At 41.8% G+C, this 229,663-nt stretch overlaps 35 protein-coding genes and 1 long non-coding RNA gene across 53 annotated transcripts; 17 read left to right on the top strand and 19 right to left on the bottom strand.

Moving 5' to 3' along the window:
• Positions 1-4,792: 4,792 nt before the first annotated feature.
• LOC108034625 (enhancer of split malpha protein) lies at positions 4,793-5,752 on the top strand. Its single transcript, XM_017109561.3, has one exon. It carries the CDS (start codon positions 4,879-4,881, stop codon positions 5,353-5,355), a length of 477 nt encoding a protein of 158 aa, XP_016965050.1. The 5' UTR covers positions 4,793-4,878; the 3' UTR covers positions 5,356-5,752.
• A 2,063-nt stretch (positions 5,753-7,815) lies between these two features.
• Positions 7,816-8,343, top strand: LOC108034698 (uncharacterized). Its single transcript, XM_017109639.3, has one exon. It carries the CDS (start codon positions 7,902-7,904, stop codon positions 8,136-8,138), a length of 237 nt encoding a protein of 78 aa, XP_016965128.1. The 5' UTR covers positions 7,816-7,901; the 3' UTR covers positions 8,139-8,343.
• Positions 8,344-10,110: 1,767 nt separating this feature from the next.
• LOC108034588 (enhancer of split malpha protein) lies at positions 10,111-11,001 on the top strand. The gene has a single exon (XM_017109521.3). The coding sequence runs from the start codon at positions 10,194-10,196 to the stop codon at positions 10,644-10,646; it is 453 nt and encodes a 150-aa protein (XP_016965010.1). The 5' UTR covers positions 10,111-10,193; the 3' UTR covers positions 10,647-11,001.
• A 4,032-nt stretch (positions 11,002-15,033) lies between these two features.
• LOC108034631 (uncharacterized) lies at positions 15,034-17,722 on the top strand. The gene is made up of 2 exons (XM_017109569.2): positions 15,034-15,084; positions 15,431-17,722. The coding sequence occupies exons 1-2, from the start codon at positions 15,034-15,036 to the stop codon at positions 17,678-17,680; spliced, it is 2,301 nt and encodes a 766-aa protein (XP_016965058.1). The 3' UTR covers positions 17,681-17,722.
• A 292-nt stretch (positions 17,723-18,014) lies between these two features.
• On the top strand, positions 18,015-19,592 carry LOC108035683 (angio-associated migratory cell protein). Its single transcript, XM_017111397.3, has 3 exons — positions 18,015-18,960; positions 19,049-19,256; positions 19,322-19,592. The coding sequence occupies exons 1-3, from the start codon at positions 18,099-18,101 to the stop codon at positions 19,533-19,535; spliced, it is 1,284 nt and encodes a 427-aa protein (XP_016966886.1). The 5' UTR covers positions 18,015-18,098; the 3' UTR covers positions 19,536-19,592.
• A 709-nt stretch (positions 19,593-20,301) lies between these two features.
• Positions 20,302-27,361, top strand: LOC108035458 (Y+L amino acid transporter 2). Of its 2 annotated transcripts, XM_044094932.2 has the most exons (5): positions 20,302-20,322; positions 22,855-23,459; positions 25,445-25,663; positions 25,734-26,329; positions 26,500-27,361. In XM_044094932.2, exons 2-5 carry the CDS (start codon positions 23,162-23,164, stop codon positions 26,884-26,886), a joined length of 1,500 nt encoding a protein of 499 aa, XP_043950867.1. In that variant the 5' UTR covers positions 20,302-20,322; positions 22,855-23,161; the 3' UTR covers positions 26,887-27,361. The 2 variants fall into 2 exon arrangements, with proteins under 2 accessions (XP_043950867.1, XP_016966588.1); XM_017111099.3 differs by lacking the exon at positions 20,302-20,322 and having other exon boundaries at positions 22,652-23,459.
• Positions 27,362-27,944: 583 nt separating this feature from the next.
• On the top strand, positions 27,945-33,437 carry LOC108035544 (zinc transporter ZIP6). Its single transcript, XM_017111213.3, has 4 exons — positions 27,945-28,263; positions 30,132-30,417; positions 31,555-31,851; positions 31,906-33,437. The coding sequence occupies exons 1-4, from the start codon at positions 28,120-28,122 to the stop codon at positions 32,898-32,900; spliced, it is 1,722 nt and encodes a 573-aa protein (XP_016966702.1). The 5' UTR covers positions 27,945-28,119; the 3' UTR covers positions 32,901-33,437.
• LOC108035545 (39S ribosomal protein L39, mitochondrial) lies at positions 33,327-34,886 on the bottom strand. The gene is made up of 5 exons (XM_017111214.3): positions 34,754-34,886; positions 34,218-34,536; positions 34,058-34,158; positions 33,549-33,991; positions 33,327-33,488 (listed from the first exon to the last, which is right to left on the bottom strand). Exons 1-5 carry the CDS (start codon positions 34,824-34,826, stop codon positions 33,429-33,431), a joined length of 996 nt encoding a protein of 331 aa, XP_016966703.1. The 5' UTR covers positions 34,827-34,886; the 3' UTR covers positions 33,327-33,428.
• Positions 34,887-35,131: 245 nt separating this feature from the next.
• Positions 35,132-36,604, top strand: LOC108035372 (proteasome subunit beta type-7). Its single transcript, XM_017110972.3, has 3 exons — positions 35,132-35,302; positions 35,372-35,551; positions 35,927-36,604. Exons 1-3 carry the CDS (start codon positions 35,241-35,243, stop codon positions 36,501-36,503), a joined length of 819 nt encoding a protein of 272 aa, XP_016966461.1. The 5' UTR covers positions 35,132-35,240; the 3' UTR covers positions 36,504-36,604.
• On the bottom strand, positions 36,595-50,660 carry LOC108035373 (reversion-inducing cysteine-rich protein with Kazal motifs). 3 transcript variants are annotated; one of them, XM_044094907.2, is made up of 8 exons: positions 50,432-50,660; positions 47,511-48,066; positions 43,799-43,854; positions 40,637-40,751; positions 40,370-40,575; positions 39,651-39,792; positions 38,016-39,578; positions 36,595-37,939 (listed from the first exon to the last, which is right to left on the bottom strand). In XM_044094907.2, exons 2-8 carry the CDS (start codon positions 47,836-47,838, stop codon positions 37,140-37,142), a joined length of 3,210 nt encoding a protein of 1,069 aa, XP_043950842.1. In that variant the 5' UTR covers positions 47,839-48,066; positions 50,432-50,660; the 3' UTR covers positions 36,595-37,139. The 3 variants fall into 3 exon arrangements, with proteins under 3 accessions (XP_043950842.1, XP_016966462.1, XP_043950843.1); XM_017110973.3 differs by having other exon boundaries at positions 50,452-50,660; XM_044094908.2 differs by having other exon boundaries at positions 50,484-50,660.
• An 877-nt stretch (positions 50,661-51,537) lies between these two features.
• LOC108035106 (synaptotagmin-5) lies at positions 51,538-107,634 on the bottom strand. Of its 3 annotated transcripts, none has more exons than XM_017110535.2 (8): positions 107,255-107,634; positions 90,055-90,249; positions 57,208-57,465; positions 56,511-57,000; positions 54,215-54,495; positions 54,009-54,158; positions 53,590-53,730; positions 51,538-53,376 (listed from the first exon to the last, which is right to left on the bottom strand). In XM_017110535.2, exons 2-8 carry the CDS (start codon positions 90,226-90,228, stop codon positions 53,230-53,232), a joined length of 1,641 nt encoding a protein of 546 aa, XP_016966024.1. In that variant the 5' UTR covers positions 90,229-90,249; positions 107,255-107,634; the 3' UTR covers positions 51,538-53,229. The 3 variants fall into 3 exon arrangements, with proteins under 3 accessions (XP_016966024.1, XP_043950691.1, XP_016966023.1); XM_044094756.2 differs by lacking the exons at positions 90,055-90,249; positions 107,255-107,634 and adding exons at positions 57,536-57,941; positions 72,809-73,142; XM_017110534.3 differs by lacking the exons at positions 90,055-90,249; positions 107,255-107,634 and adding exons at positions 57,536-57,941; positions 67,116-67,277.
• Positions 61,718-62,295, top strand: LOC108035114 (uncharacterized). The gene is made up of 2 exons (XM_017110544.3): positions 61,718-61,984; positions 62,045-62,295. Exons 1-2 carry the CDS (start codon positions 61,804-61,806, stop codon positions 62,134-62,136), a joined length of 273 nt encoding a protein of 90 aa, XP_016966033.1. The 5' UTR covers positions 61,718-61,803; the 3' UTR covers positions 62,137-62,295.
• LOC108035120 (uncharacterized) lies at positions 75,569-76,709 on the top strand. Its single transcript, XM_017110551.1, has 4 exons — positions 75,569-75,625; positions 75,678-75,995; positions 76,062-76,150; positions 76,667-76,709. Coding segments are annotated over exons 1-4 (465 nt in total). The 3' UTR covers positions 76,668-76,709.
• On the bottom strand, positions 82,819-83,788 carry LOC108035108 (26S proteasome non-ATPase regulatory subunit 8). The gene has a single exon (XM_017110538.3). It carries the CDS (start codon positions 83,777-83,779, stop codon positions 82,904-82,906), a length of 876 nt encoding a protein of 291 aa, XP_016966027.1. The 5' UTR covers positions 83,780-83,788; the 3' UTR covers positions 82,819-82,903.
• On the bottom strand, positions 84,217-85,179 carry LOC108035107 (homeobox protein Hox-B4). The gene has a single exon (XM_017110536.3). It carries the CDS (start codon positions 85,162-85,164, stop codon positions 84,217-84,219), a length of 948 nt encoding a protein of 315 aa, XP_016966025.1. The 5' UTR covers positions 85,165-85,179.
• Positions 90,558-90,939, bottom strand: LOC108035116 (uncharacterized). The gene has a single exon (XM_017110545.3). It carries the CDS (start codon positions 90,885-90,887, stop codon positions 90,636-90,638), a length of 252 nt encoding a protein of 83 aa, XP_016966034.1. The 5' UTR covers positions 90,888-90,939; the 3' UTR covers positions 90,558-90,635.
• LOC108035111 (uncharacterized) lies at positions 91,069-91,674 on the bottom strand. The gene has a single exon (XM_017110541.3). It carries the CDS (start codon positions 91,600-91,602, stop codon positions 91,102-91,104), a length of 501 nt encoding a protein of 166 aa, XP_016966030.1. The 5' UTR covers positions 91,603-91,674; the 3' UTR covers positions 91,069-91,101.
• Positions 91,750-92,128, bottom strand: LOC108035112 (uncharacterized). Its single transcript, XM_017110542.2, has one exon. It carries the CDS (start codon positions 92,124-92,126, stop codon positions 91,809-91,811), a length of 318 nt encoding a protein of 105 aa, XP_016966031.1. The 5' UTR covers positions 92,127-92,128; the 3' UTR covers positions 91,750-91,808.
• On the bottom strand, positions 92,227-92,596 carry LOC108035117 (uncharacterized). The gene has a single exon (XM_017110546.3). The coding sequence runs from the start codon at positions 92,552-92,554 to the stop codon at positions 92,363-92,365; it is 192 nt and encodes a 63-aa protein (XP_016966035.1). The 5' UTR covers positions 92,555-92,596; the 3' UTR covers positions 92,227-92,362.
• On the bottom strand, positions 93,145-93,894 carry LOC108035109 (uncharacterized protein DDB_G0290685). Its single transcript, XM_017110539.2, has one exon. It carries the CDS (start codon positions 93,866-93,868, stop codon positions 93,239-93,241), a length of 630 nt encoding a protein of 209 aa, XP_016966028.1. The 5' UTR covers positions 93,869-93,894; the 3' UTR covers positions 93,145-93,238.
• LOC108035118 (uncharacterized) lies at positions 94,166-94,445 on the bottom strand. Its single transcript, XM_017110547.3, has one exon. The coding sequence runs from the start codon at positions 94,405-94,407 to the stop codon at positions 94,252-94,254; it is 156 nt and encodes a 51-aa protein (XP_016966036.1). The 5' UTR covers positions 94,408-94,445; the 3' UTR covers positions 94,166-94,251.
• LOC108035119 (uncharacterized) lies at positions 95,151-95,407 on the bottom strand. The gene has a single exon (XM_017110550.3). It carries the CDS (start codon positions 95,374-95,376, stop codon positions 95,227-95,229), a length of 150 nt encoding a protein of 49 aa, XP_016966039.1. The 5' UTR covers positions 95,377-95,407; the 3' UTR covers positions 95,151-95,226.
• Positions 95,784-96,354, bottom strand: LOC108035113 (glutamic acid-rich protein). Its single transcript, XM_017110543.3, has one exon. The coding sequence runs from the start codon at positions 96,268-96,270 to the stop codon at positions 95,968-95,970; it is 303 nt and encodes a 100-aa protein (XP_016966032.1). The 5' UTR covers positions 96,271-96,354; the 3' UTR covers positions 95,784-95,967.
• On the top strand, positions 97,197-97,950 carry LOC108035110 (retrotransposon Gag-like protein 5). Its single transcript, XM_017110540.3, has one exon. The coding sequence runs from the start codon at positions 97,212-97,214 to the stop codon at positions 97,830-97,832; it is 621 nt and encodes a 206-aa protein (XP_016966029.1). The 5' UTR covers positions 97,197-97,211; the 3' UTR covers positions 97,833-97,950.
• LOC108034441 (uncharacterized) lies at positions 103,376-104,123 on the bottom strand. The gene has a single exon (XM_017109326.2). It carries the CDS (start codon positions 104,109-104,111, stop codon positions 103,395-103,397), a length of 717 nt encoding a protein of 238 aa, XP_016964815.1. The 5' UTR covers positions 104,112-104,123; the 3' UTR covers positions 103,376-103,394.
• A 1,196-nt stretch (positions 107,635-108,830) lies between the features above and the next one.
• On the bottom strand, positions 108,831-137,699 carry LOC108034899 (pericentrin). Of its 7 annotated transcripts, none has more exons than XM_050886750.1 (13): positions 137,618-137,699; positions 126,750-128,768; positions 125,793-126,686; positions 125,361-125,501; positions 124,974-125,189; positions 119,560-119,685; positions 118,240-119,403; positions 117,886-118,053; positions 115,910-116,575; positions 112,670-113,374; positions 110,428-112,577; positions 110,258-110,368; positions 108,831-109,664 (listed from the first exon to the last, which is right to left on the bottom strand). In XM_050886750.1, exons 2-13 carry the CDS (start codon positions 128,262-128,264, stop codon positions 109,358-109,360), a joined length of 8,163 nt encoding a protein of 2,720 aa, XP_050742707.1. In that variant the 5' UTR covers positions 128,265-128,768; positions 137,618-137,699; the 3' UTR covers positions 108,831-109,357. The 7 variants fall into 7 exon arrangements, with proteins under 7 accessions (XP_050742707.1, XP_016965605.1, XP_016965606.1 ...); XM_017110116.2 differs by lacking the exon at positions 137,618-137,699 and adding an exon at positions 132,973-133,442; XM_017110117.3 differs by lacking the exon at positions 137,618-137,699 and adding an exon at positions 131,540-131,825.
• On the bottom strand, positions 120,776-122,021 carry LOC108034901 (putative odorant receptor 71a). 2 transcript variants are annotated; one of them, XM_017110127.1, is made up of 3 exons: positions 121,206-122,021; positions 120,883-121,149; positions 120,776-120,829 (listed from the first exon to the last, which is right to left on the bottom strand). In XM_017110127.1, the coding sequence occupies exons 1-3, from the start codon at positions 122,019-122,021 to the stop codon at positions 120,776-120,778; spliced, it is 1,137 nt and encodes a 378-aa protein (XP_016965616.1). The 2 variants fall into 2 exon arrangements, with proteins under 2 accessions (XP_016965616.1, XP_016965617.1); XM_017110128.1 differs by having other exon boundaries at positions 121,251-122,021.
• LOC108034900 (myb-like protein I) lies at positions 133,973-137,874 on the bottom strand. The gene is made up of 3 exons (XM_017110126.3): positions 137,818-137,874; positions 137,618-137,707; positions 133,973-136,503 (listed from the first exon to the last, which is right to left on the bottom strand). Exon 3 carries the CDS (start codon positions 136,429-136,431, stop codon positions 134,509-134,511), a length of 1,923 nt encoding a protein of 640 aa, XP_016965615.1. The 5' UTR covers positions 136,432-136,503; positions 137,618-137,707; positions 137,818-137,874; the 3' UTR covers positions 133,973-134,508.
• Positions 137,875-138,511: 637 nt separating this feature from the next.
• LOC108035476 (glycine--tRNA ligase) lies at positions 138,512-141,081 on the top strand. The gene is made up of 2 exons (XM_017111126.3): positions 138,512-138,580; positions 138,669-141,081. Exon 2 carries the CDS (start codon positions 138,915-138,917, stop codon positions 140,955-140,957), a length of 2,043 nt encoding a protein of 680 aa, XP_016966615.1. The 5' UTR covers positions 138,512-138,580; positions 138,669-138,914; the 3' UTR covers positions 140,958-141,081.
• Positions 141,082-141,646: 565 nt separating this feature from the next.
• Positions 141,647-157,544, top strand: LOC108035250 (CTP synthase). 3 transcript variants are annotated; one of them, XM_017110786.3, is made up of 4 exons: positions 141,647-142,032; positions 155,033-155,203; positions 155,283-155,784; positions 155,856-157,544. In XM_017110786.3, the coding sequence occupies exons 1-4, from the start codon at positions 141,867-141,869 to the stop codon at positions 156,895-156,897; spliced, it is 1,881 nt and encodes a 626-aa protein (XP_016966275.1). In that variant the 5' UTR covers positions 141,647-141,866; the 3' UTR covers positions 156,898-157,544. The 3 variants fall into 3 exon arrangements, with proteins under 3 accessions (XP_016966275.1, XP_016966276.1, XP_016966277.1); XM_017110787.3 differs by lacking the exons at positions 141,647-142,032; positions 155,033-155,203; positions 155,283-155,784; positions 155,856-157,544 and adding exons at positions 149,276-149,475; positions 152,593-152,924; positions 153,524-153,673; positions 153,737-154,945; XM_017110788.3 differs by lacking the exon at positions 141,647-142,032 and adding an exon at positions 152,146-152,924.
• An 869-nt stretch (positions 157,545-158,413) lies between these two features.
• On the top strand, positions 158,414-161,625 carry LOC108034578 (uncharacterized). 2 transcript variants are annotated; one of them, XM_017109511.3, is made up of 7 exons: positions 158,414-159,103; positions 159,166-159,317; positions 159,786-159,930; positions 160,001-160,411; positions 160,725-161,001; positions 161,075-161,181; positions 161,247-161,625. In XM_017109511.3, exons 1-7 carry the CDS (start codon positions 158,593-158,595, stop codon positions 161,540-161,542), a joined length of 1,899 nt encoding a protein of 632 aa, XP_016965000.1. In that variant the 5' UTR covers positions 158,414-158,592; the 3' UTR covers positions 161,543-161,625. The 2 variants fall into 2 exon arrangements, with proteins under 2 accessions (XP_016965000.1, XP_016964999.1); XM_017109510.3 differs by having other exon boundaries at positions 158,416-159,103; positions 159,160-159,317.
• Positions 161,626-162,695: 1,070 nt separating this feature from the next.
• Positions 162,696-163,381, bottom strand: LOC127010872 (uncharacterized). Its single transcript, XR_007763721.1, has 2 exons — positions 163,266-163,381; positions 162,696-163,203 (listed from the first exon to the last, which is right to left on the bottom strand). It is a non-coding gene; the product is annotated as an uncharacterized LOC127010872 (long non-coding RNA).
• Positions 163,189-167,366, top strand: LOC108035623 (uncharacterized). Of its 2 annotated transcripts, none has more exons than XM_044095132.2 (6): positions 163,189-163,892; positions 164,631-164,734; positions 164,800-164,932; positions 165,009-165,204; positions 165,723-165,859; positions 166,603-167,366. In XM_044095132.2, exons 1-6 carry the CDS (start codon positions 163,662-163,664, stop codon positions 167,227-167,229), a joined length of 1,428 nt encoding a protein of 475 aa, XP_043951067.1. In that variant the 5' UTR covers positions 163,189-163,661; the 3' UTR covers positions 167,230-167,366. The 2 variants fall into 2 exon arrangements, with proteins under 2 accessions (XP_043951067.1, XP_016966804.1); XM_017111315.3 differs by having other exon boundaries at positions 164,988-165,204.
• Positions 167,367-168,112: 746 nt separating this feature from the next.
• Positions 168,113-180,712, top strand: LOC108035353 (uncharacterized). Of its 2 annotated transcripts, none has more exons than XM_017110945.2 (8): positions 168,113-168,444; positions 173,636-173,794; positions 175,556-175,854; positions 177,875-178,696; positions 178,795-179,270; positions 179,333-179,447; positions 179,512-179,728; positions 179,787-180,712. In XM_017110945.2, the coding sequence occupies exons 1-8, from the start codon at positions 168,343-168,345 to the stop codon at positions 180,024-180,026; spliced, it is 2,430 nt and encodes an 809-aa protein (XP_016966434.1). In that variant the 5' UTR covers positions 168,113-168,342; the 3' UTR covers positions 180,027-180,712. The 2 variants fall into 2 exon arrangements, with proteins under 2 accessions (XP_016966434.1, XP_016966433.1); XM_017110944.2 differs by having other exon boundaries at positions 168,114-168,459.
• LOC108035354 (protein odr-4 homolog) lies at positions 180,628-183,470 on the bottom strand. The gene is made up of 5 exons (XM_017110948.3): positions 183,286-183,470; positions 183,013-183,187; positions 182,388-182,478; positions 182,205-182,330; positions 180,628-181,850 (listed from the first exon to the last, which is right to left on the bottom strand). Exons 1-5 carry the CDS (start codon positions 183,376-183,378, stop codon positions 180,857-180,859), a joined length of 1,479 nt encoding a protein of 492 aa, XP_016966437.1. The 5' UTR covers positions 183,379-183,470; the 3' UTR covers positions 180,628-180,856.
• A 3,929-nt stretch (positions 183,471-187,399) lies between these two features.
• On the top strand, positions 187,400-193,238 carry LOC108035665 (paired box protein Pax-6). Its single transcript, XM_050886189.1, has 6 exons — positions 187,400-187,521; positions 187,683-187,885; positions 189,136-189,447; positions 190,482-190,622; positions 190,764-191,347; positions 191,804-193,238. Exons 2-6 carry the CDS (start codon positions 187,753-187,755, stop codon positions 192,617-192,619), a joined length of 1,986 nt encoding a protein of 661 aa, XP_050742146.1. The 5' UTR covers positions 187,400-187,521; positions 187,683-187,752; the 3' UTR covers positions 192,620-193,238.
• The last annotated feature ends 36,425 nt before the right edge of the window (positions 193,239-229,663 follow it).

The raw sequence follows: 229,663 nt of genomic DNA, 5'->3' as shown, positions 1-229,663 counted from the left end.
GTGTGGAAAATTTTAATTTCATTTTCCTTGGGGGTTGGCCCAGAGCCACTTGAGTGGCTCCTCCATAAGAGTAAACGATAACTAACGATCCCTAAACTGCGGATTGAGGCAAGCCGAATTGTCGACAAGATAATGCACTTTAACCGCTTGAATTTAAATATGCCTTGGACCACTAATGACTCTGGCCTTGTTTCCAAGGTAATTGAAACAGTGTCGCCATTAAAAATTATCAAAAAATAAATGGTTTCTCCCAGCGACAGTTCTGTCGATAAGGTTTTAGGGGTACAGGTAACACTTTGGTTTTGGCTAAGATTCAGGTAAGTGTCGCACGGCGTCTCGAGTCGTTAGCAGGACAATGAACGACAGGACGCCGGCGCCAGGAAAATTATCCACTGTCTGGCATTTTTGTCATTCGCCCTGACATTCCTGGAATTGGCAGAACCTTTCCAGAATTTATATGGATTTCTCTTTTGTCGCAAAGAGCGCGATTTTTCACACTTGACAGGATGGGAACAACTAAGCCGCACAACAGGTTGATGTCAACCATCTTGGAGATTGTGAAAGTTGCAACAATCCTATAAACTCTGGCCTATTCGCAGCGGGAATTTCTCCCAAAAATTTATGGGTTCAAAAATTTTAAATCCTTGTTCTTAAAGTGATTTGCCTAAGTCCCAGTTTTCAGATTTTTAGAATGCCAAAAAAAATATTGGGCTTAGAAACATTTTTATATGTCAAAAAATTTGAATCAAATAGTTGAAGTTATTCACTATAATGGCAAACAAATAATGTCAGCACAAAATGTAAAATAAAATTATATTATATATAATTTTTTAATATTTTTTATAATATTATTTCTAAATCTGAATGTTTCTTACCCAACTTCTTGCTCAAAACAGTTAATCTCACATCCCCCGAATAAACAAAAACTTCATCGAAGTAATTGCATAAGTAAATTCCAAGTACCCATTTACATAGGTCAGGATTTCAATTTTATGAGCACTTCAAAACTCGTTTCTACAATAGCAAAACAAATAAAACCAAGGCCAGAAACAATCAATTACCCAACCATAAAATAAAACCCCTCACCTCGTAGGCGAAACCATCGAAGGACAAACTCAATTGCTCATCCCCAAGAGCAATCTTCTAAGGGATCGTCTCATTTGATTTTATAATTCGAATCCAACCCATCAATCAATCACGCTCACAAAAACATCACGTTCGAATTCAAATTCTATTCAAAAGATTATTTTGGGGAAACTTCTTTTCGCTTCGAATGATTTTCTTACAATTCAAAACATTTACATTTTGGGTACATTTTTTGTAGGATTGAAGTGAAACCGAACACGCAGAACTCTTTGCATTTGATAGGACCCTTTCACCATTATGTGGATGGGAGAGTTTCTGATTTCAGGCCAAAAAAAAGTAAAGTTGGACAATGGCGGCGTTTAATCCCCTTTTCCGGAAGGTCACAATTACGCTGGATTGGAGTGGCATTCGCCGGTCATATACGGTACCCTTCCACCCCCACCTCCGTGGATTGTACATTGTTGCATTTTCCAAAAGGGTCCATCGCTGCACACGTGCAAGGGTCAAACGCACAGCATCGGCAGGTAGAAATGCGAGATACAAAAGAAGAAACCCCAAACACATCAGAAATGCAAGATAAAAGAGGATTAAACGAGACGAAAACGAAACGAGCCGAACCCTAAAATGACCCAAAACTAATGCACCTCACGGAGGTTGTGTGTTAACGGCCTACTAGCCGGCCATCAGCAGCCATGAAAAAGCAATCATCGTCGCGAAGATCGCCGAGATCGGCCGATGATGTTTGCAGATAAGATTCTAGAAAACCCTTACTCTAAAAACCTTGAAACACTGAGCTCTTCGGCAAATAAGAGACCCAATTTCTATGGGTTGGAGCCAGAATTGTACCAAGTGATCATGACCAGACATGTTCAATATTTTCAGGACCCAAGACTGTTGCACGTGAGTAAACACTGCGACTGCGGGTTCGGCAGTCTCTTTATTCCATTGTGTTTCACTTTTCTTTGCTTTTCTAACAATAAAACATTTTTCTAAACGTTCCTATTTGGTAACGAAAACGGAGTACAGTAAGTAACCAAAACAATCGATTCTTTAGGATTCAACAACATTCTTTATCTATTCAAGTCCGCCGACAAATGAAAAGTATGTCTTATAAGGTCTTATATTTTCAGTATATCTTCCAGAATATGTTTGCCCCAAAAAAATGTATTAAACTTATTTAATGACATACAAAATTGTATCTTGTCGGTGTACTGGAAGTTTTTTTTAGTTCTATTAGTACTATGTCGCAATCAATTATTAAAAAAAATTGGATAAGATATTTTAATCGAATATATGCCTTAGTAATATCCTGCTGTTCTAATTTTACGAGTAATTAAATATTTTATTGAATATGTCATTTTTAAATTTAATTAAAAGCAGATCTTTACCAAACCTTTAAGAGATAGGAAAACTTATCGATTTGATTGATTACGAAAATAATTGAATTTAATTTTTAGTATTTCCATGGTTACCCATTACATGTATTAATGTTTAAATTTTGCAACTGTTAACATATACATGTAGTGACATCGCTCATTTTACTTCTAATAGACTACTCTATTTATTATAGGAAATTGAATTTTTAGCCAATAAAAATCGAAAAAGAAAATAAGTGCGGACTTGACAGCCAACAGAAACAGAATAACTTCAATAAATTATGTTCCTCATTTAAATATTTTCCCCATTATTAATTAGTGCACCTGAGCAATGTCATCTATACATTTTGAACCATAATAAACTCAACCTGACACGCTTTTAATTAATAAACCGATAGCGAAGACCGAAGGGTAAGCGATACGTGTCCCGTGTGGAGAGGGTCAAATCAGGTCACGTATTTGCGCCACCGACAGCCATAAAAGTAGCAGGCCCAGATTAACCCCTCGACTTTTCTTAACTGCAAAAGAAATTGATATATAAGTATATGTACATATATGCACCACCAAATTGCGCAAAAAATAAACTGGTTTACATGCGGAACAAGGGGGAGAACCTTAAAGCAAGGGAGCTCTGCGTAATCAGGAGCAGAATAATCAGACAGGGGGCCAATTAGGTGCCCTCTTAGGGATCTCGAGGGCATCCAAGGGACGAAACGGCCGTTACGAGGAACTCGAGTCCTCGGAGCCGTTACAAAACTATGAAAGTAACCTTCGGGGGCGAGGGAAAAGGGCAAACAACAATTAGGAGGGCGACTCATAAACGAAGTGCCGACGAAATTCCAGTAAAATGCGTAAACCGAGCCAAAAACCAAAACCCTAAAGATTCTATCTGTACGTGCTTCTCCCGCGTCGTACATTTTTCACGCATCAACAGAGCAGGTCCCTCGGACCGGGAAAGAACAACAATGACAAACAAATGCGATCGGAAGGAGCTGAAAAGGACCTGCCAAGATTTCCCAAAACGCGGCATTAATGCATATTGACTAACCTTGAGGGTCCGGTCCCATCCCATTCCATCGCAATCCTAAGTACCCGAAAAATACGTTACTTTGCTCGACTACTACCTACAGGTTGGGAAAGTGGGAGGGGGACGATCGGACGGAAGGACATGAAGGCACTTTCTGGGCCGTCTCAATGAAGTAACGGACAAGTCCCTTGCTCGCCCGGGTATTTCCAGCGGCGAGATTGTATCTCACAGATATGCCAATCCATTGTTTGCCCATATCCTCCGTCTTTTTCGGGATAGTGTGTCGAATTTTAAAATCTTTCTCCCCTCATACTCGGGTCGGAATTTCTCCAACAAGTTTCGACTTGTCCGCTCCGTTCTCCCTAGGAATTTTACGTTTGGGATTTAGGGATTTCTACTTTTTTGCACCACAGTCGAGCAGGTAGAGTGAGGTGGTGAGGGAGGGAGGGCCTCAGAAAGGTCCAGAACAGATCGGAAAAGTCCGTTAAAAACCTGCAGTGAATGAGCAACTCGAGTGGGTAATACCCAGCATTCGAGTCATGTGAGCTCCATATGTTTGTATTATAGGTAAGATATTTTAGTTATTTTTTTAGGTTGAAAACCGCTAAATTATATCGAAAACGTTGAAAATTGAGAATTTGGTTGCATAAACTTTTAACTGAATGTTAATAAAATAAATTATATATTTCGTTTTATTTTTAACAAAAAATTGCTTTATTTATTTACTTTCTCAAAAATTATAATAATTATGATATTCTATCAAAACTAAAAATGTATTTTTGTATTTATATATTTATGTATGCCAAATTAATTATTATTAATAATTTATTTTTTAAGGGTTTTTAATTTAAATTTATGTATACATTTAAATACTCTCTTTGTATCTAAATTTAAAGACTTAGTTTTAAAAATGAAATTACAATTACAATCCCCTAATATTAAACATTAAAAAAATGTTTTTTTGATACTTAATGCTTAATTTTCAAAATTTTCTAATTATAAATATATTAAAAAAAGCTGTTATACTTCTTACTTATTAAAACCTATTTCCTTAATCCTAACTTCAAAAAATCCAGCATACCTTCTCTGCCCAAGGGTAAGGATCTTCTCCTGATCCCAGTGCAACTTTCTCTTCCCTCTCTTTTGTCTCTCGGACTCTCAGTTTGTGCAACCACCTGCCTGCAGTCTGCCTTCCCATTGGCCGAGCCCACCGATCGAGAGAACCCCTGCTCTTCGGGAGAATTCTCCCCCGCGGAGAGAAACCGGAGAGCGGATCGTATATAAGGAGCCGCCCGGGAGCAGGGAAACCAGAACACTACCAACTCTCCTACCGAGTGCAACTATCTCAAGAGCCCAAGTTTTATTACCATCTCGAAAAACCCCATAACCATGTCGTTCATCACACGGGAATACAAGTTTGAGAGCAGCAAGGTGATGCAGCAGAAATCAGATCAGCACACGATGGCCATGCGGAGTCTGCGGAAACTGGTCAAACCCCTTCTGCGGCTGGTGAAGAAGAAGCAGTTGCTCCGGAAGACGCTGGCCGAGATCCAGAACCAAAATGCAGTCAACGCCTCGCTGGAGGACATGCGCAGAGACCCGGCGGCCAGTTGCGATAACATGGCCAACGAGGAGCTGGAGCAGCGACTGTACAGCGATCTGCGCCAGTGCCCCACCAACGTGGCCATGATCGTGCAGCAGGGTCAGCAGCAGAACATCGTGCCCGTGCATCCGGAGCAGACCTTCATCCCGGTCCACTTCGCCCGCACCACCAGCGGCACCTTCTTCTGGACCTCGGCCGAGGGAGCTCGCCAGCACCAGGAGCAGCAGCTGCGCCAGCAGTTCGACCGATGGGTTCAGGCCTAGAAAATCCAATCCAATCAATCCAAGCAGGAAAATCTCCAATTCGCAGCTTTAAGTGCAAGTGTCTCCGTCCATTGGTCTTCGGATGGATGCGGGTTCAGCTTCGCATGTTCGTAATCTCAGGGTGATATTAGGCATAGATTGGATTCTTTGGGCTAGCCTCTCAAAGGAAACACAACTCTAATTGATATTCAATTCTCACAAGCGTTACTATCGTAAACTCATTGTGATTCCTCGTGTCTTATTAGCCTTAAGTTAGTCTTAGCCGAATCATTGTCTTCCATGTTTGTTTGTTAGGGTCTTCCTATAGGTGCTAGGCTAAGAATCATTGTCTTCCATGTAAAATTTTAGCTATAACAACGTAAATCGTATAAGAAATAAACAAAATCTAAAAAGAAAATTCAAATGTGTCTCTACTTGGAAAATTGGTAACTTTTCTACTCAGGTCGTCGCAAGAAATACTGGTACAGTTGGTAAAGGAAAAATGGTTATAATATACCTCATTGGAAATCAGGCTGAATCTCTTAATAGATTCGAAGCCCTGCTCAATTCTGATTTGGAAAAATCGATTTTAAATGGGGCTTGCTATGCTGGTAACCGCATTCTAATCAGTGAGTATTCATTCCTATTTCAGTACAATTTATATCAATCGATGCTACCGAATGCTGTACGAATTTAAGTGATTGCAGTCGGAAAAATAAAGAAATATATAATGATAGTAGCTACAAGAAGCGGGTATGTCTGTATACTAATAAATGTTATACCATAAATGTTATAGCATGAAAAATACATTTAAAATAGATTCAATTTACTTTTTCAAAATTGTACCAAAAAATGTTAGATACTTACTGTAAAATACTTTTTTCTTTTTTTTAAGAAGTATCTTTCTTGAATATTTTTAGCATGCTAAAAATCGAATCTTTTTTTTATGTTAATCCATTATTTTAGTTGTGCTCCAATTTGTTCTAATATTTAAAGACTAACAGTTGTCCAGACTAAATATATGGTTTAGAACTCTCTTTATGCACAATTATTTATGTAGATCCCTTTAAAATCATATATTAAAACCAAAAATAAATAAATTTAAACAATATTACAAATTTCGATTTCCAATGAAATAGGCGTTGCCTATGTGCGTAATGAAATGCATTTTTTTAACGAATTGAAATATTAATTCATTTGATGTACACTTGATTTCTTGTACTTCAAAAATGCAACATAAATCAATGTTACAAAATCCTTTTTTAAAGAATTTCTTTTACCTTTCTCACAAATTAATTATGCAGGCTTCATTCAGGCGCTTGAATTTCAGGAAACCTGACACTAACAACTAAACTTGAAACGCCAGCAAAATAAAATTTGTAAGTGTTTATAGGGAATTATGCCTGTGGAATAGTTAAACGAGCCACAGACATGCAAGATTCCTGGTTATTCACCCCCCAAGTGGATAGCCCAGGGACCTACCTTACTACACCCCGAACCACTTGACCCTACCCGACTGGAATACGAATGTATCCGAAATTTCAAGTGGCAAGTATTTCCATAGGGGACGAAATCTAAGTTTCGACACACAACGAAATTTTAATTTTCTCGGTGAAGAAATTGGAGAGGGAACCCGAGGAGACAAGTGTGGGGATAGTGAAGCCTGTGACACAAAAAGCATACTTCATGAGCGGTTCCAGAAAACCAAGGGATCCAGAAAAATCTTCGTAGCCTTGGGCAGATTTTAGAGGAGAAACCTGCTCTGCAATAAACAGTGAAATCAGGATTTCGACACGATATGAAATTTGAATTCTGCTAACGAACAAAGACAACGCAAAAGGATCAAGTGTGAGGACAGTAAAGACTGGCCATCTCGACTCCAAAGCAATCCGAAAATCTAGAAACATCATAAGGACCTCAAACTGATTGCTCACTGTATTCGAAAGGACCACGGTCTACCTGTGCTGATCGAAAATGAAATGTTGACGTGTAAATATTTTTCGTTTGCCGACAACATGTGTTTAACGAGGGTCTGTCACTTTTATCCTCCACTGTCAGCCTATTAACAATTAATAGCCAAAAACTAATCAAGGCATAAATTCGAGCCGAGTCCTCCGCAAACAAACCACTCAAATTACCAACCCGAACCCATGAAAAAGGGATGATGGTTTTTTCTTCCCATTTTTTGGTTATTTGTGCATGCTTGCCGCATCGTCCGATCAGTATTCGACTGAAATTATACTCTCCCACGAAGAAATCCAGGGAGGGATTTATTTAGGGCCTTCGAAAACTGTGGCCTTACTTCGCACACGTGCAAGGGTCGCCCGAAAAAGGGACCCGAGCCGATCCTCCCTGCAGAGAGTTGAGGAATGCGTGACTCTCACATTTGGAGAAACCGAAAGACACCTGCGCCAGGACTCGTCCTGATTGGTCGTCGCCAGGGGTTGGTTTCGCCAGGGTCGGGTATAAAAACGGAGCCGAATTCCGACTAGCACATCACATTCAATCGCAACGTTGAACAGTCAAGTTCTATCTGCCACTAGAAGTCGAAAAACCGAACTGCAAAAATGGCCTACGAAACGCTGATGAACACCACCTACAGCACTGGCTGCCAGAAGAAGACCTACACCCCCGCCAAGGCCGTGAAGAAGATCCTCAAGGTGGCCTGCAAAATCTTCAAGACCTCGGGTCACCAGCAGCTCAAGAGCCAGACCCTGCCGAAGGAACTCCCGCTGCCCATGTCCGAGGAGGAGCTGCAGAACGCCCAGAACGAGAAACTGGAGGCCGAGCTTGTCCAACTGTGATTGAGGAAAATGGGAAAACTCCAAAAACCCAACAGCCTGACAACAGCTTTAAAGACTCCAACGGAATCGGTCTCTAAACATCCGCCGCAGCTTTAACTCCACACTCTGCAAGTGGACAATCTAGAATGCATAAATAACCAGCTTTAATCATTGTCTTCCATCTACGTTTAAGTGTATGAATAAATACATAATATGAATATCGAAACTTGTTTGCATTTCTGATTTCTTACTCGAACTTTCCCCTTTGTCATTTTGATTTCCTCGAAGGTTTTCCAAGAATTTGTAAGCCCAAAACCGTTCTTACCCCGCCTCCAGCCAGACCCTAAGAACCCTGGCTCAAAAAAAGCCTTTACCTGTTCCCTTTGCATCAAAACCTGTTGTGGATTCGAAAAACTCGAACAAATCAAGCGGAGCGAGCCGGGGAAACCTGTTGCCTCGAGGCGATTTCTGATTTTCGTTTTCTGCGCTCCTTCTTAGGGTTGGGCCCTGGCCAGAATAAATCTCGAATTGCATCGGAACAGGTAGAGAGGGTCCCGGTCCCGGTCCCGGTCCCCGAGATGATAAACAAAAACAAGGGCCCTGCAGCGGCACAGAGCCAATCCTATCTCAATAATAAATGCGAAAAGGCGCACGGATCAGTTCGATCTTTCAGCGTTACCAAAAGGGGGAATGTGCGTACATAAGGTTGGGTGTGCGCTATGTAAATAGTATTACATATAGGTAGTCGGTGCGGATTCTTTAATGAAAGCATACATCTAGGTACAGTTTGGCATAAGAGAACTGGCTTGAGTTGAGAATTTTTGCAAATAAGATCATTATATTAATTCATAAAAATGTGAAAAAGAAGAACATTTGGGTAAAAACATTAACATATTCTAAAATAATTGACTTAGTATGTTACTTACTCTTCGCTTTAAAAATAAAGTGTAGAAAAAATGAATTACAATTTTTGCAAGTAATAAAATAATTTTAGGTCACCTAATTTTATTATGTACCTAATTACTTACATTTAAGATTTCAATAAATAATATATTGTGGGAATGGTTATTATTTTAGTAATATTTTATCAACTTTTTACATTGTTTTAAATGCAAATTTTTAAGCATTTGTATCATTAAATAAATATGATAGACTGTGTGCCAAAAAAAAGTTTGTACATGCATGTTTAGCGGCACCCCAAAGATCAAAACACAAACCTTGTCAACAATCTTATATTTCGTTATTATCCAGTGCCATTAGAACACGAGTTACTGGTTCTCACAAGCTGTAAATATAAATGTGAGATGAACAATATTTTCAACCCACAAAAATGAGATATAATACGATACATTCACAAAAAGTAAACCCCCATTCAATTAATTGAGGGTACGAACCAAAAAAGTGAGCATTAGAGATGACCAAAAAGTGGAACCCCCTGTCGTGACACGAAAATAGATGGCAAGTGCATAACTCAAATAATCAAAAATCCCCAACCGAACGTGAGAACTCTCAAGATCGTGCCTCAAAGGACTTTTTGCGATGCCATCACTAATCGGCCAAACAATAAACCTAAGAATGAAAGTGCACGATTTGGGTAAATTTGGCTTAGAATGTAGCCGGTTTTCCGTTACAGAATCGACATGTTTCTGACGAACTGGCACAACAAACCCAACCCAACCCAACCCAAGCCCAAACAATAACTGGGTCTCCGAGAGAAGGCCAGAAATGTGCTGTTCCCACGCCAAGGATTCCTCCGGGGGATAATTGTCTTGCAAGGAGATGGAGAAATGGGCCCGAGATTCCCACGCTTCGCACAAGATCTCGGATCTCAGGTCCTGCAGGACCTACCTGCTGCCACTGGCGAACGTGTGAAATTTCGGATCCTTGCACCTGCCTGCCCTTCGAGCGCTGCGATTGGCTGAGATGCTGTAGGACCTCTCCTGGCCGCCGAGAAGGTATAAATAGCGCCTCTGATCTTAGAAGCAGCATCACACAGCATTCGAACGTCGAAGCGATCACATCTCAGCACACATTCTCCGAACACTCACCACCGAAAATATCTACGAAAACTATCTAATGTCCGCCATCAGCAAGCAGAAGAACACCATCAGCACCATGTACAAGTCGAAAGTGTCACCGTCTCGTCGCCTCAAGAACCTGCTGAAGCCCATTCTGGGGCAATTCTTCAGCCTCAAGAAGGAGCAGCCCAAGCGGAGCTCCTACATCGCCTCCGAGGAGAAGGAGGCCGAGTTCGAGTGGCTCAGCAACGACATGGACAACATGGCCAACGAGCATCTGGAGCACCGCCTGATCGAGGAGATTCGCCAGTGCGCCAAGGAGGATGCCGTCATCGTTTACAACGAAAACGGTTCCGGCGAGCTGCACACCATCGACCAGGAGGACTACTACGTTCCCGTCCACTTCGCCCGCACCAATGGCGGCACCTTCTTCTGGACCTCGGTGCAACCCAAGGCCTGCGAGCCCTATGCCATCGAGTGGAACTTCCTGGATCGCTGGGCTCAGGCTTGAACCAATCGGCCGGAGCTGCTAGCTCAACCTTGATCAACAATGGGGTTTTTCAACTTTCAATTGGGACAACTTCAACTGGCCTGGAGCTCGGCTCTCCAGCGGGATGGGTACTCCAGAGTTTGGGCACTTCGACTCTGGGTTCATCGGTCTTGGGCAGCGCTTTGCGGATTTTCTCAACCACTGAAAATTCCGAAGAAAGCGGTTGGGGTCACCACATAAACACGTGGCGGGAGGCATTCCAACAATTATCCCCTTTTTTGCTGGTCAAAAAAAGGGTTCCAATTGTTTGGATTTACGAGGCAAAATTGTAAACAAAAACTGAAACAAAAAAACTGAAATAAACATTGGAAACGAATTTATATTTCTTATTATTTACAATGGCGTTTACTATACAACATGTGGTCCTGCCTCGGGCAAACATGCGAAAAGTCCTGTCTGCAGATCCTCTAGAGATGCGGGACATTCCCACGATCCCAAACATGTGTTGGGTTTCTGTTTACTGTTTACTCAAAGATACGGCTGAGATTTCCGAAAATGTGTGGCAAACGGTGAGGAAAACCACCAGCAGCTTACCATATGAGGGTTTAGATAACAGCCTAATGGTTTCTGTTTGGGTTATTTTATACAATCTCAGAGATTTGTAAATGCAGACAAGAAACTGATAGCTATGTGCCTCGTGTCGGGAGCAAAAGAAAGTCTTTTACCTTTTTATCACTTAATCGTGTTTGGTACAAAACAAAAACATCTCTAAAAAGGATATATCAAGGATAAGCCGGTAGCAAGTAGAGATGAATTAAAACAAGGGTACTTATCTCAGAAATTAAGGGTTTATGGACAATAAATAAATAAACACCAAATATCTGTATGTATTGTTTTATATTATTATAATATTCCTTTTCGATATTTAGTTGTAAAAAAGGTGAGGGACCTATGCAATATTATTTTTAATTTAAAACTCAAGCAATCTAGTTTGATATCAGGCTTGCAACCTACACAGTTTATTAAGGAAATATAATACATTGGAATAATAATATTATATATTATAATATTCTTTTTCAATATTACTTGGATTTAGTTGTGAAAAAAGGTGAGGGAACTATCCAAAATTTATTTTTTATTGAAGACCTAAGTAGTGTAGCCTGATATCAGGCTTGCAGCGTTTGTTGGTAGATGCCAAGAGATATTTTGGAGACGAAGATACAAGGATACTTTCTTGATTACCTTTTCCAAAATGACTTTGTTTCCCAGGTTCCGTAAAACTATGCTGCTGAAAATGTAAAATAAGCTTGTACCGAAGATATCTCATAGATTGAAAACACCCAACGATTGTTTTTCTTAGCTTTCCCATGAAGAGCTGTTTTATTTCAACAAAGGAAAAACTAATTTTCTTACAGGCTAGATTGCACTTAGCGGTAGTGGAAGACGTGACGCGACGCTGTTGCTTTCTTAAACATAACGCAGTCTGCGGATCTTACAATAGTAAAATCTCGCTTCTCAAACATAACAAGGGTTTAACAACAAGTTCTTAGCCTAGGCGGTTGTAACAATCACAGTTAACGTTCCAGGAACGTGAAACCAACAACAAACTAGTGAATAACAGATCAGTCAATAGAAAATCAACCAATATTGCACATGACATTGTGGGGGTGTTGACCTTGCGGGAGACGCAGTCGAAGCGGAGTCTTCTGTTCGAGTTCTTGTGTCCCGCCAGGTCACCATTGCACTTTCCTCCAGCCCGGTCCTGTTGGATCCTCCGGCCGTTCCTCTGGCACCGCGACCATGTCCTTGCCCTCCTGTTGCGAGTGGGTGGACTGATGGCTGGTGCCGGGGGTCGTGGGGGAGCCAAGCGGTCTTTAAAGCTTCTGTACCATCCAAGATTACGTAGGACTACGTAGGGTTGCGCTTGGAGCGCGTTTAAAGCTGCGACGATCCTCGCTCGCCGCCATCCGCCCTTTCGCCTCGAAGGGAGGCAGTGGGAGTGGGTGGTTCTTCGCGAGATGAGGAGATGTGATCGGTAACGGTTTACATTGAGCACTGACTCTCCGATCGGCGGATCGCCGGATTTTATACGACTCGCGACGTCCGACGACGTTGACGCCGCTGCCGCGTAAATAGAGATAAACAAAGCGCACTGGCACTCACACCGGCGCACTCTGCCTCACACGCACGCACACCGTTGCATTGGCCCGGCTCTCCTGGGGTGTATCTGTGTGTGCCCTTCGTTATCAAGCATTTATTGTGGGCCCTTTTCGGTTATCTACAGTCGACGGGCTACTACCCATTTTTATGTTTATCACTTTTTACTTCTTACCCTCCCCTCGCACGATCTTCTGTTTACTTCAGGTCATTCGTTTCGTCTGCACTGAGAGAAAGCGGTGTTGGTCATGCACTCAGGTACAGATAAAAACTGATAAACGGAAATTTTAAAAGTATCTTAAAGCGTATCTTGTCTTGTATTTTAAAATGAATTATCCTAAAACGTTCCTGGTCCATTAATAACAAATACCTTGCCTACCTTAGGGAGAAAGCGAGTGTAAATTCTAATCGCTTACAAAACACCAGAAAAAATGTATATTAAAATATTCATAATATTATAATAATATATTTAAAAAAGTATAAATTATAACTTCCTACAAGAAGTTTTAGGAATTGTCGGGTATTATTAACAGTTTAGTCGAAACTTAAAATTTTAAACTCCAGAAAAATGAGCTTGTAAAGTATAAATTAAAAAATTAAATAACCATGTTCCAGGCTTCTAAAAAAAATAAACTTTTTTTTAATCTTAGACCAACTGTTACATATTTTACAATTGATTACAATTTACAAACAAATTTATAGTACTCACGTTAGTAGTATCCACATAGTAGGCAATACTTTATTTAAACTAATTAAAGGCTTTGATTTATCATTTAACTTTTTATTGTGGAAGTGAATTTTTGAAAATAAGTCGATATGTATTTTAGATCAGATTGATATTAAAGATAAGGTTTCTTGAACAGCCTTACAAATTGAGCAAGTCAATTATTGAGTTCCGAATTCCTTGGTTGTTTCGATAAGATTTGTATTAGTATTAAATAAAAAATAAATTTATAAATCCATCAGTTATTTTTTGAACTGCACTGTCCGTTGGAAAGTCTTTTGACTCTGCTGCCTCCTTTGTGCTGTTGGTGTGATTTGTTTTCGTTTAATCTTCTTCCACACGCACGTTCGGCAGCATCTCTAGGGTTCGGCGCACCTCTCACTCCAGAGCGTCCCTTCCTTTGACTTTGACTCGTTTTTAACGATCTCGCGGACGCGGACGCGGACCCCAAAAACAAGAATCGTCCCTCGCCAGTGGGGCTTATGTGCATTCCGCACATAAAACACAGGCACTCACATGTGGATGCAGATACAGATACACGTAGCGCGTATATGCATGTGGATGTACAAGAGCACTCTACGCCCCTCTGGAAATGCAGTTTAATGACCGTTCATGACCAAGTCAATCAGATGCGGGACTATTTACGCATAGAAAAATCAGGGAACTCGGTTCTGCGATGATATAAAGTATGGGCTCCTTAAACACCCTGCAATGGGGGACCCTTCAGAGCAAATTTGACAATCTATAGAAAGAAACAAGGGAATTAAATAACTATTATAATATGTACAAAAAGTGCAACCATCAATGTTACAGATTCATGCTGGTTAATTTGATATGCCTGTGAACATAAAACATTTTGTCATTAAGGAATTTAGATTAAAAATACATAAATGAGTTCATATTTGTACAAATTAATCAAGGTGAAATATACATTATTTATCCTGTGATCAAATAATTTTGAACTTTAATTTATAGAACTTAAATAGCTGTAGTTAAAAATATCCCAAATCTTGTGTTATTAAATATATATTTGTAGAATAATATAATATTTGTATAAATTATTATCACACTCTTCAAAGAAAAAATAAACATTTTGAATAAATATTAATAAAAAGTAAAGATAATACAAAAGAAACCCAAAAGAGTATCATATCTACCCGGTTTGGCATAAATCTCTTTCCTGTTAATGTTTACCCCGAGTCTTATCAATAAAACCCCTACAATTAAGCAGGTAGGAGGATTGCTAGAATTGCTTCCCCTAATCATTTCCTTTTTCTGTGACTCCTTTCGAGAACCCTCCTTATGAAATCATGGGAACGCACGTTATGCGTGCGCTCCTCACGCGCAGGACACGTACGGAAGAAACCGTGGGAATCGAAACCGAAGTGCACCTAAACAAAAATAAATGCACCGGACCCTAGAAGAGGGTAACAATAGACAGGTCCCTCCGCACCCCGGCCATTTCGAATTGAATTAGAAAAGGTTGCCCAGGTGGAGTTGGGGGCAGACTGTAATGGGTCCCGGAGAATGAAAGCAATCAGATGTAAATCAAGCAGCCAAGTTAGCAGTCAAGTCATGGTAAATAGCCAACCCCTGAAAAAATCCAGAGAGTAGTGAAAAGAAATCATCCCCGAGGCATTCAGAAAATACAACCCATAGTGCTTAACAATTATAATTGATTTCTTTTTAAATTTTACCATTGCAATGCGTCATAGAAATCTTTTTTAAGAGCCAAGAAAACGTTAGAAACATTAATATTTATCCGTTCTTTCAATACATTTTTCACTAACATAACATTTGGATCGATAGAATTCGAAATGATACTGGCTTTTAACAAGATTATTCTGATTTTTAAGTAAAATATTCCACCCTCTATAGATTATACGCAGCTATTCTAGCAAAAACTGACTTATTTCTAACGCAGATTCGCTTAGGCCCTCTGATCATATACCTGCTTCTGGTGGCAGCCCAGAAAGGAGACGATGTTGCCTATAAAATCTTTAACGGCGACATCGAGAAGTATGAGCTTTGCATAAAACTAATTAGGGTTTGCCGCAACGTCTGGGACAAGGCGCCCGATTACGCCGATGTAGATGAGGGGGAAAACAAGGTCAGGGAGGACGAAAAGGCTGAGTACAGGAAGGGAAATTGCATACCGCCGGGCCTCTCGGACTATGGAGAAAAACTGTTTTGGGAAATGGCCGCCACATGGCAGAAGTACATTGACGACAGGTTCCTAATCCAAAATCTGTTCATGGTCATTGAGACGACCGAAAATGGGCGGAATACCAAGATGGCATTTGGCAAGTGGCAAGGTTGGTGCAACAGAACCGATATTTCTGAAGAATCAACCGAGCCATCGGATGAGGACGGATCAAATGCATCGGGTTATGATGAAAGAGAGTTTGAAGGTGAATACTGCGGTATAAACAGTACATTCGGCACGTGGATTTTTGGCGAAATCAACGCTACCTTGAGGTTAGGCCAAAGTATGAAGAGGTTTTCAGAGGTTCTAGCACAGCTTGAGAAGGACGCCAGTCAGAAATGCTGTCCCTACGATTCGATCAGAGATCGCTTGGAAATAATAAACGATGGCCTAGACTTCCTGGGGGAACTGCAGGGCAAAGAACCCTCCGCCAAACCAGAGTACACTGACTTAAACTCGGATCTTTCCAGGCTTAAAAGAAGGTTTGAGGACTTTATCAATGAGGTGTACCCAAAAAGCGGTGCCAACTATTCAACAGGGAAGTGCTGCCCCAACATTTTGAATGAGCTGGACGTTGTAAAAAACCATTTTGAAGGTAATATTAACGATTTAGCCTCACAAAAACCAAGCTCTGACTACCAGCCATTGCTTGAAAAGGGGAAAAACTTCCAAAACATTCTTCTAAGTCAGCTGAATACTCTTCGTCAAATAGAAAGTTCTGTAGGCAATAAAAATAATAGGGATACTTGTTGTTCCGAAGAAAAAGAACAGATTAACAACATAGAAACACTTTTAAGAGGCCTTAACCTTGAAAATGTACTTGAGGACTTATTAAAACTAATAGATCCCTTAAAAGAAAGTCTAGCTAATACCAACAAAACACTTTTAGTGATGGAAAATCAGCTTATCTTGAAAAATAAAAATCTTGAGAAACTAAGTTCCTTGTACGAAAAAGAATGCCTTCAAAAGGGCACACTTGTTAAGAAAATACATTCAAAAGTGGAAAATTTAGAATATAAAATCAATAATATGAGTTCATTAGACTCCATAAATTGGCCAAAACTCAGACAAACCGTTGAGGCAGTAAACGAAATGGTTAAAAACAATTCGTCGGTAATAGCTAATATCACTATTATTAAGACCACAACTAAAGAGACTCGTAATGAAGGTAAGTCAGACTTTGATATGGAACTCAAGAACTCAAGTACGGTGAGGTTTTGTACAAATGATTCTATAAGTATAACAGCGCGTTTGGAAAACATAGATAAGGCTAAAAGTGATACCATAGCCTATCATGAGCTACAAGACGATATATCCAGAAAGCGGTTTCAGGAAATGCTGGATAAGCAAAAGGATCTGGAACCTTATAGACCGAGGCAGATCCACGGCAAATCACAACCAAATAATATACAACAGGAGATAGATCAATTAGAAAGGGATATTGACAATTTAACAGAGAATGGCATCAACAAATTGGACAGGCAACTGCAGTACACCCATTTAAAGTTCGAAATTGAAAAGGAACAATTCGATAAGAAAGTTGAAGAGCAATTAAAAAACATAAATCTTTTTAGGGAGGAGATGAAAAAGGAACAAGATCGGGTTGATGATCGCCTTGCCAAACTAGCTGCAGGCATTGAAACTCCAGAGGAATATGACGAGAAACTGAGTAAACTTGAGGCACTTGCCTTGGAGTTTCCGAAGCAGATTTTGAGTTATGAGAAGGAACTTACTGACCGCATCGAGGCCATGGAGCAGCAGTTAAAGGACCTGGACAATGCGATCGAAAACACCGAGCACAGGGCAGACATATGCGATGCTGAATGTGATTTTGGTGCTCTGGATTCTGTGGATAAACTAATCGGAAGAGTCCAGACTGTCAGGGATAATCTGAGTGCAAGGTCTGCGTTTAAACGAACTCCAAACAGAAAGGTTATCAAACGACCTAAGATTAAAAAACGAGGCTGATTTAACACCCCAATTAAATTAAAATAAATATGTTGTCATACACTTAATCAGCATTATTTTTAATTTAATCATTTGTAAAAAGAACTAGTTAGATTAGCTAGATAACAACAAAGAATTCGCCTCTTGAAAGGTTACTTTGAAAAATTATTATAAACCAAAAATACAAATCATAGCGAACATAAAATTAAATTTTTAAAAATCTACCTTTACTTAACAGTTTTTTGTTACGTACGTAGGCTCTTACGTGGCCTAGCGGAGACTCCCTCCTGCCAGCCTAGACACTCACCTGTCAATCGAGCCTGACCTAATATGAAATACTTATCGATAGTTCCGGTGTCCCATCCCTATTAGCACGTGTGACGCTCAATTGTTGTTCTTAGCCAATTTTCCCTAATTCCGGACGAAAGAAACCCCCAGGATGCGGGACAACACGCCGCCTCACCGGCCGGACTTCGACAATGGCGATGATGAACTGCAGGAGATAATTGAGCTGGAGGACCAGCCGCTCGAAGAGGATGACGACGACTTGGAGGAGGTGACTCTGGAGCAGCTGGAGGCGCGACTTGCCATGGCCGGTGGCGACGATGATGATGAAGACGAGTTGGATGAAGAGGAACTGCGCGACCGGGAGCGGATAGCCAACATCAGGGACGAGGCGGAGGTCACGTTCAAGAAGCACACGGCTCCTGTTTTCGCCTGCAGTCTGCACCCCTCCTACAATTGGGCTGTGACGGGCAGCGAGGACGACAAGGCCTACGTTTGGGAGACCTCCACGGGCGACGTCCTCTACGAGATCACTGAACACAAGGACACCGTCACGGAAGCGCATTTTAGCCATGATGGCGTCTACTTAGCCACCGGTGACCTGTCCGGCGAACTGTTCGCCTTCAAGGTCAGCGAAGAGCGCGAGGAGCGTCCGGTCCTGACTAAGGTCTGGGATTACTCCATGAGCGACATGACCTGGCTCTTCTGGCACCGGGCTGCCCACATCCTCCTGGCGGGCAGTGATAGTGGAGAGGTCTTTGTGTGGCGCATACCCAGCGGCGATTGTAAGATCCTGCCAGGCCAGTCGTCGCGCTGCGAGTCTGGAGAGCTCAGTGGTGATGGCAAGAAGCTGTTCACCGCCTACATGAACGGATCCGTGAAACTGTGGGATCTGAAGAGCTGCCAGGTGCTCATGGAGGTCAACGAGCAGCATCCCATGGGATTCGGCGAGATCACGCACGCAGTGGTGGCCTGCGAGAGGGAGTCGCCCTTCTACGTCTGCGCTGAGGGGTCAGGTGAGAGATCCTAACAAATATCCCATCAACCGACTCTTTCCATTCCCTTTAAAGCATAAACCATATTAATAGATCTCTTTCCTTTTAGGCAAAATGCTGTTCTGCACCAACAACGGACCCGTTAACACGGTTCAGTCGGAACACGGCATTGAATGCTTGGCTTTTGCTCCTTCTTCTGCCGATCTCAAGCTCTTTGCCTGCGGCTCGCTGGACGGCCGAATATCCATCTGGGACTATGCGAAATCCTCGCTACGAACGATATGCGAGAATCCAGTGCCCAACGATGGTGTCATAAGGTGAGACCAACTATTAAATTGGGAAACACATTAAAAAGAGAGCTAATTCTTATCACTTTTTCCAGGATCAAGTGGCTCAACGACAACACAATACTGGCGGCCACGTCGCAGGGCAATCTGAATGCATTCGACGCTCGCACGGGATCGCTAAAATTCACGCTGACGGGACACCATTATCACATTTACGAGTTTGTCTATAAGGCGCCGGAAAACCTGCTGCTGACTGTTTCCGAGGACAACACGGCCAAGATCTTCAAGGTGCCGGCGCTGGGCGATTAGTTAGAATTTAGAAATGTTGTGCTGTTTATGTAAATAGTAAATACATATGAAAAATTACGTTCATTCGTTCATCTCGGCAGCCAGGAGCAATGAACCCATGGGGCGGTCCTGCTTCACTTGTCCTATATATACAAAGGCAAAGGAGAGAGGCGAACGCTGACTAAAGATAGAACAAAGCTGACAACAGACTGGGTTAACACAATAGAAGCGGATATGTAGGTTCGAAGTGAAACCCTTCAAAAGCATTCAAATGGCCTGTAATACTTTAACATATATATTATATATCCAAAGATGAAATAGTTTTATAATATGAGTTAAGCTTAAGTATGCTTTTAAAAATCAAAGATTAGAATAGATACGATAAAAAAATTAACAAATTAGAGGGGTATTTTGTAATAAGGTCAAGCTATAGGGTTATTTTTTCAACCCCATCTGTATTTAAGAACTGAGTGCACTGAAATGCAACTGCAGCGAGTTCTCTTCAATCCCCAGTTCTCTTAGAACATATCGAACATGCGTACTGGGGGCTTTTCCGAAGAGGCAAGCACTTGTTTATGTTTTTGTCCGTTGGCGTTCACCTCCGACTTCCACACATACAGTAACAAACAATTGTCTCTAAAAACAAAATAAAAATGTTCGGATATACATATTTATCTTTGTGCTGTGTTATTTTATTAAAGCTTTTTCGGAAGAGCGACCCGCTGATGGAAATCTCGGACTCAGTCTGTGGCGGGTTATCAGTGCGAATGGGTTACGGTTCTCCCCCTCAAGGATATAAAGTTAAAACGTAATCCCCCGGGGAATAAAATTCTGTGAAAATATATATCAATGCAAATAGTGAATTAAAGATATAATAACAAGGAATACGCTTTATCACATCTAAAAATTAAAACGTACAATAATCAGACGCAAATTTAAGTACATTTACATTACTCTATGAACGGTGATCGTGAAAACGCATGACTCGTGGCATGATATGATGGAAGCGACACCGGAATATTAACGAAAATTGCATATGGAAGTGATCCATCATAAATAACAAGAAAGGAAGGGTTAACTCTGAGTTCGAAGATTGGAATACCCTAGCAGAAAGTCCTTGGTATCTAGTGATCTATTGTGAAAACCATGGCAGTACCCTTAAAAACTATATATTTTAAAGGGGATCCCTTAAAAAAATAATACATAAATATCATAAGATGATCAGAATTACACCTAAGTCAGAATTATATCTAAGTCTGAGTCAGGAAGGGGCTACTTCTCTAGCAGAGTTGGAAATATGAATGACAAACTTCATCCCAAAAGTAGTATACCCCTCAAAGCGGTATGCAAGCTGATATCCCGCAGCTACGAGGCGACAATAAAAGTCACACGGAATCACAGTTAATCAACCGCGAACGGGGGCCCGAACTGATCCCCCGAAACCACTGTAATTGCGGCTGTGGAGACACCACCACTCCGGCGAGCCACCAGCGCCCTGTGTGTGTCTTTTACAATTAGATTACCGGAGGAGCTCGACGGGTCCCGAAATGATCCGATGATCCCGCGAGCTGAGCTACTAAAAATGTGTGGAGGCGCTACACTTGTTTTGTTTAGTATTTGTAGTACTTTTTTATGGCGGGCCAGCGGGCGGGCTGGAGACGGATGGGCGGCTAATCCATATAGTCAGTCGGGTACTAAAGGTTCACGTTTCACAATTGAATTATCACAGTTTGAAATGTCAAATGCACGCGCCTGGCGATGTCCCCCTGCCCCCTGAAACTACATTTCATGATAATCCGCTCAAGTGTTTGACAAAAGTCGCTCGATTCGACGCTCTACAGGCCACATTAATGAGTACAAAGGCGCATAAAAGACCGCCGAATCTACTGGAGTACTCTCAGCCAAATGAGCAACAAAAGAAGCCTTATAGTAGGGTATATGGTGCCTCGTTGCACCTCGATCATAAATCCGTAAATCTCTTTAGCTGCGGTGGGCTTACAAAGCCAGATACGTAAGGCTATATAGTTAATTGACATTTGATTCGCTGATATGGCATAGCAGTTTTATGAACCCCCTTAGATTAGCTGAAGGGTTTCTTATCAACCACTTCCTCTTGGGGGAAATTTTAATTTTACCGGAAATCGGAAAGGAATACAGTAGACAGTGCTCTTAAGATGTCGCACGTGGTGTATTCAAAATGTATCTTATGGTGGCTATACTTAAAAGGAAAACATTTAAGAATACACCAATATATGTATTTAAAATTAATATTTAAAATATTTGTAACATTCTAAACTAAAATTAAAAAACAGATATTTTTTTTAATTTTATAATGTATTGTCTATGAAATACCGACTGATATATTTAACATTTAGCATAGGTATTAGACGTATTTCCAAATTTTAATTTGGTTGTGCTGTTGTGTTCAACACTTGGTTTACGAAAACACAAGCATTTTCGAAACTAAATATTAATAATAAAATTTTTTTTCATTATATTTCGAGTAGTCTTTATATGCAGTGCCTTTAAAAGATCACCTCGAAATAAAACATTAATAGTTTGTGGCAAGTGGCACTGGTGCGCAGTGCTTGTCCCACAAAGCCGGCGAATCGGCTGCCATTAAAGATCTCCGCGAATCGGCGGGCTAATTTCTAATGGCACATGGCTCAGCCAGTGTTTGGACAGACTGACAACGGAGTGGCTAGGAGATTAGAGGACCGAAAGTGTCCCCGTTCCGCTGATAAGTACCCCAAAGGTCGTTGACTAAGGCGGAAGAGAGGTGAACCTAAGAGATGGCGAGGCGAGTGCCGGGGAGTTTCTCTTAGGTGGCCACACGTGCTTTATTTTTGGCACTGAAACGCCTCAAACTTCTTGCATGGCGAAACGTTTGAGCGGTCTTGCATCATGCCAAATGGCCAAATGGGCCGGCGGATGTTTCCGTGGAAAGCGGCAGCGGCAGAGGCAGCGCCTTCTACAGGTAACAGGTAAGATGTTTATGGCCCGCAAGAGCGCGCGAGAGGCAGCTGCTGCCTCAATAAAAAACAAGACCAGGCGAATGCAAAGCCCAAGCCGAACCGGCAGAGCGGCAGAGCGGCACACAGCGCTCATAAAGGGGGGTAAAATCATATTCCAAACTTAGTTTGAACTCAGAGCGTGCGGCGAGCGGTACGCTTCGGTCCGGTCCATCCGGTATTTTGTAGTTACTTTTTCGAAACCTTTCTCAAACGAAACCCCCGGCACAGGCGACACCATTTTCGGTTCCTTGAATGAGATGCCGCTGCCGGGAGCACAATAGAACCACGTGTGTCACCATACTATGTACCTTATCGCCCCCGACCAGTGTGTGCGTTTGTGTGCTGAAGAGGCACTGGCGTAAGTGAAGCGCCGAACAAAACAGAACCAAAGTCGGAAAACAACACAAAAACCATGTGGACTGGAGCCAACTGAACTGTATTCGAAGCTCCACGCTGGCACAAAGAGTGAGCTGATAAAAAAAACCGAGAAAACTGCAAGAAAATCCCCATAAAGGCAATGGACTTGTGCACATAAATCCAGCCCTAACAAACCGTGAAAGTTACCCCAAAAAATATAATTACACTAAAGGGTTATAGGAACAAAGAAAAAGCCACATCCAAATATTCCCAAAAATGGCGCGCGTGCAGGCCAGCGACTCCCTGATACCCCGCCAGGTGTTCGAGGTTCCTCCGGCGGAGCCCAACAACTCGGCGGCGGACAGCGGCAGCCAGGGTTCCGGGGTGAAGCTGAAGAAGCAGATCGGCCTGCTGGACGGCGTGGCCATCATCGTGGGCGTCATCGTGGGCTCCGGCATCTTCGTGAGTCCCAAGGGCGTGCTGCAGCACTCCGGCTCCATCGGCCAGTCCCTCATCGTCTGGGTGCTCAGCGGTGTGCTCAGCATGGTGGGCGCCCTGTGCTATGCGGAACTGGGTGAGTAATGATCCGTGGAAGCGGAATTTTTTGTTTGTCGCCTTCCCTCCCCGACGATAGGCCCACGCCCAGTAAAAACAATGCCCTGCGGCGCTGGCAGTTATTGCTTCCCGCCGATGACAGCACTTCATGGGTCAGCATATGGCATAGCCATTGGGTGGGGGAGTTGTTTACATGGCTGTAAGACAAGCACCTGTGGCGAGCTCAGCACAACCCAAAAATGTGGGGCAAGAGCTCGTCTCGTCGAGAACGCTTGAGTCAGGGAAATCTGCTAAAGAGGTTAAGGCAAGAGATTATCCGAAAAGCTAGTACTAGTGATGCACAGAGAAAAATCAGCAGCATACATTTTACTATTCAGCTAAGAGTTTTTTCAAAAGAACATTTTTAAAAATATTTAAAATATTGAGATATAATTTTTTATCAAATAAAAAAGTTAAAAGTTTGAATAAAAATGCAAATTTTGTAGTACATACATTCAACAAATAAAGTATTATTGCTGTAATGTAAATTTGAAGCGTAAATTACTAATAATATATCAAAAGCTAAAACTTCTTTATAACTTTTGAAATTTAATTCCATCCATAATATAAATTGCAAAATATACATATGGGGTTCATAAGGAGTTCAAGCGACATCTGGAACTTGGAAATTCTATAAATAAGAAGCATTGTGAATTAAAACGTTTCGAGGAGAACAGGAGCATTCAGTTGAGTTCCAATTAAAAACGGCCCAGATCCAAGAGAACAAAATAGGGAATTGACTATGACCTTTGAGTCAACTCTCCCGCTGTGAGAATCTTCTGAGATTAGCTACTCCAACCAATTACCATGGAGACACATTACAGGCATGGAAAACAGAGCGGTCCCATCAAGACGACCTCTTCAAGGGGCCCGCAACAAAAGCAGTTCCAGTTCCCCATGAGGAACTAGCTTTGAAGTAGGGGAGGGACTGTCCCTAAGCCAGACAAAACATTCAATAATCAACGAATTAGATCTGTAAACTTTTAATGAAGTAATTATTTTGTTGGTTCACTTTATTATTTTCTGTCTGTCAATATTTTTAATTATTTTTTTGAATAGATTAAGGCTGTGTGCTTTTGCGTCTTGATTTTCTCAAATGAAATGCGTCTGGGAATACTCAAAATTTACAACCCCTTTTCTTAGCTTAGACTTGCAAGAATAAAAATTTCAGGATCCGCAATCATTGAGAACTTTAATTTGTACTCTTTTTGAAATCTTTTCTGAACCCCAAAAGATCCTACACATTTAAGAGAACCAAGAAGTCTGCTCTGTCTTTTCTCTTTTTTACGTCATTTTACTGAAGTATTCTTAGTCATTCAAACACGTTTTTTTTTTAACAACAAACCTGACAGACACCTATTACCATAAACTCGGCAGACACAAATTAGCATAATTTTTTGAGTTAAGTTTAATTTAGAAAAACGTACTAAGGAAGGCATACTGTTTAATTCTCTTTTTTAGAGCCTTAAAAAAATATCTTTCCAGTTTGTTTGATACATTATAAATTTATTCGGTATTGACAAATATTATTAATGTACTAACTCGTCTAAATGATTATAAGTGGAATGGCTAATATAACTGCCTCTTTAAAATTATCACTAAAACTGAGATGAACCAATACTTTTAAAATGATATTCACCTAATTGTTTAAACAATTCTCGTTGGATATGCAAATGCTAGTATTTTATATGATGATATGATAAACACATCCTACTGTTACTCTTTAAAATGTTATTAACGTAATTGTTTGAACAACCCTCGTTAGATAGGCAAATACTTCTGAGCATTAGGGGAACTATGCCTTGCTTATCAGTTCGATCAATACTGGCGCCCTATAAGGTGCTCTTAAAATATGATTCTCTTTGGACTCTCCCTGTACATATGTAAAATTCTCAAAACTATGAAGATAGTATTCTATGACACCAAGCTATTTTTCCTCCTTAACCAATGATTCTTTACTTGCAGGCACGATGATACCCAAATCTGGGGGAGATTACGCCTATATAGGGACTGCTTTCGGCCCCCTGCCTGCGTTCCTTTACCTGTGGGTGGCCCTGCTGATTCTGGTGCCCACGGGTAATGCCATCACCGCGCTGACCTTCGCCCAGTATCTGCTGAAACCCTTCTGGCCGTCCTGCGAGGCGCCCATCGAGGCAGTTCAGCTGCTGGCGGCTGCCATGATATGTAAGATCCGCTGATAGCTAATCAGTTGGGAGGCTATGGTGTTGACTAATTGCTTGATCTTTGACCTTAGGTGTGCTGACGCTGATCAACTGCTACAATGTGAAGTGGGTGACACGTGTGACGGACATCTTTACGGGCACCAAGGTAGTAGCCCTGATGGTGATCGTGGGCGCCGGGGTCTGGTGGTTGGTCAGTGGCAATACAGAGCTGTGGGAAAAGCCGTTCTCGGGGGGCCATCAGAATCCCGGTTACATAGCCTTGGCCTTTTACAGCGGCCTCTTTTCATACTCCGGCTGGAACTACCTTAACTTCGTGACCGAGGAGCTGAAGGATCCCTACCGTAATCTTCCCAAGGCCATTTGTATCTCCATGCCGGTGGTCACGATCATCTACATGATCACGAACATTGCATACTTTTCGGTGCTCTCGCCGGACGAGATTCTGTCGTCGGACGCCGTGGCCGTCACCTTCGGAGACAAGATGCTGGGCTTCTTCTCCTGGATTATGCCATTCGCAGTGGCCTGCTCTACTTTTGGTTCATTGAACGGAGCGATCTTCGCATCGTCCCGACTCTTCTTCGTGGGCGCCAGGAATGGTCACCTGCCGGCAGCCATTTCGCTGATCAACGTTAATTGCCTGACGCCTGTGCCTTCGCTGATATTCCTGGTGAGCTATGGGAACCTTTTAGAAGCTGCTAAAGTAATACTCAAGTCATCATTTGGGAGAAGGACTATTTTCCAATCCTCGAAACATGCCAAAAAGTGCCGCCTTTTCTATTTTCTTTTACATCTAAAATTGTTTATTAATATTATTTCTCTCTTTTGCTGATCCTTCAGGGCCTGATAACCCTGCTGCTGCTCTTCATCAAGGACATCTATGTGCTGATCAACTACGTGAGCTATGTGGAGGCGCTGTTCACGCTGATCTCGGTATCCGGACTGCTGTGGATGCGCTACAAGCAGCCCAAGACGGAGCGACCCATCAAGGTCAATTTAGCACTGCCCATCATCTACCTGATCGTCTGCCTGTTCCTAGTGATCTCCTCGTGCAAGCAGGAGCCCTTCGTCGTGGGCTTGGGAACCATCATTATACTGTCTGGCATTCCGGTCTACTATCTGACCATTCACAATCCGGTCAAATGGCTGGCGGACACCTCGCAGGCCATCAATCTGTGGTGCTCCAAGTTCTTCATCTGTATGCCCAACCAGGAGAAGTTCGACTAGGGACGCAGGACTCTACGGCCCAGCAGAGGGAGTGCCTTTTGTCGATGCATCGATCAATCAACGCAACTATCGAAGGGAATATCTTGTAGTTAGCCTAAGTCTCAATCTAACATTAAGATAGGTTAGCGATGCGAAACTTGGAAGCCTACGCACAACATTACGAAAGTGTTATTGTAAATAACTCAAATGCATTCTGGTGGGGAGGTGCCTGCCCAATTTATTATTATGAATAATTTGCTAATTATATTACTGTATATTTCAACCCAAAAATGAGTTCCTCGTCAAGTGCAGAAAGTAGGGACACGTCGATTAGGCATGTCTATTATACAAAATGCGAAACAATTTTTACACATTATACAAGTAATTAGGAGCTTATTTAGTAAGTAATAATTATTATTGAAGCATCTTTTGCGAAATGTAAAAATCGAATTTGTTTTGTATAAGAAAGTTAATAATAAACCAACTAAATCTAAAAGCTAAGTGAGTTTTTTCTGTATGTTTTAAAGGTCAATACTATAGAGCACTAACCTGAAGACACACAAATAAAAGTTATACTTAAGATTAAAGTAGATTGGGTTCTTTATGGTGTTACAAAAATTTGGTAAAAATATCATAGTTATGCTTAGAAGTAAAGATTTTTTTTAGGAGAATAAGGTATTAAACCAACCTGCAAACTAAGAACATATACTGTCTGGTATACGTATGTTTTATAATAGAAAAGAAAACTAAAATATTTTAGTGACAGGAACTGGAACATTGGGATATTTTCTGTTTACCAATGCAGTTCCATTTGTAATATTATAATATTTTGATCAGTGGGACAACCCAAACGCGAATTCAAAAGGTGTTAACCCATTAACGGCCAACTGATTTGATGGTGTGCCCCTCAGAACTAGAGGCCCGGCGAAAGCTTTCCCAAAGCTTAGCCCGGATGGCGGTTAAGTTTGTAGCGAGTGCGCAGAGTGATGAGGAGCCCGGCGAGAGAGAGGGAGAAAGGAGAAGCCGCCGCTCGCCGAAAGTCGTATAAAAACGTTGCGTGGGCGCTACTGTCATTTCAAAAGACCGTCGAGCGGGATCGGTACTGAGCCGCGGCGTTACGGATCGCACGCGTCTGTGAAAACTCGAGAAAATCCCGGCGAAGCCCCGCGAGATGACGAGCGTCCAGTAGAGTGCGAGTTCGAGTAAAGCAACACAAACTATCTACCACTTAAGTGTTCAGTTTATCCCATCAAGATGGCCCAAAGGCAGGTGCTAGTTTTAACCCTCTTCTGCCTGGGTTTGTTGTTTTTCCCAACTGTGCAGACGGCCACGGAATACAATCGCTATTTGGCCGAGATATTCCAAAAATACGGCAACGGCGGGACCATCAACTTTGAGGTAATAACCAATAAACCATCGAACTAGCCTTGTAAACACACACAGTGGTAATTTGAGCACAGGTAAACACAGGTAAACAGACTGGCTTTTGCGGTTGATGTTATGGCAAAAAATTAGTGAGTTTGTGTCTTTTTTTTATACATTTTTGGGTCAGCAACAAAAACAAAGAGAGTTGGTGGAGGGAAAGGGGGCTATATAAATTAGAGCTCATCCCATATTTGGGGATTGTGAAAGTGCAACAATTGTGTTCCGACAACTGCGTTCTGACCAGGTTGACAAGCAGGCAAACAAAACACTCCGGCGACTATAAACGCCCATAAGCCCTTAAAAGGTTGTAATCTTTATATACGCAGAGCAATTTTATAACACTGGGGGCACTTGCCTCGCTCCGCAACGTATGTACGATACAAAACGTAGACTTTATTGCGGGCATTATCATAAATTTAATCAAAATCCAGACAAACGAACAGCACACTGTGTGATATACACTCCAAGACCTGAGCATCCACACGAGTGTCGTGGAACAGCCCCCGCCCGCCACCACCACCACCACATCCTCCATTATCCAAGTCAGAGATTAGGAGATTACCGCGATAAGACTGTGGCTCCTAATGAGGATGACAGCCCGGCACAGCTGACGAAATATGGAGGAGCCCCTCAGCTCCCAACTTTCGCAATGCGATCGCCATGCTTATGGACTCCAAAGTTATGGACAGGCAGACAGTCCGGGCCAATTGACATTACTCATGCGTAGTGACTACGCAATACACTCTGTCCATTTAAATGGCACGTTACTAAAAAGTGTCTACTTTTTACGCACTCGGCATACTAACATTAGAGGTCCCACCCCCCGGCCACCCACCTCCCCGTCTATTATCATTCTAATATTCCAATTTCGATTACATAGTATACTTGGCACACAAGCAACATTTTCGCTGAATGAAAGTAAAATTGCCATTTGGTGGGTTCCTGAGCTCCATAATAAATAGTTCTGCTCGTGGCAGCGCGTGTGTGCCGAATGTTTGTTGATATGCAAATTCTGCAAGCCTGATCTTGGCTGAAGAATTCGCCGGAGTCACTCATCATTAGCCTGACACACGCCCCAATCTCCGGCGACAGGTGGCTGTCAAGGCAATTAGATGGAATTCCCCCTCCCCCAGTAATCTCCGCCCACTTTTCCGACAGCAAAAATGCGCCAGAGTTCAGGAATAACAATAAACAAATTAATTCAGATGTATGCAAATATTGTGGCCCGGCACGTTGACAAGTAAATCAAGTAATTATCTATGATAGATAATACTTTGACAAATGATCGCGAAACTGCAAGTGCGAATTATGTGCGGGAAAGTTTTTGGGAAGTTAATTTGGGTGAAGTAGAATCTTTTATGGAGCTTTGAGGTCGGGCACTGAATCGAAACAGCTGTCAGTTGTTTATTTAACACATATGGGCTTAAAAGTTCAAGGTTACTAGTAAAGCTGAAATGTGAATAGTTGAGGGGAGGAGTAAATCACAACTTTCTAAAACCTCTATGAATCATCACCAAATTTTTGAACAGAAAGATATGTAGGTTTAAAGCACATAATGCCATTTATCTTCACAAAAGAATTTTAAAAACTGTTTCTTTATCTTTTAGTACTTCTTATCAAATAGTTATTTGCCAAAGAAAACTTTAATCAATTTAAATATCACAATTCCTATCTTTTTTATCTTATCTCTGTGTCTAAAAACACATGTTATGTGCAAAGCTATACAAAGTTATTTAATTTCTCGGAATCAAAAGTTTAACTTTCTTGAGACTTTTATGTCTGGCATGTGTTTTTCTTGGTTTTCCCCTATAATAATCTTTTATTATCGAAACACTTTCCAGGGTCTTGAGCATTTGATGTTCAGCTTGAACTTGGGCCAAATCCAGTTCGATCCCTCGCACACGATCGATCAGCATCGACCCCAGGGATACTCCCAGGAGGTGGCGCACCCCACAAATGCCACATACTACTTCGAGCCGACACGAGTTAGTGCCACCGATGAGGAAGCTTTGGAGGTGCAGATCTCGACGCCATCCAGTAATCTCTCTAAGCCAGAGACGGGCCCTGAGGTACCGGAGTTCCTGGAAATTCATGACCCCAAGCACCGGCACCCAAGGGAGAGCTCTGGTGAGTCCACACTGGTCCGCCAATATTTATTTAGAAATGCCCGAGGGCTATCTTTACGGCAAGGGATTTCGCACTTCACTTCCATGCGTAGTGTTTGCCGACCATCAGCTATGACTGATAATACTCGAGATACGGTAGAACAGACAACAAAGCCATAAACAGTAGGCTAGACTTTCACACATTTAGCCGGCGTCTAAGGAAACCAAACGAGATGAAAAATACATGGATTAAAGCTTACTTGACTGGCAATTATAAGCGATCCAAAGCCCTACCTGGGGCACAATAGAATTGTCGCATTATAATGGAGGTATAAATAGATGAAGCCGGGCCTCGACTCTTCCCATCAATTGGCCGATTTCCAAGTGCAAGGCGACCGTCGGCCGGCGACTGCGGTCTATCATCAATTCAATTATGCCATCCCATCCTCCCATCCCATTTGGTTGATAGGAAGTTCCGCCTGCGATCGCGGCCTTGTGGCATAAATTATAAGATGTATAGAAATGAATTATCAGATGCGTGTATCTCGCTCCTTTTGGGCTGTAAATTCAGCCGTAAATCAGCAAGTGGGAAAGATCATTGTCAGCAGGTGACGAAAACAGGGCGATAACACGATAAACGGACGCATTATGGATGCGGAAATCCAAAGCAAAACAATTGAAACAGATACAGATACAGATACAGATACAGAACGAGAAGCAAACAGGCCTTAATCGTTTGTTATTTTTGTTGGTTGGGCTTTACATTGCACACAATCATTACAACGTTGTCCCATATAAAGATAACACTAAAAAGCCGACTGAATTAATGGCAAGTTCGCACATGCGAGTTGGATAACAATCAACGGATGAGAAAGCAACCTGTCGGGATCGGAGAAATGCTATTGTTATTTCCATAGAAAGCAATAGTAGCAATAAACTTTGGGAAGTAAACAAGATTGCTTAGGGCAGGGGAAATTCCCATTACTAGCTTTACAAATAGAGCACTTAGAAGTCGATCACCAGTGCTATCCAGAAAGTTTAAGAACTTTTTATGGGATTATATTTAATTTGGAAATTCAGTTGCTCGTTTAGCTTTGATTTTGTTAAACATATTTTTTAAAGATATATTAAATTATCATATTCACGAATCTACTTTCAGAACCTGTTGCCGCTTGCTTATCCCCCAAGTCATTGCTTTCCCTGCTCGTGGACCACAATGATCTCCACAAGAACATTGCCTACCAAAAATTGTTCAAGAAGGAAGGCTTCTCTGGAACAGACACCATGCACAACTCTGAGGAGGAGTACAACGAGTTCATCAACTCGGTGCGGATTACTCCTCGGGCTTTTATGAAACTCTGCCCAGCTCTATTGGCTCAAATCGATAATGGAGTTTGCAAGCAACCAGCTCCGCGTTCCGAGAATCTTAGCGATAAGAAGCAAAAGATTTGGAATGGTAGGTATTTCAAAATATTTCCCTCTTCACAAGATGGTTAACACTTACTTTTAGCGTGGATCTATGCCAGCATCACCATGCTGATTCTCTCTGCTTGCGGTTTGCTGGGAATTCTTCTGGTTCCTCTGATGAAGACAGCTGCCTACCAGGAGATCCTCAAGTTCCTAGTCTCTGTTGCCGTGGGCACTTTAGCCGGTGACGCCCTGATGCACTTGCTGCCCCACGCTCTTTTTAAGGAAGAGAAGCATGAGGAGGACGTGACGGGCATCAATCCCCTGGAATCGGACCACAAACATAGCAATGAGGCTGCCCTGCTTTGTGGTTGCTCTTTCCTGGCGGCCCTCTTCATGTACATGTTGGAGAACCTAATTCCCTTGCTAAAAGGAGGTAAAACAGGTCATGGTCATAGCCACGGACATGGTCACAGTCACGGCCAAAGCCATGGTCACATGGAGAAGCCAGCTTCACACGACACTCCCGAACTCCCAGCTCCTCGAGAACTCAATGTAATGCTGCAGGAGGCCAAGCTGGATGAGAAGACTCCCGATCGTCCACTGACGCCGGTGGCTTTTATGGTAGTCATCGGCGATGGTCTCCACAACCTAACCGATGGCTTGGCCATTGGTGCAGCGTTTGCCAGTGATCCGGTCACTGGGTTCGCCACCGCTTTTGCAGTCCTTTGCCACGAGTTGCCCCACGAGCTAGGCGATTTCGCTCTGCTCCTCCAAACTGGTGTATCCATGAGAAGAGCCGTCTACATGAACATTGTAAGCTCAGTTCTCAGCTTTGTGGGCATGTCTGTGGGTCTTTTCATTGCCGGCATTGGTGATGGAATGACTCAATGGATTTATGCAGCCACTGCTGGTTCCTTCCTGTACATCGCCTTTGCCGATTTGGTGCCCACGATGAGTGTGGCCCACAATCCGGAGATGGCCAAAGATCCAAAGGGTATTATTATTCAAATTGTTGGAATCCTCCTGGGTGGTCTGATAATGTTGGTTATTGCCCTGAACGAGCACGATTTGGAGGGTCTGTTTAAGAGCTTTTAAAAGAGACCTCTGAATCTCAAATAGATATTTTTACTTCCGCTTCTTATTGTAGATAGTAGCCTAAGCCCGTTTCCTTCGAATCTCCGATTCTCTGCCTTTTTTAAGCATGTCTTAAATGTTAAATGTTGAAATCGTTACCAAATGTATAAGTCTGTGGTCAGCAAGATGTATGTATGATTTAAACAGAACTTTTCCTAGTAATAAATCGCCAAAACTCTGAAATATGTTAAGGGTGTTCAACGGAGCCAATAAAAATATGTTTTTACGCTCAAACAAGATCTTCAAAAATATTTCAAACCGTGACCACAAGTGTTCGATAGAAAAAATTCAGGTCTCTCACAACCCTGAAATACTATGAGTTTTTCAGAATTTCATTCCATAAGATAATATAAGAACCAACTATTGTACAAAATGCAACTTTGTTAGTATACTTGTTAAAGACGGTTATATTTTTGTAACAAATGAGGACGCTCTTTAATGATTTACCTGTTAACACTTATCGTATAGCTTTAAATATTAAAGAACGTTTTAAGATAACTGCAGTTGTTGTTGCTCCTCGAAGGGTTCGTTGGGCAGTCGTGCTGGGCTCTAAAATATGAAGGCATACCTTGGTAAGTTGTCAAAGACATTTCAGAAGGGAGTACTCACCGGTTTCTTGGACCGCTCCTCCAGTACACCGTATGCGACATGGTTCAGCTGGAAGCCTGAGGGCAGGGCTACACCTTGAATGCGATAGAAGGCGCCAGCTGGGCCTTCCTCTGCCACTTTGTGGGCGGCAGAGATCGTGCATTTTCCCAGGAAACTGGTAGATCCCACCATTGGACCACGTGAGATGTCAATATGGTCACCCAGGCGATACAGGGTCACTCTTCCTTGCGTTTGCTGTGCAATGCTGGGCAGCTGTTCGCTCTTGTACTTGGAATCCTTGAACATCTCCTGGGCGAGATCCTGCTGGACGTCCAGGCGCTCAATGCGCAAATCCTGTGCGGCTAATTTGACCATCTCCGCCGAAATGGCGCGCATCTCCTCCTTTGAAGGCTGCCAATTCTGAGTCTGCAGCACAATGTCGTGCACAAAGCTGCCTGACTTAACTGCAGAGGAAAAAGATAACCATAAGCCATCATAGCTTATAAGGCATGTTAAATGGATTTACTTACTGTTGGGTCCTGGGAAGCTATGGAGCTGAAGATTTGCCTCCGGTTTAAATGCCCGGCTCAAGGCGGCTCCCAACATGAAGCTGCAAGTGCGCCAGAAGGCTCTGCCAGAAAGTAACTTTAATAAGAATAATTCATATGGTAAATAGAGTAGCACACCCACTTGTTCACCACGTGCGGCTCGGAGACATGGAAGTTAAGCAGCTGCAGCGTGCAGGATTCCTGCAGGGGTCTGTGCATGTCCCAGGGCACACTGCCGTCAATAAGGGCCAGTGCCGATCGTTTGCAGTGTCCTTCACTCAGGTGCTGGGCACAGTTGAAGGGAGTGGAGATGTTGCTGTTCATCACGAGGGTGACATCTTCGGGAAGTCCCAGGTACCGCACCTCGATCTTATCGATGCGGCCCACGGCATCCCGTTGGCGGCGCTGCTCCTGGTTGAAAAGCTCGTTTCGCTTGGTTATGGAAGCTGAACTAAAGCTGGCTATAAGTAATATGAAATATTATTAGTTATTAGATTTTAGGAAAAGCTAAAGCTTTAGAAGACCAATATACAAATCTAGCTATTTTTTAGCCGAGACACCGCTGAGCATGCCATCACTGGCGCCGGAGCTCCGCTGAGCATGAATGCTAACCGGCATTATGTAAACCATTTCTTCGATCTTTGGTCAATGAAACGGCTGTTAATTAGTGTTATTTACCCTTAGTTCTGTATTGTTGCAGCTGCCGCAGGGCGCACCAGCTTGTTTTATGTAATTTTGTGGCCGCAGACATTGTAAATTAACAAAATACTTTCCAGGGATGCGAAGCACTAAGAATATCCCAGGGCTGCAAAAAAAATTGATTGACTTATCGATATTATTAGTTAAATATATTAGGGGCCTTCTACAACACCAGTTGCATACGCAGAATTACCTTTGGAATTGGTGATTTGAAATAAGAGTCTAAAATGTTATTTGGAGTAGAAAGCCTGCTACCCAATCTGTACAAGATTTACTATACTTTTATCTTCGATATTATCACACCTGTCGTGAGCCATCGATTGAGGCGACTGATACTAACCAATCGATACTATCGATGTTAGTCCCAGCTCTATCACGCCTTTAACAATTTTGTTTGTCATTCCGCTTGGCAGAAATAAAACTTTAATTCTTCGTGTGAATATAGTGGAAATAAGCAGCACATACCATGGATTTGGACAACGCACGCGATCTGCCACGCCCAGGCTTCAACTTCGATAACTGCAAGCGGTAAGAGCTCCGGGGCTGCGCAGAAATCCCTTAGCGGCTTTTACAAACTAATCATCTATTTGCTTTTAGCAATGCGACTCTTCTGAAGGGGGGCTTCAAGCCACCGACAACCACCAAAACCGGCACCACCATCGTCGGCATCATCTTCAAGGATGGCGTTATCCTGGGCGCCGATACGCGAGCCACCGAGGGACCCATTGTCTCAGACAAGAACTGCGCTAAGATCCATTACTTGGCCAAGAACATATAGTGAGTCCTCAGATGACACATATCATGTTCATGTCTATAGCGGCTATTGTTCTGATTCCACTAACCTATATACCCTTTATTACTGTTTTGCATTGGTTTTCCCATTATAGGAATAATTAAAAAAACCTCCACCCATCCTAGAACTAGATCATTTCAATGTAGTTTAGTAAATGCTTAAACTACAGACATACTTCCATAGCTCGAAATCCCCTAGTTAGTAGATCACGGAGAGAGTTTGTAGTGTGGAACATCGACCTTTGCTTACCTTATGAATTTTGCTTTTAAACATTGGTACCACTAGGAAATAGCAGTAGTTTCTTCTTAAAAATCTCATTTCTACCTACATAATCCTCATCAAAAATCGTTCCTCTTTAGTTGCTGTGGAGCTGGAACTGCTGCGGACACTGAGATGACCACGGATCTGATCTCCTCCCAGCTGGAGCTGCATCGCCTGCAGACTGAGCGCGAGGTGCGCGTGGTGGCCGCCAATGTGATGCTGAAGCAGATGCTCTTCCGCTACCAGGGTCACATCAGTGCCGCCCTGGTGCTCGGCGGTGTCGATAAGACCGGACCGCACATCTACTCCATTCACCCACATGGCAGCTCGGATAAACTGCCGTATGCCACCATGGGCTCGGGTTCCCTGGCCGCCATGACAGTGTTCGAGAGCCGCTGGAAACCCGACATGACCGAGGAGGAGGGCAAGAAACTGGTGCGCGATGCCATCGCCTCCGGAGTGTTCAACGATTTGGGTTCAGGATCGAACGTCGATCTGTGCGTGATCCGAAAGGGCAGTGTGGACTATCTCCGCAACTACGAGCTGGCCAACAAGAAGGGAGAGCGGCAGTTGGACTACCGCTTCAAGAAAGGAGCCTCAACCGTTCTGCATACCTCAGTCAAGGATCTGCTCATCACCGAACGCGTCCAGGTGGTGCCCATGGAGACTTCTTAAGGCGATTTCCTTTTCTACCGTTTCGTACATTTAATCTAATAGAGCTTTGGCTGGATCTACTTGGAGTGGTTCATAATAAAGGAAGCCATGCTTCAACTCAAGTTTATGTTTTATTCGGGGTATTTTATTAGACTAGCGAAACTCCTAGGTGGACGATGCTTTGGTCATTAACGAACCCTAGCCAGGGACCGAAGAAATAACTAAAATACAATGTTATAGGTTATTTTTACGAATTAAGTGTGTGTCCTTATGGTAATGAAGCATTTTTTTGGTCCAATAAATATCTTTGTACTATTTGTCTATTAAAACTTCAAATCCAAGTAAATGAGATTGTTAAAAATACAACACTTTAAAAATGTTTAAATCGAAATTATTATGAAGTTTAAAAATTAATTTAAAATATATATTTAAACTAGTTGACTTTAAATAAAATTATAGGTCCCTGGAAAAATTAGAGAATTAATTTTAAAGGGCATTTCTCGTTTGGGACTTACATTAATTTAGCTAATATCACATGGTACAGAGGGTCAATTCCTATCCTTTGAAGGCACTTTCCATCTCTTAGATTAACAGATTAATTGGCACCAAGAATTCACTTGATTGAGTTAGATCATACACACTCCTTCTAGGACTAACTTAAGCTATGATTAATTTTAGAACTAACAGAAGTAGGGGGAGTATCCAAATGGTGTGGGAACCATATGATGTTGCTCCATTTGGCGTGGGTTCTAGTAGATGTGATACCGTCAAACAGGAAAGAGCTAGATTGGTTGTGATCCTGGGTGATTGGGCGTTGATTAAAGAGGATATCTTCTCCGCCTCGCGGGCACAGGCTTCCAATTGAAGGCGCGTGGGTCTTTTGATGCTGCTGGCGGGCACCAGTGCCACAAAAATGCCCACTTCCATGGTGAGGAATCCCGTCAGCTGACACTCGCTGACCTGCACCAGTCCGTCTAGTTGCTGGAGTACTCCTTGGAGGGTCAAAAGCGTGCTGCTCTGGGCCCTCAATCCGTACATGGCCCGGTCGAACTGCTTCCTGGAGTAAATGATCCTGAAGGCGCCACCAGCACACAGTGGACAACATGCTCCCGGGGGGACTATCAAGCGACAGTGCTTGGACACGGGAGCAGGACACTGAACAGTTCGACAGCGCCGTCCCATATCGCTGGCCAGCAATCCGACCTCCCGACACCGACCCACATAGTCCACCAGCACGTACTCTGACCTGGCCGCATAGCTACTCTTGTAGGTCACTCCATTGATTCCACAGACGGGGGACGGTGAGGCATAGCGACTCGTTTGACATGCGGACCAGTAGGCGACTTGGCCCTGGGGATTGGCTCTCAGCAGCTCACATGCATTTTGATAAGTGCGCCCTTGGGTATCGCATACCTCACCCTGGTGGAAGGATGAGCAGTTCGAAGCGGTAGCATTTACTGAAATTATAGAATAATAAATTCTATATTTTCAAATCTATTTATATCATTTTCTTTTGTTGGTCCTTTAACTTACCACACACATATTGCAGGCATGGCCGCTGCATGCTGGCCAGGCACACTTTCCTATTATCCAGGCACTGAGTTCCGAGAGGACAACTATTCGGAGGAGCTGCCTGGCAGGCATTTCGGGCATTGCAGGCTCCATAGACGTAGTCCCCCTCGGGCAAGTGACACTTGGCCACACAGGCCGAGGGGTAGGTATTCCCATTGGAGCCACAAACGGGAACATAGTGAGCTGGACAATTGCAAGGCAGACTGGTGTATCCCGAATCCACGAATCCCGGCAGACGACACTGCTGCTTGGTGCACGTAATCTCGCCGGCAAAGCAAGTGCAGAGGTTGCACTCCAGGTAAAATGAGGATCCATGGCGGTAGCTCCTGGCACCGGGAAGGATGCAGTGGGAGTGCATGTAGCTCGGCAGGGGCTGACACTGCTCCAGACGACCCTCCAGTCCACACGAGCAGACTATGTGCTCGGCCAGCGGAAGCTGACCCACCTCGGACTTCTTGTGCAGAGTGCTCTTGCCGAGGCGCACATACGAGCCGAAGGGGACAAACAGTTTTGAATCCTGTCCCAAATTGCAGCCCGGTATGCAGGAGTATCCTTGATTTCCTCCGCGCTGCAAAATGCAAACTTCGCTGCCGTTGCAGGGTTTTTTGGCGCAGGGTGAGGTGATGCCCTGGGACTCCTCCGGAGTGGCATCTCCTGGCTTCAGATAGCTTTCCAACGAAATACAGGGCAGTGGATCATCCTCATCCTTTTCCTTCAGCCTAGAGCATATGTCCTTCGGTCGCTGACTCTGCAGTGTCCAGTCCAGACACTTGTCCAAGAGCTCATGGCAATCCTCACTGCAAATGCCATTGAAGAGACCCTCTCGAGTGCAGGGCTTCAGCTGGAGGGCACAGACCAGGGCCTGCCACTTTTCCGGCGCACACCGACTGGTGTTCTTGATGAACAGGTCCTGGCCCAGTACTCTTACGGTTCCCCGCTGCTGCAGGACCTGCAAATCCTCGCGAGCGGCTGCATCATGCTCAGGCGTACAGCTGCGAAAGAGTTCCGTGGGTCGATTGTTGAAGTTGGAACAAAAACTGAGACCCTGGCAGCCCAGTTCACAGGGAGCATCCACACTTTCTATACACCGTCGCAGTTCCCTTTCCGCCGGCTGATCCATACACTCGCTTTCGAAACTGGATCTCGCGTCCCACCAGTTGCTGGTGAAGATCTGGTTGCACAGTCGTCGGCACTTGTGGCTGGAGGCCTGTTCGCAGCATTGTCTTTTGGCTGCATCCATTCCCAGATGGTTGGGTTCGCCCAGAGATCCTCCCTTGCCAGATGTACGTCCTTGGGCGAGGGTTCCGGCAGCTCTGCCCGATCCTCCGGGAACATAAAGTTTTCCCGTCACCGTGAGAAAACACTGCCAGAAGGGGAATTGGGGCAAGGGAGATCCACATCCTGCTGCCTCCAAGCGAGAGAAGATCACTTCACTCCGCTCCATGAGGGTGGCGTTCTGATGGAGGAGGTTCCGGCAGGTGTGACGACAATGCTCCTTGTTGCTGTACTCGCAACAGGGCAGATCTATAAAATTATGAAGGTGAGGTTAATATAATTTTAAAATATTATTCTAGTTTACATATTTTATGTACTTACACTGCTCGGCATTCGCCAGTGGAGTCATGTCCGTGTGATTGTTGATGCACTGAATCACATCCGCATTGCGATCCCCACAGGACCCGTTAATGTCCACATGGTCATGGTTGTCATTCGCGGGCTCGAACACAGCTCGACAGGCCTGAAAATAATGGTTGAAAATTAAAATAAGATATTAATTAATGTATACTTTTGCAATTATTTTTAAAATAAAATATATTTAACTTAAGCTTAAACGATTTGATTTCGATTTAGAAAATATATTTGTTTAATACTGGCCTAATTTCATTGAAGGGTTATTACGTGTAAAATAAGCAATTTGTTTTTTAAGTTTTATAATTTTTACACTTTAGAATTTAATTAAAGGTTTGCCAAACAAAAATATTTGTGTTCCAAATAAGTCCATTATGAAAAATGTTGCAATGAGTCGTGAGCAATAACTAATTAGTTAACAAATAAAGGCAACACGATTGCAATATTTTAACGATTTATTAACACAGAGAAATTAAGGCGACCCCAAAAAATGGGAAAGATAAATATATATTTAATTTCAAACCATAAATTAATAATTTAATAATTTTATAATAATTTAAAAAAAATACCATAACATTTTTTAAAATTTTGTTTAAATATGAAATGAAACTGCGAATGTTTTAGCTGTTTTAAATGTTCAAGATGGCTGTTAAATTTCATATTTAATTGGGTTTGTGGTCTCCTACCTCCAGGCACTCGGAGGTGCGGGCCTGCCCGCAGCACTGATCCGCGGCCTCCTGGCGCTCCAGACAGTCGTACAGCATTTGCTCATCGCTGCGCCGGCAGTTCTGCACAGGTGAGCGGCTCGAAGTGGCGCAGACATTGCGGCAATGGGGCAGAACTCCAAATTGGCAGCAACGTCTGCCCGACCAGTCCGCTCCACGGGTGACCGCTGCAGACGAGAGAGTCCAAATTATTCAATGGATTTTATGGCGTTATTTTCCCCCACTCACCGTCGAATGTCTGGTTGACGCAGGTCCAGAATTCCACTTGGTGCAGTTGACAATATCTGCGCAGTTCCTCGCGGCTATCGCCACCAGCGCCAGTGGCAAACTCCACCAGAGATAACTGGAAAAATATGCATAAATTGCCATAGACAACAAGTTATTAATCGCAATCAAAGTTAATCGTCGACCGAGAGCTTAACCCGCTCCTGACCCGCAACCTGTTGGTTTTCAGGTGCTCTGTGCGCAGTCGCACAACTTTCACACAAAGGAAAAATATTAAAAACATTTTAAAAAATTATATATATTTATAAAATTGAAACTAAAAAAAACTGAAGAAAGTTTCCCTCAAAATACCGAAACTTTTCAAAGAAGCTAGTTTTTTAAGAACATTTTCTATAGATAACAAACCCCTAAAAAATAACCAAGAGATGCTCTTATCATTAGCATTTTAGTTTTTAATGGTTATTCCTTTTCCCTGAAGTTTTTGGAAACCTTAGCCTTGGTTGAGATTGCAGATCGAGCTCATCTTTGGAGTGCATGGGGGTTTCTGCCAAGGATTAAGTTCGGAGACAGGGCTCAAACATGCAGGTTGCACTTTTATCCTGCTCTTGTTGTGGTATTTTTCGGCGTATTATGTTACATTTCTGAATGCTGCGCTCTTCCTGACACCATCATAAATAACATTTGCCGCTCTTGCTCAGTTTCTATCGATAAAGAACAGGCCCAGGGAACTTCAATAACACATTTTCAGGCTGTCTGCCAGTCTGAGACTCGCGTATCTGCCACAGTAATCTGAGTAAAGCGATGTCTATTCAAGATACTTCGTGTGCTTGTCCTCGGAACTTGTCTGGATCTTGAGCCTGGTGGCATTCCCATAAATACAAATTAACATAAACTGAGGTGGAGATGGTGTGGGCTTAAAGGGGGGGGGGCCTTTGTTGGGAAGATACTATATATGGGGTAGAGGAAACATCATTTATTTTCAAAAAGAATTGAGGCATATAATTTAATTTGGTATCCTCAATAGTTTATTTGGATATTTTAAGTGGCCTTTCAAATTCAACATCCAATTAAATTCTGGTCACCTCCTATTTATTTATTTTTTTATTGAAGGCTTTAAGCATATTAATAGGACACTATAAAAGTGATAATTGTAGCCTACCTTCGATTTAATCACATGTTTCTTTTATACCAAATGCCACCCTTTTTTCAACTACGCCCCTGGCTTATACGCACTCTTTTCACGTGTGTTCCTGGGTTGTTTCCCCTCTTTGAGGACCGGGCCTCGAGCCTGTCTGTTGCAGTTTTGTTAATGAAGTGTCCGTGGCCATGTCACGCACTCCCACACACTGGGATAGCTACATGGAACCGCCTCTTCCCGGAGGAAGGCAGGTTGCCCACCTGGGCTCAAAATCGCATCAGATAGAGCCCACAGACTTGTCCGCTTGCAATTATCAGACCTCGAGCCACAAAAGAGCATTTTGTCAATAATAAAATGCGCGTAAATTTGCACCTATCTCGGCTGGGATCGCTCGTCTCGGGTTCGACTTTTCACACATTCAGGAGACCCCGAAAGCAGAACAATTTGTGAGTGGGGAGTCGGATATCAAGGGGTCTCCTATTTCCCGACACCCACTTGTAAGATCTAGCTCTCTAATCTTTCGCTTGAGAGAGCGGGAAAAGCAATTGAAAAGTGGATTTGGGGGAACGCCCATGGGAACCGAACCGGTTGGCATTATCCTGTTTGTCAGTTTCAATTTGGCCGAAAGATTTAATGCCTTCATTTGCATTTCTAAATGAAAAGATTGCCAAAGCCCCAGCCCCAGCCCACTTTCGGCTGGAAAAACTAATTGGTTTTGGGTGGAAAATGGTTATGATTACAAAGTTAAATGATGTCAGTGATTTGATTGCCGGCATTGCCTCTAACTAAATCGGGCCTAGGAGCAGACTACCGACAACCGACACACACGACACACTCGCTCTCAAAGACAACAAATTGATTTTCAGCCGGCTCGGGTTTTATGAATGACTTTGAATGGCAAACTGGTTGGTCTGGCTCTCATTGCACAGGGAAAAACTGATATACCCAGGGGCTAAAATCACTAGAAAGTCTTTAATAACTAACGAACCTATAAGACATAGTATATCATATCACATTATTCTTAGATATTTCAATCTTTATCATATTAGATAACAAATTTTCTCTCTCTGTAGGAGTCTGGGCTTTTGTCTGGGTTCGGTCTTTGAGGTGCAATTACCTGTTTGCCAGTTTATGCTAATTAACAATGCAATTTGTGTGGAGTTTTCCAATCCTTTTTGGCACAAGGCTCTACGATCAGCCATCGGCATCCAGCGGATGTGGATATGGCATTCAAAGTTCTACCGAAATCGAACGACCATTAAAACCTGTCATAATAATTTTCAATGGTTTTTCTGCGTGCGACAGTCCGACGGATCAACGTTTATTGAATTCTAAATTTATAGTGCTTAGTATGCACCGCATCGCACACCATTCATAAGGAGGGATAGAGGAATCATGGGCACATAAAAATACCAGGAAATGCACCGTGGCTCGATCAGTAGTTTTTCCACCTTATCGGCCTGTTCAATCTGTATCTGCTCTGCTGTCCGAGGTGTTCGTACTTATGGATAGTTGCCTTCGGCTGGCGTTTAATATTTATGACAGGCACATCATTTCCCTTCGAGTGGGTTTTGACTGTGGCCTAGGCGCCTGGTACACCGCATTTGGGCATGATGGTTATGAGTGAAGATATTCAGTTGGAAAATGTATGATAATTTATGTAAGGTTTGTATAAGTATTCAATTTCAATTGAGAAAAAGGAATCTTATGATTTAATTTGGTACAAAAAATCTATTCCTATTTAGTATCTATGTTTATAATATATTTTTCTTTTATTCCTCTTATTTTTTTCGGCAAAAAGAGAATATTTTTAAAAAATCCCCAGTTATTTACGGTATGTATTTTACTACTCTATTGATTTATTAATCCACTTTAAAATAAATCCGCTTAAAAATGAACTTTATAGCCACCAAACGATTGACCTTGGCTGTGCCCCGCGTTGCATCCACTCAACCGTTCATACGCACTTTTGATATATGATCAGTCCTACCCACTGGGCCCCCCGTGCCCCAATCCGCGATACTTACATTTTCGCATGCTGTGCGACATGAGCCGAAGACCTGATTGCAACATGTGAAGATATCTGCAAGAGAAGCAAACAAACAGAAAGTAAGCATGTTGCGCGAGCAAAACAAGAAGTTAAGTTGGCAAAGTGCAGCATATCAGGGTTTAATGGCTTGGCTCACGCATTTTGACACCACTCAGTAAATTAAAATTTAAATAAATGCCACGGGAAGCAGCGCGATATCTGCCAGAGGATCGTTAAAGGAACGGTCCGCAGTCAGACTCGCTTGATGCCCGATTCCCGATCGTGGTCATGATCATGATCATGATCGCCACATGTTGGTCTGAATCTGAATCTGTGGCAAGATACAAAGATACACTTCCTCTGGCACAAATCACAATGCCGCCTTCAGAGGCGGGGTTTCACTTTTCGCACTAATTAGGTGGCTGGAATGGTATCCTGCTTATCTACGAGGCCTGGTGACTGATTACTTATTAAGCACTTACCGCTTGGTTTTGCTCTTTTTCCCCCTTCTTTTTCTGGCTGCGGTTCATTTGGAGGATTGCTCATTGGGTGTTGAACTTTTCTTGCGAACAGAAATGGGGGAGCATGGTGGATGTGGGGTGTTTTGGGATCGGAGATGACAGAGTGATATTAGGAATAACAAAAAAAAAATATTTTATAAAAATATTTAAGAACTTATAATTGGAAAAAAAGTATATTTCAATATAAAGTAACCGACACTTTTCCTATAAGTACCGACATTAGTTAACTAATTGGTAAAACAGTTAATAAATTTATGGTTTCAAAAAATTTTTTAATATTTTTAGAAACATTTTTGTAAATAGCTTAAGAGATAAACAAATATAAACCTAAGTTTAAAAAATATTCAATTCACTTTAATTTGGGATCACTATAATCGTAAACCGTAAAACCATAGATACTTTGTTACAAAAATGAATTCCAGGAGTCTAGATTACTAATACACTACTAACCTTTTCTAAGATCTTGAAGAAATACCTGCTGTCGGCTATAACAACTTGACTCGCCTACCCATAATTGACATCGTTCTGATTGCGTTGAAGATTGAACAACCAGATAAGCAGCTAATCCCAACCAGATGAATATGAATGAGCTGGATCGCAGAGAACTGAAAGCCGTGACACGAATGCGCGATTATAATGCAGAGGGATGCGTAAAAAGTCGGATACCCTGCGATCTCTTCACACTACGCATCACTGGCTGGCAGCGATTCCCATGTCTGACATCTGCGACACATGTCCCCCATCTCCGGACTCGAAACTCCGGATCCGGCGACTTGGACGTGTGACAGTCGGCCGGGCGAAAAGGGCGGGTTCAAAGAGTTTCGCTGAGTGCGTGAAAAATTTCAGTTTTTGTCACTTGCGGCAGGAATTGGGGGGCTACTGAACTTCAGGGAAGATCAAAAGCAGTGCCCATTAATTAAGTGTGCAATTGCCAGAGGAGGGCAGAAAACTCGGGGTGGGCGCTGGGCTAAGTGAAAACTGCTAAGATTTCCCCCCATTTCTTGGTCGGAAGCTCACGTATTTTTGGACCAGCCATTTCATTTCGGCCAAGCGAGTCCGGACAGTCGGGTTGAGTGACTAATTTTAGCGCAAATTTACTTTGAAGTCCACCGAAATAAATTTGGCCGCGGCCTATGAGAGCATTGATTTGGGGAATCAAATGTGAAACTGCGAAACTGTGACAAATCGCTTGGAAAATGCCTTTTCGATTCGCCGGGCCTTGTCTTCTACCCCATTTTGATATGCCTCCGATGCCGATGCCGATTCTTGTTCTGATTCAGTTTTTATTTGGCATTTATTTTTAAACCTGTTAATGTTTTCATTTGTGCTTGCTACTCTGCGTTAGTGTACCGTTGAGTGCTATTTTTATGATGTATCTTAGTTTCAGTTTTAGTTGCAAAGTTGCGCAGTCTTCCGCCGGCGATGGTTCTTTTTTACTGTGGCCAATGATCTAAGTTGCCTGTCAACGCACCACACGCCACAAAATAGTTTATGTGCTTTTTAATTATTTTAAAACTATAATTTAAGCAGTTTATAGAAAAAAAAAACAATGAATGACTGGAAAGAAGAGTTTGTTGAGTTCGTTTCAATTTACAGAAAATGCCTTCAATGAATAAGTTTATAAATTGGTTTTAAGTAAGGTACTAAATAATTTAAATAATGAAAAAAAGCAGGGAAAACATAAAAGATAAATTTTAAAAAAATACAGGTATACTCAATTTTTTTTAAATTTTCGAAACCTATTTTCTATCTAAAGATTTACTTAAATTGTGAAACAACATTTTAAAGATACAGAACGTATCTATCGGGTAAAATTTATTAATTTCTCTGTGTGCCATGTTTTTCCTGTGCTCATTGGAGCTTTGGAGTGGGTTGTCTTCTAAAAATAAAGAAATCCACTCAATGGCAGTCTCGGATTCGCTGCCGCATGTCAAGTGTCACAGCTGATTTGTCGCCAAGTTCCCCGACTTTGGCGCAGATAACTCCCATCAAAGGGAGTGGACACAGCCGACCACCCGTTTGATTAACGTGAGTGCAACGAAAATGATTGCTTAATAGCTTTTTTACGACCGCAGCGCATTCAGAGGTGGCCATTTGTATGCAAAACACTTCAAATGCCGCACTGTTCAAATCATTTCGGATGCACAGCACCACGCCGAAGAAATTCCTTTTGCAAAAAGCGAGGGACAATACAATCAGTTAAGCTCAAGGCGGCGACATATATGAGCAGGCCATAAAATTTCATTGGAAATCTAACACATTTATCATGCACTGACACCCCCATCCCCCATCCCCATAATTCACTCGAGCTGCGAGTTAATAAAACAGCCAGTGGCGAAGTGAACGAAGAAGGGGCTGGGCTTGAAGCTGAATCTGAAGTGTATCTGGGCTTCTGATATGCTGGCGCCATCAGACCAGCCGGCTCTGCAGCAATTTAAACTAATTTTTAACACAGTTTCAATTTGGATTCGAGCACAAACACGCATTCGCTCGGATACAGATAGTGGGGCGTACGTATCTGAAAACAGTGGCATCGTCATCATCATCATCATCATCGTCAGCAGCACTTTCAATTAAAACATTCGCGCTCAAAAGGAAATTATTGCTTTTGATTAAGTGAGTGGATGCGATGAGTGTGGACCGGAGTGTGGTTCCATTTGCATGCAAATCAAAGTGGGAGGGGCCGCAAAATGTTTTTATATTCGTCGGTTCCTCTAGCTGAGCTGTCTAAACCGAACTGAGCAGCCCTAAAAATGCGGGCCAGCAGAAGGCGCAGTGAATGAAAGTGACAATGTTTTAATAAATTAACAAACCAGTTCTTCAAAGTACCATAAACTTGAAAAATTTCGAGCAAAAAGTTTATGTGGCTTGGATATGAATATAAATCTTATCAACATTAATTTTGAAGCTAACAATTTTAGTTACTTTCCTTAAACTAATAAATTCTTTAATAAGAAATAAACGTTTCTTTACAAAACTAGTAAATTCTATTATAATATTAAAATACAAATATTATATGTTGTACTTATCTCCTATAATATAAAACTTTGTTTATTTTTAATACTTTAAAAACCCTGCTCAACATCCCAGCAATTTGTCACCCATGAGTTTGCCTATTTCCAACTGATAAGCGGCTGCTTTTGAAGTGCCAGTAAAGGGTCACAGGTCCCAAGAGCCTTATCAACTCACCATGCGATTCTCCGGACGATCTCACAGATTCCACAGCAGTGAATTCGGAGCTGTCGATGGCCTCACTGGTATCCGCATCCAGCCAGTCGTAGTCATCGGAGTTCAGGCTCACAGACTGACTTCGACTATTTTTCTTGGATCCACTGGATGGCGCATGGCGATGATGATCCACGGAGGCGTTACTTTTATTGTTGCGACGTCGCACCTGTCGATCTCCGGAGTGCAGGTGATCGTTCTTGGTGCTCTGGTTCTCCTCCAACTGGCGGACAGCACTGACCAAGCCGAAAGGCAGCAGGAGCAGCACAATTTCCCAGCCACTCAGGCGCATTTTTATCGTTGTTTTGTCTGACTTTTTAAATTTATTCACTTGTTTGTTTGTATTTTTCACTGTGATTATGTCGAGTGCATTTTGTGCACTGCGATAAGTCGTTGCGGCCAAAGGAAGTGAGTGTGTCACAAGTCAAAAGTCTCGATGGGTTCATCTACATGGCCAATTGGCATCCGTTCGATAAGCGACTGCTTACGCACCACTACACTATATACAAACTGATTTTTCCTGCACAGAACAAAATTAGGGTAATAAATAGTAAGGGATTTTGTATAAATTTAACAAAATAATTCCTTTAAATATAACACAAACAGACATTTATTTACACAGTTTTAAAGACTTTACAAAAGGATATTTTGAATTTTCTCCTGTTTGTAATGATTTTATACACTTCTAAACCACTTCCTAAAATAGCTTGTATTTTATAAACTATAAATGTATATATTTTATAAACTTCTAAACTATTTATTGGGAATGCCAAAAACATTTTGTCAAAATGTATTAATAACTTTAATCCTAAAAGTTTTGGAAACTCTACAAGAATGTTTCCACGAAATGTCAAAAAAATGTAAATAAAATTTTTGTTTAGTGCACATTTTATAGACATTGGGGCTGCGATGCTCGTTACTAGATAGTGATTGAAAAACGCAGACAAAAAATGAAAAGCGATTAAATTTAATGGTCTCCCGCACAAGGGACTCTATTGATAGGGCGCTGAGCTATCTGTTGAAATGTACATGAATAAATGTAAGACTGTTTACCCGGTGGCGAGTGTGGAAGTATTCGAAAGACGCCTTCGCTTTTGCCACTTGTCCACACGATGTCACACAGTAATTAAGCCAATTGACCTCGCTTGGCCGCCAGTTTGGCAAAGCGTTCCCAAAGTCTTCGGCGCCCATGCCCCACTACGTGCTCCTCCTTTTCCTTGTCCACAAAGGCAAAGTAGCGATGGCGATGGCAGCCGGCAACGGCGACAACATTTTATTAAAAGTGAAAAATATAAATAAATAATATCAAAATGCGCCCAGTGGCAGAGTCGTAGGCCGACAAAGTGACACAAACGGCGGGGGACGACGCACTAATGATGAGACTCGTTTCGGGTCGGGTTCTTCAAGAGCCTGCTTTTCCACCCACTTCTTTTTTTTTGCCTAGTGTCCTTGCACTTTTGCACTTGAAAAAAAAACAACTAATTTGAATTTTCATACATATTTTATAAGGGAGGAGCAAGTATAGTTTTCCAAAGGAATTAATTCAATGAGAAAAATGAAGAAAAAAAAGGATTAGATCCTCATATCCTCATATATCATTATAAAATTAGGGATTTTAAAAATTTTTAAATTTTACAACAATTAAATTAAATTTGAAACTAGTTTTAGTATTAAAGATATCTGAGAATAAAATGTTGATGCCATTTCCTATGCAACTCAAAGTAAACATATAAACCGTATTTAAAAAAAAATAACAATTAGTTTCTTGTAAAAATCAAATCAATTTAAAAAAAATAACAATTGGTTTCTTGTAAAAATAAAATCAATTTTAACCCTATTTATTATTTTTACGTTTGATATATTTTATTCTTAATTTTTCCTAGTGTTCGTCTGTGCCTGTGTCAAAGCGCATACCAAAGCAGAGGGCCACAGAGAAAGGGGGAGTGGTAACCAGAGGGGCGGGAAAGTAAGTGGCGGTGGGTGTCGGGCGGAGGGCGGTGGGTGGTGCTGGGCTATCAGCGACGAGTTGAGCGGTGACTGTGCTTTGATGTCTTTCTAATTGCATATTTTACAGCGCCAGGGAGTCGTCCCCGCACATCCTCATCCACACCCACCGCGCTCACAGCCAGTGCAGCTGCATATATCCTGCAAAAGGATAGCACTTTCAGCGCGAGTGGAAAGTAGAGCTATTTGCCGTGATGTGGAGGCTGGAAGCCCCCATGTCCCTTCACACCGCCCTGCTCCCCAACCACTTTACCCTTTTGGCCACCAGCTCAAAGACGCCGTCATCCAAAGTGGACCAGGACCTGGTTGGTTTGTCAACTTCAGCGTCAACGTCAGACGAATACGAGTAGGGACACAATGGCTGAGACAAAGGCGGCATGTTCAAAAACTAGACAAATATTAACTCATATGCAGCTGGAGGTTGGGCGGAGTAGAAGAAGCCTTTGTCTTTGGCCCTACAGTTCTGCTCCTCAAAGTCAAATATGGGAATTTATATTTGATAGTAACATTATCATAAAACGTAAAACCAATAACGTAAATATATACTTTTTTATAAATCAGAATACATTTTTGGAATATATAAACGAAAACTATTACTGCTGTATTTTTGGATTTTTTATTATTTACGATTTTTTCTCAGTTAAATCCCAAAGCTAGTTCTCCATAGAGGGTTTCCACTGTACATTTGAAATTGTGGCTTCAACTCCGTTTTGATTGCAGTGGGAGAACAATATGCATCAAACAGAAAATAGCGCCACTTTGCAAAAGGGATGCAAAAAGGAGCCGCAAAAGGACCTGAACAAATACATTCATCCCAAAAGCTTCACACACAGATACACACACACACGCACACATTGCACCCAAATGCATCCCATAATCACTTGTCGTTTGATTTGTTTACCGGGTTCACTGCGCCTCGCTTTCGAGACTCACACTTTGGTTTGGGTTATGCTTGATTTAAATATTTAATTTAATTTTTATTTGGCAGATTGTCATCTTTTTTTTTTATACAGAAAACACTTTTGATTTATTTTATTTAATTTATTTTGGTTCGCGATCGAAAGACTTGACGCGCGACATCTTCATATTTTACGTGCGCACGATCCGACGGTTGAAAACAAAGTGAGCGAAGTTGAGAACGAATTTTGTGTTATATGCGACTCGGCGCAGTGCACAGGGAGAAATTCCTTTAAATCTTAAATTTTATTAAAACTTTAAATTTTAAAAAAGTATACATTTACGATAGTCCTTTTTATTAAATTTGTAAATATTGATTTTTCCCATATTAAATTTTTTTAATATTATATATTTTTAATTGTTAATTTCCTAAAGGTAAAAATAGTTTAACTAAAAAAAATTTAATTTTAATAAAAAATGTTCAGCTTTGCGCCACAAAAAAAGTTTTTAAATTGTTTTATATGAGCCAGTTTGTTACTAACAATCTATTTTTTTTTAGTACAATAAAATTATTTTTAACGTGTTAAGACTTTTGATATATTTTATTTTTGTTTTATTTGTTTATTTTATTTATAAGAAGGAACTATGCAGTAATACAAAACCTCAAATATTTTAATTTCTATGGAAAAGTTAAGCTCTGTAATTAAGACTTTAAAATAAAATAAAAATTGTCTTAGAAATTAAAATTTTATTAATCTATTCATTTAGAACGTTTTGGCTAGTGTTATTAACAAATGTAAACTTACCTTAAAATTTAAAAAAATTAATGGAAAACCATGCAATTAAAAAAATGATAAATTTTAAAAAATTAAGAAGAGTCATACCTCTTGCGCTCCTGACTGAAATTGTTATAGGTCCACAAGGGCCTAGTATAACACAACGGTGTATTAGCTTATATTAAGCCGAGTCGCGAACCACAGCGTTTTACTCGCGCTGCCAACTGTTATGAACTGCTTTATTGAACTGCTTTCCAATTGAGCGCCAAATTGGCAACTTTCAAAACGAATTTAAAATGATTAAAACATACAGATTCCCTTTGTTTTTAGTTATTTATTTACCGAATAATTTAAATTCACATACATTTAGGTTTACATATACATGTTCATTCATATGAATATAGGTTGTCTTGTAGTTTGTATGTGTATATATTTATATTTTAGGTGGTGTTATCCCTCAATTATGGGGCTTAGTTTTCAACAGCGTTCCCTCTAGGCTACAATAAATAAACACTATTTGTAGGAAATATATTTGTATATGCAGTTTTTGTACATTTCGCTTTGTTTTTGCTGTTTTTCGGTGTTTTGTTGAGTGGCCTTCCGAGTGCGTATTTTATGTTCTTCACATATTTGCAAACTAATAGTGTTTTGCCTAAATCGGAGGTATTTCAGCATTTATTCTGTTGTTCTGTTGTTTCGGTTTATTTTCATGTCAGCAATGTTGTTCTTTGTGCTGCCGCTGGCATGGGACAAGTGGTGTAGAAGGATGCGTTTAGAAAAACTTGTATAATTATAGTGTATAATATATATATTTATATGCTGGCTCTCCCTAGAGTATGTACTTCTTTGTCTAGTTAACACGTGCAGTGCTATGTATTTTTCAAGTCTTTGTTTAGGTTTAAGTTACACACACACATTCAATTTTTGTAGTCTGCAATATATGTACTGGGATTAAATAGCGTATTTTACACACATTATAAGAACCGACTCCCCCAGTTAGTTCGTGCGACAACACCAAAAGTACAAAGATTTATGCGAAAGAACTCATCGACCAACCCTCGTTTCTTGCTATTCAGATGCATTCGGAATACTTACTGTAAGTACATATAAAATAGGCTAAAGTGCTCCAGAAAATGCTCTTTGCTGAGTTTTTCTTGATAGACGTACTCGGCTGGAAGGAATTATATGTGTTTAGCTTAACAATTAGCATAAGTTCTCCTCACTTCACATCTCGCTCTTCGTCTTTTTTGTATCCTGTTTGTCAAACCGTCGTCGACGAGTCGACAAACGCACACAGGATCGAATGGCAAAAGGACAACAGCGAATGGCGATGGCAATTTGTCAACTGTCGGCGACACAAAGGGGCGACTTCCTGCATGATTGACGACCACTCACCTATAGGAATTATTATTATTATTATTTCCCGTGCGGTGTATTCATAATTATTTAAGAAATGCACACTCGACTGCCCTCCTTGCGAAAAGGAGGCGACAGGCTCCGGCTCCTCAAGTGTCTGCTGAAGTCGATGGAAATGTCAACAAGTCTGGCTGACAGTTTTTGGTTTTGGTTTCTGCGATTACCGATTTCCCATTGTACCCTACCTTCCCTGGTTTTCCCTTCAGATGGTATGTGTGTTCTTTGTATTTTCTCAAGAGGTTGCACAAAATGCACAACAAAAAAACAAGAAAACAGAACCGTTAAACCAATTAGCCACAAATATAATTTTCATGGACATTCATTTTCTTCGAAGTTTCTGTCGTTGCTTAGGAACTTTTGATTGAGCTTCTTGGAGGGCTAGTTAGCTGCAGCGCATATATATGATATATAGAGTTGAGATTTTGATTTCGTAGAACATTATAAGCTTCTGGGGGCGGCGACCCGCCCAAAAATGCATTTGGAAAATTCACACAGACACGGTTAGTAGTACACCTATATAGAGCAATTGAATGTTTTTCTTTTCTTTTCTTTGTAGTGGAAAATCATATTTCCTAATGGTGCCCAATGGCCTAGCGGATGTAGTGCCACATGGCCGTGGGCTTGCGGGCATTGTTAATCATGTCGTGCCAGTGCTGGCATCCAGTTCCGCTTTCCTGGGGCCCCAAGCCGCAGCATCCGATTTCCGCGGCCTCGCTCCCAGCACCCACCACATAGATCTGCGGAGATATAATTTAGGTATATGTACAGAAGTGAAATACACTGAGTGGCACGGGGGGATTTCAATTAAAACTCGGCCGGGCATTAAACCGGGGCTATTGCCCGGAATTAGCAGCCGAGCTGTTAAAAACGGCGGAGGCCCCCGGTTTATGGCCCAATCCGGCCAAAAGGGAAGGCACAGGCAAGGGCTAAGGCTATGGGCTAAAGGTTACCTCGATGGCTGCATTGTGTAGATAATTTGATTGCAAATTAAACGTAAACGCCTCGTTCCAAATGGGGTTGGTGGGATCGTCGGACTTCGTAATGCTCGTCTTTTTCTTCTTGATGCGCTTGCCGTTTTGAATCAGGTAAATCTGAAAAAAATATTATAAAGGGTTAGAGGATTGCTTTTAAGTTATAAATAGTGTTAATACTTTGTTAAATTGAAATTTAACAATTTCTTCTTTTTTATCCATTTTTGAATCATATTTAAATGATTACAAATTGTTTTTATAAATTCATCATAAATTTTAACTATGATCAAATCAAGTTTTATTAAAAGTTTATAACCATTCAACGATAGCGAAAAATCTGATAATTTAGAAATGATTTTCTGCTCCAATTCATCTTAACACTTATTTTCGCTACCCACCTTCACATATGGTTCCTGAAGAGTTTCCAAATTCCTGGCCTTCATAATGACTACTGTCAATCGCTCAGCCTGCGGTAAATAGTTCAAGGAGCAGAGCAGCTCCGGTCGATCCTCCTTGGGTTTCTTGGTGCGCAGCAGGTCTCCCCAGATCTGAAAGTACTTGGCATTAACCTCTGTATAAGCACTTGCCAAAAAAAGGTACCCACCTCCACAGACTTGGAGAGATCCAGACCATCCACAGAGATGCGAACCTCTCCGATTATGTCGTTGTGTGAGTAGCGATCGTAGTCGAGCACCTGGAGGATCAGCTCCTTGCCTTGGAGCTGATCGCGGGAAACTGGGAACTTGAAGTGCTGGTCAAAGTAGGGATTCGATTCGCCACGATGGATGTGGGTCTGTCGCTTCCGGCTGTCGACCTCCGGTTGCAACATCAGCCGGACATAGGGATCCCGGAAACCACCCTCCTCGATGGGGCTGAGACTGTGAGCTAAGGTAGTAAATTAATTTATGGAAAGGTTAGATCAGTTTTTCATACTTGAAAATTGAGTCTATTATTCAAACTAAATTTTTATTTCGCCTAAAACTATTTTTCTTTACTTAAATTTCCTGTCTCATCTACATAAAGGTTTAAACTCAAAAAAGATAAAACATATCAGATTTCAACTTAGCAAACTTACAAACATATATCAACTAGTAATCAATTTCAATTCAGACATTTTTTCCCGGGAAATAAAAGCATTATAATGCGGCGTGTTCAATTGAAGTTACGCAGTGTGGAAAGAAGGACCCTGGAGGTCAATTTTTCCAGCACTATGCCAATGAAAAAACTTATGGAGGCGTATGCCCAGCACTACAAACTTGACCTGCGGAACATTTACTTCAAAGCGCATGGCATTCGAATCGGAAACAATGACACCGCCGAATTTCTGGATCTGCGCAATGGCCATGTCATAGAGGTCAGGTCAAACTTCTATCAATATATACCAAACGAATAATGCTATGTTTTTGTTGTTTACCCTTGGATTGTTAATGTTTTTTCTTCGTTGAACTTTAAGCTGTTATCAAATTAAATTATATGTTGTTAAACAATCAATAGTTAAAATTTTGACACTCGGTTGAAAGAATAATTTAAACGTAGATTATTAGAGAATGCAACCTCAAACTCATAGAGGTATCCCACGTCAGAATCGGGATCCAATTACTAAAGTTATGGAATCTGGAAATTCCGTTTTTGGGGTCCCATTCTGAATACCATTGGAATTAAGAAAAAATCTGGCATGAAAATCGGTTAAAATTTTGACCATCGTTAAAAAGAATAATTTAAATGTAGATTATTAGAGAATGCAACCTCAAACTCATAGAGGTATCCCACGTCAGAATCGGGATCCAATTACTAAAGTTATGGAATCTGGAAATTCAGTTTTTGGGGTCAGATTCTGAATACCATTGAAATTAAAAAAAAATCTGGCATGAAATCGGTTAAAATTTTGACCATCGTTAAAAAGAATAATTTAAATGTAGATTATTAGAGAATGCAACCTCAAACTCATAGAGGTATCCCACGTCAGAATCGGGATCCAATTACTAAACTTATGGAATCTGGAAATTCAGTTTTTGGGGTCAGATTCTGAATACCATTGAAATTAAAAAAAAATCTGGCATGAAAATCGGTTAAAATTTTGACCATCGTTAAAAAGAATAATTTAAATGTAGATTATTAGAGAATGCAACCTCAAACTCATAGAGGTATCCCACGTCAGAATCGGGATCCAATTACTAAACTTATGGAATCTGGAAATTCAGTTTTTGGGGTCCCATTCTGAATGCCATGGAACTAAGAAAAAATCTGACATGAAAATGGGTTAAAATTTTGACCATCGTTAAAAAGAATCATTTAAATGTAGATTATTAGAGAATAGAACCAAAAACTCATAGAGGTATCCCTCGTCAGAATCGAAATAAAATTACTAAACTTATGGAATCTGAAAATTCAGTTTTTGGGGTTAAAATGGGTTAAAATTTTGACCATCGTTAAAAAGAATCATTTAAATGTAGATTATTAGAGAATAGAACCACAAACTCATAGAGGTATCCCACGTCAGAATTGGGATCCAATTACTAAAGTTATGGAATTGCGAAATTCCGTTTTTGGGGTCCCATTCTGAATACCATTGGAATTAGTAAAAAATCTGGCATGAAAGTGGGTTAAAATTTTGACCATCGTTAAAAGGAATAATTTAAATGTAGATTGTTAGAGAATAAGCTCACAAACTCATAGAGGTATCCCACGTCAAAACCGGGATCCAATAACTAAAGTTATGGAATTTCGAAGTGCAGTTTTGGGATCCCATTTTCAATACCAGTGGAATATCGAAATTAAAATGGGTAACATTTTTGCCCCTATTCCAAAAACCACTGGAAAATTCGAACAGTCTGATAATGGGCTAAGCATTTTATTTTAAATTAAGATAATGGGTACTAAATATTTTTCTCCGAGCTCACCTTCAATCAGATGCACTGTCAGATCGAAAAGGTGATAGTCGTACTTCACCCGCAGGTGCAGTCGACCCACGGCGTGACTGGATTCCGGAGCTGTGAGATAGACGGGTCCGTCGGGCATTCGGTAGAGATCGGGTTGAAGGGCTCCCAGCGGGGAGGCGGGACCCATTGCGGGATCCACGCCGGGCTGCGAACGTGGCGGTATCAGGAGCGGCGAAAGGCAACGACCTCCGGCCACGCCCTTTCCCGAGCTACCGCCCCCCATACCCGATCCTCCGGCCAATGATGCCAAGCTGCTCTGCGAAGGACTGGGTGTCCTCAGATCCCCAGGATCCGCCGAGTGGGCGGGACTGCCGCAGCGGGCATCCAACGAAATGGTTCGCATGGGACTGGGCGATCTGGCCAAGTGGTGCGGAAATGCCGGCTCACTCGGCAGGGAGCTACGTCCGTCCGGTCCAAAGGTCCTTATCTGTGGCGAGGATCCACGATGACCCTGCGATGGTGAGAGCATGGTTAGTGGGATATTACAAATGCCGAAACACTAGGTTTTAAATTATTTCTGGAATTCAGAAGTCAAGTGATTCTCTTGATATATTACGAAATCGAGGATTTAAGAAATGTTAGAATTAGTCTAGTCTTATTTTAAAAAATATTAAATTTAACTTCAATTTGTTAAGGTGCCTGGTTCGATCCCACTTACCGAATGCCTGGATGGGGCGCTGTCCACGCTGCTCTGGCTGGAGATGGACGGCGTGCGCTGGAGGCGCGGCGGGAAGGAGCGGCTCTGGTGGTGCAAGTGCAGCGGACTGTGGAACACCTCGGCGGGTCCCCGCAAGATGTCCGTACCGGTGGCCGAAACCGTGCCCATGTGGTGATGGTTGAGGCCCATGCCGCCGTGCATTCCATGCATTTGGCTGGCCGGCTGGATGGGCTGGCATTCCTTGGCAATGGCCACCTCCTGTAGGGGATTCAAATTAATCAAGTAAAACTATTAGAGCTGCTTAAATGTAATCTCCGGATGTAGGAACCTCCGAGTCCGTGGGCAAATCACAGCTATCGCTGACACTACCGGCCGAAACACTGCCAATTCCGCTGGTGGTCGAGGTGACCGACGAGGCCGACGGCGGCGGCGTCATGGGCTGTGGCGGCGGTGTGGTGGACCCCTCCCCCATCGGCAGGATGTGCACCACCGACGGCCCGTTGCCTCCAGAACCGCTAGCACCACCGGTGGTGGAGCCACTACTACTTGGCGAGCCCTCGTCCGCCGAATTCCGATCGAGGGTGACGCGACGCACTGCGCCCACTCGCTCCTTGGCCATCCGCGACCAGGACTCGATGCGCTTGTGGGCCAGCCAACAGGCCGCCGGACCCAGACCACTCATCACTGCCCAAATTGCGAAGCGACTGTGTCTACGGGAACTCCGCTTTTCTTCGCTGCGGAAAACAAAGGGATTTGTTGCTTCACTACCTTCACCATTGGAAAAAGGAACCGCTGCTTCACTTGCTTTCTCTCTCCTTTCTTCTCTCTCTCACATTACACTCAAAGAAATAATACATAAGGTATAAAGCGCCTATGTGAATTGATGCTTTGATTCAAGAAATATTTTTGGATAAAATTAAGTCACCAACAACCCATACAATTATTTTATAAAATCATTTGAACCGTTTTTCAATTATGACTTTTAAAAAATTAAAAATATTTTCGAATTTTAAATAAATAACATATCATATTATACAATCGTTAATGTAACCCCAAAATTCCACTTCTCAAGTGTTTTTTAAAAGTACCCCCATGATTAGTGTTATTTTTCAAACTCATGGTAAATTTTTGCCAGTGCACCCACACACAATTGGTCGCTGTTAATCCGCTTAGGCAAATACACTCGCAAGCCATTAGATTCCACCAACCACAGAAGAGGAAATGGAAGTGGATGAGATGCCCGGCATGAGTGCGGTTTCAGGTTGGAAGCCCTGAACCGGCATTAATTAGGGCCATGTAGGTCATGGTGCAACATTTTTGGACACACATTGAAGCCAATTGCAACTTGGAGGTCCTTAACTTACACTTTCTGAATGTAACTAGTTAAAGATACTTTTGGATTATAAAATACTTGCAAGAGATAAACTTTTTAACAAGTTGTAGCCTCTATATTTTTTCGTACTCTCAAAAAAAGCACTTTTGTTGCAATCCAGTTAACGTTCTAAGCATTCCATTTTTGACAGTCGATCCCTTATCGCTTCATGTAATTTTTGTGAAGGGTTGGTCTGAAGTTCAGCAATCTCTGCTCAGCCATCGCTGTTATTGGGATTCTGAATGGCAGGTGGAAAATGGGGTTTCTCAGAGCCAAAGCCATGGAAACTGCGCTAACGAACGTAGTGCGTCAGAATGGTGGCAGTTCCGCTAATCAGTCAGCTAACTAGTTTTGTCGTTATCACAGTGTGTGTGAAGGATGCTTAATTATCCGAAAATAAAGAGCACGTACCAAAACCGGAAAATAAAAGTTTTTGATTGATAAGTGGAATTTGAAAAAAATTATTTTTCCTTCCAATTAAATCGTGCAACTAAATGCAGAATATGATGTGTTACTCAAATATCAAATGCATTGCAATTTTATATTTTATAAATATATATATTTTAAAATAGATATTTCACAATTTTTTATCTGTGTATCCTCCGGTAGTGACAGCTGCTGATGCTAATGAAAGCTGTGTTTTAACTGCTTCCTGCTGGTCCTGCCAACTTCTGGTTAATTTTAGACAGCCTTCAGCAGGCCCATAAATATGCAGAGAAGGCTCTTTGCCGGCTACATCCCACCCAGGATATCATCATGAATATGCAGACGAGGCATTCTCCAGCAAACCTCACAATTCCCCGGCGGGCGATTTGTCTTGCAGTCCGCATTTCGATTTCGCCTCCTGCATTCCATATCATTCCACTCCTAAAATTCTCAAGTTCTTTTTTTTTCGTTACGCAGCGTGGCGAATGGCGAAATGCGAATTCATTGGCATTTGTACACGCCCAAGTGCCGTTAAATAGTTGGAGAATCGGGTAGAGATACATCCGTATCTCGGGGAACGCAAACCGAGAGCCAGAGGGGTGACTCAATACAAAAGTAAACAAAAAACTTATTTTTCAAGTATTAAATAAATTAAATGAAATTAAGCACGTGTAGCGAATGACATCAAAACAAGGCAACGACCCTGGCGAGAGGGATGGGCCAACGGGTGTGGAGAGCGACGGAGTTGGAGGCGAAATCAAGGACCAACCCTCGAATTAGTTTGGGATAATAAAAATGTGCTCGGTCAAAGAAAAATGTTGGCCCAGTCTTTGTCTCTCCCCGACAGCCCTTAATGTCCTTAATGTGCGTGTGTGCGGTGTGTCCTAGATCTTGTAAAAGGATTTTTATTGATTTCGTAACATTACTCTGAGTTATTCATCACTTTCATGGCTCTGCCTGTCGCCGATTTGGCTGCTGATTTTTTGGGACGGAAGAAACACAGCTGTTCTTATAATTTTCAGGAGATTACGGCTTGAAATTACTTGGCAATATGAAGTGAAAATAAACATTTTTATATACTTAAGAGCTAAGAAGATACTCAGGGCAAGGCACATTACTTAAAAGTAATAAAATAAGAACAAATTGGAGCTGTCTTACCCCAAAACGACACATTTTAATAAGAAATAAAAAAAATTTACTTTAACAGGATGATACACTTCCTTTAACATATCCTACTATTAGATAAATAAGTAGGGCGTTTGTCAAGTAAATATTTCAGCTTATTGAAAAATTTCCGACACTAATAAGAGAGGACTTCGAAGTATAAAATAAACAATTATTTTCCCCCAGAAAAGGACAACACAAACCAGTAATTTGGGTGTCGATTTCGAAGCTCTAAAGTGTGCTCACTAATCCTCCTTTGATCCCCTCGAGTGTCAACCAAGAATGTTGCACATCGCCGGTATTTCAGGGGGAGGACTGCGAAAACATCAACGATAATTCCATTGAAACGCAGCCAACCGCACCGTTGCTAATTGACACCTATGTAAACTGCAATCAAAGCGACATGCAGCCAAGCCCACAGTTTTCACATTGCTCACCCCATTATAAATAGAAAATGAGCGAAAAATCCTGGCAAAAATACCCCAAAAAAAGCAAATAAAGGAAAACTAAAAACCCTAACTCAAAGGCAGCCGCACCCAGGAGGAGAGCGAGGAAAAAGGTGCTGCATGTGGCAACTGCAACACATCATCATCGCATCAACGATCCGGGTTCCAACCCCCAGGACACTCGAGTAGATAAATATGAAATTGAAATTTTCCAGCTTGTTTGATATTGCTGAAGGATTGATTAATGGGATTACCATGGCAATGCACTCCTCTGTGATAGAGCATCTCCTCTTCGTTGTGTTAGACTGCGTTGAACTTTCAACTTTTCACTTTCGCATTTCCTCTTCTGGCTGCTAGTTTCCCTCGAAGCTCTTGTTGGACTTTGCTGCTCTTGACTGTCAGTTATAAGCTGGCACACTAAGTGCTAAAACATTGGCTTCGAACGCGGATAAAATGTGTGTGCAAGTGTGTGAGCAAGGGACCCTAAGTATATATAAACACCATAATACTCTCAGGCAGCTCAGCTCAAACAATTCTGACATACTTCAAAGATGTTTCTTTAAACTAAAGACGCGCATTGCATCCATGAGATACTTTCAGACTTGTAAGAATGGTTGGATAAAGCGCAATTAGGCAACCGAAGTGAGGTGGTTTTAATATTTAATTATAATATTGCGGGAAAGCTTTTAATTGGAGTTCAATTTAATAATTTGTTTCCGGGAAAGTGATGCAATATATACATTTATAAGATACAATTTTTGGTTTTCTTTGCATGGGGGTTTGGCAATAAGTAAACCTCCCTTTAATCAAAGGTAAATATGCAGTTCTATTAAGTAAAAAACTCATTCCCCACTCATGCAAACATGACAGGAGAAATTAATTTGAATTCTGCTGAACTTTTTCGATTAAAGTGTTTGCATTTTGGTGGGCGAGTGCATCGTAATCCTGCTGCATTCTAATTAGTTGCTCAAAGTCATTACAAACTTGTTGCCGCTGGGGGCAAAGATGGAAGTTCTGCAGTGTTCTGGGCACTAGCATGTGGGAACTTTGAAGGCAAACTTGTCGATTAGCAGGCTACGATAGTTTAAAACTCTATTTCTGATATCCATTTTGACATATCGCATTCGGCAGTATCACTTGTTTGTCAGCAGTTCAAAATTTTGCAGTCACTACTTAACTCCATTCCTAATGGCCTGCCGTCTGCTTAGTATCCTGCATTTGGGCAAGAACATTCTACCCGAAAGCAAGTTGCTCCACCAATCCTTGTATTTTTCAAGGGGCATGGCCAGGAAGAAGGACGAAAGCCAAGGCACAGAAAAGGGCAAGAAAACCTGTGGGAAGAACCAGTTCTTTGGCGGCTGCTTTAAGAGTGGGTGGCAAATTTCCTATTAAAGCGGTTTCATTTTTACCATTCGACCACTTTTTTCAGAATCGGAACCTTATAGAAGGGAGAACAAGAAGGAGAAAAGCAAACGCTGTCGGGATCCCTGCAAAGATGGACCTTGCCGTCCCGAGAAATAAATTACTTTTGCGTCCCTAAAAACTGCAATTACTACTATCGTCACTTCCTCCTTTGGGTTTGCATTTCCATACGCCCCCCATGGGCGATTTCCGCTTTGAAAGGAATATACCAAGTTTGATCAGGTACACAGAAGATTAAACAGATTTCTTTAAAGATGATTACTACAGATTCATTTTATTTCTGAATTTAATAAATTGGTGGGTAATGGTAAAAAACTTGATAACCAAATGATGTCTGTTGTATTATTTTGATGACATTGTATAAATATTTTTAAAATATTACATATTAATTTATCATTGGAAATTGTAAATTTTTTGGATAAATTGTTATGACAAATTATATAGCATATCGAAATATAGTCCTTTTTTTGGCTTTTTTTTTATACATTTTCAAAAAAATAAAGCAATTATTATTTGTGGGAACAAAATGTAGAAAAAAGTATGGCCCTTTTCAAATTTCCTTTCAAACTTTTTGTCGCACTCCGCGCACACAAATTACACTTTACATATGTGTCCTATCTGGATTTGAAACCAACCTTTCGCAAACAAAAGATACGTGAGGTTTTCCGGTGAAAAACGCTCAGCATCTGTTGACACCTGTATGGAAAGCGGTGTTTTTCAGTGCCCTCCCCCTGGCAGCCCCCTTCTGGCTGTCAGCGGCAGACGGCGCCCATGAATGTGCCCCCCGCCCCCACATAAGCTGTCATCGTGCTTCATACATTTTAATCCTATTAGCACAATAGTTACTGTTATTCCATATTGCAGTAATTTCTCTAGATTGCTCTCCCTGCCGCAGACAGGCCAACAACAAGGACGGTGTCCTGTCACTCCGCCCAGCCGACGTCCTTGAGCTTGACCACCTCCCCGAGCCACCCAGCTTTTAAACCAAGGTTAAGCCATGCCCACACCTCAGGGGAAAATGGAAAATGGAGTGAGGGGAGTGGGAAATGGAAATTGTCATCGCTGCCTTAGTTGTTGTTTCAGTTTCTGTTTAAGCCACTGTGCTGCTGCTACTTTTTTATTGTATGCACAAATATCCTGCGGTGCTTGGCCAGGACACCTAGGTGTGGTCCTGGTTCTGCAGTCTTCGCATTGTCGAGCGCTGAAAGCTATTCTGCGTGGCTCGACCAGGTGCAAAAGGCTTGGGCTGCTTGAATGTGGGCCAAAACGGGGCTAAAGTGGCTACGGTCGGTCAACGCGGTGACGAGCTGGCTCAGGCTTTGGCTACCAATGCAAAAGGTTTTCGCATTCCTGAGTGGAGATTTACTGGGTGCTCATTTGAATTCCAAAGTGAGTGAAAAAGGAGCAGGTTAAGTGCTTCCCTAAAGGGAAAATAAACCAACGGGGCAATATGAGTTTTGTTTGCAGCAGCACTTTTTAAGCAGGCACGGAGAAAGATTTTCCTTATCAAAGCTCTATTCAGCGAAAAACTTTTGTAATAAAACGAAAGAACCGCCATTAAATATAAAAAATAAATTTTTATTTTGTAAGGTCGTTTAATGTGGTTATTTTCGTATGAAAAGTGTAAAATGTTATTTATTTAAGCTTAGCCTTCTTAGTTCGGTAAGCTCAAGAGCTGAAGGCCAACTAAACGAATAAATTATTTTTATGATTGAATAACAAACATTGAATGATGGATGCACCAAATAGCTTGATAAATATTTAAATACAATAAAAGTATAATGCATTTTATATTGTATCACATCATCATCATGCCAAAAATTATTAATTCTTTGTTATTTTAGAAACTTTTACATTCAGGAACTGGTTTATATATTTACTTTAGCCAACTCTCCCGGCTTAAAATGTAGCCCCCAAAAGTAATCATACCATTAAAGTGTTAATTTATGCGGTTTTAACTTGGCCAACTATTACAGGTCCTTAGAGCCAAGTTTATAAACTGACATGTGTCCGTTGGTGGAAACTACTGGCAAACTCATTAGAATCTCACATCCAGCTCAAGGCCAGGCTTATCTTTCTGGCCAAAAAAGGACAATTAACAGGCAAATTAGGTATGCGCATCGACTTCTTTGTAGTTCTGACAAAAGCCAAACAATTGGCCGGGATAACTTTTGACACACGTCGTCTAAGCCGTAATCTGAGCCGGGCTAAAAAGGAGGCAGTCGGGCGGCGGGGATCGGTAATCGGGAGTCCGGAATCCGGGATCCGGAACAAGGACTCACGATGGGCAGACAAATGAACGGCAAACACACACACACAATGAGATTTCCGCTGCATAAGTCCTTTGTAATCTCATTTAAATAATTGCGGCCAACAACAGTGGAAATGCGAAGCGAGATGGCACAGAAGGCAAATCCGCAAATCTCTGCCTCTAGCCGGACGGACAGCCATTTGAACATGGCCGGAAATTAAAATGTAAAACAGCAGCTCATTATACGCTCACCTACACACGCACAATAGAGAGAGAGGGCAGCGGCTGAGGCGAAAGAGACGGCAGCAGGAGGGACTCACTTACACGGCCAGATCGGTAATTCATCTTGCACTTTTTGTGGCTTAAAGGAAATTGGGTTGCTCGGTTTTACTCCTTCCGTGCGTGCACTTTATGATCCTGCCACACAATTTGTGCTGCCTGTTATTGCCCGACATTTATGGGGTTTATTTTGTGGAAGGGAACTAACATGCCAACTTTGTACCCCGGCCTTGGGATGCACTTTATTGGAACCCCTTGCCACTGCCCCCTGCCAACACCATCACCATCGCCATCCCCAACCCACTTGGCATAAAACTAGACTTTATTGCAACAGCTAAAAAGCGGGCGGCACGATATTATTACGGGCTTTTATTTGGATCCGCTTGAGTGACGCAGTTCTCCACCATTTTAAAATGTGTTAAGGGAGCGGAATATTTTAAATTGAGGCCTTTAATGGATAATGGATAGCTGTAAGTAATACTAAGAAAAATAAGAGCATGGTTTAAAAATCAAAAGGTTTATGTAATCTTTAAATTTAAAAAATTTAAACAAAAATTCGCACAGTGGATTATACTTTTAAATAGTTAAATTCTTTCAAAAACTATAGTATGTGCAGTTGAAATTTGATATTAACTTCTAAATAAAGTCTTCGGTTTATAAATAAAGCATTGAGAAATTGATTTAAAATTATTGTTCTAAAATGAAAGTATTACTTCCAAATTAGGAATAACAAATCAGAGCTGTACATCAAAAAAAAGTAAATTCACTTTACACATTTAATATTTATTTGCCATGCATAAAGCAAGTATAAAATATGTAAATATAATTGAGTTTAAATTGAGCATATTTTTGCTTTTAAATTTCGAAATTTCACAGTCGAATAAAACCTTTTTCTCGCCCCCAAGACTTCAGTATTAAAAACTCAAAGTTATGCATCGCCAGCCAGCACATAAACCGATGTGGCTCATAAAAACTAAACGGAGAATAAAATAGTTTAGCAATTGCCGGCGGCTTGCAACAAGTGCTGCAAGCATTAAAGAGGGATTTTCAACAGTTTGGCGCACATATTGTTGAGGAAAATCGGTGGGAAATGGCGCAGTTATTGCGCGGCGAGAAAACCCCGCTGCCGATCCAACACTTGTCCCGGCAGGGGAAACTCCGGCCGATGATAATCCGCTCATCAAACGTCAATACAGCTCACATCGCTCCTCGACGAAGGGATGCCGCTGCCGCTGCCGCTGCCGATGCCGCTGCCGGATGCCTGTCTGTCAACTTGTTTACAAAGGCGAGATGCGACGGGCGAGTCCTTGGTCTGGGGATGGGTTACCCGGGAACTCATCGTTTGTAGCCACCCGGAGGCAAGAAATTAATCACCAATACAATGGGAATCGTGCGGCTGCAGTGCATCGATTGCAGTTAGCGGTGGCTTTAGCTTTTCCTGGTCTTTTCTACTTGAATCTCTGGCAAATAGCCCTGCGGCCACACGCAGTGGCTTACGAATGGGTTTGCCGGAATGTGTTTAATGCTATTTGCCCTATTCTCGGGAAAAGTTTTCCTTTGTGATGGTATTATCTTGTTGGAGGGAGTCGCATTTGGGGGATATTTTCCACAAACGCGATTTAACTACGTTTAATTCAATAAGATGTGAAATATAGATTTTCGGAGGGGAGTAAGACGCCTGTGGTCCTGATTAAGTGTTCTTGAAAACAGGTTTTTCAGATTCATATTATAGGCAATTTTAACAATTTTAATTTATAAGAAGATTTTAATAAGCATATAATATTTTAAGAATTATGGGCTTTAGGAATGTTTTTTCGGAACCTTTTGAATAGTATACCTATTGTGAAAAGCTACGACGTGAATACAAAAATGTCAGAAAAAAAATTCACCAATTTTTAATAAAGATTTTCATAAATATAATCAAAAGTTATTCAATAATTTGGAGTTGCTTTATTTTTCTAGAAATTATCAAATGTTTCTACTACTGATAATTATTTTTTTAGGAAAAGTTTATTATACAAATAATATAAATGATGTGCCTATATAGTAAAATAGAAAATAACTCCATTTATCAAAAGTCTATTATGTTTTCAAGATTTTAAGCCAATTAGGATACCCAAAAACAGCCCTCCCCCACTCTGGCAAAAGTGTTGCAAATTTTTCAGGCCAGTTAGTTGTCAAAATCTGTTAGCGAACTGCCCCTATTGACAACACCCATGTGCCCTTAAATGCGCCGACAATGGCAGCCTTCTCTGCGGTTTCAATCCAAACAAAATCAGACTCAATATTGCCATAAACAAATACAATGCAAGACGGGAAATGGGGAAATGCTTGCAAATCTGCCAAATGTTCTTGCAAATCGCTGTGCGAAAGGAGCCCGGAGAAAGGGATCAAAGCGGGTCGGCCGCCTTTCGACAATTTGGCCATTTAACCCTTCGCAAATCAAAGGACCATTGTTTGGGGGCCCGGCAGCAGAAACTGCACTGCGATGCATTGACATGATCCGATTTGCCAGCCATTCACGGCGATGGAGAATGCAGCTACTTACTTGCCATCAATCTTGTTAGGGACTAGCTGGAGATGTTCCCAAAGAGCATTCGTCGTCAGTGGCACAGACACAAATCAAGGACACATTCAGCGTCTTGAATCCAACATCTTTTATCTAAGTACCTCGAGTAAGGACTCGAATTCCCCCCTGGCACAAACTTTTCCAAGCCCCTCAAATGCTGTGACGTCAATGGCCTCGCCGACTCGGTTCAGCTGTTTATTTGTTGACTTTGCCCCAAAAGAGTTTCAATTAGGCGCCACATTTTGTGTTCCAAAAGTTTTAAATATAAACAAAGCCCATCTAAATTTCGGATGTGATTTTTGCCTTCCGTCGGCGATCTTCCATCGCTGGCGATAATTTCATTTGGCTGAGCCAACTTAAATTTTGTTGGACAGTTTATTTTTGACGAGGGAATGACGTTGGGCGAAAATGAGTTGGTTAATATTAAAGGTGAAGGGAACATTAAATTTAAAAAATTATTCTATTAATGTTCCGTTTTGTTTTAATTTACATGATTACAAGTTCTGAGTAATGTCATTTTTTTTAATTATTTAAATAAAATAACATTTTAAATATCCAATAAATATACTTAAGATAGGTTGTAAAATTCTAATAAATGGATTCTTTCCCATATTGGTTACGCCTTTTTATTGACTGTAAAATTCTCAGCTAATCATATAGCCACAATGCAAACTGTTGGGGGATAATCATGTGGCCTATATTAGTTTTTAATTTGAATAGTTGCAGAACCGGCAATACTACGAAATGCAGTTAATTAAATATGCCAGAAAACGCCAACAAATACAGAGTTTGGCAATTAGTTTCTGATAGTTGGGCGCTCCTGATGGACATTTCAATTGTCAGTTTGTGATGGACAAATTAATTATTGGGTAAAATTTGATTGCCATTTGCCAGGGCAACAGGGCCCCAACTTTTGGCCCCCAACATCCTGAGCTCCCCCGTCGCCCTTCATTTATTTTTCCTGTGCAAAAAGGTCCTGACAAATCGATGAGTTGGGCTGTGTGAGTGAGCGTGTACGTGTGAGCCCAGAATCGTTATCAGGGCATCATTTTTGGCTTTCATCTCTGTGTCGCTGGGTTTTCACCACCCCTACCAATTTCCCAACTCGACTTTCCTCCCCCGCTGTCAACTGGCTGTAAAAAATATTTTGAAAACTTTCTGCTTGCATAAGCCTGAGTGCTTGGATGTGTGCGCGTGGTTATATGGATCTCGCCCGTCGGCCATGGCTCAAACCTGGAATCAGGTTTCAATATCTCGAATGGCACCGCAAATTGCCTGCGAAAATCTATTGCAAATTTTTACGTGATTTCTTCTCTTCTCAGAACACAAAACACAAGGCCGTTTTATGGGGAAATCCGTTTTGTGGAAATACGAAAAGGAAATGCCTTCCACTTTTATTGCATTCGAACTTTTGTGTTATTCTTTAATTTGAATTCACTTCCTCTTTGTTAATGAAAGCGATGGTGGGCGCGCTGTTTATTCCTCTCAGGAAAATTGAAATATTCTCGGTTGGCTTTTGTGGAAAAGTTGTTCGAAGGAAAAGTTGGAAATTCTTTGAGTTTGGGGCTTTCTCCTTTGAGCGACATGTATATCTCTTCCTTGGTCTGGCCACCGCTATTGATTTTGGTCAACTGAAATCCCTGCTCTACGTGATTCCATTTCGCATTCAGCTTTCACTCCGCGCCCTCATGCATCTTGATTGCATTTGCATATTGCACCGACCATAAGTGCATTAAGCCTGGCCAGAACTCCCAGCTGATGCTGCCACACATCCGCATCCGCCGCCTCGTCATGGCCATTGTTTATTGTTTATTTATTGCGCTTTTAATTAACTGCAGACTGTATCTGTGCCAGTTTTTCGCCCCAACCACCCTCACACCTTACCCCTCGCCACTGTGTGTGCTTGCCCTTTTTATGGATGACTTGAGGCCTGGTAAACAACACATGCAAATTGGCTAACTCACTGTGCCAAGTCTGTGCATGAAAGATAATTATTTAATGGTTAAGTATATTATAACCATTAAATATAAATTTAATATTTTATGTTTAGTTGAAGGTTTATAACATCAGTGGATACTTATTTTATGTAAAATATAGGTTGAAAATGATTTTTAAAAAATTCTTAGTCATTAAAAATTATTGTTGAATCTTTAAAAATATAATGTTGTTAAGAAGCGAATAAATAAATGTATAAATGTGTGTATTCCTTTGTAAGAAAATATTCTGAAACTAAAGCAATAATAGTTTATAATAAAATAATTAATAAATTAACAAAGTCTAACCAAATTTAAAAAAAATACGAAACTAATACCCTTAAAAAGTAAATCGCATTACGACCTTTTCAATATTCATTGAATGCCGTGCCAACTTTTTTTCGCATCTCTGTAAGCCTTGAATAAGCGGATTATGACTCAAACAGCCAGGTATCACTTTCAAAGGTTTTCCAGGAAGTTTTATTTTCACCCAGTGATTGTCCATATTTGTATCTTCATTTATTTCATTTTTCATACTTGTCAGAATTTGATTTTTCATAGCTGACGGCAATCAAATCAAAACCAACCAACCAACCAAATGTCCAACGGAAATGAAGTAAACTAATTTAAGTGCGCATACAAATGCAGATAGCACTCATACAAGAGCAAGTGCATACGTGTACACATGTACGTGCAATCATTTGAATAAATCATATTTCAAGCCCTCTTCTCCACCTAACTTATGCTTCTGCACTACGAACAATTAGGGTGAGTTTCAAAAATAAATATTCAGAAAAATTTGTATTATTTTATATTAAGATATTTCATTTCTATATGTGTGTATCTTCCCAGTTCTCAAAGATATATCATAGTGGTTGGCTGAAATCAGGAACCAACTATCACTTATTAAAGTCTTTAAACATCTTTAAAGATAAAAATAAAGATATACACTTAAAGTGTGTAATTATATATTTACATTCTTATAAGAACCATATTATGATTTAGTATAATTTTTTGAAGAATAAATTTAATTTTTCACGTAACTTTTCCGAAGAAACTAATTTTTTTAATTCCACAATGAATCATCAATAAACCTATCAACTTTCAAGATAAAACACAAGATTTAAAAACCTTTTTCAGTATAACTATTTTAGACCCTGGATATTTTCTCAGTTCATTTATGACCAGTTCCAGCTTGTTGAGCTTTTGGACGGAAATGCATTGGCTAACCATGGGGGAAATGGGGACGAATGGGCTGGGACTGGGACTGGAAGTGCGATGAATGTCCTGGAGGGTGGGGATAATGCAATCAACTCATACATATGCAATTTGTATGCAGGAGAGCGAACTCCCTTCCATGAAGGCGCGAGGGTGTCTGTGTGCATGTAGTTGCGTTTGCGGGGATATTTTGTATCTGAGTAATTGCCAAGGCTGAAAGATATTTGGCTTAGATGCAGCCGGAGAGCAACTCGCATGCCAAATTAAGATTTACGACTTGGCTGCGAGCAGTCAACTGGAAAGACAGAAGGCAAAAGAAATGTCGGGAAATTGGGAAAAGCAAGGAAAAACAAGGAAAACTCAAATGCAGCTGAAGATCCCACTTGAATGTCCCCATCCCCCGGCATTTGTTTGGCCATATCCTCTTCTGTTTTCTTGGCCCGTGACTCGTTGCAGCCATTTTCGACCTTCTAATTGTGACAAATTGTGTGGCACATGCAACATGTTCTACGTGAGTGTGTGTGGCAACGCGTGTCACAGGGCATCTCCCTCGCACTCAGCTCCTATCTCTTTCCCCCGGGCTGCCATTTATTGTTATCCACAAAATGCTGACATATTTTTCTATTATACGCTGCCTCATTGATATAATTTATGGACTCCCTTCTAGGCATCTGTATGTGTGCGACCTTATATAGGGACTCCCAGAAGCCTTTCGTGTGCGTTTATAATGGGCGATGAAGGGGGATAAGGATGCTGCTGAAGCACGTGAGCAACAGCAGGGGCAACAATAACATTTAATAGGCGCATGGGGCAGAGATGACTGCCTAAACATGCCCTGATTTGGCTCCTCATAGATACACAAAGAAAATACATAGCAAATAATTTGAAAACAAGAAAAAAAGTGGTCAGCTACAATTAGATTTCAACAAATTATCAAATAAAATGTATCTTAAAATTAAAGAGAACCAATGAAAGCTGCTATTTAGGACATTTCCAAAATCTTAAATTTACACAAACGATTTTCTATGTTTCATGCCGAATATTTTATTTAGGATAGAATAGGAGATCAAAATTGTATAAAAAATATAACCCTCGTTTGTTGCTCAAATGAAGTGCAAATGAAATGCCATGTATACCTTTTAAACGTTGGAGTATTTGCTCCTCTTTGAAACTCATTTTATTTTTAATAAAAAAATACTTATTCCTACTTTAACATTTTTTGTAGTGAAAGTTCTTGCCAGCATCTCTGGTTAATAGGGAGGGAAATGCTCCATTAACGCTCGCTGGCTGTGTAGGAGACAACCATCCAACGAATTTGTGCACTCGCCTGATTCGTTATCTATAAATAATTATATTAACTTTGCTTTTTGCTCTCGACTAGGCCTAAGCACAAGGAGGAGGAGGGTACGTCCCTAGAAGGACTCATCAGTCAGCGAGCTGCAGTTTGGGGAGGGGACTGGGATTGGAACTGAGTTTTTGGGACCGCGCCTGGAACTCAGCGAGGAGCACAGGGCGCATACGAAATTTTTGTGGCAATCCCTCAAAGAACAGAAAAGCAGAGAGGGAGAAGAAGACGCGCAGATACAGAGGACAGGGGAAAAGGGCCAAAAAGCATTTGCTAATATTCAACAAGAGCACACTGGCAGAAAAATAATGTACAAATATATATTACTCATCCTTACAAAAAATCCAAAAGGTCATTACGTTTGATACAATGTTTAATATTAATCAATAAGCCAACTAAATTAATCAATAAAATATTTTTTTAAGTATTTTTCCCTATATTCTATTCTCATAGAAATAGTTTATAACATTTATAGCACATTTATACCAAATTCGTTAGGGTTAAATATGTCTGTGATATATATTTTTCCAACAATACAGTGTAATGGGTGTACTGTCTGATAACTAAATAAAATCACCCATCATCTATCCACAAGATTAAATCAACACAATTTCTATATTTAGTAGAAACAAGTTTTTAAATAATGTTCTCTTCTCCTTATAAGCTTAAGATTTTTCCTTGTGCACAGCCATCTTATTTTTTCGTTTGGGAAAAAATGTTCAAGTTCTGTTCTTCCTCCACTTTGACGTGGGGACTTTAATCGAAATTCCAAAGATATTCCAATTGCAATTTGGCCATCGGGCACGAACCCCACCTTGGGATATGCTCAGGACAAGGGTTCTGTGTGCAGGAAAACCAAACTAATTAATGCAAAATTAACTTTGCACCGCCGCGGGTTCAATTAACTTTCCAATTAGCCGAAAGCAAACAAGATGCACGAACCTCATGAATATGTAGAGATATATTTCTAGGATAAAGCCTTGCCCAGCTGCTGACACATTTGATTTGCTATGGAAATGAACTGGTAAATAATATATGACTCGCTATAAGTTTTGGTTGCGTGAAAGTTCTAGGCGAAAGTAGAGACCCGAGAGCGAAAACAGCGAAGCAACAGTTCCAAAGGTTTCTTTACCTACTTGATATATCCCTTATTTTTATTTTCTTTTTTTTTTCTATTTTGTTGGCAACAAGCCGAGCTGAAGGGATTAGAGAGCGCTCGGCCTAAACTTGGTTAACATTTTTGAGCACAAAACACTTGGCCATATTGCAGAGTCACACAGACACAAACACCGCCGCAAAATATCAGAGGCAATATGTGGCAGCAACAACGACTGCGGCACGAAACTCAATTGAAAGTTGGCTCTTGGCGTCCATTAATTGGCGTTCAGCGATTTCATTTGCCTTTGCTGCCTTCGGCTCTGGCTGTGAGTCGCTGGGAAAATGCCGATGCCGCGAGTTGGTCTTCACTTGGGAGCTGTACGCGTGCTACTGATTTTCCATTTTCACGCAGCGCCAACAAGTTGCAAAAAAAGGGAACTTCATTCGAAAGCACTTCGTCTTCGGCCTTGCCAACTGCCGACAGGAGCGGAAAGAGCGAGTGTTCTAGTGCCCCGAAATTGATGACAAAACACTCGGGAAAATTTGGGAAAATTTGGAAAAATCCTTACCTTACATTTTAAAATGTAAAAACTTACAAAAATCGAAAAAAGTTGGGAATTTTCATATCCTACCTTTTTAGAAAGTTTTATAAACCTAAGACACAATATATTTTATGAAAATATCAATTTTTGTACGAATTACCTTAAAGTTCTCTAAAACTGAAAGAAGTATTGAATTTTAAGCATTAGGTATAATATTGGTTTCAGTATTTAGATGGTCTATATTATTTTTTCTCAAATATTTTGGGTAATAAGAATTATTTCAAAAATTTTCAAAATCGTTTTTCAAAGTGCCAACAGCAACAAATGAGAAAGAGAGAGAAAGTATCAATCGTGTCAAGCTCATTTGGCATTGAATTCTACTTCGAAAGCTTTTTCGCAACTTGTTGCCTTGTGCGTTGCTCAATCAGCTGTTGCTCTCTCTGTCCCCCCCCCCCCACCCCCTTACTTTCTAATTTCATTAATTCTGGGGAGTGGTCGCCATAAGCGATTAAGTAGGCTGTAGTTTAGAACAGAGAGCATAGAAGTCCTTAGGATTCTAAATTTCCCTAATTTCTGGTCCATCGAACTTGGAGCAAAGGATACTCCAGGACCAGGACCCCAGTGATTAGTTCGAAAAAGCTCTGGCGCCAGCTTTATAATGGCATGCGTGTGTATGCGACTTCACCTTGAAAGCTCCGGAGAAGTGAATTTAGAGAGCCAGAGATAAGAAATGTATATATCTGCACCTACATCGGTGTGGGTGCGCGTGTGAGTGTGTGTGTGTGTGAGTGTGCCAGTGATTCAATTTGTTGAATACTTTTCGGCGTTTTTTCCTCTTAATGACCGCCCATAACTGCGGCTCGAGTTACCCATAAGCGACCTTAATTGACGCACACAAGTGCGCCAGCTACATTTTTGTTTTTCCCTCTGCCATTGCACGGCGACCTCTCCCTGCCCTCGGCTTTGCCACCCAACTGCCTTATTTACCTGTTGTCATCTTTGCCCCTGAAAAAAGGAACACAAAAACACGAAGCTTCGGCGAGAGCAAGACCAACAACGGCTGACATTGAGCAAGCTGCAAAGTAAGTTTACCCATGGCAATGGTATCGTGCTGCTTCTTCCTCTCCCAGGTTTTCCATACCCTTCCCCAGGGTATTTTCCATCCTTAAATGCAAAGGGCCCAAGGCAAGGTCCTTAGCACTCAGTTGGAAAAAATCATTGCCTGCTTTTTGGCGTAAAGTACGCTATTAAAGTACTCTCATTACTTATCCATTAAAATTTTTAGAAGGCTTGTGGGGAATATATTTTTAAAGTAAGTATTTCCCTTAAACAATATTCCAAGCATAAATTATGTTTTTCATCTTTGTGCCACTAATAGATACGAACTCTTTGTAAAGCATATGAAAACGCTACTTCTTCAGATCCTTATAATAAGACACATTTCGCTTCTAAACGTTCTTTCCAAGAATTGAATGATACAATAGCAAAGCATAAAGAACTTAAAAAAAATAAACTAATATGATGCTATAAAACATATTTTCGGTGAAATTACTTTTGGAAAATTTACTTAAATATATTTTCAGCAGCAAGAGTCATTACTTTTGTAACATAGTTTAGATCGTCAAAATATTTCGGAAAGATCTCTATGTCAAAATTATATTTCAATATAATTTGTTACTCAGTAAGGGTATTTCATTGTGCATATATTTATGTTTGTGAGTCGGTGTGTCTGAGGATACTTTATGTGGACAGGAAACTTTTCAGGCAGACTACTTCCAGTTAAGCAGGGCGGGACGGACAAAGGGAAGGACACCGGACTCAGACATGTACAGACTACTCATCGTAGGCTTCTCCTTAGCGCAGGACGTCCACACAGTGAGGCAAGCAGGGGCGTGGCAAAAAGAGGCTTGTTTTAAAGAGTGCTGGGCCGAAAATATGAATGCGATTTCAAAACTTTTAAAGATATTGGAATATCGCTACAATGAAAAAATTAAATGGAACTTAAACACATTGTAAACGTCGTTTTTTTTTTAAATTATTTAGACTTGAAACTTGGCTGTAAATGATGATTACCTAAAATGATTTAATAAGTCTATTATCACTACTAATCGAAAATGTGAAACTATGCATTATAATGTGATAAATTATAAAACGATTAAAATAATGATTTTAATTATAATTATTATTGTCGGACATATATTAATGGGAACAATGCATTCCGATTATAGGTTTTTATTTCTAGTCCGATTTTACAATATGAGGTTACATTTAGTCATATTTGCTCTTCTAGGAGTGGTTTTAGCTGAACTTTGTGTAAGTTTATGGCATTAATGCTTGTTATTAATCTAAATAACCAGATATTTAGGTTGCGGTCATTTTTAAGTTCACAAACTTTGTGTGTGAGAGCTATAACAAATCTTGGGTCGAGTTTAATAACTGTCGCCTGAAGGCCGTAAGTCGTGACAAGGTTGTACTAAATATGGACCTAGAAATTCTGCATCCCGCCTTCGATATACAAACCCTGATGAAAATTTACAAAAGAGAAACTGGCTATAAGCCTTGGCTCATTGACACCAAAATCGATTGGTGCCGATTCATGAGAACCAATTATGATCCTGTGGGCAAAATAGTACTCAGCCTTTTCAAACCATTTAGCAATATCAACCACACGTGTCCATATGTGGTAAGCTGTTTCTCTTATTTTTTATATATTTAACAATACTGTATAGAATTAATTTTTTTCTACCAGGGCCCACAGATTATGAAGGGCGTAGCTCTTAATCCGGAACTATTACTTCTACCGTTTCCCACTGGCGATTACCTTTTGGCAATAAGATGGTTTTTTGACAAAAAATTAACGTTCGATACAAACGTCAGCTTTTTGTTTGTAGAAGACTTTTCAAAATCTAAATAATTTAATGAACCATTTTTTAAACATAACCACTACAACTTTTTTGCTCAAATATAATTTCTGACCCACATAAATTATTAAAGCTAAGTTTAAAGTCGAAAACGTAACTAAACTGAAATAATTAACCTTTAGACGATATTAACTTCACGTTCTTACTATAATTTGAAAGGCAAAATTATAATTTATTTTTAATACATTTTTAATTACATTATAGCAATATTTAGATTAGGTTTCTAATGCCTTACTTAATTACGTTTTAAAATGTAGGCTGTAAATTTGTTTTATAAAAAGCACTCAGTTCTAAAGCTCACAGCATGCGGATCAATTTAATTGTTTGTGCTCTCCTGGTGCTGTATTCATCCCATTCAAGTGTGAGTCCCAAAAACAATTTTAAATTTAATAAAATTCTCTAATAAGTTTATTAGGTTTCTGTTATTTTCAAGATGACAAATGTTGTTTGTGAGACCTATAATAAAACTTGGTTCGAATTCCATTACTGTCGCTTAAGAGCAGTAAGTCGAGACAGAGTTGTGTTAAATATGAACGGAACTATTTGGCATTCAGCATCAAACATTCAAACCCATATGAAAATTTATAAAAGAGAAAGTGGCTATAAGCCTTGGCTTATTGACAGCAAAATGGATACTTGCCGATTTTTGCGAACAAATTATGATCCTGTTGGCAAAATAGTCTTTGGTCTCTTTCAACAATTTAGCAATATAAACCACACGTGCCCCTATGTGGTAAGTTTTTCTAATTTTTTTATTTTAGTCAAAAATATATTTTTGAATATTTAACCAGGGTCCTCAGATTTTGAAGGGATTTTACCTGAAGCCAGAATTGTTGCTTCTACCATTTCCGACTGGCCAATATATGTTAGCACTGAGATGGTTCTTTGATAGAAGACTTCAATTCGACACAAACGTAAGTTTTTTGTTCGAAGAGGATTTAAAAAAACATAACTGAAGACTTTAAAATATATTTAAAGACGTTTATGAAAAAAGACTTTTATTTTTAATTCAAAAATTTTGAAATTTTAAACACTTTACATTTTATTGTAAAGCTTTCATGCAATGCAATTTATTTGTTATTGTTTGTCGCAAAACAACCAATAGAACTTTCTGCGACCTAATTTTCCCCTGAAAATTTGTTGTATTTAACAAATTGTCAATATTAGAAGGGTAAATTAAAACATTTGTATATTATAAATATATCATAACATTGCGGCCCCATTAGCAGATAAAATCAAACGATTCTTTTAATCGCTCAATGTTTCCTCGCAGGTGTCCTTTTTAATTTTTGACTGCCTATCTGCCTTCTGAAATATAATTATATTTTTGAAAGCTTATACAATGCGGTTCTATTGTGGACTTTGTTCTATACTGATATTTTTGAAAATAAACCTATAATTAATTTTTAATTATTGGCGTGAAAGTCTTCTTTTGTGGCTATACTTTTCTCTCAGTGCACTGCAAGTTTGCCATTTTTAAATTATTCAGACCCCTTTTACAGCCAACGTGCGCCGGGAAAAAGTTCTGGCCCAAACCATCGGCGGGGCTTAGCTTGTTGCTCACTGCACATTGGCCCCTATCTGTTTTTCCTCTCCGTTTCTCACTTTCTCCGCTTTTCCCACTTTTCCCGGGGCTCTCGTTTCGTTTGCTCTTCACTTTTCGTGGACGTCTTTTTTGATTCTGTTTCAGCAACAAGTTGCTTACATTTCGTAAGCCCGCCAGGCCACCTGTGCCAACGACTATAACCCATTTGCGTGGAAGGGGGAAAAGTGGGTGGTATGGGTGGAAAACCGGGTGCTTTAGTGGGGGGCTGGCATTCGGCATTGGCGAAAATTGTCAACGTAGTCGTCGCCTTTGCCCTGCAGATATGCTGGCATATTTATTTATGTGCTCTGCCAGTTTGCTGTTCTCGACTTGATTTCATTTCATCTCCGGCTGCTTTCTTCTTTTTCTCCTCTTTTTTTTGGCTCTTTTAATAACAAAGCCATGGCTGTTGTTTTCCCGACTTCGTTATTTTTGTCGTATTTTTTGACTGAATTTAGGCTTTTTGTTGTATTCCGGCAGATGTTTTTCTCCAAGGGTTTCGCATTCATTCGCCATAAACGCCACCCCATTCCCCCGTACACAAAATACCCACTTATCCTGCCTTTAATCTTTAAGATTAGCCAGCATAGAGAGGCGTTTTTTGGTTTAGCACCTCGTTTTTTCAGCTTGTTAGGCTTAGACAACCCATTTTTTATTTTCCCCACACAAGTTCATTCACTCTTAGGCCATTTTTATTGCGGGTGTTTGAACTTTTGTTCTTTGTTTTGATATGTTGGTGCGAAAGTTTCGTCTAGCTCTCGCTGGCATTTAAATTTCAAATTCTTTAATGTTTGCTCCCTGCCTTTGCCATGGCATATAAATATAGGTATCTCTGCGTGAGCCATATGCCATTTTAAGCTTTTTATATAATTGAAATCCGGACACGTGCCACTCAATGCGTATGCTGGCAATAAATTCAGTTTCACTTGTAATCTATAAGCACATAAACAGATCCACATATATAATGTGTGTTCCTCTGGACTCTACGCCATATGTAAATTCACTTGGCCATCGGGATCCTTTGGGGACGAGAGACGGGACATTGTCCTCACAGTGTGTAGGCGCCTTCTGGCATATGCTACAATCATAATTACATCGTCCTGAGCAGATAGTCCTTTGCGTATGTTTCTATTTTTCTTCTTGCCTCGGTGTCTTTGTCACTGAGAGAAAATTGATTTCACAGGAAGAAAAAAGAAAATTTTTCTGGAAAAATTTTACAACCTTTTATGTTCTAGTTATTAATATAAAAAAATATATATATTTAATCTATATATATTTTAAGATATTTTGAAAAACATTTCTGATCTAATTATAAATCTATACAATTAAAAATATGTGAATATATTTTAAACGAGTAGAAAGGGTTGTACCCTTTTATAATATCTCAATCTCTAATAATAAAATCTAGACAAATAGTTTTTCCCACAGTGTACTCACTTTCAGTGCCTAGTATAGTAGTCAGTTGCATAACGAAGCGGCAAAACTCATTTTAAACAGGCGCCACTCGGCGACTGTGGGGCGCCACAGAAATTGCTCCATCGTTCCGCTCCAGACCCCCGGATCGGGCCAGCCAGGTCGGATTCCCGGCCAAGTCAACGTGCTGATGATGAGCCCAGTACGCTTACCAACAAGTTTATTAAGCACAATGCACAGTGTGGCCAAGGACGATGACGTGCTGGCTCCAGATATCCTTCGAGGCCCAGCGATTACGGGGAGGTGAAACGCTGACCCGGTAGGAAAACTGTTGCCTGATAAAAGCAGCGGGATGCTTAGCAAATTGGAATCTTTTATGGAGGTATAATTATCGAAAGCTGACATTCTTCGGTTTAATTGAAAAAAAGGACACACTTAGTTCCGAAACAATTGGCAAACTTAAATTAAATTCGAGACCGAATGTTTTCGCCTTGTTCACCATGAAAAGGTACAATTTCTGCGAACTAGATTGTTTTCTTTCCAGCACTCGCACGAGTTATTGATTATTTTATAAAGGTTTCAAATGATGAGATGACTGGTATGGTTTGTCCCGAAAACTGCTATTTCGTTTGCTATTTCAACAAAATAAATGGCAGGTATAAACATTTACGTATTCTTTTATTAAAGATATAATTTTTTGAATTAAAGTTGATTTTTCAGACGTGGTTTGTTTCTTTTTTGTACTCTTTCAGCCATAAAGTATTTGGACAATCTCAAATTATAATCTTAATGATATTTGGTTTGTTTTCGCAGTTACACGGCCAAGCCAAAAGAGAAAACCTCGAAAAAAGCGCTTTAAGTGCGGACAACTTTATGGCTTCACACATCCTGTGACCCCAAAGGCACTCCAAGGAGCAACAATGTTTAGAGGCCGCTTTAATGGGTCAATTAGCTGGTTCCACATATCGCAGCATAGAGGAAAAGTCCCCTATTGCGTGACCCAGGAACATCGACACTTTCCACTACCATTCTGAGGGTATATTTGCCATAAATATGTGCTTAATCTAGGTCAAAGCAAGGATACCGGAAGCCTTTTCGCTGGAACTAATTATTAAAAACAAGAAAATAAAAATCCCGATTTTGTGGAAATGTGAAAACTCATTTGGACTCCACATGTTTACCTTTGCTTGACCCCCCAGACCAACACACAAGCGTCTAAGGTTAATTTATTTATTTTGTGAGCACGCTTTTATTTGCATAAGCTTAAAGGATTTCGGACTGCGAGCTTAGATTTACCTCAGTCTGCAGTTGTTTTATTGCCCTCCGCATGACCACCCAGTGGCCCCCAAAAGCTCATCCTTGAAATTGAGTTAAAAGGAGTCCCCCATTAAGCTGGAAAAGCTTGACAAGCTTTGGGGGAGGTTTTGGAACAATGGAAACTTTATGTCCTGAAAGCTTTGTAGCAGGTTAGTACTAAAAGTCTTTAAAGCTTTTTGGTATTTTTCCTGGTTTAGAATTCGGATTCAGGACTGCCTCATGGCCGACATTGTAAAATATTTAAATTAAACACTTGAGACCACAACCGTTGCACCCCGGGGAATTTAAGGACTTTCTACGCCTTGGCGACAGGCTGTCTAGACAAGAGTCCCGAGCTGAACACCTGACAAATGCCATCTCCTTTCAGGTAGGCGGGCAATTTTCAACGGAATTTCATCTGCTCTAGCCAGAAGCGTTGGCCTAATGATCTTTTAACAGGCCCAACGAACCTAAGGGAATTTCCCAACCTTGATGCAGGCAGTGCAGCGCATTCATTCATGAGAGCGCTTCAGAAACTAAAGATTCCACTTTAAACTGAAGAGGTTCTGCACTTGAGGCTGTATTCATTCATGAAGTGTCTGCCGGGCGGGAGATCGGCACAGCGAGACATTTTGGAGTCAGCGGGATATGCGCAAGTTGGCAAGACATCTGGCTGAGGGAACTCGAAAAGAGGAACCTTCCGGGAAGAGGTGTATGCAAATTTGTTTACCGAAACAATTTTGGACTATATACCTATGTTTAGAAAACGTTTGAAAAGGTTTTAGCCACCGTTTAGTGGGATAGAGAAAACATTAAGATATTAAAATACAAATATTCTATCTAAAAATATATATAAAGTAGCCGGAACTTATAATTTTTGATATTTAAAAAAATATTTACCAACTTTTTTTTATAGAAAACGAGCTGTCTTTATATCAATCATAAGTTTGGTTTAGTACTTGCCCATTTTCGCAATGTTATTACCCCATTTAATAAGTTCCCATGCAATTTTCCCAAGTACACCTCTAGCATCCACTTGACTAGTTTTAAATGCTATCTGTGATTTTCTAAAAATCAGATCGAATCCATCCGATAACAATCGCAGAGCCCATGCAACACATTTTGGCACAACAATTTTCGCTACGCTCCTTGAATGAATTTGCGAAAAATAGGAGATCCTGAAAGGAGTCAAGGAGTCTTACCTGCTGATCCAGCACTTGAGACTCAAGAGCCGAGCTCTTCAACTCAAGTGGAACACTTGAGCAAAGAAACCGAGAACTCCGGTTGATAACGATCGGGGCCCGGGATCATCAGGTAGAGTGAGTCCAAAATTTTCGGGAATAGCAAGGAGAATGGAATACAGCAATTCCGTTTAAAACCGCCGACTGGGCTATTTTGCCCATCGGCATTCCGATTTCCATTTTCGGACCGAAGGCCCAGAGGGGCGTAGGTGCAATTGCGTTTATTAGCACCGCACCCCTTGGGAGCGGACAAAGGGACGAGTTAGTCCTCGTTTCGGTTCCAAGTTAGAGGACCCATTGAGGAATTGTCCGCCGCTCAATGAATGCTGAATGAGTCGGCTCGGGCAGGTTTTGTCTCGCTTGATTCGTTTTGGGTTTGTCAACTAAGGCCAATTCTCGATTCTGGACAAATCGCTGCCATATCTCTAGGATGATAAGGATCTCTCGAGTTGGCATCATCAATTTGTGCAATTTGAAGTGTCGTGGGAAATGCTTAAAAACTCTCCCCACTCCCTGCCAAATGTATCCTTGATTAATTTGATTTTTCAATGATTCGGCAAAATTCAATCGGTGTCATCATTTGCGGTTGCATTTAGGCGGCAGACCACACATTTCGCCCAGGGACTTTTTTACTGTCTTGCAGAACGAATGTATTAACTGATCTTACAAATATCTTTTAAAAATGTAATATAATAGCTTGCCTAAAAAATTGCAAACTCACAAACTATTGTTTAGTTATTTAAAACTAAAACTAGATATTATATATCACACATAAAATACAAATCCAAAAATTTAAGGGCTAAATTCCTTCTTATGAAACGCATTTCTACTTCCTAACAACCATCCTATAAGGACTAGCCCTCACTACGCTCCTCTAACAATCATCCTATGACATATTTGCAAACGAGATTTTCGCAGAAACATTTTCTATTCCACAATTTGTCAGGCCTGTCGACTTATCGATCCTCCGGGCAACTCAATTTTTGCACATTTTATGCCAAAAAAAACGAGTGAAGCCGTTGAGATGTGTGAAAAATTAAATCTGACAAATTTCCGGTGCGGTATTTACTGAATTTCAGTCGAATGTTTAATTTTTAGACATTATTTTCTGGTTGATGGGATTTAGAACAGGAATTCAAACAATTTTCTCCAGCTCCTGGGCATAGGTAAGATTATGGGTGGCAATGTCCTTGGCAGGCACCTTCTCCGATGGCCTGGTATGCAGGCCGGCGTAGTCGTAGTTCCCCTCCTCATCGAGATGCCATTGGCGACTTTTGGCCAGCTCCAAGAGCTCCTTGGAACCAGGACGAAGTCCCAAGCGCTGGGCAGCCTGCTTGTGGGCCATCTTCAAGTAGGACTTCTCCATACAGGATGCGATCTCCTCGCGAGCCGTGTTCACCAGCATGTCCATGAAATTGGAGTAGATCTCCGAGGGCATGGACTTCTTGGCCTGCAGTATCTTGTTGTATCTGCCCTCCATGTAGTAGTTCTCCAGGGCCAAAACGGGATTGATGAAGTTATCGTGCAGCAGCAAAGCCGACGGCAGACGCTCGAGTTCGATGTGGAAGTCAGCAATCCGGTTGGTGGCCAGCATGTAGAGCAGATTCAGACCCATGAACTTGTGCATGTGCTTGGAGGACTCCAGGTACTTATCGTAGTCGTAGTAGTAGGTATTCAACTGGGCCATGTATCTCTCAAAGGCGGCATAGTCCCTTATGGTAATGCTGTGTTCCACGGCAATCTCCAGCATCTCTCGGGATTTGATTAGTTGGTCCTTTTGCTTGGAACTCGATTGCACTTGGATAGTTCCAAAGTTGGACCTCACCAGCTCCAGTTTGAAACCATCTAGCAGATGGGAGCAATGGGCCAAATTGGGGGCATGCTTGCTCCACTCGTTCTTCAACTCGTTGTACAAATTCGACATGATCACAGCAAAGGCTCGGCGACGACTGAATTTAAAGTCAATTTTAGTAAGATTATAATGACAGAACCATTTGGAAATAAATATCATGGCCTGCTTGTCTTAAAGGTTGCTTTCGTAGTGTTAATAAAGCCATAGGGTTGACACCTCTTTCTGTATTCGATTGGAGAATATTTAATTGAGAACTGATTCATAAATATTTTAATTTGTTTTAAGGTTTATAGTGCAAAGAAAAATGTATATACATCATTCAGTTTGATTCTAAAACATCTGTCAAATCAGATTTTTAGTTAAAAACATTTATAATAGTGTTTTTCAGTTCGTTTTTTGTGCGAGCCTAAAATATCGATTTTAAATAGAAATCTTCATGTTTTTGTTATTCCCTTTCATCTTTCATAAAAAAGAGCAGTTTTAATTTCAATAAAAATTTATTTAACTTAAAAACATATCTAAATTAATTATATATCTATCTAGTAACAGACTTAGATTTACTGTACAATTTGTTAATTTTTTTTGGAAATGTAATTTTAAGCTTCTACTTTCAGCTCGTGGACCTTGACTTGAGCAGAGACTGGAGAACCCTGGGGACTGCCATTAGAGTTGGTGGACAGATTGAAGGTGGGACTTTCGGAGCCGCCCTTCTTCTGCTTGACACGGCGGTTCTGGAACCAGATCTTCACCTGCTTCTCGGAGAGGCGCAACCTATTGGCGATTTCGATGCGGCGAAGGCGGGATAGGTAAGCGTTATGTGAGAACTCCCGCTCGAGTTCCAGCAGTTGAGTGCTGGTGAAGGCAGTGCGAATCCTCTTGCTGGAATCGGCATAGTCGCTGATCAGGGGAGTAATCTCCGCCGGAACTCCCGACGAGGGCACCTTCAAGGGTGAGCTGTTGGGCGAGCAGGAGGACTCGTGCTTGAATCGCTTTCCCTGGGGCTCATCGAAGTTGTTGGTGAAATCCAGCGAGGCGGATGAGGAAGCCGAAGGTGAAGTGCAGAAGCTACCAGGTTCGGGTAGAGGTAATCCTCCCACAACCGGGGTTCCATAGATGTTGTGCAGCGGCAATTGCTGGGAGTTGGGATTGGCCGACAGTGGAGGCGAGGGATAGCATCCCTCGTAGTTGGCGAAACCGCTGGACTTCCTCTTGGTGGCGAACAGCTGGGCATATGGATGGTAGAGGGATCCCGGACTGGAGCTGACATGTGGATGTTGCTGCAGTGCAGCTGCTGCGGCTGCGGCTGCTGCTGCAGCTGCCTGTTGTTGCTGCTGCTGCTGCTGTTGCTGGATGCCCAGGGAGAAGAGATAACTGCCCACATAGCTTGCTGGATACGGGAGCATGGGTATCGATGGCAACATGGCAGCGGCGGCCACTGCAGCCGCGGATGAGGCACTTCCTCCGGGCGATCCCAGCTTCTCCTTCTTCTGGCTCAAGTTGGGCCTGTCGCTGAGCAGGGAATCCATCAGAAAAGAACGTGACATTTTTGGTTTTTTTCGGGTATTCGACTTCGAGAAGAGCTGACTGAACACGATCGCTGGCTGTGCGAGACTGTCTGGCTGCTGGGCCCTCACCCGGGCCTTATATACCTAGAGACCCTGCTCCGGGGGTTGGTACCGCACTTACCCACCCCTGAGGGCCAATTCGAGGGTTGTTCGGCCATTTAGTCACCATTTAGCGGCAACTGTTGCCATTTACGCTCCGCCCTTGTTCGATCACTCACAATGGCACAAATGGCAGGTAGGCGGTGAGGCTTCACTGTATCTGTGTGGAAGGACAATGGCGAACCCTCTGGCACGCTGCCTGTGTGAGTGCTCTGTATCTGTGTCAGTTCTGTGTCCTGGCGGAACGAATCCTGCTTTGCATTTCGTATTATCACTCGAGTTTAATTGAAAGTTGAAGAGAGTGCGTAAAAGCTTTTTAAATGTAACCGAATTAGTTCAGCCTAAGCTAGATCAAATTAGTCTGTTCTGATTGGTATAAATTAAATGTAAAATTGGAAAAACAGTTAAATTTCTGACATAGACAGTTAAAAAAAGTAAATACTACAAAGCTAATAATCCACAAAAGTTTTATCACTTTGATGTTGAAAAAAATATATAATTTCAGCTAGTGTAAATATGCATTGAAGCAAAGGTCAGTAAAATTGTGGGAAAGTTTGATAGCTAATTTCCAATAATATGGTAGTTATTTTATATGTTTGAGTCATGTAATATATATTATTTAAAATATATTCAACATTTATGTATATTTATAATAAAATTATATTAAATATTTATTTATATTTATAATAAAATTATATTAAATATGTTATATAAAATTTAGCGACATTAGCATTAGCAATCACAAAAAGCTCTAATGTTTGAAAAAGTACTTTATAACGGTTTTTATTTTTGGGTTCTTAAACACACTTATTCAATATATTATTGCTTTGCTTGTATTCAATTAAACTTATTTCTTAGCAATTATTTTACACTACACGATTTGATTAAAGAAAATAGTATCTGACATTTGGAAAAATGTTATGAATGTCTTAAAATAATTTATCCGCTATCTTCTACTTGAGGCACAAATGCATACAGATTTTCATTTTATTCAGAGATATTATAATCCCATGATTAATTTTTAAGTTTTTGGCAATGATAATAAATTCGGGGAATCATCTTGCAAATAGCCATTGTAATTTATGGCTTTTCTTACTGTTAATTTATTGCATAAAAAAGATACCTCTTCAGTGTCCCTCCACAATCGAATCGATTAATTTTACAAGCATTGAAAAATGCAAGCCCTCCAGCCGTTTAATGCCAATTTCATGGCAACTTATGGCCCAAGTGGTCGCTGCCGCTGCCGAGATCTCGAATCGTACCCCTAGTTCTACGACTCCCGATGGCCACATGGACCCTGCAGCACATTGAGGAATAGCTCTCCTTTGAGTCCTCGCCTTAACGTAATTTTATTGATGCATTCTTCGGCTTGTGCAACTGCGGCGAACAATGCGTCGAGGATCATCCATTCAGGACGATCCCATTCATGGATGCAGTCCTTTGGTCCTTTGACAAATCCCAGACACGACGCACGTTGCGCCTTTGTTTGTGTGCGTTGTTTGGGCCAGGTCAGGACATCTAAGCCAGACAGAACGTCGCCGAACGTTGTTTTTGGGCTACATTACACAGAATTATGGCGGCAGTTTTATCATTTGTTAACTGACTTTAAGGATTTACCTATAATTGTCCTTTTCACGGCCTTTGTGCCGAGGTGCGGCATTGTCGTCGTCCTGCTGGTGATCGTATGTTAAGTGGCTATAAAACCGATCACAATTGCTGACGTTAATTGTGGACTGCGAACCCGACTTCTACGTAGGCGATCCGCATGTTCGCCCACTTTTTAAGGTTTTTGGCTTCTGCTTAATTGGCGGGCAGTGCAAAAAAAAAAGGAGGGGAATAAATATAAAAGGAGCAGGACCCCTGGTCAATATCGCAATCGGGAGCATCTGCTGTTGTGTTGATATTTTTGCTAGAATTTCAGCTATTTGGGCGGTGCGCTGGTCTCGTGCGAGAGGTCCTTTTGACCGCCTTTTACCAATTGTTTTGGGCCACTTGAGATTTTCTCCATTGACCACTTCCGTTTTTTGTCTTCGATTATTTCACGCTCGATCGAGTCGGGTTTCCTTTTCACCAGAATTGGATCGTGCTATTGACTTGGACTTTGCCTTTGGCTTATGAGGAAAACAAATGTTTCGGATTTGGAAATATGGAAATTTTGAAGATAACCGAAGATAGCATCGGCTTCATTCAAGCGAACAATTTCAATTTAATTGTGAACAAAAGTCGCCTAAACGCTGAACAAATGAAAGCATATCGAATTGTTTACTTCCCCTTGCATTCTTGATATGGATACAACGCAAAACTAACTGAGGGAAGAACTTCAAACCGGATCTGGCCATTAAAGGGGTGTTTCAAAAAATAATACTAAACCACCACCAACAAGGGTACTCGAAACCCTTATAACTCTGGGCATTGGGTTAATCATTTATTGACATTAATTGGTTGTGACATTTGCATTTTGACTGATTGTTGTAGTTGCCATTGTTGCTACTTAGCCAGGGGTTTGTTTATCCACTCTCTCGTTTTGTATATTTGTTGGTTTAACAAATATGACTTCATTATAGCCGAAGCAGTTTTATATATTCTCGAATGAATTATTATTTACCCCTGAATAATTTACGAATGAGCTTTGAGGTTGAGTCTGGCTTCTCTGCGTGTTACTGAGTCAATAGGCCTCCGGATCTGCCTTGGGATATTCGATATAGGATGGGTTTTCCAGAGATATTGTACTCGGACTGTGAGAAATTACATTCAAAATGAAAAGCTAACAAACATGTTTTGGAACCAGAAATACTTTTCCATAAGTTTGTTTCCATTTCATGTAAGATTTCAATCACACTTAATCCAAATATTTATTTTAAATCAGAGATATGTATTGTTTACATTGATCTCCAAAGAAAATATAACTATCAGATATCAGAAATATAATTTTTAGGTAAGCGTAAAAATTACTTATAATATTTAGAAATTTTAAATTATAAAATAGAATAATATATATGACATCTAAGGGTCAGAGAAAGTATATTTCTGATGGCTATTCTTAACTGTTTTTCAACTATAGAAAACCAATATCAAAGCACCGCGCCGCCAAGTGTCCAAAAATACCAACCAAAACAAAGAAAACTTTTTCATTCTATTTTCGAGTATTATTTTTATGAATGAAAAGTCAGTGGCTGGACAAAGGATACTGCACAAAGGACCCAAACACGATCCGCACTTGCAGTGATCTGCAGTTTGTTTTCGTTCTTTGTTTCTCAAGAGAGTATCCTTGGATCCTTGAAAGGCAAAAGAAATCCAGGTAAGGCGAAATTCCTTTCTGTTCACTCTTAAAAAAAAGAAGGACAAGGCCCGCCATTTAGATGGGGGTTTATAGGTTTCTTTTTTAGCTGTGGTCAAGGCCGAAGGATGGACAATGCTATTAATCAGGTCCTATTTTGTTGTGGTCAATGTTGTGGCTATTTTGAAGGGCCTGTGTTGGGTGTGCATTGTAAATCAAAAGCGGGGAAGATCGGCAGTGGAGAATAGTGAGAGGGCCACCCCAACAAACCGAAAAAGAAACACTTAAACACTTAACGTCTAATCAAATTATATAATAAACAGCAAACAAAACGAAACCAGAAACGCTTAGCACCCTTAAGTCCACCACTTACCCCGCTGTCAACGGGCAAAGCCAGTTAGTTAATAAAAACAGCATTTACAATCATAAAACGCTTCGCCGATCCTCCCCTTCCGCCAGCACGCGTTGGGTTAGGTCACCATCCGAATCCGAATCCATGGAAACAAGGTAAGATTCCGCATCGGAACAACCCTCGAGATCCGGCGGATGGCTGAGGCTTGAGGGGTGAATCAAATGCATAATGAAACAGATTTTGATACGGCCTCAGAGACATCGGCGTGGCATTCATTCGATTGCAGCCGCTCGCGGAGCCCCAGATACATTTGTATCTTTTGTGGTTGTCTGCGATCCCTTGGATTTCCCACGGATTCAAAATGGCTGCCACAAGCAGTTTTCTGGTCTGTGATTAATAGATATGTAGGAGAGAATTTACGAGTTTTAACATATGCCCAGAAGTCTAGTCATAACAAACTTTGGGTTCTAGCAATGAATATTTAAAATTGTGAAAATCTGCCCAAACAATCAAAAAGGTTTTTAATAGGTAAATACTTCAAAATAATGTTTACACAACTTTAAAAAACAATTTAAAACTCTTGCTAGTAAACTCTAATAAATAAAAAACACACATATTTTTATAATCAATAAAAGCAAGGCTTATCATTTTAAGTGTAAAAAAAAGTGCTGAGTGGGTTAATTTGAAATTACTACTTTCCTAGCTCTGCTAATAAATTTTTCTTTAAAAAAATATCCAGAACAATTATAAGAAAATCAACCGAATTCCAACCGACGAAATTTTACTTTCAGAAAAACCAGTATTTTACACATATGTAAAATGTTATTGTAGTTTCAAACACCACCAACACCACATTTTTAAAAAAGCGGCGCCACTTCTACCTAAATGTAGAATGTATTCTACATTCGTCTTACTCCTACATAGGATAAGCAAGAACTTTCAGCTCATTTCTGAAAAAACACCTCCGCAAAGTGCATTTAATCCTTTTGACCTATGTTATTTACACAGCCCTGTCCTCCCAAGCGATTAGCAAACTTCTTGCCCATTACATTCAGGCCTGGTAGTGTCAGCTTTGCGTCTACAACTCCACGGGGCGTCCCTCTCCGTCTTGGCCGCAATCACATTAACGTCAGCCACCTACCTTCATCTGAAGCTTTCGCATTATGCGCGTCTCCTCCCACCGGTCCAGCTCGTCCCACTCCTTGCCCCGCTTGCGCAGAAGGTAGTAGCGGTACATCACGATTGTCACGGCCAGGATCAGGGCCAGTCCGGTGCCGGCTGCGGCTCCCAGGACCGCTGAACTAACCATAACCATCTTGCCGGTGAGTTCAATTCACTGGAAATAATTATTTAAATAATGATTTGAGTACTAAACATTAAAATATTATCAAAATTATTCAATATATACATAAATTCGAAAAAAATTATATGTTAACTATTTTAAAAAAATTTTAACTATATTTATACACTTTTTAACTCGTTTTCTTCTGAATATTGTGAAACATGGAATGCTTATAAAAGATTTACCAAGTATATCAATTTTTTAAATTGATTATAATACTTTGGAAAACAATAAAAAAATCTATGAATCACTTCCCACTTTAGTTTTTTTAAACAACCATGTGAACAATAAATTACCAAATATCATGGATACAAGTGAACTCGTATTTAAATATAAAATACAATTTTATTTAGGGGAACTCGTTATTATAAGCATTATTCTTAAATTGCAAAGTGAAAAGTCTTTCGCTTTGGGTACTGCGTTTTCCTTTGCCGGCAGCTGTAGCTCTCCGCACTTTCTTTACTTTTACATGACTCTAAAAGATCGTCACTTTGCCCACTTTCAATGCTTTCGTTCTCCAAATCAAAACGATCTTCTCGATTCCGGGACTTTCCAGATGATTCAGCACTAGTGATTAAGGCAAGTATTAGCGTAAGACCAATAATCGACAACAACCTAAGGGTGAGACGCATTTTAAAAGCTCAAAAACAAAACTATCTGAATGCGTGGTTCGGAGCACACTGCCTATAGGTATAGCTATAGAACAACAAACTCGTTTGGAAGTACCCCAGTTCAAACGCTTTGGACTTTTTCAGCTGTGTAAACTTAACTGCCAACGGAATTACCCCAGAAAACATATATATTGTGCTGAAAAACACGTCATTATCATTTATTTTGTTAGGTTCTCTAAAAATCGAGGTTCATGTGGTGCACATAACTATTTCTGAGGATCGCGAACCTCGGATAGGCCTTGAAATCGGGTGCATGCTTGGGGTATTTGAGGAAGTTAACTGGTTGGGCTTCAGTGGGCTTATCCAGAGTTGCCCCATCCTCCTCTTCCTCCTCCTCCACAACATAGAACTCTCCATCTGCTCCGTGTATAACATGTGGTTCTTCGTTCTCCTCCCCTGTGGGTTCTTGAGTTTCCTCGCCAGTGGGATTCTTCGTATCCTCTTCAGTTGGCTCCTGTGTTTCCAATGTGGTTGGATCCCGACTAGTTGGATCTGGTGAATACAATGTTTCGTTGGCTAGCTTTTCGAGCAACTGCCAGTTCTTAATAATTTCATCTATTTCCGTTCTATTGATCGGCTTTATCTCTTTTGGGTTGCTTGATTCGTTTAAGGGATCTGTAGAAATCAAGGCTATACCCAAGCCAGCGATCAGACTTAGAACACACAAAGCACGCATTTCATCAACGTTCCGAACAATACTGAGTGCTGCGACATTGGAAGCAACTGTTTTAAAAGTTTTTCAATTTTGAAATAGACTTTTATTTGCTTAGAGATGTTAGAGAATAATAGAACTGGTTAATCGGAGGTTTTGAAACAAGGTAGGTTAAGGATTTAAGATTCTTTATTTAGAAAGTTTATTAGCTGGAAACAAGCTTATACAGCTTAGATGGTTTCAAAACCAGGATGACGCCTGACCACAACGGGACCATGACCTCCGAACCTGGGCCAGAAGGGACGAATGTGCTTCTTGACTTCGCCACTGGATTCATCATCGGAAGAGGCTTCGGTGGTGGATTCATCATCGCTAGATCCCTCGCTCTGCTCCTCATTAGCTTCAGTGCTCTCATCAGCATTGCTGGAAGAATCCGTAGAGGCATCCACCACAGACGAGGAAGAGGACTCCTCATCCTCAGCTGGGCGGGCAGCCACAAAGCCAACGGCCAAGAAGGCCAAAAGGGCGACGAGAATCAGGGAACGCATTTTGAACTTGAGGGTTAGAAGTTAGTACGAAAACTACTTTCCAATCTCACACAGACTCCGGCTTTTTATAGGAAAAGTCTGGCTAATTGTGGACGATTCGTTGATTTTACCAGAAATCTTTATTTACGCTTTTGGTGTTTGAACAATTGTCTCAGTGGAAAGTTTTACAGGCAAGTATTTTTGTGACTTTTTATTAAAACTGTTGCGAATCTTTTTTAAGGTAGGCTTCTACCAGGTCATTCCAAGGGGGTGCGTGGCGTGTTCAAAATGACAGGACCGATTCCTCCCCATCTTGGCCAACGGAATGGACGACTAGTTGTCTGATTATTAGAGCTGTCTTGAATTCTCGTACTCTTGGCGGATGGATATGCTGTCACAAGCGAAATGGCCAGAAAAGCCACCAGGCCAAAAATTACCGGAACACGCATCTTAATCCCCTTAAAACTCTCTACTAACTACATCAGTCTGCGGTAAAATTAACTTTTTATATCTTAAAAAATGGAACCTCCTTTGCTTGTTTAGAGAAGTTTTAACTGCCAAGCTGTGCAATCTTTAAGCTCAAAAATAAACACTGCAGTTTATTCTGTAAACACTTCCGTCACCTGAAGATGTAACTGAACGGGTAGTAAAATTTTATTTATATAGTTACAGATGAAATATATAATGAGCAACTTTCTTATTCCTAGATGCTTTACACAGATAATATAACAAAAACTGCCATAAAAGTTGGCAAAGCCTTTTCGCATGAGTTCTAGGAATATACATTTTAAAATTTTTTTATTTGATTAAAAATGAAATTAATTTGCATTTGAGGGGTGAATACATATATGTATATTTTAAGAAAGCACTACATGCTAGCGCGCTAGTGACAAGCCCCTCGACAAGTCAGGGCTTCAAAACACACAACATACTTTAAGGCGTATTTTTTATTAGAAAAGCAAACATTCAAGTCTATTATTTTAACCCAAAAATATATTTATTTTTTGCATAAAGCACCCTTTATACATGAACACCAAAATTTAGTGTGAAAAAAAGTTTTATAATTTAATTTTGAATGAACAATGTTTTATTTAATAATCATTTAATTTTTTAAAAATTCCTAACAAACATTCTTAAGCTCGGTTAAGGAAAAGTGGCCTGGCGAAGATTAGAAGTGGACCATGATTTCCGAACCTGGGCCTACGGTTCGGCTTCTTGGGTGGGGCATCCGCATCCTGATCCCCCTCATTGTTATCTTCGGAATCTTTATTTTCTCCACCTTCGTTATCTCCCTCATTGTTGTTATCTCCGTTTGATTCGGATTTGGCCTCATCTCCATTGGTCTCCTGATTGTCATCATTACGGGTTCGTTCCTGGTTTTCTCCATTTCCAGAATCCTGGCTCTGTCCATCAGATTCGCCAGCCTGGCTTCCCACACTTTCAGAATCCTGGCTCTGTCCATCAGATTCTGCAGCCTGGTTTCCCTCACTTTCAGAATCCTGGCTCTGTCCATCAGATTCACCAGCTTGGTTTCCCTGGTTTTCAGGGTCCTGACTTTGTGCATTGTCAGAGTTTCCAGTGTCCTGGGACTCTGCATCAGCAGATCCTTCCTGGGCAGCACTTGTGCTTTCTTCACCACCGTTATTGGATGAATCCTCACCAGTGTTTTCCTGGACAGGGGACTCCTCATCCTCAGCGGAACGGGCATTTGCAAGCCCAACAGCCACGAAGGCCAAGAGAGCAACGACGATAAAGAAACGCATTTTTGGTGTTTAGGCTTGATAAGATTCCAAACTGCTTGTAAATTTCTCCCGAACATTCGGCTTTTATACCAAAATTCTCTTAACTTTGTTATTATTTGAATCCTCATAAACGCACTTCATGTTTGAACAATTGCTAAAGTGTTATTGTTCTATGACGCATTCTCAGAATTCGGTCTTATTTTCACCACCGTTAGCTTGTTATGACTCACCGTACTTTGTTGATCTTCAATAAATAACAACATATTTTGAAATAAAAAATGTATCCAAAAATAATTTTAGTAAAAAACGACAACAATATTTTTTGATAGAATCAATTTTATTTATTCAGATTGTCATTGGAACTTAATGACGCATGTTTTTGTAATATAGATATACACGGTTCTTTAGCCAGCCGCTGTTGTCCATTCTGTTGTTGGCCAATCTGGGCGGTTTTGGTTGATTACGACAAGCACTTCTCCTTTCGGGTTCGGATTAGGGATTGCATTCACAAAGGCCATGGCCAAAAAAGCAAACAGGACGAGTACCATCAAATAGCGCATCTCTATCTAGTTAAGTTGTACCTTGTCTAAACCGTTTTTCTCTAGGCACTTTCTTTTATACGCAAATCTTGTTTGCTTTAAAGTGTAACATGTTCAACTGTGCAATGGATGCAGTTTACCCATTAAACCAATATTTGTATTATAATAAGTAAATATTGGTCAGGTACAACAGAAAAGTTGCTAGAAGTACTGGTCACAAATGGCGGAGATAAAAAATTATCCACAGCATTATAGTTATTCTTATAGCCTTAAAATGAGTAAATAATTTCGTACAATACAAGTTTTGCTATCTACATTTGTTTTCTTTCTTCTACGAAGTTCAGCACATATTTATTCACCTGTCAGTCGTAAAGTAAAAATATGTTAAAAAATCGTTTTCAACTCTACAAGTATACATTCTTTTAATAAGGAATACTAACTTATACTATATAAGCATATCCTTCTGCGTGTCTTTCTGTCGTTTAAAAACCTTACAACCTCGCATTTAACACAAACTAAGGTTTGTTAGGCGTAATTTTAATCCCAAAAACCCTCGTAACTTTAAGATCTGACAAATTTATGAGTGACTAAGGTAAAAAGTCATTTATGATCTGGGGCATCCCTACCCCCCGCTATTCTGATTGCCTATTAAAATATCCTGCAATTTTATTTTCAAAGGTTCAAAACAGTAAAGGGTATCTGATATTCGAGGCAGTGGACTGCAACTCCCCTTCTTGTCTTAAATAAGGAATAATATATTCAAGTTGTGTGGGATTTTCTATTATTTATTTCCATACGCATATTTTTATTTAACTTTTCAATGGCACATATTTTAGGGATTTACCACGCCGTAGTTGAAGTGGTACAATCATCTTGGACCTTTTGGTTGATGACGACGAGCACTTCTCCATGTGGATCAGGAACGGGGCTTGCATTCACGAAGGCCATGGCCAAAAGTGCAATAAAGACTAGAATCATCAAATAGTGCATTGCTATGAAGTTATACTATACCTCCTCTAAAGCAATTTTTTTCAAGGTACTGCCTTTTATATGCAAATCTTGTTTGCTTTAAAATTTTCTATATCGAACTGCGCAGTGGCTGCACTTTCCATATCGAACAAATATTTACATTATAATAGGCAAATGTTTGATAGATACAACAAAGTAGAAAAAACGAATGTTAGCTTTAAGATACCCTAAGAACTACAAAATTAGAACTACTATCAGCCTGAAAAAAGTAATTTGTCAGACATTTTAATACATTGAATAGTAACCAAATGCTAGAAAACTTTGGATATAACCTATGTTTCTTATTTATTCTATACGAAATTAAGTAAAATGATTCCCGTGAACAAAATTTAAGTCAGAGTTAAGCAAGTATATATAAAACACTCCAATTATGATCACGGGCATTCCCAGAATTTTATATATTTGCTAGGAAAACATAAAAACATTTGCTTTTTAGGGTATCGGAGATAAAGATGTGGTCTTTGTGTGAACAGTTGTTTGAAAGTCTAACAAGCGGTTAAAACGTGGTAATTAAAACAATAAACGAATAGAATCCGTCAATTCCCATTAGAGCTACTGTTCATCTTTGTCTTTTTGGCTCTGCTCGATTTCTTCATCGCCATCGTCCTGAGAATCATCCTGGGACTCGGAGTCATCTACCCCATCCTGTGTGTCCTCGTCGTCCTCCTCGTCATCCGCAGCGCCATTTTCCTCATCCCCCAAAATGTTATCCTTCTCTTCGGGAACGTTGCTCCTCTCTTCCGCAATTCTTTTCTCCTCCTCGAGGTCCTCCAACTCATCGATATCGATGGAATTGGCCGAAACTGTGGCCAAAAGCACAAATCCGAAGAGGGCAAGCACCAAACAGGCACGCATTGTATTGTCTGATTTAGTTTTTAACTAAGCTGAAGTCCACTCCTAAAATACGCTTTTATAGCAAATTGCTGATTGGCAGAAAAATAAAAGCTGGCATGGGTGACAATTTGTATGGCTCATTTCGTGTTTACCCGGCGACAGCTGTTGCCTTGGTTTGTGGCTCAAAAAATGAGGCAAAGTCGTGCGTAAACATTAGGTTGACGGAACTCTGAGACCTTAAAAGAATATAGTAGAGCTTGCCTAACTCGAAATTGAAAGACTTACTTTTTTTAAAGGGTTTTTAAACCCATTAAAACCTCTGAAATTAAAAATTAAAACTGTGCTAAATGGCCCGAGTTAAACTTTGGATTTATATCTTAACTGCAATTGCAAGATTATAAACCCCGATTTTAGCAACGAATGAAATCATAAAAGGTTTATTATAATCCCCTACAAATCTTTTATTGAAACATTTTAATTCTAGACTAAAAAATAGGTACAAAGGTAATGGTCTTAGAATATAACCAATTATATGTTCCATCTTAATAAAATATATGTGTCTTTAAAAAAAAGTAATGGTGGACATAGAAATCTCTCATCAGCTGGAAATCATACTTCTTAAAAACTTTAGTCAAAACAAAGTTCAGGCAGGAATGTTCAGAGCCACTCCATAAACCAACAACATTAAAAACATATTTATAGATTGCTTTGTACCGATTCCTTGAAATGGTTTAATATTTACACATGTGCTTGGTCTCATTTTTGGGGTACACCAAAGAAAACTTGTTACCCCATCAGAAAACCTAGAAAATACAGCAGACCATGGACCTTGATGACTGTTGGCATAGTGTAACCATGTCACAATCCATCGATAGCTTGTTACCAGTTATCAAAGTTATAAAAACCAAGTCATGGTACTCGGAAATCATAGTCCCAGTTGCACTCAGTCAATCTAGTTCATCATGCGCTCCATAGTCTTTGCCGTTGTGATCTTCGCCGGAATCCTGGCCTACAGCAGTGCGGCTCCTCAGCTGAACTTGGCTTGGCTGCAGGGTCTCCTGGCGGAGGCTGGTGAAAGGAACACGACGGTTAAGTTCGGCAACAACACGGTAATCATCTCGGGAGTATCCAATGCTAATGCCAATGCCAACGAGGGGTCTATTCGTCCATCTCCGCCATCGAACCAAAACTATTACAACTACGGTAACGGAGGCTATTACGGAGGCTATCCCTACTACTACTACAATGGATACTATCGCATGGTCCCCAACGCCGATGGAGAGATCGTCGAGGGACCCCAGAACAGCGCAGAGGTATCCCACGAGATTTCCCAAGATCTAAGTGACGACGAATCTGGCGAGGATGAAGTCCAGCACAATGCTGAAGCCGATCTCTCACAGGACCAGCTCGATGAGGAGGAAGAGGAGCGGCTCGATGCCGAAGAGTACGGTGATGACGAAGATGAAACTGAGGAGGCTCATGAGGAGGAGGATGAGCAGACTGATCCCGAGGAAGATGCTGAAGATCAGGCCCTAGATGCCTTCGAGAAGGAACTGGCCTCCGAGGAAGCACAATTAGCTTAATAGGAAATATAGCAAAACTCGAAAACATTTCATTGGCAATGGGTTGTAACAGCAACCTCTAACATTTATTTCATTTCATAACTTTGCGATCATACAAAATAAAAAGTTTATACAAAAAAACCTCGAACTTGGAACTTATTTAAAGCCTATTTTTGGATGTTAGTTTATAACGAAGAAAAGGTATATATATTTAATTATACTTTAAAGCGGGTTGGGATTTAAAAAAGGTTTGCCATCAAATTTATGTCTACTGCCTAATATAATAAAAGGTCTTGAATTTAAATCTTGTCAAAGCAAACATGAAACTTCAACTCAAGTTGCTTATTTGCGTGCGGCCACTAGCAAAGCGTAATGATGTTTATTTGAATGCACAATCTTGGGAAAATCTGGGGGAAAGTGAAAGCAGTTCCTGTTGGCTCCCGGGTCCCCCAGATTCCGTTCGAGGGCGCCCAAGGACAAGGACACAGCCCATTGACGACTTGTGCGCAATTGTAAACAGTTCTCGGTGGCGGCGGAGGTGGCTAAAAGGAAAGAAATGTGGCCAACGAAGACGGCAGTCAATGGCGGCAGTCAGGTGCTTGTCGAACAAAAGCGAATTGCATTATAATGCGGCGCGTGTTTGTAATTTTTAATGCCAACAATGGGATTAGTTGGTCGGCGTTGGCGGTCGGACGTTGGCTTAAACGGCATCCACATGCGCTTAACTCGATTGCCGTTGATGGCCGAGAGTGTTTTGGCCATGTTTCGCAATTCGCATTTGCCTATGCCGCCAAAGCACCACCGACCCACCGACCCACCGCCCACCGCCCAAGCTCAATGCCAATCAATGTCACGCACATAGATACGCACCCACACTGACACACTCAGCGAAGGCCCATGGCGAAGGGACATTCACGCACGCATTCCCCTGACAGGCGTCCGTAAGGACTTAATCATAATTTGATTCGAGTTTGAGTTCGAAGCGGCCTCGTGCCACTGAAGGAAACTGTAGCATACATTTCAGCGCGCTAAAAATAGTCGCCCCAAGAATTCGCTCCCCTCGGGCTAGCTTAGGAATTTAAGCCAAACCAGCCATAATTGGCATTCCTTTTCAATTATGTGGCATTGAGTTTTGTTTAATTAAAGAATTTTCATTGGCCTACAGGAGATTAGGCGTGGAAATTTAACTTAAAAGTGCATAAATATGGGACCGATAAAAATTAGCATTGGAAGTCTTGACATTTTCTTGGAAAAAATATGTCATTAAAAAAAAAGAGGAAAAATACTTTGTGGATGAAAAAATATAAAATTAGCGATGAAATCTTTACATTTTCTTATAAAAAAATTTAACAATAATTAAAGAAAAACTACTATGAAAGATGAAAAAATTAAGAGATTATAATTCTGTTAATATAATAAATTTAAAAAAAAAAAAAAAAAATTAAAAGTGTTTGAAGAGCTGAACATACTATTTCCCAAGTGCTTAATATTTTAGATAATGAATTATAAATATTAGTTTGTTATTAAACACTTTTTAAGAGAAACAAAAAATATAAGAAATCAACTTATATCCTTTGAGGAACTCGATTACAATACGTTACTTATAAATATATATTATCATTAAATTGTAAATTGCAATAGCGTAGGTATACAAATAAATATAAACTCATTAAATTAAAAGTGACTAATGCATAGGTATACTTCTTTCATCTGAGCCCCATTTAAACCTAACCTAACCTAATGTAATTAATTTGAAGAGCCTGTGTAGGCCCCCAATGGAAATTCTCTCTATCATCCATTTCGAATGATTTCAATTTGATTCGATTTCAATTGAACCCAGCAAAATACAAGTGAACGGACTTCAATGCGATTCCATTAACATTGCTCGGATGCTATTTAATTAAAAGGGCAACCTTTTTATGCTTGGACCAGGACCACAATATGAATCGGAGACAAAGAAAAACAAGCCACGGGAAGCGTCCATTTCCTCTGCTGACTCAGTGACCCGACCTAGGAGACAATTGCTCCATTTCTATATGGCTTGGTCAACAGTCCGTGCATCACATGCTCACGTCCATTACACTTGACCCCATGGCAACCCCTTCGAGCCACCCGCAACCCCATTTAGCGCCCCTTGTGAACCGAAGGCATTCTTGCAGCCTGTGCGGTTCGGGTTCAAAGTAATTCGCTTTATGGCTGTGATTGCAATCGATTCCTTAGCCCCAGTTAATGTTCGTCCATATCCAGTGACCCCGTTCGATTGTCGGCGACCTTGCCCCAACTGTGGCCAATTAAATAAATTCTCCTTACGGGTCCCACAATTTCAGCCAATTATCCAAATTGAGCGAACGAACATTGATTATTTTTAAAGCGCAAAAAGTACAGTACCTTTTTAAATTGTAAAATAGAAAATAAATACAAATAAACTAGATAATGTCATAAATGGAAATTACGCTGCATAAGTTTGTAATACAAAAACAGATTCTATAACCCATTATTAAAAACACAATAGAAATTCCTAATATACCAGTTTTTCTTTATCATTATTCGCTATTGAAAAAATTTTACAGAATTGTACAGAAATAAATTCGCATGTAAAAGAACTCTTCTGACTTGTTTTTTTCCAAGAAATTGGTATTGTGACCTTTGCCAGGTCAAATTATTGCAATCGACGTTCACGGAGCGAAATTGCTATAATTCTTGTTGACACAGTTGACATGTTTTGGTCAATTTGCCACTGCCTGGACCCCCATGCACGGTAATTTGCATACAAAAAATTACGAAACTTTGTCTAGTCCCATGGGGAGTCGGGCACCCTCGGGGGTCGGAATATATTGTATGCGGCATGTGTATGCGTTGGCTTTAAATTATTATTTGTTGATTTTGCGGGTTCACGGTCTATGACAGGATGAAAGGGAGCGATAGCGACGACCTTTGCCGGTTGACGGTGTCAAAAGGTAAATTTATGATGTTCAAAGAGCTTTAATAAGCAAGAAAAACAACAACAATTGAAAATTCATTTATTTATTGCATATATAATTTTTTACAAATCGTAAATATTTTTACCAAGTAAATAAAGCGAAAAAACAAATTTCTTCTAGTTTATATCCTTTCCCAACTCTTACTCAGCTTTCCTTTTACGACAAAACAGACAGACATCCCTTAACTGCGTTCATCTCCTGGGCAATCATTTCCTTTGACGTTAGACGCTAATTTCTGTTTGCTTATAGGCCACTTTTCCTGGATCCCACAGGACAATCAGGACCCAAGCCAGAAAAAAAACAAGCCATATTTGCTCATGTGGAAACGAAAAAAAACTACAACTTTTGTGCTATAAAACTGCCCTATTTTCTTAAAATGAGAAAAACCATATATATAAGCATTCAGTTTGGTGTACTTTTATCTTTCGCTTAAAAATAAATTTTACATTTATTAATTTTTGTATTTTACATATTGATCATTTGTTATGGATACTAAAAGAACCAACGATAAGTGCCTGACAGCTATAATATTGTCCATTTGAATAGTAGGCTTATACAACAAGTAGGGCTGCGAAAACATCGGTTGTGAGTGCTCCAATTGTTATGTCAATAATGATGGCTTAGCTCTCATCAAGTCGACCAATTGTCAGGATGTCACTTCAGAGTTTGCCGAGGAAAAGGAAAAGCGATGAATTTAGTAGCAGGATGCGGAAAGCGAGCAATAAACCATTCTGCCCAGTGTTCAAATATGCTGTCATGTGCAGGGGATTATTAGGGGCTCGCCCTCATATCTGATGTTTATTCATTACTTTCAGCTTATTAGGCCCGACATTGTGATTCGAATAAAGAAATAACGCTTAGGCACTTTCAGTAGTTTTAGCTATGGATTGCTTAAGGCATCTCTATCACTCTTAGTGTTTGATAAAATATTTTTTATAATTTTTTAAAAGAATAAAATATATTTATGAATTATAAGTTTATGTTTCCTTTTTATGAACAACTGAATTTTAAATTTAAGAAAGATGTGATGTTGTATTAGCCATTTTAATGTATGATTTATATATTTTGTAAACATTTCCAGGTTACTTTATTAAGAATAACATTATAATGAAATTATTACATTATTTTGATCTTTGTTAATAAAACAAAATATGTTCTTTTCCTTTTGAAAGCCACATTCAAACCAATTTTGTATTGTTTGCAGGACAGCTAAGTTTACAAGCTGACAATATTGAGCAGGTTGAGTACTTAAGCTACATCCAGAAATAGAAAGAGCATTTGTAGTTCAACTTTTGACATTTACATGTCTAATTAATGCAATTAAGCGAAACTGCACAAGAATGTACTCACTTCATTCCCCGCGAACTTTCATGGGCATTAATTCATTTGCATAGCCCAAAGCTCTATGGTAGAAAGCGCGGTGGAGAAATTTAGGGGCGGGGATTTTAGGGGAGGGTTTCGGAGGCGGGGTAGTGGTCCGATGGCGCCAGACCCTAAGTCCCGGCCAAAACCCTAAAAATAAACATGGAGCAAAGAGCACGTCACTGCCATCCCAACTCCCACTATTCCAGCGAGCATAGAAAGTCCCTCAATATGCTCCGGTTACATAGGCGAAAACAAGGCGAATTTTTGTATACAAACAAGTTGAGAGCAGAAATAACAATAAACCCTTCGTTTTATGTATTTACCCATCAGTCCCGCCGTTTAATGAATCAACAAGTGTGAAAGGGTTTATTTTTTCATTGAAATCCATCTCGCACCCAAATCGCATCGTAACTTTACATAAAAACCCATCAAATTTCGATTGAAAATTGCACCTGAAGTGAGTCGATCCCGGGTTCCAGGATCCGTTCAAACAATGCCAGGACCTAGGCGAAAAAAAACGGTCCTTTGATTTTTATTTCTCCCCCTTCTTCTATCCTCGAATTAACATTTTGATTGGATATTTCAATATTGCGCCATATGGAAGGCTGTTTGCCGGCCGGTTACGTCTGGGTTTGGGGCTGGTCAGAACTGGTTGTCCACATGCCAGTGGATTTCGCACCTTTAATGCCCCACTGAGCCCTGTGTTTGCACTCTACTCAATGCCGCAAACAGCGCATAAAATACAGTCCGTGATAAGATAGCCCGGGTACTCGTTCTGGTTAGGGTCCTGAAGTGGCCCTAAATTAACATTTAACTGGGGAAAAATGCCCGAAAGGGGCTCAATAATATCTGGAATCCATTCATTTTTCCATGATTCATAAAAACCAAAAATTTCGCACTAAACTATGACAGAAGTCCTAAATCATAAAGATTCTTAAAATATAGGAACAATTTGTGTACTCTCTATAAAAAATATGTAAACATCGGTTTTATTAAGAACCTAATTTTGAGTGAAGGGTGATCCGTTATCTGAGGGTTAATAAGAAGAATTTAAAAAAAAGTTTGGAAAACCTTCTCAAAACTCTAGCTAAATTGTAATATTTTTTGGATCTAAATTTAAAATAAATACAAATTTAAAAGGGATTATTAAGATTATGAAACTTAACAACCATTCCAAAATAAAATCAATATAGATCATAGTATTTGCTCAATATGTACATAACTTTATTACTATTCATTAGATGACCTGGGTGGAGTACACGGGCTCATCCTGCTCGGGAGCAGCAGCGGCATCCACAGAGCTGGAGTCGTCGCTGGAGTTTTCACCAGCCACAGTGTTGGTGTTTGTGGTGGTGGTGGAGGAGGATGAGGACGATGCCGCGGGAGTCTCAGCGGAGGTCACAGAGGGGCTCACGGCGGAGGTCACGACGGGTGTCACGGAGGAGGTGATGACGGGGGTTACGGCGGAGCTCGCGACGGGCTGGACGAAACGAGGCCTGGCCAGGTAGGGAGTTCCGTAGTCGTAGTAGCCGTTGTACCCGTTGTATCCGCTGTACCCGTTGTAGCCATTGTAGTTGTTGTTCCAATAGCTAGGACCGTTCCAGGCACCGGGATACCAGCCTCCAGCGGCAGATCCGTAATCAGGCCAGTAGCCGGGATAGTAGGGCAAGATGTTGGCACTGGAAACCTGGGGCAGGATGCTCGGGGTTTCGACATCGGCGGCCACATCCACAGCCGGAACAATTGCGGCAGCGTTCTTGACCAGCACGGAAGGCACAATTCCGGCATTCTTCACCAGCACGGAGGGAACAATTCCGGCCGTCTTGGCCAGCAAAGTTGGCTGCTCCACCGCCAAGTTCACATTGGAGGCTCGACCCAATCTTCCGCGAAGGGACAGCTGGCCAGAGGAACTCGCCACCAGACTGACACAAACCAGAGCCACGAACAGACGCATTTCTCCAGACGAACAACCTCTTTCAACTGGCTTTCAGTGTGCAATGCTCTCCGTTTTATAGAGCTCGTCTTTTTCGGCTATAATTTACTTTTCCTTTCAATCAATCCAAATATTGATTCAACTAAATTTTCGTTTCTGAGAATCCCTGCAAATTATTTGGCCACGTTTTACGTAGTTTCATGTTTGCTTAGTCGGGTTCTCGGCGCTCGGGGATAGGAAAACAGATTTTGTTGAATAGTTGTCATTAGCGGTTTGCCAACATCTTTGTGTGTTTGGCGTCCCCATCTGTTCTATTGTCTCCCACAATTCGGCAATTAAAACGTCTCGAGAATGAGTTCCGATTCCGGGTTTCACTTTCGACAAGGGTGAAAAATAATTTACTCTAACGAGTTCTGAAATCTCCCGTTTTTAAAAGGAACAATCCTACGGATATTATTCCTATTTGTCTTATCTATTCTGTATTTCATGTCATTTTTTTCGTTCAGTAAATTGTTTATAAAATTCACTTTTAAATGCTGATTTAATTTAATGCTGATGCTGATTTATAGTTGCTTGCATCAAAGTGTGGTATACAAAATTAAACCACAATTTTGTACACACGACTGTAAGTGACAGTTTAAAAGCTTTTGCAACCTTGTTTATGAACATGAAATAAGGTTAAAATTTTGACCGTCGTTAATAGAATAATTTAAATGCTGTTTGTTAGAGAATGTAACCACAAATTCCTAGAGGTAACGTGGGATCGTAAATCGGAATCCAATAACTAAAGTTATGGAACTTCAAAGTTCAGTTTTTGGGGTCCCATTCTGAATACCATTGGAATTAAGAAAAAATCTGACATGAAAATGGGTTAAAATTTTGACCCTCGTTAAAAAGAATAATTTAAATGTGGATTATTGGAGAATGCAACCACAAACTCATAGAGGTATCCCACGTGTAAATCGGAATCCAATAACTAAAGTTATGGAACTTCAAAATTCAGTTTTTGGGGTCCCACTCTGAATACCATTGGATTTTAAAAAAAATCTGGCATGAAAATGGGTTAAAATTTTGACCCTCGTTAAAAAGAATAATTTAAATGTAAATTATTAGGGAATGCTACCACAAACTCATAGAGGTATCCCACGTCTAAATCGGGATCCAACAACTAAAGTTATGGAATCTGGAAATTCAGTTTTTGGGGTCAGATTCTGAAACCATTGAAATTACGAAAAAATCTGGCATGAAAATGTATTAAAATTTTTACCATCGTTAAAAAGAATAATTTAAATGTATATTACTAGAGAATTCAATCACAAAATCATAGAGGTATCCCACGTCTAATTCGGGATCCATTGACTCAAGTTATGGAATCTAGAAGAGCAGTTTTGAGTTCCGAATCTGAAACGCTTTCAAAACACTACAAAGTCATATAAAATAGCAATTTAACCATAGAATATTCGAGAAAGCCAGCACAAACTCATGGACAAACTCAAAATAAAACTGTGCACAACGAGCATACGCAGTGTGGGCCCACGTAAGATTGAATATTGAAACACAGTGACATAACAAATTTTAAATAACAATTAATTACACGCTAACTTAAAACCAATTGTTTCATCATGTCCTACTGTGGCAGTGTACTTTATCCTTTTCTGTGCCAGACAGCAAAGAAATCATAATATGCCCCATCGCGCATACGCCATGCATGCCCGCCCCTCCTTAAATGGGATTAAGCCCGGCACTCAAGCAGGCGGCATAATTAAAAAACTTAAAGCAAGTGCAGCATTTCGGGGAGTGGGAAGTAACAATAACGAACCTGGGTGCTGCTGGCGGGGAAGCATGAGGGCTGAAATTTAAGCCCTGGACATGCCAGTGACAAGCTGTCTCGCCATCGACTGGCTGTCTTCGCTGCTGCTCCATCCTCAGACCACCTCCTTTGGCCGCTCCTTCTCTCTTTTATGTCCTTTTCAACGCCTGGTGACAGTGAAGCCATTCAAGCATGCAACCCCACATCCTTGCCATCACACAGGCAGCGGCAAAAGTTTGTTGCCTTGGTCAAGTTTTGGCCACAGGACTTGGACACAATAATTAAGAACTTATAAATTCGAAAATTGCCACAGCAACTTTAACCAATTTGCAGATATCCCTTACCTGTTGACCATATACACACACATACCGAGCCCATTCACTCACCCTGTTTGACGTCATTAGATGGAGGAAAAAAAGAGAAAAAACCATAACAACAATTAGGTCTACAATGCTTTGTAACGCCTACTGGCCGGGGCAGAGAAAAAAAAGCTGCAGAGGCGTAACGAATATGGAGCAGGAGTGTACATTGAATACCCGTAAATTGTCCGCAGATAAGGGAAACTATCTTATCAACAAATAGCAGATACACATGTGCGATAGGTAAGCGAAACGAAAAGCAAACTTTCACTCTCAGGAAATGCAAAGCCTAAGAAAAGAATGGAACAGCCGAGGACCCTAATCAAAGAGCTCTTAAACTACTTTGGCCTTTGACCTGGCCAACTTTTGTGCTGCCTTCCACCCACCAGGCTAGCAATCACAGATTTAATAAGCCAAGGCCCAGACCGCTGGCAAAAAAACGAAAGAGAGAAACATCAACTTGAATGGCAAATATTCAACAGGCAAAAGGCCTTTGCGAGCCATAAAAAAATGCTGGCTTTGGCCGCTTTAGTGTTTAAATGGCTGGGATTAGGGGCTCGAAGTCGCTTTAACTGCGAATTTCAAGGCTTTTGGCTGATGCGATTACTTATCAAATTGGATTTCTTCATCGACGTCCCCATCGCGCCACTTTCTCTTGTTCCGAGTTGTTTGGCAATGGCTTAAAGTGACAGACGCATCTCAAACTTGAAACACTTTCAATTGGAAAATTGGGTGAATAATACGGAAAGAAGAGTAGAAGAACACTTATTTGAACTTTTAATTGGTACGAACATGAACATTTTATTTATCTGGAAGTCGACAAAATATTCATTATTTAAACATTTTAATTTGCGACACCAAAATTTAAAAATTTATTAGCTGTAAATTATATCTTGTAATACTAAAAGCATTTAGATAATTTAGATAATATCTATGTAAATAATTTAAGAGCTTTATTTTGTGTCTCAAAATAAAATACATTAATGGTAGCTTACCTTTTCACGCTTGATTCTTGCAACTTTAGCAGCCTTTTTTCACAACAATTAATTGTTTTCAAAATGATTTTTATTATTTGTTTTGGCCGCAATCGGAATAATTAATCATCTCCTCGAGCACAGATCATTAATATTCAAAAGAAAATGCCGCGGAAAAGTGTAACACCGAGACCGCAATAATCGCATTCACTGAGTCTGTTTTCCAAATATTTTTGATACTTATGCGAAAAGCAATCTATTCAAGCGGCAGGCGAACGAATCTCATTTCGACCTGGCACGCACCGCGTCGAGGGAAAACCCAAACCAAAAACCGGACCCGAATCCAAATCGAAACCGCTCGCAACCGCCGTGACCAGAGTGACAGGAGCAGAGTGGCAGGATGTTGGAGAACAGAAGAAGGACCGCTTGCCACAACGACAGGATAGCCAATGCTAGACGATGCGCCATTCAACGCCACCATATGTTAGCGATTTCTGCCTGTCCAACGCCGATTCCACGGTTGCTGCAGGAAAAGCTCTGCTTTTCCGGCCGTCAGCCCTCGGCCAACTTCGGCTGCGGCCGAGTGGAAAGCTCCGCGACTCCTTATCAGTGGGCGGCATGCTGCTGCGGCTGATAACGAGCTAGCCAGTAATTATCAAGGGTATTGCGAAGGATATCTCAACTTTTTTACCTATTTCGAGAGCTTTCTGGTGAAGAAAATTAAGGGTATAAAATAAAATAACCATAAAAATACAAATAAAAATGGCAATATAATAACCTTTAATAATAAACTTTAGCTATTCCTAAGTCTTTAATATAAATAAATATACTATGCCGTTTTTATATAAATATTGAAATTGGAGTTATTCAACACATTTCTAAAAATAATTATAAAAAAATACTTTTTTTATTTAATTGTATAGCTCCTACAAATTAGGAGAAAAAATGTTGTTCTTTTACTATATATACATTTTAAATATAATTATTATTATAGCTTTCTATACCTAAGCACATTATTTATAACTTAAAGCGATAATTATAAATAATAAATTTATATATATACCAAATTTCAAGTCCAACTACATGCATTAGCAAACCTACGCACTTTCCCATTTAATATAGGGAAAGGGCATTTTCAATTTCGCAGCTTACACACGCCGTGGCCTAAAGAGGGTTAAGGGAGGGCGGTGCCAGACCGAATCCCAGCTGGACGTGCAAAAACATTGCAGCTTTGGCGTTCATTTGACGGAGAGCCGCCCTGAGGCGCGGTACTTTACTTTATGTCCGGCTTAGGTGGCCTTGCAGCACTTGACATTTGCCCGATCAACCCCTCAACCTGTTGAGCTCAGCCGGCACTGCGAAATTGGAACAGCTGCATCCATCTTGCCCCTGGGCATATTGCCGAGGTGCACTTTTGTTTATGTCCCCATGCTGGAAGTGCTTACTTACATTCCCTCTAGTTTGGGCATATCAAGCGCAAGCGCCTTCATTTCTGCTTAAATAAAATGTCATCTAAAAGCCACCAACCAATACATTTATTTATAGCCCACTTCCTTTTCCTCATCATTTCCGCATATAAAGCATACGCAAAGCACTCTTTACCTCATTAACAATGTTAACTTTTATTCGAATGATGTGACGAATTGAATTCTTAATTGTCCAGTGAATCCTCACACATAAGGCACATTCCATTTATGTACAGAAAATAATAAAGCGAAACCTTTTCAATATGAAATCAATTTTGTTTTAATCAACTTATCAGAAACTTATGCAGTCAAAACGCAAATAATAAAACTAAACATAAGTGACTTTAGGATCTGTCAGCCAATAGTCAGTCGAACCAATCAAAATACTGGGACACGGGTTGGGTTTATGCTTATGGCTACACTTGGGCGGTAAATACAAATAACACTTACAGACGATTACATGCCTAGGTTTGGTGTGGTTGCGCGTACGCTTAAAGTAGGTTTACAACAGCTTAAGACTACGTTTGTGGGGGATAAATGGTACAGGTAATTAACACTAAAATGGATCTCTAGGATGCTAGCATGCTGCAGAGTGTCTTCGGTATGGCTTCACTTAGAGTTGGGGCCTCAGTTGAGCTTTCCTTTATACTCTATGGGTTCAATGGTGCCGCGCATGCGCTCTTTTTGGTTTCTGCATGGTTGGCCAGTCCAGTCTCGCCAGCGAGGGCAAGCTGCTGTCGCCATTGTTGTTGGCCATGGTGCTCTGCAACGAAGATGTTGGCGCTTGGAGGGTAAAATCCGATGGCAGCATTATGGGCTGCACGGTGCTGTAATTGACCATCGGCGGTGAGAGGGGCGCATAGCTAAGGCGGCCCACGAGGTTGTTGCTATTATTGGTGGGTAGATTCGAATTGGGTCCAGGTGGTAGTGGGGACTGGGGCGGCGCCACGTTGAGTCCAGGAGTTCTAAAAATATAACTCAGATTAGTTCTCATTCATAAGCCAGAGTCTCAAAGTGAGTGGGTGATTGTTTTTTAGTTTAAAGTGGGATTACAAATTATATAAGATTTTTGGTTTGGTGATCCCTGAATGCATTACATTATACTAAAAATAAAAACTTTTATTAGCTTTCCTGATCCCAATAAATATATAATAATTTAAAACAGTTAGAAAATAAAAGTATTACTTATTCGCATCTAAATATATTATTTTAAAATTCTAGAGATTAAAGATGTGCCTTGTTGTAATTATTTGATAGCATGATTTAATATAGAAAGTAAAGATTGCAGGGAATAGTAAATATATTATAGTGAGCCTTTTCCCGCGAACAAAAGTGAATTACCCAGCTGAAACTACTTCTATTTGATACTCTAATGTGCTTTTACTTGGGAACCCAGACCTTGTGGCCTCTATTTCTTGGCTGAATCGCCCTGCCTTAGCTTAACTTTCATATTGACGGTCACTAGGGGCATCTTAGAGCTTTAAGAAGAGAATGAGGATTATGGCAAGGCTTCTATGTACAGCAAATTGTTTGAGAGATGAACCTTAACGAATCTCACCTCTGCTGGGTTATTGTGAAGACCGACTTGCTCACAATGCGCTTGCCCGTATGCCAAATGCGTCCAATGTATTTGATTCGCTGGATGGCAATGATTGCCAGGGCCACAGTCCTAAAAGGAAAGGAACATTAAAATCTATATTTTAATTTACAATAATTCCGAGAACTTACTTGAACTTCTTTTTGATATTTCGCTGGATGGGCTGTCCACCTCGCAGGTTCTGCAGTGCCAACTGCTCGCTGGCCTGGTAGCCCTCCAAAGTGAGCTTTAGATACCTCTTCTGGTAGACCAGCGCCTTGCGATGCGACTCCACTCGCAAATAGCGACCGATCAGCTGACGGCAGCGCTCCTCCAGCTCGGTGACATTGGTGTTGCCGGCGCCACCCAACTCCTCGCACTTCTTCTGCAGGGCAATGCGCTCGCCCACCAAAAACTGGACGGTCTCGGCCATCTGCCGGTTCTCCTGGGTATTCTCCGCCAGCAACGTGTTGATCTCCTTCATCTTCTGCAGAAACTGTGCCGGCACATTGTCATCGGTGCTGTGGGCCAAACGATCGTTGGCCTGGGCCAAGGCTTCAGCTAGTTTAGCTTCCCTTTGACTGGAGCGACTCACATCGAAGCGGAGTTGCGTGACCTTTTGATCAAGGCAATCCCTGGCTGCCTCTGCGCTTAACAGTTTGGATTTGAGTTCATGGATCTCGGCCTGAAGTTTCACGTTCTCCTGGTGCTGGCGTGTGCGTGTGTTGGCCCTACGCGTCTCCGCCTCCTGGAGAGTGACTAGCCTGGCTTCCAAGCTCTCAATCTCGCCGGCTTGCAGGGTCAGGCGTTCGTTGAAATGCTCTAACTCTGATTCAGCGGAATCCTTATCGCGGGCCAACTTCTCCATCTCCTGCTTGAGACGTTCGCAGTAGGCAACTCGCTCCTGCAGCTCCTTCTCGTATCGCTGACGTTCCCGCTCGCTGCTCCGCTGAGCATCCGCTGATCTCTCCCGTTCCCTTTCATTCTGAGCAGCCAGCATTTTAATTTCACTGCGCAGACGATCTCCGAGTTCGGATTCAAAATCAGCTCTTGGGGATTTCCTGGGTGAGTCACCAGGGGACTTGAGCAGCAAAGAACTGTTCCTTCGACTCTCCGCTCGCTGCAAGGAAGTCAACTGGGTTTGCAGACGCTCACAGCGTTCCCGTTCCTGATCCAACTGCTTGTGGAGCTCGTCCTCCGCATCCAGAGCAGTCTCCAGACGTTTCCTCATGGCCTCTATGATGATCACATCCTGCTCTTGAATGTCCTGCGAGTGCTGCTTCTCCCCGAGAAGTTCCTTGCTCAATGCTTCACATTGCTCACGCTCCACTGCCAATTGAGCACGAAGGGCTTCCAATTGATTGAGCAGCTCCCGCTCGCCAGTGAAGTTCTCATCGTCGGTTCCATTGCCTGTACCCGGCAAGGTCTCCTCCTCCGTTTGCACTCCCTTTTGTTTCTTCTTGTCCAGATTGTTCTCCTCCTCGCTTTCGATGGCTTTCAGGATATTGGAATCCAGCTGGGCGGAGTAGTTTAGTTCTTTCTCCACCTGCTGGGCAATCTCGTCCACGGAATACTGCTTCGAGCTATTCTCACTGTTCTTCAAGCGCTCCAATTCTCGCTCTAGGGTTAGAACCTGCAGTTCCAGATCTCCTGTACGCCTGAGGGCAGCCTGTAGCTGATCAGCCTTTTTCTTGATTTCGCTGTTGAGAGTTTCCAGCTCCCTCTTACGAGCAGCAGCTGCATCTTCGCACTGCTCATGGGCAGCACTAATGCAGTTCAGTTCCTTGCGGAGACTCTCTCGGTCGCTAGCTGCCTGAGCAGCTGTCTCCAGGATCTTGGACTCCAGGGACTCAATGCGAAGCCTGTATTTGACTTCACTCTCCTCGTGGCTTTTTAGACTTTGGGCCTGACGACTCAGTTTCTCCTTCTCCTGCTGCAGTTCCTTTTGCAGATCCTGCAATTTGTCCTCCAATTCATTCTGCTTTTGCTGCTTTTCCGTTTCCAAATTGGATAGCTTCAGACGCAGTTGCTGGACTTCGGGTGGAGTCTGGGGTCTGGGCATCTCCGGTGTACGCATCAGCACACTGGACGCCTTCAACTTTGAATCCTCTGTAAGGTTGGAGAAGTTGATCTGCCTGGGCACCAGACCAGGTGTGAGGCCATCGCTACTCTGGGCAGTCACTCCCAGGGCCTGGAAGTAGTGGGGATGCTCGAAGGTGTTGACGGGATAGGGGGCCATGAAACCGCTCAGGTCGTCGGTGCGCTTGTGCGTTAAGTTGGCCACCGCCTCCTTGGAGGTTTCCTGTAATATACAATTTTAAGTATAAGAAGTGGTTTTTAAGGAAAAAATACAAAATCAGGCACTTTAGTTAGGGGTAATCCTCATATCCTTACCATTGTCTGGTGCAGGAAGCCGCCCGCACCATCGCTCATCTGGAGGGGAGCGCTGATGCTTCGCATGGCTGCTCGACGATCCACATCCGGCTCGGGGAACTCAGTAATCGATCCGATGTCGCTAAGTGTACGGGCACTCAACTTGCCACCGCTACATTCCTGCTTGCCTGCTGCTCCTGCCGGGGATGAGATGAGGCTGCCATCCTGATGCGCAACCTGTAGCTCCTTCTCCTTGGCCTCCAGCTGATCGCGCAGGTGATCAATCTCATCGTTCTTGTCCGCCAGCATGGTCTCCATTAGATCCGGTATGGCCAGGCGGTTGATCATCTCCGTGCGTATCTTGTCCTTCAGCTTGGCGATCTCTGCCCCCTTCTGCTGCACTTCGGCCTGCAGTTTATCCACCAGACTGCGGTCTGGCTGGGTGCGCACTGTGACTTCCGCCTCCAGTCGCATGATCTCCTCCTTGCTGCGCTGCAGCTGCTGCCGCAGGGTGGCCATCTGTTTGTCCCGCGCACCCAGTTGCTCGCTGAGATTGTGGACCTCACCCTGGAGTTCATGGACTCGGGTATTCAAGTCGGAGGTGCCGGCACGATGCAGTTGCTCCGCCCTCTGGCGCTGCTCCTCCAGGCGATTCTGTAGTGTCGATATCCGCTGCGTCTGCTCATCCATTCGGCCCTGCAGCGAGTCCCGCTCATGTTGCAGCTCCTATTTAATGAGAAGAAAAGATATTTTAGGTAAATTAATAAAATTAAATATTAGATTAAAGATTATTTATTCTATAATTCGAGGATTCTACTTGGTCAAGTGGGTTTTTCTGGTTGTAAATTCATTTTTCCTGATGTGCGTGGGTGAGTCAATGGCCGACCATTTGACCGTTGGCTCCATCTGCATTAACCCTTTCCAACTTCAATTAAAGTGAATATATGTATCTTATCTCTCTGCACCGTGGTTTTTATAACAGAAAATTAAAACAACAGTGCATTTTCTTATAAAACTCAAAAGGGGAAATGATATGAGTATATTTCGCTATTTTCTTATCAAACCTCAAACAAATTTGCTCTTATTTGAATGACAAGTCTCGTTTGTTTTATGAATCAGAATTAAAAGCTTAGCGCAAAATGATAATTTTTAGAAATTTGGAAATACAAAAATTAAAAATTAGAAGAGAGTAAGCTCAAGTTATTTATTCCTAATTTATTCCCCATAATTTTTATTAAAATACATTTAATACAGATTGAAAGGGGATAAGAAACGCACTTTAAAATGCAACTTGCTAGTTAGAAATTCCCCCACTGTTCTCTGTATCTTTGCCTTTGTACTTGCATCTCTTTGCTGTTGTTTACTCGGTTTGATCCATTTATATTCATGCGGGTATGAATGCAGCTCGGCCAGCAATCTGCAGCCCCTTTTCAGCCATTCAATCTCCCCTTTTTCCAAACAACTCAGCGGGATGCGTGCCACAGCATAAAGATATTTATGGAGGCATTACCGCATATTAGTGCTTCAATTGGGTCTCAGTGCGAGAATGCATTTTGTAAACAATCTGGGCTTCTGTTTTTTTTTCTTTCTTTGTTATGGAAGATTCCGGAGTGACAAAAGGTGGGTGATGGAAATGTGGCAGGTGCCGAAGGCGCCAAATGATTTGTTTTACATTCGATTTTTTAAGTGCCATAAAAAGAGGGCGGGGGCACCACATATGCATCTATTTTTGAAGTGGAACAAACTGGGCATTTGAAAAAAGGAATAGGGAGCGATATATTTATGTGACAGCGTGTGCCAAATTCCCAAAACTTTCTGCCATAAATCCCATATCTCAACCAGAACAATCGCACTGAAAGTCCACAGTGAATGCATGAAAAAACATTCTGACAACTGGCGGCACAACAAATTAAATTATATATTTATTTGTATTATGATTGCCTTCAGCAGAATTCATCAAAATAAATAAACATTCGCTACGGCACATCAATTGTGGCACTGGGAAACCTTGATCGGATATTAAAAGCTCCAACTGAAAAACTCACTCGCAGCGGAATCTTTGGACCCTGAAACATTTCACCAACTTCCGCTACTTGCAACCGAATTATAAGATTAATTTCAAAAAAATTATATATAAGTGTATAGTTTGCGATCCAAAATTATTTATATTTAGGCGAACATTTCTCCCGATTCAACCGTTCACATTGCCATTCTGAAGGCAACTAAGAGATGCTTTCGATCGAGAAAACTAAGAGGCTTTATCATACGAAAATTCTTCGGGACGCTGAGTTGCGTGAGTGTGGAAAAACAAAAGAGAGAAAGCAGCTAAATATACTTTGCGATCAACGGTCGAAATTTGAATTTAACGATTTAGCAAAGACACGTGCATAACAGATTCGAGTTCGAAATCGGTGTGTGTATCGGATGGAGCGCGCCTAAGCAGGCACACAAACCATGCCCGTTTGAAAATGACTTTGCAAATACTTTAAATTCAAAAGAAATAAAAATTAAATTATCCTAAACGGTTAGAGAGGAAATCTTAGCCAGAAAACAGATTGGATGTAAAGTAAGCAAGTAGAAATACTTCATTCTATCAATATAACTTAAACAGCCACAACATACAAACATAGCCACATCAACTTCAGTTATATATTTTATTTATAAGAAATCTTTGGCTATTAAAAAGAGCTGGACGCTGCCGTCAAAATGAATCCCCAGTTCGAGGCTATTGCAAAGAGTTTCGTTGAAGAATACTACAGTTCGTTTGATGATCAAACAAATCATAAGAATTTATCAAAATTCTATAGCGAGACCGATTCATTGATGACCTTAGACGGATATCAGCTCAAGGGAACTAAGAAGATTCTTGAAAAACTAAAAAGTGTGGACTTTAAGAAGATCGAACGGCAGATATCTTCCGTGGATTCACAGCCCACACCTGATGGCGGAGTTCTTATTCAAGTGATTGGATCTTTTAAGTGGGAAGGTACTCTACCGCTCAACTTCTCCCAAGTGTTTCTCCTTAAGACCTCTGGAAATAAGTTCTACGTGGGTAACGACATTTTTCGAATCATTTTGCCCAACAAAGCTTAATAGTTGTAAAAGCATTTCAAAAATGTATATCTCATGTGTTAAAAAATTAGTTCGGCTGATAAAATAAAATTATGCAAATTAAATTTGGACAACCTCAATAGCCATGACCAAGTTTTTTAACACTTATACCTTTTTAAGATTTTACTTAGTTTTCTTCTAAGTACTCACCACATAGCCGGCTCGCATTTGATGGACCTGCATCTCCAGGTCCCGAATCCGCTTGATGGCCGCCTCCTCGACGCGCGTGTGCCGGTCCAGCTTCTCGGTGACCCGCTGGACACCTTCCACAGTGAGCGATGGATGCGAGGGTGAGCCCGCTGCCGTGGGCTCCTTACTGCCATGAATGGAGACATCTTCGGTCACACTCAGGCTGCCCGAGTTGGAGGCCGTGTTGGAGTTGTGCAGCGATTCCAGGATCTTGGTCTTCTGTTCCAACGTGGTCTCAATGTCTAGAAGCTTCTCCGCCACCTGACTCAAAACCAAGCCCTGTTCCGCGGATGGTCTTCCCTGCTGCAGCTTCTCCTCCAGCAAGCGGATGCGCGACTGGTAGCTCTCTCCAATGTTTGTCTTCAAGCTGTTCACCTCCTGCTGCAGTGCATCGTTGTCTCTCATCTGCAGACTCACATACTCCTCCAATTGCTTGGCCTTCTCGCCCAAAACTTCTTCGTTGAGTGCCTTGGTCTGGACCTGAGTCTCCAGTTCCGAGATGATCTCGCGCAGCACAAAGATCTTGTCAATCGAGGCCTTCAGCTCCACCTCGAACTTATCCCGCTTGGCATTCGACTCGCTGAGCTGCTGGGTAACCTCTCTAAACTGACCCTCCAGCTGTGCATACTGTATAGAAATATGAAGTGTATTAGTAGGGTTTATACAAAATGGTTAGGCATTTATGGAGCAATGAGGCGGAGAGTGTGCGGGTGCGATTTCCGGATTAGTGACAAACTTACATGCTTTCGCTTCGCTAGCTTCAACTATTTTTATTTGAGGGTGCACGCAGTGGGGAAAGTAAACAGGTGCAGTTTTAGGTTTTTAATTTTAATTGCGGTTTGGTTTATTGGGTGCATGCAAAGAGTTACAAATATATTATTCAGTTTGATTAGGACAAAAAACATTGAGGGTTTTGGGCAGATCATGTGGATATAATTAATAAATACACTTAAAAAACTCAAAAATGAGGTAAATGTTAATTAAGAACCTTGACCAAAAAGACTTTTAGTTAAATACAAAAAAAACGCCACGTCTTTAATTAAGCATAAATCGAATCAATAATCAAAATATTACTTATTTGCAATATCAATTAAGATGCGTAATCAAAAAACCCATGAATTAAATAAAAATAATGATAATATAACTTAATATTAAAAACTTTTCGGAAACCATTGAAAGCTAACTGAATAAAAACAATTTCCAACCTTATAATCACATTCAATATTTAAAAAAATCCATACCAGAGCAAAGAAATCAATCTTAATTTTAAGCACATAAATTATTTACAATATTTTGTAACAAGGCTTCATAGACAATTTCGAAACAACGTGCACACATCAGCCGACATTGAAATAATTCCCAACCCCCCAGAGATCTTCAACTTGAGGAGGATTGGCTAAATGGAATCATACTGAAAGACTCCGACTCGCACACTCTTGAGTGCCTGTATCTTGGGGTCTATTAATACGTCGGCACATGCTTACAAAAGCTCTGGCATTTATAAGTATAAATGCTGCCCTTGACTCCGTTGAATAGCCCCCCAGGGGGATTTACAATTGAATTACGCCCAACAGGTGCCCCATGCGATTTGGTAAACTCTTCGGGGAAATTATATCAATGGCTTCCAGAATTTTGTGTTAATATTTGGGTAATATGCGGAATTGTGTCAGTTAGTAAAAAGGAGGGCCACATGCTAGGTATACTTAAATATGTATGTGCCTATAACCGAAACTTATAACCAAAACTAAAGCTATGGAGTAATAATAACCAAAGGAAAGAAAGAATACAAATAGAGAGCTATGAAGAGATAGAGACGCAAAGACTTTGTGAACCCAGGCAAAAACGCAAAACGAAAGTCAAACCAAGACCAAAATCAAGATCAAGATCTAGAACCCAGAGATCGTAGATCGTAGATAGGAACCGTGGACGGGACTCACCTCCTCGGAGGCATTGGCATAGGAGCTGTGCTCCTTCTCTTTGTCGCGCAACTGAGCCTTCAGCCGCTCGATTTCGCGGTGGAACTCGTCGCGCTCTTGCTCGCGCTCGGCGGCCTGATCCTCCAGGAATCGCCTGGTATCCTTCAGCTGCTTGTCAGCGGTATCGATCTGTGTTTGTGTGTGGTTACAGGTCAAAGGAGAGGGTATCGAAAGGGTGGTCATTTCATAAATAACCTGGCTTACAGACTACTCGAATTTATGTAGGGTCATGCGTTTAGCACTCAAAGTAAAAAGGGTTGGGGGGAAAACTTAAAAGGGAAGGATGATTCTTTGGGAAATCGTTGCCAAACTCACCTGGGACTGCAGATCCTCGCGATCCTTCTTGCCACTCTCCACCACCTTGTCGCCCTCGCGGCAAAAGTCTTCGATCATTTGCAATAGGGTAACAGTGGAATTCGCCTGATCCCTAGAAGGTACTTCCTTCACAGGAGAAGATGACAACAAGTGACGCGCACGCTCCTGGAGGGCCAGAAAACTAGCCGATGATTGATCCAATCCCTGATCCTGCAGACTCTTCATGGGTCCCAGGCCATAGCCCTCGTTGTAGTCCGTGTGATTGAGGGAGTTCAGCTGGGAAAGCTGATCCCTAAGGGCCTGCAACTCCTGTCCCAACTCTGCATTGCGATCTATAGTGTGACTGAGTTGCTGCTGTAAGTTCTGGCGATCCGCCTCCGACTTAATCAGGCGATTCTTGAGCTGCACCAGCTGGAAGGAGAGTTCCGAGGCATTGCCCGCATGCTGCTGAAGATCTGGAGGCAGCGAGGTATGTGTTTTTCCCGCCTCCGGATTGCTGTTCTTCCGCTGACTGGCCACGCCCATTTGCTGATCATTCAGAGAGTTGGTGCGCAGGAATTTTGACAGGACTTGCTGCTGAGCCGCCACTGTGGTCTTCAGGCCATCCTCCGCCTCGCAGCAGAGCTCTTGCTCCTGCTTCTCCGGCTCGTCCAGGTGCTCCGAGGACTCATCATGTGGTCGCTGCTTGTGCAAATCCTCCGACAAATGCAACAGGTAGGAGGCTTCCGACTTTAAGCGCTCCAGGCAATCATTCAAATCGAAGTCCTCACTTGGCTCTTCGTTGCTCTTGCTGTCGATGAACTGCACCAAACTGGGATCCTCCACAACTTCCAGCAAACTGTGCACATCCGGCACTCTAAGCATTTGCTTTGTGTTGTTCAGGGAGCCGCTGAGGGTGACCTCCAGGTCGTCGCCACCATCCTGACTGCGACTGTGGAACAGAAGGCGTTGCACCTCCTCGGAGAGCGTGTTATTCAGATCCTCCTCACAGTTGGCCACACACTTGGCCAGCCGGCAGAGCACGCTGCGGAAGCTCTTGGACAGCTCCCTCAATCCATCACGCTCGCAGATCGCCTGCTCCAGGTCACGGGTGGCATCGAAGGTGAGGTGCCGCTTGTTCTTCCGATTCAGCTGCTTTTCGTATTCCAGTTTCATGCGCGACATCTGCGGGGGGGTCAAAAAACGAGGTTATTATATATTTACATTGATTTTATAAAGTAATCTACATCCATTGGATAATAAATACAACCTATATCCAATAATGAATGCATTCTATATTCAATGGGTAGTGAATACAATCCCTAGCCACCGGGCACTCACCTCGTCGGCATGTTTAATATTCAGCTGAGTGATCTCCAGTTGACTCTTGGCCGTAAACTTCTCGCGCAGCAAGATCAGCTCCTTGGGCCAGTGCTGATCGTCGACGGTATTCTCCGACAACAAATTCTGGAAATGCAAATTGTTTACATGGATTAAAAACTTTTGTTTATGGCCAATGTGTGAAAAGCTGTTGCAACATTCGGCTGCATATTGCTTGGAAAAATCGGCGACAGATCAAGCTTTCGAAAGAAACTTTTCCCGCCTTTCACCAGAGTATAAACATTTATGGTTTCGAGTCAAAATATTTACATGATATAGATGGGAAGTGATGTGGATCATCCAAAGGCGGAGATACATCCGAGTGTGTCGAGTCCCTTGAGGGTGGCACAGACGGAAACAGAGCCAGATACATAAATCTTAATAAAAATGCTCCCCAACTCAAGCGGGAAAAAAAGAAAAAAAAAGGGGAGTGGGTGGAGTTGGGGTTTTATTTTTGGATGAGGCTACACACCCTCACACATGGAGTAAACATAAAATCGCATTAAATACAATTAAGTGTAGCTTAAAGATGACGATTTAAAAGCAATTCAATGGATTATCACCACCAAGTTGTCTTATCTCTGCGGTTTCTGCTCTACCTCTCCCAAGCGTTCTCTCGATTTCATACTAAAGGGTCGCGATCCCGGCAGATTGTGAGTTTTCTTTGTTTTCAATATTTTCCAATAATTACTTGGGGCCTTTGCGCAGGCAAACAGTGCGATACAGATTCTACAATCAGTATTGAATTGTAAAAATAAAATAAAAACAATTTGGAACCCGAATTTTAAATGATTTTTTAAGATTTTGTTAAGTATTTTTTCAAGAATAACAATACTTTGAGTTGATTTCAGATCGATTTAGGGAATTCTGAAACGCATTTCCTTTGTATCCCAATGTTTATTTGGAAACAGCACGTTTTGCCACAGTCAAAGCTTTCTTTCCCCGCAAATCAATGTGTAAGTAAAATCTGAATTTTATTTTCGTCACTTGCAATTCTACATTTCATGTGCACTCAACATATAGTATATATAGGAATACGTGTATTTCGTGCAATGCTACAATATATTTTTAGAACTTTGCATAACAAGACGCGGCAATAAATCTCCAAACGAGCTGCGAAATCTTTGGGCTAATCCAAAATAGAAAGCGAAGTGTTTCATAGAGTACAACTCCCTTCCTATTGGTTCATGTTGAGCAGCAAGGCCAGCAGGCTGTAGGCTTGGTTCATGGTCTAAAAAATAGGGATGTCGTACAAAGGGAATCTCAGAATACAAGCTCTACAACCTTGGTAAACAGAGGCAAGCCAACATGAAAAAAGCCACCGGCTTTTAAGGTCATGGGTCGATTTAGGTAGACCATAAACATAAGGATGAGTCGGCGGATCCGAGGATTCATATCCGGCCAATCGGAATTATACATACAATCGGTCAACATATTTGCAGAATCGATGACAGCATTACCATAAATGCTGGGCAGCATAATTTGCATGATCATGGCCAGTAAGTACTGGATCATGGCAGCAAATCCTGGTAGATCCTGCATGACGGGACTCTATTTAGGAGGTGACACTGTTATAACCCATTAGAAATTCCCAATTTTATACTGACCATCTGCATACTGTATATGGTGAAGCAAATAATCAAGGAACTGACCAGAATTTGGGTGAAAGTGCTCTTCGAAATAAAGTCCTCAATGTCCAGAGCCTGTCTTTTTAGCCTGCGATGCACATGCACCAGTTCCAGGAACTTCTCCCTTAGCTTCCTATCGTCATGCCGAAGGCTACTCAATCGCTGACCCAACATTCGCAAGCAGAGCGATAGGTGCAGCATCATATACCAATTAACACCATCCATGGTTATGTTGCAAATGCAGACAATGGGAATGGTGATGGCCTCATAAATGAAGGGATACCAAAACAGATTCGGCTGATGCCAATCGAAGGGTATCCACATCCAAAAGGGCAACCGATTGGGAATATCGAACAGCGGTTGGATCACAATGAAGGGTATCACACCGGCACTGCACATCACGTAGAAAATGAAGACGCGGCTGTATCTGCGGTGCTCGAACTTCCACATGTCCACTTCCTGTTTGCTCTTCAACTCAAACAGATCCGAGGTGCTCCATTCGTTCAAAATCCCCTGGGCCACATGGGCATATTTCCAGTTGTTCAGCATTTTGGCCCCCAAAGCTGTGGTGGTCAGGCCGATCAGCAGGACATCGGCTGTATGATGTATATCCCTGCTCATCATGGCCTCCACCCACAAAAGCACCATAAAAAGCATGGTGAAGGGAATGTGCAGAAGATATCCCCGCCAGTTGGTCCAATTCGGCCGAGGAATCGATCCCTTCTTGGGCCACAGACGCCACCATTCCAGAATTCCCGTCAGGTAACGCACTGGCCGAATTCGGTCGTAATTCATGTTGCAAGTTCAAACTCTGATTAATGTAATACCCGTTCGAAATTGCTTTATAAAGGGCAGGGCTAATTGATTTCCTTGATTGCTTAATTTTGGGGGCGGTCCTTGGCCCTCAACTTTACAATTAAAATTCACTTAGCCCAGCCAGTTGGCTGATTTACATGAATCTTTACAGGTTTCTAGAGACCATGAAGTGACGTTCGAGAACCTTTTCAGAACTTTTCATATTTAAATTCTCTAATATTTTAAGGATTTCTAAAAAAATACCTTTTCGAATTGATAATAATTTCAATCATGTCAAATAAGACTTGCGAGTTTATGCTATAAAATTCTTTTTAATTACAAATAATGTTCAGCAAATGAGATTTAATAAATAACTGTAGATTTCTTTAAAGCATATTTCATAATATGCCATCCCATAATATGCCATGCCATAATCTTAGTTTAGAGACCCCAAATCAATACCTAAGTTTGAGGACTCTCAACCGTTTTCTTGGGGCCCCGGGAAGTTGACTAAATATAACCCAAATAAAGATTCCAAGAGAAACCGAAAATTTTGCGCCTTGAACAAAAATAAACTCCTCATGGACCGATTGCGACTGGAAATGGGAATTCTTCGGTTTTAATTTCCTTATTTTTGGGGAGAAAGGGCAACGACTTTTCAAGTCGATTGGGAGAAAGACAAGTCTTTGACAAAGTGCAGACTGTTTGTTTACTTGGTCTGTGTGTTTTTTGGGAGACTTTTTGAGTGATGGACTCTAAAAAGTGTAGTTTGTTTAGTCATTTCCTTTTGCTTACTTTTGAAGTTCCTCTTTTAGATACGCAGTTTCCTCTCACTTTCATCAATATCTCGACACACCAAAAACCGTTAGATTTGAATCCAGGCACGAGCACAAATTTCCAATTTATGGACACAATAAAACCACTTAATTCAGTTGTTTGTATGTATAATTATTTTCCGCTTTTTGGCAATGATTTGCCTATTTTGCTCTTCACAAGAACCACTTGAAGATCGCGAAGATCTGTAGAATCTCTACGTAGAATTCTCTCCCACTCTCGGATAGTGAGATTGTATTTTATTCGGATGAATGAATTGGATCCGGTAAACAGAGACGTACGCACGCATTGAAGTCACGGAAAAGACTGAACGCCACCCCAAACACACAGCCCATTATAAAGGAAATGGACGGAGAGAGTGCGAGAGATCGGCGGAGATCCGTAGAGACCGCTGCAAGCAGTTCGCTGTACTGCTTGCTTTCCCTTTCTTTAACTGTGCGTGTTGTAATTAATTTAAATTTTACAAGCGTTAGTTTTGAAAATTTAGGCAGACAGAGGCACACATTAGTTTTTGAGGGGTTTTCAGGTCACTTCTCCCCTTGCCCTGCCAGAAACCGGTAGAAATCCGTAGAGACCCTTGCAAGAAGTTTACTGCTTGCCTTGCCTCTCTTTCGCTGTGCGTGTTAATTCAAATTTATGGGCGTTAATTTTGAAGTTAGGTAGAATCACTCTTTCGTTTGCGGGGGTGTTTCTGCTCCACTTTTCCCTCTTCATTAATCCCCATCTGAGCCACACTTCCTGCTTTGACTTTATGAGCTCCATTCGATGACTTCATTAGATTGGTGTGAAGTAAATAAAACATTTTGCTTTGACAGCAGGACGCGAATTTGGCGCGCTCTTGGTTAACTCTATATATATCTATCTTTGCATTGTCATATAGACCACAGAATGTCTGCGAAATTTGCTGTTGGCAAACAGAACGATCGGCACAGAGCCCCCACATGATACATATAAAAAACTATTTTCTGACAGCATAAGTGGGCCGGGAAATTGTTGGTGAACAGTGGTAGGGTTTTGTACCAGACTGATGTGAGTTTTCGGTATTTTAATAATGCGTAAACATACAGCAGATAAGAGAATATAAGATTATGGATAATATATATATTGGATTCATATACGGTGTTGAATACACAATAATATTATTATAATAAATGCAACATTTTTGTAACAATGATATTCCTGATAGATATTAATAGTTTTTTCTAAATTTAGCAATCTATTATCCCTACTCTACATGTTATCTCTAAAACCCTTCATAAACACAGTAGTTTTCCAACGATCTTATCTCGGAATATATTTATTCCCCCGATCAAAATGACCTTTAGCCAATATTCACTGTCAACACAAAGGCAAATCCAGCCGTCTTTGACCTTCGATGGATTTATTTTGGTGTCGTACAGAAGAACAACAAAAGGTGTCTCGGTAGAGCGCCACCAAAGGGGAGGTCTTCTGTATTTATCCCGTCCATCGGATGACACGTGGCCACCATATTTGGTGAGGAAGTGGGCAACGATGCGGCTGCTGGAAAGGATTGGGGCATCTGTCAACGATTCGAGGGGATCACTGACTGCCGGGTATAAATAGAGGCATGCCCAGGTATCAAAGTGCACACCGATTTAATGCTACATAATTCGAAGTGAGTTGAGAGTTCTTTTGGCACACGCTTGTGGCAGCATGATCTTCATGTTGCTCTGTTCTTAGCCCCCTTTCATTTTCTGCTCTTGCTTTCACTTGCAAATTTGGCTGCTTGACAAATTTCGCACGTTTTTTTCATGTGAGCTGCGTGCAGCGCGTTTAAAAATAATTTATGCTCGCCGAGAGATTTTAGCAAGGAGATGCTTTAAGATCAGGCAAATCATTAAAGTGAATCACGCAAACTACGTTTACTTAAGGCATTAAAAGAATGCTTAATTATGCAGCTTTTGATACTATGATTCCCAATAAATCGGAGAATAAATGTTTCCAAAACAAAATAAAAATTACAGGTGGTACAAATAAACTATTTGTCAATATTAATTTAAATTAAATGGTATGTCGTATCATTTGAGCCACAAAAACATGCTATGAGTTGGAAAGAGAAAAGCCATGCCACATGCCAGGGTGCACCTGTCAGCTCACCTGAATCTGCTGCTCCAACTCAGTGGCTATGTCCTGGCGAGCCAAAGCCAGTTGCTCCTGCAACCTCTTTTCATACTCCTCGATGATCCGCTGGATCACCTGCGATTCGTTATTGAAGTTCAGCTCGTCCTCATCGATGATGATCAGGGAGGTGTTCGCGAGTCCCTCCTCGGGACCCTTTTCCGGGCAGGTAGGAGTGGGCGATTCGGTTGCGGGCTGGGTTAGTTTTTGCATACGGGTGTTGATTGCAGGTAGTTACAATTGGTTTAGTTCGATTTATTGGGTTATAAAATACGGAGAGAAAAACAAGAATGGACATGCAGTTAGCTCAGTTAGTCAAAACAAGCTGATAGTAATGATTCTAGATTTAAAGAGGTTGATACACACCTTGTAGTCATCGTCACCCTGACGGCGTTCGTAGAACTTTATGCGGTCGCTCAGCTTGCGCACCTGATCCTCCTGAGCCCGTTTTAGCTCCTTGATATGAGTTTGGTAAAATAACTTCAGGTCGGAGATGTCCACAGAATTCTAGAAAAGAGTAATACAACATATGAATACATGGCGCACTAGCAAAATATAAATCTAATTAATTAAATCGATGCTAAATCTTAAGAGAGCGAAAAGTATTGAACAAAGAAACGGCTATTGATAATTACAATATTTACAACTAATGGAAATAATTACATGATTACATTATGATTCACTTTAAAATAATATTTATAAACCATTTTCAGACTCATTACGATTTTTTACAAATTAATATATGAAAACAATCTCTGCTTAAAAAAAATGCAAAATTAGGTTAAAATCCTGGCTTACATCTTTGCCTGCCTGTCCTGTGGTCTCTCCCAGGGAGTCCAATCCACAAGGAGTCATCTGCCTATGACTAGGACTTAGCAGCAGCTCTGCTCGCTTTCGTTTGCGGGGCGAAGGTTCCTTTGAGGCCACCGCTGATGCCGACTCCTCGGGCAGCTGATCCACCTCAGAGCACTCCGAGGAGCTGTCCCCAGCTTGGTGCTGCGACTTATGCGAGAAGACGTCATCCGAGAACTGCTTCTCCAGATCGGCACACTTGTGCTCAAAGTACTTGCGCAGCTCCTCCATTTGCTTGGCATGGGCTGCCTGCTGCATCTGTTCGCTACTCTGCTTCTCGCTCTCCCACTGATCGCGTGCAATCTTCAGCTCCTGGGCGCTCAGATCACGACACTGGGCAATCTGCTGGTTCAAATAGTCATCGAACTTGCGCTGAACCATCAGAAAGATGCGCTGCTCGTGTGGCAGCAAGTAGGTGTGGAACTGCTCGATCTGCTTGCTAAATGCTGGTGTCCACTCTGGATTTGTGGCCTGCAGACCCAACTCTTCGTTGGTCTGTAAGTGCGGCAGTTGTCTTTCCTTGGAGCTTCGCGACCCACGTTCCTCGTTGTCCGTGAGAAAGTGACGATCCAAATCGTCATCACTTTCGCTGATCAGATCCATGGAGATCTCTGACAAACGCTGGCCGGGATTACATTCCTGTTCCGGCCAAACGGCACTGGAACGTTTGACTGCCTCGATTGTCTCCTGAAGTTGGCGTCGCAAATTCTGCACCTCACTGCCCATACGATCTGAATCCGCTTGCAGTTTTTCACGCACAGTCAGCGATTGTTGCAGAGAATCGGTTAGCTTGGCAATCATCTCATCCCTCCGCGACATCTCCACATAAATGTCCAAAGTCTGTGGGTTAAAACAATATTGTACAAGATATTCACAGAAGGAATATGTAATAGAATAACTTACTGGTCCTCCAAGGTCATCCTGAAGTGTGCGATACTCCGTGGAGTTTGTCATCAGCGAACTGGAATCCCTAGCCGAAGCTGGACCCGCACTGGACTCCCTTCTGGCCGCCTCGAGTTGCAGATTCAGCGATGCCAGGCAGTTGTCCTTGGTCTCCAGTTGGGTATGGAGCTCCTGTACCTTGGCCTCCAGTTGCTTGAGCATGTTCAGGCTCACCAAACTGGAACTACTGCCGGCGGCCTTACTAGCACCTGCGTGCAATAGAGTTTTGGACTCATCAAGGGACAAGGATGGTGGATCTTGTTCCTCTTCGATGGTTGTGCTCATGGACATTAGTCTCTCGCTCTCCTCGGTGATATCCTCCAGAACATCCTTGGAGAACTCTGTGAGAGGCACTCGCTCCATTTGTTTTAGTTCCAGATTGTTGGAGCTGCTGGCTATTTGGGTTTGCTCAGCCTCCGTGGGCGAAAGTTTTGGAGCATTGTCCGTAATCAATTGCTGATTCATGGCCATCAACCGCAGCTTCATCAGTTGCAAGGAACTCTCCTCATCATCGTCATCATCTTCATCGTCATCCACTTCCAGAATGGTTAGCTCTAAGGGTTCGAGAGCCTCTGGTTTCAGGCGCAAAGTTTGCAAGGCTGTAGCTGTTTTGCGTTCCATGATCTGAGGTTCTTGTAGCGGAGGTAGCTTTAGGGTTTCAATTGTGGACGTAGCCCTAGTAACCTCTTCCACCCGATCTTCCTGCTCTTCATCCAGGTCCGTCACCAAATCATGTTTCTGTGAAGTATTGGCTGTTTCCTCAGCCTCGTATGTCACTTCGATCGATTCATTTGTGGCCACTATTTCCTCCATTGAGTGATCTTGTTCCTCGGTTATTTGGCTTTCATCCACCTGCGTTTCCTGAGGGGAACTGGCACTGATGGCCTCGCTATCTTCGGTTTTTTCTTCCCTTCCCAGAACTGGCTCCTCAGCCAATTCGGAAACATCATCGGTAGTGCTTTGGTTGCTTAAACTCTGATCCACTGACTCCTCATCCTCGTGCAGGGAATGCACGGGTTTCCTCTGCTCCAATGGCAAACTAATGTCAAAGTCATCGTCATCGGAGGAGTGACTCACCTCCACTTTGGAGGCAGCTGGAAGATTCGAGCCCTCCTCGCTCTCATCCTCATCGGCGACCAGGAAATGCTGAGCCAACTGACCACCAGAGAGCTGGGCATCATCGATACGAAACTCATCCGCATCCTCATCCTCGTCCTCGTCCGGATTGCTGCTCAAACTTTTGGCACTTGATTGCTTATCCTTTGGCCGGGCAAAGGCAGCCGCCTCCGATAGAGATTCCAGTGGGGAGTTCAGTTGCTCCTCCACCTCACTGATCTCGATGGCCTCCTCGATCTCCTCCTCTATGCTACTGCTAGTTGTGGTCGTTGTCGTGGCGGTTGTGGCCACAACATCGGCACTGCTCGTCGTAGTCGTCGTGGTTCTGGTTGTCTGTGGCTCGGCCATGTCAATGGTCATGGAACTGGTGGGTTGCTCAATGCTAAACGACGACACCGACTGATCCTCCTCCGTGAGACTGAGATTGTTCTGTCGCCTCAATAGTTCGGCGGTGTCCGTGGATGTGACCGCATATGGTGTGCTGCTCGATGTGACCCCTGTCCAGCTGCTCCGCGAGATTATGTAAGTGTGCGTGGAGTCATTGTCGGAGTCGCAATCATCTGCAGGTTCCTTATCGGACACACCAACAGCCACATGTTCCGTACTCTCAGGAGACTGTTGCTCACTCAAAGAAGTCGGCTGCTCGAATATAAAATTTAGCGTGGGTACGAACTCAACTTCCACACAAGTTGCTGCCGCTCCAGTGGCGCGAGATGTTGCTGCCGGCACTGATGTTGCTGCTGTGGATGTTGCTGCTGCTGTTGCTGTTGCCAATGATGATGTGGCGGGCAACTCTTCGAGAGCCGACGCCTCGATCGCCTTGTAGCTTACACTGGCGCTGGGCGGTCGGAGCAATGATGTGATCTGTAATGTAAATAAAGTATTATTAATGACCACTGTATTTATGTTTCTCCGAAGCGTATTTCTTTGATGAAATGCTCTTCAAAATTTCGCAATAAAATCATTACCTTTAATGGTTCGTTAAGAAAAAATTAGAAACAAAATATAATGAAAAGGGAAAAATAATTTATTTTTTTCAAAACTAAGTAATTATGATAAGTTTTTAAAAATAATCAATATAATAGCTTTTCCGTAGTTCCTTAGAGAACAAACATTTGATTACCATTTTAAAATTCTTGTAAAGAGATGGTCCAAGTATTTAAAAATGGTGATTTTCTCTTTTTTGTAAGTAATATACAAATCCCTAATTAATATATCATTTTTTATGTACTATTTTTTTTAATATAATGATTTAAATTTTAAGTATTTTAAAAAATGACTTTCTGCCTATATGGGGGGCTATTCATTAAATAATATATTTAAAATTTTAAAGTTTCGTATACCTCAACTAACATGTTAAAATAAAGGTAAAATAGTTTACATTTCTACTGAAAGACAGACGGAAATAGCAATTTATTACTCAAGATATAATACCATTTAAAAAAGACATTCGTCTTATAACATTTCACCGCCCTCAGAATGATAGAACACTCGGATTTGTTTGAAAAACAAATGAAAACAAGAGCAAGTTTTGATTTTCCGCTGGCCCACTTGTTGTGCCACCAGGCCGTGCCACTTGAGTTTGAGGCAACACGCGTCTGCCGCCATAAATTTATATTCTAGATTTTGATTCGATTTAATGATGTCACCCAGTTGTCAACGTCCGCGACGCATTGTGAGGATTCCTTTCGGGGTCCCCTGTCGCCGGCGCAGTCTTTGTGGCCCACTAAACTTGGGCAAACGGTATTAAAAGGCGACGACTTTATTACGTAAACAAGGGCGATTGGAAAAGTAGAAAAGATACCAATGATATCTATTTGGCAACATTCAATTTCAAATTGACCTGCATCTCGAGTGTGGCTCGGTGGCCATCTTTTGGAGCAGGGAAAACCATTCCCCCGCCTCAACCATTCCTTGATGGATTGCAGCTGGGTCGGTCGTTGGGCTTCCCTTTAAATTATAATTAGAAACATTTGAGGCATCTTTATGTTTGGTAATAAAGTTCGCTTCGCGGAGGAGTTGCATATGCCAGAGTTATTTATTTTTGGACTTGCCCACATTAATTAAGAAATACGACTCTGTCCACTCGAGTGATGTATGTGTTCGAAGGTGTTCGAAACGTGTGCCACACATGCATCCGTTCCCGAATCGAGTGGGGAAATTTTTAAGGCATTTTCCAATTACATTTTTCACAGCTGGAGATCTAATTAGATCGCGTGCATTCTTTTATATATAGACATGTGCCAAGGCAATGCATTTGACGGTGGAATAATCGAATTTTTTTAACATATTGCGTGGATCCTACAGTAGATGTAAGATGTTGTAAGCAAACCGTACTGTTATAAAAATCAAAGTTTTATTACCATTTTATATTTACTTTGAAATAGCTCTATAAAATAATAGTGAAAGGACCAATAAAAGAAATTTGTCTGAAATTCTTTATCTATATTGCCTTTGCTTTCAAACATAGCACTCTATATCAACCAATCCCAGTAACTACTGTACTTGCAACATTTGCAAAAGACATCATATTTTCCACATTCCTCATACGACATGTAGGTCAGGCCGTAACGCTTGACAAACTGTTCAGAATATTAGCGGAAATCGTTTGTGAAAAACTTTTCCAATTCCTGGCCACATGGTAATGTGAACGTCCTTGAACTTGTCAGGTTAAAGACAACCCAGCCAGGAGGTCCCAGTCCTGCGATAAGGATATCGGGATAACAAATTTGCCACCATAACCATGACAACGGATTTTCTTCGAGTGTGCGTGCCTCTTTGTATGGCGAAAAGAAAGCGAAAGTTTTTCCCACCTTCTTGCAAATATTTCAATTTGTTGCTATAGTTTGGACCTCTTTCGGGGGCCGTTGTTTGGGTGTGACACACATTTCAGGCGGATCGTCGGAGGCTTTTGCACTTCGGCGACTAATAACAACAGTGCCACTCCCCCTCGAACAGGCGAAAGGGGCGCAGGACCTAGCCCAACGTCTGTGTTAATGGCGCTGCCGCCTTTCCTTTGATTTTCCACAAGATATTGTCGATAGACCCTCAATAATGGCACGCATATTGGCGAAAGTGATTAAATTAATAGCTTTGTTCGGCGAAAAATTGACAGTGAAATATGTCGAGGAAAAGTAAAATGAGTTTAGGGAAAGGATTTTCTTTTGCGTTGTTACAAGAAAGGTTATATCATTTTTCAGGCGTCATTTTAGGCGGATTTTTAAAAGTTTTTGCACTCAACTTACTCGGAAAATAAATGAATTTTAGAGAAAGTGGTATATTAGATCGCCTAACAAGGGGATACAACAATTGTATCTCATAAAAATAAATTTAAAAAATAAATATATATATTTTTTATAATTTATTTCAATAGCACAATATTCTTTTTTAAAGACTTAAAAACGTATAGGGATGATATCTTAGTAAATATAGTATTTGGTAGTACTATTCCAGTAATAAGATATACATTTTCGATCTTTTCTTACTAAATAATACATAGATATCCCCACTGCAATAACGAGCACTAATGTGCCTCATTATCGGGCGGTTTCGAATGATATTAACACACTTTGGGTGTCGAGTGATGCAAATGACACCGGGGGATGTTAAAGATCACGTTGCCGACAATAACTCACATGCAATTTCCCCATTTCGCCGCCCGCCTCGCATTCGACTCAATTCCGCGATGAAGTTATCTCAATTAAATGCAATTTACAGTCACTTAAAAAGCCCATCTATCGACAATCGCTATTATGAGTTACATTGTGCAAAGTTTTACGTATATGCAAATGGCTTGTGGATTTTTTTTAAACCACTTTATGGGCACTGGCACTGCACTTTTATCTTTTTAGAGCTATAAATGTGCGGGAAAGCGAAAGACGAGCGACGCGACCGCCTGCAGTGCAAGTTCTTTTATAAATAAAACGCCAGAAGAGGCATTCAATTGAAATCAGTCACTCAATCCGAGGAAAATCAAAAGAAAAGCGTTGGGAAAGAGCAGCGCCGGAGAGGCCGAGCGGCTGAGAGCGAGTGCCGCGGAAATTTGCAACGCGGTTCCAAGCGGTTCCGTGCACCGAATGCTCGACGCTCCCATTTTTTATTTATAAACAACATTTATATGTGGAACATAAAGCGCGGCAGTGTGTTGTGTGGGCAACATTTGTTGCCAGAATGGCGAGATTTTGATAAGGGGAAGTAAATTCCCATACAGTTGATAAAAGTTAAGGTCACAACAAAAAAATGGGAAATTGTAGGGATTGATCAAGGCAAATATTTAAAATACCTAAATATTTTTGGTGTTTCTCTAAAATGCCTTATATTTTCCTTTACATTCATTAATTGTTCGTTTATAGTATGAGGAAAAAATTTCTAACATTAATCTTAAATTTTAAAAAAAAACAATAAGAACATTAGAAAATATTTCATTTTTGAAAGGTTTATTTCTTTTTTTTTGAAGATTATTTTCATAATTCTACTTAGTAAAATAATAATTATAATAATTATATAGTATAATTATAATTAGTAAAATAAATTCAATTCATACAACAAATTTTTTAAAAATAGGGATAAAAAAACAGAAAAAAAATATTTTTTAAAAATTATTTTTGAAGTAAAGTTCTTAAACAAAACTTCAAAGTATCAAGAATTATTCAAAATAGAACAAAAAATATTGAAAAGTTATATTAAAAACCATTAAAACCTTGTGAATAAAAAGTGCTGCATACTTTGTAGAGCAAATATTCAAAGGAAAAAAAATGTATTTAAAGATCTAATACATTTTTTTCGATCATATTTTAACTTAAGGGCTTTCCACTGTAGATTGTTGAAAATATTCTGAAGGGCCGTCTAATCGAAAGTTCAAAGGCGCATTTAATTTCGATTTCATTTGTAAACACACTTGAAAAACAAGGCGCTCTGTTTGTGGATCGTGTGTTCTGAAAAATAGTTTCAACGCATACTCCTACTTTTGTGGATCGCGTATGGAACATTCCGCGGGAGAAAATGATGGATGCTCTGTGCTCCCCAACGGGTTAATACTTCAGTGGATTCCCCAGCTTGTTGGGCTTACCCAGTCGTATAGAGTGTACAGATTCATGGTGCCTGCACTTGAACCAAATAATTTATGGCCTATTCCCCGGCTTCTTGGCCGCCTTTGTTGACACTTGCGCCTGTCAGTTGGGCATATTCCTATACGCCTTAGGAGCGGCCCATATGCGAACCATTTTCTTGTTGATGTTTACGATGGGATTTGGGTGACACGATATTTCTTAATTTTTTCGGGTTGATTTGCTCACAAACACAGAATAATTTTGTAGGTTATGTTGGACACTTTACGTAAAATTTGAAATTTCTCGAATTTAAAAGTTCTACACTAAGACACACACAATGAGGGGAAAACTAGCTACTAAAACTGGCACTTCTAATCGAACATTATATGATTTGGTAGTGCTCCTCGAAGGAGAAAAAAATGGTAAAATCGAAACTAAAAAAATATTTTGTGCAACCGATCTGAAACAGTTGCACGTAAACGCGAGCGCGATGCAACTGAGAACCAAATCCATTGCGAAGAGTCTTTTATTTTTGGGTCTCGGGGGATGAACCCTCTCTATTTCTCCACTCCCCAATACTGTAACGCTCAGTGAAGCACGACGCAAGATTGTTTAAAAATAATCAATCGTAAACAAAAACTGTTGCAGTGCCATCGAAATGGGGAGAGTCAAACAGAGAAAAAGAGAATTCGTTAGGGTAATCCCCATATCGGGGGAGAAACAAAGAGAAATCCCAGAGATAAAAGGGGAGAAAAGTAATTATGTTTTATCAGCGGTTCTAAAAATATGTTTCAAGCAAAGATTGGCATTTACAGAATTGTGTGATAAGGAATAATTTAAGGAGGTGTGAAAATATTTATGGCCCCTAATGGGACGTTTATGTATAGGCTTACAAAAGATACAACTTCCCAATTGGTAATAGCCCCAATTTATAGCATCACAAAACATCTTTAGTACTACAGGAGTAACTATAATAGATCTCAATAATATCTTAAATGCAATAAAAACTCATTCTTATACATGTTAATATCAAAAATTTATTTACATCTACTTGTTATTGCTTGTCCATAGTTAGTCTTAGAGAACTGAATATGCCAGTATCCAATCTGTATATTCGTACAAAAATATCATTCGATTAGTGTAAATATATTCCTTAATACACTGTTTAACAATTGCTAGTCAGTTATTGTGTTGAAAATTCTTTTAATTCTATTAAATATTTCCATATTTTCTAGGCATCCAGTCGTAAGGCGATTTTCTCTTCCCCGCGGGGCTAATATTGTCCTGTTTCTTGTTTTTGTATTTAAAAAATGCAATACAAATTGTAAATGTCAATCAAAAATTGCTCCTTATAAGTCTCTGTTCAATTTGGCAGAGCATGTTTGTGCTTAGCTAATATTCAGTTAGTCCTTTGTCCTAAATAATTTGGCTAACGAACTTTAAATTCGAAAGGCGTCCAACAATTTGTGCTTTGTAGTTTCTCTGCGCTACAAAATTAGTTTAGTTAATCACATAAAAACGGCGAAATTTATGTAAATCCCATGCAACCTTATAGGTCAGTTGGGATTGCCGCCCTCCTTCTGCTTGAACTTGGTGGAGTATTTGTAGAAGTCTGACATCTCAAAGGGTTTGGTCACTTCTTTGTATGGCTGGAAGGTGGCCTGCTGCACTACGGTCATGTTCTTTGGCGACTCGATGCGAATTTCCGGCGATAAGCTGGCTGTGGCCACGGTTAAAGGCGGCGATACCAGAGCTGTTTGTACTGCATTGCCATGACCATGCCCGGATGTAATGCCACTCCCACTGTGATTCAGATTCTGGTTTTGACCCTGGTTTGCAGGTGGTGGTCTCGGTGGCGGTGTGGGCTGCTGCATTTGACTTGGCTTAGGTGGTAGGTTTCGCAGCGCCGGTATGTCCAGCGGTTCCAGTGGATACGACACAGAAATTCCCAAAGTCTGCTCCATAGCGTTGAGGTACGATGTCGACTGACTGAGCAATGCTTTCGAACTGGTATTCACCGCATAGCTGGCACTTGGATAGTTCTGTGCTGGCCGCTGGTTGGACATGGAATAGTGACGACCGGCCACCGACATCGATTGAGAGGAGAGTTTGGCGCGCGGCTTACTCGTTACCATGGCTGCTGCTCCGGGATTACTACTGCCATTACTGCTGCCAGCTGGACTGTGCGGCTGTGAATCCATTTGCCTTATAACAGCAGGTCCGTCCAGCGATGATTCCATCCACTGCTTCGATTTGGGTTTCTTTTCTATGGTCGTGGACGAGGATGACAAAGAGATCTCATCGTGCGGCGGATAGCGACTGGGTGGCATGGGCACCGCCAGCATATCGCTGGAATGCGATTTAACCTCGATTATACCCAATTGCGGAGGTGTTAAGGGTGCTATGTGTGACTGAGAACGCCAGCGGTATTGCTGCTGGTGCTGGGCTGCCTCCATATCCACAGAGACGTAGCTGGGAGCCAAGGATATGGCATCCAGTTGTCGCTGATGAAGCAAAGGATTACGCTGCTGCTGTTGCTCATAGCTGTGATTGCTGGGCGAAGCAAGAGGTGAAACATACTTCTTGATGTTCTGACTTGATTTGATGAAGCCACCCTCATTGTAGCTTTGATGGGTGGGCGATAAGTAATACTTATCGCACTGCACTATAATTGGCTGCTGTTGGGGAGCCACTTGCGGCGGTTGCCTCAAAGTGGCCACATTCGAGGAGTTCGCCGAGTACATGGAGATGACATCCGGCTGTGATCTCTGGTAGTTCATGTTCATCGCCAGATGCGCTTGTTGCTGGTGCTGCTGGCGCATGTACTGCATTTGACTGGGCGTGGGTGTGGGTCGCTTCTTCAGGGCGCTCTTCACCAGCGGCGGTTGCTGTTGCGCCTGCTGCTGGGCCACGCCTATTACCAGCATATCGCCCGCCCCCGCCGACGAGGAGGGCTGGTAATTGTCGTATTCCGAACTGCGATTCGATAGCGTTTCCGACTGCCGATTGTTATTGTTGTTAGTCATCTGGCTTTCCCGACTCTCTCGGCTCGTCGTGCTTTGTTTCCTTCTCAGAACAGAGTTGTTTTCCCTGGCCAGGGCCTGAAGCTGCTGCTCATGCTTGTACTGTGTGGCTAGTTGGACGAAAAACTCATTGACTGTCATCTGCTCATAGTTGCCATTGATAATGGCCGTCTCTTGCTTCTGGATTTGCTGCAGCAGCCAGCTCTTTTCGCTCAGACGCTGCTCCAAAGCATTTTTCCTGGCCTCTAGATTTTCCCTCCTAACCTTTGGATCATCCTCGTTTTTGTTGTTATTGTTGTTGTTGTTGTGGTGGTTGCTACTGCTGCTGTGGTTATTGTTTATATTATTCGTGTTGTTGTTGTTGTTGAGGTGGTTCGTGGAGTTGCTGGTAGTTGCCGCCTGTTCTTCATCTTTAAGACTGGCCATATTTCTGCTCTTGGGCGCTTTCAATTGCATCGCCAGTGGTTGCTTGGGTTCGTCGGCTTCGTTGGTGGGTTGTAGGTGCGGGTTTTGATAGTTCGGGGGATCCTAGAAAAGACAAGCAGTCTTCGATCAGTCGCCTCCTAAGCTGGTTTTTAGTTTTATGTGATTTATGTTTTTGGTTTGGGGTATTCTACTAGATCTGATACTATACATTTGATAAAGATGTAGTTGGTCTAATACGTAAAGATTTATATAACCATTTTTGGTTAAATGATCTTATCAGAAATTTGGTCTTGAGTTGCTTAATTGGTAGCTAAAAATTTCAAAATCTAAGCTTCTTTGACACTTTAATTCTTTTTTATTATTGAAAAAAATCTAAATTAAACTGATATTTAAATAAGGGATTTTAGATATTATTTATAGGCCTGCTATTTATGAAAATCTATATTTTTTTTTTGGATTCTATTAGGTAACTTTTTTATAATCTAAGAAAAACGTGTGACAATATTAAAGGGTATTTTTGCAGTTAATTCGAACTGGTGTTAAAAATATTATAAAGATGTCTCCAGTATGGTATGAAACGACTTAGTATCAGATCTGTTGAAGGACTCACAAATGATTTTAGTCAGAGTTAGCTTTTTAAAGACGTGCACTAGATTATTGGGATGCTCTTTGTTGTATGTACAGACTTAGTTTTTGTTTGTTTCCGATTCCAGCCCGTTTCATCACGCACCACAACCACTGTAAACCTTGAAGCGAACCCTCTCCGAAAAGCGCCCAGAACATTAACCCAAACATAGAGGAGCTCGATGAGGTGTTATTTGTTTGCTGTGTGTGTTTTTCTTATGACTTTTTTCGTACAGTCTTCTATTTTTTGTCGTTGCTGCGGCCTTCATGGCCGGCGATGACTTAATATCAAACGTGCAAAAGTCGTTGAATTAAGTGCGCGCCTACAGTGGATGCTCGCTGAGAGGAACCAAACTGGTTTTCCCCGCTTCTCCAAGGGCTTTCGCTGTGGGGGTTGGTTTCTAATTAAAGAACCTCCACTGTGCACGCACACATGTACAGACAACTACGCTTATGACTAACAAATAAATAAATTATAATGCATAATTTAGACACATCGATTGGCCCACACACACACACTTAAAAACGAGAACAACAACAAAAACAGGTCAAGAACGGAAAACGGTAAAAACAAAAACAACTTCTCACTCACCGAACGAAGACCTCTGTTGTTGTTTTTGCTGCTGCTGCTGCTTCTTCTTGCGTCGTAAAAACAAACAAGAACCGTTATGCTGGGCAGCGCCTGTGAATGGGTTAATTGTTAATTGTTTGCCATGGCAATTTTGGCAAATTAGCCAAAGTATAAGTAGTAGTAGTTACTCAAGTGAGAGGAAATGGGAGGGAGGAGCACACCTTTCCGTTTTATCGCTGGAAATGCGGTCGCATAGCGTCGGTGCTGGTGCAACGCCGCGTCCTCTCGCAGGAAAACCAAGAAAACTGGTGTTATTTCCACTTCAGCTGCGTGCTTTTCACTTTGTGCGCTGCGCGTTTGAGCAATTGGGGTGTGGGGCACTTGAGCGCGGCTTAACTAAATCATAAATTGAGCAAATTATACGGAAAAACTCGCAAGAAAACAGATTGCAATGCTGCGCCTACATAATTAAACAAAAACTGCACGCACACACACGCACCGCGGGCAGTGTTGGAAAGCGGCCGGGCACCTTTCGTGCTGTTAGGGGCGAGAGATCGCTATGTTAGCGAAGTAACTGTGAGAAAGTCACGGGAACGGCAACAGTGATTTCAGAATGATAATAAAATAGGTGTTATTGTCTTAAAGAATATTTATTTATTTACCTACTTGCTAAGTTTTATTATTTTTAATTTTTATCATCATTAGTAGACATTGGAATATGCAAAACAATATCTAAGAAAACACGTATACTTATATATTTTATATATTTAGCTTTTAAATGTAACATTTAATTTGTATTTTATTTTATTTCCTTCCTTTTTAAGATTTTTTCCAGTCACTTTGCAGGCCTTGCCAGTAGTATTAACATTGCTCATCACTTCCCGCTCTGTTAACCGCAGACAGTGTTGTGTAGCGACTGCCGTTGCAGTGTTGCACGCCGGCCGACAGAACACTCATCCAACGAAATTGCATCCGCAAGTGAAGGTATTTCGGCAGTTGCCAATTGGACGGTTTATTACATAAATTCGCGTTGTCCGGCTAGAAAATTAAAACCGTCTTTATGTCATTGCAGCTGTTGAAAGCGCTACCCCACCTGCGCAGCGCCACCTCAGCCGTGAGAAGTCCGTTAGCGAGAAAAACGTGGAGCGAGCACATTGCCACGAAAGTGTTTTTTGGCACCACCACCACAAAAGCTTCCTCCGCCGCCGCACCACCGCCCACTCAGCCGCAATCCTCGCCTTCAGCGCCACCCACGACCTGGGGCACCAAGAAGCAGCATAGAAAGGTCAAGCTAAGATCCGCAGCTGCCGAGTTCATCATGTCGAATTCGGAGATTGAGGCCCAGCTGGCTCCTCTGCGGGAGCGGGTCCAGGAGCAGGGCAACCTGGTGCGGGACCTCAAGGCCAAGGGAGCCCCCGAATTGGACGTGAAGAAGGCCGTGGCCGAGCTGAAGGCCCGCAAGAAGCTGCTGGAGGACAAGGAGCTCGCCCTGACCCCCAGCGTCGTGAGCTTCGATCGCGCCAAGATGGAGGATCTCCTCAAGCGCCGCTTCTTCTATGACCAGAGTTTCGCCATCTATGGCGGCATCACCGGCCAGTACGACTTCGGACCCATGGGCTGTGCCCTCAAGTCCAACATCCTGGCCCTGTGGCGTCAGTACTTCGCTCTCGAGGAGCAAATGCTGGAGGTGGACTGCTCCATTCTCACCCCGGAACCTGTGCTGAAGGCCTCTGGTCATGTGGAGCGATTTGCCGACCTGATGGTCAAGGATGTCAAGACCGGCGAGTGCTTCCGCCTGGATCATCTCATCAAGCAGGCTCTGGAGAAGCTGTCCAAGGCCAAGGAGGCCACTCCTGCCCTGCAGGCCGAGTGCGAGGAGATCATCATCAAGCTGGATGGCCTGAACAAGCAGGAACTGGCTGATGTGCTGGCCAAGTACAACATCAAATCTCCGCTAACCGGCAATGATTTGACCGAACCCATTGAGTTCAACCTGATGTTTGCCACCCAAATCGGACCCACTGGCCTGGTGAAGGGTTTCCTGCGGCCGGAAACTGCCCAGGGCATCTTTGTGAACTTCAAGCGGCTATTGGAGTTCAACCAGGGCAAGCTGCCCTTCGCGGTGGCCCAGATTGGCAACTCCTTCCGCAACGAAATCTCACCCAGATCCGGATTGATTCGAGTGCGCGAGTTCACCATGGCCGAGATCGAGCACTTCTGCGATCCCGTGCTCAAGGATCATCCCAAATTCGGCAATGTCAAGTCGGAGAAGATGACCCTTTACTCGGCCTGCAATCAGATGGATGGCAAGTCTGCCTCTCAGGTGGAAATTGGCGAGGCTGTGGCCACTAAGCTGGTGGCCAACGAGACACTCGGCTATTACATGGCCCGCATCCAGCAGTTCCTCCTGGCCATCGGCATCAAGGCGGAGTGCCTGCGCTTCCGCCAGCACATGTCCAATGAGATGGCTCACTACGCCTGCGATTGCTGGGATGCCGAGATCCTCACCTCCTACGGTTGGGTGGAGTGCGTGGGCTGTGCCGATCGCAGTGCCTACGATTTGGGTCAGCATACGGCGGCCACTGGAGTGCGTTTGGTGGCCGAGAAGCGGTTGCCGGTTCCCAAAACCGTGGAGGTCAGCGAGATTGTGCCCAACAAGCAGGCTTTGGGCAAGACCTTCAAGAAGGAGGCCAAGAACATTACGGATGCCTTGGCCAAGCTGTCGCTGGAGGAGATTACCAAGGTGGAGGAACAGTTGGCCGGCGATGGTCAGTACAAGCTGACCACAGCCGATGGCCAGAGCCACGAGCTCGGCAAGGACACCATCAGTGTGAAGCACTCTTCGAAAACGGTCCATGTGGAGGAGTTCATCCCGAGCGTGGTGGAACCGTCCTTCGGCATTGGTCGCATCATGTACTCCCTGCTGGAGCATAGCTTCCAGTGTCGCGATGGCGACGAGCAGAGATGCTACTTCACGCTGCCTCCCCTGGTGGCGCCCATCAAGTGCTCCATCCTCCCGCTGTCCAACAATACCGACTTCCAGCCCTACACCCAGAAACTTTCTTCGGCCCTGACCAAGGCGGAACTGTCGCACAAGGTGGACGACTCCAGCGGCTCCATTGGCAGGCGGTACGCCCGCACGGATGAGATTGCCATTCCCTACGGCATAACCGTCGATTTCGACACTCTGAAGGAGCCGCACACGGTGACTTTGAGGGATCGGAACACCATGAAGCAGGTGCGCGTCGGTCTGGAGGAGGTGGTGGGCGTGGTCAAGGACCTGTCCACGGCGCGAACCACCTGGGAGAAGGTCACCGAGCAGTATCCTCTGTTCGAGCAGCAGGAGGCCAGCAGCAAGTAACCGGATCGTCGACGAGTTTCTCACCCTTGACACGCATTTACAGAGTCGAAACGTTTTCTATTTCTTTTATACCTACGCTTAAAGTTCAATAAACAGGCAACATTTAATGCATCGCAGGCTGAAATCGGGTATGTTTTTATTTGCTGGGAAAGCTAAGTTTATTCTTATTCTTGAAAAAACACAAATACTCATGCTTATTTAATAAAAATAGGCGCTATAAAATAACTTTTTAAAACTTTTCAGTGCTTAAGCATCAATAAAATATTTTCTTTTTATGATATAAAAGACAGAAAACTTTAGAGATTATTACATATTAATAAATTCTAATTTATTTCAACTTCAATAAAGGTAAAAAATACAATCTTTAAATGGAAAAAAAAAAATCTTAAATGAAAAATTACCCTTAAGTTTGATGACATTTATTATAATAAAGCTCCTTTGCTTGAAAACTAAATAAAGAAAATGGAACACATGGATTAAAGCATTATATTACATTTATGAATACCAATTAGTTAAGCTAAACATACCCTGGCATTGTTATTTTCAATAAACTGATGGGTAAACAGAAATTCGATCTGTGTTTGTTTATCCCTCCGATTTCAAACGCAACGGACTTCGTGGACTTTGACTTTGCGCTGTTTACCAACACACGGTGAGTCACTGGTATTTGGGTGACTTCGCGGAATGGTCATACCGCCGGCGCCCCGCAGAAACGATACGTATTAAATAAACGAAATCCCGAATTCGAGGACCACGTGCAGCAAGAGGCGAGAAAACGGCGCAATTGTTGCTCGGAGTGGCTCAGATAACGCTAGATTGAGTGCCCACCGCGAATCGCCCAGGGTCCAACGCTAATCCGCGCGATTTTGTGCCCCCAAAGTTCGAGAATCGAGATTCGAGACGAAGAAGATGAAGTACATCCTGGTCACTGGCGGCGTCATCAGCGGCGTGGGCAAGGGCGTGATAGCCTCCTCGTTCGGCACCCTGCTCAAGTCCTGCGGCCTGGACGTCACCTCCATAAAGATCGACCCGTACATCAACATCGATGCTGGAACCTTTTCGCCCTACGAGCATGGTGAGTTCCCCAGCGCCTTTCGCCTTATGTTCGCTGTGTATAGTACGTATGCCGCGCCATTAGGGAAATGCCTGTCGTTTTATTTTGGCAAAATTTCAATATTTCGCGCATCTGTGTGTGGGGGTAGGCGACAGTGTGTGTGTGTGTGTGTGGGATGTGCAAGTATGCGCCTTCGTTGTGGCAAGATGCAGGCAGTTGTTGTTGCCAAAGGTCACGCGGATTGTTGTAGCCACATGGCGTGAGCGGGAGAGCGCGAGGTGGCGGTGTTGCCAAGCGGGGGCCAAGGCGCTCTCCCGCCAAAAAGAAAGTGCACAAAACAAACAATAAATTTTGTATGAGGCTCTGTAAATCGCATTAGCCACAGAAGCGGTGTGTTATGACTGCGGCAAAGGAAATTCTTTAGATGTACTCGGAAAAAATCAAAATCTTTATAGGCAAATGGTAATAAATAATAATATTTCCATTATTTAATGAGCCTTTGCCTTTGACTGGTCACAATGTTTTGTATTAAAATTTAAATAAAATTTCGTTTAAAATTAAAAAATTATATCACCAAAAATTATATTCACTTATTAGTCTAAAAAGCTTATAGTTTTCGCACAGTGCATAGGAGTGGAAGACAATGTGGCGTGTTTACCGTTTTTCATGTGGGTGTGTGACAGAGATAACTAGACAGCCCAGCCTAACAGCTGTTCGTCATGCCCACTCCCTCGCTCTTTTTCTCTCTCTCTTATCACTCTCTGAAAAACAACAACAAGTAGTCACACGTGTTTGGGATGGTGAACTTAAGCAATTAACTTTTGTTTATAAACAAATCAACTGGTTCATGAAAATAAATCTAGAAGCGCCTGGCAACAAGGAAGGCAAGCAAGTAATGCTAAATTTAGTTACTTGCGCATCGTCAGCAAAACTCGATTTAAGAACTCTCTTTTCCTACTTCGCTCTCTGTTTATGGCTCTCTCTTCGCTTACGAAATTTTCCTCCCTCAACCGGCAGACTTTGTTTTTGTTGCTATTGCTTGACATTGAAAATGAAAGTTTTTTTCACAGTTTCACTTGTTCTGCTTTGCTCCTTTCCTTCTTGTTTTTGTTTTGCTTTCCCTTTGTCCGTTTGCTTAGTGTTTTTATTTGCGGCAAGAAAAGGGAAACTGTTCAAAAAGCACTTAAAAAAATGGTTTAAATTGATCCGATCGATGAGGCGGCTTATTGAAGACTGAAGCTGAAAGTTGTGAAATTAAAAATCGCTCTAATCTCAGACTGGGTCTCTCGCGGCGATAATGCATTTCTATTCGAGTGCTTTTTTCAATGAAATGGAGCACAAAAATATAAATTACTCAATGGTGTTTTGTATCTTTGTTTCTGTTGCTCTCTCGCGGCGATAATGCATTTCCATTCGAGTGCTTTTTCAATGAAATGGAGCAAAAATATAAATTACTCAATGGTGTTTTGTATCTTTGTTTCTGTTGCTGCAGCTTACTGTACTTTTGTGCGTGTGTCGGTCGTTTCTCACTCACCATTGCACTCTCAGCCACTCTCTCACCAACTCTCCCTCCCCCTTTGCCTTCCCCCCCAAAAAGAACTTCCTCCACCAAAATGGCGCCAGCAACAAAAGCAACAACGGTAAATGAATAAACGGCACACGAACACACAAATGTATTTATGCAACGTGCGAATGCAATTACGATGCGTTTGCTTGCACGTGTGTATGTGTGCCTTTGGGTGGTGGGCGTCGCCGTGTATCTGTGTGTTGTGTATCTGTGTGACATGTGACGCAGCGTTGACCTGCACGATTTGCGAGGCCGCTCTACACGTGCGATTAAATAAATTAGTTAAGCTGAAAGCGAAAAACGTGTTTTGCGGTGGCAAAAAGATAACGCTATATTTATCTTCTAATTTGAACTAGCTTATCTGTGGGCAAATCACTTAGATAATCTGATGATTTCATATGTGATTTGATAACTCGAACGTTGGTAACTAACTTTTTTTCTATGCTTCCTTTTTGGCAATTACAATTTATTTTACTGACTTAAAAAACACATATTTTTAATAACCTTGACCTAGATCTTTAAGTTTCAATTTCTTAAACTGTTATTGTTTTCCGTTTTGAAAGATTGAAAAATTATTAAATTATAATAAGTATTTTACTTTAACGTATAAGTTGCAGAAAAGCAATATTAAAATTAAAAATAGAAAAATACCAAAAAAAAACATTTTTTAAAAGAAAGTCTAGGACAAACTAAGAGGTTTAGGGTTTACTTTTTTAAATAAATGTGAAATGAAAATATCTTAACATATCTTAAAACAATGCTTTAAAAAAGTATACTTTGTTAGTTTAAGTAAATAAATAAAAAATAATAATTTGACTCACCTGCTCAATTTTGTTGCACTTCAGGTGGTGTAAATAGGCCCGTGAAACTTCGATGAGCTGAAAGAGCGGACAGCTTATCTGCCTTCCACAACCACAACCACCTCCCGCTTAACCCCCCGCTCTGCCCCCCTCTAGAGGGGATTACTGTCTGTCGCCTGTCATCTGCATTTTCGCGCCCAGCTTCACTTTTTGGGGGTCGAATGGCACAAAATGCATTTCTGCTCATTTGTTGTGCTCACTGTTGTTGTTGTTGTGAGTTTGAGTTCGCTGCCGGCGCCGACGTCAGCCGCTGCGTCAGCGTCGACTGCGACTGCGGCACATGCGTGTGCTTCATTTGTTTTGCGTTAATTTCGCTGGTGTGAGTGTGAGTGGGTGTGAGAGGAGGGGGAGGGGTGCTGGAGAGGGGGGGGGGGGTCCGGTGGAGTGGGAAATGGCAAGGGTCGCCATATTGGCCGCTGCGGCCTGCCATCTTTCGAGGGTGTCTTCTTCTAGCTGCCGAGTGCCCGCTGCCTGGGCTTTTCGCGTGTGCTTTGCGCTCCGTCATGCTCCCCGCTGCCCCCCCGCCCTCTGCCCACATCCCGCTCCATCGGTCACATTAGCGCTTTTAGCCATAAAAGAGCCCAGCTGCCCCTCCCTCCCTTGCCCCTTCTGTCTGCCCGTTTGGTTGTGTGGCCGTCATCGGCGCGTCAACATCGTTAGCAGCTGTTGCTCTTTGCCTGTGCGCCATTAACTGCCTCCTCCTGGCGCCCCCTCTCTCTGCCCCCCGCACAGGCCCCCTCCCCTGCGCCTCCTTTTGGCCTGCATTTGCTTTGTTGCTGCCTTTCTGCTTGCGCATTCGTTACGCTCACGTTTCGCGACGACAATAATGCTTGGGCCTCCTCTGCCGCTGCCGCCGCCGCTCTGCTCCCCTTCCTCTTTTTCCACTCCAGCTCCTGCTCCGCCTTGTGCGTGTGCTGCCACATACAGTGGGTGCTCAGTAAGGAGACCAGAACGACAAGGGTCATTTAGAAAAGCTCATTGGAAAGTGCTGAGCTGGAAAAAAAATGCATAGGAAATTCCACTAGTTTTAATACAATTTCATATTCATTTGGTATTTTTAAGTAATTTTTTTATATATTTTTAAAGGTTTAAAACTAACTTAAGTGAATAATCTTTGAATTTGAACCCGGTTACCTAGGTCATACTCAATGTATATTTTTTCATCTGTCCTTATTAAGTCCTCTGTCTTCTTTACTCATTAGCAAATTTGGAGCATTTTCAAAAGAAAGAACGAGTGAGATAGAAAAAAAATACCTTAAATTTTTAATATCTTTATTTAAAGGTAAAATTAAAGTTTACGTAAATATAAATAATAAAATTTGGAATATATCCTCATGGATTTACTGGCCTACAAATACAGAGAGGTAACTAAGAGGACTTTTAAATGCATTTTGTTGACAAACTTTTTTCGGTTTTAAATAGTATTGTAATTTTTTTTTGCAATTTGCAGTATGGGATTCCAATTTTTTAGGTCTCCTGAGTTTGGGGGGTATAACTTTAGGAATTATTTTTTTTAAATTGTTCTAGTAAATTAAATTTTACCCTACATCTAATATAATCGAAGCCCCACTGTACTCATATACACATGGCCCGCGTGTGCGAGCTTTTGTGCGTGCGTGTGAGTGTGCAAAAATTAAATGGAAAATACCATTTCGCTGCGGCGGCTCTCCAACTCTCCAGCTCGCCGGCAGGATGTGACCGTTGCTATGCGTTGCTGGCCTCCGAGGTTGAGTGGCCGCCTCCCAGCGCCGCCCCCTGCCGCCCTGCCACGCCCCGCCCCGTTTCGCCCCCTCATTTGCTGCCGCACGCACACAAGACAGCTGTGTGCGTGAGTGTTCTATGGCTTCATAAGCTCCAATCTGCCGTCTGGTCAAAAGTTTGCCCACTTGCCGTAGCTTTAAGCGTGGCTCAGGGATCGCTTTAAGTAATTGCTTGGGCAACAATGAGGAATACAGTAGCATTAGCCTCCTCTTCAGGTCCGGGAGCATTAGTTGCGGCTTGATAGAGGACTCTTTTCGACGGAAAACATAGTAACTAAACCAAAAAATATCTTTAATCGTTAATGTTACGCATATAAAGACAACTACTACTTCTGCTGCTACTAATTCTACTGCTACTTCTGCTACAAGTATTTCTGATCCTACTTTTAATACTCCATTTTCTACTACCTTTTTCTACTACTCCCTTTTCTACTACTCTTTTTTCTACTACTACTTTTACTACTTACATTCGTAAAGCGTATTTTGGGCATAAAACCGAACTAATTTTAAATAATTTTTATAGGCATCAGAAAAAACCTTTTCATTTTACAAACTTCCAGGTTATTTCCAGGCTTAAAAAAACGTCATGCTTAAAAATCTCTAGAGTTACAAATAGTTTATTTTATTAGTACTTTTTAGTTAGTTAGTTACTTTTAAACTTACGAATTTTTAAGATTTGTCAACTATTTCTAAGAAACGTCTTTGGCTTTTGGTCCCTTAGGTGATATTATTTTCAAGCTTTCTTATTTATTAGTGCCTTTAAAACTTTTTAACTTACGAATTTTTAAGATTTGTCAATTATTTCTAAGATACTTTCTGGATTTTTGGTGTTTTATGCAATGTTATTTTCTAGTTTTGTTAATAATAAGTAGCTTCTTACGCAAATTCAAGTGCAAAGATACATTTTCTTGAACTAACAATAAAATTTCAGGAACGAAGGATAGGAAATACAGTATTTAAGTGTCTTAATTATGTCTATAAGCAAACCCATTCTTGGGCATTGATTAGGGAGGTCCAACTAGTGATAAGATGCGTTTTAAGTTCTTCTCGCGTCTCTTGCTTAATTGTGAAAAATGAAATTGGGAAATTCGGAAACTCAGGGCGGCTGTCCAATCGCACTTGCCCCTTATTATACGGCGTTGTATTACAACCTCGCCACCCACCGCCACCCACCGCCACCCACCTCACACTTACGGTGTCTGAGCGACAGGCGCCAGAAGAAGAGGAAGAGTGATGAGCGGGCAGCAGGAGAGGAAGTGGGAGAGGGGGAAGGAGAGCGAGGAGAGGAGAGGAAGAGCGGTGGCCGTGGAGCCACAGCCAAATTCACATCGATTCGCTTGGCCCGGCGTTTGTTGCACCGCCCCCGTTGGTTCTTCCTCTTCTGCTTCTGCTGCTGCTGCTGCCGCTGCTGCTGCCTCCTGTCGCGTGATTTTAACGAGCCTCCACTCCGCCCCTCGCCCTCCCCCCTTCATGGTTTATGCTTTTCGCTCGCTCGCTTCCGCGCGTTGATTGTTGTTGGCTGAGCATGCAGCAGGCAGGAAGAGAGAAGAAGAAGAAGAAGGAAGAGGAGGAGGGGGAGGATGGTGGAGCAGGGGGCGAAGAGGAGCTCTCGAGGAGAGCAGCAGGCCACCGGCTCCACCTCACACAGACAGCACGGCTGGCTCTCTCAGTCGCGTGTGTTTGTGTGTGTGTGTGTGGCCATGTGGCCACGGGTGAGTGTTGGTGGCAGTGTGTTGGTTGGTGTGCGTGTGCTGGATAGCCGGCAATAATATGCCCAAAAGCAGCGAAAGCAAAAGCAAAAGCAACAACACCGGGTGCCAGCGAGCAGAGCGAAGCAAATGGCGGCGGCCGTTTTTAGCGTTTGTGCGCGCTTCTCCACCACCAGCTCCCCCTCCTTCGCACTTCCCCCGTAGCCCCCCTCGACACTCACACACACACACGCACGCTCGGAGTATATATGTATATGTCGCGCCGGCAAAAGCAAAAGCAAAAGCTTGTGGCGTGGCTCTGGCTCTCGCCTGAAACTGAACTTAACTGCCAGCCTGCTGACTGCTCTGCCCCGCTGCCCCCCCGTTCCATGCCGCCCCCCGCCTTCCGGATAGCCTGCGCCTCCTCGCTGGCGTTTTTTGCGTTTCACTGTGCGCTTCTCATGCCCTCTCCTTTTCGTAGGGTATTTCGGTTTTGAGAGGAGTTTGGTTAATTGAGAGGAAGAGGGAAAATAACAAGTTCTTAAAAGTCCTGACATGAGCTATGATATTGTAAGGCCTTAAAAGAACTTTAAATGGAGGATATTATTAACGGTTAATGAATTAGGCTTTCATATTCAACCTAACAGTTAAATGCTCTGATGGATAGCCTCTACGGCACTATAATTCCCAACCGGTTCTAGCGTTTAATGTATTTTTAAAGCATTTTCCTTGATTTTCTTCGCTATATGTCAATACTTTAGTTCTTATATGACAAGCGTATACCAATTTTCGTTCTTTCCTACTCGGCCTTTCTGTAGTACCTTTTTTTTGTTTTTTTTTTTTTATACATATTATTTTGCCTGCCTGCTGCTGCTTCTGGTGGCTGTTTGGCTGGCGTCGTTTCAGCTGCCGCCGCTAGTTGGCACGTTTTGTTGGCTGGCTGGCTGGCTCTGGCTCTGGCTCTGGCTCGCTTGGCTTTTGGGGGGCTTGTGGACCTGGCCGGGGATTGGGCTTTGGAGTGGGAATGGCAATGGGAATGGGTCTACTACGACTGCGACTGGGCCTGGGTCTGAAACACGGCCTGCTGGCTGGCTGGCTGGCTGATGGCTTTCGGCCTGATGGCGGATGGCTGCAGCCTGTCGCAGTGGCAAATAGCCGATGGGGCAGGAGCAGGAGCAGGGGCAGGGGCGGGGGGCCATGGCCAAGGGGGCGGTGGCGGGGCAGAGCGGTCTGTGTGCGGCAGCGGTGGCGGCGCGTCAACGGCAGCAGGCTGGCAGCAAAGGCAAAAGCAACAGCAGCAACAACGCCGCCGCCGCGACAGCAGGCAGCGGCGCTTCGCACTTTGCTCTGCTGAATTTTCAATTTCAGTTGTAAGCTGACTGCAATCAGCAGTGGTTCGCATTTTGGTTCGGGAATTCGCAATTCCGCAATTCGGTTTTCCCGCTGCCCGCCCCCCGCCCCCCGTCCGCTTTTCTCGGTGGCATTCTCGCATTCTCGGCGCTCGTGAAAACGCTCTCGGGACATAACGGAATATACGGGCCGGCTGTCCGAGCGCACAAAAAACTTTTCGATTATTATAAACTTTGGCGGTAACCAACGAAGCCACACACACACACTCACGGGGACCACCCACTGGCCAACCACCCACATGTCCCGTTAGCTGCGACTCCTGGCGCGCTAATTTTTGCATACACATGTGTACACTCATGTGTGTGTGTTAGCGAGCGAGGCACGCACACGTGTGCGTGTGTTTTATTGATTTTATAGAGCCACTATATAGTTTAAACCCCGCCCGCCCCCCTTTGAGCCTATCGGTATTCCTTCCTTGCTCTTCATTCCTGCGGGCAGTGATTAAAGTTAAAGTTTTGAGGGGACTGGGATAGGATGGGAGGGGGAGAAACAGTAGTTATGAGTGAGAGTAAGGGGGAGGTATTAAAAGATAAGGGTAGATACTATGGAGCCTAAAGGCGATAAGGGGTTAATATTGAGGAAAGCTAAGCATTTACATCTTTTAAAACTATGAGAGAAAAGAGTTAGTTTGAAAACAAAGTCTTTAAGGGGCTTGATATGATAAAGTCATAAGATTATTCAAAAATGTAAGCTCTTCAAGTTAAAGAGCGCTAAATGGACATTTAAATCTTAGAAAAGAGAATTGAAAGGCAAAGATGGCGTATTCTTTGAGATAGTCTTTAAAATGTACGTTCTTCAAGATAGATTACAAGGATATCTTTCTTAATATTTTTAAAGTTAGATATCCAGGGATAATATTAGTAGGTTAAAGATATTGCTTAATTAGTTTCCCCAATTATTAAATTATAATACCAAATTTGATGGTTCACATTAAGGAGCAATTTCTTATCTTGATTAAAAACACAAAGGTTTTAAAATACGCATGAAGATAGGAAAGTATCTCGAGCCTAAGATTGGTTTTGAGAGAGAATACTGCGTATTCAGAAGATTCTCAGAGTTCTTCCTCCACTTCCAACCGATCAATACACTGCCTTTATGCCAGATCTGACCTATAAATAGTTGCAGAGGCTCGCTGATAAGCAGCGGGAAATCAAAGTTAGGGAAATGATGTCCGAATCCCCAGTGTTGGTCCACTTAGCTGCCAATTTCCTAGCCAAACAGCTTCCAGCTCGAGTGCAGCTGTGTGTGTGGGGCCTCATAACTTTCCACGGCGGGTCGAAACTTGTGAAATTCTTGGCTACCAGCAGAGGAGCAGTTGCTACCCAGCCAGCTCAGCTCCCCAATCACCTCGCCAGCAGCTGGGCCAGCTTTTCAGGCACCTCCCCCCGCCCCTCTTGGCGGCCCTACCCCCACCTAACACACTGTCGCCGGCAGTTTTTGCCCATAAAAACGGCAACGGCAACGGCAGCGGCAGCGGGCAACGACGAAAACGAAAATTTAACGACTGCGCAACGTGACGCATTATTTGTCTGGCTTGGCCTGGCCTGGCTTGGCTTGGCTTGGCTTGGTCTCTTGTCTGCTGCCTGCCGCCTGCTGCCTGCTGCCTGCAGCAAAGCAATAGCTGCCGCCAGAAATTGCTTTTGCTCGCTGGAATATACATACGTACATATGTATTGCGGCCTGTGCCTCCTCAGTCACTGGCCCATGCCCCTGCCCCTGCCCCTGCCCCTGCCCCTGCCACTGCCCCTGCTGCCCCGCCCCTGCCACAATACCGAGGCTCCACACTCCACGCTGCCGTTTTTAGTATTTCGCACTCTGTGCACGGCAAACATTTTTGCATGACTGAATGCCGCCGCCGCCTGCGCCTGACTCACTCACACACATCCACAGCCACCGGCGCAGGGGAGCACACACACAGCCACTGCGATGCACTGGGGCCAGACGATGCACTGGGAGAAAGTGCGTGCGGGTTTGGGCTTGGTGTTGGATACATTCTGGGGGAAGGTGACCTAGAACCTTTTAAAGCTTGTTTCACAATGAAGTGGCTTTCAAAACGGTTTCAGAGTTAAGAATATCATTTTCAGAACCTTTTTAGTGGTTCGAAGTTAGGATCTACTTTTTTATATATGATATGATCTGTATGATAACCACTGCTGATATGGTTAAAAATAAGTAGTATAGGTAAACTCTTTGAAATTTGTGGTGTTTTTTCTGGAACTTTTTCGTGCTAGGGGCAACCAACTCAATGGACGCTTTTGATTCATTCCACATTTCTTGTTAAAATACTTTTAAAAAATGGTTTACATTTATTATATATTTTTTTAACAAACTTTCGGTTTCAATGATAACCACCTATATTATTCTTTTGAGATTTCATTGTCAAAAGAACTTACCAAATTTCTTCTGAGAATGCAGAGGTATTAGGAGGTATGATTATAAAGGCTATTTATTGAAAATTATATGCCAATATAATATTTTTAATTTTTATGATATTCCATTTATATGTTCTTTATTTCAAAAACATTTTTTTAGGATATTTTTTAATCCTTAAAAATCATTCAATAGGACTCCTGTAGATATTAGAAGCTTAGAGCAATTTTTGTAAAGTTCTAAAGTACCAGAACAAAGTATGTAATATTTAATAATGTTATGGGTCTAATATGATTAATGCTTTTAAATTCAACTTTTAAGAACTCTTAACAATATAATATCTTCATCAATTTGAAGTAGATTGGGTTGCCTACTTTTTTGCTAGTGTATCCAGCGCAGTGCGGATGGCAGCGGAACCGGGAGCGTGAGCGGGAGCAGGGAGTGGGAGCAGGAAGCGGGAGCAGGCAGGCAGGCTCGTGGAGTAACCGTTGGCTGGTCTTGGTCTCTCGGTCGTCGGCGACGCCGTCTGTCTCTCTGGCCTTCCGTCCCTCTCTGTCGCCCCGGCCTGGCGTGTTTATAATTTGATTTCGCTGCTTCTTTGCTGCCCCGTCTGCTGCTGCTTCTTCCTCCAGCGTTGGAGCAGACGTGCCGTTTGGCGCGGGGGAGTGAGGGAGACGGACGTTGGGGAGCTGAGCAGAGCAGAGCAGAGCGGAGCGGCATTTCCTGTCGCCCAGCTCTTTTTGGGCCTATGCCTAAGCAAGGAATCTTAATGAAGTTATTGTGTTAACAGTTTGGGGAGCACTGGTGCTCCCATTGATGGTCACGGATCGCAGCTAAGGCTTGTGGGTTGGAGCGGGATGGTCTGCGTGAGTGACCAAAAAGCCTAACCCTCTTTATTGCTCTCATTCCTCCTCTCATCGCGTTAGAGATAAGTGGAGTGCGTGCGTGTGTGTGTGTGCCTGCCTTTGGAGCATGCATTTGGCGTTCACCGTTAGCCGGGCGGACAAGTGAAACAGCAAGAGCTGCCCATTGAACCAAGTGCGCGAGTGGAACAAAGACAAAAGAACAGAAGAAGAACAAGAACAGAAAAGGGAGCCCACTAAGATGGCGCCAAAAAAATCAACCATTGTGCTCAATGTGGAGCAGTTTATTCACGACATCGAGGAGCGTCCGGCCATCTGGAACCGCAACTTCCACTGCAACAAGGCCTTCCTCGAGCAGATGTGGGACGAGCTGAGCGGCGCGCACAAGCTGCCGAGTAAGTAGAGCCCTTGTTTTGGCCATGGCCAAGGAGTTCGCTCACAGTGTTGCCAACCTAGAGATTAACTTAAAGAAGAGGTTTTAAAGTTAAAAATATCAATAAAAGCACTTTTTATCATGTTGCTAAAAATAAAAAGTAAGAATTTTCAATTTATATCCCTGCTCAGTTTCATTAAAATTTATGAATACTAAAATAACAATTTTTACTAGCTGTTTAAAATTTAAATTTACTACAAGAATTGAAACCAAAAATTAATATTTTAATACAAATATGGGAAATACAAAACTAAGATCTCTTTTATAGGAACAACAATTTAGAAACATTTATATTGTAAAAGCAATCGTGAGTGTAGTTTTATTTTTATTTATCATATATATTATAAAATTCACCAACGAATACAATGCAAGTAGTGGCCTTTTTTTTTTATAAATATTTCTTTTAACCAAAATCAGCAGTTTCAATAATTGTTTTTCAAATAAAATAGTTTCCTGTTCCAATCAGATTTGGCGTTTAAATAGCCAAGTTGGCAACACTGACAATGACTCCAAACGCGAACAAAGAGGTTTCTATCGTTATACCCCCACTCTCTCTCCCAGAGATCGTGCTCAAGGCCAAGTGGAAGGGACTGCGGGACAATTTCCGCGTGGAGTACAAGAGGATACCTCGGGCGGATAACGGGGATTTTATGGTGGATCCCGCCACCTTCGAGTCCAAGTGGCTGCACTATTACGCTCTGCTGTTTCTAAGTGAGTTTGAAGGGGCTTTTTTTGTAGAAGGTGATCTATAATATGGCATTTCCCATCTATTAGCTGATCACATGCGCCATCGTTTGCCCAAAAACGAACAGGATCAGTCCTTCTACTTCAATCAGCAGAGCGAGGATTGCGAAAAGACGGTGGTGGAGCCGGATTTGACCAACGGTTTGATTCGTCGCCTGCAGGACAGCGACGAGGATTACGACGAGGAGGATATGGAGGCGGAGGCAGACGGAGAGGCCAGCGAAGCAACCATGGAGGAGGCCATGCCCACGCCACCGGCTGCCCACCAAATGAACCAAGTGAGCACCACGCCACTGGCCACGGGTGCTCTTAGAGCCCAGGAGGAAGCCCATCAGCATGCTCTGATCAAGGCGGGATTACTGCGCGCCCAGTTGATGGAGCTGGAGAAGGAGGCCGAGGATCTGAGCAAGAAACCACCGCCAGCGCAAGCACAGCAGCAGCATCAGCCATCTCCAGCGGCTCCCTTGCTGCAAATGCTGGTGGAACCACCGGCTGCGCATTGCTCTCCGCCGCCAGTGGTGACCACCACATCCGCACAAGTACAACAACCAGGATCAGCAGCTGTTTTGGCCCCGGCCACGACCACATCCGCATCATCAGTGTCCTCCAATGGAGCGCCAATGGGGGGCAAGAGATCTGTGTCGCCACCGCCACTCTACAATAAAGCACACCATCCGCTGGCCACCCTGGCAGCAGCTCACCATGCGGCCAAAGAGAGAAATGAGGATTTCGGAGCCTCCTCCGCAGTGGGCGGAACCGGCGATCATCTCAGCTTCACCCAACACTCCTATGCTAATGGACTGATACCCGCCCTCAAGCTGAAGCGACCACGCCTCTCCGAGGATAGCAACTTCAATGGATCCTCCACCATGGATGCTCCGCTCGTGCCCGAGGACGATGACTACCACTACTTGCTGAGCCTGCATCCGTACATGAAGCAGTTGACCGCAGCTCAGAAGCTCCGCATACGCACCAAGATACAAAAGCTCATCTTCAAGGAGCTCTACAAGGAGGATCTCGAGGAGTCCAAGTAGTGGAACGGCCCAGAAAGCCCCTAGACTAAGTCCAAGACTGTACATACGCCCTGTATTCCCTAGATCGTAAGCATTATACTTAGTTTGTCTCCATGCCATGCTACTTGATTGATTTCTAGTTGAGCGCCACTCCAAGGAAAGCTGGGAGTGCGCCATTTACGCCTAAGCACAAATACCTTGGAAATAAAAATGTAACTTTAAAATGTTTTAAGTTTTAACTTGTTTTAAGGGGTAAACTGGGAGGATTATAACTACTTAAACACTTAGTGATACATATATTGTCCCTTCTCAGGTGAGGTTTACGTTCTGGATGATGGCGCCGAGGTGGATCTGGATCTGGGAAACTATGAAAGATTTCTGGATGTCACCCTGCATCGGGATAATAACATAACCACGGGCAAGATTTACAAGCTGGTCATCGAGAAGGAGCGCACTGGCGAGTACTTGGGCAAAACCGTTCAGGGTGAGTAATAATAGTGAAGATTTATAATAATAATCATAGTGAGGAATAAATAAAAACCCATTCCCCATTTTTCCCGCAGTTGTCCCCCACATCACGGATGCCATCCAGGAATGGGTGGAGCGTGTGGCCCAGACACCTGTGCAGGGCTCCTCAAAGCCACAGGTGTGCATTGTGGAATTGGGAGGAACCATCGGCGATATCGAGGGCATGCCCTTCGTGGAGGCCTTCCGTCAGTTTCAGTTCCGCGTCAAGAGGGAGAACTTCTGCTTGGCCCATGTATCTTTGGTTCCCTTGCCCAAGGCCACCGGTGAGCCAAAGACAAAGCCCACTCAAAGTTCGGTGAGGGAACTCAGAGGTTGCGGCCTAAGTCCCGATTTGATTGTCTGCCGTTCGGAGAAACCCATCGGGCTGGAGGTCAAGGAGAAGATCAGCAACTTCTGTCACGTGGGTCCGGATCAGGTTATATGCATCCATGATCTGAACTCAATTTACCATGTGCCGCTGCTTATGGAGCAGAACGGCGTGATTGAGTACCTCAACGAGCGACTGCAGCTTAACATTGACATGAGCAAGAGGACCAAGTATGTAAAAAGTTCTTAAAATCCCTAGAATAATATATCTGTTATATCGACTAATTTCTGTTTTCCTTCAGATGTCTCCAGCAATGGCGTGATTTGGCCCGTCGCACGGAAACCGTTCGTCGAGAGGTCACCATTGCCGTGGTGGGCAAGTACACTAAGTTCACGGATTCGTATGCCTCCGTGGTGAAGGCCCTTCAACATGCCGCCCTCGCTGCAAACCGCAAACTGGAACTGGTCTTCATCGAATCGTGCCAGTTGGAGGAGGAAACTCTGCAGTCGGAGCCGAGCAAATACCACAAGGAGTGGCAGAAGCTGTGCGAGAGCGATGGCATCCTGGTGCCCGGTGGCTTCGGTTCCCGTGGCATGGAGGGCAAAATCCGGGCCTGTCAGTGGGCGAGAGAGAATCGAAAGCCGTTGCTGGGCATCTGCCTGGGTCTGCAGGCGGCGGTGATTGAATTTGCCCGCAGTAAGCTGGATCTTAAGGATGCCAACACCACGGAAATCGACCCGAACACAGCCAACGCCTTGGTCATCGACATGCCGGAGCACCATACGGGTCAATTGGGCGGCACTATGCGTTTGGGCAAACGGACTACGGTCTTCTCTGAAGGTCCTAGTGTCATCCGTCAGTTGTATGGTAATCCCAAGACGGTGGAGGAGCGACATCGACATCGTTACGAGGTTAATCCCAAATATGTACCCCGGCTGGAGGAGCAGGGCATGCGATTTGTGGGCACCGATGAGGACAAGACAAGGATGGAAATTATTGAGCTGAGTGGACATCCGTATTTCGTGGCCACGCAATACCATCCGGAGTACTTGTCGCGACCCTTGAAGCCATCGCCACCGTTCCTCGGCCTGATCCTGGCCTCCGTGGATCGTTTGTCTCAATATATTCAGCGCGGTTGCCGCCTGTCCCCGCGCCAGCTGTCCGATGCCTCATCGGATGAGGAGGAGAGTGTGGTGGGCTTGGCCGGTGCAACGAAATCGCTCAGATCCTTGAAGCTCCCCGGCACACCCAAAAATGGAATTTCAAATGGCTGCAATGGTAGCTCCAGCACGTCCGACGGCGAAGGCGCCTGCGGAGGTGTTGATCTTACCAACGGCCATTAATGAACTTGAGAACGGCAGTGCTCCTGTTGCTGTATCCTCCCAAGGTTGCGACAACAGGTGCATTTCTGGATGTGTATAGTAGGGTGTTGTCGATTTAAACATTTTTATGTTTTATTGAAGTGACATAAAGTAATCCAATACATTTTTCTTTAGTTAGCATAAGTTAAATATAATTTTAATTTCGTTTGGGATAGAAAGTAATCAAACTAGTATGAATATCAAACTTCATACTTCGGATTTTCGTATATTTTATATTATTTTCATATTATGTCTCTTAACAATAAAAAATTCTACAAGAGAAATGAACATTAATTTGTCGTTGTAGGAGTGCAGTACGTTTTTAGTTATACGAACTTTGATTTTATCGAACAGTTTTTAAATATGTTAATAATTTACAAAAGTTTTAAACTTTTACAAAATTAGTTTGAATTCTCTGAAATCGACTCACCCTGGTGTCAATAGCCTCGCTTGTGTCTTCTTGATCGAAAATGGATATAGTTTATAATCTCTCAAACCCATAACTTAAACTACCATAAAATGACTTGCTTCTATTAATGTTAAACCACATTTAAAGCAAACTAAACGAAATGTAAGCAATTACCTTATCTATAAATATTTTTAGATAAAGAATGAAATAATTAAATGTACTTCGTGTATTATTTGAATTTAGTGGGTACTTGGAGCAGTGTTGAATAGTACAAAAGTGTTGATACTACAACTATCCCTTTTTCTCTTCTGGCGGTTTTTCAGAAAAAAAATTCGTTGGGTTGGCGGAAATTTTCAAATTTGTGTTCAAAAGCTACCGCCTACCACAAATTCGTTCACAATTTTTAATGTTCTTCGTTGGTTTGCTAAATTTTTTTTGCATTGTCGAATATAAATGTTTTGCAAAATCCAAAAACAATTGTTTTAAAAATAAACTTAAGCTTTTTGTCACTAAATTTTGGAAACTTCAAGGCGTCGGATACAAGTAATGCTTTCTATTTATAAGGTCAGGCACGTCAATTCGAAAATGGGATTAACTTTTAGAAAACGTTTTAAACCTTTAGTGTTGTAAAGTTACTATGTACAAATTTATGTTTTTTATAACTATAAAATTACAAGCTTTTTACGAAATATTACTGCTCTAGTTCACTAAAAGTCACCAAAAATATATAAAATGTTATGAGTTTATTTTTATAAAAATTTTATATATTTTATAAAACTTAAACTATAGACAAATTCGAAACAATATTTAAAAAAAATATTTTTTTACATTCAATTTGTCGAAAACAAATTTAAAAAGGGTTAGTACTCTAATTTATTTTATCTTTTGGACCGCATCGCTTGAATTTCGAAAGAGCAGCGGAGAGTGAGCTTTTAGTGTAATTTTCTGCCTGTTGGCGCAATTAGTAAGGCGGAGAATTAATCAAACGCTGGTACTCGAGAATAATAATGGACGCTAACCCATACGGACTCGGATGCGGATTCAGATACCGGCTGGCGTTGTCAGACATCGGCCCGTGCTCAACAAAAATAGACAGGGCATACATTTGGGCTTGCGGCCGCGATGAGCAGCGATGGCTGGTGGCCAATTGAATCGAGGCGGATCGCGAATCTCAGACCAAGAACAATGCGCATTCTTCATTGTTCGTTCAATTGGGTAACGTGCTCTAGCTAATTTCGCCTTCGGAACACAACATAAACCCAGAAAATATGAGCCAGCCGGGTGTCCACAAAAAGAAGCCCAGGATTCGGAATCGCCAGAGGAACAAGATCAACCAGTTGCATCAGGAACAAGAGGAGGTGCCAGAGGAAACCGCTCCCAAAAGTGATGGTTCCCGGGAGAAAACTCCTCTTGCAAGTGTCCCCCCTCCGGTGAAAAGTTCTTCTAAAAGTGCAATCTCCCTGGTGGAAACATTGCTAAACAATGATCAGGTGCAAACCCCGCAAGAGAATGATACCATAAGGCTAATACAGCAACTGTTGCGTAGGAAATTATTGGCCAAAAATAGTGCAGCTCCCATTAGCAAATCGGAGCCAGTTACCAAATTAGTTAGCCCACCAAAAGAAATCAAAGCGGAAAAAGAAAAACCAAAGACTTCAAGTGCCTTAGAATCTCCCAAAGTTTCAGCAGAATCGAAGGCTTCTGGAAACCCATTCAAGGATGTGAAACCCGATGAAATGGATCAGCTGCTCAAGTGCTTGGGTACCAAATTGCAAAAGGGTTAGTGGAGTTTACGAGGAAAGAGTTTTAAATTGAAATAAAATGAATAATTTTAGGTACAGGGGAATCCCCAGCTGCCGCACTGATCAGCAATCTTGGCAAGCTTTTCAGCCAAGCTCCACCAAGCGATGTGGAGTCATCCGATGAAGAGGCGGAGGAGTATGTGGAGTACGTCTATAAGCCCAGACAATATTTCATGGCCTCGTTGTGCAATGTAGGTAGTATTCTCTATTTTAACTTAAATAGGCATTTTAGAATACATATTTTTAATTAAACGAATATGATATTCGATATGGCTTAATCAACATTTTTAATACCTATTCTATTTATATATATATTTATAATTTCGCATTTATTAATGTGTTCTAAAAATGTCAAAATATTTAGCAAGTATTATTTGATATAACGTTTTAATGAAAAATGCGATAGGAACTGTGAAGGACATTTCACTTTTTAATTCAAGCCTTTCAAAGTAAAGGAATATGAAAACTAAATATTAAAAACTAAAGACAAACGCTTTAAAAAAGAAGATAATAGACTTACAACCTTGTGTAATCTCTAAAATTCTCTACTCCGACTTATAAAAGACTAGACCAACGAAAAAGTGATTTTTAGTTGATTATTTTTGTAGTTTTTAAGTTTCTAATGATCCTAATAAATTCTTTAATCACCCGCAAAACAGTTCTGCAAGGCGGACCTGTGTGGCCAGAATCGGATTCCCTGCTCCCGCTGCGGGCTGAGCTACTACTGCAGTGGTGGCCACATGAAAGACGACCAGGAGCACCGGGCCCTGTGCTACGCCATTCGCCAAACGGTGGACCGGAATGGTGAGAGCCTGTCAGCGAGCCATAAATCACACTAATTGCCAATTTCACAATTTTTGATGGCCAAATGGAGGTCACGACATGTTCTACAAGTGCGGCGACTTCAGTGGCGAGCAGTTCCGCTCCTACCGCATCGTGTGCATCCGCCAGGTGGAGAAGGAGATGAATCGCCAGCTCTCGGCCACGGAGCAGGAGCTGCTCCTGTTCCCGATGATTTGTGGCGAGTTCAAGTGCCGGGAACACCGCTTCAACCGACTGTCCCTCTGCGGAGGGTGTGGCGAGGTGGCCTTCTGCAAGGACAAGCCGGAGAATCGCAGGAAGCAGGAGCACGCCAAGTGGTGTGGAGCCTACCAGCTGTTCAAGGCCTTCATCATGTTCCAGGCGAACTTCGGCCGGCTGGACCCGTCACTGCCCAATAAGGTGCTCAGGGAGCCTCCCATGGCCTGCTCCAACACCAAACACATAATGAAAAGGCTTAATTTCAGTAAGTAATTGCATTAAATATAAGATATAGATAGGGTTATCTAAAAGATAGATCTTTTAAAAAGTACGAATTCATACCAGAATTATTAAAAAAACATATTAAATTAAAATAATGATTTATTTTAAAGATTTTTTTAAAATATCAATAATTAAACTCTTTGAAAGCTTTATTTAACCTTTTTATATGGTTTACAAAAACCAATTACAAAGTTTAAACGATCTATAAACCCCTTTAAACGATTTTTTTTTAATATTCTCTATAAAAACTTATACAATTTTCGATAAATAAACCTTTTTTTTTTAACTTCCTATAGATGTTACAAATGAGTGCGAGTACGCAGCACTGACTCAAGTGTCCACAGGACCTTTGACCGCCTGGTTTGCCCTGAAACTCTGCGAACGTCTAAGGAGTTCTGAGGAGTTGACTCTTCATTTAATTGGAGCCGAGATCGAGTTTGAAGTGGATATGCTGCAGAAATGGGAACTGTTCCTGCTTCACATAATGCCAACCGTTAAAAGCCTAAATGTGGTGTTTATTGGACCCGAGCTTAATCCCAACAATATATCCTTTGAGCAGCTAAAGAAAATCAAGTAAGAGAAGAATTTTGTACTTTACTAAAGAAATATTTAAAATAATATTATATCTTTTAAAAATAACTTACAGATGTTGTCGACTGTGTAGAAAAGCCCAGAGAACTGTCAACTATCATTTCGAAAATGCTTTGTACCACGACTATTGTAAGGAAACGCATTTTCTTCAGCCCAATTTGGGTAAGTTCCTCTGTTTTTGTATGGTCAACTTTTATAATAATAATAATATCCCTCTTTATGCGTAGTTTGCTTTTTTAACTCTGGCCTATACCGATCCACCGGATTTGCCCTGGAAGATACTTGGCCAGACACCATTCAAGCCGCACTCAATATCAAATGTCCCATTGTAGTAACCTCGTATACAAAGTACGAGGCTCCTCTGGATATGGCGCACTTTATCAACCAATCGAATCGACATATAAATGTCGTTTTGCCACCGACCACCAATCCATTTTCTTCTGAGAAGCCAGAACGCAACTTTATATCAGATAATGAAGCTCCTTTCATGTTTAAGAACTTCTATTGTTTTGTTGTTGAGTGAGGAAACGAAAAGACTGTTTATAAAGAAAGTAACCTGTTTAAAAAAACCTTTTAAAATAAATATCTTAAGTTGTACTTCACAGCTTGACATTAAAAACATTTGTGATTTCAGATTTCCAGATTAAAGATTGCTTCATTGTTAATGAATCATTAGGCTTTGGGCTTTTTTTAAGTTTAAGCGTTATGACGCATTGTTAACAGCAACAGGAAACCACTTTGTTATCACCTCACCAATCTGTACAGTAAGCACTGGATAAAAAGCCAGAAAATGTATACCAAAATGTATATATTATAACTTTATGTATTTTTAAGAACTCGTCAGTGTGGAGACCCATTTAAGGGGCAGTTTATATTTGGAAAGTTGATTGCTCAAGGGAGTTTTTACTGTACAAACTCACGTGACATATGTAAAAATGAAGCCTGCCGCAAGTGGGCGGCTTTTGGTGGAAGTGTGACTTTATAAAGTTGAACTTGTTCCATGCTACAAAGAAGCCCCAAGTACAATGAAACGGTGAGCTTTCGGGGACGAAAAGGTGGAAGAGTCGTGCCACCGATCTTTGTATTCCCATGAGGCATGTGGCGTACATAGCTGCGGCTTTATTCAGCTCAATAACTGTGATACAACCGGCGATGAGAGAGTCTCAGTGCATTCTACGACCGCCAGAAGAGAACAAAAGTTCTTGGGCCTTAAGTGTGAGCGATTGTTTGAGTCGTCACTCGTCATTACAATAGAGTTCAAGATAATAGAACACTATAATAATTACATGAGGAAAGATTCTAAGAGCTCTGGCAATGTCAGTTGTCGCCATAAAAATAATTTGAAAATATTATTTATATGTACAAAAAAATAATTATTTAAATATTAAATATTAAATCATAACGCATGGAGTGGTGATATATATTTAGTTTCAGAATATATTATGGGTTGTGATATTTCATTTTTATCACCATTATTGCGTAGCCGACTAGTTGACACTGATCAAATCTTTTCGCAACTAAAATATCCTATTATTCTTGATTTCAATAAGTATATATTTCATAAATTCATTAAATATTTCCCTTTCGAAATTATGATGATAATGATTCTGAATTGAAAGTGTTACAGTTTTGTTTTGTTATCACCATATCACGTAGCCGACTAGTTAAACAGCCTCTTTAAAAGTTAGATAAGGGTTTTATTATCTTTTTGGTAAGTAGCATATAATATATATAAATACTTTATCTATTAACCGATTTCTACGTTCCTAAAAGTAGTTCACATAAGATAATCAATATTTTTTTCATGCATTATATGTTTTTATATTAGTATTAATATTATTATTATTAAGTTTCTACCTTTGGTTCTATAACTTTACCCCCTGCTGTGGGTGTGAGCGCGCGAATGTGTGTCGGCATTATGATTGTACGCTTATTATTATGGCCGCATACGAAGTAATTTCCAAGTTAACTTTTCAGTTGAAGAACGCGAGCGTCCAGCTCGGATCGCCGTCCGACTCTGGTTCTTATTCTCGATTCAAAGCGCTAATTGTCGTGCTAAGTGCTCCGCTTTGTGTTTCGAGTTCAAGCACTTGTTGACATCTCAACATCGCGCGTTGGCTAATCTGTGGCACTGTGAAATTCATCTTCTAAGATGATCTAGTTCAGAGTTTGCGGCCTGGAAATCTAATTTGCGAAGTGCATCTTTGTTTTTAGAACGTGATCTCAAGTTAGTAAGAGATACTTACACACATTTGTAAGATTGCCGCTGTCGCGTATCTAATTCCAACGGTCACGATTACTTATTGGGAGCGTGGAAGCGCGAGCTTTCCAGCGCTGAAAGTTTCCAGGCGATCAGCTGTTTTGGGGAGCTTTGGGGTTTATTTTTCCACCTCCGAGAGCACTGCACTTTGCAGAGCGAGATACAGATACAGATACAGAGAGTGAGAGCGAATTTGAGCGGGAGTGGGGCAGGTTTTATCAGCTTGAAGTACGACGATTCGTAGATAAGAAAAAGTCGGCGGCGGGTGTTAAGTCATTTACACAATTTATCGCTTCTTCGCTGCTTTGCGCAATTGAATGGAAAAGCGGAGTGCATTGCATTCCGGCCTGGAGTAGAATCCGGATCGCACGGATACATCAGCATGAACAAACTACGGGCCCTGTTGCCCGGTCAGCACTCGACCAATGGAGCATTGCGACACTCCGCAACGCTGGAGCCCGAGATCGGCTTCCAGATCACCATCGACAATCCGAAGAACAGCGATCCCAGCAAGGGTTCCACGCCAGTTCCCGAGCTCAACGTCCACCTCATCGCCGCCCGACACCTGCCCTCGCTGTTCGGCTTCAAGATCGTCCAGGGCTACTTGATAAAGGTAAATTAGTGCTAATTAGTCGTGATATAAGGCAGGCTTGCAAAAAAAAGGAAGATAAAAATTCTCAATGTGACTAGAAAAGTTATATTTGTCTGTTGTTTTAGTAACTTGATAAGTTACAGATTTTAAAGTAGACTATTTGGTAGAAAATGTTATAGTTACTATGAGAATGAATGAGTCCTATATTGATTTTCGACAAAAATTGTCCAACTCAATTTGACTTTGAATTTAATTCAAATGAATCATTTTATTATTATTTTACTCTACAAAAAAAACCGCTTCTTATACAGGTAAAACCTGACGTATTCTATATTCTGAAAAGGTTTTTTATTATAATAGATTAATAAGAAATCATTGTAAATTTACATATTTTAAGTGTTATTCATGTAAATGAAATGTTTTTGTAACCTTTATTGTTCATATGAACATTTTATTGGCCATTATCCGACAAGTAAACAAGCGTAACGTATTCAAAACTAAAAAACATTTTTATTAACATACCCCGACCTTTGAACTTAAAATAATGAAACATTTTTTGGCTACTTTATACTTGTTTAAAAAATAATCAATCGAGATCAAATGTTCCAACACAAATATTTGTCTAACAATTTTCAGTTTATTTATTAAACACATCAATTTGAAGCGCCTTGAACGTAAATATTCTCTAAGTCCCTGGAAGCATACAACAATTTATTTATTAGTTCTATTTTTTTCTGGCTCCTGCCCACCCCACTAAAGGTGAAGCTATTTCCCGGAACGAAACGCTTGGACAGCAGCATACAGACAAACACGTGGCCAAAGTTCAATGAAAACTTCAAGTTTCCCCTGGTGCCAGATATCAAGTATGTGTGATATAAGCAGAGTTGACAGAGTTTCACTAGTATTACTCGAAATGATATTTGAATAGGTCCTCCATGAAGCATGTAACGCGACGCCCGGCAAATGGTCAGCCAAATAGCACGGAGCCGGAGCCAGAGGAGCTCTTCTCCGGACAGTTTGTGGTCTTTACGGTCTACGCTCTATTGGAACTTCCGGCCACGGTAAGTTGGTCTTTGCATGACCTCTTAGACGTGGCTTAAATTCCTTTCTTACCAGAATTTCAATCGCTTTAATAAGACATACCGATCGCTGAAGGACCGCAGTACCAGCTTTGTCCAACGCTTCGTGGATCCTACGGCGGGGGCTCCGAATGAGGCCAAGACTGAAGCCGGAGGAAAGCCGGGGGATCAGGGCAAGGGAAAGAAAAAGTCTGAGAGCTCCGCGAGGGATGCTATGCCACCGCTTACTATAAGTGAATCGCGAAGAAATATAGGTAATGTAATATTAGTTTCAGTAATATTTTATAACTGCCTCATAAGCATTAAAATAACTTTTATGTTGCATACTTTTGGACACCTTTCAAATCTTACTAAATGCTTTAAATAACCTAAGATCAAAATTAAAAAGACTGAAGATAACCCTTACACATTTTAATTTATTACTATTGCTTCTACATACAATATGATTTTTATCTAGGTATTTAAATTCGTTAAATAAAATACCCAACAATTTTAGTTCCTTATTAAGTTCTAAAAATAGAAAAAATAGTTTTGTTTTGATTTAAAAACGAATCATTTTATGGCTAAGATATTTATAAGATATTTAATTTTTAAACTTTGAAAATAAGCCGTTTATAGATGATAATAATAATATTAGTATTAGATTATATTTTATTCATATAGGTTTATTTTATTTTGCTTATATTATTAATTTATAACTTGCTTATGATCCATTTATGCTGATCAGTTCTTATCTCATCCCTTCTTTTTTTGATGTATCTGTATCTTTCAGGTTCCGTCACCTGCTACCTGCAATCCAAGCTCTTCCAGCGCAACAGCCGCACGGGGTGCTATTCGACGGAAGAGTTGTGGCTGCCTATTAAAGATATCACCACAACGGTGGCCAAGTCGTCGCCCAGCAACAACAATGTGAGTAGAAGAGACATCTGTTCGTATGTGCCTGACCCAGAGCATTGCCAAACAAGTTCACCCGAACTTGGTGTTACAAAACAATGCGACATGGGGCTGCGAGTGCTTTTCAAATGTAATGGAGATGTGTTCGCTTTAATTGTGCAAAGTGAAAGCTTCCCGCCTGGGCGGGAAAACACAACAACACCAGGCACTACCAATTTAAATGAAAGCAAATTTTTTAATTGCAACCAAAAAAAAAATTAATGTCAATATTATTCCGGAAAAAATGAATTGAAAGTCAACCCTCTTGCACTTGGCCCTTACCTAACGTCACTAAAAAAGGGTTGCGATATCTCTAGAATTTTTATGTTTGAACTCATTTTCAGTATGGGTCAATTTAACATTTATCTTATCACGGAAATGCGATTTCAATTTGTTTACTTACGCTATGAAGGAATAGCATTTTAAGCCAAAATGGGAACCATATCGATATCTACCGTCAGCATAAAGTAAACCATAAATGTTTAATGAAATCCAAGAGTGATAAAAGCAATACTTGTTATAAAAAGTGCAATTATAGGCTAGGGAGGTAATGGACTTTATAATAGGCTTTCGAAATTCAGAATTCTTCTAGTTACCACTAAGTGCCTCTAAAAGTATGCAACAGTTGAGGAATTTCCTAAAAAGGCTACTTCAAATCACAGTTTTTAGTTTTAGCTGCAAATATGTATTCCTAATTTAAATATTTAATATTTTTTTAGCTTGTCAACGCCTCCAAGGGCGTGGTTGAGCTGGCCCTTGAGGTCCGAGATCTGCTGGAATGCGTGACACCTGAGGATACCTCGATGCCCCCTTCAACGCCCGCCAACACGCCCACCACGCCGACACTGCCTTCCGCCCCCTCGGCCAACAATTGGCAACGGATGACCGCCGAGGTGAAGCGGAAGATGGGCATCAGCAATGCCGGCAGCTCCGACTCCGGCAGATACCTGCTGCGGGTGACCACCACGCGGATGCGCTGCTCCAACAAGGTCAAGGACGAACTGGAGGCCACGGCGAGTTCCGGTGTGTATGTGAAGACCACGGCCTTCGAGCATGGCATCTACATAGATGCCTGGAAGTCGCCCATCTTCTTCCCGTCACTCTCCACCAAATGGGACGATGGCAGCGGCGAGGGAACGATAGACATTCCCCTCCAGAGACTCGACCAGCTGGAGGACATTGTCCTGCGGATCACACTGGCCACCAAGAAGATGGGCAAGAAGGTGGTCCTCGGCACGGTTATAATCGGCGGAGATCAGGCGGGAGACACGGGCTCCGAGCAGATGCGCCTTATCCGGGAATCCCCGCCAGGTCAAAGGGTCGCCGCCTGGCACTGTTACCACTAAATCGAACTGAAAGCTGTACTCCAAAAAATAGAAAAATCTTTAGTTAATTCATATCAAAATTCCTTTGTGCTTCTGCGCGTAGACATAGTGTATGTATTTGCTTTTCGATCGTTAAAAATATTAAATTTAATTGCAAATTGTAAAATGCTTCTTTGGGAAAGTTTGGCTCATTTCAACGTCCATGGCGTGTAACACTCGGTTTACTGCCCACGTTGTAATGGGAGTAGCCATACAGAGGGAACAAAATCAGACAACTCTTAAAAAAATCTAAAAAAAATTGAAAACATCAAAAAAATCAATCTATTTTTAAATGTTCTAACTGCTTAAGATATTTTCTAACCTGTTCTTATAAAAAAAAACAATTCTGGATTCTTGAAATTTTTTTTACAACCTGAAGGCGTAAATTTACAATTATGATTATAATAATAATATATACTATCTTAAAGTGAACAGTTTGTGGGGTTATTTTCTAAATATTACTCATCATTTAGAGTCTTTAATACATGTATATTTATTTGGATAGGATAGTCCAAAAAGAGGTCTTAAAACTGAATAGATATACCAATTTCTTTATATTCGAACGGTTTAAACTATTTTTAAACCTGTTTGTCCAATATTTTTTAAAAAGTTTTGGTTTCTTAACAATTTTTTATTGGTACCTTAACTCTTAAAATTATAGGATTTATTCCTTTTGAAGTGTTTTTCAACGATATGTGTTTTGAAATCTTGGCTTCACTAGACCCCTATTTTTCCCTGTGCATCAGTACCTTCGGTTTATTGGCCGTTCGCAGAAAAAGTGCGAACATTTGTCCGTCTGCCTGGGATTTTCGCACCCATCCGTGCCTTTTTCACCCGGTTCCAGTCCACTGTGCACGGCCAACATGTGTGTGGAAAAGTCAACGGCAAACGCGACGTTTTTCAGCTCGCCGCGGAGCGTTGGCGTTTTGGTTCGCTCGCAGTCTCAGTTCTCGAGAAGACGTCGGTTGGATCGCATCGGATCGGTTTGGATCGGAAGGGTGGGCTACGGAAAAGATACTACCGACCGGATTATATGTTTACGTTGCCAGCGCAGTGCGCGCAGTGGAGTTTGCGAGGCGACATCCGACTTGGTTTATGCTTCTGTGCGTCTCGTTCTCCAATGTAAAAATAAAATTGCTCCAATATGTGTGCGCGAAACGGCTTTTGAAACATTTTCGAATAAACGCCGATCGTTTTGTGAGTGCGAACCAGGTAATCGTTGGTTAAATTTACGCTAAACGGTTGACAGTTCAATAGTAAAGTCATAAAAGCCCACGAATGTGGGCCTATTTATCCGTGTTTATATGCAAAGTGCGTCGCTTGATTTGTGGCAGCCCGATGGCTCACAAGTCGCTAATCGAAGTGCAGCTGAAGGAGACATGGTGCCAAGTGATAAATGGAATAAAAAAATGTTTCATTCATGAAAACAAAGAACGCAGATGTATTTCGGATCTGCACGCATGCTATTTTACAGATGCAGTCAAAATAATAGCAGTATTTTTAAGGACCAAGTTCCAACGAATTGATAAAGTGTCTTTCGAAATAATAGTGTTCTTTCCGTGTGCTAACTAATTAAGTGTTGGTCAAAATTTATCACTTTGGGTCCTTAGAGATCTCAAGCTGAAATGTTGCGGTTGAGATATTTGTGTTGTCTTGGATATAAATTATTTTTATGATGTTTTTGAATGGGAATTTATTTGGAATTTGAAAAATGGGAAGGCGAAATACATATTTTAATATCCGTGTTTTAGATATTTAACACATTTCTTTAAGATATAATTTTTTTGAATATTGTTGGGATGGGATGTATTATTATTGAGAGCTTACCCCTTTAGGATTTTCCGACTTCCAATCTATAATTTTTGCCTCATCTGTTGCTGCATATGTGTTTAAAATGCATTTAATTCATCTGTGGAAAATTGGGTGTTCTGGTGGTGCGGCGGGGAAGTGGCTCCGAATCCATGAAGGCGTGGATGTGGATGTGGATGCGGTGCCCGGATGATCGGATGCTGGGTGTCTAGGGATGCTGGGGCTGTGGGGTGTTGGAGGAGGCAGCTCGTCGGCGTCTTTGCGATGCCATCGAAGTCGATGAATTCTACATTTGCGGCCCAGTGTGCGTGGATGCGAAGCATGATTTATTTCCAACACTTCCGCTAATACTCATGTGGCCGATGTCGCACAGCGAATTTAATGCGTAGCCGATTACAAAAGGCTGACTAATAAATAAAGCCAGACCGAATCCGTAGACAATACCCAAATGCCCAAATGCCCAATACTGCCCACGAACTGCCCACTTAGTCGGCAGATAAATAGGAAAAACAAAAGCCAGCGACAGCCCAGCCAAAGGCAGCGATTTGGTTTTTTAGTAGCCGATCACGTCATTAAAATTGCATTTGGTTAAACGGGCCCGCGGACATGCAACACGGCACTCACACACCGAGAGTTGATTGGCCATACCAGACATTGTGGCTAGCCGGCCAAGAAGCCGAAAAAAGTCTAAATAAATCAGGAAATGGCACTGAAAAAAATATTAATTAAAAAAGTTATATATGGAAATTGAAAACATTATAATCTCCACTTATCAGAACCTTCCTGTTATTTAAATATAATTTTATCATGTTCTCAGATAAAGTAACCTTTGCAATGTTTATCAAAATAACTATATATATAAAACCAAGGAAGTGCTGACCCTAATCATGTTGCTACTCAAGCAAATAACTGCCATGATGTCATTGTGATTTAAGCTTGATGTTTGTTTAATTATTTACTTGAAAAGATACATTTAAATTTAAACATAGTCACAGTACACCAAATTTATATATATTTCACAAATACCTAGACCATCTTTTTTTGTTTCGTAAATACTTATCATTGCTTGTAAATATTAAAAGTATTTTTTAAAGTCTAATTATATTTATTATGATTTTTCCAAGTGTAGGGAACTCTAGTCTCGCTAAGCGGCTGGCCAAATCCAAATTTGTACATTTTCATTCATAAAAAATCGAGGCAGTCTACGCAGCGGCAATTTAGGACCAAATAAAAAGTGGAAAAAAATAGATCGACCACATGCAGAGCATTCGTGGGCAGTGGGCGGTGGGTGGGCGATCCACCTTATTTGCGGAACTGGTAAATAAATCTGTATCCATGAGTGCCGCTTGCTCACTACTTAATAAAGTGGCCACTGGATACTCTGGCATCGTGAGAATATTATGATATTTAGGATTGATATTTATTTCAAACCTATGTTATTTTCTGGATGATTGCTTATGATCTTAACTATATGATCCAACTTATTGGCGGAACTGTTAAATACATCTATGTATATCTATGAATTCCCCTGACTCACCTAAATTTAAAAAACTAATCACTGGACCCTCTTGCATACGGGAAAAATTATGATATTTAGGATTTTTGAATTGATATTTATGAGATGAGTACTTATAATTTATCTTATAGCATAGGCTGGGAAACTGGTAAACACGTCTATAACTTACTCACCTCAAGGAATTCGATAAACTGGTCACTTGATACCCTGACATCTGGAAAACATAGTGATCTTTATGATTCAATTTGATATTTATTTTAAGCGATTGCTATTTATGAGATGCGTACTTATGGCGCTGACTTCTCGACCCCGTCATATCTGATTTTTAATCGCACTTTACCAAGGTAAAGCGGTTCGGGGCGTGGGAGGCAGGCGGTGGGCGTTGGGCGGTGGTTTGTGGGGCGGGGCAACTACTGCGGCTTGTTTTTGTTTACACGGAACGGAATGGAACGGATTGGGGAGGAGCGGAGCGGTACGGATCCCGAGACGGAGGTTGAGGTTGTTGCTGCTCTGTTTGCTATGCGGACGCATCGCATTCTAAATAAAGCAGCAGCGTCGCTCGAAGTGAACACAAATGTACAAAAACATTTTGTTTGAACGCTGGGGTGGACATTTTAGTGGTTTCCCAAAGCGATCATCAGCGAAAATATGAAAAAACTGGGGATAAGCCAAAACAAAATCTTTAATATTGGTGTTTGTTTGGGGTTGTATTACGAGTTTCGAACAAGTAAGATGTGCAAAAATAGAGGAAATGTGATACTTTAAACAAAATTCAGACACAAGGAATTAAACATTGGGTAAGCACAACAAATCGGAAGATATATTATAATTTTTGACAAATAAAGGAAGCAAAAGCCTTTAGTAAAATCTTATAAAATATATTTCTTTTCATTTACTGAAATACTTTTAAGAGTTTTTTATATATTACTGTAGAAATAAATGCAGTTCTTCTGAGTAAAATATTACTTTCCACACTTTCAGCTTGGTTCTACACATATTAAGTTCCATAAATATTTTTAGAAGCATAGGTTTCATCGCAGGAACTCCCTTAAAACATGGGAATCAGAAATCGTGTGTAAATCATTTTTGTTTACGTCACAATTATTTGGTGGGGAAATGCCCGACTCAGTGTATAAATCATGTGTCGTCAGGTGTGTTAAAATAGTTTCTAGTGGTTTGTTTGCCGTGGCATTTTATTTCCATCAAACCGGCGAAAACATTCTTCACGCATCGCGGGTTACCCAATATTGGCTGCTTATAAAATTGAATATATATCCGCATGTTTGTTTAGTGGGCGCTGTATTCACAAGGCAAATAAATCACAACGACTGAATGATTGGTTGGGAATTGGGTTCAGTGTTTTGGTATCGCTTGGTATTGTTGCGACGAGTTTATGGGAATTTAGCGCGGCATATAAATGGCCAATTTGCGGAGACCTAGTCAGGATGGCCGCATCGAATTTGGTCATTTGGAATAACCGGAATGGCGAAGGTGGGAGAGAGGATCGCATGGGCTGGGGCGTTGCATTCAACTGGTAGCTGGTTCCGGCGCATCTGACCTTATATGTAGGATGGGTTGTTGGGGGTATCTGTGCTCGGGTGACTGGGTAATCTGGCTATCTGGATGTGGCCAAGATCCAGTGTTGACGCAAGTCCGGACTCTTCTGGTCCGGTCTCTTCTGGCTCTACTTAAAATTCCGCAGTGCAGTTCGAGAAAATCAGAATGAGACCAGACCTTTCATCCATGCCCACTTATGCAGAGGCACAGCATCAAAAGCACTCGCCACATCCCGACAAAAAGCACATAGTTTATCTTTATGTTTCCAATTTTCATTCTCCCAGTGGGCTCCTCTGTTTGTAATTACATGTACGGGTATGTAGCTAATTAATTTCACTTTTTTTCTCTGATTTCTGTATTTTTTTTTCGAGATTTTTTTTTTGAGATTTTTTTTTTGCCTGCCCACGCTTTTGATCGCTTTGGGCTAAGGTCTCAGACAAGTTCAAATATTTGCTTTGTAGTTGGCAAAAGGCGGCCGCCGAGATAGGGAGTCGGGAGAACGATCCACCAGATTCACTAGACCATCGGCATTGGCATCGTTTAATTGTGCAGTGCGTGGGGGGCACTCTTTATGTTTTTGGATGGTTTTACTTTGACGCAAATGAGTCGCTTAGTCAGGGTAAATTAGGCACTCAAAAGCATAATGCGAACACAGGTTCAAGTACGCCGGCTGTGCCCGTAGGTGTATTATATAATTTAATTGGGTTAGCCGAGAGGCAAGAGGAATTTTTATGACATGGCCAGGTTGGGTAATCCTTGTGGGTAAGCATCGTTGATGTAAGGGAATACTCTTCAGCATAAGTCATTCAGAATTATATAGTATTTATAGGTACCTTTGATTCTTCTCTTGAAAAGGTGTTTCTAACTTTACTTTTTTGTAATCATATTTAAAAAAAAAATTATACCATCTAAAATACGAAAAATGAAAGCCCAAACTTTTGGTGTTTAAAAAACCATGCTACCCTAGATTTAAAAATACCCAAACGTTCTTAAAGGCTTATAAAGGAGGTTTTAGAAACTGAGTAAAATAAACTTACCTAAATTAAAATTTCTGACATATTTAATGTGTTTAAATGTCTAAATGCTACCTTAGATTTAAAAAATACCTTTAGCTTTCATATAACATTTATAAAAAGGAACCTTCTTAGGGGTTCTTAAAGGAAGTTTTAAAAATTAGGTAAAATAATCTTCCCTAATTGTTTACATATTTACTTTGTTGGTGTACTAATTCTTGATAGGAAAACAAAAAAATACAAGCTGTTAAATTTCTAGATAAGAAACGGAAAAAAAATCGTTTAATTACTGTGAATCATACAGAATTTCAATATTTTGGCGTTGAAAATTCCGAAATTCCACGGAATTTCCTATGAAATTTCAAAAAGTTCAAGGTTAAGCTCAAAATGACTGTGATGATTCTGCGTTTCCATTGGCTTGGGCTACTGGAACACCCAAGTACACACCAAATCCGAGCATTCCACTTACCCCACATTTTATTTCTATTTACAGTGCATGTGTCAGGGTCTTTGGATCCACGGATTCGTTACGGTGGTATTACCGACCCGATCGGTTTTCGAGCGACAACCATACCATAAGCAATTGAGCATGAAAGTGGTGTGCTGGATTTTCGGATTCCTGACGGTGGCTCAACTGCTGGTCGAGGCTCAGGTGAGTGTACGGATCGATCGCCCACCCACTTGTCGAGATCGCATTACGTCAACCCGCAGCAATGCGATTGGGAACTGCGAACTATTTACGATTGCAAGGTCAATTACCGTGGCCAAATTAGTCGCACTCTCGTTTTTATTGTATTTTTTGTATTTGTTTTTCATCGGGGGTTCGGATTCTCCATAGGCTGGCGCGACATGGTTCTCCTTGAGCTTGAGGTGCAGAGCAGTTCGTATTTCCGCATGATTTGATGGGAATGTTTCGGTTTTCCATTTCGGGATTTTCCGATCTGCCCATGACCTACGTTCGCTTTCAAGTGAGGCATTTGTTGGCACCTCATTATGCAAAGCTTTAAATCATCGCTTGTGTTAGTCCATTTATTTCCACTAATTTCGCTTGTAAACACGGTCATTTAAATAAATCAGTCGTTCCATGTATTCTCCAAAGGTTGAGAGACAAATCTCTTGATTAGCCAAAATGTTAATAGCTTCCTGTTTTGGCAAAAACATTTTCACAAAACAGCACTTGATTAGGTGAAAGATTTTAGTGGCTGAATAAATGAACTAGTTTGTTGTTGGATTACTAGAGATGTGTACCGGTTATGGTTTGTAGACGAGAATTTTTGAGCCAGTCATTGAACTAATAAAACTTTTTGGAGCTGTCGTTAATTTCGAATCTCTTTCTAAGGTCGAATGGGCTTTAAAACTGACACCAGGCAAAGGGGCACTAAAATGGACTCAATCAATTTAGTGTTATAATTTTCAAACATCCATTCAGGCGTTTTCCTACAGAAAGGCATAGGCTACATACCTTTTCCGATAGAAATACAATCTATTATATTTAATGAAATATATTACTGATCAAACAAAAACACCTCCTAGCTAAGTAAGAATCTAGTGACGATCGTAACTTCTGATCTGATATCAAGTTTTGTGAGAAAAATGTATTATTCGATCTAGTAAATAAACAAATTTTTTAGTTTCTTGTACTTTCGCCTAGAGTTTTAGGCACACCCTCATGGTGCGCTTCGTCACTACGTGGACCTTCCATTAATAAAGTATCAGAAATTTGGTAACAGTCAATAACTCGGGGAAAAGCGAACTTAAAGAAATGATTCAAATGAAATATGACACTTACCTAGGAATATTATTCATTGGTTACCAGAGCATTTACTGAATGCCTTAAAGTTATGTTCATTTAGCCAAGTGCATTACATTATTATCTGCCCTCTCTGAGCCCTGGGACCAGAAAATGTCCGGTTTTATGGACTCTCGCAGCTGTAGGGCGTTGGTGATGAGGTTATGGCAATCGGTCGGTCCTCGACAGACGTCGAAGCCTATTTTAGACTGGGACGGATGCAGGGATCCGCCGGATCGGTCGGCGAAAAGCGTGAGTTATTTATAGAGCGGCGTCGCGTCGCCTGGCGGCGTCGTCTTCGCATTTGGAACTGGAGCTGGGACCGCAGTGTACATAATGGTATACCATCGTACTTTCCTCGGGGATCACAATGCGAACGCAGACACCGAACTGTCGAGAGCATTGACACTTCAAATAAAAAGCGTCGACATGTCTGATTTATGGTGGTCGGATGAGGGGCAGCGAAGCAGGGAAACAGGGAAGCTGGGATGCTGGGCGGCTAGTGGTGGCGGGCTCCTTGAGGCCGAGATGTCGTAGGGCGCTCAGATCGCATTTCACACTGGCGACCCCGTAAAATAGGAAATTTAAAACCCGATCTCATTCGGCTTCCATTCCATCTTTCAGTGTGGACACGTGCAGGAGGCGAAGAGGGAAATATGGGACGCAATGGGTCACCATAGGCACCGTCACCATTCGTATCACGGTTCGCACTGGGCGGACGGGCGGCGGGTGCACCGCCTGCGGATGCCCCACCCACAACGCTGGAGTGGGCGGCGTCGATCGCTCCATCACCACCAGCCCTTCAGCCGGTGGTCGCAGTGGTCCCCGTGCGACGAGGAGTGCGTCAAGCGGCGGGAGCGCTTCTGCAAGGTGAAGCGGAAGTGTGGCCACACCAAGCACGTGGAGCAAAGCAAGTGCCGGCAGTGAGTATAAAAAAAATGTTAAAATTTACTTTTTTAAATGTTAAGTTCTCAGTAGCGAAACAAATATAATAAAATATTACAAAGTTCGGAAATTTAATACTCCCAAACACTTTCCAAGTACTTTATCGCGACTTAATCAAAAGCTTTTTAGCTAAATAATATAAAAAATAATATAAATATATGCTATTTTTAACAGTTTTATCTCAAAAACTTCTAACAACTTAGTCATTACTGTGATACCCTTCTTAAAGGTTTAAGCTTACAATTTTTTCTTTTATCATTTGCCTAAAATCTGTTTGGACCATCCATTTCTTTGTGTGTATTTTCCACAGAAAATACATTTTTTTTCTGCCAGCCAAACAAAAAGTGTGGCTACTTTTGAGATAGAATTCTTTTCGGGAGGAGTTTAAATACAATTTTTTTTTAATTTTTGTTGAGCGCCTAAGAGTAAGCAAGTAATTCACGTATTGCGCTAAATTTCATTGTCAGCTTGGCAAATCGCATACTTATCAAATAGGTAATTAAAGCATGGCAGCGCTCTTGGCCATCAACGTTGTTAGGTTCCCCAGAACGCCATTTTAAAAACTGAGCCTTTTTGCCGGTTGCCTCGGATACGAAGGTTTCCTCACTGACCAGGTTGTTGATGCCGAGCCAGTAGTGCTTGTCCTCGAGCTTTGCCACGAGGGCGTCTAGTTCCTCTTGGTCCTTAATGGAGGCCAGATATCCGCCTAGTCCACGACACGTTGCTACGGCCTGATTCCAATCGCCTTGGGTTCTACTAATATGAAAAAGTCTAGAGCCGATTTGCTCAAACTTCTCCCTGACTAGTTTGCTTCCAGCTCCGGTAAAAGCCTTCAATAATTCAGCCTGCTGATTCTCCATCTTGCTCTGCACATCCTTCTGGAACGCTTCCATCCTTTCCAATATCTTCTGGAAGTCCTCTGGATGTTTTAGATACTCCTGTAAAGATATCTGCTGTTCTTCAATCTTGGCCAGCCTTTCCTCGAAGTTTGCGGGGATAATATTATTAATAGAGTCCAATAGCTGAGCCTTCACCGCGTTCAGGTTCTCTTTATTTGTACCTTAAAAGATATTATTGTATGATATCTAAAAGGATACCGTCTGGATTTTGAACTTACTCTGAAGTCCGGTCAGTTGATCTTTTATTTCAACTACAATCGTCTGTGTTTCAGCCACAACATCTGAAGCATTGGATTTGCACTGCTGGGCAATGTGATCCAGCAATGGGAACATTGCGTTTAGAAATCGATTCGGCATTACTTCCCGTGGATTTCTTGATACTTTGCCCTCCCAAGAATATCCTTGGGTCACACATAGATTCCAGGAAATAAATGCGATGGCAAAAAAAGTGCCCAACTTAATCATATTGGACTCTTGAAGTAAAACTGATCTAAAAGTACGCTTTTGGTTGGCTTTTATAAGACAGCATTGAGATAAGAACAATTCTAAACAGTAGATTGTGAATATATGAGTGTTTCTGATTTCTTGGGCAGCTCCATGAAAAATTAATGATTAAAAAATCATAATTTTTTTTACTTCATTCATTAAATCATTTCCGGGAACCAATTTATGTGTGTTCTGGCTTATATGGTACATGCAATAGAATATATACTTTTAGAAAACTTTCGCCCAAGTAGCTATATCACTGGCCAATAGATTTTCTTAAAAACGGACGGACAGACATGGAGACGGACTGATCAAGAATATATCTATACACGCAACATAAGTAGAGTTATTTTAAAATATATTTAGCACAAAGTATAGTACAGAAGTACAAATGCATTTACGAGTATGCTATTTTTAGCATCAGTACACGAATATTAGGAATAGTTTTTAGGCCATACATTTTTACTTTGTTTATTCCCAAAGAGTTCTAAATTGAGCGCGGTATCTCCTTACATTGGCAAACATTTACCTGAAGTTACAAAATAGATTTCAAATAACATAAACTAAAAGTTACCTAAATATTTTATTTATTTATATATTTTATTTTACACAGCTGTCATCCTCCACCTCCTATAAAGTGGCAGCAACCGTTGATTCTAGACGACAGTCACTTCCGCGAGAGGAACCACCCACTTCAGCAACCACAGCCTCAACCGCAGCCGCAGCCACAGCCTCATCCGCCACCTCCGCCGCCGCCGTCAATAATCATAAACGCTGCAGCTGCTGCATCAAGTGGTCCGACCGTGGATTATAGATATACCGAATACAGACCCCCACCAATTTCTGCACCAACCCATCCTGCTGTTTATGCCCCAACTTATGCCCCAACTCATCCTCCAACATTTCCCCCAACTCATCCACCATTTCCACCTCCGACTCCTCCCTCGAAATCCAGAGAGGTGGTTCGTCATCTGCCGAATTACCCCGCCAAAGATATATATAGCGAGGAGGAAGTGGAAGATGAACCTGAACCTGAACCTGAAGAAGATTTCATAAGCTCCGACGAACAGGGTGACTTCTTTGTGCTCAAACACCATCGCCACAGGAGACGGCAGAACCGTGGAAAGCCTTCCCCAAGAAAACCACCGAGGGAGGATTATGACGACGATGACTTTGTGGACTTTGGCGAAAGGAGATCTGTTAGAACCAGGAATATGGGCGAGGATAGTAGTGTGGAGGGGGACGTCTTCCAGTACGAGGACTTCGATATGCCTGACCCTGTGTACACGGATTCTGAGGAATCAGAGACCGAATTTCGCAACATCAGCTGGGTACAGCCACCCAAGGATGGGATTGCTCTTAGGCGACGAAGGGTCTACTCCAAGTGGAGTCGGTGGACCAAGTGTTCGCCAAAGTGTACAACAAGGAGATACAAGTAAGTTTCAGTTAGGAAAATATCAATAATAAATAAAAAATGTATTTTAATTTTTTTAACTCATTTAAAATGCCTTCTAAAATCTTGTGCACTTCCAGGAAATGCCGCATCACCGATCAGTGTGGACGGGAGGTTCTCCGGGAGATGGCTTACTGCTACACGGAGGGCAGCTTCTGCCAGCAGTGGCTGCAGACGCAGTTCCAAAAAACCCCGGCCTTCGAGACGAGGCCTGCATCCGGCTCCCCAGCCAACGCCATGAGAAGGATGCACTCCGAACAGCCGGAGGTGTCCATAAATGACCTCAACTACATCATGACTGGAAAGGGTTATCGGGGACCGGAGTACACTCCTCTGAAACTCAACTGCGGAATCGTACGCAGCGGAACAGGGCGACGGAGCATGTCCAACATGCTGAAGATCATCGGTGGAAGGGCGGCCAGGAAGGGGGAGTGGCCATGGCAGGTGGCCATCCTGAATCGCTTCAAGGAGGCCTTCTGTGGAGGCACTCTCATAGCTCCACGATGGGTGCTAACCGCCGCCCATTGTGTAAGGAAGGTGCTCTACGTTCGCATAGGTGAGAATTTCTCAAGATCTTATCATGGATTATTGAAATTAATAGACATTTCCTTCCAACAGGTGAACACAACCTGAACTATGAGGATGGTACGGAAGTGCAACTCAGGGTTATGAAGAGTTTTACGCATCCCAACTTTGACAAGCGTACGGTGGATAGTGATGTGGCGCTGCTGAGGTGGGTTTTAATCTTAAGAAATTTGAGTTCCTTTTTTAACATAAAATATCTAATAACCCTACAGGCTACCCAAGGCGGTTAATGCCACGACCTGGATAGGCTACTCCTGCCTGCCGCAGCCCTTCCAGGCGCTGCCCAAGAATGTGGATTGCACGATAATTGGCTGGGGAAAGCGTCGCAATCGGGACGCCACTGGAACCAGCGTCCTCCACAAGGCCACTGTCCCCATCATACCCATGCAGAATTGCCGCAAGGTGTACTATGACTACACTATCACCAAGGTACGGGTTAGGGAGTAGCAATAATATCTAAATAATCTATAAATGATTTCTTTTCCAGAACATGTTTTGCGCCGGTCATCAGAAGGGTCACATAGACACTTGTGCCGGCGACTCGGGAGGTCCTCTCCTATGTCGGGATACCACCAAGCCCAACCATCCGTGGACCATCTTCGGCATCACCTCCTTCGGCGATGGATGCGCCCAGCGGAATAAGTTTGGCATCTACGCCAAGGTGCCCAACTATGTGGACTGGGTGTGGTCGGTTGTCAACTGCAATGGCAACTGCAAGATGCAGTAGCCTCTCGGTGGAGGCTTAGGAGTCGCGGACTTGGTTCCGTCGAGTAGCAGAGGCTGTGAAAAAATAATCTACACTTTAAGTGTGCGATCCGAGGGAGAAATCTTCGCTTGATCACCATGTCACCATTCATCATGTGCTCATCTTACGATCCTAAAACTAGTTAACTAGAAGTTAAACGGAACAAAGTCGATTGTAAGTGTAGGCAACCAAATATTTATGTAATTAAACCCTTTAAAATCACCTACTAACTGAATTTAAATTTCCCCTAAAAATAAATTTAGTTCTCTAAAATGTACATAACTAAACTCTACGCGTTTTAAATTAAAAAGCTATCAGTAATATTATTAAATTCTTGTTTAAGACAAATATTATTAAAATTAAGTGCAAACAGAAATCTGAGATGTCGGATTGAAGCATAATCTAAATTAATAGCCTTATGAATTGTAAATAATGAATGTTTGAATCAATTAAAGAGTATATCTGAACAAATATTATCTTAAATGAATACTCAGATCAACGGCAACTAAATCCTCTAAATATATCGAATAATAAACTTAGCAAGAAATTCTTTCCTTATAGGCATACCAAAGAGTCACAGATATGTATATTACTTATTAGTTTATTATATTGGTGTTAAATGCTGCACAGTTTTGCTTCCACAATAAAACTATTTAACGTGATCCCTATACACATTCTTTTTACTACTACGAGTACACAATGGATTATAAAAACAAACGATCACAATAGAGAGGTGAGTGCGTGAGCGCACACATGCAAATAATAGATCTGTATAAAAAACATTTCGTATAAAGTGGTTTGGACATAGAAGCCTACCGATCGGCTAGGACATAGTGAAGGGCTACGGACGCCAGCAGAACCAGCAGGGCCACCGCGATGCCCACCATGTATAGGCTGCGCGACAGTTCTGGCTTAGGCATCGAGCTGGACAAAATCCTGGAGTCCTCTGTGCGATCGGCGCCTGCATTTGCGTTGGTGAAGTTTGCATCGTCGGGCAGTCCTTCGGCCTCCACAGAAATCGTCTCAGGGTCTAGTTCCACGTCCAGGATCTGTTTGGCCTGGGCCACCACCACTGTGGGCGCTTCGCCACGGAATAGGTATTCGGAGAACTGAACCACCGCCCCGATCGATGTGCTGGGTCCCTCCGAAGGCAGGCTGAAGAAAACCCTCCTTGGTGGCTCACTGATGTACAAGGCTTCGTTGGTCACATAGGGATCGGTGAGTCCATCGCAGTAGACTTGAATGCGTGTGATCAGGGAACGTAGCACATCATCGCGCAGAAAGCGCTTCACATCTGCTATACTGTTGCGAGGACTGCAGAAAACCTTTGTGGCAATTATGCCGCTCATGTGCAGAGTTCCATTAAACTCGCGCACCTTGATGTCCGTCGGTTTGCTCAGCTGGCACTTCACCGGCAGCACTATGCTCGCCCTGATGGGTTCTCCGCTACCGATGACTCCCTCCGACGCAAGCTGGGGCAGGGAGTCCGTGGTGTTGCTGGCTGCTGTGGCAGTGCCTCCACTCGCAGATGTAGGCTTCAGCTTGTCCACTTTGGCCTTTTTCTTTTTGATATAGGCCTGCAGATCGATGGTATCATCGACCACTTCGTTCTGCAGGAACACCTCACTGGCCAGCAGATTCTTGCGCACCGATACTATAATATTCTGGAACTGATCTTCGATGTTGACGCGGCGCGTTGAATCCAATATGGGTAGCACGTCATCCAAGTCGTAGCTGCACTCCAGCTGAATCCACTCGAAGGGCTTGTCCACAAACCTGTACTCCATGTTGGAGAAAGTGCCACCGCTGAGAAAGAATAGAAACCCTTAGTTGATGCTAAACCAGCCTTAGGACAATCAAACTACCATAAAAACATTAACAAATCCTAAGGTTTACTAACACATAAAATGCATTCCGAGAAATAAGAAAAGTAGGGCAACAAGGAAAGCAAAGTAAGTGAGTACTGAACACCAAACAGATAAAGTTATGAAAGTACATAGTTCTCAACTTGTTAGTTACCATATGATGCATTTTATGTTTGCCGTAAAATACGTTTTTTTGCAATGTCTATTTTAAAATTGTAAGCGATTCGTTTGGTGAAAGAAAGAATACACAGTGAGACCCGTATCTGTGGTTGGGGATGACGATTTTGATACTCACTTGCCGTAGCTGTAGTTCTTGCAGAGTACCTTCTTGTCGGCCAGCGAATACGAGAGGAATACGAAGTCAGTCTGTGCAATGTCGGTGGTGTAGACGCCGAAGGAGCTGTTGCTTTTCAGGAGTAAGCTAAAAAGGGGAAAAGGGTTATTATTTAAATTTTGGGTTGGTATTTAAAGGACTCACTCGTATATGTCTGAAAACAGCTTTTTGGCATTCTTAAATTCGGGACTCTGCTCATTGACCACATCGGATCTAACCGAAGACACGAAAATACCTGCAAATAAAACAGAATTATAAACAATTGGTAGAGGTAAATAAGTACCTAGGTGGTGGAACTGATAGATTTATAAAGGTGTGTTTTTTTGTACTTCTGGACGTATAACAATAATTAAACCTTAAGAAAAGCCAGATAAAGTTGTGATAAAAGTTAGAATCCTGACATTTCCCATAAGCTTAAATTTAAAATGAAGTATTCTTAAAAAAGTTCTGGTTTCCATTAACCTATCTTATTAGGATCTTAATTTAAGCATTGATATTTTTAAATAATTAAATATTATAATTAACTAGTTTTCAACAGATGGAAGCTATACCATGAGGTTCTTTGATAGTTACTATTGAATATACCTACATTTTAAGATCAAAGGTACTAATTCAGATGCAACGAATATCTAGTGAGCAATCTAATTATCATTAGTGGGTTTGGCAACAGCTCCCACTCCTGCTGACATATCATCCCATTAATATTCCCTATCTTCCTATGCGTTTTGGGTAGGGCATATGAAACTCCGGGGGCCGCACGCAAACCCACCGATGACGTCAAAGGATCCGGGACACATTTTGCTGGCGCTCAGCCACTGGGAGGCCAACGCCTGTGAGTTGATGTCCGAGATGGTCAGTCGCACGTCCGCGAGGTCCTCCAGGTCGGCATCCTCCTCGTTGTTCCTGGCCAGGTGGACCACCACGCTCTTGGTGAGGTCCGCTTGCTGTCGAAACCGGAATCGGGAATTCCGGGGGAAAATGGGGATTCAGTTGAGCGGGGGAACGGAGCCAAACAAAAATCTACGTGGCGGATTGCACTTACATGGCCCACAATTATGCCATACGAGAACTGGTTCTCCTGTGCGCATTTCTCCAGGTACAGCTCATCGTGTTTGCTCAGCAGCACTGTGCGCATCTTAGAATATTATTTTTTCCTTTAATTTAATGTTAACTAAATTCGTTCCAAAATATGACCAATTTATCAATGGTACGGGCTGGTGTGACCGTTTTGCCGATGGGCTATATTTAGGTAAAAGTAAAAGGTATATCGATGGGGCTAGCATTGCTATCGATACTTAACAGAGTTTCGTTCGGTAATTGACCATCTCTATAAAAACCGTTACATTTTGAAACCAGTTTTGAATAATTAATTAACTAATTAGTAATAAAAAGTAGAGAATAATAGTAAAATAAAATGTTTAAGGCACATTTCAACCCTAAGGTGTTCTTAAGGTTAAAAAATAACTGGAAATATAAAAAAGAAAACTAAGTAAGCAATATCACGGCTATCAATGTTAAAAAGAGAATAACTAAATATAATTGAAATACCTCAAATATTTTCCTGGTTTTGAATGTACTTTTAAGAAAATTAAAATTAAACTCTCAAAAAAAATAAAATTTTTCCCAAAAATAAACATATATTTTATAATTTTTGCAAAATAAACCTGAAGTACTTTATGATACTCTATTATTATTTATTTTGTTTTCCTATTTGCTGACTATCTGTCAATCTTTTTTAAAGCTATTTGCTTGACTTTATTGGCATTTGCTGTGATCAAAAGCTAAGTGCTTACTTCTCCTAATGTCCAAGTTATTACTTATTGCTTACTTTTCCTAATCTTCAAGTTATTATTTTATTGCTTACCTTTCCTAATCTTCAAGTTATTACTTATTGCTTACTTTTCCTAATCGCCAAGTTATTAAAACTTAATTTACCTCCGTGGCTCCGAGTCGATGAAAGTATGCACCCTCTTGGCATGATCTCCAATTAAGCCTCCAGCTCCACTTCCATTACCATACCCATTTCAATCTCCATCTCCATCCCCGAGTCCAGCTGCAGTGCATCTGCTGCCGTGGGGCGATTACGCACGAAATCTGGCCAGAGAGCGGACTGGAACTCATGGGGTCCCCCACAAGTGCGGCTCTGTGCCACCCAAATGGTCAAGTGATCGCCGGACTATGGCGCGAACGGACGCGGTCGGTAATCGAATTAGGTAAACAAACACTCCATAAGGCGGGCGTACGTTGATAATGTGTGCATAAGCAAATAGGAGACGGGACCCCGGGACGTGATGTGGTTGGGGGGACTTCGATTGCGATTGCGGCGGCGATGACCGGCGAAAACTAAATGAAATTTCGTTTAGGTGGTCGCCAACGGCTGCGGACCATCTGCTTGTGTGAATGCTTGATTGTTGGAGTGCCACTCGATGGGGCGAGGGCGCACGCTACTCGCAGGGATTACACTGGGAAGAAATGTGCTTATCAAGGATCCGAAGTAGTGAATCATTTTGGGAGAATTTTCTCACATCCGAATTCCCCTCAAAGAGACTCTTTTGTACTTCCCCATGTTTTCTTACAGTACCCCCTTCTATAAGTCATGGTCCACATGAATTTCTTTCATTTTAGAGTGCCTCCATTTCTAATTTTATCACTTAATAAGAAAAAAATAGAATAATTTATTGAATTTATTTTATAGCTTTAGTAAATAAAGGATTATTATAGGTCAAATTTGTAATTTGGTATGGGTTATTAGCCAAAAAACTATTTCACAGTAATCCCTAAGTTTTCTGGAATTTCTGCTGAAAATGTACATAAAACTCGTTATTTTTTGTGCTCAGAAATAAAATTTAATTAAAAAAATATCTATTTTTCTCTTTCAAAATATCCTATAATAGGGGCTATGACCTAGGCTATTTTTCGCGGTGCAGCGATCGGTATCCAGGTATTATTTACTTAGTAAATTATTCCTGTTCGATTGTTTGCGTTTGCTCTGGATCTCCGGCATGAGGGCACTCGAACGTCATCGTCAGCAGCGTTCATTCATGATTCGCCTTTCACAAATCGGAGAAACCCATATGGGCGAGTGTCTGCCGCACTGTGCACTTTGCATTCGAACAGACAAATAAATACAAAGGCAGTTCTGATCGGCTTAGTGAGACATCTCATTATCGCCAGGTGATGCTGCTCGATATACCATACCGTTTCGCATCCAGATTTCTGGAACTGAACTTCCCAGCCCGAAATCGGGTAATTGCTTTTTAACTCGGCTTTCAGCCTCCCATCCTGGCAGCGCCGGGAGCCACTCAATTCCGTGGGCTTTGATGCAATTTGGCTTCTGTGCAGGCCACTCTGCCATCCGGACCCTGTTCTGTGTGGCTCGCCGATCACGCCATGTGTAGTTTAGTTGCAGTTTCGATTCACATCGGATTGCCTTGCCCAGGCAGCGCATCAATCATCCATCACGCACGAAAGGCCGAAGACAACGACCTAACCTGGCGGAGCAAACCTGAATGGCAAACGCCCCAATGCCACGCATTCGATTGCATATCGCCTCCAAGGTTCTGGTTCCACCGGGAGGGATGGGGACTCACTGCACTCAGAGGACGATTAGAACACCATCTACAAAGCTGTAATCCAAAGGTCCCTGAAATTTCAGCATATTACTTATTGGGTTTAAAAAAATATGGTATCCAAAACGTACTCTCAGTTGTTCTTTTCCACCAGGTCTATTCGAATCCAAGCTAGAATTGTTACTTTGCCAAAACAGGTGTCTTGGCGTTATTATAATCCTCTTTTCAACTGCTTGTTGAAATAAGGCATTTTAATATGACTATTTTTTATTGAAAGCAGTACAATTTTGTGAGTTTAAAGTACGTTTCTCTACTCGTATAAATATTTAAAATTTTTGTTTATAATTTTTGCTCAAGTATACAGATCTTACTCCTTAGAGTGTACATTTTATTATGAAAACCAATTATTAAAAAACAAATACTAAAATAGACAGCTCAAAAAATGGTCAACTCCCAAACGATGGATGAGGCTATTTAAAATTCATATTCAAACTAAGCCGAAAAGCCATTTGTTGGGTTGCCAAAGCAACACCAAAAGTTCTTTTAAAAATAAATAACTTTCACTTTATCCTTTAGCTTTATAATAACTATCAATTTCAGAGTTGCGACTATAAGCATTAGCACTGATTATTAATTTTGTAATAAAAGGCAATGAAAACTGACTTAAATGAGATAAAAAGAATAATTAGAATTGATTTTTATTTTAAAGTAAAATACAAAGTGTGTAATTTTTAAAATTCTACTTAACCGCCTTAAATAATTTTTTTTAACAAAAGTTTTTTATTTAACCCTCTTTAAAAGAATTTTTGAACTTTTAATTATAATATACAAATAAAAAGGACTTTCGATTTTTTAATTTAATATACAAAAAAATCATTTTGAAATCTTCTCTTAGGCAGTTAATAAATGTATGCTTTTTAAAAATTAAAACTAATTTTATTTGTAAATTGTAAGTAAGAAATTGTTATTAGAAGTGCTATTTAAGTGCCTACTTATTGGGGCCATGGTCTCGACTAATGCAACCGAATATTAAAACCATCAATCAGCTGGGAAATAAAGAACTGAAAGGTTTTTAGTGGTCTTATTCAAAATACGTTTCGGTTTTCCAACAATTAAAATGGAATATTAGGAGTTTGGTGCGCCCAAAGGTTGACTTCTAACGCGCGATGTCCGAGGTTGATTTGTTGTAATGAAAAACCGAGGGTTCCCCCACTCTTCCTCTTCTTCGCGGGCCCCTTCTGCTTGCTTCTTCTTGCCTCTTCCCCAACTCTCTTCCTGTCTCCCTCCCACACTCGCCCTGCCTCGCCTCTTCCTCTTGCCAGTGTTTATACTTAGCGCTTCGCCAACGAGTTTATAATTGTTTGATTTGTGTGCGCACCGGGCGCGTCCATACGGTTGTCCCGCTCTCGCACGGGCGAGCGAGAGGGAGAGCGTTTCCCGCAACGGGCGCCATTATGAAAGTGCGGTGCTCGCAAACCGGTTGGGCGCTTCGAAAATCACTCGAAAGCCGAGTGAAACGGTTCGAGTGGAGCGGCGCGACCCGGGCGACCAGGTGAAATTCAAGCGCTCATTGTGCTGAGAGCAGCTTTCGCGTGAACAACGTTTCCACGGAGCGCAGTGTTCGAAGGAAATTCTAAAAAAAAAAATAGAATTGAAAAAGAAAACCAGCAACATTTTCTAACTGTTTCTGCCGGGATCGGTGTGTGCGTGTAAATACCCATGTGTGTGTGAGTGAGCCGCACGCTATGAATCCAATTGACCGCATTGCGTTTCCATTTCCGTTTCCGGTCGCATTCCCTATAATCGATTCTTCTGCCTTGGATGTGCGACACTTGTGACTGTGATTGTGACTGTTTTTGTGCTGGAAAAGTACTACTGCTGCATAAATAGCAATATAACAGAAGTACATAAGGGAAAACTGATTAGAGCGATTCATAGACATGTTGATTGAGCCGACTTTAAACCGTGACCTTGGCTCGCTTACTGTCGCAAATTCTGGCCTCTCGGCCGCGCACTGGAAAATGGAGCCCCATCCCCAACGCATCACATCGCTGGCCCCTCACGCCTCCAGTGGTAAGTGCCCCCATTGACCGGGCTTTAATTAGCCGTCGGCAAAGACAGGCTTTTCAAGTCCTAAAATTTATAATGTGATGCGATACAAATTAAAAAGTTTACAAGAATTTGGTTCAAGTCTTTAGAAAGCCCCTAGGTTGGAACCAACCTTTAAGTTTTAAGGTTTTTTTTTGAAAATAATGGAAATGATATTATATTCAAATTTTTTTTTGTTAGTATTTTATTTTATGGAGTTTATAAAATTTTATACATTGAAGTGTAAAATATATATGCATAATATAATCAATAAAATTGAGTTTATGAAATTTTCCATTCGAAATATTTAATAAACTATAAATAAATGATTAGCATCCAAAGAAAACAAAGCTGATATTATTATCATTAACTAAGATGTACAAGAACTAAAGTATTTAATACATTTCAAATCTTATAAGAAACCGAAATTGTATTTTCTTTCGTCTTTAATACGGCTTTGTATTTTGAGATATGGTTATTGAGGTGTTCGCTTTGGGAAACCATCTTAAAAAACTTTACTTTCTGAGTGTGTAACCAACATTATTTAAATCCAACGAGTACATATCGTTACGCATGTCACAATACCAAGTGCGTGGCTCGGTTGGCCAGGCCCATTTCCATTACTTTTCACCTTATAGACCAAAGACAAACAAAACTGGTTCTCATTTGATGAGCGGCACAATTGATTATGGGCCCATTTATATATGCAGCTAGGGACGCCTGGAGGTGCGCGTATGTATTTTTTAAAAAATATTTACTCGACAAACAACAAAAGTGAAACGCGCATTTAAAACGCTAATTGACAATTTGAGCGACGAGTTGCTCAAGCCGAATGATATATGTATGTTTTTTAAGCGAAAGCAAATACAATATTCTGTCGAATTAACGTAATACACAGTCGGTTCTTTTTTTGTCAGCCACCTGAGTACATATTTTAATTTTCGCCTTTTGTGCTGGCAGCCCGTCGTTTCAATTAGCTTGATAAATCTGCCCGTGATGGCCAGGAGATTCGTTTTGCGTGACACCAAGCCACCATTTTGGCGATCGTGTTCGATCCCCATTGGTATTTATTTTGCTGGGGGAATGGGAATACGAACACATCGTAAACCCATCAGTCATTTCGGTTCAGTCAACACAATTAACGGTTAATTTATCATAATTAACCATTGTGGCCGGGACAGCTAAAGCCACAATAATGACAATGGCCAATTATCATTCAATTCGTTCAATTGCAGTAGCGGCGGCATCCGTGGCAGCGGCAGCAGCAGCGGCGGCTGCGGCGGCGGCAGCGGCGTCCGGCGGGGGCTCCGGAGCGGTGCCGGGGGTCTCGGGCTCGTCCACATCGCCCACATCTGTGCAAATACCGCCCGGCTTTGGCGGCGCCGCCGGCATGCCACCGGGAGCCGGCGGAGCCACGGGGAGCTCCACCCTCAACACACTGATGTCGCAGCATCGCCTCCTGGAGTTCTCCCGATTCGGCGGTCTGCGGGGCTACGACATCGCCCAGCACATGCTCACGCAGCAGGGCGCTGTCTCCAAGTTGCTAGGTGAGTTAAGAACCTCAAGAACCTCGGGAACCTCGAGAAACTCAGTATCCTTAAGAACCCTAAACAATGGAGTAAGAAGTACCCCCAAGTTCCGCCATCAGATAACTAATAGGCACTTTGTTTTCGATTTGTTTGCTAATTTTTATGATAAACATGTTATTATCCTGCGAGTCCCCCTCCTCACATAGCCCTTGTGTGCGCAGCCGTGTAATTTAGCCACTTAAAATTGCATAAACTCCTGGCTGGCGGTGGTCAAAACGCGGCTGGCTCATTAATCAAAATGCGGCCTGGTGGTTGGTGCGTGCTGTCCTGGCACTGAGAAAAAAATTTGGTTTTATATATTAGTTTTGAAAAAATAATATAGGAACACAGAAAATAGAGAAGTTTTGAAAGATCATCAATAAGAACTCACATTCAGTTGAAAAATACAATTTTTATAAATAATTTATAAATCATTTTCCATAATACTTATCCCTTTATTTATGGTATAAAAATAAATAACAGACTTTAAATTGTTTGATCTCGAAGTCGCTTTCACCAGTAACTTAGCAATAGTTTGAGGTTTTCTATAATGCCATTACTTATTTTTTTCAGTTATTGAATTACGGATTGATTACTTTTTGCTTTTTAAGAGATCTATTTAAATGCTTAACTACTCAAGAGTACTTCCTTAAATACAATAGTAGATTTTTTTTAAGTGCAGTAAGGTACAAAATATTATTTTCAAATAACATTTTACAATACTAACATTTGAAAATCTATAGCAGAGAATTTTTGTCAAATATTTTTATCAAGTATTTAAAGTTACTCTTCTAAGATGTAGTACCTTTTTTTCTCAGTGCCTGTACCGAGGCGGTTAGTTCTTCTCCCCTCATTTATTCCGCAACACTTCACGTTGATGCGGCCGACAGATAAAGATATTAAAAACAAGGGATAAGCCGGGCCGGGCTGCCAGATGGATTGCCAAAATCGGGCTCGCATAGTCATAAATCGATTGACTCATAATTTTCTCGGATGTGCTCTGATTTTTGCAGGCTCGCTGCGACCACCGGGCTTAATTGGTGGCTCAAAGCCCAAGGTGGCCACGCCGACGGTCGTCTCCAAAATCGAGCAGTACAAGCGCGAGAATCCGACGATCTTCGCCTGGGAGATACGCGAACGCCTGATCTCGGAGGGTGAGTGTGCCAGATAATTGCAGCTAATCCGGCGAGGGTTGTGGACCCAATGCCGCGATTGATCGCCGATTGATCGACGGCCGCATTTAGCCTTTAATCTCGATCTGGACTGGTTGGTAATTGCGTAATCCCGCCTTGCAGGTGTCTGCACGAATGCCACCGCTCCGTCGGTGAGCAGCATCAATCGCATCCTGCGCAATCGAGCCGCGGAGCGGGTGGCCACCGAGTTTGCTCGCACCGCCGCCTACGGGCTGTATCCACCGCCCCCCCACCCGTATGGCAGCTTCACCTGGCATCCGGCTGGAAATGTCCCAGGTGGCCAGGGGGTTCCGCCGCCGCCGCCTCCGTCCGCCCTGTGGTCCGTGGCCGCTCCCACGCTCGCGAACCTGCCGCCAAGTGCCTCCAGTGCGGTGCCTGCTCCCACTTGTGGTTCTCTGAGTTCGGCGCACCTCATGGCCGGCGGTGCAGGTGGTGCACCCAGCAATAGGGCCATCTCTCCTGGCTCTGGCAGCCATGATACCCTGGAATCGGCCGATGAAAACCGGCACATAGACTCGGACTACCTGGATGACGACGATGAGCCCAAGTTCAGGCGGAACAGGACCACCTTTAGTCCGGAGCAGCTGGAGGAGCTGGAGAAGGAGTTCGACAAGAGCCATTATCCCTGTGTGAGCACCAGGGAGAGGCTCTCCAGTCGCACTAGCTTGAGCGAGGCGCGAGTTCAGGTCAGTCGAGTATAATATATCCTCTAGAAATATTCTTAAGTTCTATAAAAGATGAACATTAATTATTTTCCTCGATCCAAATACCTTTGAAAAACTTTCCCTCGATTTAAAAGAGAGCTTAGATTGATTCAATCAAAACAAAAGTTGAAGAGTAATTTCTTTTTGATTTCAAGAACGTTTCTTCTTGATTGCAAGAATGTTTCTTCTTGATTTCAAGAACGTTTCTACTTAAACTTGTTAAAAATATTTATTTTTTTTAAATTAATAAACTTTAAAAAGAAATTATGTTTTTCAAGATCGTTTCATCTTAATATAAACGTTCAAGAGTAATTTCGTCTTGATTTCAAGAACTTTTCTTCTTAAACCAGTTAGAAAAACTCTTTTATTTTCCAATTAAGTAACTTTAATTTGGACAAATCATTTATAATTTAACCCCTTACCATTTCTGATCCACAGGTCTGGTTCTCCAATCGACGGGCTAAATGGCGTCGCCACCAGCGCATGAATCTCCTGAAGCGACAGCGCTCCAGTCCCGCCAATCCCCTGCACTCGCAGCAGTCGAACGATGCGCCGGCCAGTTCGCCCACGCCCAGTAACCACAGCAGTGCCTCCACCTCCGCTCCAGTGGCTCCGGCGGTGCCGCCTCCTCAGCAGCCGTTGCCCCTGTGCGGCGATCACTCGCCCCAGGCTCCGCCGCCCTCCGTGATGCTGCACCCCCTCCATGGACCGCCCGGTGGCCATGGCCACCATCACCACCATCCTCTGCACCTGCCCACGCATCCGGCGGCTCTGCAGCTCCTCAGCCACTACCACCAACAGCAGCAGCAGCAGCAACAGCAACAGCAGCAACATCAGCAGCAGCAGCAACTCTCACCCACAGGATGCAATCCAGGAGCAAGTCATCTGTCCATGGGCGGGGAGCGGAGTGCCTTCCGGAGCCTGGTGAGCTCTCCCTCGGCAGCCGCCTTCCTGGGACTGGCCAGGCAATATGCAGTGGCTGCCTCCTTGACGGTGGCCGAGGAGCAGCGCTCCAGACTGCATTACTCCCCGTCCGCCTCAGCTGGGGGATTGCCAACAGCCGGCGGTGGAGGTGCAGATGGAGGAGGAGCAGGCTCAACCATGACGGTGGACAACTCGTCGTCCGACTCGGATGAGGAGATCAACGTCCACGACGATTCGGATGGCGAAACTGAGTCGCCGGCGGCAAAAGTGACCCGCCTGTCATCCTCCGATGCGCCGGCCACGTTGCAATTCCTAAAGCATGACCGCTAGATAGATATAGATGGGCGGCGGCGGCGCAAAGTCTAATTGAAAACTTGAGTTGTGCGCGCCTCTGTGATTGACAGCAGCAGCAACAATGCCACAGCAACGGCGACTACTGATGGAATGGCAATTGCAGCTTGGTGGACTGAAACACGAGCCGGGCAAACAAATCGAAAACCAAAGTTAAAATGCTGCTCACCTACTTGCCTGCGGTTCGGGGTCGCTGGAAAGGAAAAAAAACTGTCTGAAAAAAGGCAGAAAAAACCAGCATCAACAATATAATGGGCGGCCTAAGATTAGCTGAAATTGTAACTTATACTACGTACCGAACACGCTTGTCCCATTTTAAAGTGCACACACAGCTATGGTACGATGAATACCCCCCAGTTATGCATAATTACTATACTTGTTCGCCGGCTGCCGACTTACCTCATCACCATTTAAGGCTATAGCATATGCAATATAACTCTATTTAGCCCTATGTTTAGGTAGTCCTAAGACATCTTATTTATGAATGCCTATTTGAACTGATATCCTCTTGTAGACTAAGTGTTTTGGCTCAAATCGAAAGGCAACCCGTACTCCAGTGAGTGAGAAACCAATAAAAAGTGCAAGAAATCATTGAAAATCCCCATGTTTTATTGGAAAATTTAACAACTAGGAAATGGGTTTGACAACAAATACAATTTATTCGTTCGATTTGACGCATAATTATCCATTTGAACACAATGGGGCAACTGAGAAACACACACACAACACGGCCGGGGAGCATAAATAAGCATTTAACACTCGAAAGCTTCTTAAAACGTTATTAAATATTAATACAATCAATATTCATTGTGTGAGCGAGCGAAGACAGTGGAAATGCCAACGAAATCGAAATCGAAAACCAAAATACGCGCATAGAAATCGCTTAAATTTCGAACGTAATGGCCAATATGTCCAAATCTGGTAGATAACATCGACATTTTAATTATAACCAAATGAAGCCGCGCACGGGCACACAGTGGAGACAAACTATAGGAGATATATGTGTGCGATGGTATGGTATAGGATGGTATCATACTCGTATGGGAGGGGTACTCCGCTGACCGATTAAAAAGGCCGAGCCAACTAAGCACATAAATCAATGTAAATTATGGTGTTAACAAAAGGCGAGCTTGCAGGCTTGGTTTGGATCGGATCGTTGACTTTTTTAGGCTGGAGATCGGGTGGATGCGCGTCTTTATATCGGGCCTGGCCGAGATTTAAATGAGCTGGGGGCCTCTTCTGCGCGGCCTTCGCATCTGATAAGCCAGCGTGGAGCGGGGCTCTTTCGTGTCGATACTTACAGCTCCGATCGAGATCGGGATTGGGATTGGGATTGGGTTTGGGTTTGGGGTTGGGGATCGCAACAGCCTCGGCATCGGGTGACCACAAATTCAATTTGCTTGGCTTTTTATGAGCAAATGGCTGCCCCATCCCGAGCCCAACCAGCCGACTTATTCTAATTTAGTGCGGAGCTGCTCGTGAGCATTCCTTTAATAAATTTAAATCACCTTCTATTGAAAATATTTTCACCTCGTGCCCATAAATTATACATTATACGATATTTATACAGTCTGCGCCACCACGGCTGTGGGTCAGCAAAAACAAAACCCAATATATATACATATATATTTTTTCGGCGCTTGTTTGTTGGGTTCGCCTGGGGTTAACGCTTATCCAATGGCTTCGTTTAGTGTACTAAACTTTGACTTGGAGGCCTGGGAATGCCATCAACATATATATATATATTTTGTTTTTGAAAACGGTTCGGCTTGGAGGTGGGTTTCCTTGATGGTTTGATGGACCAGGGCAAAAGTGGCGCTCTCATGAGCGCCATATAATCGCAGTCAAACATTTTTACGATCCACCATCGCAAGCTCGTATATCCCGCCATCCTTGGCGAGCTGATCAGTTGGCCACTTGATGAGGCCCGCGTCCTGGAGATTGTCCTGCAACTTTGTTGCCAAATGTTTGTGGCCCGCTGTTGGCTCTGAGCAGTTTTTATTGTTTGGGCTGGCGGAAATCGATGAACTTTACCAAGGATCCATGGTCAGATACGGTTTACACGGGGAAAAGTGGGGAAGGATCTGTTCGAATTTTAAAATAATAAAATTAAGGTCAGTTTAACTTAAATATATAATGACTTTAGTAGATTTTAAAATTTAAAGGAAATGGGGGATTTTCCGAATTTATTACATCTGGTAATGTTTCTAAAACAGGATCATTAAAATAATATATAAACAACTATTTGGAACCTGATCCTCAAATCTTGTTTCCTTTTCCATTGGATTATTATCATCGGTTAGAACCTAAAAAGCTTATCGTATCAAAGTATTCTTATTATGTTTTTTTATTATTCGTATATAAGTTCTTCCGATTTTTTTCACTGCAGAGTAGATCTCCAGGGCTCCCCGGCCAAGGAGCCGGTGATAAATCTGTTGGCGAGCCGGCGCAACAGCGCCATTGCATACTTCTAAATGGACCATAAACGTGCGAAGTCGCAACACCAGCAATAACTAAAGTTAGTTACGTTTACTAATATGACAACAATGTTGTCCGTGGCCCTTCGCCCCCTTAGCCCGCCGATGCAAATGCGAGCTAACCAGTGCCAGGCGCAGGCGAATATCGTTCCCAGATTGTGAATGGGAATGGGTGTCGTTATTCCGCCATTACGTTTACGGCTTACAAAAACAAATACTTCAAACCCAAGGGTCTCTCCCTGGGCACCAAGGTCCCCTCCCCGGCAATCAAACACGCAAAAGCAATTAAGTCGCACGGGCCCATGGGTTAAAGGATCTGCAATTACATATAGTGGGGTTTTCATACAGTCACGAACTTTTACTAGATGGGAGAGATGGTTAAAAATGAACTTCGATCTTATGGTTTAAAGTGGTGTACAATAATATTTTTTTAATATATGGTGACGAAAACAATTAAATAAAGGACTGGGTAATTTAAAATTATGTGTATTTTTCATTTTAAATCTTGATTAGGATTTTGTGCTTTTTCTCTTGGGGATTTACCACTTAACGATGTGAAAACAAAGGTACATTTGCCTATTTTTAAGTGTATGAATAAAGTGAATAATTTTAAAAATATTATAATTCAATGAATTTTAAAAAGATTATAACTCAATGCTCTAAGTTAAAGAGAAAAAAGCAAAATAAGAATATAAATGTTTAAGATATTTTGTTCTTAATATTTAAAACAATATACTCTAATTATACATATGCTGCTTGGAAACACATAACTTATTTGGTAAAACCTAAGGTTTTGCTCTATAAACTCCTGTCCTTACAAATTGAGATGGGTTTTTTATATATTCCACGGATTCATCCAAAGGTATGCCTGTGAAACATGTTGGGTATTGAAATGCGTGAGAGTGTCGCCAGCCAGTCGACTGATTTATGCCCAAACTTAAATGGCCACAATGGCGATTCAGATGACCCGGCCAGGTATTCCCCCTCCAAGTCCCGAGTTTTGAGGGTTCGACGTCAGGCCCGCCGTTAATGAGCCGAGCGATTAAAAAATGTGCATTTGTGTTTGTCCGCTCCTTAAATGAGCTCGAGCTTTTAACGCGCAACCCTAGGAGTTTTTCAGGGGGCATTCGGAGGCGGGGACGCAGTGATTTTGTCTCGTTGTCATCTCATTTGGAATTGGGCGATAAGACAAATTTGTTTTCTTTGTTTATAACTTTATGCAGATACGGGTTTCGGTTTCGGATGCGCTGCTCCAACAGGCAACGTTGACTTTTTCCCGATCCCGCACCTGAAAACTCGATAGAGCATACGAAGTTCGATCGCCGCAGCTCATAGAGTTGGTGTATATTTAATCTTTGTCGCCTCGCAAGAGCGAGTCTCAAGTTCCCAGCCGGGGGACAACAACAAAGGTGGAATTCTGAACATTGATTTGAATTTTGAATTCGAATGTCTTCGTTGTGGCTGTGTTTTTTGTCGGGGTTTTATTTTATTTGGCCGCGCCGGCAGCTGCCGGTGACATCTTCATTAACGAGGAGTGTGATCAAAAGAGTAATGAGGTGTTGATAGTGCCCGAAAAGCGAGGGGGCTTTATGCATTCCCCCGTGGATTAATTAGGAACAATGGCTAGTGGCATTCCCAGTGCCCGCAGAAGGTGTTCTAGTATGCCCCCACTGGTAATTGTAGGTCTCTTGTGTCCCCCGATCGATTCGAACTCTTTGAAGTCTTTCAGATCTTTCAGATCTTTCAGCTCTTTTCAGATCTTTCAGCTCTTTCTCAGATCTTTCGAAATCTCTTTGGATCTTGTGATCACAGGTCTGGCTCTGATTCCGATTCTTGTTCGTGCTCGAACCCGTATTGAACGCAGCTGGGGCCTTTGTTATGCCTGAGCAATTTGCATATGATAAATCTGCTTCCATATTTTGTTAAATTGCTGTGCGGGTTTTCTCTTATTGGCTTGGCCAAAAACCATTGGCGCGTGGTAAATTGGTTGTATTGTAAGGCATCTAATTAGTGGCCGGCTACCGAATTATGACCAATTATAACTATTGATTGATTGTGGGCTATAATCAGGGGGCTCCTCAACTCCCGTTGCTGCGGATTTTGGTTTCAAAACAGTGGCTCGTTTCGCATTGTTGTGAAAGTTTATCCGTGAAACCAGAAAGTTAAGGAATTAACAATTCAAAAGGTTAAGAATTCACACCTAGAAAAGCTGTTAAGGTGGTTTGTTAAAATACTCTGGGGGTAAGGAATATCATTGTATTAACCTAACCTCATAATTGATACTAATGTGAAATGAACTCATGTTGTTACACTTTTTTAAATACTGCTTTGAATTTTTTTATAAAATATACACGCTGTACTTAAAAAACTGCAGCTTATTGCCCTGTTTTTGAATTTTTAACATGTATTTTCATCATTGTCTAGTTACTCAACGAGTTTTTAAGCTTATTCGAAATTTATTTAGCAGAAGAATTTTATATAAGTTTTTAAGATATGTAATAATTAAATCTAAATCTGTTTTTAATTTAAGATTTTTTTTGACTATATTCCATACTAAAAATGAACATTTATATCAGTTGCGTTGCCGAGTGAAGAACTAAATATTTTATTTCAGCTTGTTTTGAGTGCAGGGCGCGGTGTTTACCATAAAAAAGCACACATCTATGGTAACTGCCCGGCCAAACAATGTCTAATTAAAGGCGGTAATCGCCTCGAGTCGGACCACTTAGTCCGCGCATAAATCTCGGCCCTCTAATGGGAATGTGCCCCGGCCCCAAAACAAGGGGCTGCCACAATTAACCGAGACTTATGACGCTGCACCTGATTAAGATGCAGCCCCGGTCCAGTCCTGGCCATCAAACGAGCTCTAAACTACGCCTATTGTTCGGCGAAGAGATGCTTCGATGCCGATGCCGATGCCGATGCCGACTACTACAAAAATGTTAAACGGCTTCGCGGCCAAGATTTATTGCCTGTCCCAAAATCACAGAAGACCCGTTGCTGCCGACCGAGAAATCGCTCGAGCAGTCCTCTCCCAGAGCCCTGTTTTGATGCAGATCGTTGGATCAGTGGATCAGTGGATGGCTGGATCGTTGGATCGCATTCCGGCGAATCACGCATAAACGAAGTCACCAAATGTCGTACGCATTAACCCCGGCATTAAGGTATTAATGCGCCTACATCGCCCACTAATTGAGCCAGCGACACCGAAGCCGACTGATAAGTTGGCTCCGATCTGGGAGTATCCACTTAAACGCCGGCATCGGGATCTGGGTATTGGGGTTGCGACCGCTCCACTAGATGATGCCCCATAATGCAAACAATATGTCTCTATAGGATTTCAGTGGCTTCATTGATTCTTATCACCCTATAAAATACATTTCGTTTGATTATTTGTATTTCTCTCGCTTTTTATAAGCCTTCTTCAGGTGTACACTGAGGAAAAGTAACAAGTTCTTATATTTTTGAAGAAAATTCAAGCTGTGTATTTTTTAAATTTATTTGTGAAATTTTTGTACTTAAAATAAGCTAAAAGTGAGTTTCAGAAATCTTTTTATTTTTGGCGTACCTAATATTTGCATTTTTTTTTCGTAAGAAACTTTTTTTGTGACTTAAAGATTTTATCTAATATATCTTGTAATATTCCAATTTCAAGTATTTTTCTTACAAACAAATGATTTATTTAGCCTATGTTTGCATTTATTTTTTAGTAACTTTCTTTTACATTTCTTTAAAATGATTTAAAGACTTTTATCTTATATATTTTATAATATCTTGTCATATTACTCTTTCAAATTTTCATCTTACAAATGCATCCTGTAACTATCTTACTTTTAAATATTATAAAAATAATAAAACCCAAATATTTATTTTATTAATTTTAAAATCCCACATATCTCCATAATTTCTTTCAGTGCATCAACTGGGTTGTTGCCGTTGTGGTTGTCGTTGTCATGCCGCTTGTGTTGTTGTCACCATTGTGGCTCATCGCTGGCTTTTGTGCGCCAACATTTTATTTTCATTCAACATAGATGGCTGCTTTTTATTTGAAGTCGATTTCGGATCGGCTTGGATCCGATCGGCTGGGATCTGGCCGGATCGGTCTCCATGCCCATAGAGCGATTGGGAGTGTAATTTATGTCTTTATTTAGTAAAGATTTCGTTTCCTAATTTATTGTGATATCTCTTTGGGCAACGGCAGCAGAAGCCCCACTTCCAGTCCCAGTCCCAGGCCCATCCTCCGGCGAGTGTTGTTTTTGTTTTGTCCGCTTGTCGACACCTTGGCCAACTCTTCAGATCTCCCCCCTGCTCTCGTTCGGGCCCGGCTTAGAGATTGTGGCCATGCGATGATGTTGTTTGTGCTCACCTCTTTGACCGCTCGTTCGTTCCCGTGATTCCCTTGACAGTTGGCCTCTCGGCTGACCATCACCTGTGGCTACTCCTGCTTCTGTCAGGCCCTTTTTGGATCTTCGGAACCCCTGCCCATGACCCGAATTCAGTCCCATTCCCATTAGGAGCGTGAAGTGATCCCAATTTATCTGCTATCTGCTGATAATGCTCACCGAACAAAGTGAATTAAATTGAATTTGAAAATAGCCGCAAATGAGACGAACAAGCGAACGGAAAAGGCCGAGACGACAGATTTTTAAGTTCTCAACTCTATTAGTTAACCCTAATGTGCCCATATAACACCGCTTGTTAAAACATGGGATCTCTTCCCATTTTCTGAATCTGAGTATCTTAATTCTAACAATATTTAGCTGGAAAACTATTTTTATAACAGGCGGAGAATAAACCATTTCTTGAACTTTGTGTTACCTGAGTTTTAAAAAATAACTTATATTTTGGGTCTAAGAATCTTACTTATATAAAAATCATAAATTATTTTAACATACTTATTTATCAAAACTGCTTATTTTTGCAGTGTCTTAAAAGAATCAAGGGTTATAAAGGAAATTTTAAGCTTAACCGTTGGTTAAATTCCCTAAGCGATGGGTTATAGAGGGTTAGTGGAACCTGAGTTCGCTAAATGAAATTGGCGGGCTGAACACTCGTGTGTTTCCCTTCGGAAACGGTGTGAAGTCCCTTATTTATGTCCTCGTAATTTATAGATTTTTTATTGCCCACCGCTCCGGCAGCCAGTGACGTCAGCGCCGAGTTAAGTTAACCCGAATGGGATTGGCCGCAGGGCAATCGAAGACATCTTCATTAGGAAATGCTGCGCGTCCGGATTGAAATTCGCGCCGATCGAGTGGAGAGAGTCGGCGACAAGTGCTTTTCCTTGTACCGAATGTCTGCTGGGCTAATTGGATTACTCTGGCCATTGGCCATTGGCCAGGACCGCGAGTCTGTCAATTAAACCCGCGAACGAAATGCTTACATAAATTCCGAAATTGCTTGCGGTGCTCATCGATTTAAATGGAAGCGCGGCGGCGGAGGCTGCGACGTCGGCAATTTATATGCAAATTTATTTCAGCTGCGTGCCCACTGTCCAGCGGTCCGAGCTTCAGTCGCTTCAGTCGCTTTGGAGGCGACCAGGTGAGGCCAGGTGATAACGATAGCGCCCCGTAACTATATGACGGCGATTATGATTGCACCTAAGCGATGGCAGACTTGGCAGCTGGGCGGCGGGGGTGGAGGTGTTGGTGTCAGAAGACTGCGGCTGGAAGACTCGGGGCGACTGAAGACGGAGGAGCGGAGAATTGCTGGCCGAAGACCGGAGCAATTTGCATACAAATGTTGAATGCTCGTGGTCGCCTGCGCTTCGAGATTCCGGCGAGATTTCGCTGAATTGGCGATCGCCAATGCACTGGGGGAAATAAGTCACTTGGCTTACAAAATAAACAAATGTTTGGAATTTCCTTATATATAAAGATCAAAGATTAAAATAAGTAAATGGTTCCCAACACAATCTACGAAAGAATTTTCAAATTTGAAAACTGAAAATGAACAATTATAGGAATTTTCTTATATTTATGGAGCAAAGATAAAAAGAAATGGTTTGAAAATAAAACAAAAGAATTTTCAAAACTTATATTCTGAAATCATCAGATATCACCGACAGGTAACTTAAGATTTAAAGAATTCAATTCAAGATTAAAAATGGGGTTTTCTAATATGTGTTCATAAAAGGTTGTCGTCCTACTTAAAAGTCTCGAATTTTTATTTAAGTGCAGAAGAGTAACCCTTTTCTGTGGATGTTCATGAAAGTATTTTGTTTATTTTTTTCGTTCCTGATTAATTAAAAGTTTTAGCTTAGCTTTGTTCTGTTGCAATTAGATGGCTAATTTATGCGATCAGCCTTGGCAAAGTCACACATGTAGCATGGAGTTAACGGTGAGGAGTGCGATCTTCCGGCGACAGCTGCAACTCTCTCTGGGATCTGGCATCTCGAATCGGTGATCGCGGCTGTTGGCTCTTGCTTCCTGGCCAAGCTAAGCTTTACGATTCGAGTGCAAATCCAAATCCAGATCCAGATCCAATTCCAATGGCCCGACCCATCCCGATGATTTATCGCGGTGACGGTGCGTTTTATGTTTTATTTGCACGGTGACAATGCGGCGACACGGATAACGTGACATTTGCATGGGTCGCCACTTGCGACATTAAAGGGCATTCTGCTGTCAGCCCCGCCTGTCGACTTCTCCTGACACCTGTGAGCGGGATGATGGTCGCATCTCCAGCACCCCATACCCCGGCCCCAGTTAACATCTCTATTAGCGGCTCTATCAAAGCGAAGGCGCCAATACTGATTATGTACAGGTAATTGCAAAATACCCTACCGTCCGCGTCCACTAATTGCCGGCAATTAATTTACTCGTCGCTATTTTACACATTTGGGTTATGTGCTAATTTCTACACAATGTGCATGACGGATGGCGATAAACATGATGCAATGACATAATAAAGCCGACTCCGACAACAATGCCGGCGATGATGATGCACCAAGGAGAGCGGTGGAATATGCAAATACCGTGCGGCAGGCGATAAAGACCATCGTGGTAACTGAATGGCAACAGCAACAGCAACAGCGGCAGCAACATCGCAGGTTGCTAGTTGCCGCTGTCATGTTGACAATTGGTTGGCCGCTTTGTTTTGCGGCTGTTGTCATCATTGTTGCCACAATTAACACACAATGTTGGGCAGTCAACCCCGCTCGGCATTTGTGTCCTTTGGAGCGCAGGTGGTCCTTCCTCCCTGGGCTAGAGCCCCCTCGGTCACTTATGCAAAACGAATTCAATTAACACCTCGGCACAAAACATCCGACCGATCTGGCCACGAATGCTGAGCACGGTAGCCACGACACGCAGGACTCGTAACCTTTCTTTCGTCACCCCTGTCGGTGAAGGTAGGGCCTAGTAGGGGACCCCAGAGAAAGATTACACTAGGGAAAATAGGGAACTCCTTTGTGGTTTAAATAATTATGTTTGAAAATGTGTTTATATTTTACTAAATATTAACCATTTGCTTACTTAAGACCTTTGAATTACAAATTATTGGACCATAATACAAGCTCATAGCTTAGAAATATTATATTATATCATCATATTTCTAACATTCATCTATGAAAGAGAAAGATTACACTAGGGAAAATAGGGAACGCCTTTGTGGTTTAAATAATTATGTTTAAAAATGTGTAGAAATATTAAATGAAATCATGATATATTTTACATTTATCTATGATATGATATTTGATTTTCCAAAATTGTATTTGCAGTCATAAAAATACCTTATTGTACAAATTATTGGAACAAAAGAAATGCATTTATAAATATCATATGATATCGTGATTGATATATTATTCCAAAATTTTTGATTTTCAGAACCTGGATAGCAACATAGAACATTTAGGCACTTAAAAAAGAAAAATATAGGGAATATTCTTAGAGTGCATCGGAAAAGATCACCCCTCGCAGCGGGTGATCTGTGGTAATCGGCACGCCGGCGCAACTTCCGCGGTCACCGATCGCAATTGCTGGGGGAAGAGTGGCCACCACCAGCACCACCGCCGCATCGAGAACCACCGCGAAGTGGTTCAGCGGTTGCGATCCTACGACAGGTGATACGCGAAAGGAAATGCTCGCTCTGCTCCCCGAGATCGCCTAGTAATTTATGTGACAAAATTTTGCAAATAATTGGATTGACTGATCAAAGCGATAGTTGGCAGAGAGAACGGCGAACGGAATTGGAATTTAATTCAATTAAATGCGTACTGCGGTGCAATTCCTCAAGTGACCTGGCAGTTGTCGTGGCCACAGTTTTATCTGAACCAGTTAGGAGAAGTATATATGGGCAGGAGGCAGCTGACCCAGCTGACCCCAAGTTCTGTCCGCTGATGTCTTCATGCGACTGATATACGATCGAGTCCAAGCCGAATGATGAGGGGACGCTTATTAAATATGTTTCTTGTGCGCCAGCAGACGGCGGCTCTCTTCTTTTTTCTCCATACTATTATTATTATTATGTTTTGTATGGGGACAAAGGCTTTCCCATAATTTGGGAATTATTAGGGCTTTGGCCAGCGAAGCACCCATCGGAATGGCTGGCTATCCTAATTGGATTAGGTGGAATCGCATCGAATCGAATCGAAAACAAAATCAAAGTCAAGCTCGAATTTGAAATCTCCACAGCGATATGCGAATCATGTTTGTCATTTGCTCGGCTCGCCGGATTTTACCTGGAAGCAATCCCGAAATTGTGAAATTGTTCAGTTGAGCGGATCAGCCGTGTCGCAATCTATGAGATCCGCGTAATGCTGATATCCATGGGAAAACGCTCCATATAGCAGGGGCCATGGTATATCCGATATTTTTCGGGCACTCTGAGAACGTCCCAAGATGGGACCAAGACCACAAAGACCTGCCTGTGAGTCACCTATTAGGGATTGTTGGGACAGCTTAACGTTAATTATCGTGCGGTGGAGTCAGTCAACCCATTCTTAAGGCCAGTTGAGTGTGTCCCTCTGGAGCAGTAACCCGCAATTTGAGGCCACGATGTAGCTATTATTTGGTCTTGCCCAAAACCGACTGGTTCATTGTATCCACAACCAAAAAAAAAGAATATACAATTCATATAGGGGCAGAACATCTGAATGTTTAATGCAGCCTGTGCATTTCTGATTTCCAGAATGCAAATTATTAAATTCGAAATGCAAATTATTGTTACGTTTGAACTGTGGCCACTTCCCTAGAATTACCATTAATCGAATTCGAATAGAGCCCACCGAAATGGTTTGTTATGTGGTCGGGCATGTGTCTTGTGGTTGCTCCCGGACTCCACTTCTTGCCTTCACTCATTGCCTCAATTATACGCATGGATGGCAGTGGGAATGGGAATGGGGCTGGGGATGGTATCAAGGATGGGGCAAGCGTTGGGAGTCCGCAGCCGGAACTCGGTCAGATGTTGGTTTACCCTTTCGGTCATGGGTTACACCTCCTGGAACTCTCTCATTACTAATGCAAAGCAGTCATTAAAATAACAAATATTACTTGCAGAAGCCCTTAAAAAGTATGGGACCATGATACCATTTATTGATGGGGCTGAGTTTTCATAATTCTCAGGCTTTAATTGTTACCACATGGTTAGGCTAGGGTTGGAAGAGGGGAAGGGGAGAGTCAGCAGAAGGTTATCCCTAGGATTCTATCAAAGCTTTGCGATTTCGTTGGTTAATCTTAAAGGATAAAACATAGGGATTTAATCATTTTATTATATTTTATTTAGAGAGATATTCATGTGATGAGCAAAGCTAGATGTTAATTATATTTATTGTTATCAGTAATATTTAAGAAACATTTAATCACAGCTACATTCGAAATTTTGAGCTTTATATAATCCATTCCAGTTATAACTTCTTGTATCATGATAATATAAAGAGAGTGGATGATGATAATGAAGGTTAGTCCTCTATTATTTGATAAGGGTGTCAACTTTAATACTTATTTGACTTAAAAATATCCAAGTTTCCTAAATATCTCTATCCTTTTCAGCTATTCCATTTAAATTTAGCAAATGACAAACTTAAGTGCTGGTTATTCGTCTTGGTGGCGGGCTGTGGGTATTATCGTTTGAATATAATTATTTTCGTGGCCATTTTCCCGCGCCACTCAGTACATCCCTTGGCCGGGGCCCAACTTTATGGACAGTCGGACAGCACAATAAATAAAGACAGCCCAGCCAGGGCAAGTAGAGGCGAGCTGTCTGTCTGGCGCATGATTATAATGGCCTGGCTACTGCAGTGGCAGTGCTTGGTCTAAAGCTCCATTGCTCTGGAAGCCGACTCCGGATGGTTATGGCCGTAAGCAGCGTTGGTAAGTGCGCTGATCGCCATCGCGAGTGCTTCCTGTGCACATGCGGGGATGGGAGATAGCCTGGCCAGGAGAAGGGGTTCGGGCTCTGGGACAACTTGGCCATGGCGGACCGTGGAACTGGAGTCGCGCTTTCGACTGCTGTTCGTCTACGAAGGCGTTGTGCGGCGGTTAGTGGTTGCCTGGTGCTCGAATTTGGACCACATAATGACCATATTTACCATTTGCATACGCTCCGTCCATATGAAATGCATATATATATACGTATATAGAGTACTGGTGCGTGTGTGTGACTGGGTAATTACGAGCAATTTTCACTCCTTTTCATGGGCCACAGGCTGACTGACTGACTTGTCCAGCGCCAGATGGCCCCGGCACTGCGCCACGCCCCCCGATACCGCCTTGAGTGGCCGCATTACACAACCTCCATTGTTTCCGTTTTCCGCACAATTATTACTTATACAAAATGTATAAATTAATAAAAAGAAAAGGCCATTGCAGTTGGCTTCGCCGTTGCCGTGACCGCTTTTACGGCCACTTAACAAATAAATAAATGGGCTGCAAATTGCCAGGCAAAAAAAACAACAAAAAATAAAACCGAGCAGGACGTTATGTCTAACCACATTGCAAGGACCGACCAGCCCAGCCGTTTGGGCCAAGATTAATAGCTGTAATTGTTATTCATTGAGCGCCGTGAACTGCCATTGTCTCAACACTTGGACCTTTGAGCCGAGAGCCCAAAACAGCTGCCTTCCCTCGGAGTACTTTGACTTTGCACTAATATCGCAAACCACAAGATCCGGGATCCTGAAATTGCCCATACTTTTGCACCTACCTCTTCTGATCTCCGTTTTGCGATCCCAAATTAATATGTTCCGCTTCTGCCCCAAAATGTTTATTTAATTCGCCCTAATTTCCATAATCTTCAACACAAGATGATGTAAATGAAGACGTCAGTGACACATCTGCGACTTAATTGATTGGGATGGGACTAAATTATAGAGTAGACAAAATTCAGAGATCTATAAATGATGGGGAGGCTATAATAAACAATACGGATGAAATTTCTGTACTTTTTATCAGCGGTATAGTTTAATAGCAATTTGTTTCAATACAATTACATTTAATGTCAAAAAACCCATTTATTCTTTTATTTTTAAACAGGAAATTTTAAAAAATAAAAAAGGAGACTCCAGAACTGGTTGGGAATTATAACTTAGCATGGCAGGTAAAATGAGCAAGACCTAGTTTGTTTTTAGACTTAGACTTAGTTCTTAACTAAATTCCCTTTGCAGACTATCCAAACTAGTGCATATTTTTGGGCTTGCAATAACAATAAACATTTTCTACTAAGTTCAACTTTAATTATTTTACTTAACTTTACATTAATATTTCGAAGTCCTTCATGGCATTGGCTTTCGGCCAAGTCGGTGGCGCTTGACGATGGGACAGAAGCACATTGCGGACTCAGTGAGGGCGACAAATGTGACAAAAGCTGCGAAATGGGGGCCGAATGGAGGCAGAAAAAACGCCGAGAACCCAGCCAACTGGGGGCGGATTTGGCCAGGTTACCAGGTGGCTGGAGGTGGGATGGGAAGAGGTGACCAGGGGTTTGGCTGAATCGCGGCCGTGTCCAAGTAGAAGCCGCTGGCAAAACCCGGGCGCAGAGCCAGCGAACAATGTGCAAGTGAAGCCCCATAAATATTGTTTAATCGATGTTTGCTCTACGTTTTATTGCATTTATGGCGTTTTTAATGAGCGCGCCGGGTCGCCGAAGACCCAAAGACTGCGACTCGGATTCGGATTCGTACCCGGATGGCGAGCGTGCAACATTTTAATTTTATGTCTCGTCCGGCGGACGAATGGGGCGACTTGTAAGCCCCCGACAGCCACAGCCGCGGCCCAAGAAATTGCAACTGCAGCGGCAACGACAGCGAGAAAACGGCCACATCGACCGCGGGCGGAGGCACTAAAAAATCGCACAAAAGTCGGATGGTTAAGAGCGGCTTACAACATTTTTGTCAGTGACTTGGTGACTTTGAACCAGAGCTCCAGATGGGGTATTACGTCTATGGGCTTTCTGGTCGATGTCGACATTTACCGGCAATGCACACAAGAAATTCTTCATTGTATGACAAATATTTTCATATCATATGTTTAATCTAACGTAACAAAATATTAATATATATATTAATATTCTTTTAAGATGGAATACACGCATTACCAAAAAAATTTTAAAATATAATATATTGTTTGAAAAATGGCTGATATAAAAAATTGTTGAAGAATAAAAATATTCCTATAGTGCTTATCCGGAGGATGTCCTTTTAAGCAAATTTATCATATCTTCATATTCGACTTTCTTTCTATTTTTTTCTTTTCTAGGTGATTTCCCAAGTTTTGACATATAAGCCAAAATATTAAATTAAATTTGAAGGCATGTTGGGAAGACGTTTTGGACAGTGCCCGCCACCGCCGACATTCATCAGCAGTTAATTTTGTGCGCCTCGGCAACAAAGTAAGCGGGGGACCAGGACTGCAGACTGAGATTGGAGGTGGAATGGCATTGGAACTGGGATTTCGCTGGCAATTGGCTCGTAAAATGCGCATTTCGACGGACTATGCGTATTGTTTGTATTGGCTGGCATAGTGCGTTATCGCATTAACGGTGATTTAGCGATCCTCAAGCGATCGCCTCGGCGTGCCATTAAAGTTTCTCATCAAGTTTTATCGGCCATTAAAGCGAAATCCGTATTTAATTAACCAGCCCAAAATGTGAGCTTGAATTGGCCAGCGGCGATTACTCCGGACTCCTATTTAGTTTGTTGCTGATTATGGCCCATAAAATGGCTGCTCTGCCCAACGGGATCCACATCCACATCGGCTGCATCCATCTCCGTGGTCCCGATCCCATTGCGCAGGCGTGCCAAATTGGTTAACAAGCGCCGAGCCCAGACTTAATAGCAATCTCAATCCAGGACCCCGACCGGACGACCTGGCCGGGTGTTGAGTGGCAGATTACATGCATTAGGCTGCCCAGGCTGTCTGGGAACCCCTCCCCGAGCCCCATCCAGCCCCACACATCCAATTTATCGCGCCATGACAAATTTACGGCTTGTAATTGCAGTCAGCTCGAAAATTAAACCGGCGAAAAATCCACAACTTCATAAACACAAAAGCTGCAGACTCGGTCCCACTCCCTCATCCCTGATCCCACATCCCAGATCCGACTCCCGGCCCAATCCGATCGTCAGACAATTGTCGGTAGTAGTCCGTAGTCCAAAGTCCCCATCCACCCGTTGATCTTTCGCCTGAAATGGCGCTACCCTGCAATTTGCGTCTTCGGTTTCCTGCAAGCTCTCGCGTCCTGACACTGCCCAGCATTATTCAATTTCGATCTATACACTGAAAAAAAGGGGTTTCAGTTTATCTCTTTAAATTAAATTGTTAGCCCATTTTCATGTTCGATTTATTCGTGTTTCCAATGGTTTCCAGTATGGGAACCGAAAACTGCACTTCTAGATTCCATAACTTCAGTAGCTGTATCCCGATTTAGACGTGGGATACCTTTTTGAAATTGTAGTTGAATTCTCTAACATCCTGCATTTAAATATACTTCTTACAAGAGGGTCAAAATTTTAGCCCATTTTCATGTTCGATTTATTCGTGTTTCCAATGGTTTCCAGTATGGGAAGCCAAAACTGCACTTCTAGATTCCATAACTTCAGTAGCTGTATCCCCATTTAGACGTGAGAAACCTTTTTGAATTCGTGGTTGAATTCTCTAACATCCTGCATTTAAATATACTTCTTACAAGAGGGTCATAATTTTAGCCCATTTTCATGTTCGATTTATTCGTGTTTCCAATGGTTTCCAGTATGGGAACCGAAAACTGCACTTCTAGATTCCATAACTTCAGTAGCTGTATCCCGATTTAGACGTGGGATACCTTTTTGAATTCGTGGTTGAATTCTCTAACATCCTGCATTTAAATTTATTTCTTACAAGAGGGTCAAAATTGTAGCCCATTTTCATGTTCGATTTATTCGTGTTTCCAATGGTTTCCAGTATGGGAAGCCAAAACTGCACTTCTAGATTCCATAACTTCAGTAGCTGTATCCCGATTTAGACGTGGGATACCTTTTTGAATTCGTGGTTGAATTCTCTAACATCCTGCATTTAAATTTATTTCTTACAAGAGGGTCAAAATTTTAGCCCATTTTCATGTCAGATTTATTCGTGTTTGCAATGGTTTCCAGTATGGGAACCGAAAACTGCACTTCTAGATTCCATAACTGCAGTAGCTATATCCCGATTTAGACGTGGGATACCTTTTTGAAATTGTAGTTGAATTCTCTAACTTCCTGCATTAAATTTTACCTATTAGAAGAGGGTCAAAATTTTAGCCCATTTTCATGTTCGATTTATTCGTGTTTCCAATGGTTTCCAGTATGGGAACCGAAAACTGCACTTCTAGATTCCATAACTTCAGTAGCTGTATCCCGATTAAGACGTGGGATACCTTTTTGAATTTGTGGTTGAATTCTCTAATATCCTGCATTTATATATACTTCTTACAAGAGGGTCAAAATTTTAGCCCATTTTCATGTTCGATTTATTCGTGTTTCCAATGGTTTCCAGTATGGGAACCGAAAACTGCACTTCTAGATTCCATAACTTCAGTAGCTGTATCCCGATTTAGACGTGGGATACCTTTTTGAAATTGTAGTTGAATTCTCTAACATCCTGCATTTAAATATACTTCTTACAAGAGGGTCAAAATTTTAGCCCATTTTCATGTTCGATTTATTCGTGTTTCCAATGGTTTCCAGTATGGGAAGCCAAAACTGCACTTCTAGATTCCATAACTTCAGTAGCTGTATCCCCATTTAGACGTGAGAAACCTTTTTGAATTCGTGGTTGAATTCTCTAACATCCTGCATTTAAATATACTTCTTACAAGAGGGTCATAATTTTAGCCCATTTTCATGTTCGATTTATTCGTGTTTCCAATGGTTTCCAGTATGGGAAGCCAAAACTGCACTTCTAGATTCCATAACTTCAGTAGCTGTATCCCCATTTAGACGTGAGAAACCTTTTTGAATTCGTGGTTGAATTCTCTAACATCCTGCATTTAAATATACTTCTTACAAGAGGGTCATAATTTTAGCCCATTTTCATGTTCGATTTATTCGTGTTTCCAATGGTTTCCAGTATGGGAACCGAAAACTGCACTTCTAGATTCCATAACTTCAGTTGCTGTATCCCGATTTAGACGTGGGATACCTTTTTGAATTTGTGGTTGAATTCTCTGACATCCTGCATTTAAATATACTTCTTACAAGAGGGTCATAATTTTAGCCCATTTTCATGTTCGATTTATTCGTGTTTCCAATGGTTTCCAGTATGGGAACCGAAAACTGCACTTCTAGATTCCATAACTTCAGTAGCTGTATCCCGATTTAGACGTGGGATACCTTTTTGAAATTGTAGTTGAATTCTCTAACATCCTGCATTAAAATTTACCTATTAGAAGACGGTCAAAATTTTAGCCCATTTTTATGTAAGATTTAGTCGTGTTTCCAATGGTTTCCAGTAGGGAAACCGAAAACTGCACTTATAGATTCCATAACTTCAGTAGCTGTATCCCGATTAAGACGTGGGATACCTTTTTGAATTTCTGGTTGAATTCTCTAACATCCTGCATTTAAATATACTTCTTACAAGAGGGTCAAAATTTTAGCCCATTTTCATGTTAGATTTATTCGTGTTTCCAATGGTTTCCAGTATGGGAACCGAAAACTGCACTTCTAGATTCCATAACTTCAGTAGCTGTATCCCGATTAAGACGTGGGATACCTTTTTGAATTTCTGGTTGAATTCTCTAACATCCTGCATTTAAATATACTTCTTACAAGAGGGTCAAAATTTTAGCCCATTTTCATGTTAGATTTATTCGTGATTCCAATGGTTTCCAGTATGGGAACCGAAAACTGCACTTCTAGATTCCATAACTTCAGTAGCTGTATCCCGATTAAGACGTGGGATACCTTTTTGAATTTCTGGTTGAATTCTCTAACATCCTGCATTTAAATATACTTCTTACAAGATGGTCAAAATTTTAGCCCATTTTTATGTAAGATTTAGTCGTGTTTCCAATGGTTTCCAGTAGGGAAACCGAAAACTGCACTTATAGATTCCATAACTTCAGTAGCTGTATCCCGATTAAGACGTGGGATACCTTTTTGAATTTCTGGTTGAATTCTCTAACATCCTGCATTTAAATATACTTCTTACAAGAAGGTCAAAATTTTAGCCCATTTTCATGTTAGATTTATTCGTGTTTCCAATGGTTTCCAGTATGGGAACCGAAAACTGCACTTCTAGATTCCATAACTTCAGTAGCTGTATCCCGATTAAGACGTGGGATACCTTTTTGAATTTGTGGTTGAATTCTCTAATATCCTGCATTTATATATACTTCTTACAAGAGGGTCAAAATTTTAGCCCATTTTCATGTTCGATTTATTCGTGTTTCCAATGGTTTCCAGTATGGGAACCGAAAACTGCACTTCTAGATTCCATAACTTCAGTAGCTGTATCCCGATTAAGACGTGGGATACCTTTTTGAATTTGTGGTTGAATTCTCTAATATCCTGCATTTATATATACTTCTTACAAGAGGGTCAAAATTTTAGCCCATTTTCATGTTCGATTTATTCGTGTTTCCAATGGTTTCCAGTATGGGAACCGAAAACTGCACTTCTAGATTCCATAACTTCAGTAGCTGTATCCCGATTTAGACGTGGGATACCTTTTTGAATTCGTGGTTGAATTCTCTAACATCCTGCATTTAAATTTATTTCTTACAAGAGGGTCAAAATTTTAGCCCATTTTCATGTCAGATTTATTCGTGTTTGCAATGGTTTCCAGTATGGGAACCGAAAACTGCACTTCTAGATTCCATAACTGCAGTAGCTATATCCCGATTTAGACGTGGGATACCTTTTTGAAATTGTAGTTGAATTCTCTAACTTCCTGCATTAAATTTTACCTATTAGAAGAGGGTCAAAATTTTAGCCCATTTTCATGTTCGATTTATTCGTGTTTCCAATGGTTTCCAGTATGGGAACCGAAAACTGCACTTCTAGATTCCATAACTTCAGTAGCTGTATCCCGATTAAGACGTGGGATACCTTTTTGAATTTGTGGTTGAATTCTCTAATATCCTGCATTTATATATACTTCTTACAAGAGGGTCAAAATTTTAGCCCATTTTCATGTTCGATTTATTCGTGTTTCCAATGGTTTCCAGTATGGGAACCGAAAACTGCACTTCTAGATTCCATAACTTCAGTAGCTGTATCCCGATTTAGACGTGGGATACCTTTTTGAATTCGTGGTTGAATTCTCTAACATCCTGCATTTAAATTTATTTCTTACAAGAGGGTCAAAATTTTAGCCCATTTTCATGTCAGATTTATTCGTGTTTGCAATGGTTTCCAGTATGGGAACCGAAAACTGCACTTCTAGATTCCATAACTGCAGTAGCTATATCCCGATTTAGACGTGGGATACCTTTTTGAAATTGTAGTTGAATTCTCTAACTTCCTGCATTAAATTTTACCTATTAGAAGAGGGTCAAAATTTTAGCCCATTTTCATGTTCGATTTATTCGTGTTTCCAATGGTTTCCAGTATGGGAACCGAAAACTGCACTTCTAGATTCCATAATTTCAGTAGCTGTATCCCGATTTAGACGTGGGATACCTTTTTGAATTCGTGGTTGAATTCTCTAACATCCTGCATTTAAATTTATTTCTTACAAGAGGGTCAAAATTTTAGCCCATTTTCATGTTCGATTTATTCGTGTTTCCAATGGTTTCCAGTATGGGAAGCCAAAACTGCACTTCTAGATTCCATAACTTCAGTAGCTGTATCCCGATTTAGACGTGGGATACCTTTTTGAATTCGTGGTTGAATTCTCTAACATCCTGCATTTAAATTTATTTCTTACAAGAGGGTCAAAATTGTAGCCCATTTTCATGTCAGATTTTTTCGTGTTTACAATGCTTTCCAGTATGGGAACCGAAAACTGCACTTCTAGATTCCAGACCTTCAGTAGTTGTATCCCGATTTAGACGTGGGATATCCCTTTGAATTTGTGGATAAATTCACTAACATTCTAAATTTTAATTTACTTTATAGAAGAAGGACAAAATTGTAGCCTTTTATCTTGTTTCCAATATGTATTCCAAAAACTGCGCAATAAGATGCCATTTTTTATACATTTTTTGTCCAATTTTTTTAATATTTATAAAAATATTTTTGATAATATTATCATCTGATTTTGGCCAGTGCACAGCTGTTTTCGACGATGCTCACCCGCCGCCTTTCACTGCAACACCGATTGCGAGCTCAAATAGCCGGTATTGACTACCGGTGATTGGCGATTTTAATGGCCGTCGAATTGCAGCCACTCCACCCGCATAGTGTCACATAATTTATTCGTAAATTAGCCTGGCCAGCTGGCCTGCCAGCCACGTCAAAACAGCAGACTGTGGACGACAGACACCCCCACTGGATGGATGTGGATGTGGTTGTGGATGAATGAGTGGATGGATGGCTAGATGGATGGCTGGCTGGTTGCCCGGCCAGTAGCCACTTAGCACCCACTCACCCCCCGGACTTTATGTTTGAGGGGTGTACTATACTTACGAGGTCGGGGAATTCAGAGTGGGCTTTGGGTGAGTAAGGAGCGGACTCGGTGCCGCCCATTTGCGTGCGACCGTCGGCCATGTTCATGTTGCTACTGCAATGTCCACTGGAATTTTTGCTGCCATGCTATAGGTATTTTCGCCACCCCCATAGGTTGTTTTCATTAATGGGAAATGTTCATTCTGCCCTCGGATTAGAGCCATAGATTATTAATCTTTCTGTTTAAATTGTAAAACTCTGGTTAATACATGAGCTTGCACTTTCAATTTAAGCCGCATATAATATTTACTGAAATTACTAATTTAAAAGTTACTTAATCTACTATTTTGCACAGACTAGCCTTTTACGAATATCATTAAGTATATATGTATCATCAAGGATGTATGGTTGTATAAGTTACTAAATTAAACTACATAATTTTAAAATTTCCAAAAAGAATGATGTTTGATGACGCTGTATAGAGATTGTCATGTGTGGCTAGTCAGACGCTAAAATCTTCCAAGAAGATAGAGTGAAAACAAGTGGTATGTGTCTGCAGGATGAGGGGCTGGTCTTCTTCTCAAACCTCCAGTATCTCCAGCTGTCCATCCGCCAGTGGCTGGGTAAAAAATGAAGCCAACGTGATCGACAAAAACGCAAATAAATTATGAATTGCCGGCCGAGAAATGCGCGGCTGTGCGAGAATTGTGTCCGGTGTCCATTTGCGGCGCTATCTGCACGGTCTGATTGATGGTTCCGCGCCTACGCCGCACAACGGGGAATTAAATGGTATTATTAAAAGGTAACAAGCTAAACGCCTTTTAAAATTTTCGGTGAGTGGCCGCTGTAATGGCAGGAGCTGCGGACCAAGGAAGAAAAAAAAAAAGGGCTGAGAGGCAAACGTGTTATTTATGCATTAGTGGCCGCGCAGAAGGGTCATCGTGATGCTACCGATCGGGGGAGCTGGAGCTGGAGCTGCAACTGGAACGTAAACTGCACCTGCCAAAATGGAACGGGGGCGACGAACCACCTCTGATGCGACTGACTGACTGAGTGACGGCACCCTTTCCATACCCATCCCTAGACCTTTGTGGATTTAAATAAATTCCAAATTAAGAAAAACCAAAAAGGGTTCGCTAGGCGTTTTTCCAGCGGACCAGCAGAGCAGACCCCATCATCAATTCATCAATACATGGCAAGGTGAAAAAGGGTCCAGGTTCCAGGTTCCAGGTTCCAGGTTGCTGGCACTCGGTGATTAAAACAAAAAGGACGATAAGCAGCGGAAAAAATTAGAGCAAGGACTCGGTGAATATGGAATAAATTTGGAAAAAATGTTCTCGATAATGACGCCACATTGGAGGTTTTTGTGCGTTAGTCGTCTTCATGTTTCTTATGGAATAGCCGGCGGAAATGCCAATGAACAGACAGGTGAGTTTCAGCTTTTGTCGCACGACAAGCCACCAGGAGCCAGATACAGCTATCATATAGACGGGATGTCGGGGACCCCAAAGATCCCAGATACGCATGATGCGCGTGTCCAGCGTGCGCTGTCTATGAAAATTAGCCCACACTTCAAAACTCGAGCTGCGCGGTGGTTTTTTAATCAATCGCGTGCGCGCTCAGCAAGTTCGATCTTCGGGATCGGAATTGGGATCGCCAAGATCCCCAATTCACCGGACCGGGTATGGGGTTCTCTAATGCGGCATCTATAAGACGGGGCTCGCATGACGGCTCATCACCTGCCTGTCGGATGAAGCAATCGCAATCGACCTTTCGCAGTTCGTGCTCCTTCAGCTGCCGCCGCATTTGGCTCACTCGCAGTTGCGTGATTTTAGCATTTGTTTCCTGATCGACTTTAATTACGGACAGCATCTGGAGTACGCCATCCGAATCGAGCCCACTGATTTGGAGCACCTCGATAAGCAGGTACATCATAAGTATTCAAATGTGCGTGCGTATTAAGCTGCATTATTCAAGGGGATATTGATAATTAGCTTGCCTAGGTCATCATTTTGGAGGAATATTATGCACTTTAGGTTTCCCATGCTAAAGAATGTGAATCTAAAAATTTGAAAAAGATTTTTTAAATGTTTTTGAAAGTTACCACATTAAAATTTTATTTATGTCACCAGTTTTCTTGCATTTTTAAACAGAACCAACTGATCACTTCTTTTTCAGTGCCATTGCATACCTGCTCGTAAAACATTTATAATTATTGTCCTAACAATAAAACAGATTTCCATGTATTTATCACCTGTGTATGTCAATAGTTTATTTTTCATTTGACCATCATTATCGAAGGATGACGCGGAATGGGATCACATGTGCCTCATCTTGTCTGCCCGAGGACTTGTCTTCTAGGCAAACATTTTTAATGCCGCGTTTTATTGACTCGAGAAACGCTTAATTGGTCACGTCCCGCGTTATTGATAAATGTTTGGCAATTTATATGGCTGATCGCCCAGAGGGGAAGCCGCCTATGAGGCAGTCAGAGTCGCGCGACTTCAATCGGTTAGCCATCGCACCAATTTACAGCCGGATAGTTAGCGCTGACGTTAACCCCCTGCGAGTGTCACGTTGCTCATTACCAAGATTGATTCGAGGTCTAATCACGTGTTAACACAAATGAACAGCCATTACAGAATACGTGTGAGTGCGAGGCTTTCCCATACTCATAATTTTCACCTCTGGAGACGGGCGACAAGTGCGACACAGGCACTCGGGAACAGGAGCTTCCAATTTTATATTCACACTGAAAAAATAGGGGTAATAGTTTTGGTATGTTTTTGCTTACAAATTTTAGAACATAATTGGAAATGTTAAGGAAAGATATTATCACTAGAACTTAGAAATAGTCCCTGCAACTTAAAGTATTATATTTTAATATATTATAAAGAATATATCATTTAATAACACCTATAAGTAATTTTATGATTCTGGAATTCATTTAAGGGTAGTTAAATAATAATATGATCATTAATGAGCATAAAACTAATGTATTTGTATGTAATGAGGTATACGAAAATAGGAAATCGATCTTATAAATACATTTTAGAAGAGGATATCTCTAACTATATATCCTTATGATATAAAATAATAAAAAAAATATTTTTTAATATATATATTTTAATATTAAATTTTTTTTTTTATTTAGCTTGATAGTTTTTCGGGCAGTGCACTCACCCCAGCGAGCTATCTTTCATAACCTTTTATCGGCTTCGACGGAAATCTCTTGTTCAACCCACACAGGCACTGTCGGCTCGTCCTTCATGCGCTCTGATACCTCAATACAAAACATCGATCCCTTGCCGAAGATGATTTTTGATTAAGTGGCCTGCGATTTGTCAAAATATTTCACGCTGCCGCCAGAGGACTGAAAAGTACACGGGCGATGGTAAGGGGCGCACGTGAGCGGTTGTGCGAGACTCGGTGTCATCGGGAATCTGTCTCTATATCTCGACCGCCTGTCACACGGCGGCAGTATCCAATATCCAATACCCCGTATCCCACATCCCATATCCACGGTGACAGCGACACCGACAATGACAATTGCCGGCCACTCGGTTACCTGCAACTGTGCGACTTCCAGCCAAACACAGGTGAGTACCAGATCCACATCCAATCCCCGAGCTGACATTTAAAAATGCGTTATACGCTTTATGTTTCAATAAATGGCCGGCAAGACAATGCCGCAAATAGTAAACAGCCAAAAGCCCGAGGTACTGGTTGAGAATTCTGACTCTGATTCCCATTCCGATTCCGTGATTCCGATGCAGTGTGTCACGGTGACAAAGAGTGACTAATTGACGGCAGGTCCTTATTGATCTGTATTATCAATGATTTGTGCCACTTTGCTGCTGCTGCCGGCGATTTTGGAGATTCGTATCCGAGGCGAACACCCGCCTGAATGCCAGCTAATTGATGTGCGCCAATAAATCTGAAATCTGAAATTCGGCCAGTGAGAGTGAGTGCTCTGCGTTCCCAGGGGCCATCTTTTGGGAACTGAGGCGATATTTTGGCAGTGCAGGAAAGCCAACTCAATCCAATTACGCGCAACGCCCCAAGAGCCGGGTTAAGTGGGGCTAAGCCGCTGCCCCGGAACGGAGCGGAGCGGATCGGAGCGGATCGGAACCAATGCCAATGTCCATCTCGATCGAGGATCTTGCCAATGCCGATGCAAAGTGGCAGGAGGATCGAAAGGGGGCGCCGCGCCGGGTGACACATGCGAGCTATCTGCTGCCATAAAAGCAGCAACAGAAACCTGGATAAAAGCGGCTTTCACGGCTCCGTGCACAGTGGGTGTGATTGGCAGAGAAGTTGAGAGAAAATATTTCCTTTATGTTACTTTGTGTCCGGTGTTCGAGACCCACTTACGTCATATTTTCATTTTATTAATTATTTTTAAATTAATTTTAAAAAGCATTCTTCAAGTTTATCTTTCTTTATATTTTACTTCCGTAAAAATTAGTCACACATTTGTGAAAATTCAATAAGAACCATATAGGTTCGTTGCCTCAATGGCTGAAATTCTCTGTTGATTTTTTAACCATTTTGTAAATACCCGGAGAGGTACATTTATTCAATACCCTGGAATTGATTTTTTTACTTTGAAAAAATCCCTAAAGGCCACTTTTCAGCGAAAAGAATCCCATTCTCACCCACTGTTCGAGGGACGACCGGCTCGGCCGGGCAGCGGCGACAAAGGCTGACGCTGAAGTGATGACCGGACAACAAACTACATTCAGCAGATAAATACTGAATTTATGACTTAATTTAACTGCGAGCCAACGACAATTTTGATGATACGGAGGGGCGGGACGCGATCGGCGGACTGAGTGGGCAGTGGCAGCCACGGAGCGGGCACACATCCACATCTGAAGCCCCATCCCCATCCCCATTCCCATGTCCAGCCACAAGCCCCGGCCCGAATCCAGTACATTAGCCAATCCTGGTCGCACATCGCTTCATTCACAGCCCGAGACACACATAATTCAAGTGGTCCCGCGAGTGGGAAAAGGGAGTGAGATCGGGGACAGGGGGCTGCGATGGGTTAACGCCGATGGTGATGTCTCTATTGGCCGCAGAATCAGAATCAGGGAAGCTGGTCAGAGTTTTCCCCGAAGCCTAAATGCACGGGGAATGGGAATGCGCGAATGCTGGGAACAGGATCTGGACCAAAGGGAGTGGGTTCGGGGCGGAAAGCGATGGTTATCACTCAGCTAGTTGGCCAGGGCATCAATTAATTTATGGCCATGCGCAGGGCACAAATTGAGGCTGAATTAGAGCAAGACCAGCTGAGAAGGGGGAGATTCTCAACTTACACAGGCAGAAAATTACAATAAAACATGGGTTTTCTTGAATATGTATTTCTCCACAGTACCATACCTTACAAATGGAAATTAGAAAGAAAATATACACTTAGAAAATTAAAAGGATTAAGCCAATATTGTGATAAATTTGTGCCTAAGTACATGGTAACATTATGTCATAATTTAGATTTTACAGCCCATAATATAAAACAAATTAAGATTCAGGCTTTCGTCTGCACTAATAATAAAATATTTAAATCTGGCCTATTTCAGAATAGAATAAAAGCAAATAAATCTATTTAACTTAAAGATAATCTTGGATTCTTTTAATAATATACCAAATATTTAAAAAAGAATTATAAAATACGAAAATTGTATAATTTTGAACTTGGATTTTATATAATCCCCTAAACTATATACAGATTTTCCCAGGCCAAGCCGGATGTACTCGGAAAACCACATGAAACACTAATTTTTGATACTGTGAAAGCAATTGTTCGTTTATAAGTATGGCTTAAACTGTTGTAATTAAATGGATTTTATATTTCAAATGCATTCTCCCAGGCAGCAACAGATGACGGAGCAGGAGCACCGAAATCTGGCCAAGAAGGCAGTCCCTCAGATTCGATGTCAGCCAACTGGCGGATGAATCAACCATGTCGGGTGGGTCGTGGAGATGAGGTTCCACGACAGGAAGGAAGCGGAGCTCGCACACAAAATGTGTTCTGCACCTCTGACTGGCCTTGCGTGTCTCTCCAGGTGGGTCCACGCCTTTGTCTTGGCCACAAAAGATTTTCACCTGCAGTTCACCTCCAATTCCGATGCCAAATTCACAGCCAACTCTACTTCCATCTCCACTTCCAATTCCGATTCCGACCTCATCTTTTGTGACAGCAATTAAGCGTCTCAGTCAGCCGGATTGTTGCGTCTGGAGGCGGGTCAGGTCGCCTTTCCTTCTGGCTTTTTTCACCCAAAAAAAATAACCTTAGATGTGTACAAACTGTTGCCCTCCAGTGGCGTTCACATAACCCCGTTGAGCGTTTCGTGACCCAAACAAATTATTAATTATTAATTGGGGAAAATATGCTGTAATTGTAGCGGTCGCTTCTTCCACTTCTTTTCTTCTTTCTTTTTGGCTGAGTGGCTGGTGGCTGACAATGCCCGAAAATTAAATGAAATTAGCCAGCCATCCAGGTAATTTCACTTTGCATGTGACGAATTTTCCCGGTGAAAGAATGAAAGGTGCGTGAGCCAGATACTCCAACTTGCGGTTGGCTGGGTGATCCGTTTGATTGAGCCGACAGCTGGAAATTCATCCTGCCCCTGGGCAGGCGATAATTGTGCCACTAAATGCAATAACCAAAAGAATCGCCATAATGAGCACAAGATTTGTATTTCGCATTCCCACAAACGTGCTAATGGAGAGATGATCCCCGGCACTCGGCGGACTTAATTCAAACTGCCCAATCAGTCGCGACAAGTTCGCAGATTGAATGCATTTAACACTTTCGAGCAGTTAACAGGCCCAGTTCTTGATTCCCCATTCTCGATTCTCTGGGGCCCCGACTCGCCGAAGACTCCTCTCCGCAGACTGGCGGCTCGATAATTTTGATTTATGTGGGTAAATCATGAAGGGAACGCAAAGATTTACGATGGATCAGGGGCAGATTTATTACTTTTTGATAGCGGGCGAGAGTCGCGAGTGGAGTGAAAAGGATTCGCAGGCTGTTCTTTTTCTCGCCTGAAAAATCGAACGGCAGATGAAATCGAGAGGAGCTGGCCAGGCCGATTCCTTGAGATGGTATCGCCTGCAGCCGCTTAATGCGTGCCGCCGTGTATTTAAGTTATTCTAATTTGCCTGCCGATGCAGATGCCTCTTGCTCGGGCTCTGCTCGATGGTTCTCAAGGTGTCAGCGGCACAAAGAAGTGTCCCATTGTCGCCCCGAAGAGGATGAGGACGAGGTGCCGCTGGAACTGCATTCAGGTAACAGGTCAGACCCTGAGATAAGCATCTGAGGCGGTGCCATTGCAACAGCCTCCTTAATATGACCAATTTATTCAAATTGACCGCTCTTTATCAAGGCGCTGAAAAACAGAATCGGCTTTATACACAGAAGAGTTGAAACGATTCAATATATTTACTATTATGATTTCTAGCTTAGAAAGATAATATGTTTAGTTCAATATATTTTAATATGATTACATGTATTACTGACAATTGAAAAATATATATAACCAAATGTTATAAAATATTGTTGATATGCCTAGAGCTAAGTTCAATATAACAGTTGAAAAACATTTTGTATTCTTTATTACGTACCTAAATTTTGTTAAAAAATTTGATATTTTCTATATTAGTTTATTTTATATGTTTCAAAAAAATTATGATATTGTATGCATATTCCATAATATGAGCGATACTGGCCATAGGTAACCTTTGTATAGGGTGACAATATTTGGAATGTCATGGGTGGCATTTTGTAGCATTGGCATGGGTATAATTTTCAGGGTATAGTACTAAAAGTATATATACTATAACCAACTAACAATCTGGGAGAAAAAAATTGCCAAAAGGATAAAATCATGTTTTTTTATAATATGCGCTACATTTGTCATGGGTGACATTTGTCATGTGTGACATTTTACATTTGTTTATCCTAACTTCTGGTCTCGAATATTCAAAAATGTGTAATACCAAGAGGGTCCATAATGTAGCTTTAAAAATTGTAATACCAACCATCTTGGCAGCTTGTGTCTGCCACCTAAACGGAGTTTCGAAATTGCATTTGCGGATTGGGCTGCCAAGGGTCTCAACTGAGCAGCTACCGCAATTAGTGGCAACAACATCTTGTTGGCGGTTTCGATTTTCCACTCTGTTTTTCCCTTTTGCCATTTCAGATGGGAGCAGAGGGCTGAAAGCTGAAAGCAAGACTGAAAAACTGCAAAACTGCAAAACTGAAAACTGCGAACTGCAATCGCGATTTCTAGCTGGGCTTCGAGTGCAATTATAACGGTGCAGCGTGGTAATTACCTGTGAATGGCATTTGCATAATAACAGCCGTGCCGGCGGCACAATGGGTAATATCAATGCAGGCTAGTGGGGTGTGGGTGGCGGTGGGTGGCGATGGGTCGTTGTGGGTGCCGCTGGGGGTTGGCCCTATGGGTGGAAGAGGAGGTGGGGGACGCGGGTGGTCGCGTTTCTGCAGCCAATGCCCCGCCACTCGAACAAAAACAATTGCAATTACCAGAGTATAGAGCAGTTGGTGGCACTACTCGAGGGCGGGGGCCAAAGGGCTCCGAAGAGGACTGGGAACACCATCAACAAAATAGTTTTTTACACTGAACTTTAAAGGGTTTAAGAAAAAGTGTTAGTAAAAACATAAGAACGTTGGTAACACCTTTTATTTAATCAACAATTTACACGAAAATGTGGAATATTTCAAATAAAATATTCTATATATATATATTCTTTTCCTCTATAATATGTATCTCTTTCCATTATCATGGTAGAAGTAGAATTTCTTCATTGTTTTTTTTATATATTTTTATATATTTTAAAGTGGGTTTCTATTTCAGTTTTGCAATATATAAAAAATCTTAAAAACGTTAAGGCTAGAAGTGGCTTGAAAATCATGCCCTAAAACAGACTTTATAATATGATAAGTTTACTAAACCAAATATTAAAACTCAACATACTAATTGTAAAATTTAACCAAATCTGGTTATGAAAACCCTAAAACGGTTAGAATTTATAGAGGGTAGCATCTGGTTATCAATCAAAAATCTTCTTGTTCATAAAATAGATTCTACATCTTATGGGAATTTAACCTTCTAATAATCCCTATTAAATTTTCTATTATTATTCTATAATTTTTGGGATCACTTAGTGGTATATCCCCTGGATTTCTTCCACTGCACTGGGAGGTCGAGGCCTTCGGCTCGGCGGTAGCAGGCCCTTGCTCAGCGACCCAACACGCTTGATGGCATCCCCATTACCGGCGGTGGGGTGTTGGTTTTGGCTTGGTTTTGGTGTTGATGTTGGGAGTTGAAAGGCGGATTCCGGACGAGGACTGCGGGGATCGGGGAGTGCGGGCGGCTTGGTTTGGGGTCGGAGTCCAGGCGATGGTGTTGGTGCCACGCTCTGACGGCTGTTCCGCCATTTTGTGGCGATGTTGCTGTTGCCACCGCACTTGGCTGCAATGTTGCGAGTTGCTGGTCGCCCCCTGCGGCGCCTCTGGCTCCCACACGCCCCCTCCGCGCTGGGCGCTCGACAACAATGTTAATCGCTCCTATGGTTTGCTCAAGATTCGGGTGACTAAAGACGTTTCTACGTCCATTTATATGCAAATTGCGGTAGTTATCGCCATTTTGTTTTCCATGTTTTTCCATTTTCATTTTCCCCGCTGTGTTTTTCCGATTGCGCTTTTTGTGCAACTTCTAATTGCAGCCGCAGTGGAGCTTGCAGCTTGGAGTTTGCATTTTCAGACTGGAGAAACCGTCGTGGAAACGGGAGCTACTGGATCTGCATTTAATTAACCCTATAACGGTTCGCTAGCCATTCGATGGTTTGAATTTGGATTCGTGAATTATACGATGCGGTCACTAAACACGGATTTTTCCCCATTTTTCGCATTTTCTTCTTCGAGGTTCGAGCCAAAGGTGGATTGAAATTCGCCCCGACATGTTTTTGAACCCGACTCTCCGCAGCAGGAGCGGCTTTTGTTATCGAATGCAAAACTATTTAGCCATTGCATGTTGTTAATAATTTTAAAATCAGATTTCCGCAAGTTTGACGCAGACACGAAGGTACATAGTCGGCAGTCGCCTTAGCTGGAGGAGTTTTGCTTTTGAACGTGTGTTTTTGCCAGCAGTCTGTAGTTTTTTGCCAGCCCCATGACGTGTCCGTGTCTTGATTGCGGTTCCTGCCCTTAAAAGCGGCGACTGCGGGCCCAGCGCCAACTGCTACTTAAGGAGGGTCATGCAGGAGCGGTTGGGGTCGGCGGAGGGGGCACAGCTCCTGACAATTGTTGCGCAATTACACAGAAGACCTATGGGCACGCAACTTTTGGACGGTTTTGCGGTCCGCAGTGCGGACTTTTGTCTCAGCCCAAGCCCAAACTGGGAGTCAAATCGAACCCGAGTCCGGGCAGACGCTCAAAATCAAATCACGCCTCAGAAAAGTGCAGCAGCAACACAAGTTGCTGCTTGATGTGGCTAATGTTGCTGCTGCTGCTGGGGTTGCACGTTGAGAAATTGAGATACAATTAGTTATCTAATGTTTTAAGATAGAATACCTAAGTGAAGGACTAGAAAAAAAATTAATTTCGGCTATTTTCATTGTTTAACTTAAAGGTAAATATATCATTTTAACTTTTAAGATAATAGTATCGAAAAAATCAGGAAGCATATGTGATATAAAATGAGAGTATCTAAAGAGTATATATAAAATCTAAAATCATATATGCACTTAATTTGTGTCTTTTTTTTAAGTCTACTAAATTGATGTCAATATTTTGCTGTTTGTTATTATGAGATTTCCATTTTCAATGTGACAAGGGACATTCTAATATTATGGAAATATATTTATTCTAATCCAAACAAAACACTTACGTGTTAAAGGGATAAAGGTAACCAAAAAATCTTAAAATTATGTTTTTAAAATTAAAATATAATTCCTATAAAGTGAGTGGTTATAGTTAGAGAAGTAAAGACTTTTTTCTAATTTTTAGGATCGTTTTCCTATGTGTGTCCTGATGATGTTGCTGCTGCTCCCGTTGCTGCTGCTGCTGCTGCTGTTGTGCAGTTGCTGCTGCTGCTGTCCTCGGGTTCGTCCTCAATCACGCCATCGCCATGCACATGAACTACATTCTGTCCGTCTTTGTCCTGGAGCCGCTTAGCCCGCACTCGCCCCCGAATCCTCCGCCGGGGCCATGCCATCGAATCCCTGTTTGGATGTTTCTGTTTCTGCAAAATCAATGTTGACGCAAATACGTGTATGTAGAATCATTTTGCCGACAGTTCAGACTTATTTCTTTCGCTACCGAATTTAATTGGATTTTCTCCCTGACTTAAGGGCTTTAACTGCTGTGGTATGTGGAAATCATTTCTGGCCCCGGTCGCCGTCACGCAATGCGATGCCATCCCATCGCCCCCCTTGCCACTCCTTTTTGAGCTGGCCAACTGCAAACTTTGCTCTTGTCGATGATGCAGGAGCCCCCGGACTGGCGAGACCCCACTCCTCGTGGCCCCCGATCCGGGCGGCAGTAAAAACTCACTTAATTTAGCAACTGCGAAAAGTTAATCATTACATTCCGCCGGCCGAGTGGTGCGTGCTCGCCGTGATATTGAGGCACTTGAGTCAGTAGCCCGCCAATTTCGGTATCTAAATTTGAGTGACGGACCCGAGAAATGGATTAAGGGATTATAACGCTGACATACCTACCGAAAATGCACTAACAAGGGCTTTATAATATGAGAGATCAAAGCTTTATCAACTTTCAAGTGCAGTCTACTTTATGAAAGAACAATAAGAATATGTTAATTTTTTAAAAAGTGAGATATATATGTTCCAGATTAAGTAGAATATTTTTTACTAATTTTTGTATTTTTTGTTATAGTTGCCATGGCAGAAAGTTAGTTTTCCGCATAGAAACCGCCAGTAGAATGTCAGCTAGAATGGCACATCAAAATTGATTTCACGGGTACTTCCACTTTTGAGAAGAATCAGGAAGTCTCTGCAATTTAACCTACAATGGAGTACGTAGATTTGTTCGCTTTCGCATTAGTCAGCAAATTTTGAGTAACATTTGCATGCAAATGGAAAAAAGCAACTGGAGCCAGACAAAAAGCGACACTTTAATCATTCTGAGCAAGCGCTAAACATTTCCGACCAACAAAAACAGAAACTTGAGCATATTTCCGCTGTCTTTGGTATCTAGAAAGAAGGTCTAACGCTGAAAAAAATATCTTAAAATAATTATTTTAAAAGTCTTAATCTAGTTGATTAAATGCGGAACATGTATGATATACCAGATACCTTTTTTAGATTAAAAATTGTATAGGGCTTTAACAGATAAATCGGGTTTATGAACGGTGCAGTCTAAGGTATATGTTCAAAAAATGTTTAGGAAACATTAATAATTTTATAATATCCTCAAAGAAAAGGTATTACCGATAATCTTGCAAATTAAGAACCCTTTCGTCGGAATGGATTTCCTTAGTGATAATTTTCTTTCTGTGTGAAAACCATCCGGCGAAAGGTGGCCGCTGGTTTTTCTCTACAAGGAAGCTACACCGCTGTGCCTAAAAGTTATTTTCTATTTGTTTGTTAACATTACGAAATTCCGATACTCTGTTGGCCCGCGGAGAACTCTACCCCGGGGTTTTTTCACGGTTCACCGAGTCGGCGGCCCACTCCCACTGCCCATTCCCCCCATAGAAAAAGTATAGCCCCCGCTCCGGTGGAAATCAGCATATGCATATGCCTACATGTGGGTAAACACCACCGCGTCGCTAACCACGGGCACAAAAACTCCGCCCGGCCTGAGCACTTCTTGTCTACATTGCTTCGAATATTTCCAGCCGGACAGCGGACATCGGGCGGCGGACGGCGGACGGCGGACAGGCGAGCAAACAAAAACAGGAAGCGTGGCTACCACAAATATGCACGGCCCAGAGGGCTTGGCCCTAAGTTCGGGTAAGTTTGGGCCGGGATGTAGATACTAGATGACTATCTGGCTGCAACCCGGCCACTTTGCTGCCGAAATAATGGCGGCCGGCAGGCGTTAGCCAAGGCGGCTATAATTAATGCGCCCATCCCCAAAGAAAAGTAGCACGAAACGCAATTAGAAGCAGGCACACAGTCGAACATCCCTAACTTCAATGGGTATCTGTCATTTAAAGAAATACAGAAATTAGAATATTCTAAATACTTAAAGTAAAACCATTTACTTGCTTTAAGAATAACAACATATTTTATTCACTAATCTATTAATTAAAAAATTAATAATTAAAAAAGAAAGGATCTAAACAATTAAAGGATCTTTAACGGTTTTTACATATTTCAAATGTGCCACATACCTTACAATTTTTAAAAAACTTCTGATAATAATTAAACATATCTTATTTTCAGCTCCTGAGAAAGGATATTGGAGATATATTTTTATTAAAACCATATATTAGTTATTAAATTTTAACTTAATTTTTACTTTAGATCTTAAAAACAAACAAGATTCTACTTAAGGAAGTTAGCCTGTAGCAGCGGCATAATTTGTTTTACTTTGGGAGGGTTAATTTGAGCCCCCCTTTAGGCGGCTTGCGAGACACAGTGATAAATGTTTAATTAGCCGCGTTATTAATCTAATCAATCATACGGGCCGAAATCAATCAGCAGGGGGTTGGCGGGGAGGGGTTAGGCAAGGCGGGCTAATTCCGCTGCCCAACATCCGATCCCCCTCCCCCTGCGCACCAGTTTTCTTTGAGTTTTCTTGGCCTGCTCCCATTGGGCGCCTCCCCGGCTTGGAGCTGGCAAGAGAGCAAGTGGGACGGCCATACAGGCTAGTGCGCAGCTGCGCGCCTGCTCTTCAGACACGCCTCTCGCTCGCTCTCACTCAATGCGCCAGCCAGCTTGAGTTACGCTCAAATTATGTAAGGTGAGCCCAACTCAACGAGCTTGCACCTCTCTCCCTCTCTCTTTCCAGTGGCTGGTAAATATTTTTTAGTGGAAGCAACTTTTGCCTGGTCTTCCATCAACATAAATAAATAAATGTTCGCGTTTGGCGAAAAGTTCTGCGTGCGTGCATTGGCATTTCGAATGGAAAAAGTTGTGCCTTTCAATCCGAATCGAAACGATTGTTATTTTGCGCTGGCAAATTGCAGGCCATTAAAATTGATTATTTTCCATTATCAGTGTGGGAGGTTGGCCCGTTTGCCGCCTCTCCGGTACACCCCCTGCGCTGAGCTACGCCTGGCGAGTTGCACAAAAACAACACCTCCGACCGGGCAAAAATGCAAAAGTAATTTGAAGTCGCAGGGCCCAGGGACACAGACACTAGTGCATTTCGGCGGCCATCATTACACGGCTCCTGATTTGTGTAATTCAGCCAACCAGTGCGCCAGTGGGAGCGAGAGGGGCACAGTGGCACAGTGGGCGAAATAAATCAATTAGTCGACCCATCTTCACCTCGTGCCGCTCCTGTCACTCCACTGCAACTGCACTGCCGCCCTCTCGCTCGCGCCTCCTTGGGCTGCGCAGGCTCCTCTCTCTCTCTCTCTCGCTCCCTCTGCTGCTGTCTCTTTCGAGTGGCGCTAATCGGTTACGCCGCTGCTTACCACCTCCTTACCACCCCCTTTTAGCCACTTACCAGGCTTACAAGACACCGCGGTGGTTGGCCCAGGCGAGTGGAGTCGCGTCCAACGCGGACTCATTGGTTTCCCGTCCGGCCGAGTCACTAATGTCCGCCGATGTCCCGTGTAATGCGTTTTTTGCAAGGCCCCCTCTCGAGGAAGGAGTTGGGGGTACGGAAGACAAGTGGCTAAATCACGCAGAAAAAATAAGGATCGGAAAAACTAATCAATATTAAATACCTAGGGATTTTAATGTTAGGTATGGGCATTGGTTAATAATATTATAATATATAATTTTTATGATATTGTATTATACGATCTATTATAATAATGATTATAGAATCTTATAAATAATTTAGAAGAATTCGAAGAATCAAAATATTATTCACTAATTTTATAGCATTAAAATTTTAAAGTACCTTTATTAACTGTTCTGGAATACCTTAATATATTTGATATATATTTTATATATATTTATAGTTAGACATTCAAGTAATAAAATTATGGTATTTTCTGTAAGGTTGGTTGCTGGTATATTTATAGCACAAATATATTAAAATTGAAATAAAATGCATCTTAAAGAATAATTTTATAAGGTTCTGAACAAAATTATCTATCAATTTAATATATACTTTTATTACTTACATAACATTTTAATGCTAATAATATGACTTATGATCTATACTGTATTTTTGTTCCAATCTATCAAAATATTTACCCCTTTAAATACTTAAATTTTTTTAAAAAATCTACCAGAAACTCTCTATGTTGCAGTGTTACTTTTAGTGATGGATGATTGACAGCCATTTCTTGGTGTCGGCACAACCATAAAAAACTTTTGCTATTACCAAACAAAATCGCTGGTCGATTAAAAGCCCGAAAGCAACTGGTG

Source organism: Drosophila biarmipes, chromosome 3L (genome assembly GCF_025231255.1).
Source record: "Drosophila biarmipes strain raj3 chromosome 3L, RU_DBia_V1.1, whole genome shotgun sequence".
Lineage (NCBI taxonomy): Eukaryota > Metazoa > Arthropoda > Insecta > Diptera > Drosophilidae > Drosophila > Drosophila biarmipes.
The sequence above is the reverse complement of the archived record's forward strand: the minus strand, read 5'-3'. Positions and strand labels throughout refer to the sequence as shown.

Excerpts from the sequence above, each read along its gene's own strand:
- LOC108035665 (XM_050886189.1), top strand. The coding sequence starts at position 187,753 with ATGTTGATTGAGCCGACTTTAAACCGTGACCTTGGCTCGCTTACTGTC. Across the intron at positions 189,448-190,481 it reads CGCTGTCTCCAAGTTGCTAG|GCTCGCTGCGACCACCGGGC; the intron begins GTGAGTTAAGAA and ends TGATTTTTGCAG. Across the intron at positions 191,348-191,803 it reads TGAGCGAGGCGCGAGTTCAG|GTCTGGTTCTCCAATCGACG; the intron begins GTCAGTCGAGTA and ends TCTGATCCACAG.
- LOC108035250 (XM_017110786.3), top strand. The coding sequence starts at position 141,867 with ATGAAGTACATCCTGGTCACTGGCGGCGTCATCAGCGGCGTGGGCAAG. Across the intron at positions 142,033-155,032 it reads CTTTTCGCCCTACGAGCATG|GTGAGGTTTACGTTCTGGAT; the intron begins GTGAGTTCCCCA and ends GTCCCTTCTCAG. Across the intron at positions 155,204-155,282 it reads CTTGGGCAAAACCGTTCAGG|TTGTCCCCCACATCACGGAT; the intron begins GTGAGTAATAAT and ends TTTTTCCCGCAG.
- LOC108035354 (XM_017110948.3), bottom strand. The coding sequence starts at position 183,378 with ATGCGCACAGTGCTGCTGAGCAAACACGATGAGCTGTACCTGGAGAAA. Across the intron at positions 182,479-183,012 it reads CGGATCCTTTGACGTCATCG|GTATTTTCGTGTCTTCGGTT; the intron begins GTGGGTTTGCGT and ends TTTTATTTGCAG. Across the intron at positions 182,331-182,387 it reads CTGTTTTCAGACATATACGA|CTTACTCCTGAAAAGCAACA; the intron begins GTGAGTCCTTTA and ends TCCCCTTTTTAG.
- LOC108035373 (XM_044094907.2), bottom strand. The coding sequence starts at position 47,838 with ATGCGCCTGAGTGGCTGGGAAATTGTGCTGCTCCTGCTGCCTTTCGGC. Across the intron at positions 40,576-40,636 it reads CGTCAACCAGACATTCGACG|CGGTCACCCGTGGAGCGGAC; the intron begins GTGAGTGGGGGA and ends TCTCGTCTGCAG. Across the intron at positions 39,793-40,369 it reads GCACCTCCGAGTGCCTGGAG|GCCTGTCGAGCTGTGTTCGA; the intron begins GTAGGAGACCAC and ends CATTATTTTCAG.
- LOC108035120 (XM_017110551.1), top strand. The coding sequence starts at position 75,569 with ATGAGGTTACATTTAGTCATATTTGCTCTTCTAGGAGTGGTTTTAGCT. Across the intron at positions 75,626-75,677 it reads TGGTTTTAGCTGAACTTTGT|GTTGCGGTCATTTTTAAGTT; the intron begins GTAAGTTTATGG and ends CCAGATATTTAG. Across the intron at positions 75,996-76,061 it reads ACCACACGTGTCCATATGTG|GGCCCACAGATTATGAAGGG; the intron begins GTAAGCTGTTTC and ends TTTTTCTACCAG.
- LOC108034588 (XM_017109521.3), top strand. The coding sequence starts at position 10,194 with ATGTCCGCCATCAGCAAGCAGAAGAACACCATCAGCACCATGTACAAG.
- LOC108035117 (XM_017110546.3), bottom strand. The coding sequence starts at position 92,554 with ATGCGTGTTCCGGTAATTTTTGGCCTGGTGGCTTTTCTGGCCATTTCG.
- LOC108034631 (XM_017109569.2), top strand. The coding sequence starts at position 15,034 with ATGAAAGCAATCAGATGTAAATCAAGCAGCCAAGTTAGCAGTCAAGTC. Across the intron at positions 15,085-15,430 it reads AAGTTAGCAGTCAAGTCATG|ATTCGCTTAGGCCCTCTGAT; the intron begins GTAAATAGCCAA and ends TTTCTAACGCAG.
- LOC108035458 (XM_044094932.2), top strand. The coding sequence starts at position 23,162 with ATGGCGCGCGTGCAGGCCAGCGACTCCCTGATACCCCGCCAGGTGTTC. Across the intron at positions 23,460-25,444 it reads CCTGTGCTATGCGGAACTGG|GCACGATGATACCCAAATCT; the intron begins GTGAGTAATGAT and ends CTTTACTTGCAG. Across the intron at positions 25,664-25,733 it reads GCTGGCGGCTGCCATGATAT|GTGTGCTGACGCTGATCAAC; the intron begins GTAAGATCCGCT and ends CTTTGACCTTAG.
- LOC108035113 (XM_017110543.3), bottom strand. The coding sequence starts at position 96,270 with ATGCGTGCCTGTTTGGTGCTTGCCCTCTTCGGATTTGTGCTTTTGGCC.
- LOC108035119 (XM_017110550.3), bottom strand. The coding sequence starts at position 95,376 with ATGCACTATTTGATGATTCTAGTCTTTATTGCACTTTTGGCCATGGCC.
- LOC108034625 (XM_017109561.3), top strand. The coding sequence starts at position 4,879 with ATGTCGTTCATCACACGGGAATACAAGTTTGAGAGCAGCAAGGTGATG.
- LOC108034698 (XM_017109639.3), top strand. The coding sequence starts at position 7,902 with ATGGCCTACGAAACGCTGATGAACACCACCTACAGCACTGGCTGCCAG.
- LOC108034578 (XM_017109510.3), top strand. The coding sequence starts at position 158,593 with ATGAGCCAGCCGGGTGTCCACAAAAAGAAGCCCAGGATTCGGAATCGC. Across the intron at positions 159,931-160,000 it reads CCAAACGGTGGACCGGAATG|GTCACGACATGTTCTACAAG; the intron begins GTGAGAGCCTGT and ends GGCCAAATGGAG. Across the intron at positions 161,002-161,074 it reads GAGCAGCTAAAGAAAATCAA|ATGTTGTCGACTGTGTAGAA; the intron begins GTAAGAGAAGAA and ends AATAACTTACAG.
- LOC108034899 (XM_017110116.2), bottom strand. The coding sequence starts at position 132,999 with ATGAATCTGTACACTCTATACGACTGG. Across the intron at positions 126,687-126,749 it reads AGGATGACCTTGGAGGACCA|ACTTTGGACATTTATGTGGA; the intron begins GTAAGTTATTCT and ends TTTAACCCACAG. Across the intron at positions 109,665-110,257 it reads TTCACAATAACCCAGCAGAG|AACTCCTGGACTCAACGTGG; the intron begins GTGAGATTCGTT and ends TTATATTTTTAG.
- LOC108035116 (XM_017110545.3), bottom strand. The coding sequence starts at position 90,887 with ATGCGTCTCACCCTTAGGTTGTTGTCGATTATTGGTCTTACGCTAATA.
- LOC108035545 (XM_017111214.3), bottom strand. The coding sequence starts at position 34,826 with ATGTCTGCGGCCACAAAATTACATAAAACAAGCTGGTGCGCCCTGCGG. Across the intron at positions 34,537-34,753 it reads GCAACAATACAGAACTAAGG|CCAGCTTTAGTTCAGCTTCC; the intron begins GTAAATAACACT and ends TATTACTTATAG. Across the intron at positions 34,159-34,217 it reads GAGCCGCACGTGGTGAACAA|AGCCTTCTGGCGCACTTGCA; the intron begins GTGGGTGTGCTA and ends ACTTTCTGGCAG.
- LOC108035112 (XM_017110542.2), bottom strand. The coding sequence starts at position 92,126 with ATGCGTTCCCTGATTCTCGTCGCCCTTTTGGCCTTCTTGGCCGTTGGC.
- LOC108034900 (XM_017110126.3), bottom strand. The coding sequence starts at position 136,431 with ATGCAATTGAAAGCGCCCAAGAGCAGAAATATGGCCAGTCTTAAAGAT.
- LOC108035118 (XM_017110547.3), bottom strand. The coding sequence starts at position 94,407 with ATGCGCTATTTGATGGTACTCGTCCTGTTTGCTTTTTTGGCCATGGCC.
- LOC108034901 (XM_017110127.1), bottom strand. The coding sequence starts at position 122,021 with ATGAATTACGACCGAATTCGGCCAGTGCGTTACCTGACGGGAATTCTG. Across the intron at positions 121,150-121,205 it reads CCATATACAGTATGCAGATG|AGTCCCGTCATGCAGGATCT; the intron begins GTCAGTATAAAA and ends CCTCCTAAATAG. Across the intron at positions 120,830-120,882 it reads GCTTGCCTCTGTTTACCAAG|ACCATGAACCAAGCCTACAG; the intron begins GTTGTAGAGCTT and ends CCTATTTTTTAG.
- LOC108035106 (XM_044094756.2), bottom strand. The coding sequence starts at position 57,889 with ATGAGTGGTCTGGGTCCGGCGGCCTGTTGGCTGGCCCACAAGCGCATC. Across the intron at positions 57,466-57,535 it reads ATTTGCCCACGGACTCGGAG|GAGGTGGCCATTGCCAAGGA; the intron begins GTTCCTACATCC and ends AATCCCCTACAG. Across the intron at positions 54,496-56,510 it reads GACAGTGCATCTGATTGAAG|CTCACAGTCTCAGCCCCATC; the intron begins GTGAGCTCGGAG and ends TTACTACCTTAG.
- LOC108035108 (XM_017110538.3), bottom strand. The coding sequence starts at position 83,779 with ATGATATTTATTTCCAAATGGTTCTGTCATTATAATCTTACTAAAATT.
- LOC108035476 (XM_017111126.3), top strand. The coding sequence starts at position 138,915 with ATGTCGAATTCGGAGATTGAGGCCCAGCTGGCTCCTCTGCGGGAGCGG.
- LOC108035353 (XM_017110944.2), top strand. The coding sequence starts at position 168,343 with ATGCTTCTGTGCGTCTCGTTCTCCAATGTAAAAATAAAATTGCTCCAA. Across the intron at positions 173,795-175,555 it reads AACTGCTGGTCGAGGCTCAG|TGTGGACACGTGCAGGAGGC; the intron begins GTGAGTGTACGG and ends TCCATCTTTCAG. Across the intron at positions 175,855-177,874 it reads GAGCAAAGCAAGTGCCGGCA|CTGTCATCCTCCACCTCCTA; the intron begins GTGAGTATAAAA and ends TATTTTACACAG.
- LOC108035623 (XM_017111315.3), top strand. The coding sequence starts at position 163,662 with ATGAACAAACTACGGGCCCTGTTGCCCGGTCAGCACTCGACCAATGGA. Across the intron at positions 164,933-164,987 it reads TATTGGAACTTCCGGCCACG|AATTTCAATCGCTTTAATAA; the intron begins GTAAGTTGGTCT and ends CTTTCTTACCAG. Across the intron at positions 165,860-166,602 it reads CGTCGCCCAGCAACAACAAT|CTTGTCAACGCCTCCAAGGG; the intron begins GTGAGTAGAAGA and ends ATATTTTTTTAG.
- LOC108035372 (XM_017110972.3), top strand. The coding sequence starts at position 35,241 with ATGGATTTGGACAACGCACGCGATCTGCCACGCCCAGGCTTCAACTTC. Across the intron at positions 35,303-35,371 it reads AACTTCGATAACTGCAAGCG|CAATGCGACTCTTCTGAAGG; the intron begins GTAAGAGCTCCG and ends ATTTGCTTTTAG. Across the intron at positions 35,552-35,926 it reads TACTTGGCCAAGAACATATA|TTGCTGTGGAGCTGGAACTG; the intron begins GTGAGTCCTCAG and ends GTTCCTCTTTAG.
- LOC108035110 (XM_017110540.3), top strand. The coding sequence starts at position 97,212 with ATGCGCTCCATAGTCTTTGCCGTTGTGATCTTCGCCGGAATCCTGGCC.
- LOC108035544 (XM_017111213.3), top strand. The coding sequence starts at position 28,120 with ATGGCCCAAAGGCAGGTGCTAGTTTTAACCCTCTTCTGCCTGGGTTTG. Across the intron at positions 28,264-30,131 it reads GCGGGACCATCAACTTTGAG|GGTCTTGAGCATTTGATGTT; the intron begins GTAATAACCAAT and ends AACACTTTCCAG. Across the intron at positions 30,418-31,554 it reads GCACCCAAGGGAGAGCTCTG|AACCTGTTGCCGCTTGCTTA; the intron begins GTGAGTCCACAC and ends ATCTACTTTCAG.
- LOC108035683 (XM_017111397.3), top strand. The coding sequence starts at position 18,099 with ATGCGGGACAACACGCCGCCTCACCGGCCGGACTTCGACAATGGCGAT. Across the intron at positions 18,961-19,048 it reads CGTCTGCGCTGAGGGGTCAG|GCAAAATGCTGTTCTGCACC; the intron begins GTGAGAGATCCT and ends CTTTCCTTTTAG. Across the intron at positions 19,257-19,321 it reads CCCAACGATGGTGTCATAAG|GATCAAGTGGCTCAACGACA; the intron begins GTGAGACCAACT and ends CACTTTTTCCAG.
- LOC108035107 (XM_017110536.3), bottom strand. The coding sequence starts at position 85,164 with ATGTCACGTTCTTTTCTGATGGATTCCCTGCTCAGCGACAGGCCCAAC.
- LOC108035114 (XM_017110544.3), top strand. The coding sequence starts at position 61,804 with ATGGCCTGCCGTCTGCTTAGTATCCTGCATTTGGGCAAGAACATTCTA. Across the intron at positions 61,985-62,044 it reads CTTTGGCGGCTGCTTTAAGA|AATCGGAACCTTATAGAAGG; the intron begins GTGGGTGGCAAA and ends CACTTTTTTCAG.
- LOC108035109 (XM_017110539.2), bottom strand. The coding sequence starts at position 93,868 with ATGCGTTTCTTTATCGTCGTTGCTCTCTTGGCCTTCGTGGCTGTTGGG.
- LOC108035111 (XM_017110541.3), bottom strand. The coding sequence starts at position 91,602 with ATGCGTGCTTTGTGTGTTCTAAGTCTGATCGCTGGCTTGGGTATAGCC.
- LOC108034441 (XM_017109326.2), bottom strand. The coding sequence starts at position 104,111 with ATGCGTCTGTTCGTGGCTCTGGTTTGTGTCAGTCTGGTGGCGAGTTCC.